This window comes from Chelonia mydas, chromosome 6 (genome assembly GCF_015237465.2).
Source record: "Chelonia mydas isolate rCheMyd1 chromosome 6, rCheMyd1.pri.v2, whole genome shotgun sequence".
NCBI lineage: Eukaryota > Metazoa > Chordata > Testudines > Cheloniidae > Chelonia > Chelonia mydas.
Window position 1 is genome coordinate 104,859,828 of NC_051246.2, and position 288,358 is coordinate 105,148,185.

Genomic DNA, 288,358 nt, shown 5'->3' on the forward strand with positions numbered 1-288,358 from the left:
TGTATTGTTAAACATACTTGTTGACATATTTTGAAATAAATTACCAAAATAATTGAAACTGGTGTGATTGTGTTATTCCACAAATAAAATATGTAGACTGTTTAGGCACAGAATTCCCCTGGGGGTAACTTAAGTATCACAGCTGTGCAGTTACAGTGTTTTAAGTGTAGACCTGCCCTAAGACAAACAAGGGCTAAGTCTCTGTTCATGTTTCTGTGGCATATTCAGTGGCTTCAGGAGTCATAGATTCTGAGACTCCTTCTTCTCACCTCCCTGAGCATGAACAGGGATTGGCTTTTGACTTATTTTGAGACAACAGTGGTGCTCATAAAGAACCTCCGGCGATTTTTTTGCAGGGGGGGCCTAGCTGGAATGTGAGGTCACACATCCTACACAAACTGATATTATAGAGCATCTGTCTTAGGCCTTAGTAATAAGAAGATCTATAGACTGTGATACAACTAGGATCATTCCCTAAACAGAACCCCTGTGGTGTCCCCAACCCTGCTACGAAGCTGAAAACAGCTGAGGTTGAAAGTGGCCTGGCTCAGCCAGTGTCTGAAACACATCACTTTTCTCTCTCATATGTAAACTATTCAAAGTTGGCAGAGGAGGCAACATTTATACTACTTCCTTTTCTGCCCCCCTTCCCTAAAGCTAGCTAGTGCTCCCCACACTGAGTTATAATTTGCCAGAACTGTCTAAGATCACAAAGATTTTCTGAGAGGAAGGAAGTTTGTGCACCTAGCACCAGGATCTGCCCTTCATTCTTATTACTGGCATTTAAGTACAACCTGCCTGCTATAAAGCCCCTTAGGGAGGCACAGACGCTGAAGCGCTCCCTTTCTTTTGGTGAGAGGAGGATGTGATCAAAATCACGCTAAGACACAATAGCACAAGCAGCAGTGATCAACTCTTCTCAGAATTTCACTTGACAGACTCTTCCCTCCCCCCCGCCAGTATCTCCCTCTCACATACTAGAAATAGTGAGTTTTGAAGATATATCTCTTCTTCAACTCACATGGACTCCTCTGGTTTCTTGCCCATCCTCCCTTTACGCCAAAGAACATGAGACCATCCCACTGCTGTAGAAATGAATGTTACTCAAGCAGGATTAAACTCTTTGTTTTTGTCCTTTAACAGTAGTAGAATCCCACAGGTCAGAATGAATGGGTTGTAAAAGGAGAAGAGATTGTATGTTTCAGAAAGCAGGGGCGTTGGCAGAGTAAAGGGGTGGGGGTGTGTGTGAAAGGAGGCATTGCTGGAAGAGGGCAGAGCTAAGGTTGATTGGGTATTTCCTGGTTGTCAGAAGCTTGAGGTCATGCTCAACTGTAGTCTGCAAGGGGGAGACATACCACCAAGGAATCTTAACTCTGTGTTAATGTTAGCTGCTCTTGGATTTTGTAATTTAACTGAAGCCCACTTTATGATGTGGGATCTTAAAATATTTAACAGTTATTTCCAATAGTCTGCTTAAAATGTTGTTAAAAGCACAGGTTTCAGAGTGGTCACTCAATTACAGACCTAAAAGTCACAATACTACAACAACAAAAAACTTCAAAAACAGACTTCAACGAGAAACTGCTGAATTTGAGTTAATTTGCAAACTGGACACCATTAAATTAGGCTTGAATAAAGACTGGGAGTGGATGGGTAGTTTTATTTTGTGTAAAACAATTTCCCTATGCTAATTTTTTCCCCCTACTGTTACTCATACCTTGTCAACTGTTGGAAATGGGCCATCCTAATTATCACTACAAAAGGTGTGTGTGTGTGTGTGTGTGTTTTTTTTTTTTTTTCCCCTCCTGCTGCTGATAGCTCACCTTAACTGATTACTCTTGTTATAGTTGGTATGGCAACACCCATTTTTTTGGGGGGGTGGGTGTGTGTGTATATACATACATACGATCTCTGTCTTCCTACTGCATTTTCCACAGCATGCATCCGATGAAGTGGGTTTTAGCCCACGAAAGCTTATGCTTAAATTGGTAGTCTCTAAGGTGCCACAAGTACTCCTCGTTCTTTTTATTAAAAGCACAGTTTGTTTTATTGATATGTGCACTTCAGTGCCCATTTCTTCCATGACATGCTCTCGTTTTCACAAAAACAATGGTCACAGTGTTGACACACCTTCAAGCTGCTTGAACACCAAATAAGGAGTAGCAAAGATTTTTTTCCTTAGAAATCTAAATTTGGATTAGAATTCTTACAAAACTGGTTCCAGCATGCTGCCATTCCAACTCAGTAGCATATTATATAGAGCACATCAATAGAGACTAGTGAAATTACACCCAGCAGAGGGAACTGAGAAATTAATCTCCACGGAAAAGCTCCAAGGAGATGGGAATCTGGGATTGATTCTGTTAACCAGAGCTGTTGGTTTATGGGCAAAAAGGCTATATATTTTTTTTCTTATTTCACTGCACTGGCACTTGCAAAGGTCAAGCTTCACAGCAGGTCTATTTTAGCAAAGGTAGAGCTCCACAGCAAGAACCCTTCTTAGTCTCTCCCTGCTCTTTTAAAATGTAAAAGTCCAAATTCATTGAAGTAAATGGAGTTACACTTGGGATGAATTTAGCCTAATAACTTTGTTTATAAGGTAGGTAAACACTGATTCAAACTTCTTAAAGCTGATCTTTCATTAGCATGCAAAAAAGGAAAAGGTTAATAAGAATACAGCAAACAGGATTTTTGACAGTCAAGACACATTAACTAGCTACAGTTCTCATGTTACCAATGCCATTTAGCTTAATTTTCCAGAGCGTGCCAGTACAAACAACAATATGTAGGAGCTGTTTGTCTAGAATGTCCACCCACATGGTACTAGGTGTTTTGTTCTGCATCATTGTATAAGCAGTCATGGATGAATGTAATCCAGATCTAAGGAAAAATGGCCGCTCTTCTCTCCCACACCCCATGGTGCAACTGATCATTTATCTAATTAATCTGTAATTAATTTCTTTTTCTTCTTCCTCCTCTTTGCTTGTTGTTTTGATACAGTGCTCAGAGCAGATTCTGAATTGCTCACTGGTGAATGAGGGAGTAGTAGCTTTCCAGATTGTGTTGGATATTTGGTCTTCAGAAGGACTTTAAATACTGGTTGTGATAATAAATGTTTCAGCTGTTTTTTCATTCCCTTCAGCATCTTTTGCTTCTGACTCTCTTCTTGCTCATTCAATCGTCCTCCTTGGGGGACAAACCAAAGACAGAATAAGGCTTTATTATGACAGTTAAACAATCTTTTGTACTTCTAAATATAGCAGCCATAAAGATCCAAATCATCTCTCTTCCGCCCCCCTTTAGGGCTCTTAATGTAGCCACCCTGCTTTCCATGGATTTGTGCTTGGGGCTTATCACACCTCCTCTCCATTTTGGGTACCAGCAAGCCAATGAAATTGAGGAGAGAATCTTGACTTTTAATTGTTTAAGTTTCAATGGGCTTCCCAATTATGAACAGAATAATGGGAAGAAGGATGGTCTAAGTGGTTAAGATGCTAGCCCAGGACTCGAGTGCTGGGTCCAGTTCCCAGCTCTGCCACAGACTTCCTGTCTGACTTTAGGCAAGCCACTTAGTTACCATTTGCCCCATATGCAAAATGGGGATGATGGCACTCCCCTACCTCAGAGGGGTGTTGGGGGCAGATGCATCCGATGAAGTGAGCTGTAGCTCACAAAAGCTTATGCTCAAATAAATTGGTTAGTCTCTAAGGTGCCACAAGTCCTCCTTTTCTTTTAGCTATGTAGTGACACTCATGCTACAGTCAGTTTAAGCCAAAGATACTCTGCCAACAGCCCTTTGACAGTGCTTCATATTGACTGGGGAGAAGTCGGTCAAAATCAACCACCACCACATGGGGATTTTTAAATTAAATCCAAGAACAGACACATGCATTTAAGGTTTTAATGTTCAGGTGTGTTTTAAAATAAAACAAATGACCAAAGCAGCACAGAGCTGTGTGAACATAACTAGAGCTGGTAGGAAAATGGGACTTTTACTGCTGAAAATTTCAACTTTCCATCAAAAAACTGAAAATTTTTAGTCAAAAAACCATGAAGCTTTCTGTGTTTGGGTTTTTGATGAAGTTTTCCCCAGAAAGCAGGCACTTTCCCTGATTTTTCTCTGTGGAAACCCAATTTTCTGTCCCCCCGCCCACCCCCCAAAACACTGACAATTTTTAACTAATCTTAATTATAGCAGAATAACTACTCTTCTTAGTTGTTTGACTAGGCATTCTGTCTTTGGCCCAGATCGCTCCATCCGTACCTCCTGGTGTACTGTTGCATAAAATATACAGGGAGAGTTGTGTCCTGCTGCTTGATTACAGGAAAGAGCAGGAAATAGATTCTACACAGTCATAGGGGGGTACAGGGTCACAGAAGCCATCACACTGTCATAGAACAGATGAAACTCTTGCAGGACCTGCTGGGACAGCATGTTCAATTAGGCTAAGCTAGCTGACAGGAGCTCCTGACTTCTTAGCCCAGACCCCTCAGTAATGTGTCAGAAGTGTCACATCTCTCTACCTAAACTTCCCATCTGTGAAATAGTCATTAGCCCAATCTACCCACCTTACAGAGGGGCTGTGAGGATTAGTGCTAATACAGTTTTAAGTGGTATCATCCCACACTCTCCCCTTGACTCCCCTCAGGGTTGAGATATTTCTTCCAGTATGGCTGGACATATGCTAGACACGGTTGCATCTGCAGGGGATGGGGGGGGGGAGGCAGTGAGCCAAGCATACTTGTAAGCAGTTCTACTTGCCTATAAGGACATCATCATCAAGATCAATTTCAAGAGCCTCCGCAGCTTGCTGGAACCAAGAGTTGTGCTGTTTTGCCCGGCTGTTGTAATATTCCACCTTTTCAATCTGCCTTGCTAAATTCACCCGCTCCTGCCACAAAAGCACAGCAATACGTCAGAGAGGAATGTGGGATGGCTGTAGAATCAGCACTCGACAGCATGTGTTAGAACACAGTTAGTGTGCTAATCTTGCAAAGGCAAGGACAAAAACAATCAGAGAAATACATGAAAGAGGCTTTGTCTCCAGCAAGCGATTTACTGTCACAGACAGACGTCGTGTTTGTATGACGTCTAGAACAATGAGGTCCTGGTAGATGACTCAGACTTCTAGGCACTATGGTAACAAAAATCATAATTCTCAAATAATGCACAAATGAACACTAACTCTTAGTCTATCTTAGGGAGTGGTGGGGCCATGAATATCAGGACACTCTTCAGAAGTTAGGAACAAATCAAAAGTCCATGTGCCATTAGTTCCCAACGCAGGTATTACATAGTACAGTTAACTTACATAACTAAGACTAGATAGAAAATTGTCACTGTTATTGAATAAAATGTAACAGAACAATAAGATTCCCTCCCCAGCATGCAGACAGTAGTGACTGCAGAAAAGACTGTACAGCGTGCAGGACACGCTGACTGAACTACTGCAACTATACCGAATAGCAAGATGCTACAGTATCTCAGCATCAGACAGCCCCGCTGGATGATCAGGCGCTAGGACACTTATGAAATCACAGAGGCAAAATTAAGCTTGAAATCATTAATTAACTGCAATCAACCATTTGTCCTCAGCTCATTACTGGAACCTTTAAATAGCTTTTTATTATTTCCATATAACTTCTTGAGTCCTCTACTTGTCCCTCCATCATTAGTGCTTTGCTAGGGTCCTATCAAGTCTCTTTTGTGCCCAGAGGTTTAGGATTGTTCATAAAATTCAGACAGGATCTAGCTCTTTTTTCATCTTTAGATCCCAATGCTTTTCCAAAGGAGGTCAGTATCACTATCCCAATTTTACAGAGGGGGAAGCTGAGGCACGGGGGTGGTGGTGGTAAGTGACATGCCCAAGATCACCCAGCAGGCCAGTTACAGACCTGAGCATTGACCCCTGGTATCCTGAGTCCCAGTCCAGTGCCCTATCCAGTAGGTTACAGTGCCTCCCTTGTAGATAAAAAAATTCAAGGGAAGCCATCTCTAGTCAAAGGTGGAAGATAGTGATGGGAGAGATGATGAGAACCAACACTGGCACTTCCAGCTCTGTTACCAGGACCAGTATAACATTTAATATGGGGTGAGCAACTCTCCCAAACTACACAGACTTCCTGCTGGCCCCCACTTCCAAGCATTTAAACACTCATTTTGGTAATCAACATCAGTGGCTTTCACCTCATAACATGCCACTTTAAATACATGATCATGAGAACAATCATGCTCAGTAGTGAGTGGTAGGTTAGGCACAATAGCTGAAGCCATGATTGTCTGAAATGTAGCACATACTCCAGCTCAAGCCTACTGGCACTTATGAGTAAAACATTCCATGCAGGGAAAGAAGAGGAAGAGTGGAGGAGACAGATGGTGGATATACCTACCATCCAGCAGTCTGTAGGTTACAGATTGTGAAGTGCTATATAAGCATTAAGTATTACTCTGGAAAGAAAAGCAGAAGCAAACTCATTTCAGAAGCCACACACCAAAGAAAAACTCTTGAGACAAGAACGGTTTTGCCTCACTAGTAATCAGAGAGCTTTTGAGAGGACTGGTTTTTCTGGACATGTTTTAAAGGAGAAAAAACCTGTAGAAACAATTCTGCTTTCTCCTTCCTCTCTTAAAAAGGCTGCATCTAGCAACCCAACCTGCAAGTAGCCTGTAATACGTGGAAGTTCCTGGGTGTCCCATGAGAGCAGTACTGCTGTAGCTGTTGGGCTAGCCCATGTGCCTAGCCCTGGTGGTGTATATGCCAGTCCAGATACTAGGATAGGAGGGGCATTCACCACATTAACTGAAAAATTGTTTCTTTTTCTCCCATTCTTTTGGGTTGTAGAAAGGTCAGCCCCTCCACTGCTGGCCAACTGTCATGCCAAGGTTATAGACAAGCATTATTCTTCTGCCATCACAGCTATTAGAGAATCCTGATGGAGTATGAAGCCACCAATGCTTAGGGACAGAAGGTGTGGTGAAAGACTTTATTTTATTTTTTTATTGTTTTGCAAAACCTTGCCATTATTTATTATTCCACCCTTCAAGATACACAAAACTTATGTTGTTGGTCAGTAACACAAACAACAGCTCAAAAATGGCATTTATCGGTCTCTAGCAGGGTTCAGTGGTAGATGTAACATTTGCCAGCATTGTCTGTACTGGGATATTCCAGCAGAGGGTGACCTCAGATGTGGAAGGGCTGGATGTTGTGGGACCTAAAAGGGGTAGGTAGCTATGGTCTAGCAGAATGACCACAGTACTGGGATATAGGAAGCCCAAGTTCGATTTCCTATTCTGCTACTAACTCACTGTGCGATTTTGAATAAATCACGTGATTTACTGTTGCCTCAGTTTCCCCATCCATAAAAGAGGGATAATGATACATGCTCACCTCTGTAAAGCATTTCAAGATCTATATATGAGAAATTATACATAATTACACAGAAGTATTAAACAGTGAACATTTAAAAAATCTGTTTGTGTGTTGAATGCCTTCCTTAGCATTAATAGAAGCATTCAGCACATTGCTATTGAAGATGAAAGTTGATTAATTTTGTTTTCAACTCACCTTTTGAAACTCAGACTTATTCTGAAACCTTAATAAAATGTGAAGGGTGTTTCATTAAACATAATACACGAGCAATCACTTGTATTGAAAATGTTTTTTTACCTTGATAGCAAACATGCATTTTGTTTCAACTGGGAAAAATGGAAGCTCTTCATTTTTCTCCAATGTCTTATAAATCTTCCTAAAATTTATCATATCATCAGGGCCGATCAACAGCAAGCTAAGGCCTTCGTTGGCAGCTCGAGCTGTTCTACCGCTTCTGTGCACATAAATCTCAGAAGTGCGTGGAACCTGCAAAAAATCTATAGTTAAAGGGCTCCCATAAATCAAAAGAGTGTATATGAAAGGTAAGGAAATGCTTGCAACATTCAGATCAGAGATGACAAGCAGGTGTCTGATATATTGCTTTCATAACATGAACCTTGTTGATAAAGAAAGGAAGCGATTAAAGCACAGAGGTGGGATTCCAGGGACATGTTCTAGACCCAGCTCTGACAGTGACGGCTTGCGCAACTTTTGGTGAATCACTCCTATTCCCTGAGCCTGTTTCCCTATGCACAAAGCAAGGCAAAATGATACCCAACCTCAGACATGTTATGAGGTGGGGTCATCTGACTCCTCTGAAGTGGGACCCTGATGCCTAAGTTCAGAGTGTAAATGGGAAAGTGAGAAGAGCCATAGCCATACAGGTAACTTCTTGTACACAAAACTGTCTGTAAATGGCACCCTGACACTAGTGATGGTCACTCTAGAAATGGGTATAATTTATCTTTGTAACGCATTCTGAGATCCTTTTAATGCAGAGGGCTATAGAAGCATTAAATACTTGAGGCTTAATTTCTATACTTCTTTACTAGGGACTGAGAAGCACTGTTTTATATTGTAGCCAGGTTTTAGATCAATGAGACCCTGGTTCAAAAAGCAGGCAATAGAAGCTTCAAAAGATTTTTATAACCTGGTAATGGATGACATGCTGCACGTTAGGAATATCCAGACCACGAGCTGCAACATCTGTTGTCAAAAGGACACAGCTGAAATAGAGAAAGTTGGGATACATGTTATTCATTAAACATAAACCTGTAATGTAAACCAGATGCCAGTAAACACGCAGTGTGAGTGACCCAAAATTTTGCCAAAAGAATTTGAAGAGCATGCTCATTTTATAACATCTGCTAGGAATATGCCATCTATTTGGAAGTCAAGAAATTGACACCTAAACACCTGATCTAGGGCAATCTTGAAATCTGAAATATTGAAAGGAAAAGAAATAATGTAATTTGTTACTGACTGTGGACCATACACTACTCCCAATGAGGTCAATGGCAAAGCTATCATTAACTTCAATCCTAGCAAAAGTGTGTCTTGCTATTCTTTTATTCTCTTCCTATTTCACCAAAGTCAGTGTGAAAAGACCTATTTGATCATTTAATCCAACTTCCTGGCAGTGCAAGTCTGCTCATCCTACAAAACATTTTGTAGCGCTTTGTCCAGTCTAGGTTTAAACGTCTCATTAATTTAATATGATTTTCTACTAATACTGCTGATTCTTTTGAAAAGGTACATGATACGGCTATGACAGCTTTTGCTAGTATGAACACTGCAATGCAGGTTGCAAAACTATTCCTCCATTATAGACTTCTGTGTTCAAACACTCTGACTTTTCTGAACATCATTCCTTTTGGACTGAAAATTCTTATACTGAATTGCACTTGAGGAAATTGCATTTAGCCAATTCTGAACTATAAAAGGGTGGGGAAAAAATACAGTATTTTGAATTCTGACCACTAAATTTTTTTTCATTCAAATATGTCAAACAGATGCATTTTCAAGCAACCCATTTCACATGTAAATAATCCATAACAAGGGTTAGGGCCTCTGTAAGGATTGATGATAACTGTGTTTTGTTTTGTTTTGAAATGCTACAGGCAACTGAAAAATCATTCACAAGCATTCTCAGTAGGAATCGGCTAAGATTTTTAACAAAAGCTCTGTTTTATGACAATGCATTGCATAGCTTACAGTTATAGGGCTCAATACAGTGGGATAGTTTGGTGAAATTCCATGACCATTGCTATACAGATGAGACTAGACGATCTAATGGTCCCTTTTGGCTTTAACAATTTATGAAACTCTGCTCAGTCTGTCATAAACCAAGGATAGTATTGATAGGATGTTCTCCAGCAGGGATGTTTTATCAAAAGTTTCACTGAAAATACGCACACAAGAGTATGAATTTTGTACTAGCGAAAGGTGCTCAGGTACAAACCCTGGAGACAGAGGCCATCAACTTGAGCATAGGTCAGTCTGGGCAACAGCAATGTGAGCTTCCCCGCACAGCTCCTACCTCAATGTCTTCATGTGTGATTTAATCTTTGGCTTCTCTGCCTGAGTCTGTCTACCAGGTTGCCAGTCAATTCCAGCTGTGTAGGCATTTTATTGTTATGGAGATGAACTGAGACCATCACCTCATATCACAAAGGCCACTGAACAGCCAGCAGACGGTAACAATTTTCAGTTATTACCCCAGCCTGGATTAGATTTGAACTGGTGACCTAGAAGTTGTCAAGAGCTGTGTCCTACAGCCAATCCCTTGAACTAGACGTCATCTCCCCCCACGCTCTCCTCCTGTAGTCAACCATTTTTCCTTTTCACGCACAGTTTTCCCACAACAGAACAATCAACTTACTTCTCTCTCTCAGCAAACCTTTCCAGGTTTTTTAACCTTTGCTTCTGGTGCATGTTTGCATGCAGAGGCAGGGGGTTACAATCCAGGATTGTGAGGAGCGCACTAAGGCGTTTTATGCAGTCTATACTGTTTGCAAAGACCATGGTTCTTCCTGGGTACTGAAGCAAAAAATAATAGAGGTGATAGTCTTTGTCATCCATGTCACAGTGGATCCTCGTTTCGGTCAGAGTCTCTACAGTGCTCTCTTTTCTTGTTAAGTCTATCACTTTAGGTTTGCCCCTTATCCCCACTTTTTCCATTAGCATTTCCAGTTTGGTCTTCTGATCTATTTTTTTAGCATATTTCTTTTGTAAAACTCTTGTGGGAGCCTGATGGACCAAAGTCAGTGTGGCAGAAAACACAAAAGTCTGACGTCGAGGGTTATATTGTGAATCATTTAACATTTCGAGCAACTGAGAGAGTTCTAAGAAATGTCCCCTTTCGACCATTCGGTCTGCTTCATCAATCACAAGGCACCTGTTGGACACAAGACAGGTACAGTATAGAAGCACAGTGGTTACTTCAGATAAATAGAAATACGATACACTTCAAAAGAACCTTTCTTGCTTTTCCCCATGTAAAACATAAAGGAGGCTAGGTATGCATGGGTAATTACAGCAGCCGTTTCTGTTCCTCTCTGAACGGTCAAGGTTCAAAGGCAACAATTAGTTTTTTGCTAATGCGGCTGACATCCCCCATTCTCAATATAATGAATATGAACTTTAATGAGATCTTCTAGCAAAGACATAAGTGCTCCTGCACAGTCAACATTAGTTAATCAGTAAGTAATTAAGCATGTTTGGTGATACTGGATAGTCTTTTCCAAGGATATTAATTCTGAGTAGTTAAGACTAAAAGTCACCTTTACCTGAGCTGCCGGAGATTTGAGAGATGTGGGTGTTTCTCTTTAATTAGCTCCCATAGACGACCTGGGGTTGCAATTACAATTTCTGGCTTCTGATTCAATACTCGTTCCTGTTTCTGAGCAGCCATTCCACCAACCAGAATTGCAGTTTGAATGCCTAAAACACAAAAGGTCGCATGATGTAAAGACCATGGAGGATTAAGTTTACTTTAGTTACTTCCTGCTGGAAAATATTCTCCACATTTTAGGAAGGAAAACAGACATATTCCATACTATACTGCAGCTTTGGGAAATCATTTAAGAAGTCTTTATCTAGACTGTAAGTTCATTTGGCTAGGTACTGTCTCCTCCTCTTCTCTGTACAACATTAAGCATATGGTCAGCATTACAGTGAAATGCTGATTATAGAAAGAGGCCAAAAGTAAAAGGATACCTCTTGAATTGCACTTGCCTTAAAACAGCAGGAATGATTATTTATATACTAGATAGTTAATACATGTTTTCTTCAGGTTCCAAATGCCCACGTAGGAAGGCAACCCACCACTCTTCCTCAGGGTCTAAGCTTTGACATTCGTCCATTCAGAATTAGATATGTTAATATGTCTAATGGGTAAGCAGTCCCTTACACTGTCAGAAGGTCTGCACACAATGAATAAAGTTGAGGGAGGCATGTCTTGCACCTGGATTATGAACTGCCCATTTTAGCAACCAGCCAGTGGAAGTTGTTGACAACTAAAAGTGGCCAGACTAAGCATATGAAGACTTGCTCAAAGTCAGTTTAAGCTGACAGGGAAGGACAACACTGGGAGGGATTTTCCTTCCTGCCTCCAAATGCTTTTGCAGCAGTAGCACACACTGGTTGTTAAAACCACCCCAGTCTACTCTGACTACATAGCAACTGTCTCTCACTGGGGTGCAAAGCTGCATTAGCGTTTAACAGAACTGTACTTCCACAAATCGATGTGGTGTTTTAAGGATAAGAGTTAAAATTAGCCTTCCTTTCAGTTACAGGATAGAGGCCAAAGGAACATGTTTTAAAGAAAATACTCCATGCTGCATGTATCTGGAAGAATAGCAGCATTACTCTAGTCTAATGAATACATAATCATTAATATTAGGAAGGAAAGGTAATTTCTGCTACTTGATCCTCCCTGTCTTACCTCAACTCATTCACATAAGAGTTGTGTGAGCTTCTAATATGTAAAGGAGATGAGGAGGTTTATAATATGCTTTAGTCAACCAAATTATTGGTCTCAAAGCAGGGGGTAACTGGGTGAAAATCTATGGTATGTGTTCTACAGGATTCAAACTAAATGATTTAATGGTTCCTTCGGGCCTTAAAAATCTGTGTCATTTCCATGTTGATATATTTAACCCACATCATCAGAAAGTGGTACTTGGGTATCTGTGGCAATGTGACCACTGATTTTAGTGCAGATTTTGTATTTCTAAGTCAACAGTGATAGTAAACATTCGTAGGTGGAAGTTATACTGTACAGCTTTAGGCAACACATTAATGGTAACTTTGCACTTCTACAGTGCTTCCCATCCAAGAATCTCAAATCACATTTCAAACATTCATGCATTAATCTAACACCCCTTCCAAGATAAAGGAAGTATCTCCATTTTATGAAGAGGAAACTGAGGTGCACACACAGTCAATAGCAAAGGCAGGAATTAGACCCCAGCTCTCTTGCCTCTGTCTCTCCTACCTGTAAATTTGGCCACGGCATCAATATGATGTTTTACTTGTACAGCTAGTTCCCTTGTGGGAGTCAGCACCAGCCCTAAAAGAGGCCTGTTTTTATTCAAGTCAGCAGCACGTTTGTTGGCACCAAAATCAAATTCTACATTTTCCAGCACCTTCACGCAACCTATTGTGCAAGATTCATCTACATCATCATCACCCCCACTATCTTCATCCTGCTTAGGGTTTAGGTGCTTAGGGTTTGTTTCATTATCACTTTCCCATTCTGGTTTGTCTTCATCATCACAGAGAGGCTCTTCATTAGCATTGTTGCTTCTGCTTTTTGATTCTTGCCACCGTAGCACAGAGTGGATCATTGGAATTGCAAATGCGAGTGTTTTCCCACTTCCTAAAAGCACCAAACAACAACACAGAAACACAAGCATTACAACTGTTTGCAAAGCAGCAGCAGCCAAGTGCAGTTACTAAAGTAAATTAAAAATTACTCTTATTTTATTTATTTCTACAGTATAAGTGCACTTTTTTGATTCTATGAAATTAGAAGCCAAGCCACAGCACCTTGGTTTAAATTCCTATAATAGTGACCTCAAGTAGATACTTTTTGGTTGGAGCAGGTATTTTTCCAAGCCCTAGATGGGCAGGCAGAATATACATTTGCTAGGAAAGTAGTTTTAAAAAATTGCAATAGCAGCCAAGGTCTTTTTAAAGAACCGTATACCCTAAAGGAGAATACCATGCCCTAATTGGCTGCTCTGATCAATGTTCTCCAAATAAAGGAATAGCAAATGAGGCCAAGGACAAACTGAAAGCTATTTAAAGGATTAATTTCTATTTTTTCATTATGTGATTTTGCTTATTAACTGAGAAACTAAGTGTAACCATTATTTCACTTTTTGTAATAAAAAGACCAATCACTTGACTTAACACAGAGCACAAACTAAGGGGGAAAGATGGAAAAGTGCTCCACTAAATATAATTTCAGGGGTCAACTGTAGATTCACTCATGGCTGGGGCAGCAAACCTTAATAGTATCTGATATGTAAAGGTCATCTCTAGAGGATGCTTTGGCCAAACACTGAACCTCTTTAGGGGACCAAAAAATTAAACAAAACTGTTCATCTAGAGATCCTTTTGTAGCTCTTCGCAGTCTGCCTGGCACTTAACTATCTTGAGTAGTTTTGTATCATCTGCAAATTTTGCCACCTCACTGTTTATACCTTTTTCCAGTTCATTTATGAATACGTTGAATAGTACAGGTCCCAGTACAGACCCCTGGGGGACACCACTATTTACCTCTTTCCATTCTGAAAACTGACCATTTATTCCTTCCCTTTGTTTCCTATCTTTTAACCAGTTACTGATCCTGGAGAGCACCTTCCATCTTATCCCAAAACAGCTTACTTTGCTTAAGAGCCTTTGGTGAGGGACCTTGTCAAAGGCCTTCTGAAATTCTAAGTACATTATGTCCACTGGATCCCCCTTGTCCACATGTTTGTTGACCCCGAGCTCAAAGAATCCTAGTAGATTGGTGAGGCATGATTTCCCTTTACAAAAACCTTGTTGATTCTTCCCCAACAAGTCATGTTCATTTATGTGTCTGATGATTCTGTGCCCCAGAACTCCCCACAGCTGATCTCCCTGTGGATATACCTGGCTAACCAATCCCTGCAAGTTCCCTTATGCTGCTGCCAGTAAGGGAAACAGATCAGTGTCTCATCAATCCCTTTCTTCCCTCAGGCCCAAGCTTAGCATACTGGATGCTTCAGAGGCAAGCAAATTCCAACTCCATGCACAATACACCAGACCCATATGTACCAATATGTATAGGTCAACATTGGGAATGGGATAACTAGACTGGAAGTACTACTGGCTGTTCTGCTATGGCAAAGACACAGTGTTCTTCAGGGACAAATTCTGCTCTCATTTACACCTTTGCAACCCCATTGGTTTCAATTGGATTGTATGGGTGTCTAATTATGGCCTACTCTTTAAGAATAATTCAAAATAAGACTTGTTGATAAGCATGGATGGAGAAGAAGTGGAGGATTTAAAGCTTTGCATGTAGTACTTGTGAACAGGCATAGTATGTAACATAAATGCAACTACATTTAATCTTTTCTACATCATAACTATGCATAGTAAACACACCCATTCAATGTGCTGAAGCTTATATGCTCTTCACACCATTACTGCAATTGTGACAATACACTGCGTGTTTTAAAAGGGAGAATGGGAGATTCAGTGTGCTAATAGCATGGATTTGTACCTGTTTCTGCAGCACCAAGAACATCCATATTATCTCTGATTGCAGAAGGCAGGGCTAATGCTTGAATAGGAGTTGGAGCACTAAATCCTAGATAGCTCAAGGCCTGCAGAACCGGCTTAGGAACAAAAAGGTCTTTCCATGCAGACACATCTGTTTTTTGATCAGATGAGGCAGACAGAACTCCCGTGGTCCAATTTTTAACCTTTTTAGAAGACTTTGCTGGTAGAGGAGCTTTCTCAGATGGAAACACTTTCTTTTTCACCTTCTTTCTTTTCTTTTTCTTCAAAGTTTTTTCTGTGGTTGTGGTGCCTCCTGATTCACATTCATCTTCCTCATAACCACACAACTTGATGGTGTCTTTAGGCTTGTCCTCTTGATCAATTACCATTTCATCTTGCTCCACTTTAAGGTTATAATTTTTACTTGCCCTTGTTCCCAGCTCTTTGTCTTTCTTTCTCTTTTTTTTCTGGATGGTAGAATCTTCTTCATCCTCTTCAGAAACACTATCAGATTTTCTCTTCTTTCCTTTTTCTTTTCCAACTTTGGAAGAATTCACCAATTTATAATCTGTAAGCTCCTCAAAACACACTAAATCTCCAAGCTGCTCATCAGCAAACAGATTTGGGTCAATTTCTATGGGTTTCCATTTTCCTACTACTTTGATACCCTTTTGTTTCAATTTAAAGGAAGTCTTAAACTTATTTCTTGTCTTCATGATTATCTAAAAAAAATCGGAAAATAAACCATTGTAAGCCACCAGAACAAAACAGTGACAGTCAAGTTAACATACCCATAAACGCTGGAGTGCATTTGTGTAAATCTGATAGGCTATGTCTGTTGCAGCTAACTGCAGTTTGTCTCTGGATTCTAGCCTATTAGCCTTACTGACTGATTTTCACAGTGCTGGATTGGGCCCTCTGTTTGGTTTCTGCACTTTTAAAAACACTTGCAACTCTAACCTCACACAGCTATTTGACAAATGAATTTTAATTACTTAAATTGCATTTGAAATGACAGGCCTGTTTAAAATTATTTGTCAGGCTCCTGTTGAAAAATGGATGAGATACCTAAGCAATATCAAAGCCCCGATGCCAGACTGTCAAACCAGCTTCTGTTGTGCTTCTTTTTATTAATTTGACATTTTTAGAATTTAGTGTTGAAAACTCTTCTGAGGGTCACATAAAATGTAAAGTAGGCTGCAGCCTGATATTGGGGTTCCTATACTGCTGTTTCATAAGTAACATTCTTTTTACTAGAATGCTGTTCATTTATGGTAGGCTCATTTATGACCACAGTTAACTATTTGAATTTTTTATGTCCCCTTGAGATAAAGTGATTTATCTCACTAAAACAGCATAATGGGCAGGACACTATGTTCTACTTTAAAGAGAGAATCCTGTACCCCTCCCTTCCAGTTCCTCTGAAGAGCTGCCTTTCCTTTAGCAAAATGGAGTGGGGGTATACTGAGCACAGGGCAACCGGATCTAGTTATTGAAATGGGAGCTGTATAATTTGTGGAGGATTCCTTCCCTTCTCCAACTCTCAGAAAGTACCCCACACACACACTACAAAATAAGCACGTATGTGAGCAGTTTCCCCTTGTGTATGTGCTTAAGTTTTATTGCTGGTTTTGAAAGTTTGACCCTCAACATCTTGACCTGGAGGGCAACTACTGCACCATTATTAGAAAGTATGTACCAGTTAAATGCTAAGTTCAACTATACTATATGTTGATTAGATCACTGAGGTGATGAAGAATGGCTTTGGAACGTGAAAAGTCACTGGGTAATGCTTTTATTTAGGGGATAGAGAGGCATAAAGATCTGGGAAGCTGGCAGGTGGAAGGAAGCACTGGGCAGCATTGGAGGCAGCCAACGGCTGTTGCGTTGGCATCTTCCCACAAGGCAGATCTGAGCACGGCTTCTGCCCTGCTTTAACTCTATCATTTGAGGAAGTGTCAGAGCCCCTGGTGTGAATGCCCCCGTATAAACGTGTTCACGCTATGGCGTTGTACCCCTTTAACTGTGTCCACTGCCACGCCAATGTACAGGGGGAAGCATTGGCTGGAGACAAAAAGAGGACAGCACTGCACGCTACGCACGCCCGCCCCAGGCGCTGATCTGCCGCCAGGGAGAGGTCGCTACTCACAGCGGTCACTGAGGCTGCTTCTCAGGGCGCCGGACAGCAGCAGCTTAGCGCCCACCGGCCTGAGGGCGAGCGGTGGGCCCCCCCCCCCCTCTCGGCGATGGGGGCTGGGCGCACGAGCCGGGCCCCACAGCAGAAGCCGAACGCGGGCAGATTTAGAAGGGGGAGGGGGGGCGGCGGCGTAAAGGAGCCGGGCGAACGGCCTCCTCGCGTGGGGAGTTGGGCAGTGCCCGCGAGCCCGGCCGCCGGGAAGGGAGCAGGGCTGCCCTTTACCCCCCGCCTGCCGGGCTGGGCATCCCCTGGGGTCCCGGCGTCCCCCGGCCCGCTCTCCCCACCAGGCCGGACACCCTCACACCTGCGTCTCCCTCCGGCTTCTGGGCCCGTTCTCTTCTCCCCGCCCCTCCGAACGCCGCAGGCAGGTCGGAGCAGGAGCGGCTGCCACCGGCCGTGCCCTAAGCCTCGCCCCAGCTGCCTCCCGCGACCCCGAGCGGGCCCTCACCGTCACCGCCTGCTGCTACTCTCCGCTGCAGGGCCCCGTCGCGCTCTACCACATGCGGACACAGCCGGGCGCGGCCATGACAGCCGTGACGTCACTGCCCTGCGCCCGCCCCGCTTCAAACCGGCGGGAGGGGGGGGAGCTGGGTAGGGCCTGGTGTGGGTGTCTGGGCCAGGCCGCGGGGTTGAGGGGAACTGGGCCTGCGCCAGGGGAGAGACAAGGGGGATGAGGTGATATATTTTATTGGGCCAGCTTCAGTTGGGGGTGGGTACAAGCGTTTGATCTGCCCAGAGTTCATCTGTAGGTCTGGGGAAGGACCTTGGCCTGTGTGAGCTAAATACAGGGTGGTGCAGATTGTGAAGCATCAGGCATAACAGGTCTGGTAGGAGGTGGTAAGGAAATGGAGCGGGTGGAAAGGGTTAGTTTGCAAAGGGGTTTGAAGTGGACCATTGAGGGTTATCAGGCAGGTGTGTGTTACAACTTGTGGTTATGAGCCATGAAACCAGCATCTTGCTTGAGTTCATGATTTTTAGTGTCCAACAGAGTTATGAATTTAAGTTCCTAGTTTTGCCTTTTGGAAGTGGTGTGTAGGTTTGCAGACCAGAGTTTGAGAACCTCTGCAATAGAAAACATTTTTGTGTGTGTCTGTATTGTTACAGATACACTTGCTGACATTTATTTTTAAATAAATTACCAAAATAATTGAAATTGGCGTGATTATATGGTGTTATTTTGACATAAATTCTGCACACAATATTTTAAAATTCTGCAAAATTTTTAAATTTTTGGTACAGAATTTTTAATTTTTGATGCAGAATTCTCCCAGGAGTATTTACTCCAAAGATATCCACAGAGCAGTGGACTGAGATTCTCAGTGTCCACCAGGAATGTAGTTACACAGCTCCTATTAACTTCAGTGGGGACTGTGTGACTAAACCCTTTAGTCAGCTATGACAGTCTCAACTGGGAGGCTTGGACCAAATAATGCTTTGTCCAAAGCAGTGAAGAGCTGGTGCAAAGCCTGAACTTGAGTTGAATGTGTGATCTAATGACGCCAACCATAAAGAAATAGGGTTGAGGATAAGAGTAGAATAAGGGGTCTGGAGAAGTAGCAGGGAAGAAGGGTTCAGGTTGCCTACTTTGCCAGCTGCCAGTGTGGAAAAATATTATCTTGGTAGTAGATGATGTCTTATGCATGCTGATTAATGAATGTGTAGGCAGCCAGTTGTTGGAAAAACACTCTGGTAGTGACTGTAGGGCAGGTCAGTTTACAGGCTATGTACATTGGTAGGAAAGTCTTTGTGATTCAATAATTTCTAGTTTCAGAGATGCTGTCTACAAGGCATAGCCATCTGAAGTGAACAAACATACGGATTGTAACAATTACAGAACACTTGTGTTGACCTCTTCTGTACTTATGTGAATGCTCTCATATTACCTACGTTCTCAGGGTGAGATTTCCAGTCATTCATCATTTAGTTAATTTCATTCATACTTGATGGGTATAAATGTAGATGAGGATTATTTACACACCACCTTTGAAGTTTAGCTCTTTTTGAATTATTGTTTACATAGGGGTGGGAAAACTTAGTGCAGCTGGTTAAATATTTTTTCTACCTCATAACTCAAACAGCTGATGGCATTTTGTAGAGAGGGATCAGTTGTAAAATTTGGACACATTTAAAAAAAAAAATGGGAGAAGAAGAATGAGGGGAAGTTTGAGATCCGAAGTATTGATTCAGCCTATCTTCAGTTTAAATATAAATATCTTCAGTAAAGAAGTGTGACAAGAAAAAATTATGAAAGTATATTGATTTTTTTTTAAACTTGCCTGTTATCTTTGAAAGTATTTCCCAGTATGATGGTCTATGTAGTAGGAGGAGAGCCTGAGACATATGCCCTTGTAGTAGAGGCCTGGCATGAGGCAGTACCTGCTCACAGAATTTGGCAAGAACAGGGCTGATATTGAAGAAATATATATTCCTAAGAAGTGCTAGTCACAGAGTGCTCATGCAAACACATCCCAATATTAAATGGTATCAGAACATCCCAATATCAACGATGGTACAAAAACATTACCCAAGGATAACAGAAACACACTGACCCTCCTAAAAGATAAGGCCAGGATGACAGTACATAGTAGAGATGTTTTCATTGAACCAACATGTACAAAATGATGGGTAATAACTAGCAATGGCAGGGGGAAGTAACTAACTAACTATGTCAAAGAGGCAGTACTAACTTGTTTGTTTGAGGGTATAAAAATGTATTTCAGAGGGAGTATCTTGTCTGGGCTTGTCTGGGAGGAATGGAAAGTCCCACCATTCACTGAGCTGGTCCATTGTTATGGGCACACATGTATTAGTGGTCCCGTAAAGCCTTCAGGATAATAGTACCATGCTTTGTCAACAATAAACCTGTCTGGGTGCCTTCGTCCCTTAACGGGTCTTGTGGTCATTGGGTGGTTCGCTTGAGGTCTGCTGTGCCAGCTGTCTGTGCAGGGCTGGGGTGGCACACAGTGGGAACACACCCATGCAGCCAAACCTCTATCAACATTTAACCACAGTCTAAGAGAGAGGCTATTGTGTAGTCTTGTAGTAACAGGACAAATGGGGGAGAGGGTAGAGAGAAAGAAAGAAGAACATTTTACCCAGGTTATCATTTAACTATGGCATACCCGTAAGCCTCTGCACAACACCACATGTAAACTTAAGGCAGTTGTAAGAGGGGTGGTTTGTTTTTTTCAGTTGACACCCCAAAGTTGCAGTTTTCTCCCTCAGGATATGATTTAGTGCAATCGCTGGTGGTAGGTGCTATGTAACTACCTAAAATAACCTGCAGGATACAAGCCACTGTCTTCACTTAAAGTTTCCAGTCCAGTGGAGAGAATAGGCCAGTCCAAGGACAGTACAGGTTTTCCCGCACCACTTAGCAAACATGCCTTGATCTAGGTCTGAAGAGAACACCCCTGAGTAGGAAAGGACACTTCAGACTCCATCCCTATTCAGTCGTTTGGCTTTTCCACTGAGATTGCCAACAAGACTGCTGGTTAATTTTAGTTGTGATGATGGATTTTGTGATGGGGCACCTGCTTACTGAGTTGAGGCCACCAAATTACTTCTCATAGTTGGAGAGTAACAGTTGCTGTTCACTATCAATTTAGGTGAGAATGAAAAGTAAATATACCATTTAAACAACCATTTAAACAGCTTGCAATTCAGTCTGGCTTATTTTAAGTAATAAAGCTAAACTGGGGGCAAGAAAAAGACACCCCTTTTTCTGATCAGGTACAGTCTGCATCTTTCAAAAGCCTGTGAGCACCTAAGGTGCTGTCTGCATAAATAGGAAGTAGCTCTGATGCAGTACTGCAATACAGCGGAGAAAGCCATATGCAAATCTGTTAACCTTTGGTATTTTTATTATGTAAGAAGCTTTTCAAAACCCACAGTGTGTGTGCGTGCGTGTGTGTATAATATTTAAAAAACCTTCCATCCACCATTAAGAAAGCATGCATAAAGGGCTCTTTGGATCTAGTATCTAAGATCAGCAATACTATGAGTGTAAATGTCACCAGAACCGCTCCTGCAACGACAGCCGTGTTATTTGCGCTTACTTTTCTATTACTCAGTTCTTTACCTATTGTGCTGCATTTAAAAGAGTGTCATGGACAAAGTAACGTGATTTGAAGAAATAACTGTAGATGAAAAGCATACCACAGAGGTCACAGTGTGCTATTTTCTCCCCTATGTGATCAAGTGCTCTTTGCAGGTTGGCAAGGAAAAAATACTGTATAAATTCTCTGTTATAATAATAGAAGATTTTTAGTTCTACTTGAAGATTGGCAGATGGTCGGAACAGCTTCTTTTGCTATGAGACATGCAGACAGATAGAAAACAGGAGGTTTCTGGGTGGGAGAGACCCGGGCTAGAAAGTGAAGCACAATTATTGCAACGATTGTGATTATTTCCTCTCAGCGGTGTCTGCAGGTGCTTGTTGGCTATAGTTAGAGGACTAGAATACTAGAAGATTATTTTTGAATACATAGTGGCAAAGGGCAGAAGTAAGAGAGGCAAACTCAGTATCTCAAGGACATTTCCAGTTTCAGGGAATCGTTACTGGGTTAGTGGATTTGCAGTTGCACAAGGGGATTGATTTCAACTGGTTTCCTACAGAATAAAAGGGTGATGTGTCAAATTCTGCTTGGCTTGCTCACAGGAGTAACCTAATTGGAGACAATGGAAGTCTTGAAGTACGCCAGGTGAGCAGGATTTGACCTGACGGCAGTAGGCCTTAATTCTGCAAACCTTATACATATGGGACAGTCCTTACTCACAAGTGTAGTTACACTGAACTGGGAACTTCTTGGTGGCTTACACATAAATGCAAAGGGGTAGCAGGTGAGGAAGCTGGGGCCCAAATATGATAACCCTCCTCATGAGGAGCTTCATTGACTCCAATAGGACTATATGCATTTATAAGGAACACTTGGGCAATTAATGGTTGCAGTGTTGCTCTATTGTTTTATTAAAAGGTATCCCTATAGTTTCTGTGGGATCAGATTCAGAGGGATACCTTCATTAGCTCACAATCTTCAAATTTTAAAGACATAGAATTGGTGTTTTTTAACTTGGTCACATTTTACACTCCTGAACTTCCTATTATGGCAGCAAATGAGAGAGAGGAATTGATGAGCCAAATCATCAACTGACCCTGCTAACAGGAATCATAGGCTTGGAAGGGATCTCAAGAGGTCATCTAGTCCAGTCCCCTGCATTCATGGCAGGACTAAGTATTATCTAGACCATCCCTGACAGATGTTTGTCTAACCTGCTCTTAAAAATCTCCATGATGGAGGTTCCACAACCTCCCTAGGCAATTTATTCCTGTGCTTAACCACCCTGACAGGAAGTTTTTTTCCTAATGTCCAAACCTAAACCTCCCTTGCTGAAATTTAAGCCCATTGCTTCTTGTCCTATCTTCAGAGGTTAAGAACAATTTTTCTCCTTCCTCTTTGTAACAACCTTTTATGTACTTGAAAACTGTTATGTCCCCTCTCAAGTCTTCTCTTTTCCAGACTAAAAAGCCCAATATTTTCAATCTTCCTTTATAGGTCATGATTTTTAGACCTTTAATCATTTTTGTTGCTCTTCTCTGGACTTTCTCCAGTTTGTCCACATCTTTCCTGAAATGTGGCACCCGGAACTGGACACAGTATTCCAGTTGAGGCCTAATCAGCACAGTGTAGAGCAGAAGAATTACTTCTCATGTCTTGCTTACAACACTTCTGCTAATACATCCCAGAATGATGTTCACTTTTTTTGCAACACTGCTTTTTTTTGTTACACTGTTGACCCATATTTAGACTGTGGTCCACTATGACTCCCAGATTCCTTTCCGCAGTACTCCTTCCTAGGCAACCATTTCCCATTTTGTATGTGTGCAACTGCTTGTTCCTTCCTAAGTGGAACACTTTACATTTGTCCTTATTAAATTTCATCCTGTTTGCTTCAGACCATTTTTCCAGTTTGTCCAGATCATTTTGAATTATAATCCTGTCCTCCAAAGCCCTTGCAACCCTTCCCAGCTTGGTATCGTACGCAAACTTTGTAAATGCTCTCTCTATGCCATTATCTAAAGCATTGAAGATATTGAACAGAACCGGACCCAGAACTGATCCCTGTGGTACCCCACTCATTATGCCCTTCCAGGATGACTGTGAACCATTGATGGCTACTCTCGGGAACAGTTTTCCAACCAGTTTTGCACCCACCTTCTAGTAGCGCCGTCTAGGTTTCATTTACCTAGTTTGTTTATGAGAAGGTCATGCGAGACACTATCAGAAGCTTTACTAAAGTCAAGATATACCACATCTACTGCTTCCCCCCATCCACAAGGCTTGTTATCCTATCAAAGAAAGCTATCAGGTTGGTTTGACAAGATTTGTTCTTGACAAATCCATGCTGACTTACTTATCACCTTATTATTTTGTAGCTGTTTGCAGATTGATTGCTCCATTATCTTTCCAGGTACAGAAGTTAAGCTGACTGGTCTGTAACTCCCTGGGTTGTCCTTATTTCCCTTTTTATAGATTGGCACTATATTTGCCCTCTTCCAATCTTCTGGAATCTCTCCAGTTTTCTATGACTTTTCAAAGATAATCGCTAATGGCTCAGATATCTCCTCAGTCAGCTCCTTGAGTATTCTAGGATGCATTTCATCAGGCCCTGGTGTCTTGAAGACATCTAACTTGTCTAAGTCATTTTTAACCTGTTCTTTCCCTATTTTAGCCTCTGATCCTACCTCATTTTCACTGGCATTCACTATGTTAGACATGCAATCACTCCCAAACTTCTTGGTGGGGAAAAAAAAGTCATTTAACACCTCTGCCATTTTCACATTTTCTGTTATACCCCCCCCTTCCCCATTGAGTAACAGGCCTAACCTGTCCTTGGTCTTCCTCTTGCTTCTAATGTATTTGTAGAATGTTTTCTTGTTACCCTTTATGTCTCTAGCTAGTTTGATCTCATTTTGTGCCTTGGCCTTTCTAATTTTGTCCCTACATACTTGTGTTATGTGTTAGGAAGGTGACAAGTAAAAAGACAATCATGCTACAACATTATCTGCATTTTAACTCCATAAAATGATATATTTAAACACTAGGGTATGACTGTTTTCAAGGAACCTAGGACTGAGAGTCACTTTTTACCCCCTGCCGCTAGCCTTCCCCATGTGGCTGGGTGTTGGCTCACTAACACCACCAGCCTGTCAGCCACTCAAGCACTCTGTGGGCTATGCCAGTCGTGTCTTCGCTTTTCAGGGTAACAGTATGTGCACTCCAGTCTGAATCTCTTTGAAGCATTCCCCTGTGATATCCAGCCAGACACTGGCTACTCACAGAAGTCCCAAATTCTCTGCCCCCATGTCACCGGGGCCACTGCTGCCCCTCTTTCCAAACATGCACTGCTACACCCAATCCCAGTCAAGGAGGTTTATTGTTCTATAACAAAGGTTAACAAAGACACAGAAGGCAGTCTTAAGTCAGTGCCTGGCCCCCAGGTTTCAGGGCCACCCTTCCCAGGGCTCTCTGGCTCTCCGGCTCTCCGGCTCTCCAGTTCCTGGCAGCATCTTTTCCTCCTCCAGTTCTGCTCCCGTCTTGGAGCCACAACCATGGGGTTGCTTCCTTGAGCTCCAGTGACCCACCAGAGGAGTTAGCTAGCCTCCACTGTAGCCTCTGTTGACCAGGGAGCAGCCTGCTTCAGTTCTTCCTCCCCTCAGCTGCCTACTACTTTAGAGGCCCAGGTGTAGCCCAGCTGTCTTTAATTAGCTGGATTAGGCTCACCAGCTCCAAGGAACCTGGGCTCATCTATCCACAGGCACCAGCTACCCTGTGACACCCCAAAGTAGCAGTGTACCCCAATTTACTAGTTTTACCTTAAGTCACTTCTCTTGTATAACACACGGCATTTGTGGGCACTTGTAATAAAACAAAAGTACGTTTATTTAAGAAAGAATAAAGATTCAAGTAGAAACAAGAGAGAGTGGTGGAAACAAATAATTACAATATAAAACAAACTCCTAAAACGCAAACTAGGGCATAGGCTTATGAATTGTTACTTTTTGATCGAATGAAGTAGGTTTTCCTCCCCAGAATTCAGTCTGTTGCAGTGCTGGCTGGTTTTACAGGAACCAGGATCCAGAGTTTCATGAGAATATCCCTGCTCCATAGTATGTTTCCTCAGTGAATGGTCCAGAATGCCTCTCCCCATTCTGCTATACTGAAACAATCTATTGTTTCTAGTCATAGGCCTGGTCTACACTGGGGGGGGGAATGGATCTAAGATAAGTCGACTTCAGCTACGCTTTTCTCGTAGCTGAAGTTGCGTATCTTAGATCGATTTAGAATCACTTATTTCGTGTCCTCGCGGCGCAGGATTGATGGCCGCCGCTCCCCCGTTGACTCCGCTTCCGCCTCTCACCGTGGTGGAGTTCCGGAGTTGACGGCAGAGCGATTGGGGATCGATTTATCGCATCTACACTAGATGCGATAAATCGATCCCTGATAGATCGATCACTACCCACCAATCCGGCGAGTGGTGTAGACGTGGCCATAGACAGGGCAATCCCCTTCCTGTTTTAAAGTTCCTTTTTGCCTCCAAATAGTTTGATTGTTTGCAGTTGTCTCTGATAGTTTTTCATTGATAGTCCAGGAATGGAGCAAGGGTAGACAACTGAGCCTTGCCTTATATCACAGGTTAACCAGGGAGGGGTTACTCCCTATTCCATCCTGCTTGAATCTGCCATTTGCTGAGACATAACCTCTGGTGACCAACTTTTACTCCAACGTCATAAAGCATACGTTCAATATAGGTACATTATTCCTTAAGGATTACCCTGCACATGCATCTCAGAATGTCTGACTCTTGATAAGTTATAAGCTTTCTGTAGGTACTTTACATGTTAACCTTTATGGATAAATGCCCTCCAAGATGAGTTTGTGTCGTGAGTTTTTCAGGTCTGAGACAAGAGTTGTTTGCAAAGAATAGGATCCTTTGCCAAGGGGTCTCTGTGTCACAAACGGTATTATTAAATATTTGTATTTTGGCAAAGTACAGAGACCCTGATCAGAACTGGGGCACTGTTGTGATAGATGCTGCTGTAAAAATACTGGGGTAAGGCACTATCTCTCTCTCTGCTTGTGTAACATCTATCCCAACAGGGCCCCTATCCTGACTGTGGCTTTGGGTGGTACAACAAGATAATGGTACAATTATTATTTTACATTAGTTAATAATACTGTTGTGAGGTTCAAATAGAACATTTTTAGGGCAAAACCACTGTTAATGCTGTTTTATCTTGTTCTGAAATTGTTAATAATGCACAGTGAACCCATGTTTAAAAATGCTCAGAATTAAAAGGAAATTTTGAAACAAAAAGTCACCTTGAATTGAAAAATTATCAAAATGAAACTCGTGATTTTTTTTCTCAATTTGTTTTTAAGTTTCTTTTCCAACCAAAACAATTCTACAAAACCGACACAAATTCATGAAATATTAGTATCACCAAAACTTCCAGTTTTTGCTGAAAAAAGTTTGGGTTGAAATATTTTGCCCAGCTTTACCTGGAACCTTTTATTGACACTAAAACTTTGGGTTCGGTCCTTCTCTCACAGAAATGGCTTAGTATGACACAGAGGCTGATTGGTGCCAACTGGCAAAGAGTTCACTGCAACTCCTAACAGGCCTGACATACTCTCTACACTAGATGTGGGCAAACTTTTTGGCCTGAGGGCCACATCTGGGTATGGAAATTGTATAGCAGGCCATGAATGCTCACAAAATTGGGGTTGGGGTGCAGGAGGGTGAGGGTGAGGTCTCTGGCTGGGGGTGTGAGCTCTGGGATGGGGCCAGAAATGAGTTCAGGGTGCAGGCTGGGGCAGAGGGTTGGGGTGGGGGGGATGAGGGCTCTGGCTGGGGTTGCGGGCTCTGGGGAAGGGCTGGGGATGAGGGGTTTGGGGTGCAAGAGGGTGTTCCGGGCTGGGATTGAGGGGTTCGCAGGGTGGGAGGGGCTCATGGCTGCAGACTCCGGGCGGCGCTTACCTCAAGCAACTCCCGGAAGCAGTGGCATGTCCCCTCTCTGGCTCCTACATGGAGGCATGGCCAGGCGGCTCTGCCCTGTCGCAGGCACCTCCCCTTCAGCTCCCATTGGCCACAGTTCCCAGCCAATGGGAGCTGCGAGGGCACCATGCAGAGCCCCCTGGCTGTCCCTACACATAGGAGCTGGAGCGGGGACATACTGCTGCTTCTGGGAGCAGCACGGAGCCACAGCACGCACACATGGAGTGGCCCCCTGGCCCCATCCCTGCTCCCCGGTTGGAGCGTGGGAGCGGGACAAGCCCCAGACCCTGCTCCCCAGCGGGAGCTTGAGGGCCGAATTAAATTGGCGGGCGGGCCAGATGTGGTCCGCGGACCATAGTTTGCCAACCCGTGCTCTACACCTAGCACACTGGTTTCATATTTATCCACAAATGATGTCATGTGAGATCTTTAATAAAAGTTTATGATGATCAGTAAGTATGGCATAACCAGTGCAAGTTATATGCATGGATGATATGTAAGGAGTTGTGTATGTGTATTGAAGATATGTTTTAAAGTCTGTGTCCAAGGCAGAGCTGATAAACAGGTTTTGGGTAAGAAAAAGGACGTTGATTCACATGTCTCTCTGTCAGCCATGTAATAAGCATTGCAAGCCAACACAATGGAAACTCCATCTACATATATAGTCAACTGTAAAGGAGCACTCAGAAAAAACAAGCTTCAGAGGCTAGTGTGGCCATGTGCAAAGACAGTGAACTTGGGGATATAGTTAGAGGGCAAGGAGACACCCCTTTATTTTGGACTGAGGAAAGGAAACAGACAGCATATTTATATTCATGAAAATGGGATCCCAACCAGCCATGGTCGGAAGCACTGCAAAGGACATTTGGGGTGAGATAAGCTTCTTTAGACAGATGGTTAGCCTATTAATGGTTACATTTAGTCTCTGGGAATTGTATTATGATTTTGTTTTATTTGCAACCCTTCTGTTTCCATTATCCTTACTCATTGTCTCTCAAATCTTAATCTTTGATATTAAACTTACTGTTGTTTTCACTATAAACATGTCTCAGTGCTGTAATGTTATGTATGAACTGACCCTGAGCTGAATCAAACAAGCTGGCTATTCCCTTGGGCACAGTATACCTGATATTACTGTGAGCGTTCAGTGGATAAGAGACTGAACACTACAGGGGGATGCTTAAAAGAGGCGTGGGGACTGGCGTACACCTATTGCTAATCTGCAAGGCAAAGTAAGGGCTGGCATAGCCCTGAGGAGATTGTCTGGGAGCTGACACCCCATTAACAACCAGCACCCTCTCTTGTGCTGGAGGCTGAGGATAACAAGGTGATTCACAGTCCTGGGCACCTTGGCAACTGTCACACTTAGATATAATGGAACCTTCATGTGAATCAACCAACCCTGGCTTTGATGTGGCCTCCTTGGTGCATCTCTTGTTTCTTCTCTTTTGTCAGGGAGTTGTATCTATGCTGCTTAGTTTAAACTGAACCACAAGGTGCTAATAAATGATGCCGTACACAGTGAAATCTCTTTGTATTAATCTTAAACTTTTCTGGCTTGTTTCAAACAAAAAAGACCTAGGCATCCGCTGGTCCTTGAAGCACTGCAAGCCTTCTGTGCTCTACGGGCTGTGAAGGCTGTCCCCTTTGTGAGTCTCTGTGGAATGGCTGATTAGGCCTATGATGGATTCGTAGATTCCAAAGCTAGAAGGGGCTATTCTGATCATCTATTCTGGACTCCTGTATAATAAAGGCCATAGAACTTCCCCAGAATAATTCCTAGAGCACATCTTTATTTAAAACAGTAACAGAGAATCCACCATGTCCCTTGGTAAATTGTTCTAATGGCTAGTTACCCTCACTGTTAAAAATGCATGCCGTATTTCCAGTCTGAATTTGTCTAGCTTCAACTTCCAGCCATTGGATCATGTTATACCTTTCTTAGCTAGTTTAAAGAGCCCATTATTGAATATTTGTTCCCCTTGTAAGTACTTAAATTGTGATCAAATTACCTATTAATCTTCTCTTTAACTTAAATAAATGGAGTTCATGGAATTAATCACTATAAGGCATGTTTTCCAATCTTTTAATCATTTTCATGTCTCTTTTCTGAACCCTCTCCAATTTATCAACCTCCTTCTTGAATTGTGGAAACCATAACTGGACACCGTATTCCAGTAGTGGTTGAATCAGTGCCAAATACAGAGGTAAAATAACCTCACTACTCCTGTGTGTTTATGCATCCAAGGATTGTATTAGCCCTTTAGGCCACAGAATTGCACTAGGAGCTCATGTTCAACTGATTGTCCATCACGACTGTGACAGGTTAGATCACAGAAACCCCCTTGGGGCTGCCAACTGATGTGCCAAGACTACTTCTGCCCCTGCTTTCCCTGCCAGCTTGGGACTCCAGCACCCTGTCTTGTTGAGCTAGATACGCCAGTCTGTTCCAACACAAACCCAGGGTCTGAACCACGTGCCCCAAAGCTTCAGACTTAATTGAAATCAGCTTAAGAAGTGTTCCTCTCTTTATCACTCAGATTCTCAACTCCCAATGGGGTCCAAACCCCCAAATAAATCTGTTTTACCCTATATAAAGCTTATAGAGGGTGAACAATTTATGAGTTTACCCTGTATAACACTGATAGAGAGATATGCACAGCTGTTTCCCCCCCCCCAGGTATTAATACATACTCTGGGTTAATTAATAAGTAAAAATTGATTTTATTAAATACAGAAAGTAGGATTTAAGTGGTTTCAAGTAGTAACAGACAGAACAAAGTGAATTACCAAGCAAAATAAAATAAAACACGGAAGTCTGAGTCTAGTACATTAATAAAACTGAATACAGATAAAATCTCACCCTCAGAGATGTTTCAATAAGTTTCTTTCACAGACTGGATGCCTTCCTAGTCTGGGCGCAATCCTTTCCCTTGGTACAGCCCTTGTTCCAGCTCAGGTGGTAGCTAGGGGATTTCTCATGATGGCTGCCCCCTTTGTTCTGTTCCACCCACTTATATATCTTTTGCATAAGGCAGGAATCCTTTGTCCCTCTGAGTTCCCACCCCTCCTTCTCAATGGAAGAACACCAGGTTAAAGATGGATTCCAGTTCAGGTGACATGATCACATGTCACTGAAAGACTTCATTATCCACTTGCCAGCACACACGTATACAGGAAGACTTACAAGTGAAACAGAGCCATCTACAGACAATTGTCTGGGTTAATGGGAGCCATCAAGATTCCAAACCACCATTAATGGCTTACACTTTGCGTTATTACAACAGGCCCCCGGAGTTATATTTCATATTTCTAGTTTCAGATACAAGAATGATACATTCATACAAATAAGATGAACACACTCAGTAATTATAAGCTTTGCAATGATACCTTACAAGAGACCTTTTGCATGAAGCATATTCCAGTTATATTATATTCACCCTCATTAGCATATTTTTAAAAAATCACATCGAGTTCAACATCACAAGGATCCCCGTATCTTTTTCAGAGTCATTGCTTCCCAGGATAGAATCTCCCATTCTGCAAGTATGGCTTATATTCGTTGTTCCTACATGTATATGTTTACATTTAGCTGTATTGAAACACACATTGTTTGCTTGCACCCAGTTTACACAGCAATCCAGATCACTCTGTACCTGTCCTCTTCATTATATACCATTCTTCTATTTTTTGTGTCATTTGCAAACTTTATCAGTGATTATTTTGTTTTTTTCCAGGTCGTTGAATGAAAATGTTGAATAGCATATGGCCAAGAACCAATCTGTGAATAACTCCACTGGAAACAGACCTGCTTAATGATGATTCTCCATTTAGAATGACATTTTGAGACCTATCAGCATGTACTATCTGCCATGATAATTTTATATCATTCTAGTTTTTTAATCAAAATGTCATGTGGTACCAAGTGTAAGTATATTACATCAGTACTATTACCTTTACCAAACACACTTGTAATCTCAAACTTGTAGCTCTCTGCCCACTGCTGGGGCATTGGTGCCCTGACACAGCCCTGCTTATGTCGAGCTACCACCGAGTGCCAAAAACACACTGAAAGTAGCTGTCTTTGGTAAAAATATTCGACACAATTACACTCCAACATATCTCAGAGTGAAACTCGATCGCACTTTCACCTTCCATGATCACCTAGAGAAGGTAGCTGTAAAGAAAAACGAGAGCCGACATAATCCAGAAACTAGCAGGTACAACCTGAGGTGTGTCGGCATTAGTGTTGCGAACATCTGCAATAGCACTTTATACATTCAGTAGCTGAATATTGTGCACCAGTATGGAGCAGATGCAGCCACATGTGACTTGTTAACACCCAGCTGAATACAGTAATGTGGTGCATCACGGGAACCCTTAAGTTGACTCCAACACCATGGCTAGCTACTCTGTCTAACATTGCTCCCTCGCCGATACACCGAACTGCTGCAACATTCCGCGAAGCTCAGCAAATCCAGGAAAACAGATGTCGTCTTATCCACCAAGACCTTAACAACGCCCCCGCCCACATAACGTCTTAAGTACCACAAGGCTTTCTGGGAACATTCGCTTAGCCTCATGCAATCAGGCTACGATCAGAAGGAGGTTTGGAAAGCAGATTGGGCTGAACGTGACTTAAAAAATAAACACCTGGTGGTGGATCTCACGCAGAGGGTCATCTTGGTCAACTCTGAACTGAATCCAAACCAACCATGGCAGATGCAGACATCTAATGCACATATGGAAAATCAAGGACTCCCCGACGTGTGAATGTGGCTTCCCATGACAGACCATCGAACATATCACCACCTACTGCCTAATTTATAAATATGAAGGTGGCATTACTGCAATAAATTCTGCTGCTCCCGATATAGCCATTTGGCTTGATCAACTTCAGGTGAAATTGTAGGTGCTGCTTCATGGGCGGCGTGTGAACTGCCGGCTGAGGGAGGTTAGCCCCCAGTCCTGCCCCTTCACCCCTCCCCCACCAACCCCTACCCCAGGCTAGCACCCTCAGCCCCAGAGCGCCAGGAGGGCGGGGGTGGTGTGGCCCCAGCGCCGGGAGGGAGAGTGGGTGGCCCAGCCCAAGTGCAGCCCCTAGCCCCCCTAGCTCCAGAGTGCCGGGAGGGCAGGCAGCACTGCCACAGCCCCAGAGTGCTGGGTGAGTGGTGCAGCCCCAGTGCCAGCCTTTGTTCTAGCTGGGGCCATGGTGACAGCACCGGGACAGGGGAACAGGCAGGAGGAGGTCTGGGGGCAGAGCATGGACGGGATCATGCCTGGGTGTTTGGGGAGGCACAGCCTCCCCCAGCCTATGAAACCCACCACCCATGTGCTGCTTTACGCCAGCCATATGAAAGAAGAAGACAACCAGCAAGACTTAGGCCATGTCTACACTACAAACTTTGGTCAAAGCAAGTTATGTTGGCGTAAAGATGCCATGGTTAATATATCGCTTATGTCTGTGCATACTTGACTCCTTGTGTGGGGTGCTGCGCGTACTCACAAGGAGTGCTTGTGTCGATGCGCAATGCAGTGCACTATGGGTAGGTATTCCAATGTGCAGCTCTCAATTGTCTGGTGCACTGTCTTTTGGGAAATTTTGGCAGTTCGTGGTGGGGCAGAAATGAGTCACACAAGGGTGACTGGGATCGAGGGGTCAAGTTCCCAGCATGCAGCTTTCTCCATCCCATAATGCCATCCATATCCCATTATTTTTGTACCTTTTTAAAAAATCCCACAAACCTGTGTGGCACTTCTTGCTCCCTGCCATCTCTGACAGAAGCATGGAACTCACACAGCTCTGCAGTATTGTTATGAGTGTTGCAAACACAGGACGGATGATCTGGTATTTGCAGAGCTGCAAGAAGAACCCTAGCAGTGGTGGACATGATGATTTTATGGAGGACAGATTGCTGTGGGACATAGTAAGACCTAAGGATGTTCGTGGTGTTCATGAAACAGCTGTAGATAGTGGACTGCCACCTCAGGCCCTGAGAAACAACCACTGACCAGTGCGATCGCATCACAACGCAGGTTCGGAATAATGTGAAAGGCCACATTCCTATGTCTGTGTACCAAACTCAACTCAGTCCTCCAGCGCAGGGACTCTAGAATGAGAGCTTCACTGACAGTGGAGAAGCAAGTAATGATTGCATTGTAGAAGCTTGCAATGCCAGATTACTACTAGTCAGTAGGAAATCATTATGGAATTGGTAAATCCACAGTTGGGACCATTGTCGTGCAAGTGTTCAGGGCCATTAGTCATCTGCTACACAGGACTGTGACACTCGGTAATGTGCAGGACATGGGGATAGATTTGCAGCAATGGAGTTCCCGAACTACAGTGGAGCAATAGATGGCATGCATTTCCCTGTTTTGGAATTGTGTGGCCCACAGCCCATCAATAGGAAAGGCTACTTTTCGATGGTGTTGCAAGCATTGATGGATCACTGGGGACGCTTCACTGACATCAGTGGTTGGCTGGTCAAGGAAGGTACATATGACGCTTGCATTATTAAGAACATAGGACTGTTCAGAAAGCTGCAAGCAGGGACATTCTTTCCTGACAGCTGAATTAGCATTGGTGATGTTGAAATGCCACTAGTGACCCTGGGGGACCCAGCCTATTCCTTGCTCCCCTGGCTTATGAAGCTGAATACTAGCCAGCTCAACAGTACCAAGGAAAGATTTAACTACCAGCTCACCAGGTGCAGAATGACAGCTGAATGTGCTTTTGGTAGATTGAAGAGAAGCTGGCATTGGTGATCACCAGATTGGATCTCTGTGAGAAAAATGTCTCAATGGTTATAGCTGCCAGTTGTGCTCTGCATAATATCTGTGAAGCAGATGTTGCAGCGACGTAGAGAGCTGAGGTTTGAACAGCCAGACCAGACAAAAGGGGTATTAGTAGAGCTCAACACAGAGCTGTGTGGCTGAAGGAGACCTTGAAAGAGCATGTCACTGTCTGTATTTAGTCACAGTGATGTGGTGGGCTGTGCTGTACCTGGCCCTAAAGTTTTGGGGGGTTGTTAGGAATTGTGTGGTGCTTGCTGTCTGTTAATACAGCTATTGATTGTGTGGTGCCTCCAGTACATGTATAATAATTACCCTGCATTTGTCACTGATCCTATGAGCTCTGTCGCCCTGGACAATAACAAGCAGTGGGCCCTTTCAGTAGTGCTTGGCATTCTGAAGCATATGATGTAATAAAGATTAATTATTTTCCCCTAAAAAAAGGATTTTTATTGCATACCAAAACCAGAGCAAAAAACCCATGTGTAATTAAAAAACAAAAATAAATTAATGGAACAGAACTTAACAAGGGGAAAGAATGTTCATATCCATTTTGGCTACACCTACACCAGCTATGGTTCTTGCAGGTCCATGGGGCCAGGATTTTCACCTTAGGACTCTAACCAGCTGTATATGGTCACTTAAAAGGCATAACGCTGGGAAATAGCTTGTCAATGCTGGGAGAAATTCAAAGTGGGAATCTCCTCTCTGACCTTCCCCACAATTTGGTCACTATTGGTGTGGCATTTTCCTCTGCATCCTCTTCCACCTCATTTGCTCTCCATCTATTTTTAAGTCTAATCTAAAAACATCCTTTCTCCTCTTGCTTTCTCTCTCCCTACTTTTGTTCTTTGTTTTATTTTTGCAACTAAGTTATTTATTTAACTTGGTAAAGCATGCTGGGATACAGCCCTCTTTGTTAAAGATTCAACATGCTGCCTCCTTTAGCTAATGGCTGAGAAAGTTCCCAATCTACTTCTCTGTAGGCCTGATCTTGCACCGTCAAACTCATTGGATTTTTACCATTGACTTCAGCAGGAGCAGAATCAAAACCCTAGGTTCTGCAAGGGAGAGCTCCAGCAAAAACAGACAATATTTGACATTTATATTATATCTATAGTAAAAATATGCCATTAAAGCAAGAAACAACCTTCTTTTATACTGATACATTTTAAATAAGTAAACAAGGACAAATCCATTTCCCTCCCCTGTTTTGCAGGTGATTTTTAAAGTAAGAGGGAAGAGTTATAATTTCACCAGGACTTTATTCAAGTAATCTGATAATAGATCCTTAGAGAGACCAGAATCAAGCAAACAAAACCGTGAAAGAAATATTTTATGTAAAAAATGAAAAGAAATTGTTTGGCATTTTTTATGCTAGGATAAACAATCTCTTCTTTAATATCTTCCCTCTTTCATGTTATATTAGAGGGTACTAGACTACAGAACAGCAAACAGCAAGCCAGTAGTACAGATGATGAAAATTTAAATTATATGTTCCATTATTTTCCATTATGTTCATTCTAATTATGCTGTTATAATGAGCTGACACAAAGTGGCAAAGGAACAATCAGAATTCTGCAAATGACAATAAAACTGTGAAGCAGCAGTTTCTTAGCAACAAACTGGAAACTGTGTTAAGTAGTGGTTTTATTTTTATCGAGACGTGTGTGTACTAGCTTCCAGGTATTTTTCTAATATATATGCAGATATTTCTATATGTTGTTTTCTTCTAGTTTAACATACCTAATATTTATTTTATTCTGTTGTATGGATTGGAATGTGAAAATGTGAATGTGAATGTGAAAACCCTAAGGGCTCAAATCTGCTCCCATTCATAGATTCCAAGGCCAGAAGGGACCACTGTGGTCATCAAATCTGACCTCCTGTATAACACAGGCCATAGAACTTCCCCAAAATAATTCCTAAAGCATCATTTTTAGAAAACCATCCAATCTTGATTTAAAAATTTGTGTCAAAGGATAGAGTGAATGGCGATGTGGTGACTGGGAGAGGTGGCTCAGGACAAAAGGTTAAGAAAGGAGACAAGGGGAAGGGGGTGAGGCTTAATGAGAACATTAAAGCAAAAGTCAGACAATGAGGAAGGTGGATTGTGTGAAGACAGAGAGACTGGTGTCAAAATCAGAGGAGGGAGGCTGGGAAAAATCAGGGAGAGTTAGGTGGCAGAAGACAGCTGTCACAGGTGTGGCTGTGGTTACAGTCATGCTGAGGACATAATCACAAAGGATATGAACAAAACAAAGGAAATTCATAAACGGACATAGACAAATTCCCCAAATTGTCACAAGAGTGTGGAATGGGGAGTCTCATGTCGTGTGTCTTGGAGGAAGAGAATGACTGGAAAGGGTGAGGAACTGGAAGCAACAGGGGTAGGAAAGAAGTGCGAAGCCTCCCTGCAGTCCTGTAGGGACAATTCAAGGTGGAGGAGTGAGAGAAGGTCAGACCATTAAGGGAGAAAGTGACTGCAGAGTGAATATCAGATTGGGAAATGCTGTTTTGTTTTGTTTTGTTTTTGTTTTTTGTTTTTAAATTAGAGGTTTTGGAACAAAATGTGCAAGCTTCACTGTTATATCTGGCAAGTGTACAGAATTTTCATTCAGAATAACAACATAAGTACGGCCCTACTGTGTCAGACCAAAGGTCCATCTAGCCCAGTATCCTGTCTTCCAACAGTGGCCAATACCAGGTGCCCCAGAGGGAATGAACAGAACAGGTAATCAAGTGATCCATTCCCTGTCGCCCATTCCCAGCTTCTGGCAAACAGAGGCTAGGGATATCATCCTTGCCCATCCTGGCTAATAGCCATGGATGGACCTATCCTCCATAAATTTATCTGGTTCTTTTTTGAATCCTGTTATAGTCTTGGCCTTCACAACATCCTCTGGCAAAGAGTTCCACAGGTTGACTGTGCATTGTGTGATGCAATACTTCCTTTTTTTTGTTTTAAACTTGCTGCCTATTGTGGGGGAAATTGCTCTTAACCTTTCTGTTGAAACTGACCCCATCCCATTCTACGGCAAAATCTGTGCACTATATGCAACATATGCAAAAGCTGTAACACAAGAGGCCTACATGCCTGTATCCTGTAAGACTTGGCTTAAGCTAAAGCATTTACGTATGCTAGGCTGTGGCACTTGACCCGGATAATGGACTAGGCCAATCTTTAACTAGCAAAGAACCAAAAGGGCCTCTGGAAGAGTCCCTAGCTGTCCATTATATGCACCCTCCACCCTGGAAAAGTCCCTAGTCAAAACGCTGCCACAGCAAACCACAGATCTTGATAAGATCTTGATAATAACATGGTGCGTCAGCACTGTGCTAATTATGAAACTGCCCTTCCATTAATTCCTTATAAGGCTTTATTAATAATGCTTGAGTGGTAAGGAAATGTATCATTTGGCTTGAATTTGGACGTATATAAGTTTGGTATTATAGGGGCAGGGCAGAGAGAGACCAGGGTGGCACCTGCCTGAGGCCATCTCTGTCTCCTTCTCTATGCATGCTTGTATTCAATAAAGGACCTCAGACTGTTTGAACCAAACAGATGGTGTGACTCTTTTTCCACAACACTATTAATTTCATTTGGTGATCCCTAGTTTGTGTGTTATGAGAAGGGGTAAATAACACTTCCTTATTTACTTTCTCCACACCAGTCATGATTTTATAGATCTCTATCATATCCCCCCTTATTCGTCTCTTTTCCAAGATGAAAAGTCCCAGTCTTATTAATCTCTCCTCATATGGAAGCCGTTCCATACCCCTAATCATTTTTGTTGCTCTTTTCTGAACCTTTTCCAATTCCAATATATCTTTTTTGAGATGGGGCAATCACATCTGCACACAATATTCAAGATGTGGGCATACCATGGATTTATATAGGGGCAATATGATATTTTCTGTCTTATTATCTATCCCATTATCTATCCCTTTCTTAATGATTCCCAACATTCTGTTAGCTTTTTTGACTGCCGCTGCACATTGAGTGGATGTTTTCAGAGAACTATCCACAATGACTCCAAGATCTCTTCCTTGAGTGGTAACAGCTAATTTAGGCCCTATCATTTTATACGTATGGTTGGGATTATGTTTTCCAATGTGCATTACATTGTATTTATCAGCGTTGAATTTCATCTGCCATTTTGTTGCTCAGTCACCCAGTTTTGAGAGATCCTTTTGTAGCTCTTCACAGTCTTCCTGGGATTTAACTATTTTGAGATTGAGAGATGTGTATCAGCTGTGGCCAAGCTAAAGCATTCTTAGATGAACATTGTGGCTGGTATTTATTTTAGTGTTATTTCATTATAAGAAGTTATATTGTACTCTTCTCACCTACTGGACGTTCATACAGTCCTGTGAAAAAACTATTCATTCTGAAGTTAATGGGAATTATAGTTGCATAAAGTTTATAGGACTTGGCCTTTAGGACCAGATTTTAAGAGGTATTTAGGCACCTAAAGATGCAGATAAGTGCTTTTGCAAATCTCACTAGATATCTAGGTGCCTCTCTTTGAGACAGGCACCTGTCTGCATCTTTAGGTGCCTTAATGCATTTAAACATCTGGCCCTTAGTGCCTCACAACATTTTATAATAAAAATAAATTGAAAAGTCAACCACATTGTACATTTTAAAACTTTGATCTTTAATTCAGTCTTGAAAACTGGCATTTGAAATGCCAAATATTAAAAGACTGCAAGTTCCAAAAAGGGAATGGTCTTAGTCTCAGAGGACTCTTTACAACCTGAAATAACTGAAACTTGGCTGTGAAAGAGCTTACAAAAGGATTTTCTTAATTAATTAGGACTGGACTCTGAAGATACTTTTCTAATACTTTATCATCAACAGAAGCCTGGATGTCAGAATCCTGAAAATTTGGGAACAGAACATTTCATGTAAATTATTTTCTTTCAGTGACTAATTTATGAGCTACACTGCAAAGGGCTTAAATTAGGTGCACCTGTATTATATTTGATGTTATTGATTTTCCTTACTTAAAAGGACCCCATCAAGGAATGTTTCAAAACACCCATTGTTCTTTATTATGCTGCCTTGTAACCATGACATTGAAATCTGTATCCCTGTTGGATGTTTTGGTCTTTTGCTGCATCTACACAATAGTTTATTATTTTATTGTTGCTGGTAAGTGCTTGAGATGTGGGCATTGGGCCAGACTCTCATCTCAGCTACCATGGTGTAAATTTGAAGTCAGTGAAATTATTCTAGATTTTTACTGGTGTAACTGAGAGAAGAATTTGGTCCATTTATTTTATACAGAGAGCCAAGAAGCACTGTGGGGTTTTTTGTTTGTTTGGGTTTTTTTAAATAAATTCAGAATTACATACAGAAAAACACACAAGATAAAAAGTAGGTCAGATTTTAAGCAACACGCCTTCACACTTATTTGAACATAAAACCCCAATAGATTGTTGGGAATTATTGTCAAACTTTTCTTATATTAAACAAAATCTAGCAGATTGTATCTTTGTTTTCAAAGTAATAGTAAAGTATTATCATCCATTCAATTGTTGGTAGGTAGACCTTTGTGCAATATTTTAAAAAATGTTTTTCATTCCTATCGCCATTGGCTGTTTGGATCATATGAATTCTTTATAATTGTGAAGACAGTTACACTGAAGTCAATGGGACTAATCAGTTTAGCAAGTATTGCACCCAGTAGTAAGTGTATGCAGAATCTTGCCCTCGATACATATCCTATCCCTATCAACTGTATATAAAACACATTTTATCATATGCAAATAATTTTTAAAAGACATTTTTCTGTAACTGAGACTGATAGACTTTAAGGCCAAAAGGGACCATCATGATCCTCTAGTCTGACCTGCATATTGCAGGTCACAAAACCTTACACACTCACACCTGCAATAGGACCACAACCTCCAGCTGAGTTCCTGATGTCTTCAAATCTTAATTTAAAGACTTTAAGTTAAAGCGAATGCAGCATTTACTTTAGTTTAAACCAGCAAGTGACCCAGGCCCCATGCTGTAGAGCAGGGATCGGCAACCTTTGGCACACGGCCCATCAGGGAAATCCGCTGGCAGGCCGTGATAGTTTGTTTACCTGCAGTGTCCGCAGGTTCTGCCGATCGCAGCTCCCGCTGGCTACGGTTCGCCGTTCCAGGCCAATGGGGGCTGCACGAAGCGGCGGCCAGCACATCCCTCAGCCTGCACCGCTTCCCGCAGCCCCCATTGGCTTGGAACGGCGAACCGCAGCCAGTGGGAGCTGCGATCAGCTGAACCTACAGACGCTGCAGGTAAACAAACAGTCCCGGCCCACCAGTGGATTTCCCTGTTGGGCTGCGTGCCAAAGGTTGCTGATCCTTGCTGTAAAGGAAGGCAAAACCCGCCCAGGGTCTCTGCCAATTTGACCTGGGCAGGGGTGAAAGTAAAATTGAATCTTACTGGTACGGGGGCTGGCTCCACCCCACAACCCAGAAGGGGCGGGGCCTCGGGTGGAAGGGGCTAGACTGGGGGGAATCAGCATCCCCCAGCCAGCCCATCCACGCTGCCTGGCCCACGCCACCCAGGGCTCCAGCAGTGATTTAAAGGGCCTGGGGCATTAGCTGCTGCTGCGGTAGTGGCAGCCATAGCCCTGGGCCCTTTTAAATTGCCAGCCCTGGAGCAGCTGCTCCTTTTGCCCCACCCCCGTCGGCGGCCAAGGTGGGGCAAAAGGGCCGTGGCAGTGCTGTAAGGACCCTGCTTAAAGCGTTGCCACAGCACTGCTTTAACATCGCTGCCCTTTTGCACTCCCCTGTTGGCAGCCCCGCAGCAGCACTTTAAAGTCAGCTGTACGGGCCAGTACGGGCGGCCACTATTTACCAGTACGCTGTACCAGCCCGTAATGCCTTACTTTCACCCCTGGTCCTGGGAAAAAATTCCTTTCCAATCCTATCAGTTAGACCCTAAACATGTGGGCAGGACCCACCAGCCAGACATCTGGGAAAGAATTCTCTGTGGTAACTCCGCCCTCACCATCTAGTGCCCCCATCAGGTCGTTGGAGATATTTGCTAATAGCAGGTGCAGAAGGGCCACATACCATTGTAGGCAACCTCTTCATACCATCCCCTCCATAAACTTATCAAACTCTGTCTTGAAACAAGTTAGGTTTTTGACCTCACTACTCCCCTTGGAAGGCTGTTCCAGAACTTCATTCCTCTGATGGTTAGAAACCTTCATCCAATTTCAGGCTTAAAGTTGTTGATGGCCAGTTTATATTAATTTGTTCTTGTGCCAACATTTGTTCTTAACGTAATTAACTCCTTTCTGTCCCTGGTGTTTATCCCTCTGATATATTTATAGAGAGCAATCATATCTCCCCTCAGCCTTCATTTTGCTACGCTAAACAAGACAATCTCCTTAAGTCTCCTCTCGTAAGACAGGATCTTTATTACTCTGATCATGCTAGTAGCCCTTTTCTGCACCTGTTTCAGTTTGAATTAATCTTTCTTGAACATGGGAGACCAGAATTACACAGTGTTCCAGCTGAGGTCTCAGCAGTGTCTTGTATAATGGTAATAACACTTCCCTATCTCTACTGGAAATAACTCACGTAGTGCTTCCTAGGATTGTATTAGCCTTTTTTTCACCTCCGCATCACACTGGTGGCTCATAGTCATCCTGCAATAGACCAATACACCAACATCTTTCTCCTCCTCTGTGGCTTCCAACCGATAAGTCCATAGCTTATAGCAAAATCTCTTGTTAAGACTCACAATGCATAACTGCACTGTTAAATTCATCCCATTTATATTACTCCAGTTTTCAAGGTTGTCCAAATCTTCTCGTATGATATTCTGGTCCTCCTCAGTATTTGCAATACCTCCTAACTTTGTGTCATCCGCAGATTTTATTAGCCAACTCTCACTTTTTGTGTCAAAGTCATTCATGAAAATTAGGGCTGTCAATTAATCTCAGTTAACTCACACGATTAACTCAAAAAAATTAATTGTGATAAAAAAAATGAATCGCACTGTTAAACAATAGAATACCAATTGAAATTTATTTAATATTTTGGATGTTTTTCTACATTTTCAAACATGTTGATTTATATTACAACACAGAATACAAACTGTACAGTGCTCACTTTATATAATTATTTTTTATTTCAAATATTTGCATTGTAAAAATGATAAAAGTGTATTTTTCAATTCACCTCATACAAGCACTGTAGTGCAATCTCTTTTTATCATGAAAATGTAAATTACAAATGTAGATTCTTTTTGTTATATAACTGCACTCAAAAACAAAACAATGTAAAACTTTAGAGCCTACAAATCCACTCAGTCCTACTTATTGTTCAGCCAATTGCTAACACAAACAAGTTTGTTTACATATATGGGAGATACAGCTGCCTGGTTCTATTTACAGTGTCAGATGAAAGTGAGAACAGGAGTTCCTATGACACTTCTGTAGCCGGCATTGCAAGGTATTTACGTTCCAGATATGCTAAACTGTCGTATGCCCCTTCATGCTTTAGACACCATTCCAGAGGACATGCTTTCATACAGATGATGCTCGTTAAAAAAATAAGGCTTTAATTAAATTTGTGACTGAACTCCTTGGCAGAGAATTGTATGTCTCTTGTTCTGTTCTACCTACATTCTGCCATATATTTCATGTTATAGCAGTCTCAGGTGATGACCCACTACATGTTGGTTTTAAGAACACTTTCACAGCAGATTTGACAAAATGCACAGAAGATACCAATGTGAGATTTCTAAGAATAGCTACAGCACTCAACCCAAGGTTTAAGAATCTGAAGTCCTGTCCAAAATCTGAGAGGGATGAGGTGTGGAGCATGCTTTCAGAAGTCTTAAGAGAGCAAAACTCTGATGTGGAAACTACAGAACCCAAACCACCAAAAAAAGAAAATCAACTTTCTGCTGGTGGCATCTGACTCAGATGATGAAAATGAACATACGTTTTTCTACACTGCTTTGGATTGTTATTGAGCAGAACCCATCATCAGCATGGACGAATGTCCTCTGGAATGGTGGCTGAAGCATGAAGGCACGTATGAATCTTTAGCGAATCTGGCACGTAAATAACTTGTGACGCCAGCTATAACAGTGCCATGCGAATGCCTGTTCTCACTTTCAGGTGACATTGTAAACAAGAAGAGGGCAGCACTATCTCCTGCAAATGTAAACAAACTTGTTTGTCTGAGCGATTGGCTGAACAAGAAGTAGGACTGCGTGGACTTGTAGGCTCTAAAGTCTTACATTGTTTTATTTTTGACTGCAGTTATTTTTTGTACATAACTCTACATTTGTAAGTTCAACTTTCATGATAAAGAGATTGCACTACAGTATTGTATGAGATGAATTGAAAAATACTATTTCTTTTGGTTTTTAGAGTACAAATATTTGTAATAAAAATAAATATAAAGTGAGTGCTGTTGTATTCTGTGTTGTAATTGAAATAAATATATTTAAAAATGTAGAAAACATCAAAAATATTTTGGTTTTTCTTCCCTAAGTGTAGCACTTTATAGGTGTCTTTGTTGAATTTCATTGTGTTGTCTATGTCTAGATCATGTGATGGGTTCCCCCGGGGTGCCACTTGGAACTGGGGTACCACTGAGCCTGCCTGACCCACCAGCCTGGATTCCTGTTACACTGTATTGCTGAGGCAAGCCAGCCAAGCCCTCCCTCAGGCTTCAGACTGCACTTTACCAGCACACATACAGGTAGGGGCACACCCACCTGCAGCTATACATACAGATGCTGAGATCAGCTCTGCTGCATGGGAAGGGTCAGCTAAGGAATTTCCCAGCACTCAAGTGCATACCCCCTCTGGAGTGTAAACTCAAAATTGTACCGTCTTGCACTGCACATAGAACTATACAGCATAAGCTCATGAAATTTGCTCCCTCCCTCACTGTGGAGAAAGATATGCACAGCTTTTGCCCTCCAGTTATGAATTCCACAAACTGGTTTTAGAGAAAACAAAAATAAGTTTTATTAACTGCAAAAGATAGATTTGCAATCTTCTGTGAGTGTGATGGAGGAGAGAGCTCTGACAGTTTGGCAATTTGCCCATCAGCCATATCTAAAAACAGGATGCTATTATTTCAAAATAACACTGAATATTCTTTCCCTCCACCCAAATATGTATCTGTCAGGCAGAATGATAAATTTTACTGTAAGTTGAGAGTACTTATAAAAATCAAACAGTACAATAATAAACTCTGTCTTATTATTGTATGATTAAGTATGAACAGTATCTAACCAGAGCCAAGGGGGAAAAAAATTAAATAAGGAGCTGAATAGTAAAAGGTATTATTACTGGAGATCCCTTCCATTCTCCATTGCAGACCTGGTGCCAAGTCCCGTTTATCTGAAGATAAATTCCTTGACTGGAGATTAATTTTAAGGGAGCATTTAAAAGCTTCTAGCATAAAAGGAATTTGCTGTATATTTCATGACACTCTTTCACAAACATTTCTGAAAATCTGATCTCACTCAAAAAGGTCTATTTTGAAATAGACCAGACATTGGGCTTTTTACTGGGACACTCCAGTGTGGGATGGAAGGACAGCCCTGACATAGGAGGAAGAGGGCTTATGAATAAGGCTATGACTTAGTCACAGGAATTTTTAGTAAAAGTCATGGACTGGACATGGGCAATAAACAAAAATTCACGGACCGTGACCTGTCCATGATTTATATTAAAAATACCTGTGATAAAATCGGGGGGTGGGGGGCCACTGCTGGGGGATGTCTGGGAGGGATGTTGCTGGGGGCGAGGGGCATCCAGGGCACCAGCTGCCCGGGCCAGTAGACCGCGGCTACTCTGGTCAGCAGGCCAGCTGGTTGGGAACCTCTGCCCGGGCCAGTGGACCGCAGCTGCTCTGGCTGGCTGGCCAGAGACTGCTGCCGGGGGCTGCCAGAGCAGCAGCTGGTGTGGCTGTCCACTGGGCCAGCTGCTTGGGCGGCCCTGGAGTCAGCCAGACTGGCCCTGCAGAAGTCACGGAGGTCACGGAAGTGACGGATTCTGTGACTTCCGCGACCTCTGTGACAGACACAGAGCCCTACTTGTGAGGAACACCCTGACGCTGAACATAAGAATGGCCATACTGGGTCAGACAGTGGTCCAGCTAGCTTAGTATCCTGTCTTTCAACAGTGGCTGGTGCTAGATGCTTCAGCGGAAATGAACTGAACAGGGAAATTTATTGAGTAATCCAGTCCCTATGGTCCTGCCCCAGCTTTTGGCAGTCTAAGATTTAGGGACCCCAGAGCATGGGACACTAGGTGTGTGATTGAGGGGTACTAACATTGAGGGGTATGATGGATCAGAGCCCTGCCATTGGGGACAGGAGTCCTGTTGCTGGTGGTGGAAGGATCTATAATATAGGACAGCTTTGATGCTCTATGCGTGTGTGCACGTGCTGGAGGAGAGAGCCCTGATGTGTAGTATGCCTAAGTGTCTGTGTGGGAAGAGAGCCTGACGTGTGTGTGTGATGGAGGAGAGACCTCTCAAACTGTGTGTGTATGTGAAAGAGAGATGGATATGAGGGGGATGTGACATGGCACTGGATATGAGGGGGGTGTGACCTGGAGGAGAGCCGTGAAATAGGGGTGTGTGATGGTGGAGAGCTCTGACATTATTTGTGTGGTTGTGGGGTGTCTGATGGAGGTGAGAGCCCTGGCATTGTGTGTGTGTGTGTGGGGGGGGGGGGGGGATGGGAGGAGGAAAGAGCCCTGACATTTTTCTTGGGGGGCGGGGGGGAGAACTTTGACAAAGCGCGGGGGGGGGGGGGCGGGGGAAGGAGGATGGGACCGAAGGAGGAAAGAGCCGCGACACGGTGTGTGTGTGTGAATATGAGATGGCGGAGAGAGCTCCGACACTGGTCTGTGTCTTTGTGAGGGAGACGAACCCGGACACAGGGGTGCGTGGGTGTGCGATTGGGGAGAGCCCCGTCATCCGGTGTGGGTGGTATGGAGGCGAGCCCTGACAGACGAGAGCCCTGCCATCGGGTGTGAGGAGAGCCTTGACACAGGGCTGTGTGAGACCAGCGTGAGCCCCGCTCCTGGCCGGCGGGGGTCGCCCCTCTCCTGGAGATCAAGCTCGCCCCCCCCACCCCCCATTCCGGGGTGAGCTGCGGCAGGGTAGTGCCGGCGCGCCTCCTCGTATCCCCCCAGCGCGTTCGGATATTGCCGCGTTCGGGCAACTCTTTTGCCCCGCGAAGGCTGCTGTAGCGGCGCGTTGCCCCGGCGACCAGCTCCGCGGTGCTGGGGGCGGCTCCTGCCCTGCTCTCGGTCGTTGAGTGGCGGCTCTGAGCTTCGCGGGGGCCTCGCCGGAGAAGGGAGCGCCTCCCGGCGCCTGGAAAGCCGCTGTCCTGCCCGAGGGCCGTCCCGGGGCGATGGCACCGCATCCCCCTCACTGGTGACCTACCCTGGCGAATAGCGACCCAGGGCTCCGGGGATGCGCAAGGGGAGCGGGGCCTAATCGTGCCCGCCACCACCTCCTCTTAGAGGAGCTGCCCCCCATCCGCCGCTCTCGGGGGGCGTGCGGCAGAAGGACCAACTGGCCCCCAACCCACCCGCTTAGGGGACTTGCCCTCATCTGCCCCATTTACGTGGAAGCTCCACAAACAACTGCGCCCTTCAACCCGATCCCTTGAGGGGGCGACACCCACGGCTGCTGCCTGCTGGAGGAGAGGGACCGCCGCCCCCGACATAGCTTGCTTCCTCCCGCCCGGCCCCCCCAGCCTGAAGAGAAGAGCATCGCTTCTGCGTGGAGGAGAAAGTCGAAGCAACCGCCCCCCGCCCCCTTCAACCTACAGCAGGGCACGCGGAGCGAAGGGTGGGAATGCTGGTGCCTGCCGCTCCCTGCAAACGCTGGAGGGACTAAGGGAAGTAAGGCAGCTGGGGAAAGTTTCCTTCCAGGAGGCTGTGTTGCGTTGGAGTGATGCTCATAGAGAAGCAGCAGTAGGTTGTGCTGGTGCCGCATTGTGTTTGCTGAGGCCCCTCCTGGGTGGTGTGGGCTCAGCAGCTTCCTATGAGGAAGAGGCAGTCGCTGCTCTACGCTCAAGTGCATCGGGGAAAGGGGGTGTTGCGTGGACTCCTCTCCTACTGAATGCAATATGAGGCTTGAATGGATCATGGTTTGCCAGGGGCTGTAGTTATTACTTGCATCCTTTAATCGTCTCCTTCAAAATGGATTTTAGTCAGAACAATTTATTTGGGTACATAGAAGACCTGCAGGAACTTACTATTATAGAAAGGCCGGTGCGCAGGAGTTTAAAGGTATATACTTTAAAACCAGAGTGATGCTTTAAAATCCAGCTGGAATTATTTCAGGCTTGTATTTGTGCATAGCTGGCTGCTCTGGCAGCACCTTATTTTTTTAAAAAATTTCAGTTGTGGTGAAATTAACATCCTTGAATTCTGTTTAATAGAGCCTTAATGTGTCTAGGTATAAACAAAAACGTAAATGGGAAAAAATAGAGAAAACGTAGTTGATGTTTACAGTAACTTTTATATGTCTTATGTTAATTATAAATATGCACGAAATATTTATTATAAGAATAACTGTTAGAACAGAACGTTATTAGAGTCACTAACATATTTCTGGCTAAAGATTTATCTGACTGAATTTGAAGCCTTATTTGAGATTTTAAGGGTTAAACTCCTATTAACCATGTAATTATCTCTGGGGGTTGGGAGAAAGGGTTGTTATAAGACAAATAAAACAGGGAAACAGTAAAATCATATTTTGTATTTCACACTTGATAGACACCAGAAGAAATAGAGAGATTGACAGTTGATGAAGAACTCAATGATATTGAAAGGGCTGTATATCTACTCAGGTATGTCCTAAAATATTGTTGTGAAACGTTGCTGTCCATATTGACAACATCCAGTTTTTATTTTAGTTCCTTATTCCTTTTACCTTGTGGTTTCTGTCTCTAAGGTTTCTTGGTTTTATTCTTCTTACTGTTTGAATGATCACAAATAGAGGCAAGATAAAATAGGTGTGTTACCCAATCATTTTGTTAAACCTACACAAAGTGGCATTCGATAGTATACCCCTATAGACCTACAAGTGTTTATTTGCTGAGTAAGTTCCTGAGATGGCCCTCTCCATTAATGAGTTGTACTTCATATTTTTTTTGCCTTGTAATTGGTTTTGAGCTGAGTGTTGGTATTAAAGAGAGCCATCAGTGACTAATTTCATATTCACTCTATAGCATGAGCAATGATTATGCAGACATGGAACAGAACTGTTTGAGTTTATTGCATGATTCTGGGCAGTATAAAGAGGCGAACTGTTTGAGAGATCAGTCTCACTGTCCTAAGAAAATACTGTGTAACAGATTATTTTAATATTTAACCATGCTCTTGTTTCTCATTTTACCCTCCTCTTCCAGTTCCCTAAAGTGTATAGTTACTGTTACTTAATTGCTTTAAATTATAATTGTTTCAAACCCAGATCTCTTTTGACTGTACTGCAGATGTCATCTTTGAGGGGATAAGTGTTCTGAAGGATTTTGATTTGACTATATACTTTTGTACAATACTCAGTAATTGGAGAGCCAGCTGCTAGTTTCCTTCCAATTTATCTGTCGGCTATCTTTAGTGCTCTCTGAATCCATGCTTGTCTTCAAATTTTTCAGTATGTTTTTCAGTTCCCTAATTTTTTTTTGGTCTGGTCTGCTTGGCAGTATTGGTAGGCCTGCAGTTTTGGCCATCTGCTATACTTTTGGTAATAAATTTTAGCTGTGGCTTATTTTTTTAATTTTGAATGTTCTAATCATTAAAGATCTGATCTTGCAACGTTTACTACTGCAATTATATGACTAGTCCTATTGACTCCAATGGAAGTACTGTACAAGAGAATAGGGATCAGAGCTCTAGTTTGTAGTTATACAGTGTTTTAGGTCATTATCTCATAACAATCAGTAGTTTCTTTTCTGCATGATGGCAAATTTCTTTCTTTCTTTCCTGATTAAAGATCATGTTTCCAACAATATGTCATTATTGGAACACTGTCTGGCTAAAGGGTAAGAAGGAGGCTCATTTTCATATCTTTCATTTTACTAGTTGCTTTTCAACCTGGCCTTGGACTCTTCTTGACTTTCTTTTCTCCTTTGTGACTGCACAGCTGTCCAGGGACATACTTTTTTGCCTTGCAAAGATGTTTGCACGTCTATCTAATTGTAGTCCTTATATTGTTGAAAGTAACTTTCATCTATACTTGATAAGCTTTTTTATTAAATGGTTTCTCATTGTGATAAAACTGTTTGGGGTATATATGTTAATCCAGTGGAAGCTTTTGTCATTTGATAGCATGAAGGAAATTTCCCCTCTCATGCTGGTTGGGCTATAAGTGGGGAAAAAAGGAGCTGGAATGGCACCCCGCCTGTAGCAGAAGTCGTATCCTCTTTATATCACACAATGATGTATTTTTGTCTCCAGTATTCTTATCTATTATATCACATTGCCCCCCCGCCTTCCCACCTATTCCTCTTTGCCAGTGATGTCCGCTTCTCACCCAGAGGTCTATATACCTTCTTCCGTGCTGGTCCTTGTGCATAGGCATTGATACCTATGAAAAATTAATCAATTTCATGATGACTGGGTTGAGTTCCAGATGGAGATAGTTGATGCTTTGTCTGTTTATAATAATTTAAGAAATTCCATTTTTATGTGTGTGTGTGTGTGTGTGTGTGTATATCGTATCCCCCTTGCTCTATCTTTCCTATTGTTAACTGATCTTCTTAGGGCCCTGATCCAGCAAACACATACATGGATGCTTAACTTTACTAAAGTGAGTAGTTCTTGGTCATTAAAGTAGTAATGACAGGTTTCAGAGTAGCAACCGTGTTAGTCTGTATCCGCAAAAAGAAAAGGAGTACTTGTGGCACCTTAGAGACTAACAAATTTATTTGAGCATAAGCTTGCTGTAGCTCACGAAAGCTTATGCTCAAATAAATTTGTTAGTCTCTAAGGTGCCACAAGTACTCCTTTTCTTTTTAAAGTAGTAATGTGTTTGTACAACACCTAGCACAATAGGGCTCCGATCCTGCCTGAGGCATTTAGATGTTGCAGCAATATAAATATTTAATAATAATAAAAAGCACCTGAAAGCGAGAGTCCTGTCTGAGTCCTCACATTACAACATACCTTAGTCTCTTAAAACAAAACAAACAATATTTTTTATATTATTTCCTAGATGCTAATGTAATTTTTGTTGTGCTCAGAGTTATTTTTCTCAAGTCCTTTGCTACTGAATCACTAGTCTGCAGTTAGATGTTGTCACCTTTCTTGTGGAGAACAGCAGTAACATTTTAGTTGTCTGAGATTTTTGATGCATGAATTACTTTATTTTCTGCTACTGAATTTCCCCCCATACTCTTAATTCCTCCTCTTTCGTATCAGTCTTAACAGTCAGTGCCTATTTTTCAAGTCTTGCTTGTACTTGCTCTCTTAATATTTTAGGCAGAACTGATAGGGGTAACATTAATGTGGGTCTGAAGTGCAGAACTGATGGTGGAATCTGAAGGGCAGGATTGATTTTTGGGGAGCAGTTAATTGCTAGGCAGGGAGCATGAGTAGATGTACGGGTAATGAGACACTCCACACACTTTTTTTTCAGGCCACTTTAAGCACTGATTGTGTGTGTGTGTGTGTGTGTATAGTGCATAATATACTGGAGCCCCAATCCTTGATTGGAGCCTTTGGGTGCTACTGCAATTCAAATAACACTGATCTGCTTTTGGTGATGTATTACTTTCATGAGGATATTGTTTTATTTCAATTACAGTTTGATCACTGCCTGTGAACAGATTTTTGTTTTGTTGACTCAACAATACTGGGGTTTTTTTTTTTTGTAACTTTGATTGTCTTGTCTACATTGTTTCTACAAAGGGAAAACTCGTGCTCTAAATTTATATATATATATATATATTTGCAGGTAAATCGTCCCCTACCCAAGTGACTTTTGAGAACAGTCAAATTTTGAAAAATGAAATTCTGGTGTTAAGGGGATGTTTTATAATTTCAGATAATCAGTGTTTTGGAGAACTGGGTTTGAATAACCGGTGTTAAACTTGTATTTTTAGAACAATCATTGAAAGGCAGGATGGTCTAGTGGAATGATCATGTGGCTCCAAATCAGGAAGTCGTTAATTGTAATAATTTCTAACACCGATTCTCTCTGTGACCTTGAGCAAGTCATTTAACTCCTCAATCTAAATTTGGACACCTGTAAAATGGGGAAAATAAAACTTGTCTGTCTCATGGAAGTGTTGGCAGCTAAGTAATATCCTTAATTCCTTTGGGGCATAATGCCAATAGCAAAATTATGATAATTATTATTTATTATTTGTATTATTGTAGCAGTTAGAAGCCCTAAACATGGACCAAGATCCCCTTGTGCTAGGTGCTGTACAAACACAGAACAAAAAGACTGTGCCTGCCCTAAGGAGCTTACAATCTAAGTTTGAGACAAGAGACAACAGATGAATATAGACAGACAAGAGAGCCCAGCTAAACAATGAGACCATATTGGATCAGCGTGATATGCTGTGATGGATTATGATTTTTAAAAGATACATTTTGTTTGTTGCAAAGATACTTGATTTTGTATTGGGATAGTGTCTATCACTGGCATGCACACTGTTCTTCGATTATTTTCTGAAGCCTTCTGTGATAAATTTCCCTAGTGGTCTTACTTTACTGCATGTATAGTATTGTATTCAGCAACTCCAGTTTGTTTCTTTATGCTTGTTTACTTTTGAAAGCTTCCAGGACTTACTATTTCTGTTGTATTGAAAACGACAGAGGAAAAATATGTTATTAAGTTAGAAGGTTCAATTATTCACCCTTTTGGGAACATGCTTTGTAATAGGCGGCATCTTGTCTCACAGTTTTAAAAAAATCACTATATTTTTGCAAAGCATTTAACACAGAAGATTATTGTAGACTAAGTAAAACCTGTAGATATGAAAGAATGAAACTCTTAGAACCTTAGCATGTTTATAAGCACAATAACTACAAAAACACTCTTATAGCAGACATCTTGCATCAAGTGGTGTATTTGCAAACTTTAGTGAACTTTTATAAATTTACATTGTTGCGAACCTCAAGCAATTCAAAAATCATGAGATTTTACTAATAATAAATCTTGGGTATTTTGTTTGCCTTCTGGCTTTTCAGCTTTTAGGGCTCCTCTGCAACTGTGAGGGCTAGCACCTTACTTTTTGTTTTAAATGAGATTCGAGATTCTCATTTAAGTGTACAACTCCAGGAGCTGGAGCTATAAGATAACCGCAAATATTGCAAGACTTGCAATGAAATTATGAGAGCTGGTAAAACTGCTTCAAAACATAGACTTCACATTTTGTGGCCATGTGCCTACACAGGATTTTGAAATATCCAATTGTTGGATTCTGCAGTGTAGCAAAATATTCTGTTATCTACATCATTAAGCTGCAAATATTAACATTACAAAGATGACCTTCTTTCTCTTCACTCCTCCTTTATGTTCTTAAGCATGCTTGTGATTGTAGCCTCACAGCTTTTTGTTCTTATTTTGTAAACTGCAATTTAAATTATATTGAAATTGCATTATTGATCTATTTATTTGCATACATTTGCATAAATTAGTTGTCTGACATTGTTTCTGTTATGCAAATAAATTCACTGATAAGAAGTTAGTGAAGCAAAAAATCCAAAAAGAACTTTTTTACAAGTTAGTGCTAAGTAACTTTTTATTAAATTCAGTTCTGTGAAAATATTATCTTTGCTTATATTGACTACTTTAAAATATTTTAAATGCAACAAATGAGTCTGTAAAAAGTCAAAGGTAATTAAATGTTTGTCATATCTGAACTTTAAAAGGTAGTTGAGAGTGACTCAGCTATACAGAGCGGAGGGTAGCACCGTGCTCCTGAGAAGCCTCTTAACCCTGAGGACAGGAAGAGGTAAAATTGTTGCGGACTCCCCCTGCACTCACAGATATGGGATGGCCTTTTGTACAATCAGAAACTGGTAAGATGGAGTGGGGAAGTTGGGGCAGTAGCTGCTCTGTACGCCACTATCCCCCTTGAGAGAGAGAAGCTTTCCAGGCTTGAGAGATAAAAGAGCTTCAGATAAAAAAATTAATGCTGCAGTGACATCTTTAGCCAAAGATATGGTTATTCCCTCAAAGGAAGACTTGTACAAATAACATATTGAATGGAAGGTAGAAAAAGAACTTGGCATCTAGATACCACTGTGATGGGAGCACTAGAAATGTGTAAAACTCTGCGATGTTATTTCCCAAAGTTAACATTTTAGTGGCATTCTAAATTTACATTTCAGAGCTCTTTCAAGACATACTCGCTTTTCCATATCAGGCTTCGGATAGAACTTGCCAGTCTGAGACCTAGCCTATGTTCTTCAGTACTGAGCCTTGCCAGTCTTTGGAAATATGGGACTACTGAGTCAAAAGTCTCAATTTATTAAAACTTGCTTTCTCATGGCTGTCATGTCCACCAGAGTTTATGAAATCACTGCTCTCACTGTAAATAACTCTGCTGTATCTTCCATAAAAATATCATTTTAAGAACACACCTTTATTTGCCATTGAATGCTAGCTGTGGGGTACAAGGAGTAATTTTAAATTGTGTTGACTGTCAAGTAATTTTATACCCTCACCCCAAAATACTAAAAATATTTAGTCTAGAGAAACAAGAAACGATAGGCCAGCTCTTACTAATTGTCTCTCTTACTGACAATTTCGGAATGTGACTCCCATTCTTCTAATCACAGGCTGTCTTTTACATATCTTAAGACTCATAGACTTTAAGGTCAGAAGGAATCATCATGATCATCTAGTCTGACCTCCTGCACATTGCTGGCCACAGAATCTCACTCACCCACTCCTGAAATAGATTCCTAACCTCTGGCTGAGTTACCGAAGACCTCAAAATAGAGACTTCAAGTTGCAGAGAATTCACTATTTCCGCTAGTTTAAACCTGCAAGTGACCTGTGCCCCATTTTGCAAAGGAAGGCGAAAACCCCCTAGGGTCTCTGCCAATCTGATCTGAGGGAAATTCCTTCCCAACCCCAAATATGGGAATCAGTTAGACCCTGAGCATGTGGGCATGACCCACCAGGCAGATAACTGGGAACTAATTTTCTGTAGTAACTGAGAGCCTCCCCATCTAGTGTCCCATCTCCAGCCACTGGGGATTTTTGTTACTGGCAGATGCCGATGGGCCATTGCCATCATAGGCAGTCCCTTCATACCATTCTCCCCATAAACTAATCAAGCTCAGTCTTGAAGCCAGTTAGGTATTTTAGCCCCACTGCTTCCCTTGGAAGGCTGTTCCAGAACTTCACTCCTCTGATAGTTAGAAACCTTCCCTTAATTTCAAGCCCGAAGTTGTTGATGGCCAGTCTATAGCCATTTGTTCGTGTGTATACATTAGTGCTTAACTTAAATAACTCCTGTCTGTGATGGGTTTCTCCCGCCTCCCTCCCTGGGTGCCACTTGGCACTGGGGTACCACTGAGCCCACCTGACCCACCAGCCTAGGTTCCCTTTACACTGTACTAATATGCAGCTTGTCAAAGCCTTTCCCAGGTTCAGACTGCACTTTACCAGACTCATACAGGTAGGGGCACATCCAGCTGCAGCTATGCACACAGATGCCGAGATCAGCTCTGCCTGGGACAACTCAGCTAAGGAATTGCCCAGTACTCAAGTGCACACACCCCTCTAGAAGGTAAACCCAAAATTGTACTGTCTTGCATTATACAGAGACCTGTACAGCATAAGCTCATGCAATTTGCCCCCTTCTCTCAATGTGGAGAGGGATATACACAGCTTTCTGCCCCAAGTTATGATTTCCACACACACTGGTTTTAGAAAAAAAAGTTTTTAAGTGATTGTAAGGGATAGCAAACGGATCAAAGCAGATTACCTAGCAAATAAAACAAACATGCAATCTAAGCTTAGTATACTAAAGAAACAGGTTATAAGTAGAAAATTCTTTCCCTAAATGTTGTTTTAGGTAGATTGCAGAGATTCTTGAAGGCGAGCTGCACTGGCTTGCAGCTTAAACCTCCAGACATTCTTTTCACAAGTGAGACAACCCTCTCATCTGGGCTCAGCCCTTCTCCTCTAGTCCAGTCTTTTTCTTCTCAGGTGTTTCCCACAGTCCTCTTTTTTGGGTGGTGAGTCAATGAAGAACGAACCACGATGATGTCAATCCCCTACCTTAACTAGTTTTTACATATGGCTGGAATCCTTTGTCTCCCAGTGTGATTCCCACCCCCAGTCAGTGGAAAAATACTCATATTATCATAGAGTCCAGTACCACGTGACTTGGTCATATGTCTCTGCAGTCATAACTCAGAGGCTGTTAGTAGCGTCCCCAGGAAGACTTCCTGGTGGGAGATTAGCATCTTCAATGATCAATTGTTTTCCGCAATGGCCCTTCCCAACTGGCTATCCAGACTGATTTCATTCTGTCTAGTGGGCATTCCCAGTGTAAACACACATTTGTAATAGATGCATATTCCTAACTTCAGATACAAAAATGATACATGCATACAAATAGAATAATCATATTCAGTAAATCATAACCTTTCCAATGATATCTCGTATGACCCATCTTGCTTAAATACATCTTAGTTATGCCATAATCATATCATAACCATATCTCTATGAAGAATATGGGGTGTAGTGTCACATACTCCTTCCCTGGTATTTATCCCTCTTACGTATTTATAGAGAGCAAACATATTTCATCTCATCCGTCTTTAGGTTAGGCTAAACAAGCCAAGTTCTTTGAGTCTCCTCTCATAAGTTAGTTTTTCCATTCCTTGGATCATCCTAGTAGCCCTTCTCCGCACCTTTTCCGCTTTGAATTAATCTTTCTTAAACATGGGAGACCAGAATTGCACATGATATTCCAGATGAGGCCTCACCAGTGCCTTGTATAAGGTTACTAGCACTTCCCTGTCTCTACTGAAATACCTTGCCTGATGCATCCTAGGACAGCACTAAGCTTTTTCACGGCCACATCACATAGTCATCCTGTGATCAACCTATACACCCAGGTCTTTCTCCTCTCCTGTTGCTCCCAGCTGATAAGTTCCCAGTTTATAGAAAAAAATCTTGTTGTTCGTCCCTAAATGCATGACCTTGCACTTCGCACTATTAAATTTCATCCCATTTCTATTACTCCAGTTTACAAGGTCATCCAGTTCTTCTTGTATGATATTCCGGTCCTCCTCCTTATTAGCTATACCTCTCAACTTTGTGTCATCCGCTGATTTTATTAGCACACTCCCACTTTTTGTGCCAAGGTCATTAATGACAATGGTAAATAAGATTGGTCCCAAGACTGGTTCTTGAGGAATTCGACTAGTAACCTCTCTCCAGCCTGACAATTCACCTTTCAGTATGACCCATTGTAATCTCCCCTTTAACTAATTCCGTATCCACCTTTCGATTCTCATATTAATTTCCATTTTTTCCAATTTAACTAATAATTTCCCATATGGAACTGAAATCCAGGTAGATGAGATCTACGGCATTTCCTTTGTCTAAAAACTCAGTTATCTTCTCAAAGAAGAAAATCAGGTTGGTCTGGCATGATCTACCTTTTGTAAAACCATGTTGTATTTTATCTCGATTACTGTTCACTACTTTCTCTTTCAAAATTTGTTCCAAGACCTTTCATACAATAGAGGTCAAACTAACAGACCTGTAGTTTCCTAGATCACATTTTTTCCCTTTCTTAAGCATAGGAACTATATTGGCAATTCTCCAGTCATAGGGTACAACCCCCGAGTTTACAGATTCATTAAAAATCCTTGCTATTGGGCTTGCAATTTCATGTACCAGTTCCTTTAATATTCTTGGATGGAGATTATCCGGGCTCCCTGATTTAGTCCCATTAAACTGTTTGATTTTGACTTCCATCTCAGATGTGGTAATTTTTATCTCCATATCCTCGTTACCATTAGCCACGCTGCCACTACCCCTAAGCTTTTCATTAGCCTCATTAAAAACTGAGGCAAAGTATTTGCTTAGGTGCTGGGCCATGCCTAGATAATCTTTAATCTCCACCCCATCCTCTGTGTTTAGGGGATATTATGGTTGAAAGCAAATAAAATAATTACTGTTTTGGCTGTTTTATTATTATTATTAAAGAAAGAAAAATAAACATTAAACAACATAAATGACAGAACACAAATGACTAGTTACTTCAGTTACAATCTCTTTTCTGTGCTTTTCTGCAGAGAGCTTTTTCACATGGATTACACCTTTGAGAGTGGGCCTGCTTTTGGTGGGGCACTTCTTTTTTGGTAAATTGAAACCAAGGTCTTATTTTCCAAAATTATTGAGAAACCTGTCACAGTATCTCATAGCTAATAAGGCTATTTATGGGTAAGCAAAATAATTGTGTAAAGATAGGTGGATCATGTTGGTTAATTATTAATAACAAGAAATTTTATAGGTGTGCAAGGTAAGCAATGTTAACTAAATTGCATGAAATTGAAAAAAATACCTCCATCATTTACTTTAGAAGAAGCTATTTAACGAGCTGTCTTAAGAAAGGCCAATTAATGAAGAATCTTAAATTAAATTAAATCTCTCTATTTCTCTGTTTACTAGTGTTTAGTCCCTGTCTTCTTTCATGTTTAGCCCCTCTGTGCTGTCCTGGCATACAGGTCTAAACATTTGGTGATTAACAACAGCTAATATTGTTACACTGAGTGGAGTGGCTCACAATTGTGAGTGCCTACCTCAGGGCAGACTTTCAGAAACAGGGCACATACCCCAAACTGATGGTGTGTTCTATAATTAGATTTCACCAAGCCAGCACCAAATGTGAAAGTTCTGAATCACTATACCATTCTTACCATGGTATCACAGACTGTCCCCTTAGACTGTCCATCCTATCTTGCCATCCAGAGAAACTGGACTTTGTGATAAAATAACTTAAGCCAAAAATTACACCACATCATGTTTCTCCCAGTCCCAAGAGACCAGTCACTTACCCCAGATCAATTGGTACTCCAGATCTTATACCAGACAACACTAGTAAACTAATTAAAGATTTATTAGCTAAGAGAAGTAAATGAGAGTGATTGAGAGGTTAAAGCAGATAAAATATATGTACAGGTGAATCACAGTTTGTAATTCCAAATGATGGCAGTGATGTAATAAACTGTCCGTTTCCCCAAAGTCTTTACAGGGTATCCAGGTTGTCTCTGGGGATCGCCGCTTTACATCTGGTACACTTCCCTGTAAGAGTCCAAACAGTTGAGAGATGAAGGATCTTTCTTTGAATCCCTTCTTATAGCTTCTTCTCACAGAAAACAAGCTGACAGTCTTTCTCTACCCATGTGGACTTTTCCTTTGATAATGGTGAGCAGTGCACTTTGTGAGTGATGGCCATTTGCTTTGGAATTAAGACTTTTTCTGATAAAGTCCTTCATTAACATTCACAAGGCTTCTTTGACGTCTGATGGTATTTAGTTATGGGGTATTTATAATGTAAATATTTGCTATTACATTATGACAGGACACAGATAAGTAAAAACAATGCATATAACATCTGTGACACATCATGTGCCAGCAGTGCCCCTCTGCCATGTACATTGGCCAAACCGGACAGTCTCTTCCTAAAAGAATAAATGGACACAAATCAAACATCAGGAACGGTAACATATAAAAGCCAGTAGGAGAACACTTCAATCTCCCTGGACATTCAATAACATATTTAAAAGTAGCCATCCTGCAACAAAAAAACTTCATAAATGGACTTCAAAGATAAACTGCAGAGCTGTAATTCATTTGCAAATTTATCACCATTAATTTGGGCTAGAATAGGAACTGGGAGTGGCTGGCTCACTACAAAAGCAATTTTCCCTCTCTTGGTATTGACACCTCCTCATCAATTATTGGGAGTGGACCACATCCACCCTGATTGAATTGGCCTTGTCATCACTGGTTCGCCACTTGTAAGGTAACTCCCTTCTCTTCATGTGCCAGTATATTTATGCTTGCATCTGTAATTTTCACTCCATGGATCTGTAGAGGTGGTTTTTTACCCACGAAAACTTATGCCTAAATAAATCTGTTAGTCTTTAAGGTGCCACTGGACTCCTTGTCGTTTTTGTGGTTACAGACTAACACAACTACCCCTCTGATTCTTGACAATGAATACTGTTCCTTAGTCATTGCATCACTGCAAAAGGATTGGAAAATATGCCTTATGGTAATAGACTCAAGGAACTCAATCTGTTTAGCTTAACAAAGAGAAGGTTAAGGGGTGACTTGATCACAATCTATAAGTACCTACATGGGGAACATATATTTGATAATGGGCTCTTCAGTCTAGCAGATAAAGGTATAATAATGCAATGGCTGGAAGTAAGTGGAAATAAGGCCTGTGTTTTTAACGATGAAAGTAATCAACCATTGGAACAATTTAACAAATATCATGATGGATTCTCCATTACTGACAATTTTTAAAGCAAGATTGGATGTTTTTCTAAAAGGTATACTCTAGGAATTATTTTGGGGAAGTTGTATGATCTGTGCTCTGCAGGAGGTTGGACTAGATGATCACAATGGTCCCTTCTCGCCTTAGAATCTGTGAAAGCCACACCGTGAGTGTTCATAGGAACATGGCACAGTGTGGATTTAATACTAAAATTAAAAAGTAATGTATAATGCTCTTTGTTCATCTCTAACTTTTACTCTTCTTTCTAGCTAGAGGGCATGGAACATCAGATTCAAGCCTGATGCAAACTAATTCACATGAATGGAGCTGTACTTACTTGGAGGAGGTCTGGATTGAGGATAAAGACTATTACTAGATATCTTATAACGAAACTTCCAGTTTTGTTTTTAGTTTAGCTAGGAAAGTGTTGTGCAGACCTTTTCTTTCACTTTCTTTTCTTTGAGTTATGTAATCTTAGGTGCCCATCGCTATGGAATCCAAATAACTTGCAAAAACTAGGGAGCATTGACTGCACCCTCAGAGGGCTGTCATCTCATTCTCCTTTCCCAGCTGATTATTTTTTTGGGGGGGAATGGGGAATAGGGAAGGAGAGGCATTATTTATCCATCCTTCTGTCTTCTTCTCCACCCCACTCTCATGGATCTGCTACTTCAGGTAGATCACTTGTTCTTGTTTTGCAAATTAGTCTCTGTAGCCATTTTTCTTTCAGTGAAGTCTGTTTCTCATTTACTTTTGTAGTCAAGCGACCCATCTCAGAATGGATATGCTTCCCAGACTTTTTCCCAGTTCCTCTTTACTCAGAAGCATGTCATAAAGGTTTTTGGGTATTTTTGTTGTTGTTTTTTTTACTAGAGATGCACTAATTTGAGAGGTGGGCGGGGGGAACTATAGCAGCTGTAAATGTAGTCAGTATTCACTTCTAGTCCAAGTTAAAATTACTGTTTTGTTCCTTTCATGTTCGAAAGAGTGGTAGTTAGTGTTAGTTGACCACAGTTGTCTGGCCTGAGTGTGCTTGGACCAATGGTAATGTAATACTTGTTGTGTCTCCTTGGGACACTATAGGACAAGTTCAGAAAACAGGTGACTTGTAACCACTCTGGCTAGTGGCTTTAGATCTAATCATTCTATATGTCACCTGAATATTTACTGAGAAACAGTCATGGTTTTTTCCAGAGGAAAATCTTCAAGTAAGCATAGATGATACACCTATACCAACAATAGCTCTGGCATATTGGAAAGTTTTCTTTGTGGATTTAACCTGGTGAGAAATAAACTCCAGCTCAGATTCTTTTTCAGGAAAAAAAGCGAACTCTGGGGGTGCATCTTAAAAACCCACCTTGTCAAGATAGGAAAAAAAAAATATAAAAAATACTTCAAATGTTTAAATCTTAAGGATTTACATAGAAAGAGTTCTAGGAATCTGATTTATGAAAAAAGAACATATCTCCTGGTGTGTCTTCAGCTAACTTAAGCAAACATCCCTCCAAGAGAGGCAGAAGTGCTACAATATGGGAAATATGTGAATGTTTCTATTAATAACCATAAATAGTAATACCCTTCCTGTAACTTTATTAAATAGCTCATTTTGGATTAGGGAACGCAGGAGCTGGAAGAGTTATTTAGATTATAAAATCTTCAGGGCAGGGATATCTGTTTTTTGTGGTTTCGGTTGGGATTTTTTTTGGACTTGATCAAGCAGAGTCTATGCTAAATAAAAACATAACAGAGAAAAGAAAGATGACAATTTAAATAGGGGTTTTAATCTATTCTGTGTTTTTAGTATGCACTTTAATGTGCAACTATATGGTATGCATCTCACATTATCTTTATCTCCAGATTAAAAATCCTAACTGTAACTTCTTTTTAAAGGTGCACTGCAAGTTTTTAGACATCACATGTTTATAGTATTTTACAAGAAAACAACACGTATAACATGATTTCATAATGGATTATCAGGTGGATTTAGGCATGGGACACATTACTAGGGGCAGACATAATATGGTTCTTGCACTTTTATCTCTTAACATTTCTGCCATTTGAAATGAGGTGTTCTAAGAGTAGTTAGTTGTTAGGGCAAGAGAGTGGTAATTAAGATTCCTGGATTTTATTCCTTGCTCTTTCACTGTATCTCTCTCTGATCTTGGGTAAATTACAAACCTTCTCTTTGCCTTGATTTACCTGTCTGTAAAATGGGGATGATGATCTTCCTTATAATGGTATTGGGAGGTTTTCTTCATACTATTAAAATTCGTTCAGATCTTTGATGAATGATGTTTTGTAAGGGCAAAGAATCCATCGTTATCCTATTACTCAGGCTCTTTAAGCCCACTACAGAGAATATTAATGTTCTTTTCCTGAACTCTGTTCTTTCACTGACTACTGCTTAATTGTTGTTTTTCCTTTCTCTCTGTCACCTGAGCACTTCCCTCTGCTAGTGAGTTTGGTTAAGCTGATGCTGTTCAAAGCAGTATCTACAAAATGCTGGTTATAGGACAGTGTGGAGAACCCTTTCTGTCAAGTCTCATGGCTGCAACAGCACAAATAAATAAATATTCTATAAATAAATGAAGGTCTCTTCAGTGCACACATGGAACTCTGGAGCTCTCTGTGCATTGGAGTAAGACTAGACCACTAAGCACAGTATGTCACTTCTAAGTTAAATTCTGCCTCAGAAAGTCCACCGGCAAGCAAGCCAAGTCAGATCCCAAATACAAGTATTCTGCATTACAGCATTTCTCAGTCCTGAATATATATCATTGTGCTGTCCCAGTGGCTGTTTTACTAGATTCTTTTTTCTCAATGCTATTTTTTTTCCTAGAGACAGATGTTGATATTAGCACACTGAATATGTGGGCCAGATCTTCAGGTGGTTTAAACTGGCATAACTCCATTGAAATCAATGGAGTTGCACCCAGCTGAGGATCTGGTTCACTGAACTTAATCATGATGCATCCAAAGGAAAGATGCAATCATTTTAAAGAAGATGTCCACCTAATTTTAGTATATGTGTGTGAGATTACTGTCTATGCTTTATTTATTCTTTCCACTGCAAAATGTCACACTCTGTCAAGGTTCCTTCCCCACTCTGAACTCTAGGGTACAGATGTGGGGACCTGCATGAAAGACCCCCTAGGCTTATTCTTCCTCAAGGTACAAACTTTGCCTTGTCCTTGAACCGTATGCTGCCACCACCAAGTGTGTTAAACAAAGAACAGGGAAAGAGCCCACTTGGATACGTCTTCCCCCCAAAATATCCCCCCAAACCCTACACCCCCTTTCCTGGGGAAGGCTTGAAAAAATCCTCACCAATTTGTATAGGTGAACACAGACCCAAACCCTTGGATCTTAAGAACAATGAAAAAGCAATCAGGATCTTAAAAGAAGAATTTTAATTAAAGAAAAGTAAAAGAATCACCTCTGTAAAATCAGGATGGTAAATACCTTCCAGGGTAATCAGACTAAAAACATAGAGAATCCCTCTAGGCAAAACCTTAAGTTACAGAAAGACACAAAAACAGGAATATATGTTCCATTCAGCACAACCTATTTTACCAGCCATTTAACAAAAGGAAATCTAATGCATTTCTAGCTAAATTACTTACTAACTTAACAGAAGTTCTGAGGAGCATTCCTGATCTGGTCCTGGCAAAAGCATCACACAGACAGACAGACCCTTTGTTCCCCCGCCTCCAGCTTTGAAAGTATCTTGTCTCCTCATTGGTTTATTTTGGTCAGGTGCCAGCGAGGTTATCTTAGCTTCTTAACCCTTTACAGGTGAAAGGGTTTTGCCTCTGGCCAGGAGGGTTTTTATAGTTCTGTATGCAGAAAGGTGGTTACCCTTCCTTTTATATTTATGACACACTCCTTTTGGGATAATCATACTGTTAGGAATAATTTTAAAATAATGGTTAGTGAGAGGAAAATAGTTTCACAAAAGACCATTTAAGATCAGTGTAGTGGACATGTGGATCACAATCAAGACCATGGCCCTGAGATCAGATCTGTTTAAACTTGGTTGGTGCTAGACAGATTCTGGCATTGTGTTCATCACCATTGTGGATGGGCCTAGTGGCAGAAAAGTTATATACATTTCTATTTCATATTCTTTTAGGTGAGGTTCCTCCAGGGAGAGATGGGAAGTTAAAGTATATTTGCTTGTTCCACTGAATTTCTGTTTGTCATGTTCATTCTGTCACCTGCTTTGCGGCCTGATCCCAAATCCAGTGAAGTCAATGGGAAGACTCTTGTTAACTTCAATGGGCTTTGGATCAGGCTGTTGCACCATCTGTCTTCCAGAGTGAATATGTATCAGGCACAGCACTCTTTCTTTTTGGGCTGACCATGAATCAGTTGCAGCAGGAAATGGAAGTAATTGTAAATGATTCACACTTTGCTGAGGAAAAGCTGTCCTTGATCTATGTGTGCTTGTGACAGATGAGGGAACATAACTGAAATCAGCTGTTTGATACAGTGTATCTGCTATTTCTCACCGCTTGAACCTGACCTGAATAGCTAAGACTATTGAAACTATTTGAATAACAATTAGAGGATGACAGGTTTCAGAGTAGCAGCCGTGTTAGTCTGTATCTGCAAAAAGAAAAGGAGTACTTGTGGCACCTTAGAGACTAACAAATTTATTTGAGCATAAGCTTTTGTGAGCTGCAGTGGAAAATAATTTTATTTTCCACTGCATGCGTCCGATGAAGTGAGCTGTAGCCCACGAAAGCTTATGCTCAAATAAATTTGTTAGTCTCTAAAGTGCCACAAGTACTCCTTTTCTTTTTAATTAGAGGCTGAGAGAGTTTTATTACCGGTACTTACTTTCTGCTTAGGAGGTAGTTTATGCAAGGTACAAGTTCACAATTTTTCAAAAATCCAAGCCCCTTTTTGGTTTTGGGTCACCAAGTGGTGGGATCACTATAGAGACAACACATTGCACCTGTAATCCTCAGGAACTGTTTCTGGGTTCAAAACCCTTGGAAGTCCTATCCAGCTCTCTTTGGTTTGAATAAAGGTAGTTTCACTCCACCACTTCTAGGGCCAGAGTTTCAAAAACAGCCTTTAAAATGGCAAGGTTCCATTTTCAATACCCAAGTTTTTGCACCCACAATTTTGGAGTTTAGATTGAGATCGATGTTCTCTCTAATATTTATTTTTCTCTTGTATAAGGGGAAAAATGGCTGTCTGAGCTCAAGTTTTTAAACCTCTGAATGCAGTCTCTCCCTCTTCCATTCTCTTCCCCTGCTTACTTTAGCCCTCCCTTCATTTAACCTAGCTCTTCATTCACCCATTGACCTGCTGTCTCTCTACATTCATTCCATACACAATATCCATTATTACTGCCTCTTTACCACTCACTCTCACTTTTTCACTTTTTCTTCCCCTTTCTCACTCTCTTCTGCAGCAGTTAAAACAGGATGTTCAAGTGTGTGCAGATGACATTTGAATACGATACTCCTCATGTTGTTGTGCAGTGTGTCAGCCACCACAACCTATTCTGGATTTAAAAAATATGTTCTCTATCTTAAACTGTAAAATTTCAAAGCATCTTTCAAAACTCATTCATACTTTTTAAGTCCCAAAAGTCAGTATCAAGCTCTGACTGTTGCCCTTAAGGTTACTGTCATATGTTTTGGAGATATCTTCTGTATGCACTGGGTTGTTCATCAGGCAGTCAAGTCTTTGGAAAGACAAGTAACAGTGGAGGCCAGTTGGTCCAATATGTATAATGGCTCACATTTGTGCAGTGCCTTGAATCAAAAAGGACCCTAAAATATGTTTAGAGAGCTGTAGAGATTTTGTTTCATTCTTGACCAAAATGGAGCCACCTCTATGAATAAACTTATTGGTATAACCATTTGGACAACAAGTGAAAACAGATGCTTTATGTAACTCATTCTGCAAGAGGAAATTTATATGTGCAGAATATATTCACCGCTTCTAGAATTTGTGTACAAGCAGGGATGCAATCAGAATTTTCCTAAGGAGCGGTCCCAGAACTCTTCCTCCCTGTGCCTGAACCAAGCCTCAAGCTCTCTTCACCTGCTCCCAGGCCTGCACTCTCTCCACTGATGCCTCCACGCCCAGCCCTGCACTCTCCCCTCTGCACCCAGCTCAACACGTGTTCCTTTCCTAGTGCCCCACACCTAGCCTCACACTCTTCTTCCCCCGTCTCCCCTCTCCTCCATAGTCTCATACCCAGTTCTGAGCTCTCTTCCCCCTGCAACTAGCTCCATGGTCTCCCTGCCCCACACCCAACCCCAAACTCTTACCCAGAGAGGTGTTCAGTCTGAAGGGCACCATCCTCACCAAGGAACAGATGGTTCTTGGAGTCCCAGACCTCATCCTCTGGCATCTCCTCTTCCCCAGGAAACACCCAAAGCCCAGATTCAATTCTCCCACCATCCTGGGGACTGAGGTTCCTGGTGCCCCCATTCCGCTTCTCTCCAGTGGCTGGGGGTGCTTCGTTATAGAGGTGCTGAAAGGACTGTATAGGTGGGGGTGGGGGAGCAAGCAGGCTCACAGGGTTGCAGAGCCAACCAGATTTGTTGACAGAGGGGAAGCCAGGCCAAATCTGAGTGAGTGGCATTGCAACCTGTCATGTGAGTCCTTTTAAACACATTCACATTTATGATCCTGAAGGTTTTTCTAAAATACAGTTTTTTGAAATGTTACCACATAGTAATTAATGTTTAAAGTTAGTTAAAGAAATAGATGACCCTTAGAAGAATGAGATTATTGTAGTACATTTGCTCTGGCAGAGTCACAAAATGGTCTCTTGTCTGAATTAGAATTCCTTTTGGCAATTCTTCAATAAGAAAATGAAATAAGAAGGTTCAATTGAGCAAACTGATCTTGGTAAACATGGTTACTATGAATACATAGCTACAATATTATCCAGTTAAGTATTGTTTTTCTAATCACATTTAAACTCCATTGGATTGTTCATATTTAGTAACACAAGTCAAATTAAGCAAGGCACTGAAAGTTAGTTGACTCATTTATTTTTTCATAGTTTAAAGTCTATGTAGATTTTATCGAGATTCAACCAGAGGCACGTTTAGTGGACGAAGTGAAGAGCAGGAAGGGAAAGTGTTTTTGGAAAACCAGATATTCTATGGGAAAAGTGTTTCAAATTCAAATGTAAAAAGGCAAACATGGCTATCATAATTGACACAGCAGTGTTTCTTATAATAGAGCTCAACTATATTTTATGGTTTCAGATTTTTTGTTGTCCCTTATTTACAACACCATCTTAGAAGCTTAAAAATACAAGTCCAGATTCTTTTGTCCAGTTGAGATGTGCTTGTCGTGGGAGGACAAGGTGGCTTTACACCATTTTAGTAACATAACAATCCTGGGGCTAGCTGGAGACATGTTTGGGCCCCAATCCTGGAAATATTTGTGTGTTCTTAACATTGTGCATTTGGGTAGTTCCAAGTTAATGGGACTACTTGCATGCATAAAGTTAAGTGTGTGTAAGTATATGCAGGAATGGGCCCGTGGCTCCTGGTATAATTTAAAGCAGCCTTAAGGATGCTTTAAATTATATTTGGCTGTTTATGGCCCCAAAGGACTGTTCTGGAAGCTAGAAATCGCTGCAGTGCCAAGGTGATCTGAATCTGCCCTCTGTCTTATGAGCACACTCCTAATGCCAGGGAAGCTGGATCTCAGGGGCCCATACATATAATACAGAAGTATAATCTCTCTTAAATTTGATACCAATTTTATATGAAGACAGAGTGTCTTCTATTTCTTTACTGTCATTTACCATCAGATAATTCTGCAATTTAATAGATATACTGACATCTGTCTTTTTAATAATTTGCTCCCAAATCTCATGTTGGGGTTGTTTTTCTTCTATTCCCAGATGTCTATTTAGGATCACAGTACAGCTTGAGACATGGTAGTGCATAACCCACTTACTAGTCTCTTTCAAGAGCTGTATTGTCTGTAGAGTCTCCCTGGTAATGGGTGTGTTTATTTTAGCAACTCAATTTGTAGTTCTGCTTCTTCTCATTCTTTGCCCAACCTGTGGTCTTAAAGTGAAGTGATTGTATCAGAATGATAGTTCCTTCTATGGGATTGGGTCCAGTTTTCATATAGTTATTACAATGTCAGCTAAGTAAATTATTAGATTCTTTTATTTCTGTTGTTACAATAACGTCTATTTATATCGCTATAATTAAAATGTGAGCATAGTTAACGTTTCCTCACATGAAAGCAAGAACTACTGCATATCAGATATGCATTGCGGTGGTGGAAGGAACAGATGTCTCTTCTACAGAAAATATCATTTTCTTATGTTAAAGGAACACTAGAAATCTAGTCTTTTGTTAAAAATAGTCTAACGTAACACATCTGCGGGCTGTCAACAAGCACATTTTCCTACTTTTTAAAAAGTTTTTCTTTCCTCTATTGCTATATTAAAAAAAAACATGAAACAATGTCAAAAGTACAAAAAAATCCTTCTACCAGTTAAGTAATGTTAGATGTTACTTGTAATAATAGCAGGTTTAAAAATTGGACAGAAGTGTAATGATTTTTAAATCATTATAAATATTATCTCAATATCTTAAAGTTAAAAGTAACTGAAGACTACATAGTATCATAGATTAATTTTACATAACTAGTAACTAATCCTTGTACTGCATGAGGAAGCTTTGTTGACCATGTGGTTGCTATTATTGACAGTGATATTTATCTGCATTTGTTGTTTGCCTTGGCAACCAGTGTACTTTACAGGAGGAGAACTGAAAACTTGGAAATGGAATTGATGTTGAGTAATCCCTATGAGGGCTGAATCCTGCAAGGTACTGAGCCCTCTCAATTTCCCATTCATATAAAAACAGAAGTCAAAGGGGTTCAGTACCTTGCAGGGTTAGGCCCTTAAATCCTAACACCTGGAACAAAGTAGATATTATGTTGAAAGGATCATGTAGCAGGATACACAGTCATAACGAAAGCAGTACATACAGCACCCCTTGAATGCATTGAGGCACTAACCCTGAGGCACACTAGCTTTCAGTATCCAACAAGATACAAATTTCATAAAGACAAGAAGAGGGATTTTCAACAGCACACCATGTTGGCCTAATTTTGCTCCCATGGAAGTCAATGGTGTTTTACCATTGGCTTCCATGGAAGCAGATTTAGGGCAACATGAAGCACTTTGGAAAATCTCATTCAACTATTTTAGTGTTATTTGTTACTTTTACAATTCTTTAAAATTTTAAATGTACATGTTAGCAGTTGAATGGTGACAGATCAACAGCCATGGAGACTTAATGTCCTATATGTATACCCAAAACAGTCACAGTGTTCTACCCATGTCCTCACCCTTGAACGGGGTTGGCCACCTTTAAGTGTACAAGAATAGATGAAAAAAGAAAAGGAGTACTTGTGGCACCTTAGAGACTAACCAATTTATTTGAGCATAAGCTTTCGTGAGCTACAGCTCACTTCATTGGATTCATAAAGTGGAAGGTACAGTGAGGAGATTTTATATACACACAGACCATGAAAAAATATACATTGTAAGGAAAGCGATCACTTAAGATGAGCTATTACCAGGGGTGGGGGGAGAGAAAACCTTTTGAAGTGATGATGAAGGTGGGCCATTTCCAGCACATTTTCCAAGAGTTAATAAGAACGTCTGAGGAACAGTGGGGGGGGGGGGGGAAGAGGAGGAATAAACAAGGGGAAATAGTTTTACTTAGTATAATGACTCAACCACTCCCAGTCTCTATTCAAGCCTAAGTTAATTGTATCCAATTTGCAAATTAATTCCAATTCAGCAGTCTCTCGTTGGAGTCTGTTTTCAAAGTTTTTTTGTTGAAGGATAGTCACTTTGAGGTCAGAAATCGTGTGACCAGAGAGATTGAAGTGTTCTCCGACTGGTTTATGAATGTTATAATTCTTGACGTCTGATTTGTGTCCATTTATTCGTTTACGTAGAGACTGTCCAGTTTGCCCAATGTACATGGCAGAGGGGCATTGCTGGCACATGATGGCATATATCACATTGGTAGATGTGCAGGTGAACGAGCCTCTGATAGTGTGGCTGATGTGATTAGGCCCCATGATGGTGTCCCCTGAATAGATACGTGGACACAGTTGGCAACGGGCTTTGTTGCAAGGATAGGTTCCTGGGTTAGTGGTTCTGTGGTGTGGTGTGTGGTTGCTGGTGAATATTTGCTTCAGGTTGAGGGGCTGTCTGTAGGCAAGGACTGACCTGTCTCCCAAGATTTGTGAGAGTGATGGGTCGTCCTTCAGGATAGGTTGTAGATTCTTGATAATGCGTTGGAGAGGTTTTAGTTGGGGGCTGAAGGTGACGGCTAGTGGCGTTCTGTTATTTTCTTTGTTGGGCCTGTCCTGTAGTAGGTGACTTCTGGGTAGTCTTCTGGCTCTGTCAGTCTGTTTCTTCACTTCCGCAGGTGGGTATTGTAGTTGTAAGAATGCTTGATAGAGATCTTGTAGGTGTTTGTCTCTGTCTGAGGGGTTGGAGCAAATGCAGTTGTATCGTAGAGCTTGGTTGTAGACAATGGATTGTGTGGTTTGGTCTGGGTGAAAGCTGGAGGCATGTAGGTAGGAATAGCGGTCAGTAGGTTTCCGGTTTATGTGACCATCGCTTATTAGCACTGTAGTGTCCAGGAAGTGGATCTGTTGTGTGGACTGGTCCAGGCTGAGGTTGATGGTGGGATGGAAATTGTTGAAATCACGGTGGAATTCCTCAAGGGCTTCTTTTCCATGGGTCCAGATGATGAAGATGTCATCAATATAGCACAAGTAGAGTAGGGGCATTAGGGGACGAGAGCTGAGGAAGAGTTGTTCTAAATCAGCCATAAAAATGTTGGCATACTGTGGGGCCATGCAGGTACCCATAGCAGTGCCGCTGATTTGAAGGTATACATTGTCCCCAAATGTGAAATAGTTATGGGTGAGGACAAAGTCACAAAGTTCAGCCACCAGGTTTGCCGTGACATTATCGGGGATAGTGTTCCTGATGGCTTGTAGCCAACTGTGCCCACATATCTATTCAGGGGACACCATCATAGGGCCTAATCACATCAGCCACACTATCAGAGGCTCGTTCACCTGCACATCTATCAATGTGATACATGCCATCATGTGCCAGCAATGCCCCTCTGCCATGTACATTGGGCAAACTGGACAGTCTCTACGTAAACGAATAAATGGACACAAATCAGACGTCAAGAATTATAACATTCATAAACCAGTCGGAGAACACTTCAATCTCTCTGGTCACACGATTTCTGACCTCAAAGTGACTATCCTTCAACAAAAAAACTTTGAAAACAGACTCCAACGAGAGACTGCTGAATTGGAATTAATTTGCAAATTGGATACAATTAACTTAGGCTTGAATAGAGACTGGGAGTGGTTGAGTCATTATACTAAGTAAAACTATTTCCCCTTGTTTATTCTTCCTCCTCCCCCCCCCCCCCCACTGTTCCTCAGACGTTCTTATTAACTCCTGGAAATGTGCTGGAAATGGCCCACCTTCATCATCACTTCAAAGGTTTTCTCTCCCCCCACCCCACTCTCCTGCTGGTAATAGCTCATCTTAAGTGATCACTCTCCTTACAATGTATATTTTTTCATGGTCTGTGTGTATATAAAATCTCCTCACTGTACTTTCCACTTTATGCATCCGATGAAGTGAGCTGTAGCTTACGAAAGCTTATGCTCAAATAAATTGGTTAGTCTCTAAGGTGCCACAAGTACTCCTTTTCTTTTTGCGAATACAGACTATCACGGCTGCTACTCGGAAACCTGTCAAAGAATAGATGAAGTTCATTCTCCATGACCATTCTGTTAAGGATTACCAGTTGTGATGGTGTATGGTTTTTTTGTTTGTTTACTTTCTCTCTTCTTTAGAATTTGACTGAGACCACCAAACTCATTTCCCATATTCCACTGAGCAGCCATCAGGAAAAAATACAACTTTTGGTTACTACATGCTGCTTAACAATGTCTTCCTTTACAGGCGAGGAATCAAAGTGGAGCTCATGCCCTCCTTATATTGAGAACTATAGTCTTGGGCCCTAAACAAACAAGGCAGGCCTCTGGATCATGCCCTATACTCTTTCTACCACCTTCTTCTAGCCTACTTCTGTCATCTCTCTTTCCCGTATAGCCAACCCTGTCCCTAATTTTCTTTAGCACAGGGGTAAAGACGCAGTTCCTTAGGGTTTCTTCCCTCTTGGTACAGAGTAAATAAAATACACAATAAAGCTCCCTTTCCTCAACGTTCAGTGGTAGGCCAGGTCACAGTCATTCCAAAAGACACCCCTCAAAGGATGGCTCTCCTGTCTTCTCATACTGTTCTGGCTGTCTAGCCACATCTATATCCAGGAGCTTCCAAGTGTGTGACCTTGATTTACACAAATAGCCCCCAGCTGTCTTCCTATTTCTCTTTTAATATTGTTCAGGCTTGTTCCCTGGAGAGCTCATGAGCTGTAGGCATGTCTGATCTTTACATCTTCACCTTCTTCTTTCCACAAAAAGACTGGACCAGGATCTCTGGTCTCCCTGGCAGGGTGTAGACCACACTGTGTACCCCTGCTTGGATTTGAACTGGTGTTTTAGAGACAAAAAGTGTGAGTATTTACAGTTTGACAAAATTTTCACAAATTGAGTACGACTGTCAGTCAGTAGGTGTGCTTGCAGATTGCACTATGCTGTCATAATTGGTTGATCTGCTGGCATTCGATTCCTTCACATTCAATACTTCTTTTGCAGAAGTGCAAATTAAATAACCCGGCCACAAAATACACAGCACGTGGCTTCAGAGTCTTCCAAAAATGATGTTGTAAGGAGAGTGGTCACTTTGGATAGGCTATTACCAGCAGGAGAGTGAGTTTGTGTGTGTGGTTTTTGGAGGGGGGTGAGGGGGTGAGAGAACCTGGATTTCTGCAGGAAATGGCCCACCTTGATTATCATACGCATTGTGAAGACAGTGGTCACTTTGGATGGGCTATTACCAGCAAGAGAGTGAGTTTGTTTGTGGGAGGGCGGGAGGGTGAGGAAAACCTGGATTTGTGCTGGAAATGGCCCAACTTGATGATCACTTTAGATAAGCTATTACCAGCAGGAGAGTGGGGTGGGAGGAGGTATTGTTTCATGGTGTCTGTGTATATAATGTCTTCTGCGATTTCCACAGTATGCATCCGATGAAGTGAGCTGTAGCTCACGAAAGCTCATGCTCAAATAAATTGGTTAGTCTCTAAGGTGCCACAAGTCCTCCTTTTCTTTTTTCCAAAAATGATATTCTCTCATCCAAGGCGCTGAATCACTATACAGGCTACAGTGCCCATTTCATTAGAGCCTGTGGGTTTATAAAGGGCTACTAAATTTTAAGAAATAACAATAGATACAGCACAAAGTAATTCAGCTGTAACCAGCTGGCGAATCTTTTGAGCTAGATTGTGGCATTTAGCCACAGTCCTAAGTAAGGGACAGTATGCAGTTGCACTGGCTGAGTATGAGCTTGGGGAGACATTGTGCTTCATCAGTCTCTGGTATGAAGCACAGAGCAGAATGGACCACACTCTTCAGACCAGTGCAGAGGAGAGGTAGGGTCACGGACCTGCCCTCACTTTATCTATCTTTCTGCTTTCGGGTAATATGCACCTCTTGGGGAGCATATGGGGAGTAGTTCTTGGCCTTTGCATGATGCCCAAGAGAGAGAAGGTTTTGCACCCGTCCTCCTTCCAGAGACACATGTACCTGAATGAGGGTCAGGGACTATCAGACTCTTCATTTTAAAATTTTTTTTCTGAATGTACTTTAAGAATATTTTAAAAGATTAACAATACAGTTAATATAGGACTGATTGCTGCAAACCTTCTCTCATGTGAGAGAGGACTACTCCCTGTAGGAAAGATTTGTTGGATCTGGCCCAAATTTCCAAAGATTAATACCATATGCACACTAAATATCTACAGGGGTTGATGTTTATTAGTACTGTATTAATAGATATAAATATTTAATAGTTCCAATGTTCATTTTCTAGATAACAGGGGCATTTAGTTTCTCTAAGGACTTTATTGCCTTTAAGTTATGCCCAGGTTTGCTGTTTGTTTTTTGTTAAACACCAACATTGTACTCAACACCATTCAAGACACCAAAAGAAAACATGTTTTGTGCCCTGAGGAGCTTACACAGTAAAGGTCCAAACCTGGAAACACTTAGTACTGAGTGTAGACTAGACTATAATTTCAATGGGACTACTCAAGTTAAAAGCAGTTATTTGTCATGTCCAGTAGAAAGTGTTTGTAGCATCTGGCCTCAAATAGATAACACAGAAAATACATGGAGACCCAGAAGAGGTTGTCTTACTTTTTAAAAAGCAATGCATTTGGCGATGGGTTGATTACCTTTTTTTTATTATTAACATTCACATTTGGGGGAGTCAGAGGAGAAGTGTGAGTTAAATGTTGATTTTATTTCGATTTTTGTGAACTATAAATATATATTCTGGCTTCAATTTCTTAGCATTTAGTACAGGACATGGTGAAGGATGTACTGGTCATCTGCAGTATACAATGGTAATCCACCAATTATTAATATGCTTCCTAGGTAATTTTGATTTTCTTATTTTCTTTCTTATTTAGGGCCAGATTCTGGAACCCTTACTCACATCAATAGGATTTTCTTGTGTAGTTAAATACTGTTCAGCATGAGTAAGGGTTATAGATCTGACCTTCGATAATGTGACTCTTCTAGATGTTCATTTTCCTTAAAGTGCTTCTTTAAAAATTTCATATCACTTGCTGTCCAATGTCAGGAACTTTCTCAACCTTTTCAGTAAAAAAGGACCCTGTCTCTTAAGTTCTTCCCATTGACTTCAACTGGAGTTCCATGTGAGGTGGGCTTGCAGGATTGGATTCAAAGTTCTTCTGCACATGTCCCAAGTAGCAACAATACAATAGTTTCAAGTTCTAAATATTTTCTATAATTTTGTTTCACCATGTATTTTAGAGAAACAAAACAGATAATGTGATATAAAGATTTTTTTCATTACTTGTGATGTCATTCCAAACTCAGACTAATAATAATAATAATATTCACACAGTCACATTATGTTATATACACATAAGGTTATACAGTTGTGCAAGTTTAAATTTGGCCATATTTTCTGAATGCACAATCTGCAGACAGGATTTTTTTGTTTATGTTCCCAACATTATATTTTTGAAGATGCAAATTTAGAGAGTTTTTTTTTGCAAATTTTGACCCACAATGTTGTGAATATGTCCATGGTTACAAAACTGAAGAAAGATGGGAAAAATACCCAAAGATTTATTTCTGAATTTTTTGTACATAAATGATATTGTCTGCATGAAATTTGCTCACAAAAAAGGGTGATCTAAATTGCCTTAAAGTATAGGGCTCTGGCAGAGCTTTCCTGCAGTTAATGCTATTAATAGAGGAACAGTTTCTCTATAACATTGCATTTACTGTGACCTCTAAAGGAAATAACTATGTAGCATTTATTTTGGTATATCATACAGTATTAAAACTGTCTTAATCTGAACATGTAGGGATAATTCACTTTAATTCTGGAGACCTGAGTAGCTAAAGAGAAGAATCCACAATGCTACTGCTTCAGTAGTAATATAAGAAAAATCTCCCACAGTTGGAAAATTACAGGCTGTGTGGAGGTGTTGAAATGCCTCCAGCTCCAAATTCTGAATTGGCAGTAAGCCAGTCACTGTGAGTAGTTCTCATTTAAAGGGAAAGGCACTCCTTTTCTTTAAGTTTCTTATTCACAAAGCTGATTGTATTTTGTCATAGTATCTGTTGATTAAGATGTACAGTTAAATTCCATTTTGCTGAATTTCAGGAAGCAAATCACTGTCCTTCAGCCAGGTAATGCCTTTGTTTCTCTAAGATTTTGTTGGAATTGTGCAAGTAATGTGATTAGCATGTGAGCCTTCGAAGAATTATTAAACAAATCACTAACACACACATAATCAACATTAGACACATTAGTGTTATTGCTTGAAATAAAATAATGAAATATTGATGTTTGATTTTTCAAAAACAACAACAAAGCAATAAACCACATCCATCACAAAATAACTAATCATTTAATGTAAACTATTCATGGTAACTGAGTTAATAACATCCTTTCATTCAGTTTTAAATAAAGGTTTAAAAACATGTTCTGGAAACTTTGTAAAATTGTACTTAAATTGTCGTTTTAAATTTTCTGTTCTCTAATCTAGTTCACCCAAATTTTGAATGGTTTTAAGAAAAAGATTTGGATATAGCTGTGAGCTGTTGAAACTGGCTAACATAACTGTGTTTGTGGACAATGTTTTTAAACCAGGGAACACTTGTGCAGATGAGACACTTAATGAGACCTCCAGCCTTCTACTGGAGCATCACGTATTTAAAAGTGATATGATAATTAGCCATACAAGTGGGTTGTAATACTTTTAAGAATGCCATCCTAATTTCAGTTAGGGAAGTAGCCTAGTTATCTTAATAGATGTATTCAAAAAACCCAAAATATTAATGCACTTCTCAAGTTGGATGTTATTGTAAACTATAGTTGCATTCTTGGTAAAATTACAGTCTATATTCTTGAGATAAGGTAGAAAGAAAGAGGGAATGAGAGAGGATGAGAAAAGGAGAAGAGTTGGATAGCCAACATGCAAAATCTTTTTCATGTATGTTATTTTTCTATATCTTATTTGTCAAACTATTTCTATTAGCGTTTGGACTAATTTGGCTCCAAAACAGTTTCTAGATGTCAATAAAACAGTCTGTTGTTCTGAAGATTAATTGTCAACCTTTAATTTGATAACATTTTAATTAATATTCTAGTCTATACAGTACTCATGTTGTGGAATTTCAGCGTGCTTTGTTTGTATTTCAATGTGGTATTCTGAAAGATCAGAAGATGAAAAAAATAATAAAACTGAATATTGTAAAATAAAGTTTTAAATTACAATCAACATTCTTAAGCCTGCTGCTGTGAGAGGAAAGTGACATAATGGAGGTAAAGTCGCAATATTAAAACAAAAAAAACTTCAAAAACAGACTCCAACGAGAGACTGCTGAATGGGAATTAATTTGCAAACTGAACACCATTAAATTAGGCTTGAAAAAAGACTAGGAGTGGATGTGTCATTACACAAAGTAAAACTATTTCCCCATGTTTATTCCTCCCCCACCCCACTGTTCCTCACACATTCTTGTAAACTGAAGTGAGCTGTAGCTCACGAAAGGTTATGCTCAAATAAATTTGTTGTCTCTAAGGTGGCACAAGTACTCCCTTTCTTTTTGCGAATACAGACTAACACGGCTGCTACTCTGAAACCTGCTGGAAATGGCCCACCTTGATTATCACTACAAAAGGTTTTTTTTCTCTCCTGCTGGTAATAGCTCACCTTACCTGATCACTCTGTTACAGTGTGTATGGTAACGCCCATTGTTTCATGTTCTCTGTGTATATAAAATCTCCCCACTGTATTTTGCACTGCATGCATCCGATGAAGTGAGCTGTAGCTCACGAAAGCTTATGCTCAAATAAATTTGTTAGTCTCTAAGGTGCCATTACTACTCCTTTTCTTAGATCAAATCTAAGAGTCCCCTGACCTGCCTCCCATACAAGAGATCAAAGGGAGCAAACCCTGTGGATTCTTGGGGTACGCTATACGTGAACAGTAAATATGGGAGCAACACATCCCAGTCACCCTCATGCCTGGAAACATGCATTCTAAGCATAGCTTTTAGAGTTCCATTGAACCTTTCTACAAGTCCACTAATTTCAGGGTGGTAGAGTGCAGCTTTCAAATGGTTTACCCCACACAACTCCCATAACATCTCAAAAACTACAGATATAAAATTAGTACCATAGTCTGTTAAAATTTCTTTGAGAAAGCCTACTTTGCTAAAGATAGTGAACAAAGCTGTGGCCATGGTCTCAGCTTCAAAGTTAGACAATGCTATGCCTTAGGATACCTAGTAGCAAAATCTACTACCACAAGAATATATTTCTTTGCATTCCTGGAAGGTTTAGGTCCAACAATATCTGCAGACACTCTGGCAAATGCCTCCCCTTTAACGGGTAAAGGCTGCAAGGATACTTTTCTAGGTTCCTTAAATCCTTTGCGTTTCTGACACAAGTCACAGCTCCTACAGTAGGCCCTCACTGAGTCATACATAAGTGGCCAATGGGAGTTTTGCTTCAACCTGTCACATGTTCTTTCTATTCCCAAATGACCTGCAAAATGGTCCGTCATGGGCTAACTGGAGCAGATCTCTCCTATATCCTTAAGGTTTAACTATTTGCTGACACACTTCATCAGGAATCCTCTTTTTCGCTAAATAATAGGGCTGTTGATTAATCACAGTTAACTCATGCAATCAACTCAAAAAAATTAATCGTGAATAAAAAAAATTAGTCGTGATTAATCACAGTTTTAATTGCACTGTTAAATAATAGAATATCAATTGAAATTTATTAAGTATTTTGACTGTTTTTCTACATTTTCATATATATTGTATTCTGTGTTGTAATTGAAATCAAAGTATATATTTTTGATTATAAATATTTGCACTGTAAAAATGATAGAGAAAAGAAATAGTATTTTTCAGTTCACTTCATACAAGTGCTATAGTGCATTCTCTTTGTCGTGAAAGTGCAACTTACAAAAGTAGAAAATTTTTTTGTTACATAACTGCACTCAAAAGCAAAACAATGTAAAGCCTACAAGTCCATTCAGTCCTACTTCTTGTTCAGCCAATCGCTAAGACAAGCAAGTTTGTTTACATTTACAGGAGGTAATGCTGCCCCCTTCTTATTTATAATGTCACCAGAAAGTGAGAACAGGCATTTGCATGGCACATTTGTAGCCAGCATTGCGAGGTATTTACATGCCAGATATGCTAAACATTCGTATGCCCCTTCATGCTTCGGCCACCATTCCAGAGGGTATACTTCCATGCTGATGACTCTCATTTAAAAAAAGAATGCGTTAATTAAATTTGTGACTGGACTCCTTGAGGGAGAATTGTATGTTCCCTGCTCTGTTTTACTATCATTCTGCTATATATTTCATGTTATAGCAGTCTTGGATGATGACCCAGCACATGTTGTTCATTTTAAGAACACTTTCACTACAGATTTGACAAAATTCAAAGAAGGTACCAATGTGAGATTTCTAAAGATAGCAACAGCACTCGACCCAAGGTTTAAGAACCTGAAGTGCCTTCCAAAATCTGAGAGGGACAAGGTGTGGAGCATGCTTTCAGAAGTCTTAAAAGAGCAACACTCTGAGGTGGAAACTACAGAACCCGAACCACCAAAAAGAAAAACAACCTTCTGCTGGTGGCATCTGACTCAGATAATGAAAATGAACAGACATAGATCTTCACTGCTTTGGATTGTTATCGAGCAGAACCCGTCATCAGCATGTCCTCTGGAATGGTGGTTGAAGAATGAAGGCACATATGAATCTTTAGCATATCTGGCATGTAAATATCTTGTGACGCCAGCTACAACAGTGCCATGTGAATGCCTGATCCCTCTTTCAGCTGACATTGTAAACAAGAAGTGGTCAGCAAACGTAAACAAACTTGTTTGTCTGAGCAATTAGCTGAAAAAGAAGTAGGACTGAGTGGACTTTGTAGGCTCTAAAATTTTACATTGTTTTATTTTTGAAGTCAGTTATTTTTGTACATAATTCTACATTTGTAAGTTGAACTTTCATGATAAAGAGATTGCACTACAGTACTTGTATTAGGTGAATTGAAAAAATACTATTTCCTTTATCATTTTTACAGTTCAAATATTTGTAATCAAAAATAAGAATATAAAGTGAGCACTGTACACTTTGTATTCTATGTTGTAATAGAAATCAATATATTTGAAAATGTAGAAAACATTAAAAATATTTAAATAAATGGTATTCTATTATTGTTTAACAGTGCAATTAATTGTGTGATTAATTATTTTTCGTCACTTGATAGCCCGACTAAATAATATTCCCTCTTTCACAAAAGATCTTCCCCATCCTTCCCCAGTTGGGGGCATTATTCTGCGGATTAGCCCTGGCCTGCTTTAATTAAATATCACTCTGTTGAGCCACAATACATTTCTTCTGAGTTTTACTTGAATCTAGAATTACACTTGGTGCATCCATTTGCCTGCGATGAGCCTTTTCCTCAGCAGTGCATCCTGCTGTTCCATGCACCTCCTATACTCCTGCTTTTCCATCTCAGCACTGTCACTGTCCCTGAGCAAATTTTTCAATTTTTCAATTTTTCTTGATCTGGGGCTTTCTTCTTAAAGGATAACTCCCTTTGTAAGCACAAATCTTCAAGGGCTTTTCTGTCAAGACTCTCATATGTTCATGGCTCACTCATTGTAACTAATCTTTAACCCAGGGGTGGGCAAACTTTTTGGCCCGAGTGCCACATCGGGGTGCGAAACTGTATGGAGGGCCAGGTAGGGAAGGCTGTGCCTCCCCAAACAGCCTGCTCCTTGCTCCCTATTTGCCCCCTCCCACTTTCCACCCCCTAACTGCCCCCCTCAGAACCTCTGACCCATCCAGCCCCCCCTGCTCCTTGTCCCCTGACTGCCCTCTCCGAGGACCCCCCCGCCCCAAAACGCCCCCCCCGGGTCCCCACCCCCTATCCACCCCCCCCGCTCCCTATCCCCTGACTGCCCCTTATCCAACACCCTCCCCCCTGCCGCCCCCTTACCATGCCGCTCAGAGCCGCAGGAGCTTGCAGCCCTGCTGCTCACGCAGTGGTGTAGCTGCGGGGGAGGCGGGACAGTAGGGGAGGGGCCGGGGGCTAGCCTCCCCAACCAGGAGCTCAAGGGCTGGGCAGGAAGGTCCCACGGGCCGAATGTGGCCTGCAGGCCGTAGTTTGCCCACCTCTGCTTTAACCCTTAAAACTCTCAATATCAAAATCAAATTTTGATTAGCATGGGTGTTCTGATCCAAACCCAATTAACCTGTGGTAATATGTGTCCTAATCAGACTACACCAAATGTGTCTGTGTGACTGCATGAGCCACACTGAGAATGCCACACTCAGGGAATACTGCAAGGAATAGGGCAGGCAATCCCCCAAACTGGTGGTTTATTCTATAATTAGATTCACCAAGCCAGTAACAAATCTGTAGTACCATACTGGTTAACAAGAAGCCAGACAGAGTCCCCTTCAGGCATTCCAGCCCTTGGCTCCCATCTAGACAACCAAGTCTAATATAGTGAGGGGTTACTGAAAACTGTGTTCACCATACTTAAACTTATACCTATCTCAAAATATCAGACACTTACCCTCAGGTCAATATGAATTTCAGATCTTACCCAAATATCACACTGTCAGCCAATCCTTAGTAAACTAACTAAAAATTATTAATAAAGGAAAAGAAGAGAGTTATTAATGGCTAAGAAATCATACATATACAAGTGATTTTCAGTGTTCATATAGCAGTGATGTTTTATATGCTGGTTTGCAAAAGTTTCTTTGAAATAATTCCAACAGGTCTAAATCCAAAAGAAGCTTATATGTAAAGTGTATTAAAGTCTTTCCATACTATTTTCCAGGGTATTCAAAATAAATATTTGGAAGATCTTAGACCACAGCTTAAACTTTCCCTGTTCCAAGTTCAGCAGACTAGAGATGCAGGATGAGGCCCGAGGTTCCTTTTTTTTATAGCTGAAGCTGAACCTGAAGCTTGCTGGCAAGCTGACAGGCAACTTCACCATGTGGACTGGGAAGAAAAATCTGTGATCTTTATTCAATGGGCCATTCAAAGATAATGCCCTTTGCAAGAGCCATTTAAACTACTAAAATCGTTTACAGATGTTTCACAATCATAAGTTTCAAAGAGACATGAGGACAATAACATTATTACTTACAAAGCTTCACTTAAATGTTAATATCCCTCTTGATCTAGAGACAATTGAGTATAGTAATAATAGTATTACAAGACATGAAAAAGAATTAGCATCTACAAGCTAATTTGGTTTCTTCTAACAGGACATAGGTAAACCACAGACAAATACACTTAGCAACTATTTTTTGATCCTTATCAATACAAAGGGAATGAGTTGGGGATTGCTAGCCTAATTAAGATTTCTTTGATAACCATACATAAGTGGATTGTCTTGATTACAACTGCAATGCCTCTTGAAGCTGAAGCTTGCTGGCAAGCTGCTGGATGCCCCATCATCTCAGGCATTGGGACCCTGACAGCAGGATTGTCTGGCTATGTGGACTCCCTCCTCAGGCCCTACGCTACCAGCACTCCCAGCTATCTTCGAGACACCACTGACTTCCTGAGGAAACTACAATCCATCGGTGATCTTCCTGAAAACACCATCCTGGCCACTATGGATGTAGAAGCCCTCTACACCAACATTCCACACAAAGATGGACTACAAGCCATCAGGAACAGTATCCCCGATAATGTCACGGCAAACCTGGTGGCTGAACTTTGTGACTTTGTCCTCACCCATAACTATTTCACATTTGGGGACAATGTAAACCTTCAAATCAGCAGCACTGCTATGGGTACCCGCATGGCCCCACAGTATGCCAACATTTTTATGGCTGACTTAGAACAAAGCTTCCTCAGCTCTCGTCCCCTAATGCCCCTACTCTACCTGTGCTATATTGATGACATCTTCATCATCTGGACCCTTGGAAAAGAAGCCCTTGAGGAATTCCACCATGATTTCAACAATTTCCATCCCACCATCAACCTCAGCCTGGACCAGTCCACACAACAGATCCACTTCCTGGACATTATAGTGCTAATAAGCGATGGTCACATAAACCGGAAACCTACTGACCGCTATTCCTACCTACAAGCCTCCAGCTTTCACCCAGACCACACCACACGATCCATTGTCTACAGCCAAGCTCTACGATACAACCGCATTTGCTCCAACCCCTCAGACAGAGACAAACACCTACAAGATCTCTATCAAGCATTCTTACAACTACAATACCCACCTGCGGAAGTGAAGAAACAGATTGACGGAGCCCGAAGAGTACCCAGAAGTCACCTGCTACAGGACAGGCCCAACAAAGAAAATAACAGAACGCCACTAGCCATCACCTTCAGCCCCCAACTAAAACCTCTCCACCGCATCATCAAGGATCTACAACCTATCCTGAAGGACGACCCATCACTCTCACAAATCTTGGGAGACAGGCCAGTCCTTGCCTACAGACAGCCCCCCAACCTGTAGCAAATATTCACCAGCAACCACACACCACACCACAGAACCACTAACCCAGGAACCTATCCTTGCAACAAAGCCCATTGCCAACTGTGTCCACGTATCTATTCAGGGGACACCATCATAGGGCCTAATCACATCAGCCACACTATCAGAGGCTCCTTCACCTGCACATCTACCAATGTGATATATGCCATCATGTGCCAGCAATGCCCCTCTGCCATGTACATTGAGCAAACTGGACAGTCTCTACGTAAACGAATAAATGGACACAAATCAGATGTCAAGAATTATAACATTCATAAACCAGTCGGAGAACACTTCAATCTCTCTGGTCACACGATTTCTGACCTCAAAGTGACTATCCTTCAACAAAAAAACTTTGAAAACAGACTCCAACGAGAGACTGATGAATTGGAATTAATTTGCAAACTGGGTACAATTAACTCAGGCTTGAATAGAGACTGGGAGTGGATGAGTCATTACACAAAGTAAAACTATTTCCCCATGTTTATTCCCGCCCCCCCCCCCAAGACGTTCCTCAGACGTTCCTCAGACGTTCTTGTTAACTGCTGGAAATGACCTACCTTGATTATCACTGCAAAAGATTTTCTCCCCCCCCCACCTCCACCCGCTCTCCTGCTGGTAATAGCTCATCTTAAGTGATCACTCTCCTTACAGTGTGTATGATAACACCCATTTTTTCATGTTCTGTGTGTATATAAATCTCCTCACTGTATTTTCCACTGAATGCATCCGATGAAGTGAGCTGTAGCTCACGAAAGCTTATGCTCAAATAAATTAGTTAGTCTCTAAGGTGCCACAAGTACTCCTTTTCTTTTTGCGAATACAGACTAACACGGCTGCTACTCTGAATCTTGTTAAGTTGTTATAGATCAGACACGATTGACTTGTCTGCCAGTAACACAAATGTATTTGACTTGCTGGGCACTAACAAATTAATTCTGATGATCAGCTAATACCTTCTTGAATGTTTCTACTGATGCACCATACTGTTTTCTATGCACAGAAAAAAGAAAATCTTTCCTGTAACACAGTGTTTCCCAAACTTGGGACACCACTTGTTCAGGGAAACCCCTGGCGGGCCGGGCTGGTTTGTTTACCTGCCGCATCCGCAGGTTCGGCCAATCACGGCTCCCACTGGCCACGGTTCGCTGTGCCTGGCCAATGGGGGCTGCGGGAAGCGGCAGCCAGTATGTCCCTCGGCCCGCACCACTTCCCCCAACCCCCATTGGCCGGGCACAGCGAACCGCAGGCAGTGGGAGCTGTGATCGGCCGAACCTGTGGATGCGGCAGGCAAACAAACTGGCCGGGCCTGCCAGGGGCTTTCCCTGAACAAGCGGCGTCCCAAGTTTGGGAAACACTGCTGTAACGTGTTCCAGTGTTTCAATGCAGACATTCTAGACTCCAGTGAATGTAACCACAATAATTACTTATGTTCAAAAACCAGCAGAAGAACGGTTCAGTCTCTCTGGTCACTCAATAACAGACCTAAAAGTGGCAATTCTTCAACAAAAAAAACTTCAAAAACAGACTCCAATGTGAAGCTGCAAAACTGGAATTAATCTGCAAACTGGATACCATCAGATTAGGCCTGAATAGAGACTGGGAGTGGTTGGGTCACTACAAAACCTAAATTTAATTTCCCCAATACTAATTTCTCCCTACTGTAACGCACACTTTCTTGTCAACTGTCTGTAATGGGCCACTCTCTTACCACTTCAAAAGTTATTTTTCCTCCTTGGTATCCTGCTGTTAATTGATATATCTTGTTAGACTGACCTCACACTTTGTAAAGCAACCCCCATTCTTTCATGTATTTATACCTGCTCCTGTATTTTCACTCCACGCATCTGATGAAGTGGGTTCTAACCCACGAAAGCTTATGCCCAAATAAATTTGTTAGTCTCTATGCTGCCACAAGGACTCCTCGTTATTTTTGCTGATACAGACTAACACGGCTACCACTCTGAAATTTGTTTCCAGCTTATTGTAGAAACTTTTACCAGGTAGATATCTGTTTTTTAAAGGCAATGTGGTATTCATTTAACAGAATAGAGTTAACTTGGATTAGTTGTCTGTAGCTGAATATAGCAACTAATTTATGTTTGTTCCTCAGAAAATGTTAAATGTTGTTAGGTGAAATTAGAAATTATAGTGGAATTCTTGAAGATCTTTTCAGCTCTAACTGCTGCAATAATAGTTTGACTCTTACTTCAGTACTCTATGGAACATTTGGTACCACTTAGAAACAAAACTGTACAATTACAGTTACAAAACTGTAAATTCAAACCAAAAACAAAAAAATGATTGAGATCATTATATTTGCTAAATGGATGCTTATTTAATCCAGCTTGTATTTTTAAATAAAGAAACTTTTACCCTTACCAGAATGATCATCTGGACAGGATATGGTATATAGAAGTATTTTAGGTAATTAAGACTTGTATGCATTACTTTTTTAAAACATTTATTCATATTATGAATTAAATGAAAATGCATTGCAAACAAATTGTGGTCATGCCCCAAGGAAGCTGCTTGTGTGCTTTGTGTGCCTATGTATGATTGGGCTTTTTAGCCATTTAAAACAAGTTTTGATTGTTCAGCATAACAGATTATAAAACTTTGAAGTAGCAATGGTTAGTATGAGTTACAGCTTTTAACTCGGTGGTTGTCAATAGATGCCCAGGTGTCCTCTGTTCTTTATCAGATGGGAGATTCCAGCATTTTAGGAGTCTCTTTCAACAACTCATGCCCCTGCTGGATAGATCTTGTATTTCCATTCCATTCCCTTCCTTCACTGTTTCTTTATCCCATTCTCCACCCTTGGATCTTCTGTAATTTCTTTTCTCCCTTTCCCACCCATGTGTGTCTCATAAGGGTATCTGTTTCAATTGAAAAAGTTTATAAGTATACTCTAACCTAGTTTTCCCTGTGGTGGTGACATCTGTTTAATCCTGGCTGATAGTATGGAAATGAAAATTATATTTTTAAACACAAAATGATAAGTTTATGTCATAATATACAGATTTTAGTTTAGTTTCCATACTTAATATTTTCCACCATCCTAACTTCCTCCTCCTCCCAATCTCTTCTGCTGTCTTTCCCGCTTGTCTATGACATCTTAAGAAAGGAGCATGTTATTTCAGCTGTTCTACTAAGGTGCATTGTCTTCCTTTTTATGAAAGGTGTGAGCTTGAGTTCAGCTCATATTATACAATTTTAAATGTATGTATTTTTTGTAAGGTCTTATCAAGATATCCAAGGAAAAAGTGTGACTGTGCAGACTGTGGTCAAGTGTACTGACTGTCTTGCTCGCGTACTGATGGTGTGTAATGGTGAAAAGAGAAAGCAGCAGTTTGATTAAGAGAGATATCTTAATATCTAATATTTATAATGATACTACATTATATCTAGAGTAAAGTTATCATCTATCTGCTTTATCATCTGCGTGCTGTTATGCTAACAAGCCACTCAAAGAAATCTCCATTAGGGTGGCGCCTTGTCTTTCCAGTTTGAAATAATTTTTCTTTTAAATGATTTATATTTTTTCTAAATATATATGCTTAGAACATTTCACATTAGAAACAGCATATTTGTGATTTTATGTTTATCATGAAAGTTATTCTTTACGTTACTTTAATGTAGTTTTTTGTTGTGTGACTTATCTTCAACTATCTTCTTAAAACTAAAAAAAAACCTTCAGGATATATGAGTTGTTATATGAATAGTCATTGTCCTCACTATGAAAGCTGTGACCTTCAGGACAGCTTGTAGTATAATACTTAAAATGTGTGTGTTTTTTGTAAGTTCTGGTCAAGACATCCAAGGAACAAGTGTGGTTGCAAATCTTCCAGTCCTGATGCAACAGAATCCTGCAGAGACACTTCGGAGGGTTTTGCCAAAAATCAGAGTAAGTTACTAAATGTGAAGTTATGAATATAGCTTTTGTCCTAATAAAATATTGCAATAAAGGCAACAAGAGAAACAACTGCTTTAGTAAGTATGATTTGAAGATCATGTTGTATCAATATTAATTAGAAGGGGATGTTCCTTATTGATCTTCCACACGAATTCACTGTGTACATGGAACATATATTTTAATTAATTATCACAATTAGTATATTTTTTCCAGAAAAATGTTCTGCATTCTTCTGTAAAAATCTTGGTACTATAAAGTTTACCATTCTCTGCCAGCCTATGGAGAAATCTTTAGCCAATCAGTCTTAATGGTACAATTTGGCAGGCATCATTTCCTCAGCCTCATTCCATCTTCTGTGAGAGAAACATTGAGGTTTTTATGCTACCATCCAGAATTATATATTTTGTGTTTAGTTTTTCATGGTGTATGTGATGCCCACAAAAGTTTAGTCAGCTATTATTAGTTGTTTGGTGAATTCCCTATGTGCATGGTAGTCAAGCAATAGGGGTATATGTTAATGGGCAAAAAAGGTGTTTGTTAGTTCAATTGAGTTAGCTTAACATGATTGAGAAGCCCCATTAAGATATGGCTTGACACATTTGTAGCCATGTACGGCTACAACACAGCCAGGTTCCATAGCTTCAAATGCATTGGCATGCATTTTGCCACTCTTTTCAGTTGAGTTAAACTAACTCAGTTGAACTAGCACTATTAAACAACACATTATTTTTTCCCAATAAGAGAGGGCCTAAGAATTTATTTTGAATCATGGGATGTTTCTGGTGTTTCGTTGGTTCAGTGTGTTGTCATTCAGCTGAAGTTGTAGAGTAAACCAGAACTTTAATTCAGTTTCACAAAAAGCAAAAAACAAATCTGTTTTAATAGAGCTTTCAGATTAGCCTCTGGTCTCTTAAATGCTGTTCCTTCAAACGTATTTCCATCTGTTTTTCTTGCTGCATTTTTCTGCATTATTTGCTTTATTTATTTATTTATAGTCCAACAATAACTAGTCGCTGCTCATCGCTATTTAGACTTTGGGATAGGTAATACTTAAATTGGGCTACTGCTGCCTCAGACTCGAAGGAAATATTCAAATCAAAGGGAACTGATTGCTAGCAATAAATAAGTTCTTGCAACAACCTAAGACCAGCAATGCTGATAGTTTGTTAGTCCGGTAAAGAATGCAATAGATAGCAGTATTACTGACTCAGCTCTTTCAAACATCTCAGGCTCTCTCAAGCTCTTGCTGAAATAAACATAGGAGGAGGGGCCAACTTGCTCAGTCTGAAACTGTATACGTTTTGAACCTGATTTAATGTGGCCTAAACAATCTCTCCTGAGGCATATCTTTTTTTAAACTTAAATAATCTGTTAGTATGCACAGTATTTAGTATCTGTTCTTTAACTGGGGAATTTCAGAGCTCCTCCTAAGAGTCTATTATGACTAAATCCCAGTATAAGTTGTTTGTTTGTTAAGATAAGGATCCCACTCTAAGAAAAGTGAATGTATCAGAAGAGGAAAAAGCTGATGATTCAGCCAAAATTTTCACATCATAAAATGTGTTGTTTCAGTTCATGATGGTTCAAAAATGTTTAAGATCAGTTACGAACCTAGAGATTGATCTGTCCTTCACTTACCTGTTTCTGGTGCTTACCTGATGGTTAAGGCGGTGAAGAACATTGACAGAATGTGAGAGAAACTAGACCACAGGTCACCTCTGTCTAGATCCAGATTGTACAGCCTCTCACTAAAAAGCAATCTGAATTGGTCTATAATTAGCAGGATGGGTATGTCTGTACTGGACATAAAGAAATGCAATGCTAACTTAAAGACTGCTGCTGGAAAATTTAGTTCTGAAGAGCTGATTTGTGGCATATCTAGTAATTTTTAGGACAGCTTCATTTTCAACATCATTGCAACAGCTCTTTTTCAATGTGTGTAATTTAACGCTTGAGTAAGGTGCCAGACTGAAAGTCCGGGAGACTGAAGTGCTATAGCCATGGAATGCATTAGTGCCTGGGGATTAGAAATTAAGTTCCTGACAGTTTCTTTGACAATATGACTCATCCATCCATGATTTGAAGGGGACCATGTGTAGAAATGAAGTTTCTTCATATCCTTGAAATCTTTGTTTTTAGCTGAATCTGCCAACATATGCATCATTTTGATGGTGATCTTTATGATATGGACAACTGTCCTCTAAGAAATGGATTGAAATTGCTTATTTCAGACAGTTGGAAACAAATTTGGCTCATTACTGACCTGATCTGTATTTGAATCACTGAGCTCCAGTAGATATGAAAAGTGTCATGTTCCATTAAGAACATTCTGAGCAATCCAATCCCAGAAACCTTTAGAAATGAGGTGAAAAAAAGATTGTAACCATTGCAAACTATTTGCTTTCTTGAATTTTTCCTTATATTCTCAGTGACAGGGGTAAGGTAGTGGGTAATATAGGAAGAGTGGCATGGCTGAGGCTCACAGGTTTTCTTATATTTTCATGGTAGTTTTTTCTGTACAAAAAGAATGTGTTAAAAAGGGTTGATGTCACAAGTTGACACTGACCCTTTAAGATGGAGCAGGGCCAGTGCACCTGTGCTTCAACAGCTCACTCCAACTGGGTTTAAAAGAGGGCACTTGGACCCAGCGGGGGAGACCCAATGAGAGAGAGACCTGGTGAGTCAGGGCTGCCTGAGAGCAGAGATTGGAGAAGCTAGGAAAGGGTTAAGTGAGAGCTTCTTGGGAGAGACAGTTTGTAGAGAGTGAAAATCTCTGTAGGCCCTTTTTGGGAAGATGGAGGAATCAACTAGGTTGAGAGCAGGAAGGATAGTTTGGTGACTGTTCTGGGCTAGAATTGCTAATGCAAGGAGGCTGAGAGCTAGGAGCCAGCAAAAGGGACTAGCCTGCTGGCTTTCCTTTGTCAGAGACAGTGATGGGAGGCTGTAAAGGGCGGAGGGCTAGTAGACCAGCAGAGGGGCTAGTTTTCATACCTTCCTAGGCTGAATAGTCAGTACCGTGAGGTGGAAAAGGGCTGACTTGATAGACTGTGATTTAGGCAGAAGAATCATGGGGTTGGTCACTCTCAGGATGATGGGCTGGAGGTGTGGGACCCTGGAACAAGGGCAGAAGGAAACTGGAAACAGTACTGTGGACTCACTAGCAAGGAGCTTGGAAAATCACTGTACATTTCTATGTTTTATTTTGGGAATTGGGAGAATGGTTTTTACTGTGAGGGTTCTATGTATTATTGTATGTGTATCTGAGTAAATTATGCCCAAAGATGGGATTTTGCGTGAAGACTGGGAAAGACTGTGTTCTTTTTATGGCCGTACCTAGATAAAACTGAGGCAGGTGCACGTGTCATGCCATGGACTACTGTAGAAGGGTGCTCCGAACAGGGCTGCCTTCTTACAATTGGTTTCTATTCTAGAACAGCTGACCAATTCAAAGTAGGATTTATTACCTCTAGAGATGACTGGGTATTAGCAAATGGTCCTTCATTTCTTTTTTTCAACAACAAATTATTTTTCTGTATTTCACTCCTCTCATTATTTTATTTTTGCAGGGACTGGCTATTTATACCAACATACTATGTTTATAGTCTTCCCTTCATCTTTATCTGGTTTTCAGTCCACCCATTTTATACTTACTGTGTTAACAAAAGTATTCCAGGAAAATATAGAACAGGTAGCAAGATGGTACTCATAACAAATTACTTCTCTCATATTTTGTCAAATTGCCCCAGGAAATAGCCTCATAGTGTGTCCTCTTTTTTCCAGTCTACTAAAATAAGAGGCTGTTTGAGAGACAATACAATATTTGTTAGAAATCAAAACAATTTCATTTTGAATCTGTGATGCACATATTCCATCTAGTTCATTACAAGCTGTTAGATTAAAAGTGCAAGAACAAACATATCACCAAGCCTCCTGCTCTGTAGTATATGCAATCCAGCAACGTGATTACTTGGCAGGTATTGTCCTCTAGGATACTTAAATGCATGCTCCAGTACACCCTTGTCATCAGAAGTGCCTTTGGTTCCATATTGCAGAGATGCTTTTATAATATTGAGCATCATGGGTCCACTTGGTCTTGTCTTCCTGGGCCTTTATAAAAGAGCTGTTTTTCTCTTATTCTTTGAACTGAACAAATGGCCACAGAACAAGATGTGTTCAGAACTGAGGAATAAAATGAACTGACACATTGTTTAAAAAAAGCTGAGTCAGTTCCATTATCAGATTCAGTGGTGTTAAGGCCAGTTCAATAGACCTTTTTAATAAAAATATGCAAATAGCTTTGCGAAAACAAACAAACAATCACATGAGGATGCAAAATTATTGACAATTCATTAACTTTAACCCTAGTTTTTCCACTTAACTGCCACATAAACTTCTAGCTTCTCATTCCAGGCCCCTTTCTAAACCAACGTGCTGACTTGAAGAATTTCTGGAATTTGCTGCTTAAAATACTGAATCCAATTACATCTGAGATATTCTTGATCCTATGATATGCTTTGGTAGACAGAGAATTCTTGAAATGAAGGTGCACTAAAAATCAGCAACCTAGATTTATTTTTTTTCTTAAATTGTGTGACACTCGAAAGTTGAGATTCTCACTTTGATAAAGGTCATTTTCTACCAAAAGTTCATTAAATGTTGTTGGCCTGTTGGTTGCTGGTGGTACTTCTATTGCTTTTATATACTTACTTTCTGGCAATATATAGCAAAAAGGAGATTTTGTTCTTATAAATGTAGGGGTCATAGTGGCTAAGCAATTAGCATGAGCTCCCAATGAATTGCTGTGGCAAAAATGGCTAATGGGATCTTTTGATGTATAAAGGGGAGTAGTGATTGTACCTCTGTATATGGCATTGGTAAGATTGATAATCAAATACTGCATACAGTTCTGATGTCCACATTTTTAGAAGTATGTATAAAAATTGGGAGAGGGTTCAGAAAAGAGCCACAACGATTCAAGAGCTTGAGAAAATGCCTTACAGTGAGAGATTTAAAGCGCTCAGTCTGTTCAATTTAACAAAAAAAAGTATGAGAAGTGACTTAGTTTCAGTGTATAAATACCTTAACAGGGAGAAAATACTGGTAGTAAAGGACTCTTTAATCTAGCAGAGAAAGGCATAACAAGAACCAATGGCTGGAAATCAAAACCAGACATATTCAAATTTGAAATTAGGCTCAGATTATTAATAGTGAGGGTGATTAACCACTGGAACAAACTTTTAAGGACAGTGGTGAATTCTCAATCCCATCACGTCTTCAGATCAAGACTGGATGGCTTTCTGGATGATATGCTTTAGTCAAACACAAGTTATTGGGCTCAATGCAGAGGTATTTGGGTAAAATGTTATGGCCTATGATAAACAGCAGGTAACACTAGATTTTCTCATGATCCCTTCTGGCCTTAAACTCTATTAAACTCTGTGAAATACATGTGAGTTTTGTTAACGTCTATAGACACTAGTATAAGCAGTTCCTCCAAACGCTGCTTTACTATCTGTTTACTTTCATTAAGAGCTTGTCTAGACGGAGAGTTAGTGCATGGCAAGCTGTGGTGTAAATCTACAGTGCACTAGCATGCCACACACTAAGTGGCTGTGTGGACTGTGGACTGCATGCTGGAAGTTCCCTACTATGCTTTGACCTACTGCTGTTTGAAACAAGAGATGGTCAAAGCACACTAGGGAATTTTTATCACACGGTAACAAGGTCTGCACAGCCAGTTAGTGGGCAGCACACTAGTGCGCTGTAGATTTACACCCCAGCTTGCCATTCACTAACTCTCCATCTAGACTAGCCCTAACACAGGGATAGTTGTATTTTCCTATTTTTCCTGGGTGGGTTTATAAATGCTCTTATTGGTTTTGATTGCAAATATTTTTTAGCATTGACAGGCTTTGTTATGTTTGATTTTTGTTTTTGTCTGTTGAAGAAATATTACTGCTGATAAACTGACCAGTTACTGGACATTTCATATAGCTGTCACTTGATCTAATTCCCATTGAAAATAGTGGGAGTTGTCTCACTTCAAAGGGAATTGAATTATCTGTTAATCTCTCTGCACCTCTATTTCCCACATGTGAGATGGAATAAAGATGTTCACCCACTTTTGTAAATTTGTATTTACAACTGTAAAGTGAAAGACATAGTGATTGCTATGTGTTTCTGCAGCTTTTTATCACCATGAGCTAATTGGGTAGTAAACTCAGCTTCCTCATGTGGTGTTTGAATGTATTTGCAGAACTCACAGGTAAGAACAAATGCTCCTTTTGTTAATGCTGTGGATAAAATAGACTGAGGAAAAGGTAATTGAAAGACATTTTGACTGTCTGGATCAAGAATTTTCTCTCTACTTGCTGGCAGAAATTGGTAAATCAAACCTGGTAAACTTGCCTGTGCAACTGCAGAAATTATACAGGTAGGAAAATTTTTCCATTGAAATTCTATATTTGTCATTTTAAATATTTAAAACAAAACAACAATTAAATAACCACCAAGCAAAAAACTTTCACCTTTTACCATTTTTAGATTGGGATAAACAAGATTAAATTTACCAGACCCTTTTAATATAACTCAGAGAAAGTATGGTCAAGTTTGAGGCATCAGTATTGTGTTCTATCGGTTAAATCAGTTGTGATATATATAGTTCAGAAATTAAAATAAAATCATGTATATGAAATTTTTGTACATTCTCTACAGTTGAAAAACACTGATGTCTTGTTATGGGTTCTCCCATGTAGATCCCCCACCCTCTGGATATCTGCATGCACCTCCTCATGAACCTTGGTAATCACTGAAATGCAGATTCATAGACAGCTTAGACATATTCCTCAGTGTATGTTCTGTGCACCTAATGACTCCTTTGTATTTGGCATTGACAGCTCCCTTCCTTTTTGATCTCCATGGTTTGGTGGATCTCAGTGCCACCAGAATGAGGTTTTTTGAAGGCATTTATTTTGCTGAATTTTCTTTATTAAGAGCTATTTTTCCAAATGTGGCTTCAGAATAAAATTCAATTAATTTTGATCTAGAGCTGCAGTTGGTCACCTAACATGATAAGTGTCTACATCCTTCTAAGGACAGAGAGCCCAAATCTTGTCAAGCTTACAACACTCTGGCTTCTCAAAATTGTGAACATCTTTGTTTCTTACTTCAGTTATATATTATCTGGTTCCTACACATCAGGCCCTTTCCCTGTGGTATCTGATCCATTCTAAAGCCATTTTCAAAACGAATTATTTTGTAATCTATGAAACTATTTTTTAATTTGCTGTCCACCAACTTGTCAACTTTGTAAGCTGCAGTTGCTATTGACAAATTCTTTTCTTACTGTTTCCACAAGATTAGGAAGTGGAAGCGATGGTGCTCTTAACCCTTGCTCACACTCTAAAGCAGATGTGGGGCACATCCAGCCCACGGGACCGTCCTGCCCGGCCCCTGAGCTCCTGGCCTGGGAGGCTAGCCCCCGACACCTCCCCCACTGTTCCCCTTCCCCTGTAGTCACGCTGCTGAGTGGGCAGCGCTCTGGTCTGCGGGGCTGCCTGCTCATGCACGGCAGCATGTCTGGCTCTGGCTGGGCGGCGTGGTGGCAGGACATGCTGCTCTGAGCGGCATGGTAAGGGGGCCCAGGCCAGGGGGTTGGTAAGGGGCAGGGAGTCCCAGGGGGCAGACAGGGAGCAGGGGGCGGTTGGATGGGGTGGAGGTTCGGGGGGGGCAGTCAGGGGATGGGAAGCAGAGGGTGGTTGGATGGGGCAGAGGTTCGGGTGGGGCAGTTGGGATGGGGAATGGGGGGCGTTAAATGGAGGTGGGGTCCCAGGGGGTGGTTAGGGGTGGGGGTCCCGGGAGGGGGCAGTCAGGGGACAAGGAGCGGGGGGGGTGGTTGGATGGGTCAGGAGTTTTGAGGGGGGCAGGCAGGGGGCGGGAAGTGGGAGGGTGTGGATAGGGGGCAGGGGCCAGGCTGTTTGGGGAGGCACAGCCTTCCCTACCCGGCCCTCCATACAGTTTTGCACCCCGATGTGGCCCTCGGGCCAAAAGGTTTGCCCACCCCTGCTCTAAAGTGACTTTGGGTTCAAACCTAATCAGTCCTTTGTTCTACCATTCTTCTGTAAATATGTATGTGTCTGTCTGTCTGTCTTTCTTTTGGTTCCTAATTAAAAGGTTATGCCATATTAACACAAATACAAAGTTGATAAACTGCAGCATTCTTTCAAGGAAAATCTATTCCAAAGGGACATAAATCACATTTCACTGGAGGTGAAATTTCATCTGTTCCAATTCAAGAAATCTGCAGTGCTTTCTACATTTTGGAACTATAGCTGCCTGAACTTAACTGCTAGACCTTAGTCTTTTTCAATAGGGTAGTTCATCAAAACCAGCTTGTTTTTTTGATGTCACACTGAATCCCTCTGAGTCTGCTGGTTAGTGTTTTTTGCTACTGGAGAGTGGGAATCTGTGAAGGAGATCCCATGACTAGAAAAGAAGTTACTTACCCATAATCATAATTCTCCAAATGGGTATCCTCCTCGACAGATCTACACTCGCAAACCTGATGTCTTTTGTCATACATTTTTATGTCCAATTTAAGGTCTATGGAACTGAAGTGGGGATGGGAGCCAGACACATTTTAATAGGTGGAACTCTACAGTTCTCAGTGCAGACATCAATGCAGGCACATGTTTAAGCAATCTAGAAATTTACATTTCAATGTCTCCCGAGGTCCATGAGGAGGCACATCCAGAGAATGTGGCTCTCACACATGATTACCCAGAGAGTGTGGATCTGTGGAGGAGCTAACCATTTGGAATCTTGAGTTGTTGGTAAGTAACCCTATTTATGTTGTGTACCCAGTGAACATATTTAAAATTGAAATCGAATGCTTTCTATTCCAACAAAATCTATGTTGATTTTTTAACTTCAGCTTAACATTGCAGAAACGTATGTCTCCAAAGTGCCAATTCAGCCCACAATTGAAAAACCTATTGGGTGTGGAAAGTGTGTCAGATAGATAAAATCAACAATCCAACGTTCTGTATTGCACTGTTTGCAGTTAGTCCTTTTGTAGTTAGAATGTACTAACAATCTTGTCTTTCACCTAAATGTTAGCACACAGGGTGGGAGGTGGGATGGGAGCTTCTTCAGAAATAGCTCTAAAAGGGGCAGAATTATCTGTGCTGTCTCTAAATCCTATCTGAATCCTAAAACTCACGTTTTGATTCATGCTCTTTAGGCCCTATTTCTTCTGCCCTCTTTCTTAATTGTTTTGTAAAGTTCTCTCTCTTTTTTTGAATGACTGTAAGAGGTGTATTTCAAGAACCAGATATTTATGTGCTTTCTTATTCTGATCCCCAAAGTCATTCTGTTATAAGGCCATATACTGACCTTGTTCCTTGGCAATACTCCCAGTAGTATTTTATTTTACCGGAAGTTGGTAAGCTGTCCAGCACAGCTTAATTTTACTTGGATAATGGGTATCCTGGTAGAAGTATCCACAGCTATAATAAACACCCACAGCCAGCTCTTGAGATGAATAACAGTTTTCCTTTAGCTCAGCAACTCTGAAAAAGGGTACTTGCACATACAATCTGATTGGTTGACATTTCTGTACTGAGACTTCTGTATTGTTCACCTCTTATTACATAAATAATAAATGTACTAAATCATCGCATGACAGTGGTAAGCAAATCATAAGCCAGGATCATCTTTTGTCTGTCACATTTATGCCTGTGATTTGTGCTTTTTATTTTTTTAAAGAAAGTCTGTTGGAGGTTTGTTTTTGGTTTTTACTAAAGAGTTAGATAATATTCTTTGCTCTTTCGTTAAATATGGGAAATATTATTTGTGTCCCAATATGTATGTTAAAAAAAGGACCAAATAAGCATCTGTGAAAAATATCAACTGGCAGGTTGAGCTTGATCAGTCTAGAGAGAAAGCTAAGTGTTACCAAGGTTGGATTCACAAGTAAAATATGCAAATTGCACGTAAAATAGCAAATTATGCAGTAAAACCACTTAAAAATGTCATTCTAGTAATATCCAGCAAAATGTACATATTGGTAGTGAGTAGTGTGACTCATACAGGTTACAGATAGCAGATGTTATGATATGTCTAAATAACTTTGAAAGATCTAGTTAGATATGGCCTTTAATTTTCATCTAATAACTGTCTACAAATGAATACTTGCTCACATTTTCTCTACCACATCATCATTAGGGCTCTACCAAATTCACGGCCATGGAAAACACATCACAGACTTTGAAATCAGGTATCCCCCCGTGAAATCTGGTCTTTTGTGTGCTTTTACCCTCTATTATACAGATTTCATAGTGGAGACCAGCGTTTCTCAAATTGGGGGTCCTGACCCAAAAGGGAGTTGCAGGGGGGGATCACAAGGTTATTTTAGGGATTGTCACTATATTGCCACCCTCACTTCTCCGCTGCCTTCAGAGCTGGGCAGCCGGAGAGTGTTGGCTGGGCCCCCGGCTCTGAAGGCAGGGCCCCCCAAGCAGCAGCACAGAAGTAAGGATGGCAATACCATACCATGCCATCCTTACTTATGTGCTGCTGCTGGTGGTGGCGCTGCCTTCAGAGTTGGGCTCCCAGTCAGCAGCTGCTGCTCTCCAGCTGCCCAGCTCTGAAGCCTCGCCGCCTCCAGCAGCAGCGCAGAAGTAAGGGTAGCAGTACCGCAACCCCCCTACAATAACCTTGCGACTCCCCCCACAACTCCTTTTTGGGTCAGGACTCCTGAAATTACAACACCATGAAATTTCAGATTTAAATAGATGAAACCAGGAAACGTGTGATTTTTAAAATCCTATGACGGTGTAATTGACCAAAATGGACCGTGAATTTGGACCTAATCATCACCTATTATTATTTCACTTTGGAATAGGCACTCTGAAAGAGTTTCTAATAAATGAGGTTGGTTCATGATAAAGTTGAGTATTCATAAATAGAGAAGTGTTTAAATAAATAACTTAATACATCTTTGGCTGTTTTTATTAAGAAGCTATACTATAAAATTTTATTTATGTTCGGTATCAGTTGGTGATGGAAATTTAAATAACTTTGTGCAATTTGGTATCACTTCCCAAGTGTACAAAATATTTATCTATCTAACCCATGAATAACTGAAATGAATGCTGGCTGGCTTGTTATGACATTTTCTAACTGTATATAAAGAAAGCATCTGCACCTAAACACAAAAGTAATTGAATAAGACACACAACTAAAAAGCTTAGTAAAATTGTAATGTGTGCTACATTTTTTCCTTGCTAATCAATGTCAAACATTATGATCCGCTTTAATTTATTTGTCTGGAAAGCTTCATATTATTATGATTTGTAAGACACCTGAATTTGTGAAGATGTAGTTTAAAAGAGATTAGAGTATCTCTAAATGATTGCTGTTAAGAGGAAGTTGTTGTGTAAGGATAGTTTTGTATCAGCTGATTCCTAGGATCTGAATAAACATTGGAATTTTCTTTTAATGTATTTCTGGGTCATCCTTTTAAATAAATACCCTTTCTGATTATACAGGAGGTCCTGCATGTTGCAGGGGTGGAAATGCAGTTAACAGCTGCTGTTGCATTTTTGACTATTCTGCAAGAGGAGTCAGTGTCCATTCATACTTATTCCCACTCCTTCCTACACATCATTCTACAGAATCTGGAACATAGGGATGCAGGTCAGGATCATGATACTATGCTGATAACTGATTCGTTCTTTGTGATTTATGTTTCCTTAGTGGCTGTACAGTACTATTTAAAACAATACATGAAATCTATACCAATTTGTGAGTTTATTCATTGATGGTGGTTTTACGGAATGGCTTGCCGTATGTAAGGTTTTCTATATATTGACCTTCCTGTAGACTGTTATTTAGCTGATAGTTTCCTTCATTTTGAATAAAACAAATAAATACATTTCTGTTTGGTGCACGAAATCCTGAGGTCCTTAGTCCAAACTTCCAGTGAATTAATTGGAATCTGTGCCTGAGTAAGCACAAGTACAGACTACAGTGTTTTTCTTCATAATGTTGAGATTTTGGAGATTTTCTTTTATCTTCTTGAAAATTATTTTTTTAATACAGGAAAAATAAAAATGACTCTTGCAGCAAAAATAGAAAGTTTTACATAAGTAAATTAAAGAAAATAGTATGTTATTTCTAACTGGAGAAAACTGTCATCTTCAAACAGTTGTTCCAAAAACAAGTAATAGAATAATTCTCCCCTCCCCAAAATGCAGGCAAAACCTGCTTTGCTAATGAAATATATGCAAACAGATAGAAATGTGTAACTATTTTTGAATGTTACTGTAATGTCATTTAGAAGTATAGCTCATTGAAGAGCTGAATGCACCAAATCAGAAGTTGTTTCATACAACTGACCTATAATATAACATATAGTCCGTTTGTGTCTAACAGGTGTCAGTAATGCATGGTTAGAAACTCTTCTTGCTGTAATAGAAGCCTTGCCAAAAGAAACCATCAGACATGAGGTAATATTATTTTTTCCTGGAAACATTAATGGAGAATAGATTAAAGAATAATGATCTGATTTTCAAAAGCTTGGAGTACCTGTAATTCCTATTTGCTTCAACAGGAGTAACGAGCGGTCAGCACCTGTGAAAATCTGGCTATATGTAGAACATAGTGTAGTAAAGGACTGTGTTGGGGGTAGATGGGAGCTCATCTTAAAAGGCTTTTGTATACATCAACAAACAATGACTACAGTATTTTTAAATGAGATATCATCAATAAAGTGCATTCGAGGGTCTGTGTTTTCAATTTCGAAGATGATAGTAAACGTGGAAGAATGTTCTAACAAAAGAGTTTTTGTTTTAGTAACTTAAAATTCTGGATTGGCACTGAACCTAATTTTATGTTATAGGTGTAGTGGACTTGGGGGTTTAAGTTCCTCTCAGTGGGTCAAAGCCTGAGGTCTTTATTTGGAGATCAACCTGCAAACACTGTGTATTTTGTGTCTACATTATGGGTTCGGGGTAGGGAAGAATTCTGTCACCTGCCCCTTAATGATCATTTGTGCTTTATAAAAACATTGTTAAAATGTGCTTGTAAATGAAATCCATTGTTGCTTTTAAAGGGTAAAAGGCTAACAATAACAAAATAAATTTATTTTGCTAGAACCAATGTGTTTCTGTAATGTAATTTTAAAAATGATCACTTCTGGAAAATGTCAACTTGCTCTCTGCTTTTTCCTTAAAATAGAGTAAAATGATAGGATGCCCCCATAACAATGTACCTTGTGTATAATACAATTGCTGAGGCACTTTTAGGACAGCAGTTGGTTAAGACCACATGATATAAGGCTTTTCTTAATTATTTCATTTTTGTGTTGTGACACTTAGATTCTTCTTGTTTTATTTATTGTAATGGAAATTGGAGGACAGTCTTAAATTCAGAGCACTTTAGGGAAAAGACTGTGTCTTGCTAAATATTTGGAAAGTGTCTGGCATGTTCTGGGTGCTCCCATTGTTCAAATATTAAATAATAATATATGGTACCTACAAAACCTGTATGACTTGTTTCCTTATTAAGTGTTATGATGGGTAACACATTCTGTGTACTAATTCTAGCTTGTTCATCTGTTCACATTTTCACAGTAGGAAACCTCAGCAAATTTCTGTCAATAAGATGATGGGAAGGGCTGCTTCTGCAGCACTGCTACTCTTTCCTGGCCTTTGTATTCTGCTGGGGTTGTGCATGAAAGGTTGGATGAAGAGCTGAGGCAGAGCAGGGGAGGTACCCTTCTTTGCAGCACCCTGCCCTACTCTGCACATGGGTTTCCATGGTGATTTCTCATCAGAAGATAATACAACTAGGCATATTATCTTCCTCTGGCTCTCTTTGACAGCTGATCCTCTGGGATTGTGGAGGAGATCCAGCAAATGGTAGCACATCTCCAGCAGAAGCAGCAGTCGGTCATGGTTGCACATGGAAATGGAATCCCTTCCCTATGGATCCCAGAGATATTCAAGGTTGGGAGGGTATATGGCCACCAGAGTTCACGTCAAAGGGGGTGTCCCTGGATAAAAATTGGCAAGAAGAGCTTCATACTATTTCCTTTTCCCCCCTCCTCCTCTGGGTTTTTCCAAGCCAGGGGTCCTTTGTGTGAAAATTCCCCAAATAATATCTATAAATATGCTTATAGAATTTATTCTCTAAATAAAAACACAAGAAGATAGATGTAATGTTGCAAAGGTGTAATGGCTGTAAGTGTGATGTGAATCATAAACTAGAATTTGGGCCAAGATACATTTGGTATATACTATAGTTGGCACTGAATATTAAAATGCAAGGTTCTTAGTAGTCTTAATGTGTGCATTATTATGATCGCAACCTAATTTTGTGGAAAAAGTAATTGTATTATGTACTTCTAGATTTGTATTATGTACTTCTAGATTTTTTTAACAACAGGAATACATTTGTTACTGTTTAAATGTTTCCTCCCATTTTTCCATATAGATCCTGAATCCACTTGTTTCCAAGGCACAGCTTTCCCAAACACTTCAGTCTCGTTTAGTTAGCTGTAAAATATTGGGAAAATTAGCTAACAAGTTTGAAACTCATATGTGAGTAGTTTGTGTGTATGTGTTTCAGATTTAATGTTTATCACAATGTCTTTTCCAGTGGATAATATTACAAGAAGTAGATTTACATAATTTTCTCTATTGTACAAAAATTGAATGCTTTTGTTCTTACAGATCCATCCATCATAATACTAATTAGCTATAAGCGATGTTCATTAGGTAGGTCACAGTACTCTCAGCATGTTCAAACATTGCAGTTGTCATCAGCTTTCAACTTCCCTGTGTACATTCTTCCACCAGTCAAGAGGTTACCTTGGGAACACCATTTTTCATGTCATTTCTCCAGATTATTGTTCTGTGTAGGAAAGTCCGCAGATCTAAACAGTGGTTTTTCAGCCTGCTTGCAGCTTTTGGAGGCATAACCATGCCTGCCTATCAAAAACAACAGGAGAGCATCCCCACTCCTGTTGAGCCTGCCAGTTTAATTCTGTCTCCTCACATGCAGTTAGACTCTTCCAAGCCTTCCTGGTGCATTTCATTAAAATCTATTTTAAAATCTCCAGTAAAGGAATTGTTAAACTTAAAACTCTCTTGTCTTAAAGGCAAAATCTTGTTTCTAAATTTTGAGTTGTGTGGCCAGATTTCAGAATTCTTTGCTTGGGATTTTATTCTTGTCATAACTGCATGGGGGACACAGCAGCAGCCAACTGCTGTTGACCTGATCTCCTCCACCTCCAAGACTGAAAGTCAGTGATTTGGACAGCAGTGTAGAACCTAGAAATACCTAACAGCAGTAAAAGCCCTAGAAGCTATCTGCCCCACAACATCCATTCTACCTTACTTACCTTCTACCATCAGTTTAATCAACCCTGTATTAAATAGGCCCTTTTCAGCTAGCCTTTCCTGTGCAGGCAACATTAATAACCGTGCCTCAGGACTGTCTAGATGAGACATTAGTGTCCTCAGAGCCTTCTCAGGGTCTTATCAGACTCCCAGAGTCTCAAGGCTCAAGAAAAGGGTTCCCTTGAGATTACCTTTCTGGGCCAAGTTTCAGTCCCCAGGTCCCTCTACAGGGATCCCCATCCCTAACAACTGAAAAGATGAGCTTCCAAAGAAAGCCACACTCCAGTGTAGGAAGGGACTCCCCTTTCCCTAGGTGATATTTAGACAAGTCCCAAAGGTCTCCTGCCAGAAACAGAACTGGTTTCCCAAGGTTTAAACACAGGGTTCCATTTGGTTTCTGTTGATGTGGAGCTTCTTTGTACATGTTTCTGTCTCTCTCTTCTGGCCCTAACCCCCCTCTGAAATGAGATGTTTTATATGGTAACATATATTTTAAATAGACATTTCTTCTTGATAGAAAAATTGAAAAATCATATCCTGGTCGCTCTAAAGTCTATTGTGTGCTACTCCAGCAGCTCAGAGCAAACATAAAGCTTGCTTAAGTGGCCAGCTTTAAGGGCCCATTTTTCCTTCAGAATGGCTGCAAAGAAACCAAGAATGCTCTTTCTCTAACACTTTTCCTTTTTAACATTTTCACAAAGTTTAGCTGTGTAATTCCCTCCAGCCTCTGCAGAGTTAACTTTTTACTCTCTTTTCTCTTTGTAAGTATGCCTGGGGGTGCCGAACATAGGACCTTCTCCCCCTTCACCTGCTGTAATGGCTGCTTCCTGTTCAGAGGCAAAGCCCACTTTTTGTCTCAGACTCTTAATTAGTGATTCACAACTACTATGATTTGCAGGTGCTCTGCCCTGCTTCAAGGTTAATTTCTTTACCATACCTTGGAGCACATGATTCTCTCTTTCAATTTTCTCAGAGGCTTTAGCTTGGTCTGCCAGGAATCTTTCTCTCTTTTTGCATTCCTGGAGTGCCTCTTTCACTATTTTCAGCTGACTTTGGGTATTTGTAGCCAGCACCTTCCAATTGTCTGCTCCCTTTTCCGTTTGTGCCTTTTCCTCTTTACATGAAGACAAGCGGAGGTAAGAATCCTTACATGCCTCCCACAACAACCAAATTGCTGCTGCATCTCTTTTGGCAGCACTAGAAGGTTTGTATATGAGGATATACTGAGCCAATCTATCCTCTAGGTCTGAAATAGTGCAGACATCAGCTAGGGCTTGTTTAGTCCAAGGACTGTGCCCAAATTTTTGAAGGATGTTTAAAAGATGTAATTTCTTTAACAAAAGGTGAGGTTGGAGTTCCTTCTGACTGAATTCCTCCCTCTGGTACTGGCTCAAGATGTTTAAAAGAAAACAGGGTAACATGGAAATTAAATCTCTTTGTCACTCCTGGTATTACTTAGCAAGTGACACAGCCTAGATTCTGAAATCATAGCTTATCAAATTTCCTTGTCACACCTGGCACAGGTCAGCGAGTGACACAGCCTAGATTCTCTGAACCTGCTACTCCTTATTCCAGCGAGTAGCTTAGCCTGGCCCTTAGGCCTTCTTGCTGCCGCTGATACCTCAGTGAGCAATAGGACTTAGGTTTAGTAATCATAGCTTAATCTATGCGTTTTTCCCCTGCTACCTTCCCAGAGGCCAGCAGGTCCCCTGCTACCTTCCCGGAGGCCAGCAGGTCTGGTTAACCTGTTCTTCCCTGCTACCTTTTCAGAGGCCAGCAGGTCTGGTTAACCTCATTGTTTTTAGTAATCTTAGCTTACTTTATACACTTTCCCCTGCTACCTTCCCGGAGGCCAGCAGGTCCCCTGCTACCCTCCTGGAGGCCAGCAGGTCCCCTGCTACGCTTCCGGAGGCCTGCAGGTCTGGTTAACCCAATAGAAATGCCTAGCTCAATAGAGCTGGAGGTGTGCACACCAATATTTACAATAACTGAGGCTTTTTACCAGTATTCCCCCTTTCGCAATTCTCCATCAAAATGTTATACCAATAAAATAAAAACCAGCAGGATCTTATTAAAGGGGAAAAGGCAAAATACCACATTTATTGTGAATACAGAAAGAATCATAGTAAGCAGTTAGTTATAGCTATAACATTCCATTCAGTCTCATATTTATTCACACATTCATTCATACACACACACACACACAGGTTCTGCAAGGTTGTTATCATAGTTACCAGCTTAGAGTTGCTCATGCCAAGCCACTGGCCAGATGGCCTGGACATGAGGAGGGAGCAGGGCCTCGTCAGATGCACATCTGATGCTCCTGGAAGTTGGTTTGCAGAATCAGACCCCCAAAGTTCTCACTTTCCAGAGTCCATTTTTATAGGAATTTCTTCCTATGTCAGTCTATGGGAATTGCTTCATCATGCTGTTGCTGAATCAGTCAGCAGATGTCACATTCCTGATGGCTCCATGCTGCCAGATGTTATCTTGTTCTTTGGTTCTCCCATTCTTGAGGCTGTTGGGTGGATTCCAGTCTGCCCTCTGGGGGTCCTCTCGTTATTTTCACTTGACGCCTTCTTCAGCCGATGGACACTGGATTCTTAGGCTGGCACCTCCCTGATCATTCAGTTATTATCCACACCAAGCAACCATCCACATACATCCTCTATCTCTATTTTAATCACAATTGTTAACAAAGTGAGATGAATACAACAAAAGGGCGGGGAGTCTCTGGGTGCTGTTTCTATTGTTACAGAGTATTGCTTTGAGTCTCTCTCTGTGTGAGTAGTTGTTGTTACAAAGAATTGCTTTGAGAACAGACTTTGTCTAAGAATGTACTAATACAATTAGCAGCTTGCAAGTTTCACACATAGAGGGAGAGAAACAGTACCAAAAACCAAGAGACCTCTTAATTAGTAATACCCTGGAATTTAAACTATGGGGAATCAAACTCATTTGTGATTTTAATACAGAACTTCTTTAATATGATCCAACAGAAAGACCAAATAAAGCAGTTCATAACTCCAGCTGCAAGTAAAGAATTGGAGATCAGAATCCTTACGTGAAGGGGAGGAAAGCTCGTATGGTTCCAGATTGACCAAAAATTGTTATTACAAATTAATAACAGTTGACTTGGTATGGATGCTGGGTCAATCTGCAAATAATCAATTTGGAAGATTGGAGCCTTTGTAATGTATGTGTTTGTATAGTGCTATGAATATCTATGTTGCTGTTTTAAATAATAATTATAATATTCATGAATAGAGTCTAGATAGCGTTCGACTTAATATTGTCTCCTGGAATCTGACTTTGATAGTAACCTTTCCAAAGACTAAATGGAATTGTGCTATTTCATTTTCTTCCATTTCAAACATCCCTTCTTGGAAATACTTTCTTGGCTAGAAGAGCTTGGATACTAGAAACCCTTGAGCAGGCCTCCTTTTTTAAATTTATTTTATTGTCTGTATTGTGATAGTATCCAAGGTCCCACTCAGGATTAATGCCCTGTTGTGTTAGATGCTGTGCAACCATAGGATGACTTGGACCTTACCTTGCATAAAGACAAGTTCATCTTCAAGATTTTCTTCCCAAAATGGGCTCAAGGTTTCCATATCAGCCTGGAGATTTCCTTTCCTTCTGTATTCTGAGAAGTTTTTCAAGATTCCTTAAATTCTATCTGGACTGAAATAAGGATTTTTTAATATATAAGTTCGGCTGTTTGAAACCTCCAAAGAAGGGTCAAAGAGCATCCAGGGCTATGTAGGTCAGGTCTTGCAACAGAGGTCCAGTGTGCACTTATTCCTACTTCATTGGGGCCTATTCCACTTTAAGGAGTGAAAGAGATGGAAGACATAGCTGCACAAACCAGTTGTTCTGATATTTTGGAAATCCATTCCTTCCACTCTGCACTTGGTAGGGTCTTAGAATATCTTAAAGGCCATGTTTATTAGGACAAGTGGTTGGCAAATGGTTTCCCACTCTACAGTTGGGTAACTGCTCAATAGTCCCTTCAGATTAGATTGATGGATCTGCAAAAACAAATTAAAAAAAAAAAAAAAAAGGCCGTTTATCTTACAGACTAAGCTGTGTTTCGCGCCCACAGTTGGGATAATACTATCCTGTTGAGTCCATTCACTTTGTGTGGATTGTATTTTTTTAGGGCAGAGCTGTCTGTATGCTGTAGCATCTGTTAGAATGTAATAGAGAACTGGCCAACAACAAAGTGTATAAATGCTGATTTGGAGGGTCCTGTTTGATTTACTGGATACTGGAACAGATCAGTCTAATGTCTTGATTAGTGGACTTAAGTTGCACCCTAATTTTTAATTTAAAAAACCAGCCATTTACATTAAAATTCCTATTTTGTTGTGTTTGCAAGCAGCTGATGATGATAAACATAACTGGGACTTTCATTTCAATTTATACAATGTATATGTATTCATACAACAGCTGTCCAAATATTGCACTGAAGTTGGTTACTAAGTATTTTTATTAAAAGTAACACTATACTTAAACAGTATTTTCAAAGGTTTGAAAATCCTTCAAATGAAATATTAACAAACTGCGGTGAATATGGATAATACTCTTCTGTGAAAATTCCATTTTGTATTTTAGTTTAGTTATAAAAATATGCTGTAAAGTTCTATACTATTTATAATTATAAGCTTCAGAATTGTCAGTTGTACTTTATCAACCTGCCCTACAACACCTGCTCTTAAAGGTTATAAATACTAAATGTTGCTGTATGAAGAGTACAAATTAAGATTACTGTGAACCATCTAGAATCAGATGTGTTCACTAAATGGAGTTTACAAATACTTAGTTCTTCATATTAATTTAAAATTTTCAATTTTTTAGCATTAAAAGGGAAATTCTTCCACTGGTAAAATCACTCTGCCAAGATGTAGAATATGAAGTTCGATCCTGCATGTGTCGGCAACTGGAACATATAGCTCAAGGAATAGGGTGAGTATAACTTGCAAAATTTACTACAAAATGTAAAATTTAGCTCTAAAGTATTTAGTAGTAATGTAAAAACTTTTAAAAATTTCAAACGTGTATCCTGGCATATTAAATTATTTGATATTCAAGGCATATTGCAGTCTCTCAATTAATTGTCCACAGCTTTCACCCACTTACGCTTTATGTAATTCAGGAATGTATTTTTGTAACTACCATGTGAACAAAAAACATTTTTCTGAAAAGGGTCTGATTCAAAGCCCCTTGAAATCAATGGGAAGATTTAGCTGACATCAGTTGTTAAATGTGTAGGTATACAAAGATGGAAGACAATCTGGAAGGAGTCCATAGTTCTTTAAACTAATTGCCACTCTTTGCAAAAGGATGATAAACATGTTTTGATTACTTATAGTAAAAGTAAATTCTGTGGCAGCTGTTTATATAAGCTTGAAAGCCTCTTCATTTTTTTAAAGTTACAAATATAGCACTAGAGAAGCTCTGTTGAACTTATAGACAAGTTAAAATTTATAGTGTCTTGTCTTGAATATACAACATATAAGGTACCACAGAATCAGGGCCAAAGAGGATACGTTTTTTACCCTCTGAAATTTCTATTATAAATGCAGATGTAGCTGTCTACCTCTCTGTTCTTGTCTAGGAGATATGAACAGTACATAACATTATGGGCTTGATGCACAAGTTACTGGGTGAGTTTCTCTGGCTTGTGTTATGCAGGGAAAGGTCAGGCTAGTGATCATAAATGGTCCCTTTTGGCATTAAAATTTATGAACAGCACTCAGGGAGGGGATGAAATTAAAGCCTAGCTTTGAAAGGTACTGTACAAATGCAGTTTGAGGTTTTTTGGAGTACCAACATGTGTGGGAATGATTTTTCTTTGTGTCTTTAACCCTTTGAAGGTGGGTGTGATGAACTGGGCTGTGTAACTACAAGCAGTTAGAGTAAAAGATTAGTAATGTGGTTAAATTAACACTATTTCAGTAAAACCATGCAGTGCAGGGACTGCTAGATTAATTTGCCAGTTACCTTTTATTTGAGATAGGAAATAAAATTAACTAGAAGTGCTTTGAATAGTTGCTGTGTAAGGGCTTTGTCCTGCAAACATTTAAGCACATGAGTAACTTTAGAAGACATTGAGCTTATTCAGATTACTCACTTGCTTAAGTGATCAGGTCCTGTGTTATCCCCTTACCTCCCTCCACCCCAAAAGACAGTTTAGCATAAGTAAGTAGTTACAATGTTTTATAGTAAAATAAATTTTGTTTTAATATATTGTATAGGACCAGCTTTCAAGCATTAATTGGTCACTTCATTTTTAAGTGGTTTCTTGCAACAAGCATTAATGCTTTATGCTTAACAATTTGTCCCAACTTGTATTTTGCTATGACATTCTAGTTACATTTTCCAGACCTGAAGAAGAGCTCTATGATGCTTGAAACTGGTTTCTTCCGCCAAAAAATTTGGTCCAATAAAAGATATTACCTTACCCACTTTGTTTATCTCAATACAGAATGTAAATTTTTGAGATCATTTTTATTATAATCCACTCTGATTATATTATATATCAATATATGTATAAGAGTAAAAATTGCATGGAAAATGTACGGATTGGTATCACACATTGGTAGCTGCATCATCTTTTGGAAATGACATGGTTTTATCACAGATTTATAAACAACTGATTCTTTTTTCTAGTTGCCATATTTGTTTTAATTCTCTGTCAGAAATTAAATATATCTTTAATGGTTCCAAAATGGAAATCCACAGAAACACATTTTGGAAATATCTGTTTCAGCTTTCTTCCCGTTCCCCATCAGCTTGTGATTTCATTTTTTCTCTTTCTCCCTGCCTTCCTGGGTCTTATTTGGAATGTATTTTTACCCCTCACTCCTGACCATATGTTCACTTATTTCCTTCTTAATCCATCCTCTCACCTGCCTGTTGATATTTCTTTCCTTTGGGATTCTGTCCATTGTTCCCTGTAGTTTTCTCATTGAATTTCTTTAGCTCCATCAGCAGGTAGGATGCCATAATGATGCATTTGGTGTTGACAATAATGAATAAGTGACACACTCTATTGTAAAATATTATTTCCTTTGTGGGAGGGTGGATTATAAAATTTAATCTAATATCAGTAAAACTAACTCTGCTAATGACTTTTTTGTGGAGGCTAAAAGAGGCTCCTATAAAGTGACATAAAGGAGGTAGGAGGATATATGGAAGAGTGCACAAGATTTATTTTCATTCTTTTCTTTTAAATCCAGGTTAGCTATAGTAGATCCTGATGATAAGGAGAGAAGGAAAATATAGAGCTTTACCTTATCTTCCCCCACAAAAAACGTTCAAGGCCAGTATGTTAACCAAGGAAATGAAGAAAAGTTCATCATCTTGTGGTCTCATTTTTAGCCCAAGCAGGAACAAATACACTATAAATGAGAAAACTGAAATTTGCATAAAGTGATAGATTCTACACAAAGCCAATTGGCAAGAGATAACAGTGCCACTAGTGGCTAACAATCTCCACAAAGGCAGTTTAATGAAGAAGGAAAAACATTTCATAAATAATTATTAACTATTGAACAGCTGTTTCTTTCTCTCTTCCCCCACCTCCTTTATTCTTGTGTATCTGTATCCGTATGCTATGCTCAATGTCTCAGAGTATCTCTGCCTGGTCCCCTCTCCTGCTTTCTCCATGATTTAGACTACATTGTGAGCTCTCTAATGTAGGGGCTGTAAGCCAATGGGAGAGAGCTCTCCTGTTGGCTTAACTGCTCCAGTCCCTGTGAACGAGGATAGCTATGTTGGCAGGAGAAGATCTTCCGCTGACACAGTGCTGACTACACTAACTATGTTGATGTAACTTATGTCGCTCTGGCTGGTGGTTTATTCACACCCATGAGCGACATAAATTATGTCGACATAAGATGTAGTGTAGACATGCCCTCAGTTATCATCATCTTTAATCTAACAGGATCTAGTTAAGGGTGTATGTATTTATGGAGGGTAAACTGTAGCAGTGATTTGTGTTGAGGATGGCTCAAGAAATAGTGGAATAAAGGCACTTCTAACAAGATATATCAGTGCATTTATGTAAATACTGCAGCCATGCATGGCATCATTCCTTTTCTTTACCATTTACTGGTGCTCACTATTTCATAATCAAACAATTTCCCAGTAAAATATTAATGATTAGTGTGCAATTATCAGTCGAGAAGACAAATACTGAGATCCACTTGGTTTGTTGCAATTAGTTTTGTCAATAAGCTATAGTAGTCCAATCCAAGTAACTTTTTCTTGTTCTTGCTGTTTCTGAACATTTGAATGCATTATCATTTGCACTGACTTATAAGTGGGGTCTGTATTTTTTTTGTTTGCGTAGTATAATATGTGTTTGTGTGTGTGTGTGGGGGGTCTTTACCTTTATAAAAAGTGCATATCCTATGACTTTTTGTTATAGCCAATACAGTACTAATATTTCTGTTTAAATTGTGAGAGAGCCTAAAAATTCTGTATATACGAAGAGGCTGTAAACATCCTATATAATTTTGGTTTGGTCTTCCTGATTAGCACCCATGTAGTCTGAGTCTGAGTTGCAGTATGTAGTTTGCCTGCAGTACCTCTATTTATCAGTGTGATAAACATAAAGAGTACATAAATCTTCAGGTTGTGGAAATTGATGTAGTTCTACTGACTTCAGTGGAGCTGTGTCAGTTTACAATAGCCGCAGATCAGATCAAAAGATTTTACGTATGTGCAGGAAGAGGCCTGCCATCAAGGGCGAGCTTCTCAATTAAAATATTATCTAAACTAAAAGGCCAGAAGTCCTGACAACTGTGAGAAGTGAGCATGGTGGAAACATGTAGGGAACGTGGAAAAGCTCCTTCGAAGTATTATTAAGACCATCAGGAAGACATTTCTGGTTGTCTGTAGACAGTCGAGAACTCCTTTGTAAAATGCTCTGAGATCCACTAATGAAAAGGGCTATATAAGAGCTAAGTATTATGGTAACTATTTATTGTATATTATATATGCATTGAGGCATACCAAATGATGCTGGCTGCCTACTTTAGTACCACTGCGCAAGGAAAGGGATCTCTCTCCCATTTTGCTCACACCAACTCATCTTTCTATACAGATGATTCCAGACCATGAAATTCCATGCCAAGAAAATGTCTCTCCCCCTTCAATCTTCAAATTGATGAGAGATTCAAATCTCATTCCAGCCCTTCATATACAGTAACTCCTCGCTAAATGTTTTAGTTATGTTCCTGAAAAATGCGACTTTAAGTGAAACGATGTTAAGCGAATCCAATTTCCTCATAAGAATTAATGTAAATGGGGAGGGGGGTGTTAGGTTCCAGGGAAATTTTTTTCACCGGACAAAAGATTATATTATATATATATATATATATATATATATATATATATGTATATATATATATATATATATATATAGTGACAAAGTTCTGTCCTTGTCTCCATGGGTGGCACGTTTCCTGGCAGATTTTCGCTAGCCTCAGAGGCTCCCTGTGACCCTCCCTATAGCCCTTCTCTCTCTGGAGGCAAGGGTCACAGCCTACTGGACCATTTTCATCATAAGCCAGCAAAGAAGGTGAGGAGAAGCTACCCTCCCTTACACAGTCTCTGTGGTCTCCCAGTCTCAGTGATTAATCAGGGGGCAAAGTGGGAAGCCCAGGCCTGCCCTCTACTCCGGGCTCCAGCCCAGGGACTCTAAGAGTACCAGCTATGGTAGCTGACTTTTTAGAAACAGTTCAAGTACAATTCCCTGGGCCACTTCCCCACAGCAGCCCCCCACTTCACCCTTACCTCAGGGCCTCCTTCCTTGTGCTTGATATGGTGTGTACTGCTCAGTCTCTCCGACAGTGCAACTTCCTCCTACAGTTCATGACACACGCACCCACCTGACTAACTGGGAGGCTTTTAACTAGTTTCAGTTAGCCCCTGATTGGGTTCAGGTGTCCCAGTCATCCTAGCTGTCCTCCCTGCCTTCTGGAAAGATCTTAATTGGCCCCAAGTCTCTTAATTGACCTTGAGCAGCTGCCATTTGCTTATCCTGGTAACAGGGATTTGTTTAGCCTGTGGCTAATATATCTGTCTCCCATTACTTTACTATTGCCATCTGGCCTTGCCCCATCACAATATATATATACACACACAGAGTATAAGTTTTAAACAAACAATTTAATATTGGTACACAGCGATGATGATTGTGAAGCTTGGCTGAGGTGGTGAAGTCAGAGGGTGGGATATTTCCCAGGGAATGCCTTACTGCTAAATGATGAACTAGCAATCGGCTGAGCCCTCAAGGGTTAACACATTGTTGTTAATGTAGCCTCACACTCTACAAGGCAGCACAAATGGAGGGAGGGGAGAGAGCATGGCAGATAGAGACACACACTGTGTGTGAGAGAGAGAGATGCTCATTGCCCCTTTAAGTACGCTGACCCCACTCTAAGTACACTGCCTTTTTAAATAGATCAACAAGTTGAAACAGCAGCTCCTGCCAGCAAGCTCCCTCCATCCTGAGCCCTGTTGTGTCCCCCCCTGCTCTTTGGAAATGGGGTAAGCGGGGTACAGGAGGAGGGGTGGGGGAATCCCTGACATTAGCCCCCCTTTTCCCCCCACCCCTTGCACAGCAAGCAGGAGGCTCTGGAGAGCAGCTCCAAGGCAGAGGGCAGGAGCAGTACATGGCAGTGGGGGGAGGGACAGCTGAACTGCTGGCAATTGACAGCCTGCTGGGCGGCTGCCGCACAGGGAACTTAGGGTAATGGGGAGCTGATGGGGGGGCTGCCAGTCCACCCTGGTTCCAAGCCCCCACCGGCTAGCTCCAATGGGCTGCTCTTCCTGCAAGCAGTGGACAAAGCAGGTGGCTGCCAAACAATGTTATAAGGGAGCACTGCTCAGCTTTAAACGAGCATGTCCTCTAATGAATCAGCAACGAAACAACATTAACAGGGACGACTTTAAGCGAGGAGTTACTGTACCAATCCGTAGCAGATGTTGAAACCCAAGTTGCCGAGACTACCTTCAACAGATATGTTAGCAACTGGGAAAGAAGGATCCTCTTCCCTCCCTTCCCTAGAACTGGCTTTGAAGAATCCAGCATTGATGTTGGGTCAGCCAGTCAGGCAGCCTCACAACTCCTCCAGATAATGGCGGCAGCCCTTCCATGTAGAAGGGCTTACTTTTGGCCAGTGCCATCTTATATAATGAGGACAAGTCATTCCCATGCATTTTCACGAGTCATGGCTCATATTTTATCATTTACATTTAGGACCTTGCTCTTTTCTCACATTGAGAAGTTTCTGAATACTCTTGCAGAGAACTCTTCTGTGTGACGCACGTTAAATCATCATAACTCTTTTTTTTCCAGATTGCATTGTATGTACAATCTGTAATTTGAGATAAACTAAGTAATTTTCCTTAGTCATGAGAGGGGATGATTTGTATTTGAAACTTTAGTCTGTTTTTAGATGGCTACAAAATCTCCGGAGGTTGTTTTGTTTTGTTTTTAATTTTATTTTTGTTTTCCTGCAGCTTTTTTCAGTTTTTCCTAACTGGGAAATTGAAGAGTAACGTACAACTTCCAGAAGAAAGTTATGTTTGGGTGAGATTGGGTTTGGTTCTGTGTAAACATTGTTTCATTATTTGTCTTCCCTAACCATTTTGCTTGCTTTGCAGGACAGATCTAACAAAAAATGTAGTGCTTCCTGAATTAGTAGAACTAGCGAGAGATGAAGGCAGCAGTGTGCGGCTTGCAGCATTTGAGACTTTAGTTAATCTGCTTGAAATGTTTGATGCAGGTAAGGTCATAGTCTAGAACTACTTAGCCCAATTCTGCAGCAGTTTTTCTGGATTATAGAATCTGTCTGGTTGTATTTCATTGTTTTCATTGTGTAGATCAGGGGTGGGCAAACTTTTTGGCCCGCGGGCCACATCTGGGAATAGAAATTCTATGGCGGGCCATGAATGCACAAAATTGGGGTTAGAGTCCGGGGGAGGGGAGGGCTTATGCGGCTCCAGGGTGGGACCAGAAATGAGGAGTTCAGAGGGTGGGGGAGTGGGGGAGGGGCTGGGGCGGGGAAGTGGGGGGGAGTGAGGGCTCCGGCTGGGGATGTGGGCTCCAGGGAGGGGCTGGGGATGAGGAGTTTGGGGAGTAGGAGGGTTCTCCAGGCTGGGACCGAGGGGTTCAGAGGGCAGGAGCGGGATCAGGGCTGGGGCAAGGGGTTGGGGTGTGGGGAGAGGCTCAGGGGTGCAGGCTCCAAGCAGTGCTTGCCGTCACTTCCAGGAGCCACTTGAGGTATGTTCCTACTCCGGCTCCTATGCGGAGACGTGGCCAGGCAGCTCTGCATGCTGCCCCGTCCACAGCACCGCCCCTGCAGATCCCATTGGCTGTGGTTCCTGGCCAATGGGAACTGCGGGGGTGGCACTTGGGGCGGGGCCCCTGGCTGCCCCTACACATAGGAGTTAGAGGGAGACCATGCCGCTGCTTCCAGGAGCCGCATGGAGCAGCCCCCAACCCTGCTCCACAGCTGGAGCACTGGAGTGGGGCCATGCCGCTGCTTCTGGGAGCTGCATGGAGCCACCCCCAATCCGGCTTCCCAGCTGCAGTGCCAGAGCAGGGCCATGCCGCTGCTTCCGGGAGCCGCATGGAGCAGTCCCAGACCCCGCTCCCCAGCAGGGACCTCGAGGGCTGGATTAAAATGGCTGGCAGGCCAGATCTGGCCCGAGGGCCATAGTTTGCCCATCCCTGGTGTAGATAATGATAAAATTGTGCTTAAATATCTTCATGTTCTGTCCATGTTACTCGGATTCATTCTCTGAGTCTGTTTTATTTAAAACTTTGTTCCTTTATCTTTGTTTGGTCCTTGCCCTGGTTGATTTTGGGCACCTTAACTTTCAAGTAGGAGTGAGCTATCTGTCACATCTTATTATCTAATGCAGTGTTGGGAGGGAGGGGGGTATAAAATGGCTGAATAAAATCTTCAGTGCATCTGATAGGAATGTTGGATAATTATCGTTATTAATTTAATTCTATAAGTGCGTTTAACACTGTGCAAAACCTGGAGAAAAACAGTCCTTGCCTCAGGAGCTTACATTTTCAGGGTCAGATTCTGATATCCTTACTCATGTTGACTAATATCTTACTCTTTGAGTGCTCCCACTGATTCCATTTGAAGCACTTGAGGAATGAGATACTACTCACCGTGAGCATCTGGCCCTAAATCAGACAATACAGGTTGGGCATGTAATACAGACAATGGGTTCAAAATGGTATAGGCATATTATTTAATTTTTTCCTTAAACTCACTTCTATTGTTGATGAACTATCATTCACCAGAAGTAGTATGTTTTAGGAGGAACTTCAATGAGGTGAGGGAAGTCGTTTGGTACACAATGTAAAGAAGTGAGTTGAAGGAATGAAGGCTAGTGAGGAAAGGCAAAAAGATGAAAATAGAGAGATTTAAAAGGGATATTAACTAGAGAGAAGATTGGGTAGAAGGAGTAAAAAAAAGGGACGAGGTGAGATGTGTAGACATGGCAGAGTTGTGCAGAACTGGAATGTGAAGACAAGACGTTTGGGTTTGCTGCATGAGGAAAGTGGCACATCAAATGTTGATACAGATGGATTTTTATACCAAATCACAGTCAAGTGTTCCTCTTCAAATATGTGTCAGTGTGGATCCTACTGTAGATGTGAATGCACCTCATGTGCAATGAGATCAGAGTCTTTTGACTAGCAATGTCTGTCGGGGCTGTGCCTGTGCCATCTTGTGCTCCTGTAGGAAGGCATAAAGAGTGAAGCAGGTGCAGCCTTTCCTTAGTTCCCTTTCATCCTCTGTGGCAGGGAGATGGACCCCAACAAAGACAATCTGCTACTCTCTTTTAGTGTTTGCTAACCTTTGTCTTGAAAAGAAAACAGCTAATTGAATAATTCATTTTTCTGTCTTCAAAAATCTACAATCAAATTACACTTTTCAAAAGAAAAAAAAGGTTCAACAACTCTTCCCCCCCATACACTGGGGTCAGGCACTTTGCTCTAACCACCATCACCGTGGTGGACTTTGAGGCACCCAGGTTCAAACGCTTCCCATCATGTGACATTCTTATCCTGCTGACATGTGGCCACAGTCACTGCCTGTGCTGCCTGGTGGGAAGCCACAACCTGGACAGATGTTTGGTTTGCCACTCCTTTTTCTTCAGAACCTGTCAATTCAGACACACTAATCTCAAACTGCATCTATTAGTGCAGTCTATGTGTATTGCTTCCAAATTGTAGAAAGTGACAGGTACCAAACTGGAGCCGAAAATGTCATTTTGGTTAGTGCCTCCTCAAGCAGGCACCCCACATCAGGGTCTGGCAGCAGGAAAAAGGCAATGAAGAGGGAGTTGGGCATTTTTGGCATCAACCCCATTACCAACAGACCCGGTGTCCAAACCACCAATGCCAAAGACACACTAAGAGGCACGGCCAGGTGGAGCACAGGCAGAAATGGAGCTCTGAACATCCCTTGGGGTTACCTCACAAGGAAGCTCAGAAATACCAGTCTTCCAGAGGCAAAACCTCCAACCCCTCTATGGCTTCAAGAGCTGGACACACAAGCTCAACCACTGGCACAACTCAAAGAAGTAGTGGCTTGGTGCCAACATCAGTGCTGAAATCAAACCATCCACCTTACAAGCATCAGGACTGGCACTGAAGATTGAACCCATTGCAATCCTGAGATACATACTTGTGGTATCTCTACCTGACACATTTTCAGTTGCAAGATCATTATCAGTGCTGATTCTCCCTGGCACCAAGGTTTCACTACACTACAGCACCACCATTTGAGGAAATATTCTGCTTGTCATCTTCTCCAAGCCCATTTATTCTCGCCACCTTTGAGCAGAGACCTGTCTCCCCTGTGATCAGAAGAGGAACCTACAAGAAGTACCATTGGCTCCCTAGTCAGGGCAAATGAAATATGAATACCAGTGGGCTGGCAACCTCAACCTGGCCATACAACATGCCCCCTTGGCTATTCTGAGGACTACATTTGCATGTTTCTTGCACCTATCATGACGGAGAAGGAGAAACATTGTTAGCTATAGCTCCCATGCTGGAGCCAGATATCCCTCTCTGCAAGCAGGTGGACATGGCAAGGGAGAGATCCCAACAACCTCCTTCCACACCAAACGAGTCAAATTAGCACCAGACAATCTCAGACATCCAGGAACTTTTGACCCTCATTGCAGAGATCCTAGACATAGATACATTGGTTATCCAGGAAAAAAACCATACACTCTTTGATATCCTGAGCTCACCAATCCCAGCCAGGATTGCTCTCTCCATTAATGTGGATATACTCAAACTAGAGAAGAGACTTTGGCAGACCCTGGCCCCTCTCCCTCCTACATCAAAGAGGGTAGAAAATAGGTACCAGGTACTACAGAAGGGCTATAAATATTTATAAACCCATCCTAATCCAGGTCACTGATGATGTCAGAAATAGAAGAAAAATAAAAAACCACTAAGGGCACACCAAAAGAAAGAGATCCTTAGAAGCTGGATCTCTTTGGGCACAAGGCAAATTCCTCTGCTTCAGTACAGTTCAATATCATGAACTGTCGGGCTCTGTTCATGAAATATAATTTTCTCTGCTAGGCGAGAGTGACCACGTTCTTAACCAAACTGTGACAGAACAGTAGAGAGGAATTGAAAGACGTTAAAAAGGAAGGCCAGATGGAAGCAAAAACAATTCTGCAAGTGCCCATGGATGCACAGACATGGCCACTAGGTCAATAACTACTGCTGTCACCGTGAGACAGACCTCCTGGGTACAAGCATCTGGCATCCCTAAGGTTAGGAAAATGGTTTAACATAAGAGTCCTGCACACACATTTCCTTACCTAAGCTTGCCCTCTCTATCTGTAGTTCATGTATGTCCAGCTTATTCCCATCTCTGGGTTGGGAGAGCCAATCCACTTGCTGCAGTCACTATGTCTCATTCAGTTCAGGGGTCTATCTCAGTCTGCTGATAACCCACTGACCTTTCTGCGTTCCTCCTGAGGCCAGCATCTTTAAAGTTTAGGATCCCTTTTTATACTAGGTTTTGGTCTGGGAAGAGTAAACCATTCTAGCCTGGATGGAGCCAGCTAGATAGCTGCTTTCCAATTGATGGCCCAGCAGTTGCTATCTTATCTCTTTTGACGCTGTTTACCCCAGGTGTTCTGTCTTTGCTGCTGTTTCATTTCTTGTTCATTTCATTTCATTTCTCCCTTTAACTACCCCCTTCTGTTTAACTCCATAGCAAGTAACTCATAACAAACAGACAGGGGTGTGTACCATATTCATAACAAAATACAGATATTTCCCAGTTTGTCACATTCTTCCCCCTTTCCCATCCATCTTCAGGGACTCTTCTCATGAGGACCTACAAACAAGAGTGGCTTTTGTTGTTTCATCTTGGAGTTATAAAAGAGGTACCATAGGAATTCAGGGGAGAGGCTCCTATTCCTGATATTTCTTTATTCCAAAGAAGAAAGAGTGTCTTCGTCCTGTCCTAGACCTAAGGAAACTGAACAAATATATATGCTGTTTCAGATTCAGGATGGTAACGCTTGTCTCTGTCATTCCACCTCATCAGGTTCAAGACTGATTCATGAATTTACAGGATGCCTACTTCCACATAGCCATTCACCCAGCACACAGAAATTACCTGGGATTGACAGTAATGCCCAACCATTATCGATATAAGGTATTGCCATTCATACTCTTCAGGGCGCTGAGGGTCTTCACATGATGTCTAGCAATGATAGCAGCACATTTGAGGAGGACATTCACGTCTTCCATTATTTGCACAATTGACTTATCAGAAGCAAATCCAGAAAGAGATCATGGAATATGCTGTCTCTTTATTCATCTGGGTAGGTCTCATGGTGAACAAAGAAGAATCCTCTTTTACCACATTGCTGACAACAGAGTTCATTAGAACCACAATTGACTCCTAGTTAGCAAGAGCTTATCTTCCAGAGGACAGATTCCTATCACTGTGCTTGTTCTAAATGAAATAAATCAAATCTGAGTGGTACAAGCTTGCCTTGGACTGTTAGGCCACATGTCAGAGTGCACTTACATGATGCCACTTGCCAGACTTTGCATGTGGCATCTTCCACTTTAGCTCAGATCTGTCTACTCCCTGACGAGACACCAGATGAGCAGGAAAGATGTAGTCCCACCTCATCATCTCACTGCTGAATTTATGGCTAGCCCTCAAGCTCCCAGACCTGTCATAAGAGAGACAAAGTAGGTAAGTAATAACTTTTATTGAACCAGTTTCTGTTGGTGGAAGGGACAAACTTTCAATCTTCACAGAGTCTTCTTCAGGTCTCGGGAAGGTGACCAGAATGTCTGAGCCAAATACAAGTTGGAACAGATTGTAAACCATAAGGGATTCACACATGCTGTAGGAGATGACTTAAAATGAAGTGTGCAATTAAGGGCTAGCAGGCAGTAGGGTGTGTTACAAATTGTTGTAATAAGCCATAAAACCCATGTCTCTGTTTAATCCATGGTTTTTAGTGTCTAGCAGAATTATGAATTTGTTCCTAAGCTCATCTTTTGAGGGCGTTGTGCAGGTTTCCTTTGAGGAAACTGAGAGGTCAGATATAGAGTGATCGCTTTGTGAAAAGTGGTCACACACTAGTGGTACAGTGTTTTTGTCTTTCGTCATTTTTCTGTGTGAGCTCATTCGAGAGCATAGTGATTTTCTGATTTCACCCACATAGTTGTTAGGACATTTGATGCACTGGAAGAGATACACCAGGTATGGTGGTCAGCACGTATAGGATCCATTGTTCTTGAATGGTGTGTTGTGGGGTGTATTGATCATTGTGGTAGAGGAGGTATGTCTGCAGGTTCGGCAGGGCATGGTGCTGCTTAGACTTGGTGTGTCCCAGTCTGTGCAGAGTTTGCTTCTGATGATGAGCTTAGTGTGGTTGAGGGGTTGTTTGAAGGCAAGAAGAGAGGGTTTGGGTAAGATTTCTTTCAGGATGTGGTCCCCGTCAAGTATGGGCTGTTATTGTTTGATGATACCCTGTATGGGTTCCAGTGTGGGGTGGTAGGAGACAATAAGGAGTGTGTGGTCAGTGTTTTTCCCCCATGTATTGAAGCAGGTTCTTCTGGGGTATTTGGGTGGCCCATTTCCGGACTGACATCTCTGATGGAGTGTCCTTGTTTATTGAAGGCAATTTTAAGTGTGTTTAGGTGTGTATCCCAGACTTTCTCTTTCAAGCAAATTCTGTGGTATCTGTGGTTTTGGATGTAGATAACAGATTTCTTGGTGTGTCTGGGGTGGTTGCTGAATCTGGGGTGTTAAGTGTGGTGATCTGTGAGTTTCTTGTTTATGGTTGTCTGTGGGGTTCTATTGTTGAAGCTCATTGTGGTGTCCGGGAAGTTGATGCTGGTGTGGAACTGTTGTAGATAGAGTTTGATGGATGGGTGGTGGTTATGGAAGTTGTGGTGGAAATCTATGAGGGAATTCAGGTCCTTTGTCCAGAGAACTAAAATACCATGGATGTATCTCAGGTATATCATCAAGTCTGTGATGCATTTTTTCCAGAAATTCTTCCTTGAGATGGCCCATGAAGAGGTTGGCATATTGGGGAGCCATCCTAGTACCATGGCTGTTCCCATGATTGGACCAAGTATTCGTAGTTAAAAGTGAATTTGTTGTGGGTGAGGATGAAATGGATGCATTTGGCAATGTGTTTAGGTTGGATTTCTGAGCATTGCACATTATCTAGGAGGAATTTGAAGCAGGCAGTGATGCAGTCTTGGTGAGGGATGTTGGTATATAGGGACGTGACATCTGTGGTGGCAAGGATAGTGTTCTGAGGAAAGTTGCTGATGTTGTGGAGTTTCTGGAGTGAGTTGGTATTGTCTTGGAGGAAGCTGGCCTTTTGTGTGGTGAATGGTTTGAGGATGGCTTCAGTGAGTCCTGATATCCCTTCATTAAGAGTGCTGTTTTCAGATATGGTGAGTCTGCCTGGCTTCCCTTTTTATTTATCTTGGGAGGCACATAGAAATCCCAGGGGTGGGTTCCTTGGGAGTGAGACTGAAGAGTTTTTCTCTGAGTTGTTTGGGGAAGGATTTGATGGTATCTTTACATTCCTCTGTGAATTGTGGTGTGGGTGTGTCATAAATATGAAGGGAAAGGTAACCACCTTTCTGTATACAGAACTATAAAATCCCTCCTGGCCAGAGGCAAAACCCTTTCACCTGTAAAGGGTTAAGAAGCTAAGATAACCTTGCTGGCATCTGACCAAAATGACCAATGAGGAGACAAGTTACTTTCAAAGCTGGAGCGGGGGAACAAAGGGTCTGTCTGTCGGTGTGATGCTTTTGCTGGGAACAGATCAGGAATGCTCTTCAGAACTCCTGTAAAAAGTTAGTAAGCAATCTAGGTAGAAATGAGTTAGATTTTCTTTTGTTTAATGGCTGGTAAAATAGCTGTGCTGAATGGAATGTATATTCCTGTTTTTGTGTCTTTTTGTAACTTAAGGTTTTGCCTAGAGGGATTCCCTATGTTTTGAATCTGATTACCGTGTAAGGTATATACCATCCTGATTTTACAGAGGTGATTCTTTTACTTTTTCGTTAATTAAAATTCTTCTTTTAAGAACCTGATTGTTTTTTCATTGTTCTTACGATCCAAGGGTTTGGGTCTGTGTTCACCTATGCAAATTGGTGAGGATTTTTATCAAGCCTTCCCCAGGAAAGGGGGTGTAGGGCTTGGGGGGATATTTTGGGGGGGGGAAGACATCTCCAAGTGGGCTCTTTCCCTGTTCTTTGTTTAATATGCGTGGTGGTGGCAGCATAGGGTTCAAGGACAAGGCAAAGTTTGTAGCTTGAGGAAGTTTTTAACCTAAGCTGGTAAGAATAAGCTTAGGGGGTCTTTCATGCAGGTCCCCACATCTGTACCCTAGAGTTCAGAGTGGGGAAGGAACCTTGACAGGGGGTCTTTGAGTTCTTTATAATAGGTGGTGTCAAAGAGTTGCATGTTGCCCCATTGATGTAATCATCATGATAAGGACTACGATGGCACTTCTTTGCTGTTTTGATCTCTATCTAGTGGTTGAATTTCAGGGATTGTATAGCTATCCTCTCAGTGGTAGAGAGATTGTGGTGGATATGATGTTTGTTGAGGATTTAGCTGATGAATCTTCCTAAAGCAGTTGCTGTAATGATCCAGTGTGGTTTCATTTGTTGGGGAGTCCCATCAAATGATTCTTTTTTCTATGACTTGGTGGGGTTTTGGTAGTTGTGGGTGGTGTCATCTTCATTGTGAAAGAATTAATTGTGGCAGGGTCAGCGGAAGAATTCTTCTAGTTCTTCATGTGTTCCGCCTGATATCAGGTTCTGTGGTGAGGCAGTAATTCAGACTCTTGGAAAGTACAGATACTTCAGTTCTGGTTGGGGGCAGTCTTGATAGGCTAATGATGTTGGGATGTCATATAATGTCTGTGTAGTGGGTCTTGGTGTCATGGTTTCTCCTGGAGGTGGTGTACTGTTGGCTGTCGAGTTGTTGTAGTTGGTTCCACTTTTTGTTTTTCTGTTGGATGGCTGTCATCAGGGTGTCCTGATAGTTGTTTTGGGTTTCCTGCATGATCTTGAGATATGATTCCTGACTTCTTTTTATTCCGGTGTGTGAGAACATGTGATAATTTCTTGTTTGGGGTGGTCCCTTCTGGCATATGTAAAGTACAGGAGATGATTCCTCAGTTGTTGTTTGCGTTTTTTTTGAGATTCTTCTGCAGAGCCACTCAGCATATTTGGAGTTGTAAGTAGTGGTCAGAGAGTTACAGATGTTGAGTCTTCCTGGGATGAAGTTTTGTTTCTTGATTCTGTTCAGGCAGTAAATGTTGTTCAATCTGGCTCCCTTGTTTATGTTGTGAAGATTCCATTTTAAATAGCAATATTGATATCTTCCATAGTTTGATATGTTGTTGTAGCGTGTTGGTCCAAGGATATAAGAGAGACAAGATAGGTGAGGTTATATTTGGTGGTGTCCCACCACCAACAGAAGCTGGTCCAGTTAAATATATTATCTCACCTACCCTTGTTTCTCTTTTATCTTGGGATCAGCATGGCTACAACAATGCAAACAGACCTGTTATCACAGAATTATTGCCAGATGCTGCATCCAGATCCGAAGTCACTGCATCTGACAGCATGTCTGTTGACTGGCTGAATACTAGTGAAAGAGACTGCTTCCTACAGGTTCAGGAGTTCCTGATGCTGAGAGACTTATTCCTCTTGGAAAAGGTTCTCAATTATAGGAAGCCCAACACAACTTGTGCTCAGTGCAGGCTTCGACACCTAAGACCCTTAACTGCTTATTGCACTTAAAACATTCTGGCCTTTTGATCAGCTGTGGTTCCTCAAGATGTCAGCAGTGCGGATCTTATGATCCACCCTCTGTCTCTACTTTATGGAGCCATCCACAGCCACAGTCTTTGCATTGTGAGGGAACTGAGGGAGGGTCATAGGCGCTCTGCCCTTTATGCATGTGAGCATGAGGCGGCACAGGGCCACACAAGCTCCCTTGGCAGACACTGCTATCCAAAAGACTCCAATCTAATGTGCATGAAGTGCATGCACACCTACTATGGGGCCCACACGGATGACAACATCTCAAATAGCCACAGTTACTGTAGGGTAAGTAACCATTCCTTTATAGGATTCAAAAGCTTTTGGGGTTGTTGTTGCCTTTCAGTTGGACAAAAAGATGAGTTATGATCCATCTTTGCCTCTCACACAAAACCACAACTTTTATTATGCCAAACCACAGATCCTAGTCTTTATTTGGAAACCACATGAACTATTGCACTCCCTAACATAAAATGTAAGGCACAATAATGCACATTCAGTTACAGTAATTAAAGCAGCTAGGTGAATAATACTTATGGGAATTTAGAGTAACAGCCGTGTTAGTCTGTATTCACAAAAAGAAAAGGAGTACTTGTGGCACCTTAGAGACTAACCAATTTATTTGAGCATAAGCTTTCTTGAGCTACAGCTCACTTCATCGGATGCATACTGTGGAAAGTATAGAAGATCTTTTTATACACACAAAGCATGAAAAAATGGGTGTTTACCACTACAAAAGGTTTTCTCTCCCCCCACCCCACTCTCCTGATGGTAATAGCTTATCTAAAGTGATCACTCACCTTACAATGAGTATGATAATCAAGTTGGGCCATTTTCAGCACAAATCCAGGGTTTAACAAGAATGTCTGGGGGGGGGGGTAGGAAAAAACAAGGGGAAATAGGTTACCTTGCATAATGACTTTGCCACTCCCAGTCTCTATTCAAGCCTAAGTTAATTGTATCCAATTTGCAAATGAATTCCAATTCAACAGTCTCTCGCTGGAGTCTGGTTTTGAAGTTTTTTTTGTTGTAATATCGCAACTTTCATGTCTGTAATCACGTGACCAGAGAGATTGAAGTGTGCTCCGACTGGTTTATGAATGTGATAATTTTTGACATCTGATTTGTGTCCATTTATTCTTTTACGTAGAGACTGTCCAGTTTGCCCAATGTACATGGCAGAGGGGCATTGCTGGCACATGATGGCATATATCACATTGGTGGATGTGCAGGTGAACGAGCCTCTGATAGTGTGGCTGATGTTATTAGGCCCTGTGATGGTGTCCCCTGAATAGATATGTGGGCACAGTTGGCAATGGGCTTTGTTGCAAGGATAGGTTCCTGGGTTAGTGGTTCTGTGGTGTGGTACGTGGTTGCTGGTGAGTATTTGCTTCAGGTTGAGGGCCTGTCTGTAGGCAAGGACTGGCCTGTCTCCCAAGATTTGTGAGAGTGTTGGGTCATCCTTCAGGATAGGTTGTAGATCCTTAATAATGCATTGGAGGGGTTTTAGTTGGGCGCTGAAGGTGACGGCTAGTGGCGTTCTGTTATTTTCTTTGTTAGGTCTGTCTTGTAGTAAGTGACTTCTGGGAACTCTTCTGGCTCTATCAATCTGTTTCTTCACTTCTGCAGGTGGTTATTGTAGTTGTAAGAATGCTTGATAGAGATCTTGTAGGTGTTTGTCTCTGTCTGAGGGGTTGGAGCAAATGCGGTTGTATCGCAGAGCTTGGCTGTAGACAATGGATCGTGTGGTGTGGTCAAGGTGAAAGCTGGAGGCATGTAGGTAAGAATAGCGGTCAGTAGGTTTCCGGTATAGGGTGGTGTTTATGTGACCATTGTTTATTAGCACTGTAGTGTCCAGGAAGTGGATCTGTTGTGTGGACTGGACCAGGCTGAGGTTGATGGTGGGATGGAAATTGTTGAAATCATGGTGGAATTCCTCAAGGGCTTCTTTTCCATGGGTCCAGATGATGAAGATGTCATCAATATAGCGCACGTAGAGTAGGGGCGTTAGGGGACGAGAGCTGAGGAAGCGTTGTTCTAAGTCAGCCATAAAAATGTTGGCATACTGTGGGGCCATGCAGGTACCCATAGCAGTGCCGCTGATTTGAAGGTATACATTGTCCCCAAATGTAAAATAGTTATGGGTAAGGACAAAGTCACAAAGTTCAGCCACCAGGTTAGCCGTGACATTATCGGGGATAGTGTTCTTGACAGCTTGTAGTCCATCTTTGTGTGGAATGTTGGTGTAGAGGGCTTCTACATCCATAGTGGCCAGGATGGTGTTATCAGGAAGATCACCGATGGATTGTAGTTTCCTCAGGAAGTCAGTGGTGTCTCGAAGGTAGCTGGGAGTGATGGTAGCACAGGGCCTGAGGAGGGAGTCTACATAGCCAAACAATCCTGCTGTCAGGGTGCCAATGCCTGAGATGATGGGGCACCCAGGATTTCCAGGTTTATGGATCTTGGGTAGTAGATAGAATATCCCAGGTTGGGGTTCCAGGGGTGTGTCTGTGCGGATTTGATCTCGTGGTTTTTCAGGGAGTTTCTTGAGCAAATGCTGTAGTTTCTTTTGGTAACTCTCAGTGGGATCAGAGAGTAATGGCTTGTAGAAAGTGGTGTTGGAGAGCTGCCGAGCAGCCTCTTGTTCATATTCCGACCTATTCATGATGACAACAGCACCTCCTTTGTCAGCCTTACACATTGTAAGGAGAGTGATCACTTTAGATAAGCTATTACCAACAGGAGAGTGGGTTTGTGTGTGTGGTGGGGGGGGAGAAGAAAACCTGGATTTGTGCTGGAAAAGGCCCAACTTGATTATCATACACATTGTAAGAAGAGTGATCACTTTAGATAAGCTATTACCAGCAGGAGAGTGGGTTGGGGGGAGAGAAAACCTTTTGTAGTGGTAAACACCCATTTTTTCATGCTTTGTGTGTATAAAAAGATCTTCTATACTTTCCACAGTATGCATCCGATGAAGTGAGCTGTAGTTCACGAAAGCTTATGCTCAAATAAATTGGTTAGTCTCTAAGGTGCCACAAGTACTCCTTTTCTTTTTATGGGAATTTACTTTCTAGGATGCTTTCTTGTTTAATTAAAAACACTGCTGTGCTTGCTAAGCAGCTTTGCTGGCTCTTCCCCACTCTGGCTCTATTCTGGCCATGACCAGGGTCCTTTCCAGATCTTACAAATTTCAGCCAAAGGCTAACTGGAGGTATAAAATTTAAGATTATCAAGCCTAATTTGAGCAAGATGATTCATGGCTAGGCCGAGATTAACCAATGTGCACTCTCCATTTGAGGAGAGACCCCAACAAACAGGGCAAAAAAAATTAACAGTGCTGCAGTGCAATGCCACTCACTTAAATATGGCATAGCTTCCCCTCTGTCATGACAGAGGAGTAGCCAGCCAAACTTGAGCAGCCCTGTGACCCTTTCCAGCCCGTGTCACAATGTCCTTCACTGAAGTTTGGCCCAGCTGCACCAGACCTGAGCAGTGTGTGTGGGTTACATGTGGCTGTGTAAGTGTGGAGCAAGTGGAGCCGAGCATTCGGGATCAGGAGGAGCCAGCTTAGTCCAGGACAGGAATGGAGTGCTGGGATGCTGGGGTGTCAGTGAGTGGCCAGGAAGGTCCCTGGGGTGGTGGGTGAAGGACTGGGGATGAGAATTGTTGGTGGGCTGTGGGATGAGAGGTTGGGGGCAAGTGAGAGATGTTGAGGGATGGTGGGGTAAGAGTTGGGGTGAGTGAGAGATGTTGGGGGTGAGTGGGAAATGTCGGGTGTTGTGGCCGATGCGCCCGAAGTGTTCGGGGCTGCAGTGATGTATGTCAGGTCTGCTGGTGTGTGTGTGTGTGTGTGTGTGTGTGTGTGTGTGTGTGTGCTGTCAGGATAAGTGGGGGCCAGTGGTGTGTGTGTGTGTGTGTGTGTGTGTGTGTGTGTGTGTGTGTGTGTGTGTGCTGTCAGGATAAGTGGGGGCCAGTGGAGAGTTGTTGGAGTATATGTGGAGTGAGAGGGACATTCGAGGGTCTGTGTGTGGATGGGGTAGAATGGGAATTTGGAGGTATGTATGGGGTGAGGTATGTTTGGGAAGAGGGGCATTAAGAATATCTTGCCTTTCATCTCCCTCCGGGAGTAACAGGCACTTTTTTCAATTGCTTACAGGCTGTACTTGCCAGTAGAAAAGCAATTCCCATAAAATAAAGCCTCAATGATAATTAACTACCACACTTCCCTTGCAATAAGAGGATCAAAGTCTCTATTTTGTTTCTAGAATTTTATTTTTTTCTCTCTCCCCTGCTTCCTCCTCCATTACTCAAAGTACATTCTAAAGCTTGCACTGATGTAACAGGGAGAAAAAATGAGACCATTGACTAGATTCAGTCCAGGGTCTGTGCTGACTGAAAGTCTGATTAAGATTGGGGGGGGATTGCGGTGGCACAGAATACTTGCAATCTTCTGTCTGTCAGGGACCATGCAACAAGTCAGTACACTCAAAAAGTAGGCAGTGCTTGTTAGGCAGACAGGATGTGTCCAGAGTGGCTGACAGACATGCTGAGTCAGCACCATTGTCTTGGCAGCCTCTGCTGGTGGCACACTTACAGAGTGTCTGATGAAAATGAAATCTGACCTTGACTGGTGTACAGGGGTGCTGGAACAATTTTTATAGTGGGAGTACTGAGAGCCATTGAACCAAACTGTAAACCCTGTATTTAATGGGAACCACTTCAAGCCAGGGGGTGCTGGAGCACCCCCGCACCCTTAGTTCCAGCACCTATGCTGGTGGAATGTTCTCTGGGATGAAGGAGCCAGGTTGGTCCAGGGATGCACCATTTATATCTGTAGTAAGAAACTGAGCATAGCAATTTTTGACATATGATTTTATTTTCATGTATGGCAGATACACTAAGTAAATTATTGAAGCAGTGACCAGTCTTGTTTTGTGTTTTATAAAGCACGATATAGATACTCAGCACTGTATACATTGACATTGATTTTAAGTGTTGAGGATCAGCAGCTCCTGTTGACATCACTTAGATCTGTAGGTGCTTGGCACCATGAAAATCTTTTTCTTCTGATTACAGAATTAATGCAGATGTTATGTATGGCTGTTTAGCAAATGTTTGTGATGGATATCCCTCTGCGGTGCAACCTGGAACTGGGGTACTGAGCCCTCTGTCTCACCAACCTGGGCTCCCTCTTACTCCATGATGCTGTGACAAGCTACAGTCCCCTCTAGGACTTGTACTCACACAGGCAGGGAAAAACCTAGCTGCAGTTTCATGAAGGCTTTGGCCATTCACTGCATGAAACAACAATGGAGGGGCTTCAGCCAATTCCTCACAGCTCCCCACCTAGGACCCCAGAGCTATACCATCTTACCCTGGTCAAAAACCTGACCAGTATAAATGTATTACCCAGTCCGCCCCTTCCTCAATGTGGAGAGGACAATGCCCCAGGCCCTTTTCCTGAGCAGATTCCCCACGTACTTCATGCAAACCACACTGTTTTAGGTAAAATATAAAACAGATTTATTAACTACAGAAAGATAGATTTTAAGTGATTTATAAGTAATAGCAAACAGATCAAAGTAGATTACCATAAGAAATAAATCAAAAACACAGTCTGAGTTCTCTAAACTCAGGATTAGGACAGGATTTGAATCAAGTAGTATCTCACCCTGCTAGATAGTACAAACAGTCCACCAAGCTTCCAACACAGGCAGGCTTTCTTCTTTCCTGCCTGGGACCCTGCTCCCCCAGTTCAGTCTCTGTTTCTTAGGTATTTCCAGGTGTTGTGTTGTATGGGCAGTGAGGCCCAGTGGTCATGTCAATTCCCCTTTTTATAGCTTCTTCCATCTTGCTGGAAAGATCTTTTGCTGTGATCTGAGTCAAACAGTTCCCATTGTGTAGTGTTATCTCTGAGAGATTTCCATTGTTCATAGTTCCTGCGGTAATCCTTGTGAGTGTTTGTATTCTTCTCTATGGGCCATCAGTGTTGTTTGGCCTTTTATGGTTATACCTGAAAGGCGGCTTGTGCGTGTTCCCAACCTCACAACATGTTTCAGTGGCACATACATAGCAAAACTTCATATACAATGAGAGCACAAACAACTTAACAGGATACTAATGTTCAACAAATTAAGACTTTTAAAATGATACCTTCCTCAGGCATACTTTGTACAAAACATATGATAATTATATCATCAATGGTGAATATGGGGTACAGAGTGTCACAGTGTTCATGTTTCAGCTTTTCAGGAAAAGACTTGTTGAAAAGAATGTTGAAACGATATTTTAAATGCAATAGTCTTTCCAAGTTTTTCTTCTATCAGCACTGCAAAGCTTCAGGTTTCTCACAATGTATGGGTATGTGATCCTGTATCTTTAGGAAAGTAGAGCCAGATTCTCTAAGTTCATTTGGCTCAGTGTGGGGGCCCAGTTATGCATCCATGATTCTCTTCCTAGCTTTGCCTCAGCAGAAGCTGGAGAGGTTTGAAATGGACATATTCTAGCCTGCAACAATTGGCGTAGTCTCCATGGGAGCATCTTGGATAATTGAAGTGCACTGTTTTCAGCCATGTTCCCTATACTGAGGATTGCTGGGGCTAAGGAAAGCAATAGGAGCCAGCTACACTGGCTCTACAGTTGCAGATAATCTCCACTGCTTTTTCACCATCTGAGAGGTACAAAATATCAAAGTGGGCCAGAAATCTGGCTCATAGAGTATATGCAAAAGTATCCTAATATGTCTGTGTGATGCAGCAGTTGTTATAGTCACTGTTCGTTATTTAACAGTTAGTACTGTATATAGTAATACTCTTTTTTTTTTCAGAGCTGTTCAATTGTTTATCTTCATTAGCAGCCCTATATTTTGCACAACAGCTCCCACTCCCACTCCTGTTTTTCTGACTTCACTGCATCTTCACAATACATAAATGAGGAGCAAATATTTACTTAACAAGGAGTTGATGGTGAATTATCAAAATAATCAACATATAAAACATATGGAAAGCTGCATAACAAAAAGCAGATAGTTTGGGGAGAGTACCAATGAATGCAATTGGATTGTTTAACCAATAGCATTTGTACCATTGGATACAGTAGTAGATTTATTTTCAAATTGTTGAGACTATCAATTTCATACTTCTGTTTGAAGTTTTTTACTTACTATTGCTGCAACAGCTGTTTTGGCTGTTGGAAAAAGGTTGAAGAGTGGTCAGAGGTTATGCACAGCCCTGCAGTTAAATAGGAGGGAGCTCAGTAGGTTGAAAAGCTTAATTTCTAGCTGACCTTGAGATCCAAGGTAGCAGAACTCACCCTGTCCCATCTTGACAAGCTCTCCCTTTATCCTTTTGCTCACCATATATCTTCTCCCTCTATCTCTTGGCTACTAGGTGTGTTGGTAGAAGGAGAAGATGGGTTTGCTTCTTCAATTACCCACACACTGCAGGTCAGAGCCTGTGCTCGGAGAGCTTTTGTTGTCCCATCATTGTACAGATGAGGGTCCTTCCCTAGAAAAGGGGGGTGACCCATAAAGGCCTCAAAAGCTTCTACATTAAAATAAATAGATTTCACTCATACTCATACTCGTTTAGATGACACCCATATTTTAATTAACAATCCCAGCTGCACTTTAAAGGTCCTTGATGTTTTTATCATGAAACGGACATATGCTCTTCTTCAAGTGATTGAACACAAACAACTAACTTTACACATTTATTTTGTTTTTCAGATGACAGAAGTCAAACTGTGCTCCCTTTAGTGAAATCATTCTGTGAAAAATCCTTCAAAGTGGATGAATCAATTCTTGTTTCTTTGTCTTTCCATTTAGGGAAACTATGTAATGGACTATATGGTATGATTTAATGATTATTATAAATTCAGTGACTCAATGTATTGTGAAGTATACAGATGATAAATATTTGGCTATCTGGACATTTTCTAAAGTGGGATGATAATTAGGAGTACAAAAACCCTCTGAAACCATCTGTAACATAGAGATTGGATTGTCTTTTCTTTTTCGTATTTTCTCTACTTTCATTGTTTTGTTTTGATGCCTCGTTTTGTTGCAAGTTTCATCTTGAAGTGAGTGTGTTAGTTTTGGTTAAACTATAAACCTTTGAAAATAGGGCATGATATTAGCACAGCATCTAGCACCTTATTGCTATGTCTCCTCAGACACAGTACAAAGAGTTAGCCCAGGAAGAAATGGGAGCAAAAGAGGCTTTATGTCACTTTTGCACCACTTGGATTCCTGGCTGCTGTGGGGGCTGAATCTGCAGCTCAGAATCCTCAAAGCAGTGAGCTGAAGAAACGCTCCCCTTGCACCACCAACATATGTCCTGCACTGAGGCCTGTGAGGCTGGGGCAGTGTAGGGCCACTTAGGTTAGCTCTAAACTGCTCCCGTATCATGGGATTTCTCCTCTAACTTTATGGTCCCTATACACCTATCAACTGGGTTGGGGCTGGATAGAGATCAAAATCCAGCCCATTGATCTTTTAAGTGTAACGTGAAATTCACTGTACTACAGGTGGCCCAGATAAACTCCTCCATGCTACTTAAACCCTTAAGGTCCCAAAGGCTTAATTTGTGCAAAGGGCTTTGCCTGAGCTCAGTGAAAATGGTGGTGGTGTTCATTTGGAGGCAAAAAGGGGAATAAACGTGACCCTACCACTTTTAAAATATATTCACAATCCTCCCAAATGAAAGCCTTAATATGCTAAAAATTATATATTTCTAAAATGCAGAAGTGAAGATTCCTTCTTCTATGGGTAGGTTTAATTTTTCTGTAATCACTATTTCTCCCTACCACTTGCAATAAGGAAATGGTTCCTATTGGAGTCATTATATGAGAATGAATAGGGAAAATGGTTTATTTGATTGCTCCAGAAACAAACTCAAGTTGTTGGATATTGTTAGCTTTTCCCCTGATATTCTGTAACAAGAAACTTAAGCATTAGTGTTGTATTTTTAAAGGAATTTTTACTCCAGAGCAACACTTGAGATTTTTGGAATTTTACAAGAAACTTTGCACACTGGGTTTACAGCAGGAAAATGGACACAATGATAATCAGATACAACTTCAAACCCTAGAGCAAGAAAAGAAGTATATATCTGTAAGGAAGAACTGTGCTTACAACTTTCCAGTAAGTTAACTGCTATTTTATAAAACTTACATTGTGCACATTAGCCACAAAACAGGAATAAATGTAAGACGTAAAATCTGTTACCATATAGCATATTGTGAGCCAAATCCGAACTCCTCTGCAAAGCGCAAGTAAATTGACTTAGTGCAGGGATTCTCCAAGAAGGCTGTGAGTAAAGCTAAGTTCCTGTCACAAATATTTTTCGTAAAAGTCATGGACAGATCACGGGCAATAAGCAAAAATTCATGGAAGCCCATGACCTGTGCCTGACTTTCACTAAAAATATCTCTGACAAAATAGAGAGAGAGGCGAGTTCAGCACCCATCGGTTCTAGGCTTTGGGGTCCCCTGCCACTGCGGTGAATGGGAGTTCTGGGGTACCCCCGCACAGCAGCTGAACAGCTCTGCGGGGGGAGGCCCTGCTGCCCACAGTGGCAGGAAGCTCTGGGGAGATCCCTGCCACCTGCAGTGAGTGGTAGCCCTGGGGATTCCGCCATCCACAGGAGTTGAGCTGCCGTGCGGTCTCCTCACCCCCTGCTGCAGTGGGAGTTCCAAGGGGTCCCCACTGCCCACTGTGGCTGGGAGCAGCAGGGTCTGCCCACTGCAGCCAGGAGCTGCAGGGTCCTGCCACCGGGGACAGGACTGAGAGCTACGGTGGGAGGGGAGAGTGGGAGGCTGGCTGGGAGCTCCAGCCTTGGGGCTGAAAATGTCACGGAGGTCAATGGAAGTCACAGATTCCGTGACTTACTTACGTGCCGGGCCGACCCACAACATTTTGGCCCCTGAGGCTTAAATGACGCCCCCATGCCTCCTCGGTTGGGCCAAAACTTTGAAATTTTGCCTTCTTCCTCTTCTACTCCTCTCATGGTACTGCTCTGCTACCTACCCCAATAAAGGAGAACTAACAACTTAAAATGCATTGTTCAGAAATTTTAAGTAACACTTAACTTTCAAACGCCTGAACAGCAAATGTAACTTTTCTTGTCTGCATAGTAAACACTGGCATTTTTACCTGTTTGAATCATCAAAGTGGTGCTTTCCGTGCCTTCTTGGTTGCAAAGCTTTGAACTTCTTCCTGAAGGTCCACGGTCTGGGCCAGCTCATGCTCTATTGAGATGGTTGCAAGGTCGACCAGCCTCTCCTGTGTCATTGTGGAGCATAGATGTGTTTTTATTAACTTCAGCTTGGAGAAGCTGCATTCTCGACTGGCAACTGTTACAGGAAGTGTTAGAAGTATGCGCAGAGCAACAAAAGCATTTGGAAAGAGGGTGGTCATCTTATTTGTGCACATAATTTCCAGAATAGCCTTTGGAGTTGATCCTGCTGAAATGTATCTTGAAAAGGCTTTCAGTTCATCACCTAAATCACTTGCATCAATATCGCACATGTCAGCATGTGTCAGCACTGTCTCTACTGCCCTGCATTGCTGGTGTAGGTCTTCTTCAGGCATAGTGAGGAGTTTTGGAATATCATACAACATCCCAAATATACTGCTGGGTTCCTTGAGCTGCATGAAACGTTCTTCAGCTGACTGTATTGCACAATCTAGCACCTGGTTCAAGAATTCAACTTTGAATTGTTGTTTGGGGTCTCTTATGGGATTATCCCGTGTCTCGTAATCAAAATGTCTTCTTCTTCGGTGACTCTTGTATTCTTGAATGGGTGGGAAAATAGCTTCAGTGTGAAGTTCCTCTGTCAACTTCTGTGCACTCTTCAGAACCTTTTGAAATCCCTCTGACTGGTAAGACTGTAGGTATGACTTTGCTTTGTCCAGTTGTTCCATTGCTCCAGATATATGAAGGTCAACACCTTGTAGTCTCTTGCTTACAACATTTATTTCAAACAGTATGTCATGCCACAACACTAAGGCACACAGAAATTTGAAGTTATGTATGTTTCTGGTGATTCCATTTCGCTCTGCCACTGTTCTCCCACGAACAGTTCCTGTCATAGCATTATCCTCCATAATGGCAACCATGGAATCATCTATCTTCCCAATTTGGTGTTTGATAGGCTTTATCGCCTCCACTTGACTTTCCCATAATGTGGCACTCAGTGGTTTCAGTGTCAGAGAGCATGTTCCCAGAAGTTGCTTCAAAATTTGCCATCGATGAGTTGATGCAGAAAAAAATACATAGATGCTTTGAATTACATAAAAAATTCAGCAGCCTCACTAGAAGCTGATGCTGCATCACTGACCACCAAGTTCAATGAATGAGAACTGCATGGGACAAAAAAGCTTGAGGGTTTAACTCTCGGATCCGTGTCTGCACTCCTCTGTTCTTTCCTGTCATGTTGGCACCATTATCGTAGCCCTGACCTCTCATGTCAGCTATCACAATTCCCATATGTTCCAGCTTTTTAAGAAGCACATTTGTCATACCAGCTCCTGTAGTATCATCAATGTCAATAAATTCTAGAAAATGCTCTCTGACAGTCACCATTGCAGGGACATTTTCACTAGTTTCTGTTGTTGCAAAACACACGATTAAAGTCATTTGTTCCATATGGCTGATGTCAGGTGTGCAGTCCAGAATAACAGAGTAATATCTTGCTGACTTCAGATCTGCCACAATCTTCTGTTTGACTTTTGTTGCCAGTAACTGTATGATTTTGACTTGTTTTTCCAAGGTAGTGGTGTGTGTACATTTCTTGGGTGGTGACTCTTCTTAGATGCTCCTGCAGTACAGCATCAAATTCAGCCATCAGCTCCACAATTTTAAGGATGTTTCCATTGTTTGGCACATACAGCTGATCTGAAGTGCCATGCAGTGCTAGGTTTTGTGTAGCAAGCATTCTCACAATGGCAATGAGCCTTTTCAGAACATTTTGCCAGTAAAGAGACTCTGATGCAATCCTCTCTTGATGCTGATCATCTATGGTGGCCTTTAATCTTAGTCTCATCTCAAGCTCTTTCCACCTATGGAATGCTCTCTGGTGATTTGCTGCCTTCTCATGGCATGCCAGATTTCTAGCCAGATTTTTCCAGTCCTTTGTTCCTGTAGAACCCAATGCAGCTGGAACATTAGACTGGAAGAGTTGGCAACAAAAACAGTATGCAGCATTCTGGGTTTTTGAGTACATAAGCCATGGCCTCTCCACTTTGTCACCATTGGGGATTTCATGCCAGTAATGTGTTGGATGGAAACTTCTATTTTCATTGTCTTTGGGGAACATGAAGTTTTTCACTTGCTGTGGCCCATGCAGTACAAGGAAGTCCCTCAGGCTACTGCTCAAGTGGGTCCACAGTCCTGGATCATCTAGACTTAAGGAACCCAACTCAGCAGCAGCTGTTTCTTGCGCCTCCACCACACTCTTCTCTGATCTACACTTTTCTTCAGGAACGTGCGTGGTTACATCCATTTGAGATGGAAATACGGATGCTGCAGTAGCTGCCAGGTCACCTGCACTCTGACTAACTGGAAGATCAGGCATCTCCTCACCACTCACATCCTCACTGGGGCCGGAAGGCTCACCGTGAACATTTATGTCTATGTATCTCAGGAGAGTTCCTTCCTGCTTAGATAGAAAAACTTCCTTTGCTTTCTTTCATTTTCTGAATACTGCCTCAGAGGGGTGTTTTCTTCTTTCACTCATGACTGCTGTTCTGTGCCAGTTGTAGTGACTCTCAACTCTCTATTGAAGGGGATAAATAAGCAGGCTTGTAGCAGGGCCTGAGTGAGGGAAGATATGAGTGTCTTAAGGGCCAAACTGGCTCCTACTACTTCAGTTGACTGCCTGTTCTCCTCAAGTGGGTTCAGGGAAGCAGCAGGAAACAGGAAGCTCCCTGAGAAGCTGGTGTTAATCAGTCCAGGCTCCTGGAGGTGCTAGAGAGGTACATAAGAAGCTCCTCCTCTCTCTCCCTGCAGCTCCTGCTGCTTTCTGTTATTCCCTCTCACCTTTTCTCCTGCCTGCCTGTTATGTCTCTTGTGCCCTCCTTTCTCCAGCATAGCACTCCACCATCTCTGTGCATCTAGAGCAGAGAGAATACATATGCACCCAGCAGCACACATAATTTTCTACACTCTGGTTCCTAGTGGCGCCCCCCCACAGTCTGGCACCTGAGGCGGCCGCCTCAGTTCGCCTTATGGTAAGGCCATCCCTGCTTACATGACATAATCATAGCCTTAGTTATGAGGAAGGATCCTCATCACCAAATCACAGAAAACCAGTGGTGAGTTTTGACCAAGAGGTTCCTGTCATCAGTGATCTCCAGCATATACAAGGGGCACAGGATTTAGCTCCGAATGAGTTAGATATGCATCTAATTTATGAACCCTTATGTATTTGCTAAATAAAAGGTCTTTTCACATATATGGAAATGAGGCTTTTATGCCTAAAACTATTGTTTCGATTAATCCGTCTTCTATTTTGAATGTATACAGGTATCCTTTATATTTAAAGGAAAATTTCTTTGTAGGCAACCTTATCAGCCATGTTTTTTTAAGTTGGCTTAAAATATGCACAAAATACATAATTAGATATCTACCGGTTTACTTGAGCAAATGCATGTTTTGTGCATAAACAATGGTAGCCAAAATTTCAGAAATTGGCTTTGTTGCTGGCTAAAAATGTATTTTATTTATTTGTATTTAAAAGCTCCAGTTGAAGGTTTTAGTTGTTTAGAGACTAATTTAAAGTATGTAAAACTAAAGGATCCGTATCCACAATGCCAAGACTTTTTCCTGTCCTCCTGGAACTGACCCAATCTCTCAGAATATAAATTGCCCATTAGCTAACTCATCATGAAATAATAGGTTCCTGTGCAAATTATTCTGTGTTTCTCAATCTCTATCTTCAGAAAAAGCCTTGCAGCACGTCCAGAAGTTAGCCGATCCAAATTGTGTCAGACCATAGGGGTAGGAGAGAGTTCCAGAGTTGAGGACCAGTCAAAGAAAATGTCCTATCACCAGCTCCCCCATTTTTAAGTCAGTGTGTATTAGCTCAAGTGTCCTGCTGATTACAGCAGCAGTGGTTTCACACAGGGGAAGAGGTGGTCCATCGAGTAGCTGGAATCCCAAACATTTTGGCCCTGTATGTGTACATTTGGATTAAAGATTCCATCTTATTTGTCCACAGGCCATGATTGCTTTTGTGGATCCAAAAAACTTCCATTTGGAACTATACTCTACATTTTTCTGTCTTTGTCATGACCCTGAAGTGCCAGTCAGATACACTATGGCTATTGGCTTGTATGAAGTAAGTCCAGAAAGTTTCTTTGTCAGTACTTCAGGTTTTTTTGTTTTGTTTTGGTTTTTTTTGCTTTTTAATATTTTATGTGGTTTTTATATTTGTCTGCTTAAATTGACATTTGTTATATTTTAACTACGCAGTGCCCCAGTGAGAAAGCTTTGGAAAATTTGCTAAAATTCTTCAATTTATTGAAAGTCTTCTTATATAGAATTATATCCACTACACACGTTTTAAAATATACTTTAAGGGACTGGAAATTTAACTAGAAGGAAGTTATCATTGACTTTGGTGTGGGAAGTTTTGGCTTAGTGGATTAGGAGGACAGCAGATAGGAAAAACTCCAGGACAGGAAATCTAAGTAGTGTAAATAAACAGTATGGTCCAAGATTTTGGAGACAAAGGGCCGGAGGACAGGACTTGGGAGAAATAATTGGGATTAAGGGAAAGAATTCTGCCCCCCCCCAAACCAGTGGGGCTAGAGTAGATTTAAAAAAAGGCAAGAAGGATGGAATGTGAGGGAGACATGAGTGAGAGCAGCTTGTACAGGAACCCACAAGGGGAGAGGCAACTCTCGATCTAGTCCTGAGTGGAGCACAGGATCTGGTCCAAGAGGTAACTATAACAGGACCGCTTGGAAATAGTGACCATAATATAATAACATTTAACATTCCTGTGGTGGGAAGAACACCTCAACAGCCCAACACTGTGGCATTTAATTTCAGAAAGGGGAACTATGCAAAAATGAGGAGGTTAGTTAAACAGAAATTAAAAGGTACAGTGAGTAGAGTGAAATCCCTGCAAGCTGCATGGATGCTTCTCAAAGACACCATAATACAGGCTCAACTTAAATGTATACCCCAAATTAAAAAACACAGTAAAAGAACTAAAAAAGAGCCACCCTGGCTTAACAACCATGTAAAAGAAGCAGTGAGAGATAAAAAGGCATCTTTTAAAAAGTGGAAGTCAAATCCTAGTGAGGTAAATAGAAAGGAGCATAAACACTGCTAAATTAAATGTAAAAATGTAATAAGAAAAGCCAAAAAGGAGTTTGAAGAACTGCTAGCCAAAAACTCAAAAGGTAATAACAAAATGTTTTTTAAGTACATCAGAAGCAGGAAGCCTGCTAAACAACCAGTGGGGCTCCTGGACGATCGAGATACAAAAGGAGCACTTAAAGATGATAAAATCATCGCAGAGAAACTAAATGAATTATTTGCTTCCCAAACCTGAGACGTCTTTTTTAGGTGACAAATCTGAGGAATTGTTACAGATTGAAGTGTCACTAGAGAAGGTTTTGGAATTAATTGAGAAATTTAACAGTAACAAGTCACCGGGACCAGATGGCATTCACCCAAGAGTTTTGAAAGAACTCAAATGTAAAATTGCGGAGCTATTAACTATGGTTTGTAACCTGTCCTTTAAATCAGCTACTGTACCCAATGACTGGAGAATAGCTAATGTAACGCCAATATTTAAGAAGGGCTCTAGAGGTGATCCTGGCAATTACAGACCGTAAGTCTTAACGTCAGTACTGGGCAAATTAGTTGAAACAATAGTAAAGAATAAAATTGTCAGACACATAGAAGAACATAAATTGTTGCGCAAAAGTTAACATGGTTTCTGTAAAGGGAGATCATGTCTGACTAATCTATTCGAGTTCTTTGAGGGGGTCAACAAACATGTGGACAAGGGGGATCCAGTGGACATAGTATACTCAGATTTCCAGAAAGCCTTTGACAAGGTCCCTCATCAAAGGCTCTTTCGTAAATTAAGTTGTCATGGGATAAGAGGGAAGATCCTTTCATGGATTGAGAACTGGTTAAAAGACAGGGAACAAAGGATAGGAATAAATGGTAAATTTCCAGAATGGAGAGGGGTAACTAGTGGTGTTCTTTAAGGGTCAGTCCTAGGGTAAGTCCTTTCAACTTATTCATAACTGATCTGGAGAAAGGGGTAAACAGTGAGGTGGCAAAGTTTGCAGACAATACTAAACTGCTCAAGATGCGTTACCTAGGCAGGTGGTAGAATCTCCTTCCTTAGCAGTTTTTAAGGTCAGGCTTGACAGAGCCCCGGCTGGGATGATTTAATTGGGGATTGGTCCTGCTTTGAGCAGGGGGTTGGACTAGATGACCTCCTGAGGTCCCTTCCAACCCTGATATTCTATGATTCTATGACCAAAGCAGACTGTGAAAAACTTCAAAAAGATCTCACAAAACTAAGTGATTGGGCAACAAAATGGCAAATAAAATTTAATGTGGATAAATGTAAAGTAATGCACATTGGAAAAAATAACCCCAACTATACATACAATATGATGGGGGCTAATTTAGCTACAACTAATCAGGAGAAAGATCTTGGAGTCGTCGAGGATAGTTCTCTGAAGATGTCCACGCAGTGTGCAGCGGCAGTCAAAAAAGCAAACGGTATGTTAGGAATCATTAAAAAAGGGATAGAGAATAAGACAGATACTATCTTATTGCCCTTATATAAATCCATGATATGCCCATATCTTGAATACTGCATACAGATGTGGTCCCCTCATCTCAAAAAAGATATACTGGCATTAGAAAAGGTTCAGAAAAGGGCAACTAAAATGATTAGGGGTTTGGAACGGGTCCATAGGAGGAGAGATTAAAGAGGCTAGGACTTTTCAGCTTGGAAAAGAGGAGACTAAGGGGGGGATATGATAGAGGTATATAAAATCATGAGTGGTGTGGAGAAAGTGAATAAGGAAAAGTTATTTACTTGTTCCCATAATATAAGAACTAAGGGCCACCAAATGAAATTAATGGGCAGCAGGTTTAAAACAAATAAAAGGAAGTTCTTCTTCACTCAGCGCACAGTCAACCTGTGGAACTCCTTGCCTGAGGCAGTTGTGAAGGCTAGGACTATAACAGGATTTAAAAGAGAACTGGATAAATTCATGGAGGTTAAGTCCATTAATGGCTATTAGCCAGGATGGGTAAGGAATGGTGTCCCTAGCCTCTGTTTGTCAGAGGGTGAAGATGGGTGGCAGGAGAGAGATCACTTGATCATTACCTGTTAGGTTCACTCCCTCTGGGGCACCTGGCATTGGCCACTGTCAGTAGACAGGATACTGGGCTGGATGGACCTTTGGTCTGACCCAGTATGGCAATTCTTATGTTCTTATGTTCTTAGAGAATGTGAGAAAAGAATATGCTGCATTTGATCTGATTCTGCAATCCTTCTCTAGGACTGTAGGATTTGGGGCTTAGTTGGCAGTGTGGGGAAGACATTGTAAACACCAGGTCTAGGCAAAACACTGACTGAATGTTAATATTAACAGAGTTAGAAAGTTATAGAAATGTAACAAGTATGTATATTATAATTAACTGCTTGGTTTTCTATAAGCTGCGCTATCCTGTTTTATTAAATATATTAGATGGTGTGGTTGTGTAGGTATTAATGATTTTTAAATGGAATGAATTGCACAAATGAATGTAAAATCCCCTTCCTCAATTTAGTAATAATCCATACTCTTCAGATGGTGACTTTCATCCAAGGATTGCAGAGCTTTACTGTAAGCCTCAGAGCAACTCAGGGCTCACTCTTATTAGCCCCAATTTATAGACAGGGGAGAATGAGGCTGAGATTAAACAATTTGTTGAAGGTTTTACGGTGAATTTGTAGTAGAATTAGAAATAAAACCAGTGTATCTTGACTCCCAGTTCCCTGCTTTAACCTCTGCACAACATTGCCGTAGAAGGAGATAATTGAAGCTAGTAGTGGAAATTGTATAACTAGCATATAATTCTGCAGAATCCGGTACTTAGTGTGTCTACCTCCAGACACCTTTAAACTGATATTTGAATAAATAAAAGAAAATGATTTTATCCCTGTAAAAGGGACTCGTGAGATTACACTTGAAATGCTGTGCACAGTTAGGGTATGTTAATGTGTTATTATCATGTCATCAGTGTAATTAGTCATCCAAATGTCACACAGATATCAGTAATTGATGATGCTCATCTCTAGTTGGATATATTTTTGATTTAATATGCTTTGTAGCCATTTCCTAAAAGAAATTATATCCTTCCTCTTAGCTGGAGGTAAACAGATTGTTAGCATGAGCTAAGTGATACAAAGAAAATGATTAAAGAGTATCAAGTATTACCTCAAAAGAAAGCTATGATTTACCCCACATGGCTGAGAAGTCAGATTCCTTGACACTTTTCTCTTATTTGCTGCCATATGTTACTGATTGTTTTAACATTGACATCAGGCTTACTGCAGAACTTTAAATATGACTTGTGAATTCTAATCAAAAGTGCCAGCAGCCTTGGAGTTTATGAAGTGAGAACCTCAAATTGCAAAGATTACGGAGGCTTAGGGCCCATAGCTGATGCCAAACCAACCTTTATTTCTTCAATTCAGCTGTCTGACTCTGTTATCTCTGTTACTGGAGCATGCAGCAGGCTGTTTTAAAAGCCCTGAATGTTTCTCTAAGTATTTGCAGGTCTTCTTTTTAAAACAAAACAAAACAAAACAAAAAACAACAACCCCACCTTTGGAATATAAACATTAGAAAAGGAATCTCTTGTTAACCCAGTCTCAATGGCATGTTTAATAGTTATGCAACAGCTCTGGTGTTCATTTTGCATGCTGTTATAAAAGCAATGTTATATGCTAATAGCAGGAAAGTACATAACTTCAACAATTTTAAAGTGCAATTTGTGGATATTAGAGATTTGTTCAGCATCCATACTCTCATATTACTAGTCAAACCATACTGAAAAGTAAATGCAGCTATTTTAACTGTTGTATTTCCATGAAACTAAAGTGTGTTTTTGTTTGTTTGCCTTACTGTCATTTTTTAGGTTGCTAAGCTTTTAGATTCTGGTGTGTATGTAATACATAAAGAACTGGTAACACTACTACAGGATGATTCATTGGAGGTAATATATTTGCTCTTTTTTATTTGTTGGTTACATTAATTTAGTTTACATTAATGCTTACCAACAATACAATAAACCAATATAATGAATGTTTGAAGTGATTAGTTTTACTTTTGGTTCACATATTCTATAAAGATTCAAGGAATCATTTTAGACTCAGATTTATCTTGGTGCCTTTGAAGACGATGACTGTAGGAAAATAAAAGAGGAAAATAGGGGGATATTTCAATTCAATAACCCTCCCCTGTTTTTATCGTATTCAAAATTTGGTTGAACATGGTATAATTTATCAGAGGTGGCAGAAACTCTCTTTGAATGGATACATACATATAGGTACATACAGAAATCTAAACATACTAAGCATGGAGAATGGGGAGAATCAAGGAGCAGGAGGAAGTCAGAGTGTCAGAAGAAGTCCAGGTGGGTACTCTGTATGGGGAAGGAGGCAAAGTTGGGGTATCAGGATGGAGGCTTTGCACTGAGAGTGGGGAATAAGTAGAGTGTCAAGGATAGGAGTGGGAGTGGGGTGAGTGCTTTCCCTGGGGAGTGAGAAGAGCTACGGGGATTTCGCTGGGGTGGAGCAGTTGGCTCCAGACTGGGAAGTGGGGGCCCAGTGGTATGCACCAGAGGTGGCTGATCCCAGCCTAATCACCTGGTTTCCTACCTGCACCCCAGACCGATCCTTGGCACTGCAGCAACCGCTCGAGCCCCTCTGGGTTTCACTCTTGCCTCTGCCCTTAGCAGCCCTGGAGCCCTGCCTGGCTTGAGCAGAACAACAAAACAACGTGCTTAAGAAGGATATGCAGGGTCAGAAACATAGATCACAATAATATATCCATTGCAGGGGTGCTAGACCCCCCCCCCCACAAATTGGATTCCACTGCCCCTGTAACTTATCAAGATTGATTAATTTATACAATTACATGTAAATCCATTCATTTTAAGTATATATAGATTATGGAGAGGTTTCAAGTTTTTTTTTTTCTCTCTGACTGAAGGGGAGGTATAATAGTGTTGTGATTAAGGGACAGAACTTAGAGAAAGGAGACCTAGATTTTTGTCCATGGTCTGGCACAGACTTTCTGTGTGACCTTGGGCTACATACCTAAATTTCATCTGCCTCAGTTTTGCCATGTGTAAAATACTTAACCGTCTTGCAAAGATGTTGTGACATTTTTGGTTCTCCATTGAAATGGCCAAATGATTAAATAAGAAAAAAGCAATTCAGTCCCAATGCAGTAAAATACTGAAGGAATTTCAACTCTTGCCTTTAGAATGTGACTACTCATTTGACTTCAGTGGAATTATTCCAATATCTTGCCCACTTTATTTTGTATAGAGCCAAGATATTGAAAAATAAATATGGATTTTGGGTGCCCAGCTTGAGACACCTTAAAAGGGCCTGATTTTCATAGAGCAGGTTCTCAGCATTTCTGAAAATTAGGTCCCTTTAAGATGTCTCAATTGGGCACTCAAAAATTGAGGCTCTAAAACCATCTGTCATCAATTTAGGATTTGTCCCTACAGTATGTTTAATAGTGTTATTTCTAGTCTAGTTTTAAATGCCCCAAACTTTCAATGGCATGTTAGTCTGCATTTCCAGAGTAAAATATAATACACTATCAAGTGCAGTTTTGCTAAAGCTGGATAAAAAAAGAGTTTTAAGTTTTATCTGGCAAAAATTGTCCAAAATATATTTATTTGCTTTCATATCTGATGAAGTTCTTACTAAACTGTCTGGAAACTGCAGAGGTACACAGAAAGATATTTACATTTTAATATTTTATATTGTGAATACTTTGGTTTAAAAGATCTGATTGTAGTATGGGTCTGATCTTAGTAACATCATCAGGACAAATAATGGGACCTGATTCTCGTTTCATTTATATTGGTGTAAAAGAGTAGTAACACCACTGAAATCACTAGGGACATACCAGCATCAAACTTGTGCAAGAGAAGAATCAGGCCAAGTAAATTTATAAACATGATTAATCCAACATTTCTTTAAATAGGTATTAGATGCACTGATAAGTCACCTTCCTGAAATTCTTGAACTTATGACTACCGGAGGAGAAAACAGTGGATCAGAAAGCAAAGTAAGCAACCTGTGTTTTGTAGTCTAATTCTAAACATGAAGGAGGTTAGTACTGAAGTTGTTTCACATATGTAATGCTCATTGAAATCACTGAGAGTCTGTTTACTGAAGGATTATGGGACCAGATCCTGACTCTGACAAATCTGCAAACTGACATTTGTATTTATTTGTTTACTTATATACATATCAAGAGGGAGAGATAATTATATAGATGTAAGGCTCTTTTGCACAATGCAAACATTTTCAGTTTATACTTGCCTTCTGTCTGAATAAATAACCACAAAGTTTCCGAGTAGCAGCTGTGTTAGTCTGTATCCGTAAAAAGAAAAGGAGTACTAGTGGCACCTTAGAGACTAACAAATTCATTAGAGCATAAGCTTTCGTGAGCTACAGCTCACTTCATTGGATGCATACGGTGGAAAATATAGTGGGGAGATTTTATATACACAGAGAACATGAAACAGTGGGTGTTACCATGCAGACTGTAACAAGAGTGATCAGGAAAGGTGAGCTATTACCAGCGGGGGGTCGGGGGGAACCTTTGGTAGTGATAATCAAGGTGGGCCATTTCCAGCAGTTTACAAGAACAGTAGGAGGGGAAATAAGGGGAAATAGTTTTACTCTGTGTAATGACATATCCACTCCCAGTCTTTATTCAAGCCTAAGTTAATTGTATCCAGTTTGCAAATTAATTCCAATTCAGCAGTCTCTCGTTGGAGACTGTTTTTGAAGTTTTTTTGTTGAAGAATTACCACTTTTAGGTCTGTAATCGAGTGACCGAAGAGATTGAAGTGTTCTCCGACTGGTTTTTGAATGTTATAATTCTTGACATCTGATTTGTGTCCATTTATTCGTTTATGTAGAGACTGTCCAGTTTGGCCAATGTACATGGCAGAGGGACATTGCTGGCACATGATGGCATAAAAAGGGATCAAATTTTCAAACATAGTAGCTAAGTTGCATCTAAGTTGTGCAATTGCATCTTTATGGTTTCATAGTCAAAGTGTAGTTGCATATGTCTAATAGTAATTTGTATGCACATCTGCGTAACTTTATGTAGAACTGCCCCTTCAGACAGTTAATCCTTTTAGGAGGAGTGATGGCCTTGTGATTAGGGTACTGAACGAGTACTTGGGAGACCTGGGTTCTACTTCCAGCTCTGTAACTTACTCCCTCTGTGATCATGGACAAGTGCCTCAGTTTTCCCATCTGTAAAATGTGGATGATACTACCCTATCTCACGGGCATGCTGTGAGTACAAATTTATTAATGTAGGGAGGTGATCAGATTGTCCATTGCTGGGGGCCCATATAACAACATGATTGGATGAATGGATTTTGCATGTGCAAACACAGGCTATCATCTTAAAATAGGAACAAATCAGTCTTGTAGATTTCTAAATTAACATAATTTTTAGGCTTCAATTAATACTGTGTCATAATGACTTGAGATTTTAAATTTTTAATGTTTTTATTTTATATTTTTAGTTATTGACTGTCCCTGACTTGATTCCGGCACTAACGACTGCGGAACAGAGAGCAGCAACTTCTTTAAAATGGAGAACTCATGAGAAGTTACTACAAAAATATGCATGCCTGCCTCATATCATATCAAGTGATCAGATTTATTATCGTTTTTTGCACAGAATGTTGACAATCATTATGACAAATGTGAGCCCCAAGCTGTCTCTCTCTTCTGTTGTTTTCATATTTGTTTCTGATGCTTTAGAATGACTAATACAATATAAATAATACCTTTATGTACTATATATTTTATTTAAAATTAGTATTTATTATACTATCTTCTATAGAACAAAGTTAGATTGTTCACTAATTTTATCACATAAGAACCCCCCCTCCTCCCTCCCCACACCTTTCATAGGAAAAGTTGGACTTCATTAACATTTCAAGAAATTGTCATGTATTCTTTTCTGGATTTCCCTTCCCATGCCATTACTGATTCTCAATATGTTTTTGTGTAAATCAAAATTTTCTCGTCTGGAAAATGAATCTTTTACTTGATCCCTTAGCTTACTTTATATTACACTCTTTCTTTTGTGACATTTAATTCCATGGAATAAATTGTGCTTTAGAAAGACTGGATTGGGGCCTTGTTAAATTAATCAAGGAGAAAGAGTACTGTAAAAAGGCATTATTTTTTGTTGTTTATTTTTGGTAGCACCAATAGTGTGCTAAGTGATTTCCAGAAACAGTAGAAAGTGCAGTCCCTGTACCAAGGAGCTTAAACACAAAAAAAGGGATAGAGAGAGTAGAGAAAGTGGGTAAATTATATAAATAAATGGTCAAAGTTGATGGGCCCAATTCACCATTGCATCACTCCAGTTTTACACCAGTGATATGCCAGTGATTTCTGTGGAGTAATGCAATGGTAAATCAGGCCTCATATAGCTTATTAGCAATCATATGAGACAAAATGTAGAAAATGTGCATGACAGTTAAATGATTTTAGTTAAAACTAATATATTTTTAAAAGAAAAGGATGTGGGAGCTCTTTATTATTTTCGCACATATGAATAAAATATGAATGGTAAACTTTTTCAGTGGCATGACCTACTTCAGTGTGAATATCTGGTAACTATATAAAAAGCTGACCCATAAACAGAGGTTGTCGGAAAATGGAAAATGAATCCCTGAAATGCAAAACATATTTTTAGTTTTCACTCAACAACCAAAATATTTCAATTTGGTATGGTACTGTGCTGCTTCATGAGAGCTGTAGTTGCTTCATGCTCTCAGTCTCCCCTCCTGTCCAGGCTCCCTGGTCGGACTCCATATCCTGTTACACACCATTGTCTTCCCTCTTGGTGAGCGGAGACTGTACCTTATGGGAGTCCCAAAGCCATGATGTATCATGGGAGATGAAGTCTGACTGGGGAATTCAGCCCCAAGAGGAGAATGAGGATGTGGGGCAACTGAACTACAGCTCCCATGAGGTATTGCAGCAGCATATCCGAATCCAGATATTTTGGGTTTTGGCTGAAAGTGTTTTGGTTTTAAGAATTTTTTTTTAACAACAAAAATCAAAATTTTCTGCAGAAAACTATCACTTTTCATGACTCTTTTTTGTGGGTCTTAAAGTTAAGCATGTGCCTAAGTGCTTTACTTGAATAAGGATAGAATTAAGCAACAGCTTAAGTGCTTTGTTGGATCATGGATAAGGCTACGTTTCTGTCACAGGGGTCATGGAAGTCATGCAATCCCTGACTTCATAGAATCATAGAATATCAGGGTTGGAAGGGATCTCAGGAGGTCATCTAGTCCAACCCCCTGCTCAAAGCAGGACCAATCCCCAACTAAATCATCCCAAGCCTGACCTTGAAAACCTCTAAGGAAGGAGATTCCACCAACTCCCTAGGTAACCGATTCCAGTGCTTCACCACCCTCTTAGTACTTTGCATAGCTGAGTGAAAAAGTTTTTCCTAACATCCAACCTAACCTAAACCTCCCACACTGCAACTTGAGACCATTACTCCTTGTTCAGTCATCTGCTACCACTGAGAACAGTCTAGATCCATCCTCTTTAGAACCCCCCTTCAGGTAGTTGAAAGCAGCTATCAAATCCCCGCCCCCCCCCCCCCACCATTCTTTTCTTCTGCAGACTAAACAATCCCAGTTCCCTCAGGCTCTCCTCATAAGTTTTCCAGAGATCTCCATGACATTCTCCCAGGGGCTGCAGCACTCTGGAGCTGGCAATCAGTGGGGCCTTGACAGGGTTCCAGTGACAGGCCAACAGCAGCAACAGGTGATGGGGGTGGAGGAAGGGCTGCAAGGTTCTAGGGACAGGTGACAGACTCCTGAGGGGACCCTCCTCAGGGTTCCAGCAATGGGCGACAGCCTTGTGCAGGGGGTGGGGGACGACTTGGGCGAGTGGCGGAAGGTGTCCCATTTTCTCTTTGGGAAATATGGTCACCCTTCAGCTCCTAGCTGCCCTGGGCAGAGGGCCGCCCCTCCCCAACGCAGCTTCCAGCTGCCACAAGTGGAGGGGATCCCCACAGCTCCCAGCTACCACAGTGGCAGGGGAAACCATGGAGCCGCAGCAGTAAAAGTCACAGGTCACGGCTTCCGTGAATTTTTGTTTATTGCCCGTGACCAGTCCGTGACTTTTATTAAAAATAACCATGACAAATCTTAGCCTTAATCATGGGCCAAAATTATAGGTCTGTAAATACTACACACATCAGGAGCCCTGCAGACCCACAAAAGCTGAAATCAAAATGCAGTATACAGTAAGTTATGTTCTACATGTGCCTAGAGCACAATACAGGTTCAGTGTTAAACATTCAGACCTTTTTAAACATCTGAGTTTGTTCCTGCATTTTATGGAACTAAATGTTTTCAACCAGCTGTGCCTATAAGTTATTGTTTGGCTGTTATCAGTCTGAAAAGTGACATTGTTTGAATTAAAAAAGAGGTCTAATTAAATATTAATGGAGTCTATTTGTAAAAATACTTGATCTGAGTGGACATTAAAAAGTATTTCAACTTGAAGTGTAATATCTGTTACCCTTAGAATGAAAAAATAATGTAGAATATATTGCAAGGGGAAAAAAAGGAAAATAAAACCACATGCCAAAATATCACACTTTCAGAAGGAACCTGATGAGTTGTCTTATTTTTCTCTTGTAGTTGATAGTGTGTCCAGAAGTACCTATACATGCCTTTAGATGTTTATCTGTATTTCCTGTTTCTTTTAAGAATGTTCTCCCTGTCCAAAAAGCGGCTGCTCGAACTCTCTGTGTTTATTTACGCTATAATCGCAAACAAGAACAGAGGCATGAAGTGATTCAGAAACTGATTGAACGTAAGCAGTAATTTTTCTTGATTATTTTATGAGAAGCAAATTAATTCTGGTAAATGAAAAGGAGATGGTGCTTAGGATTGTACTCTGTAACCATATCATCAATGAAGAAACAATATTCAGAAGACATACGGGACCACCAGTTTGGTCCACAGTGTCATCAGATAAGATATGTGAATATGTACCACAGCTATGCAAAGTACTCAGCAGGAAGAGTCTATGCAGGAAATTTACCATATGCTGAAAGATCCTGTAAACCCACACTGCTGGAATTCAGTATTTTTAGCTGAAGGTGTTGTATTATACAAAGCACAGTTTTTCTTAGAAAATAGAACACTAGAGGCTGCATTTTAAAGAGTGCTGAATGATACATTATCTGAAAAATGAATAATTTATAGAGGATTTAAATAATTTAAAAGCAGCTGACAAATTTGACCTACTGATCTGTACTGTAGTTCCTCAAAAATTGCATAGAAGGATGAAAAGCCCTCATTAATGATCCTTAGTGTTTGCACAGCTCTAGCTTCATGCACCTGATATGTGGCGTGAAATGCACGAGTTTCTGTTCCATGTACCAGCTGTGTCACTTGGTAGTTCTGACGTTTCAGTGGGCTAATCAAACACAGAGGATGATAGTCTGGCCCCCATTGAAATCAGAGGCAAAACTGCACTGTCTTCAGTGGGGTCAGGATTTCAACCAGAGAGTGAATTTGAGATAGGCTGACATGCTGGGGTTTGTGACAAGTTTATTGACCCCATCACAACCATTAAAATCACTTGTAGTCTCAGGCTAATCCTTGACATGATCTATTTCATTTTTAAAACTTTACAGATAACCTTTCTGGGGTTTTATTTTCCAGAGCTGGGCCAAGGAAAAAGTTACTGGAACAGACTTCGCTTTTTAGACACCTGTGAATTCATTATGGAACTGTTTTCCAAATCATTCTTCTGTAAATACTTCTTTCTACCTGTGCTCGAGCTTACCCATGATCCAGTAGCAAATGTGAGGTATTGTACCAATTGTATGAAATTTTATATGGAAAAAACTAACCCTATTAGTTTCATGGTGTATATTAATATAATATTAAATGGCTTCTTTAAATAAGTTGAGTAACAGGGCTAAGATTTTCTGTGATAGTTGAAAAGAAAAAGAGGATTATAAAATATCCAGAAGAACATGGTATGATAGGACACAAAAGCATGTTTTTTATAACATTAAATCTTGCTTATTAATCTACTAGAGCATGTCAACATAATAGTGGTTAGAGGAGGACCATATGATATCATTTATTTGTATTTTTACAAAGACCTTTATAGGTCTATTAAAGAAATTCGATGCCTAATTCAAGACCCATTAAAATGAATGGGTGTCTCTCCCACTGAATTAATTGAACTTTGGATCAGCCCTCTGTTGATACAATATGAAGGCTAAAGTATTGACACAAATTAGAAAATGTCTAGGATAGAAAAAAATAGGAATAAATTATCAATTTTCAACATAAAAGATTCACTGTGGGGTGCCTGCAGGTTCTGTGCCTGGCTCTTTATTGTTTAATAAATTCATTAATGATCTGGAAGTGAACTGAACGGTTCAATAATGAAATTTGTGTCAGTCACAAAATTATTTAAGTTAATCAAGACGAGAAGACCGTGAGGAACCTCAGAGGGACTTAACAAAGTTAAGTGGCAGCAGAATGGCAGATAAAATGTATTGATGAGAAATACAACTTAAAAAAAAAGACACATTCTGTAATCCATTGGAATATAAAAACAAAACCTAAATATTAAACATGTGAAATAAATTCTCTTTGAATGTTGGGAATACTATTTTTTTACATTATGTATAATGTTCTACACATGTATACCTAGAGCTGTGTAAAAATTGTATTATTCTGATATATTGTATATTTGAGAAACAGTTGGTGATCATGTAAAAACACTAACTCATTTGAAAAAATACTAACTCCTAATGTATGTGCAAAAAAGGGCACAGTTAAGGTTGCACAAACAGCCTTATCTTTGGATGTCCAAACTTTAGAGTATTTCACTTTGCAACATTAATGTTCTTTTAACATAGTTTTTGCATGAGAATGGTATAGTGAAGCTAGTGGATCTTCTGTTTACTCTTACCACTAATACAAGAACAAAGGGATATTCAGTGGAATTGAAATGCAACAAATTTACCACTGATAAAAAGGAAATGCATTTTACAGAATGCATCAGTAGCCATTGTCACAAGTTATCACATGGCCAAAAGCTTAGCAGGATTCATAAAAGTGAATATGGACATTGAGAGCATCCACAGTTGTATCAGTATGCTAAAAGTAAACAATGATTTAAAACCTCATATATACTGGCATAAGTCAGCTACTAACTGGTGGGGTTAAGTAAAAACTTCCCCTATGGACATCTTATTCCATAATTTTCTGCTTGGGGTTTTTTTTTTAGCTTTCTCTCAAACATGTGGTACTGGCCATTGCCAGAGCCAGAATACTAGACTAGATTGCCCATTGACCAAATCTGATAACGGCATTTTTTATATTTCTACTCTCATATTTCAGTACGTACACAGTGGTTCAGATTCCACATTTTGTAATAATATAGTGTGCTATTTTTGTACTGATGACATTCTAGAAAATGCTTTCAGGATTGTAAATATATTAGTTTTCTATATCTGAAGAAGATCTGTTTGAAAATAAGTTTTGCTTTCTGTATTTATATTTATTTCTTTAATCAAACTGAATTTATATTACAAAATCAGAGAATCATTGAAGAAAACTGAAAAATGTTAAATTTGCTATTTTGAGAAAATGGCCTCAAAAAATTAGTTTCGTAGCTGACAAGGTACAGCTTTGTGTATATAATTTCGTTACAATAAAACTCTTTCTTTAAAGAGTTTCTGCTGGCATTTTTTACTGTGTAAAATTGAGCTTAATTATTTTAGAAAGATATTAACAGTTTCATGCAGCATAGTAAGCCATTATGGAGAGCAGTGCTGGAAAGCCTATTAAATACTTTATAGAATTTTGAATGTTCAGTGATATTGTATCAGGCAGTCACAACTTTATCATTTCAATGTCAGCACCTGCAAAACTGCTAGGAGTCAGAAGTGCAGCCACATTTCATTATCCCATCCAGAATTACCCTGAATTATTTAGAGGTTCTCCTCCCCCTCAGCCTTACCTCCACCCTGTAGGCCCTTCCTTGTGATCTCAATCTTCAGGTCAGGGAGAGTTTGTTCAGACTAAATCATCTAGCAGTGTCACAATACAGAGCACTTCCTCTGCTGCAGTAGCCTGGAAGACCAGAGAACAGGAGTAACATTTTGAAAAGTGTCTAAAGTCCCATTTTCAAAAGGGACTTAGGCTCTTAAGAGCCTAAATCTCATGGACTTTCAATGAGACTCCTAGATGCCAAAGAACCAGACACCTAAGGGAGTTCAGCACCTGCATGTTTTTGAGAATCCCACCAGGCACATATCTAGACCTTTAGGTGCCTAAATACTTTTAAAAATCTGTCCCTAAGTCACTTTTTTGAAAATAGGACTCCGGCTCTGAAGTCACTTAGGTGCCTTTGAAAATTTTACCCTGGTACTAGAAATAACTTACATTTTAAGTGTTGCTTTTCACACTCTTCAGCTTTGCTTTTCATTCTTACTTAGTCAAAGGACTTCATAAAAATCAAGTTTAGAGTTAGGCTGAAAAATAAAAGCAGATATGAAGTGGAGTGAAATTGACTACTGCTTTTATTAAACAATGGAACCAAGTATTTGCTCACTATCTGCATTAGAAGTTAAATATGAATTCCTTTTCTTACAGAATGAAGCTTTGCTATTTGTTGCCAAAAGTGAAATCTACCCTGAAGGTCCCTACGGACAAACATTTACTTCAGCAATTAGAGTTGTGTATAAGAAAACTTCTCTGTCAGGAAAAAGATAAAGATGTCTTGACTATTGTAAAACGAGTAAGTATTTTTCTGATCAAGGAACATCTCATGTTGCAGCTGTCATTGCAAATTAAAACAATTGATGTCTTTGCTCTTGAGGTTGGGATAGGAGGTCAAGGACTCTGTTATTCTTTTTGTCAGTTTGAACAATTGGAATCAGAGAAAATGTCAGATTGAAATATATTATATTCTGCTGAATTTAAGAGAAGGATATATTTTCTTGGTTTCTTAAAATACAGTTAACTGCTTGACACTGTGAGTCAGGCTTTCTTGTTTAGTGACTGCCTCAGCCTGCTCCAAGGGTAGCAGTATGAATACAGGTATGGGAAGAAAGGTTCACATTGGTAAAAATGAGTAAGAATACTTGAGATATAAATGTTTTGCTATTGTTTCTATTCTTTAGTAACAAGATGCATTTTCTTTGTGCTAGATTGTACTTATTCCCAACACAGCCACTCAGGAAAGAGGTGGGAAGTAAAAATGCCCGCTTCTCCCAGTGCAGCCAGTTTAGGACTACCTGGATTACAGTCTTTATGGATGCGTGCCAACTCTTTCCCCCTAAGAGCAAGTGGGTGGGGTATAGATTAAATATAGCTTTGCCTCCTCATATACGTCAGCCAGCAGTATAAGTAGGCTACATCCCAGAAAAGGCTGGGGGTCATCACAAATTACTCTACCTCTCCCCACCCTAGTTTAATGGGGAACCCCAAGAGGTATTGACAGTGTCTGCATTACTCTCGTGCTCTCACTTTAGCACAGCGCAGCTAACTTTAGATCATATATAAATGGCACAATTTAGCCATTCCTTTGTGAATCAGAGTGGGATTTGGTGAGAAAACAGACCTCTATGAGTATTTTCTGATTGCAGCATTAACTTCTCAGCATATCGGTTGTTATATAAGCTCATGGAGGATGGATACATCAACTATAGGTCCATCAACTTGGCTATTAGCCAAGATGGTTAGGGACACAAATCCATGCTCTGGGTTTCCCTAAACATTTAACTTCCAGAAGCTGGGACTGAACGACAGGGGATGGATTACTCAGTAGTTGCCTTGTTCTGTTCATTCCCACTGAAGTGTCTGGCACCGTCCACTGTCAGAAGACAGGATACAGACCATTGGTCTGACCCAGTATGGTCATTCTTATGTTCTAAACAATACAAAAATGTTTCTTCAGTTTTAAAAAAATCCTTACAAATGGGACCCCATTAAGGTATGTTAGCAACAAGAAGAAGGTCAGGGAAAATGTGGGACCCTTACTGAATGGGGGAGGCAACCTAGTGACAGATGATGTGGAAAAAGCTGAAGTACTCAATACTTTTTTGCCTCTGTCTTCACAGAGAAGGTCAGCTCCCAGACGGCTTCACTGGGCAGCTCTCAGTGGTGAAAGAACAGATTAAGGACTATTTAGAAAAGTTGGACATGCACAAGTCCATGGGTCTGGATGTAATGCATCCGAGGGTGCTGAGGGAGTTGGTTGATGTGACTGCAGAGCCATTGGCCATTATCTTTGAAAACTCGTGGCGATGGGGGGAGGTCCCGGACGATTGGAAAAAGGCAAATATAGTGCCCATCTTTAAAAAAGGGAAGAAGGAGAATCCGGGAAACTACAGACCAGTCAACCTCACCCTCAGTCCCTGGAACAATCATGGAGCATGTCCTCAAGGAATCCATTTTGAAATACTTGGAGGAGAGGAAAGTGATCAGGAACAGTCAACATGGATTCACCAAGGGCAAGTCATACCTGGCCAACCTGATTGCCTTCTATGATGAGATAACTGGCTCTGTGGATATGGGGAAAGCGGTGGACATGATATACTTTGACTTTAGCAAAGCTTGTGATACAGTCTCCCACAGTATTCTTACCAGCAAGTTTTAAAAAGTATGGATTGGATGAATGGACTATAAGGTGGATAGACAGCTTGCTAGATCATCAGGCTCAACGGGTAGTGATCAACGGCTCCATGTCTAGTTGGCAGCAAGTATCAAGCAGAGTGCCCCGCGGGTTGGTCCTGGGGCCGGTTTTGTTCCACATCTTCATTAGTGATCTAGATGATGGGATGGATTGCACTCTCAGCAAGTTCACGAGTGACACTAAGCTTGGGGGAGAGGTAGATATGCTGGAGGGCAGGGATAGGGTTCAGAGTGACCTAGACAAATTGGAGGATTGGGCCAAAGGAAAACTGATGAGGTTCAACAAAGACAAGTGCAGATTCCTGCACTTACAATGGAAGAATCCCATGCACTGCTACATGCTGGGGACCGACTGGCTAAGTGGCAGTTCTACAGAAAAGAACCTGGGGATTACAGTGGACAAGAAGCTGGATATGAATCAACAGTGAGCCCTTGTTGCCAAGAAGGCTAACAACATATTGGGGTGCATTAGTAGGAGCATCGCCAGCAGATCGAGGGAAGTGATTATTCCCCTCTATTCGGCACTGGTGAGGCCACATCTGGAGTATTGCTTCCAGTTTTGGGCCCCCCACTACAGAAGGATGTGGACAAATTGGAGAGAGTCCAGCAGAGGGCAACGAAAATTATTAGGGTGCTGGAGCACATGACTTGTGAGGAGAGGCTGAGGGAAATGGGCTTATTTAGTCTGCAGAAGAGAAGAGTGAGGGGAGATTTGATAGCAGCCTTCAACTACCTGAAGGGGGGTTCCAAAGAGGATGGAGCTTGGCTGTTCTCAGTGGTGGCAGATGACAGAACAAGGAGCAATGGTTTCAAATTGTAGTGGGGGAGGTCTAGGTTGGATATTAGGAAAAACTATTTCATTAGGAGGGTGGTGAAGCACTGGAATGGGTTACCAAGGGAAGTGGTGGAATTTCCATCTTTAGAGGTTTTTAAAGCCAGGCATGACAAAGCCCTGGCTGGGTGATTGAGTTGGGGATTGGTCCTGCTTTGAGCAGGGAGTTGGACTAGATAACTTCCTGAGGTGTCTTCCAGCCCTAATCTTCTATGATTCTATGAAGGTATTGAATGTCAGTATTTTAAGCTTTCCTACAATGACAAGTTTCCTTTTAAGCTTAAACTTAGCATGTTCTTGGAGTTATTGGACAGCTTAAGGTAAAAATATTATTTTAACTTTTTTTATAGACGGTGTTAGAATTGGACAGAATGGAAATCTCTGTGGATGCTGTAAGTACCTTCCAAATTTTACACTTGCGAGTGAGAGTTAAAAATGTATGGCATGATATATGATTATTTCTATTACTTTTTTTTATTTTAAACTTTAATCAGTTTCAGAAAAGGTTTTATGAAAATGATTTGTTGGATCAAGAAAAAGAAAGAGAAGAACAACTCCTGTTGGAAATGGTATGTTTTTAAATATAATATGCCTGCCACAGTTTCATAGTTTAAAGCTAAATATTTATATATGTTGTTGGGAAGGTGATTCCAGGGTATGGGTGTAGTGAAGTGTGTATTATGGAGGTGTGCTGGGGGTGACATAGTTTCCTTTTCCACTGTAAAGTAGGGTTAAATCTCTAAAAACAACATAAACCTCCCTCTAATTATTATCTATATTATACATGTCAGTTAGGAGACTGAATTTTTGGAGAAATTTCACACTTGAAAGCCTTGTAGATTAAAAATTTTTAAGCTCTTTAACAACTTTCCTTTATGAAATATTCCAAGAGACCCTCATGTTTTGGCAGACTTTTGTAATGTAATAATCTAAATACTTCAAAATTCACACTCAGCTTCAGTATGCAAAAAAGCTAATGTCATAACTTTTCTTGTGTGCCAAGAAAGCCAAAGGAGGCTGTGTATCTGCTGTAGACTTTCTCAATAAGAAAGAAGGGGTTGGAGGCAGTGACAGCTGCAGCCCAGCAGGGGGGAGGCTCAGTGTGGGTTGCATGGAGCACAAGGGGCTAGGAGGCACTCAGGAGCCGCTCAGCGTTGGAAAAGAAGGCAGATAAATGCTATTGCTTCCCTGCTGCTCTAGCTTCTAAATCTACTGTGGTTCACTGGAGCTGTAAGCCTGACAGAACTCTGCAGCTGGCACTCCCCCGGGTAGTCTACCATATCCCTGGATGCTCACACACCAGCCAGTCAGCTCTCCGTATGCCTACACTGCAATGAGGGTATGTCTATACTGCAAATAAAAACCCACAGCTGGCCCGTGGGGCTCAGGCTACAGGACTGTGTCACTTCTGTGTAGATGTTTGAGCTCAAGCTGCAGCTCAGGCTCTTGGATCCTTGCATCTCACAGGGTCATAGTGCCCTGGCTCCAGCCCAAGCACGGAAGTCTACACTGCAATTTCAACAGCCCCTTAGCCTGAGCCCCGCAAGCCTGAGTTAGCTGGCCTGGGTAAGCCGTGGGTTTTTAATTGTAATGTAGGCAGGTGCCAGTTGCTCCCTGACTTGTCTGGTGTGTGAGAGCTGAGGGCCCGATAGGTTTTGGAGGAGGATTGCCTGCTTTAACACACCTCTTGTTCACAGCAGCAGGACTCCTCTCAAACGAGCCATCACAGGTTAAATACTGACCTAGAAATACTACCTTGTCCTTCCAACACTGCTGCAGAGCCCCCATACCTGGCCCTCTTTGTTCTCTGCAGACACCACGGAGCCTCTTGTGCCGGGCACTAGCATTTCCAGCTCAAGCTCCACTCACCAACACTTTAGGCAGCCTCTCTGCCCTGCTCAACTTCCTCTGCTGATCTCAAGCTCCAGCCAGATCTGCTAGGTAGCAGGCTGTCTTGTGAGCTCAGTCAAGGGGTGAGATTGGATCAGTGCCTAGGCAGGAATGCCTAAGGGGCTTATCTGACTAATTTCTGAGCTGACTTCCCACCCCTGCTTTGACGTTCTATACTCAGTTCAGTCCTGGTGCCCACCTCTACTCAGATTTCTCGCATTTGGAACAGGGAAGTAGGAGCTGGCTTGGGCACTGGTGTTTGTGGACTGGGACTAATTCAGAATCCCCAAATTCCCCTATTATGTTTACCCTTTATAGAATTGTGACAAAGTTTCTCCTCTACCTTGGTGAGTCTTGCGCTTATTGGCAGATATGCTCGCCTTGGAGCTTCATGGCAGCCCTCAGTTTGGCTGTTTTCATGAACCCACAGTCCAGGTCAACTCCTCCTGTGTCTGACCAGGAGTTGGGAGGTTTAGGGGGAACCCGGGCCTGCCCTCTACTCCAGGTTCCAGCCCAGGGCCCTGTGGAATGCATCTGTCTAGAGTGCCTCCTGGAACAGCTGTGCAACAGCTACAACTCCCTGGGCTACTTCCCCATGGCCTCCTCCAAACACCTTCTTTATCCTCACCATAGGACCTTCCTCCTGGTGTCTGATAATGCTTGTACTCCTCAGTCCTCCCAACAGTATGCATTCTCACTCTCAGCTCCTAGCGCCTCTTGCTCCCAGCTCCTTACACATGCACCACAAACTGAAGTGAGCTCCTTTTTAAACCCCGGTGCCCTGATTAGCCTGCCTTAATTGATTCCAGCAGCTTCTTGATTGGCTGCAGGTGTTCTAATCAGCCTGTCTGTCTTAATTGTCTCCAGAAGGTTCCTGATTGTTCTGGAACCTTCCCTGTTACCTTACCCAGGGAAAAGGGACCCACTTAACCTGGGGCTAATACATCTGCCTTCCATTACTCTCCTGTAGCCATCTGGCCCCGACCCTGTCACAAGAATGCTCACGTTAGCTTGGCCTTGGCCTGGTGGGGTTATGCTGCATGCTCCTGACCGCACCTACCTCTGTCAGAGCCCCATACCCTCAACTGCCACAACCCCATAGTTGTATGTCCCTACTCGCGTCCCTGATGCACCTCTCCCCACTGAGACACCCACGCCTCCTGGTTGTCCCCTACCAGAGTCCTGCAGTGTCTTACCTGAAACACACCTTGGCAGTCCCTCACTCCCACCCCAGGCATATCCTGGCCCCTCCAGCTGGCCCCAAGGCAGAGCCTCACACTCCCCTCAAAAGCATTACATGTATCCAATTGCTCAAGCTTAATTGCCGCCTCTGAGCACGTTGGTTAGAAGTAACACATTCTACATTAGTGTAGTAAAAATATGACGTGATGGTGAAATGTCTGTCTCACTGAGGCTGGAGTTAAGTTGTGTGTTCGAGCATGATTTTGAGGAACTTGATCTGTTCGGTGTGTGGTTGCATGAGGAGTCTGAGTACATCTGGACAGTATGAACTAATCTGGTTGTTAACGGTGCATAAATTGGTGATTTCCTTGATTTCAATTATTTAGTTAATTGGAACTACACTTGAACAATCTTAACCATGATTTAATGAAGTTTTTTTGTGGGGATAGTAACTAGAATTCTAAAGAAAATCAAAAAATAGACCTTTCTACATTCCGTTGATGTGTGTATTATGAGGTGTGGTACAGGAAAGCAAAGCTAATGTTACATAGCTGGGAGGGATCATGCTTACTCTGTTTGGAAAGCACCAAGCACACTGAAGACGTTACTAGAAATAATTTGACTGAAATGATATTTCATGCATATATCTATAATTATATGTACTATCTGTTATAAAACTAGCTAATAATACAGATTTTAAAATGGGTTTACTAAAATATGAGAAATTATTACATGTGGTTCAAATACCTTTTTTTCAATAGAGGCTTATTAACTCCAGTAAATACTTTAGATGCTAATTTTAGAGAAAGCATAAAGCTTCAGAAAATACATTGGTTATATCAGTTTGGATTTAAATATTGTCCATCTATATTGATTTTGTATCTTCATACTGTCTATTAGCCAGACCTTTAAATTCTATATGTATTCTAGAATCATAGTAGCCACATTGCACAATAGATACAGCATTTCCATTTTAAACACCCAGTTTCTATGTTATAGCTTCTCCTCTTTCTGGCTAACATTTCTCTTGCTTGATCTCAGCCTACAAGATCTTTCTGAGATCATGTAATAAAAATCAAGAAGCTTTTGAGTTGTAAGAATCTGAATAAATAGTAGTTTTTATCTGTTAAGAAATTTTTCAGAGACCTTCCTGAATTCAAAAGCAGGTGTACTTTAAAGCGTCACACTTAGCTTGTGCAAAGTCATGTATGAGGAATTATTTTGTTTTGTTTTGTTTCAAGAAATGTGTTTTTAAAAGAAAACAATACATTGTCAAAAACAACATACTAAGCATAAATTCCTTACCATTTTTCATGGAGGGGAATGTTAAGACCAAATTTCCTGAGTCAACTTTACATTGTGTTACGCTACTCTTTGTTATGATCTCTACTACAGTAAAAGCACACTAGATCATTCAGAGCTTTTACTGGGTTCCAGCCGATATTCATTAGTGAACACATGACAGCGTTATTGATAGAGGGGGACTATGTTCAAATAATTGAGAGAAGAAATTAATTTGTAGGTTGGTGGGTTGGGAGCATGCTCATTTACAGGAGGCCTTCAATCTGTGTGGAGTGTAAATTCTCATTCTTATAAAATTGTTTCCATAATAGGAACAATTAGAAAAAGAGAAGCAGCAGAATGAGGGAAGGTCTATCAGTGATAAAATATTTGAAAAGAAGCGTAAGTTGTTTTTTTTTTGGGGGTTCTTGTTTTTATTTTAGGGGGGTGATTCTTGGTAAATGAAATTAATATAGTAGTGTTTTAGGAAACATGATGGTGGGTGTTTAACTTAGTAAAGAACTCTTGTTGTTTTGTCATTTTTTTCTTTAAAAATTTATAAATTTATAAAAATTTATAATTTATAAAAAATGTTTATGGTGTGTTACATAGCATAGTATTAATTTCATTAATAAAATACATGTCCAATATGATATTTTCTACTAAGAAGGTAGTAGTATGATTGTCTATCTGTCTCTTATTTCAAGGGTGCTACTATCATACTATTCTAGTATTATTACTATTTTCCCCAGTATCATACCAAAGTTGTATATAATATTTTACATCTTTATGTAAAGTAAGGCTATTTATCAGAGTACAGCATTTACAATAAACTTTGTTTTAGGTAGAGACAGTAAAACGTCATCAACTTTGTCAAAAAGTATATCTCTTTCTGTTTCTGGAAGCTCTTCAAGTGCATCAACAAGTAAGAAACAAATTTTTGAAAAAATTTCTAGGATACTTGTATCTCTCCTGTGCAAGTTTGAAAATAGACAAAGGTACCATTGACTCCCCTGCGGCCAGGCTTTCACCCACTGTGCATTGCAGAAAGAATTGCAGAAGAAAGCATTGCAGTTAGAGAACACGTGGTCTTTTTACACTTAAATATTTTCTTGATTGTTGTTTCATCGTTCATGATGGGTGATATAAATGAGATTTATTGCTATATTATCTTCCAGCTCCTTTAATTAGCTTAGACTGAGAAGAAGTAATGTAAATAGACATTCTTACTACTGATAAAAGACAAATTGCAATAATTTCCTCACTTTAAATGTATTTGCTGCTTATTTGTTTCAGGCAAAGAAGGGAAGAAATCTAAGTTGGTTCGAAGCCAGTCTTTCAGTACTCAAGCACTGCATCCAAAATATGGCAACATAGACAAGTGTTCTAAGTATGTTTTCTTCGAATAGATTCCACTCCTAAGGTCAAATTCTGGTCACCTCTTATAGAAATATATGTATTCTCCAAAATATGGAGAATATATACCCCAAAATGTACTCCTGAATTCTAAGGTATAACACCCCAAACCATCTTATAGTTGTGCAAAGCAGGACATAATCTGTCCCATCTCAGAACTCTGAATAACCTATGAGGTATATTATCCATTATCACCTAATACTGGTTTGTACCTATAGCATACCTGCTTTTCGCCAAATAACACCACTTTTCCTATGTTGTGCTCTCATTTGCAAAACACTTCAGGATATATTTTCCATCTGGCTATTTCCATCCAGGACAATGGCACAAGGAATACTCTTTTTGCAGCAATTGTTATCCATTTTATGCAAACACCCTTACTCCTTTTATTGTGCCACACCCCTACATGGACAACATGCCAGACTTCTGTGAAGATGTAGTAAATGCTTAAGGCACGAGGTCAGCAGTATACTTTAGTGCATGCCTAACTTTAAGCATGAGTAAATAGGACTGCTCATGTGCTTAATGTTAGGTGCATGCCTAACAGTAGTGCAAGTACGGTAGTACGGTCTGGCACGCCATACCAGTAAGATATTCATAGCTGGTATGGTATACCGGAAACACAGGAGGAGCCTGCCCCCAGCCCTTCTACGCAGCTGCGTCTCCTGAGACCTCTGGCTTGGGGTCTGTACAGCAGCCGCACCGGAGGACAGGGCTGGGGGCAGTACAGCAGCCGCGCCAGAGGAGCTGCTGGCGTGGGGCCACCGCTGCGGTTCTCAGGAGAGCCCTGAGATGCAGAGCTATCCCGGGAACCACAGCAGTGAAAGGGGCAGAACGTGGTGCCACTGGGCAGCCCCGCACTGGCAGCTCCTCTGGCACAGCTGTACCATCCCCAGCCCTGCCACGCCCCCCCCCCCCGGCCCTGTCCTCTGGCGGAGCTGCTGTACAGACCCAGGCAGGAGGACTCCAGAGACGTGGCTGCGTGGAAGGGCTGGGGGCAGGGCTCCTGGTGGTACATCAGCCGTGTTGGAGGAGCTGCCAGCGTGGGGCCTCCAGGCGGCCCCATGTTCTTCTGCTCCTTTGGCTGCTGCGGTTCCAGAGAGCCCTGATTTCCCAGGAACCACAGTGGCGAAAGGAGCAGAATGTGGGGTTGCCCCATGCTGGCAGCTCCTCCAGCACAGCTGTACCGCCCCCAGCCCTTCCATGCATCTGCGTCTCCTGAGTCCTCCTGTCTGGGATCTGTACAGAAGAAGTCTCCAGCGCAGCGGGAGGAGGAAAGAGCACCCCCTCCAGGTAACATGGAATGGATGTGTATCATGGGAGTGGGGGAGAGCACGGGGACCCTGGGCTGGGGGTGGGGAGGAATCACATGGGGGGGGGTCACGTGCCCCCCCCCTTTGTGTCCCTCCCATGAGTGCAGTGTACTGGCAAGAAATGATTTCTACTTGCACCACTCATGCCTACGTACCTTGTTAAATAATGGCCTAAATCAGCAGTTTCTTATAATTGGGAAATGTGTGAATTTTTTTGTATTTGGGTGAAAAAATACCATTTTAATACAAATCTGGACTTATAAATGGCAAACATTTGAAGACCCAGAAACACTGCTTGTGACTTACTTAGTTTAATGTGCAAAAGGTAATTTATCACCTAATTATTTTTCTAGTAAAAGTTCTGCAACAGGATATACTTCTTCTATACCAGGAGTGGGAAAGGGTTCTATGCTACCATTTAGTGGTAAGTGTTGTTGTTGTATGTATCAAAGTAGCTCCTAGAGGCCCTGGAGAAGTTCAGGGCTCCATTGTACTACTGTATCAACACCGACTAAAAGACAGAGACTCTGCTTTAAAAAAATAGGACTGTACTTGACAAAATGAAAAGAGCAGGAGAGGAACACTGATAGCAACACCTGGTTATGTAAACTAGCCATCTGATAACTATTCGGTTGCAAGTCAAAAAATAAAAAAAATAAAAATTTTCGATAATCCCTACTGCCCCCCTCCCTAGCCATTGTCAGTTTGGTGTTCTGTTGAAGTCCCAAATGAGACTTGGGAAGAATTTGAAGTAAAATCGTATAGGGTCTTTACAAATTAATTCTGGAAGGGTGTTCCAGGCATAAAGGGAAGCATAAGATAAAGCGCAAAGTGACTTCTTAGAGAATTAGACAAGCCAGTGATGGAGAGCTGCATAGTTGGTAGACAAGGGAAAGAAAGAAATGATGGTTAACAAGGTTAATCCCGGAAAGATTAGTTTTCTATTATTTGAAGTATCTCTTTTTTATTTTAGATTGCATAGTTTAATTTGTTTAGTTTCCAGATATGGAATGATCTTTAAAGATCATTACTACATTAATCGTAAATTTCACGCTGGCTATGGACAAGTGGACAAGAGTTAATTTGAGTCATATTGTGGTCAAACCGAAGATCTTTTAAAATAGCAATTACAGATATTTCCAATGGCAAATGCTTATACAGTACAAAAGCTATACAAATAAAAAATGGTTCACCTAAATGTAGTTAACATTAGACTGTTTAAAAATGTCAATGGCACATAACATTTGAGACATCTATATACTAAACCTGCTTCATTTTACTCTCTGAATATAGGTTTGCAGAACTCTTGCAGAAGGAATTCCAGAATTGCCAACCCCAAGCATTCAAAAATCATGAGTCAGACCATAAAAAAAATCATAAGAATTAAAAATTATAACTGTAGAGTTCTTTTTATTTGTTTTCTGATGTTGGAGACTTTAGGTTAATGTTGTCAAGCTTTTCTCTACAGCCACATCAGCTCTAAACTTCATTATTTTATTCAAATATGAGATTCTCAACTAATAACATGATTCCAGCTGTTGGGTGCTTTTTAAAAAATCCAAATGGTGACACTTGAGATAAAATCCTCAGAGCTGGCAGCACTGGAATTCTGTCTAGGTAGAATTTCCTGTCACAAATGTTATATCAGATATAGCTAGGACTGCTCCAATACCCCTTACTAGTCAAACAGGCAGAAAACTGACTGATTTCCCTCTGATAGTCATTTTAATTGGACAATTTAAAAATACTAAATAAAGATGGTTCATATTGACCCAACTGCTCTTCCTTGATTTGATCACCTTGTTCCTCAGAAGGCATCTGTGTTGCCCGTTTTCACTGAGGTCCTTTGAAATTTAATTAGAAGTAATAAGTTCTGACTTTTCCTCCCTGCCCCTAGAGGTGCTTGACTCCATTCTGTCTAAAATGCTAATAAAATCATTTTTTTAAAGCACCAATTCATTTATTAACCATTTTCAAATATGCTCTTCTGCGGTGTTCCCAGGTTCTGTTTCCACTTGAGGAGTTTTTGCATGCAAAGGCAATGAGAGGATATGTTGCTTTTTCAAGGTGGGACTAAACAAAGACAGTGATCTTGCACTGCTACTCTAGATCCTGAACATGGTCTAAACAAGAGGATTTCATTCTCCAAAATCGTTAATGATGTACTTTTGGAATTTTTAAAAACTTTTTTTTAATATACATTTGTTGATTAGCAATTTGCAAGCATTTAGAGATGGGATCCTATGGATTAACCAGCAGAAAAGACAGCGAGCACTCAGTAAATAGAGAAATATGATCATATTTATGCATTGACCAATTCTTAATATACTTTTTTCATTTTCAGTTGCTTTTCTGTGTAACATATTTTGCAAAAATATATTTTTTTAAGTAGTAGACATTTAGACATGAATTTGGACATTCCTGACTGGTGTTTTTAAAAATAGTAGTTAGACTTCTAGATGCCATAAATTGTGCTTGCAATTATTTGCAGTCACAAATTTTGTATGTAGAAAGGGAGACCCAGTTTTAAAAAGCTGCCTATTAGACATATATTATATCTGAGACATTTCATGTATTAAAATTGATTCATTTTCTGTAGACCTTCTCAAAAAGTTTATAGATTATCAGCTATTTTTCAGTACTTTGCCACACCATTTTTTTTTTAGTGAAAATCTTTAAATTAGCAAAGTTTTTTTGTAGACAGGACAATTTTATGCTATATTGCAGTCGGAACACCTATTCAACCTACTGATAGATGTGATGTCACTGTGTTTCATTCAGACTTAATTCCCTGTATAATTGTCAACTACTTTCTTTCAGATGATTCATTCCGGACTCGTTCCACCAATATTAGTGGGAATGCTGTCTTTTCTTCCAGCACCCCTATAGCGACTTCCTCCCGTAATACAGCTAACTCAGTTGACCAAAAGAACAATGGGACTAAAGACAGTCATTCACGAAAGATGAGCTTGTAAGTGATTGGTTATAGTTATGAGCACCTTAAGGGAGCTATTCACAAATGGAACTCAGAATAGTCTGTAAAATTGCAGGGTTTGTTTTTGTGTGTCCATATCTGTTACATGCAATTTTCCATTTCCAGATTTTTATGTACACAAATATTTGGGTATGGAATATTGCCTGTGTGAAAATTTGGGTTCTCAAAAGCATTTTTAGGACTATATTGTGCCCCTTTGAACAAGTCTTTCATACTGTTCCTTAAATGTGTCTTTCCAATGTGGCTATCTATTTTTGGGAATAGTGTATTGATCAGTATTCCCTTGCATATGGTTGGTTTTCAACAAATCATATACTCTGATACTTTGGCTATGTGTAAATATGTGTTCCTAGTTCAGAGGTCTTCATTCTAGTTTACAAATACAAAATGACTTATCTAGTCATTTTGTTACCTGAAATTATAATGATCTTCTTAATTGGAAGTGGTATTATATGATTCATACTTTTGTGTATACATACAAAAAAAACCCTTCATTGTGAAGCAGTTTTTGGATTGCTATATTTGACATATTTCTACAAATTCATGGAAATTAAAGAAAAGGAAAGCCATCTAACAGTATATATCCTCTACTCCTCCATCCACAAGAACGCACACTATCATTACCACAATTAGCACACACCAAAATCTGACATTTATTCTGCCTCCTCTTCCAACACAACCAACTGCTACAGCAAACATCTACAATTACTAGCTGTTAAATTAAGCTTCTTAAATATGCTCTGTGTGTATAGCAACGCACCCTATCAGCTTCACAGTGAAGTGTTTTGTTTATTATAGGTGGAGCTAGTAGAAACACCTGTTATTAAGGTTTTCTGACAGCATTATAAAACCCTGATTTCAGTTTCTCACAACTTTGCTAGACTAACTGTTTGGCTTGAAATTTTCCATGGTAGCTATGTGCCTCAGGCTGATTTTAATTTCAGCCAAAATAGTTCAGCTCTTTCAGAGAAAGAGATTAGAGGAGGATATATTGTTTTGTCCATGTTAAAAAATTCTGGCCACTTTTTTCTTTGAAACTCTAGTGCTCCTATGCGTTGGAGAAGGGGCTTGACATTGGACAAGGGGCATGGTCTTTGTGTCAGAGATGTGCCTTTTTCCTTGCCTGTGATAATCTGCTCAAATTTGGCCAAGTTACAAGCCTTTGAAAAATTACAGTTTCCACAGGCTCTATGGAGACTTTTTTTAGATTTTTAGCAACTAAATGTCCCAAAGATTCCATCCACATTTGGCATGCTCTAGCCCAAGACTGAGCAGAACGTTTCCTTGCAGTTGCAGTTCTGGGGTGCTATGGGCCATGCTGGGTCTGCATATGGTCACCTGAACTAAGAGCGAGTCTGCTGATGACCCATATGGGTGTCAGCATGATGCCACATGTTGAAATATCTGTTTTTTTCAGGGTTTTTTTAAAAAAAACCTAGGAAATTACAGAAACAAAACTATGTTCAAAACATTATTCAGGTTGCAGGTGAAGGTCTGAAAAGATTAGGAAGTGACAGAATCAAGGTTGCCTGTCCCTGGGAGTAAATCAGGTTTGTGCAGTGAAGGAGGCTGTTTATAGGACCCTAGCCTCATTTGTTGTACAAGCTGGAAGGTTTTATAAATGAGGCAGGGGACTGCAGGAAGAGAAGAGAGTGGGTCTTGCAGTTAAGGTAGTTGAATGCTGCCCTGGAAAACTGTATTCTATGCCTGCCTCTGCCACAGAGTTCCTGTGTGATGCTAGGCAAGTCTCTTCAATCACACTTTTCACAGACACTAACTGTGTGTTCCTCATTTTCTGGGTGCCTGACTTGAGACTATTGGTATGTCTACGCTGTAATTAATAACCCACGGCTGGCCTGTGCCAGAGATCGGGCTCTGGTTGCGGGGCTGTTTAACTGCAGTGTAGACATCCGGGCTCAGGCTAGTGCCTGGGCTCTAGGACACTGTGAGGTGGGAGGATCCTAGAGCTCAGGCCTGATTTGGAATGTTTATGCTGCAATTAAACACCCGCTCTGACAAGCCCGAGTCTGCTAGCACAGGCCAGCTGTGGGTGTCTTATTGCAGTTTAGACATACCCCTTGGGGTCTGATTTGAAGAAGTGCGGTGTACTCACTGCTGCAACTGAAATCAATGCTTTAAACAGAGAAAGTGCTATGTAATGGTAAGTGCTAGATGTCTCAACTTGGGCATCCAAAATTAGTGGATACTTTTTACCTTAATCTCTCTGTGCCCCATCTGTAAAATGAGGAAAAGAGCACTCTCTCTTCTCAAAGAGGGGTTGTGAAGATAATTAATTAATGTTTGGGAAGCATTCAGATATTATAGTGAAGAGTGCCATAGCAAATCTCATGAGGAAATTAATAGTTCAGTCTTCAGAGCAGGGTTTGAATAGTGTGCAGTAATGAAGGCATGAGGTCACACATTGAACTAGTATAAAATAAAATATTGAATAGCTTCTTCTTAAGTGAGCACCATCCATACTGTGCACTGAATGAGGCAGGGGTACTATGGAAAAAATAGTATATGATCAAGTAATCAGACTTTCTCTCATACATATACACAAGGTTGCCCAACTTTTGAGTGGTTGACTTTGCAACATTAATAATGTTCTGTTCACATAGTTTTTGTGTGTAATTACGTATCTGTTTTTATTTTTGTGTATGTATGTAACTGAAAGATCAAGGTATCTACAGATTAAAGATAAAAATCACAACTGCATATGTTTCTGTTTAATTTATTTTTCATTTTAAATTAATATATTGTTTCAATCAATTATGATATAATTACCTATATTTAACTGTTTCACAAACCTCTCTGAGGCAAATGAATAGAAGTTCACTGGTAGCATGATCAAAAATATGAGTGAATCATTTTTTATGATTTGTAAATGGAGCCATAATCTTCAAGGGACTTTCTAATATCCACATGAGGTACTTGAGTGCAGAAATTTTCATTGGAATCTTTACTTTAGCAAATGTATGTTTACAAACTTATGTTGGAGTTCAGTTCCTTCTTGGGCCCACATCAGAGATGAACACAGAGAAAAATGATCCATCTCATTCTTGGAATAATTTATACATCTTAAATTAATCTAATTTAAATCCTTATCCAATTCTCACAGTAGTTAGTAGAAAGACACCCATTGACTTTAGTGTGATTTGATTGGGCCCTTAGGTAGTTTTCAGGCAGAAGAAATTACGTGAGTTGAGAATTGTGCTGAAGATGCCTCCTTTTGTATCTATGATGTCTTAATCACAGAAGATAAGAGGCTCTGAATTTATGTATATTTTGGAGTGTGGAAGAATCCCAAAGAACATCAGTTAAATGCTTCAGCCCACAAGAGACCTCTCTTAAGTCAATTTTCAGAGAAAAGCATGTGTAGATCTGATTGTTACTAGCGAATAGACAATATTAGATTATGAGTCATCCTAGAATAGATATTGACATGAATCATAAATGTTAGGAATGATATAAGAATCCAATCGTATACTATTATGATGATTAGTTTTATTGTTTTCATATATGTATTCCCTCATTTTTGAGGATTTTATAAATTTTCTTTCAGCATAAGTGTTTTCCTTATTTTAATATAACAGGATAACTGATTCAAATACAGGAAGGAAAATGAATATCTGTCTGTGCTCTATAGATGATTCAGTAAAAATGTTGGCCTGCCAGAGAGACAATTTAAGAACTCTGTTTTAATGTAGTACATGGGCAAACAGATAATGAGAATTTTGCACTCACTTCAGTGGTTTAGAATCAGGCTCCTAAAGAGCAGGGGTGAAATCCTTGCCCATTGAAGTCAATAGCAAAGTTCTCATTGATGTCAAGGGGGCCTGGATTTCACAAAAATCTGAGTAACCAGTTTCCAGACCATAGATATTGGTGTATGAACCCATAATAATATTGGTTTGCATACATAACTTGATATAGTATCTATCATCCTTTCAGAGGAATAGCACTGTTTAGTGGGTTGAGCACAAGGCTGGGAATCAGGAGCTCCTGACTTCTGCCTCCTTCCTGCCACTGACTTTCTGTATGGCCTTGAGCAGGTTACATAACTTTATAATCAATGTTATCCTACTCCCATTTATAGTTAATGGCAGTATTAAAATCAGTGACAGTCGAAGTTGGTTTGGGCCCTGTTTCCCCTCTTCTAAAATGGGGGCAATGAATATAGTGGTGTCTATATATTAGAGTGTCCTAAATATCTTTGATAGAAATGCCTTTTGATATGATGGGGTACCAAGAATCTCTGTTAGCACAGAGCTCTGAAATTAAGTGTTGCTCTTCCAGAGATCTCTGTGCTTTACATGTATTTGATGAATTGAGCCTCACAACACTTTTATGAAGTTGGCAAGTAGTATTTTACAGACAGGTAAACAAAGGAAATGATACATTGTGACTTGCCAATTCACATGTTGAAATCAGTGGCAGAACCAGAAATAAAACCCAGGAGACCATTAACCCCTAGCTATATTATTCCCTAGAGTTGTTACAAATTTTACCAACCTAACTTAAGCCTTCTTGAGCAGATTTACTTGAAAAGTACCCTCACACTATGAAATATATCCTAAATTATGAGTGAATTGACTTTTTTTGTAAGGTGTGTTTGCAAGTGGTTCCTGCTTATCAGATACGCTTCATATAATACTTTAGTATGAAGATGTTACTGAATGCTTGAATATATCAACAATATTTTTTACATATGTTTCTTCTTTTGTATAAAGAAAAAACAGAAAATCAAACTCTTAGATGATCATCTGACAGAAAAGGAAGCACACCAAAGACTGCTGGAGGCAAAGTGGTTTTGTGATAACAATGGTTGGAGCTACAGCTGGGGAATCTGATGACTGGACAGGAGAGACTTAGTGCATCTTGCAATGTTAAAACCTATCTTTTAAGCAAATTCCTAAGTTGTAAAATAACTCCATATAAATAATGTAATGGTTGCAGAATTCCAATGTTGTAGTGAAGTGTTAATGAAATGTAACTTTAGCTATGTGCTTTAACTGCTGCAGCTAAAGAGATAGGGTTTTTGTTCTTCAATTATGCCTTTGTAGTTCAGATTCTTGGATTTAGGATGCAAGTGTCCTATTTAAATGTACTTATTTAGGGTTTTAGCAGTTCCTAACATCGGTTTGTTATGGAAGAAAAATATAGCTGAAATTGTTCTGTATATGGGATTAACCGAGATATTAATTTCACCTTTCAAAGACTCTTCAAACTCAATTTAAACTAAAATCCAGGAGTACCACTAAGAAGCTGTCTTGAAGCATAAACTGAAATAAGATTGTGCTGTGAATTGGGATGTGGTATCACTACAAGTACTAACTCAAGTTTATACAAATCCTTTACAAGTTTTCCAAAAATGTTAAGAGCGAATACCTCCAAACAATATCAGAATTATTTCTTTTGTTTCATAGGACAATTTTGTTGTATAAATACATTGTTTAATTTTTAGTATTTCAGATTGTATTTTCTTTTACCTAATAATTTTAAAATGATGAATCTAGTTTTTAATTAACTGTTATTCCAAGCTATCATGCTTTAGCTTTGTCAACATTTGTTTGTATTAATGTTTCTATCAAAATTTGCCTGTGAAAAACATGCAGTTCTATTTAAAAAGTTCTATTTATGCCAATACTTGAGAGATATTGTATGAAGCTATTGTCAGCTTCTCTATTTCAAAATGCAATCAGCATAACTATATTGATATCAGAAAATATCTGTTTTTTAAATCTATTGGTGTATGATAAAGATGATCTAATTTGTGAATGCATGTGTGTGTGGTTAGTTTTTACCATGTGAAATAATGAATGATTAATTTACTCAAAATAAAACTTAGGATAATGCAGTACTTGCATGTTTCTGGAAAAAAGAGTTATTTTTTGCAATGTTTATTTTATAATTGAAGAGAAATAAAAGCATTTAACGATATAAGTTACGTATTTTAAATGACACTGAAGCCAGTTTTATTGCTCTACTGTGAAGATGTGCATTAGCATCTTGCAATGTATAGATTTGTTAGCTCCTCATAGTATATTTGAATTTTGGTGAGCCTAGTCATGGGGGTTTTTTGTTTTGTTTTTTTTTGTTCGTTTCTTTGTTTTATTCACTGGCATTGTCTGGACTCTGTGGTCATAAAGTTTTGTGAGGCATCAGCTGGAGTCCTGTGTCCAGTTGTGGGCAGCAAAGCTTAGGAAAGATGTGGACAAACTGGAGAGAGCCCAGAGGAGGGCAACAAAAACAATAAAATGTTTAGAAAACCTGACCTGTGAGGAAAGGTTAAAAAAAGTGGACATATTTAGTCTTGAGAAAAGAAGACTGAGGGGGCACCTGATGTGAACTCAAATATGTTAAGGGCTGTTATAAGGAGGACTGTGATAATTGTTCTCCATGTCCATTGAAGTAGGACTGGAAGCAATGGGTTTAATCTGCAGCAAGGGAGATTTGGTTAGAGATTAGGAAAACTTTCTAACTACACCTCTACCCCGATATAACGTGACCCAATATAACATGAATACGGATATAACGCGGTAAAGCAGGGCTCCAGTGGATCAAAGCAAGTTCGGTATAACGCGCTTTCACCTATAACGCGGTAAGATTTTTTGGCTCCCGAGGACAGCGTTATATTGGGATAGAGGTGTATAAGGGTAGTTAGGCACTGGAATCGGTTTCCAAGTGAGGTTGTGGAATCCCCACCACTGGAGGTGTTAAGAACATGTTGGACAAACACATGTTAGGGATGGTCTAGATTTACTTGATTCTGCTCCAGTGCAGGGGGCTGGACTTGATAACTTGTTGAGGTCCGATCCAGCCCTACATTTCTTTAACTCTATGATTGGTTCAAGTCTGCAGTATTTGTTCTAATGCCTGAGTTAGGCTCTTGTAAGTTACAGATTCTTTTTGAAAAGTCTGTTCTAAGTTTTCCACTATGATCAATAGTTGGTATTGGAGCAACAACACAAACATCACAAAGAAATATCAGGAGATGGTTGAGCCATGATTATTATGTCGCTTTCTGTGACTGATGGCTATGTTCTTCTCTCTCGCCTTTCGTCCACATTGCTGGCTCTTTGGCAGGAAGATAGTGTTTTCCCTCTGGCTCTCCCCTTCACCATCCCCGCTGCCTGGCCTTGTGTATCGACTTGTCTGTGTCTGCCTGCCTGCCTGTAGATGAATCTGTCTGTTTACATCTGTGTAGGTACTTTTATAGCTCCCATCATCATAGTAGCTGAGTAATCTTGAAAACACCTCAGTTGTACTTCGGCCAGCTTTCCGGAAGACCACATGAAGAAGAAGAGTTCCACTTGGATCTGTTAACTTCATGAGAGCTGTATGAAGCAATCCAAAAAAGGCACATGTGGCTCTACACACTCACACAGGTAGAGTGTAATTATATAACTAAAATGTACTAGTTGAAGGAGAGATACTGCTATCCTTTCTTCCTTGACTAGTCCCATTGAAATCACTGGGCTTCTTGTTTTGCATTGAGCCCTCAGAAATACACATTTTAAAATGTTTTTTTCCTTTCACTATTTCAGTGCCTCTAGTCTGTGAATGGAGTTATTTTCCCTTTCGGAAGCTTGCTGTCTCTTACTAAAGGCAGCAATCTACCTTGTTTAGGTATGTAGAAAACTTTTAGATTAATCAGTTTATAATGTGCACATTACCATGGTATCTAGGTGATACAATATGGCAATGTACTTCAGCAGGGACTCAGTTTTGGTGGTGCAAAATAGAACTGAAAGAGTCAGCTTTCCCAGCTGTTGCTGAAGTTATCTTTTGGAAATATTTTATCGTTTGTAAAAAGGCCAGTTTAAATGTGCTTTTATTAGACTGCGTTCGTGTGCCCTGAGAAGCTAAAATGCATTTGATAAAACTGAATAACCTCGCTGAACTGAAAACCCTGTTGTGACCTTAATTATAGGCTTGCTATTTCTCCACAATAAGAAGTAAATAAAATTCTCAAGAACAGAGTCTATAGATCCCATGCTTAAAACTTGACCCTGCTCCCAGTGAAGTAAATGGCAAAATTTCCACTGATGACAGTGGGAACAGGCCCTTAATTCTTCTCATTGCAGTAGAGAATATTGTTAGAAAGTAGGCCAAACTGCAGTGTTTGGATGTGAACTTTCCAAATGTTTTGGGATGTTCGGATCCAAAGTTTGCATTCAGGGCTTATCTCTAAATAAAATATATCTGAATTCTATCATTAAAATGTTGAATTTGGGACTTTCAGTTTCGTGCTTTTGAAACCTTTAATGACGGTAGCTCTACAAGACGTTATTTTGGAGTTGACAGTATAGCCTATTGGACCACAAGTAAATATTGTCAGTATTTTTAAAATACACTTTAAATTTTTTGTTTACATTTTGATGATTTTTCTGTAAGAAACTGTTTTTTCTGTGAATGTGAAATGTGCAGAATGGTGGATCTGTTATACAATGGGGAATTAAACACAAAATTAAACAGAAATTAGCGTCTTTTAACTCAAACATTTTATTGAATTTGCACATATACAGAAATATCTAGTTTAGATCACAGAATAAAATATTTGAACTGATTTTTATAGTATACAATCAGTAATCTTAAGCCTACTGTTAGATGGCTGTCAGAAGGAGTAGTTTAGGAAATACATAAAATAACATGCATCTTTTGAACAAATCTCTATTTTGTCACAATTATTGCCTCAGCTAGATAATCTTGCCACTTGGGCATTAACAAAAATAATTTAGTAGGACATGCTGCATGATTTGAGATGTGAAATGAATCTGTTTTCATATCTAGCTAGTTTTCAATTCTAACTAATGCAATGTAATAGTTTTAAGAAAATAAAAATAAAACTTGGAATATCCTGGAGATAGACTAGAAACTATTGTCTTCATTCACAGTTCTGTAGGATTAACCACTCTGCCCATGAACAGCAATGTTTTGAAAGTTTCTTCGTAAATCATAAAGAGGAATGGCTGGTTAACTTTAATGGTAGGAGGCATTGAGTATGCAGTAATTTCTGACCCACTAACAGCTGCTGCTTCAGTTCCTTTCTCATCCACTTCAATTGCTGCTCTTTGGATAATCTAATAATGCAAAGAGAACAATATTATAAACACCAAAAATGAGACTCCTTACGTGGAGAACAGTCGTCAAAGTTCCAAACAGCTAATGAGTGGCAGGCCTTTGACATACAGACCAAGGGACTGAGGGTCACAGTGCGGTTCTGATCTTGCAATTGATGGCTGCACTCACACAAAGCCCCATTGGCCTCCAGTGTGACTGTACAGCTGCCCTAGTCCATCTGTACCCTATCAGTTGCAGGATCAGAGCCTAAGAAGCTTCCTGGATATGCTTCTAGAAGCAGTTATACAATTTCTGTATGCATAATTTGGCAGGGTAACTTTCTTATAAAAAAATGAAGGCTGGACCTTTGATTTTCAAACCACTTTTCCTAGCCACTCCTTCCCGTAACCCAAATCCATGCATAGCCCAGGTTGGCCAGACCACAGAATCTGTTTTTCAGTTAACTAACAGAATGTATAGAATAAGCCTTCACTTCCTATTCCTGCTGACCCTCCATTCTGTGTTTCATGAATAAATACGCAGGCAAATGTCTATTAGTGGTTCAGGTTGTTTGTTTCTTTAATTAGCTTGTTTCTGATTAAGTTTAGTTAGTCACAAACATTGAAAGCTTTACTTGGTTAAATACTGTGCATTCTGAAAGTGCTTATAAAATCATAGAAACAGGACTCGAAGGGAGATCAAAAGTCATCAAGAAGTCATTTAGTGCATTTCTCCATGCTGAAGCACAATTAAGTATATCTAGACCATCCCTGACAGGTATTTGTCTAACCTGTTCTCAAAAACCGCCAATGACAGAGATTCCACAACTTCCCTTTTTAACCTGTTTCAGTCCTTAACTATCCTTATAGTTAGCAAGTTTTTCCTCATATTGAATCTAAATCTCCCTTTATGTAATTGCACCTGTCTTGCCTTATTGCTATATGTTTATAATCTTGAGAAGATTTCCTTGAAGCAAACAGTAACCCAGAACTAATGAGTACAGCCATACAAAACAATCCTGTGAGGTGTTTGCAAGCCCTCAACTCCCGCCAAACTCACTGGGAATTAAGGACACTCAATACCTTGCAGGATCTGACCCTTTCCCCTTTATTTCTGTAGTGTATGCATCTAGCTATTTCCTCAATTCTTAAGTCTGCAAGATTCATGGTTAGTTTATGGTCTCGGACATAAAGACAATTAAAGGTGTTAACATCACCAATACCAAACTCTGCTCACTGTGTTCAGCGTCCTAAATCTGTTTCTGAACTAATGTAACTCACATGATAACATTCAATAATGCTGCAATGGCCCTATGCCAGCTGGCACATAAATTGCTTTTAAAATCAGTTAACAGATGCTATTAAAATTAGATTGTTTTATGATAGAATTATTAGCCAATTAATTCTGGATTATGCCATTTTTCCTGGTATCTGCGCAAGGGGAAGAGTATGCCGCAGATTCTCAACCTGATTTACACACATTAAATGGTGTAATAGCCCATAAACTAAACATCTTCTATTTTATCTTTTGTATTTTTACTCTTGGGATATGAAATAACCTTTCTGATTAAGGTCAGCTTACAAAGCTGTCATAGTTCAAATACTTTTACATTTATAAATTTGGCAAGGCAACTACTATGCTCTTTAAAAGGGTGCAACATATGAGAATCACAGTGGTCCGTTTGGTATAGAATGGGGTAGGGCCATGTTCATGTTTTGTCCTCTTTGGCATGTCTCTTACTGCTGGATGGTGTTGGATTGTGGTGGTTCTCTGCACAGGTGTACAGAAGAGGTGGGGGAAGTTTCTGAACCAGAGCTGGGCAAATAATGGACTTGTCAGTTTGCTAGCAATTCCAAAAAATAAAAATGAAAAAACCTGTTTTGGGTCAACTTGAGAACAAAAATTTGGTGACGCACAAAGCCAAAAATAGTTTTGTTTTGGGTCTAAAGAACCCTTTTTAAAATGTTCACCATTTTTTAAAGTTTCTGATTCTTAAGTACCATTACAGGAAAGTTTGAAACTAAAAATTGTTTTGAACGGTAAACACTTTTCTTTTGAAAATGATGGAGCAAACTGTTTTGATATTTTTCTGATTTTTTTTTTAACTAGAACAATTTGGTGGAATTGACAGAAATTTGTGAAAGGTTTTAGTGTCACCAGATCTGTACACTTTGCTGAAAAAATCTTTCTTGTAAAAGATGATGCCCAGCAATACTCTGAACGTCCCTTTCCCACTGCTTCTCCCTACAGCTTTGTGCAAGAGAAGCCAAAATATGGCTGTTACTGGAGTGACAGTCAGGAGTCCTGGGTTCTATTCCTGGGTCTGCTCTGAGACAGTCAGCTAGTCACCTGATCCTTTTTAAGCTCTTTGAGGCAGGAACTATTTTCCACGATGTATTTGTACAATACCTAACACAACCAGGTCCTGATCTTGGCCGTGCCCTCTAGGCACTAATATAATATAAAAAATAAATAAGAAGCAGCTTAAAAGTCTTACCTTTGATACTTTTACAAATCTTTGATCTGTGAGTTGACTCAGGTCTGCCCTCTTTGTGAAGAGGTTTCGGATTCCCAGAGCACGAAGCAGTTCATGCATCTGGTATTTCTGGTCTAATTTGAACTTTGGAAAGAAAATGTCCATTTTTCTGTAAAAACATAAATACTGGTAATACAGTGAAAAAAATGACAAAGTCCTAATTTTGGAACAAGAAAAATGTCCTTATCGCAGGCTTGATTTTTTTCCATGAATTTTGCTTGTCTCATTATCCTAGAATATATTCAGTAATTATTATTAGAAGGGTCGTTCAGTAATATTTTGCATTTCATTACACCTTTCATCAGAGGATCTAAAAGTGCCCTATAAAAAATAGTGAAACTTCCTCACTTGTATGATGCAGAGCCCTGACATTTTTCATAAGGTGTAGCCATATTGCTCCCAGGATATGAGAGAGACAGGGTGGTTAAGGCAATATCTTTTACCGGACTAACTTCTGTTGGTGGGAGAGTCAAGCTTTCAAGATACGTGGAGCTCTTCTTCCAGTCTCAAGCACTTGGAGGTAAACATGGGACTCGAACTGACCTTTTCAGTAGCAGTGAAGTTCAGTTTGAGTTCCGCGTTTGCCTCCAAGTACTTGATACCTGAAGAAGAGCTCTGTGAAGCTCTCAAAAGCTTGTCTCTCTCACCAGCAGGGGTTGTCCAGTAAAAGATATTACCTCACCCACCTTGTCTCTCACTTGTATGAGGCAGACAAGAGATATATAATAGTCACTTCAACTAATACTGAAATGCAACCAGCTCTGGGATCAAATTCAGTAGTGCACAACATGCTACGCAACAGTTTAGGGCAGAAAGTGAAGAATAATTGAAATCTAGGGGAAGCTAGGTAGGCAGAATGTAAATCCCTGTGTAACAACTTGGGAAAGACAGCAGGGCTAATGTTTTCTCTCTTATGAAAAATGTCAGGGCCACAAGGGGTCAGAACCTCTAGTTTCCTGCAGCACAGTATCCCCACTTCTATGATGAGGCATTGATTAATTCAATACTGAACCAGGGGAAAGAGTGTCACCTACTGAATCACATTTCAAATGAAGAGATTAATTTATTTTACATTTTTATAGCTCACCCTATTTAATATATTTGTATTTATGCTTCATTGCCCAAGTAGGAAATCCCTTCATGAGTAGGCTGCACACATGCTATTTCGGCTGGAAGTGCCAAATTGAAGACCACAGTTAGGATCTGATGTTTGGGCTTGGAAAGGCTGGACTGTGCTCTGTGAGACATACATTTCTTAGTGGGATAGAGGAGATGAATCGGTCTTAAATGAAGGCTTCAGGTGAGAGCCCTACACCACTCTTATGCACAAAGGTTCTGTTTTGGGGGATTTGGAAAGACCTCGCCTTTGTGAGGATGCCACTCCACAGAGAAACCAGCACATAAGTGGGTTTCTTTTACCTCAGTAAATATGAAATATGTTAGTATCATCAAGATGTCAGTGTGAAGCTATACCTGGTCTTCATGTTTCTAAGCCACGATTCCACAAGCTCTGCTGTTATGTGGTCTTCAAGTGAAGCGTAGTCTCCCTCCTTTTCCGGCATGGCAATAAGCATGTGTGCACTCCCTCTGTAGGGAAGTTTTAGCACAATGCATCGTAAATTCTTATCCAAAGTTGAGGCAACCATGTCTGATTTAAACATCATGGGCACCTGTACGTTCCTATACTTGTCTATATAGAAAGTCTCCAGTTCTGTGAACCTTGTATTAAATGGGTGCAACCATTTGCCTTAGAAAAGAAAGAAAGAAAATAATTATTCACACTCACACTTGCTCATGGTAACAGTTCTGAAGTCCTTAAAAATATTATTCAATTGTATCTGTTGCTATCTGGTCATGTAGGATTTGGGGCCCTTTGTGCATAGGATGGCTGGATGACAGCTATGATATCTTTAGCAAACATACTTCAAAACTTTTACAGCACAGGACAGCAAAACCACACAAAATAAACAGGTCTAGGCTCAGGAGGGATGGAGGGGAAGGAACATGATCAACAAATATTTCCCATTGTCCTTTTGTCCAGGTGGTCAATTACCCCCAGGCTCCAAACTAATAAATATTCCTTTAATGTATTGAATACCATATAATCATCCATTTTTTGCAGAAATGCCACTTGACTCTGCCACCTCTACTAGAAGTCTGTTCCACCTATTCAGTACTCTCTTTTTAAAGTGATACCTCCCATACATTCTCATTCATTGAGCATCAACAGTGGGTTGCCTCCCTTATGAGTGCTATGGACGGATACCATATATGTTGATGATACTAAGGCCTGCATTTCCTTTCTACCAAGTCTAGACAGAACCATTTCTTTCCTGTCTCAATTTCTGGTAGAGAAAGGGATCTGGATGAAATCCAGCTGGGTTGGGTTCAGTCAAGATAAAACACAAGTGATGCCTGTTGATAAAAGATGGTTGATTGTTGATGGGGAATTGGCAGAAGTGATGAAGGCATCTACAGGCTGATTTTTTAGAGGTTGTCAATCTGAGTCTTATTTGGATTCATCTCTACTTACGGCTTCCAAATTAGCAGTGGTGGCCAAAAACACCTTCTTTCACCTTTACACTTGACAAAATCTTTTATTTTCAAAATGCAGAGCTCGTCATGATTATCTAAGGGCAACAGGGGTTGGCTCACTTCATTCCCTATGGGGCACCTGGCAGTGGCCACTTTGGAAGACAGGATACTGGGCTAGATGGACCTTTGGTCTGACCCAGTATGGCCGACCTTATATTCTTATGTTCCTGCTTTTGTCATCTCAAGGCTAGATTACTACACTATTCTCTACCTGGAATTAGCCTTGTTGTCCATGTGGAAGCGTTGGCTACTGTAAACAGTACTTGCCTTATAGGTATCTTATACCTATGTGCCATGCTCTGCACTGGTTAATTCACTTAAAGAATTTAATTCATGGTGCTGATTGCTATCTGCTGAAGCCTAAATTGTCCAGCGTGCTGTTCTTAGACATGGACTCTGCCAACAAATCCACACGAACTCACAGGAGCTTCTGACAAACTGTTCTCCCTCATGGGCATTCATCCCTGAATTTGCTACTGCTAGAAAGCAGTCAAAGCCTGACCTTGCCATTTTTGGAGTTTGCTGTAAATCATAGACTTTTTCAGGCTTTCTCTCCACTGCATTTCTTTTAGTAACAGGTTGTCTTCTAACTGTCTTTTCCCCAAACTCAGTGTCCCAGTGTTGTTACTCTGTCTAGGTTTTTTAATACCTCACTCATTAGTAAATTATCAGGGTATCTCTACTCACATGTAAGCCTAGCCAATCCATTTATTATCTCTGTATCTTGGGTGGGCTTCATTACATCTTAACTAGCATTCTTCTTCAAATAAAGGAAACAGAATTACACACCAGACTCAGACTATGTCCCAGTGAGTGCTACTATGCTGTCAGTACAATAATATTGGACTCCTGGTGCATCTCCTTTTAGCTTATTTTATTGCTGCTGCTCAGCTGTTCCCCCATCTCAAGGAAAATATGCCTTGCTCTGAGCTATTGTGAGATGAGCCCCCATACCAGACAGCAAAAATCTCTGAACTTCCACCATGGAGCATTCTGCTTGGTCCTCTTTGTTTTGTTTTACTTTTAAGTTTGCATCTGTTTTCTTTCTTCAGAAGGAGAGAACTCTCTGTATGCTGCTGTCCTCACGAGAGAGTTGTACACTGAGCCAGAGGCTTTTCATTCACTCTCATGATCCTGGGACCATGGGCACCAGGCCCAAGTCAGAGTTAAATGGTTTCTCCTGGCCCCAAGGGGCTGAAACTACTCCTGCGGATTGGGACAGCATAGAGACATTATCCTGGCCACACCTCCTTTTCTCTGTCTGTGTCACTGAAATCAGCACCAGATCCAAGGCCCCACTAAACCCAGAAACCTCCCCTTGGCATTGTCCCAACTGGCTATTTATATGTCAAGGAGGAAGGAAACCACACTGTGGGGCCATTTTCCTTCCCTCACTTGAGCATGCACCTAGGCAGTGTTTTCCTTGATCTCTTCTTGGAGCAGTGGGCATGGTCTGGGATTCTCTGCTCCCCCTTTGCCCTACACTTGTCCCTGCACTCTTGTCTTTTGTCCTGATCAATTGACCCAACTTTTTCTGCCACCCTTCCCCTCTGATTGAGGGGAGTGGACAATCACTATTTTTGCTACATGGGGCCTCCTTTGAAAAGTCTGGTCCTTCTCAACTAGAAGTCAGAGACTACTGACTGCAGGGGGAGGGACACAGGAACTTCTACACCAGCTGTCCATCAGCAGAGAATCATCGTGTGTGGTGGAGATGCATTAGATAATTGCTGTGTGCTCCTTGACCTAGCCAAGAAGCTAACCCCTTGTTTTGTCTAGTTCTGCTATTTAACTGGAAACTCATCCTTCCTCTTCTCTCACACATATTCCGGGCACCAGGGACAATCCTGGATTATTTTAGCTTTTTCAAGTAGTACAATATCTTGAATTGGAAATTTTTAATGTATACCCTGCCCTTTTCTCCACTCATTCAAAGGACCTGGGGGAGCATTATTGGGGAAAACACTGCAATAAAATGCACCCTTGTAAATGTGCCAGGTTGCAGCATTTTAATGTTAGAGGTAATATTTCAGCACGCCTTGGAATTCTGGAGAGGTTGAAGTTACTGCTCCAGATCTGACCCAGGTTCGCAGTGACCAAAGTTTATCATGTGATAGCTCTGCATACCCGTGACCTGCAGAATCCTCACCATCATAACATTTCCCATCGGAGTTTCATCCCTAAGAGGACTGGATGACATCAGGGACCTGAAGGTGGACTGAAAAATCACTGGTTGCTCCAGGGGAAACTCCAGCTGGGGCCTCTGGGCCCAGGCTGCCCTCCTTTGGCTATGTGAAACTGAAAGAAAAGAGCTGAACTCCGGTCCTGGGACAGCTAATTTGCTGTGTAATCAGGGAGCCTTGTTGTGTGACAGGCAGTTGGCTCCTTTCTCATTACGGGGGGTAGGAAGTCTCTGAAGAGTCTGCTTCTCCGCAGCCTAGTTGGGGCTGCTACGTGGCCCTAGCAAATAAACTTTGGCATGGTGTGCTTATTTTTCCTAGTTTGATTGCACCTCTCCTGCCAAGCTAAGGGCCTCCCAGATTCTGATAACTTCTTTTTGTTGCACCAGATCAATACATGGAAGGTCCTCTCGTGGGTTAGGTGTGGTTCTTTTCCCTGATCAAAGAGACTCTTGTATGAAATGGGGAAACTCTGTGTTGCCTTGACCAATGCACTCTATGAGAAATGAATTGGTGTCCTCAGCCCAGTGTTTAGAGTACATATGCCCATGTTACAGCTATCATTACAATGGGCATCGCAATAATGGCTTATTAGCAGGGAGCCCAGGGATTCAAGGGAGATTGAACAACCTTCTCGGCCCTCAAGATGAACCCTTCAGAAAAGGGTTAAGACAAGTTAATATGGTGCTGAGAGGAAGTTTTCACTGCCTCTGTCTGTGTTCTAGCTGTTCTGAGGATGGAGGTCTGCAGCATTCAAGGCCCTTTTCAGTACCACTAAAATCATTTACGGTTTTAAAAAATTAATTTAAAAAAGGAAATCTAATGGGGGACAATGGAGAAATACTGTATCTTTGAAAATGCTTTTCCCCAAAGGAGAAGCCCCTAGCCACTATCATTGTATTTGAATTACTGACTCAATTATAATGGGTATATCACATATGTACAGATCCAGTTTGCAGTGGACTCAGTAGCACTGGCAGGTTTACCTGACTTGCCTGATGCACAAACGTTCAGCACCGTATCCCGAGCTCAGTTGCAAATCTAGAGTAGCAACGTTGATCCCAGTGGAGTTTTTCTGGAGCTACACTAAAGTAACTGAGATCAGAATCTTGCCTGTTGTCTTTTTATAAATGATGATCTTACAGTATAAAATCAATCGTTACCTTTAAAAAGAATGTAATCCACGAGAACCAGTTTAGCATGCTGGTCAAATTCTTCAAAAAGCTTTGGGATTTTTCCTTTGGTCTTCTTGTTAATATTCTGATTTATGATATTTTTTGCATGGGTGGAGTTGTAAAAATCCACATTTAAGAACTCCATATCAAAGTACTGCTTGGATAGATTAAGGAAAGGCTCCTTCAGTCTGAAGTTCTTTTGAACAAAAGACAAACTACCTCTCTGCAGAACAAGCTCTTCATTCTCTGTGATGTTATCTTTCAATTGTTTAAACAAAGTTGGCAACTGATGAAAATTCTCTTTGCCCTGCAAAAGATGGAGGTTTGTACCCTGAACGATTTGCTTGTAGGTTTCCCCTTTAGCCGCGAGCATGAAGACAGCCATCACAAATGACATAGAGAGCGGGGAGAAAAACACGTTATTGTCATGCTTCAGTGCTATTTTCCTGTAGAGATTGAATCCAAAATTCATGTTCTTTTCAGTGAGGTTGTAAAGAGTGAACTCTAGAGGGACTTGCTCTTCAAATGGCTCTGCGGTCACAAGATTCTGCAAGAGACTCTCCTCTTTATCTTTCTTTTGATTTCCATTCTTGCCAAGAGATGTGCACATTTCACATAAGAGAAGAAGGCAAATCCCTGCTTTCATTTTGGAGTCCAGCAGTGAGCTTCTTTCTTGTCAAGAAACTGAAAAGAAACAACAAAGTCAATGACAATTTTTCTTTTTTTAAATTGAAAATACCTTGCTTCTGGGTTCCAAATAAAGAGGTCATGGAGATAGCCAAATGGTTTGAAGTTCCTTCTACCAAGTAATTCTCACCAACCCCTCCGCCACAAGTTACACACCAATGTAAAGTTTGAATGGCCAATACCCAAATCAAAAGTCAAAGTGAAAGTAATGGAAGAGAGAAGTATCCATTCTTTCAAAATGGGTGCAAAAGAGATGTCATGACCTTTAGCAAGGGGCTCACTTCATAAGCTACCTACAGTTCATGATGAAAGTCCCTCACTAATCTTCCTATGTTAAATTGAAGCCTGTCTTAAAAGAATAGGTCCAAATTTTCAGATGAGGCACCAATTTGAGATCAAGGATCTGATTTTCAAAAGTGCTTAGCCCATTCATCTCCACCTGAAGTCAATGAGAACTACCTATTTTTAATGTAATAAATACAAACATAGAAAGCGAGAGAAATACCTTGTTGACCATAAAGGGCTAGCGTGTATAATGTGCAGTATGTATAAAAATACCAGCATTGAGTTTCTGCACAATGTATACTAAAAAAGTCAAACTGTAACTACTAGTTCTGAGTCCCATACATGAGAAACTCTGAGAGTTGACCATACTTTAAAAAAACATGATTGGGAGAATTCAAAAGTTTTACATTTCAAATTGCTTGAGAATCCTTTGAAAAATTACTAGAGGTTTTGTGAATAACTTGGACCTTCTTTTCTAGGGAAAATTAGCCTGAATGACATGTAAGTGTGTTTTTCCAGTTACACAGAAACTTTCAGGTAGGAGAAAAGCAAAATGTGAATAATAATTTTTGAAAAGACCAGTGGTCCTGGGCCTGATTTTCCTCTGATTTTTACACCCCTGTAAACCAGGTGTAACTTTACTGAAGCCACAGGAATGATGATTGTGAAAGACTGGTATAAGGCAGAGGAGGATCACACCCATGCCTCTTACTTTTTAATTCAGCTGTGCAAGCTTGTGAAAATGAAATCTTTTGTTTTAGAAACAGGATGGCAATAGCACAAGAAGGAATTAAATATGAATGACCCTTCCAGACAGACATCCCCTACATCCATCTGGAGGATAATAGAAGACTTATTGTTACCATGGAACCAACGCCTGCTATTTTGTTAAGTAAGTGTACTCTTTCCAGCTGTGAGTACTGACTGTGTTGTGGAATGGCTCTGCCCTAGGAAAACCCCACAGTGAGGAGGGGAAATGACAGGTACTCCAGATTTTCATGATGTCTGTAATAATGCCTCCTCCCTTGTTGAATAGTCACTCTGAATATTGAGCACCTGTGCTGGTGGACAGGAGGGATTCAAATGCTTTCTTGGCAAGAGTGAGGTAGCTTGATGTCTTTCTAATAGTTGAATAGGCTGCTTGTGAACTTCAGATGTGGTTCACCTTTAACAGCAGCTCCCCCATTGCGGAACAAGATTGCTCTTATGTTCATGGATTTGTGTAAAAGCAATAGATGAACTAGTCCTACAAACATGAAGGAGTGTACAGTTGTGAACCTTGGAGTAAGCGGACTGCTCAGAAGAATGACTTAGACATAGTACGTTTTGCTGACGTTCCTATTGAATAGGGAAGGTGGGACATATTACTTCCTTCTAGCCTTGCAAACAAGACTGCACCCTCTTAATTTTCATGTTACTGTTTCTGTCTACTGAGCTATGATGAGGTTGTGAGGCCCTGGACTGAGAATCCAATACCATTGCAAACAGTTAAGGAAATTCGTCATTCCCTTTCACTTTCCATTTGTCTGATATGGATTATTTATTCTTACAGCCAGAGTGGTGCCCAGGCCATGTGTAGTATCACCTCTGATTCTTTTACTTATCAAATATTGTTTTGTAAGATCCGGTGAATGCTGAAGTGGGCTTGTGAATGGACTGAGGGTGAGATACTTATACTATGTTTGGAATATTATTATTCTCTATCACAAGCAGTGATTTCTAAGCAACATTCATGCGGAGGCATGTTCTGTAAAACCTTGCCTTTTTGAAAATTTAACTTTCTTATTGCCCCAATTTAACATCCAAATTTGCTCATGCAAAATCCAAAATTTGCATGTGAAAATGGAAGTTGCTTATATAAATCACATAGATGCGTAACTTTTCCATCTACATGTGGAACTGCCATTTGTGCATTTAAATCCAAGATACTGAACATACAAAATAACCAGAGCAAATTTAAAAGCAGTGTGTGAATTGCTTGCCATACAATATAGGATAGAATATCACTTTAATACAATATTTTGAATTTGCTTATTTTCAGACAGGAAATCCCACCCAGATTAGAAGGGAGTTCTGTTAGGATAGCTGGAAAGAAAAATGATCTGGTGCCATTTGAAATTTCATTCTGCACCCGTTCTCTTTGAATAAGAGTGATTATAAGAATGAAGAAGAGGTATGAAAAGATTGATTCTGTTAAATGAGCCATCATTAAAATAGTAGACTTTTAGTTAACTAGATGGAAAGAACAGTCTCAATAGATGTTTTGTTGTTAAGGGATATCTGAACTCTAACACCAGAGTATGGTAATTGTATAGCTTGCTATTTGTCATATGGCTAAAGAAATATGTGATGGACTAGGTGACCTCTTGAGGTACCTTCTAGTTCTATATTTTTATGATTTTATATAAAAATCCCTCATGATTGCCTACATCAAGTTGTGTAATTGTCTGTGGCTATGAGCCCTGAACATGCATTTTCATGTGAGCAGTAAGACATCTGGGCACAAAGTAACAGCACACATTTGGCAGTCAGGCAGTTAATTCTCTATTGAAATAGTGAGTTACATTCTGTACAAGATGACAGCCCAGATGGGCTATAATGAATGAATCAAGAGACAATGAAATAGTTGAATGTGATGCGTCTTCTTAATCACATGTAAAATATGTAAAATATTAAAAATATACAACTTAAAACCATTTTCACCAATTTTATATTTATTTTAACTGTATCTGAACTCCCAGTGGAATTCCCTATGCCCATCACACACTGACTAAAGCTGCACTAGGTGTGGGTCATGAAAGCTCCTGCCATTTTATCCTTTTTAAACATTACTAGAATCCCAAATATATAAAATATGAAACCCCTCTCATAAGTTAGATTGGACTGTCTTGGAGACTGCTGCTTTCCCTCTGCACCATCCCAACAGTTGAGATCAGCTCTTGCTAATAGTCCTGAGATTGAACTTTGTAGGAGTGGAGGAGGGAGGGGTATGACTCTTGAATTCACATCCTCCCTTTCTTCTCACACAGGCACTGCACTGCAGCATCTTCCTTATTCCCCAGGTAAAGTTCACCATGGGGCCCTCAAAAACCCACCAATGCAATTTGTGGATTGCCCAACAGAGGGCTGCACTGTGACTCTCACATCCTGTCTGGGTAGAATATGCTAGCTCCACGGCACTTACCCTTCCTACTTGTCCAAGGAGCAGGAACCCTAGTCCTAGAATAGAGTCTGTTTCCATAAATGGCTGTGCACAGTACTATCAACGGACCAGGCTGTAGAGCATACCTTTTAACTTCATCTTTAAAATAAGCATTTATTGTATCTGTGACCCATACATAGCACTTGGGCTCAGATTTTGCTTTTCATGTGTTCTCTGGAGCTCTAATATACCTTAATTGTGGGCAGATTGTCATTTATAGTTAATATAATTAGCTGAAGTGATCACATTACTTCTATCATTTGAGTTAAGTGATTAGGGTGAAATTCATTCTGTTCTAACACGTCTTCTCAAGACCCTCTGCACAACTTAAATCTCATGTAATCCTAGTGCAGGCCCTCTGCACGGGGGAAAATTTCATGAGGAGGTTAGATGCATTATCCAGACAGGATGAATGTATTCTGATCAGTCATCTTCAGACCAAAAGTAAATCTCCATCTAGGGTACAAATAGTTGGATGGAAGTTTAATGTTGAAACTGAAAATTGGGCAAAACTTGGTTTTGATACAAGCCTAAAACTTGAGCTACATTTCCTGAGTCTCCAGCTCCATTTGTAGTTTGAAGACTCTGCAGCCAAAGGTCAAGTAAGAAGTGTGTGGCTGGGGGGATCCATCACACTAAAAGGTTACTTGAATTCCTGGTAAACCAAACCTCCTGAGTATGGCATGGCCTTAGTTTCTCTTGAGAAACTTTCTCATCACTCTCCCTGCAATTGTTTGGTCCTACATTATTCTTTACATTAGCAAGGGGCAAACCATGCATCTATGCAAAGCCCACAAAGCCAAACTGCACACTGACAAATTTTGCAAGGCTTGGGGAAAGCAATTCTCTTCCAGCTCTCTGTGGTGCTCCTTGGCCACTACTGTAGTTACAGAGCTGCAGCAGCCTCTGCACCTGCAATGCACCCCTTACATAGGGAGGAACACGATGACTGACCTTAGAATATCAGGGTTGGAAGGGACCTCAGAAGGTCATCTAGTCCAACCCCCTGCTCAAAACAGGACCAATCCCCAATTTTTGCCCCGATCCCTAAATGTCCCCCTCAAGGATTAAACTCACAACCCTGGGTTTAGCAGACTAATGCTCAAACCACTCAGCTATCCCTCCCTTCCTAGACTCTGCCAACCTCCGCCCCCTCCATTGCAACAAAGATGGGGCCCCTATGGAATTAGACTTTATGATAGGTTTGGGGTATGCTCTCCATCCATCCACTCCTGGTATCCTGTTCCCCCTACACCAGATGAATCCTGGCATCTTACATCATTTCTGTGATAGGCAGGGCCTTCTGCAACTGAGGGGTTGGCAAGATCTGCCTTTTATAAAATACATAATTAGAGGGATTGATCCTGTTTTCACACAAGTCAATGCCAACAATCCCACTGACATCAATAGCGACAGGATCAGGCCCAAATGTTTAATAAACATAGTGGAGAACCAGCTTCTCTTTTCCTCCTCAGGCTAGTGTCTAGACTTTTTAATTGCTCTGAGATAAGGTAGCTGATAAAAATGCACCCAGCACTCCCTGCATTATTTGAAGAGTCTGTGATGTTATTCCAGATTCAGCACTTGGCAGGGAACGAAAGGGTGAAATTCTTACTTAGGGCCTGATCCAAAACCTACTGAAGTGAAGGGAAAGACTTTCTAGACCTCAAAAAAGCAAAACTCCCGCTGACTTGGGAACATTGCCAAAGAGCACACAGTTGGACAATAGTCTATTGCTAGTTTGGGATGATGAGCAATTCATTTTAGACATATCATTACAAAAGTTTTGCTGTTCAACATCAATAATCATCTGATAAACAAAGCTTTTGAATGGCAAAGAAAATATATGAAAGTAGTGGAAGAAGCTTTGGAAACAATCATGTATTTGTTGTCTAAATTGTAAAAGCAAAGGCTTGCATTTGTACAGAATGTCAAGTTCAAACATTGTTTTGGATTCCCAAAGATCTGTTTTTAACACTGCAGAACAGAAAACACATTTCATTAAAATTATTAACTGTTAAAGCAGGAAAAAGTTGGTATCAACTTTGTTTTAGGATGATTTGTAGTAGCAACATATCTACAGCAGGAGATTTCTTGCTTTGTGCTCATACTAAAAGGTTTCCCCTTGAAAACATTATAGCATTTTAAATTAAAATAAAATTTCAATATACAGATAAAATCTACTCCTGCTTGAAACACTGCATCATGTTAAGAACATGCAGATATAATTACCCTCCTCTTCCCTCCCACCCCCTATAGATATTTAAAATTCTCAGTTTAAAGAGTTCCATCTTACCAACAAGGCAGCTTGTCTGTTACTTTTCTCAATCAACTATACTTAAAAAAACAAAGTTAAATGATTGTCCAGTGATGAAGGTCATCAGCAAACAGTAGGTATTCCAAAGTGTAATGCTCTGATTTTGTAGGTTATATATTAACTGCTGGTACACAGTGAAAGATGAGTGTCCTATAAGTGGAGGGCCATGTTCCAGTAAACATCTTATTGATTGAAAAGAAATAAAATAATGACAATACTATTGCACTCTCAGATTAACAGATTTGATAGTTTATCTTGGGACCTGATCTTTGTCTTATTCAGGCTATGGGAGTTTGGCCTGATTTAAGACTAGAGTGGAATTTAAAAAGTGCTGAGGAAACAAACCGTACGAGTAGAAGGAAGTTATGCAACAGATATCCAAGATGATTGTAAGGATCTAAGCTTTTCTCCCTGAAATGTTAATACGAAAAGTACCTGTAAAATAGACCCATAGCATCTAAACTAAAACATACAAACATCCATAAAACTGTTTCTAATATAATCTCTGGAATGTATCCAACCAGTTAATCAGCTGTAAGGAGGATGCTGTTTCTTCCACTCAAAAGGCATTTTTAGTCTTCTCAACTGCTGGGTACAGACTTCTTAGTGGCTCTGTTTGTATCTTGTTTATAGGCCCCTCCAGTTTTTCAGAGAACTTGAGGTATACAATTATCCAAACCGCCTTAAAACCAATTATAGCCTATTGGTTCTTTTTGAAAGGTGTGTATTCACATACGCAATTCAGGGCCACTAATGGATTATAGTGCTTACTATAGGCCACAAATTTTAGGCCTTGGAGTTTTGCCCATGTAGCAAAAGTTGGCCTTTAAGCAACATTTAACAATCAGATTTTAGGATTACAGAATAGAGGGGAGAAATATCTCATGCACAGTTTTAACCTGATAGTTTAATGTAGCATAATTGGCCTTGTACACATCAATAACGTTGAAATTTTATGCTGGCAACTGATAAAAGTGTCTCATTAAAATCTGACAACGCTTTCCCTGCGAGTGGTGGAAAGGCACATTACTTTATTGGTAGTAATTTATTTGATTAAGCTACATACAATTCAATACAAAATTCAGGAGCTGGAGCAGAAGGCAGCTTCCTATTCTTCAAGTCCATATGGAGCCAGCAGGTGTCATTGAAATCCTTATTTCCCAGCTGGGAAGCCCGTACAGTTTGGTGTTCTTTGGACTTTTGCCTTTCTCTGCTGTCTTATGCAGTATATATTATGAGGCAGAGCTCACACGGGCAGCTCTCTACATGCAAATCTCTCACTGAAGTCAGAGAGTTCCATTCTTACAGTCACTCCCAATTGAGGCCCCTGGTTTCAAAGACAGATCTTGGTCAAGATTATTATTCTGGCCTTTAAATCTATAAATCTATTAAGCTGTGCTTGTTCTTTGGATAACTGGAGCAATTTGGTTCCCAAGGCTATTAATCTGTAATTTTTTTGGATACTAAATAGTAGTTATAGTTGTAAGCAGAGTCAGGATGAGCTCTATCCTGACATTTGGAGGTAGGTTGTGGTGGGTTTTTGAAAAGAACTTCATGGGCTGATCTCATTTGCATAGGCACACCCACCCTGCCCAGATGGTCACTTTAGCTGCTGTAGGAGCCCCAGTTTCTCTGTTATTGGGGCAGGAAAAATAAACTGTTATTATCCTGATTATGTGAATCAAGGACAGTGGAACTGTACTTGGCCTTTTGTTATGCTGGAGGGACTCACCATCAACTCAGCAGAACTCGCTAGGTAAGGGTCATGGGTTCCAAAACCCAGTGAATTGAGAGAAGTTGGGGAGAGGTATTAATACCTGGTGGTATGGGCTGCCTGGAGAGGGCCCTAAATGCCAATTGCACCTTCTCCTCGCTCCACTGTGGAATTTCAGAGCTAGTTTTGGTCCAATTAGGAGTCTAGTTACAGGCTGCTGAGCTGAATTCACTTTGGGTTAATGGTGTACCAGCACTGAGGCTTCCCCCCTCCCCTCCCCCACAAGCTGAAATCACTGAGAGCTGTGTTAAGTAGGGGGAGCCTGAAGATATATTGTGGGACAGCTGGCAGAGCAGAGCCATTTGTGGGACAGCTGGTGGAGCAGAACAGAGCAGCTGGTGGAGCAGAGCCGTTTGCAGGACAGCTGGAGCAGCTCATGGGACAGCAGGTGGAGCAAAGCGGAGCAAAGCGATCTGTGGGATGGCTGGTGGAGCACAGCGGAGTGGAGCCCCACAGAGAGGTGGGGCAGTCGGTTTCGGACCATGTAAGATGCCCTCCAAGCTGGGACATAAAACTCTGCAGATAAACTTTCGAACTCTGGGGTGGCACTGACCAGGGACAGAGACTTCTGGGTTGTTGGACTTTTGGGACTTTGGGTGACTTTTGGGTTGCTGGACTCAAGAGCCAAAGGGAAAGGACATGGCCCAATTTGCTTGGGGTGGGTTTTTGCTCATGGTGTTTGTGTTATGAATCCTGTTGGTGGTGTTTCCCCAACATAATGCCACATTGTTTCTCTCTGTTATTAAAAGGCTTTTGCTACACTCAGACTGTGCTTGTGTGAGGGGAAGTATTGCCTCTTCGAGGCGCCCGGAGGGGTGGGGGGATATATATATTTGTTCCAGGTCAATGGGTGGGGGCTCGAGCCAGTTTTGCATTGTGTTATTGGAATGGAACCTCTAGATACTGAATCCGGCCCTTGTTGCTGCCAAGTCTGATGGGCAGAAGGGTTACATAGTTAATAGTCTTGATTCATTCTGGCTTGAAGCCAACTTCTGCAAGCTTAGCTGAGAATGGAAGGTGGATGGTGGTAGAAAATCTAACCGGAGGGGCCGGGGTGGTGCATGACACTCACAATCACTGCTCCACCAGTGCTTTGCAGGTGGGTAATGAAGACCAAAAAGTGGGTGGCGGGACAGCCTCAGAGTGATCCCAGGGAACATGGGGACTATGCCCTAATTTAGCACATTGCCTGAGCAGCCTCAGCCAGCAAGGCTCCTATGAAGACTCAGCTCTAAATTAAACCTGACTTCCCCTGGGGGAAACCACCGAGAGAGGGCAGGGCTGAACACACTGCCTGCCCTTCTTTGGGGGAAGCTACATGCTTCCCTTGCTATAATAGCCCAGGCTGATGTGAAACTTCTACCTCTTCCTGCAGCTGTGCGGGTGAATCGGGACTGTTATGCCAATGGAAGCAGATGCTTTAAAAGTACCTGAGTTTACTGGGTTTCACTAAAACAGAGAGTATGGAACTAATCTTACCTTAGACACTTGCAGTTTGGCTGATCCCAGGGAGATCAGCATCATCACTAAATACTCATTCCCAGCAGCATCTCTTAATTCCGAGGAGGAGGATATGGAGATTTTGGGGAGCTACACATCCAAACAGCTGTGAGAAATGGAAAGCACAAATCTCTTTTCAATGCATCTGACTCAATATCTCACCCTGGAAGTTACCTAACCAGTACTGAAAATACATGCATTTAATGAATGCTACAGAACCACAGCCCCATTTATTGTAGAAAACCTATTTACCAAGCGTTACATACCTATTCCCTTCCCACAATGCCTATTTTGTGGCAATACAGGTGCACTTCCCATTTACTCTGCAGTCATTGTTACTGAGAGTTTTGCCCATGTAGCAAAAGTTGGTCCTTTGAGCAACATTTATACTGGGTATCATACAAAAACAAGGTTAATTTCTGTTTGAATTGCTGTTTTTACAGCATTTCTAATCCTATAAGAGATAAAACAACCTTAGGATTTATTAGGTTAAGTGAAGCAATAGACACACAAGATGCTAGCTTGCAAGGAATTGAGTTCCTTCTATGGTCTAGTCAGCAAAGGAACTGTGATGCCCTTTTGATATGCTGTACCTTGAAATTTCTAAAATCTTGATTTGTCAGCAGAGCAGCTGTTTTGTTCTCAGAGCTGAACATAAGAACTGCCATACTGGGTCAGATCAAAGGTCCATCTAGCCCAGTTTCCTGTCATAGAATCAGAATATCAGGGTTGGAAGGGACCTCAGGAGGTCATCTAGTCCAATCCCCTGCTCAAAGCAGGACCAATCCCCAATTAAATCATCCCAGCCAGGGCTTTGTCAAGCCTGACCTTAAAAACTTCTAAGTATGTCTACACTACGGAATTAGGTCGAATTTATAGAAGTCGGTTTTTTAGAAATCGGTTTTATATATTCGAGTGTGTGTGTCCCCACAGAAAATGCTCTAAGTGCATTAACTCGGCGGAGTGCTTCCACAGTACCGAGGCAAGCGTCGACTTCCGGAGTGTTGCACTGTGGGTAGCTATCCCACAGTTCCCGCAGTCTCAGCTGCCCATTGGAATTCTGGGTTGAGATCCCAATGCCTGATGGGGCTAAAACATTGTCGCGGGTGGTTCTGGGTACATATCATCAGGCCCCCGTTCCCTCCCTCCCTCCGTGAAAGCAAGGGCAGACAATCGTTTCGCGCCTTTTTTCCTGAGTTACCTGTGCAGACGCCATACCACGGCAAGCATGGAGCCCGCTCAGGTAACCGTCACCCTATGTCTCCTGGGTGCTGGCAGACGTGGTACTGCATTGCTACACAGTAGCAGCAACCTATTGCCTTCTGGCAGCAGACGGTGCAATACTACTGGTAGCCCTCATCGTCATGTCCGAGGTGCTCCTGGCCACGTCGGCCAGGAGCGCCTGGGCAGACATGGGCGCAGGGACTAAATTTGGAGTGACTTGGCCAGGTCATTCTCTTTAGTCCTGCAGTCAGTCCTATTGAACCGTCTTATGGTGAGCAGGCAGACAGTACGGATTGCTAGCAGTCGTACTGTACCATCTTCTGCCGGGGAGGCAAGAGATGAGGATGGATAGCAGTCGTATTGCACCATCTTCTGCCGGGCAGGCAAGAGATGAGGATGGCTAGCAGTCGTATTGTACCATCTTCTGCCGAGCAGCCATGAGATGTGGATGGCATGCAGTCCTTCTGCACCGTCTGCTGCCAGCCAAAGATGTAAAAGATAGATGGAGTGGATCAAAACAAGAAATAGACCAGATTTGTTTTGTACTCATTTGCTTCCCCCCGTCCCCTCTCTAGGGGACTCATCTCTCTAGGTCACACTGCAGTCACTCACAGAGAAGGTGCAGCGAGGTAAATCTAGCCATATATCAATCAGAGGCCAGACTAACCTCCTTGTTCCAATAAGAACAATAACTTAGGTGCACCATTTCTTATTGGAACCCTCCATGAAGTCCTGCCTGAAATACTCCTTGATGTAAAGCCACCCCCTTTGTTGATTTTAGCTCCCTGAAACCAACCCTGTAAGCTGTGTCCTCAGTCTCCCCTCCCTGCGTCAGAGCAATGGCAAACAATCGTGCATCTGAGTTGAGAGTGCTGTCCAGAGCAGTCACAATGGAGCACTCTGATGGGGCTAAAACATTGTCGCGGGTGGTTCTGGGTACATATCGTCAGGCCGCCGTTCCCTCCCTCCCTCCGTGAAAGCAAGGGCAGACAATCGTTTCGCGCCTTTTTTCCTGAGTTACCTGTGCAGACGCCATACCACGGCAAGCATGGAGCCCGCTCAGGTAACCGTCACCCTATGTCTCCTGGGTGCTGGCAGACGTGGTACTGCATTGCTACACAGTAGCACCAACCCATTGCCTTCTGGCAGCAGACGGTGCAATACGACTGGTAGCCGTCATCGTCATGTCCGAGGTGCTCCTGGCCACGTCGGCCAGGAGCGCCCGGGCTGACATGGGTGCAGGGACTAAATTTGGAGTGACTTGGCCAGGTCATTCTCTTTAGTCCTGCAGTCAGTGCTATTGAACCATCTTATGGTGAGCAGGCAGGCAATACGGATTGCTAGCAGTCCTATTGCATCATCTTCTGCCGGGCAGCCATGAGATGTGGATGGCATGCAGTCCTTCTGCACCGTCTGCTGCCAGCCAAAGATATAAAAGATAGATGGAGTGGATCAAAACAAGAAATAGACCAGATTTGTTTTGTACTCATTTGCTTCCCCCCTTCCCCCGTCTAGGGGACTCATTCCTCTAGGTCACACTGCAGTCACTCACAGAGAAGGTGCAGTGAGGTAAATCTAGCCATGTATCAATCAGAGGCCAGACTAACCTCCTTGTTCCAATAAGAACAATAACTTAGGTGCACCATTTCTTATTGGAACCCTCCATGAAGTCCTGCCTGAAATACTCCTTGATGTAAAGCCACCCCCTTTGTTGATTTTAGCTCCCTGAAACCAACCCTGTAAGCTGTGTCCTCAGTCTCCCCTCCCTGCGTCAGAGCAACGGCAAACAATCGTGCATCTGAGTTGAGAGTGCTGTCCAGAGCAGTCACAATGGAGCACTCTGATGGGGCTAAAACATTGTCGCGGGTGGTTCTGGGTACATATCGTCAGGCCCCCGTTCCCTCCCTCCCGCCGTAAAAGCAAGGGCAGATAATCGTTTCGCGCCTTTTTTCTGTGCGGACGCCATACCAAGGCAAGCATGGAGGCCGCTCAGCTCACTTTGGCAATTAGGAGCACATTAAACACCACACACATTATCCAGCAGTATATGCAGCACCAGAACCTGGCAGAGCGATACCGGGCGAGGAGGCGACATCAGCGTGGTCACGTGAGTGATCAGGATATGGACACAGATTTCTCTGAAAGCATGGGCCCTGCCAATGCATGCATCATGGTGCTAATGGGGCAGGTTCATGCTCTGGAACGCTGATTCTGGGCTCAGGAAACAAGCACAGACTGGTGGGACCGTATAGTGTTGCAGGTCTGGGACGATTCCTAGTGGCTGCGAAACTTTCGCATGCGTAAGGGCACTTTCATGGGACTTTGTGACTTGCTTTCCCCTGCCCTGAAGCGCATGAATACCAAGATGAGAGCAGCCCTCACAGTTGAGAAGCGAGTGGTGATAGCCCTGTGGAAGCTTGCAACGCCAGACAGCTACCGGTCAGTTGGGAATCAATTTGGAGTGGGCAAATCTACTGTTGGGGCTGCTGTGATGCAAGTAGCCCATGCAATCAAAGATCTGCTGATATCAAGGGTAGTGACCCTGGGAAATGTGCAGGTCATAGTGGATGGCTTTGCTGCAATGAGATTCCCTAACTGTGGTGGGGCCATAGACGGAACCCATATCCCTATCTTGGCACCGGAGCACCAAGCCGGCGAGTACATAAACCGCAAGGGGTACTTTTAAATAGTGCTGCAAACTCTGGTGGATCACAAGGGACGTTTCACCAGCATCAACGTGGGATGGCCGGGAAAGGTACATGACGCTCGCATCTTCAGGAACTCTGGTCTGTTTCAAAAGCTGCAGGAAGGGACTTTATTCCCAGACCAGAAAATAACTGTTGGGGACGCTGAAATGCCTATATGTATCTTTGGGGACCCAGCCTACCCCTTAATGCCATGGCTCATGAAGCCGTACACAGGCAGCCTGGACAGTAGTCAGGGGCTGTTCAACTACAGGCTGAGCAAGTGCAGAATGGTGGTAGAATGTGCATTTGGACGTTTAAAGGCGCTCTGGCGCAATTTACTGACTCGCTTAGACCTCAGCGAAACCAATATTCCCACTGTTATTACTGCTTGCTGTGTGCTCCACAATATCTGTGAGAGTAAGGGGGAGACGTTTATGGCGGGGTGGGAGGTTGAGGCAAATCGCCTGGCTGCTGGTTACGCGCAGCCGGACACCAGGGCGGTTAGAAGAGCACAGGAGGGCGCGGTACGCATCAGAGAAGCTTTGAAAACCATTTTCATGACTGGCCAGGCTATGGTGTGAAAGTTCTCTTTGTTTCTCCTTGATGAAACCCCCTGCCCCCTGGTTCACTCTACTTCCCTGCAAGCTAACCACCCTCCCCTCCTCCCTTTAATCATTGCTTGCAGAGGCAATAAAGTCATTGTTGCTTCACATTCATGCATTCTTTATTCATTCATCACACAAATAGGGGGACGACTACCAAGGTAGCCCAGGAGGGGTGGTGGAGGAGGGAAGGAAAATGCCACACAGCACTTTAAAAGTTTACAACTTTAAAATTTATTGAATGCCAGCCTTCTTTTTTTTGGGCAATCCTCTGTGGTGGAGTGGCTGGTTGGCCGGTGGCCCCCCCACCGCGTTCTTGGGCGTCTGGGTGTGGAGGCTATGGAACTTGGGGAGGAGGGCGGTTGGTTACACAGGGGCTGTAGTGGCAGTCTGTGCTCCAGCTGCCTTTGCTGCAGCTCAACCATACACTGGAGCATATTGGTTTGGTCCTCCAGCATCCTCAGCATTGAATCCTGCCTCCTCTCATCACGCTGCCGCCACATTTGAGCTTCAGCCCTGTCTTCAGCCCGCCACTTACTCTCTTCAGCCCGCCACCTCTCCTCCCGGTCATTTTGTGCTTTCCTGCACTCTGACATTATTTGCCTCCACGCATTCGTCTGTGCTCTGTCAGTGTGGGAGGACTGCATGAGCTCAGAGAACATTTCATCACGAGTGCGTTTTTTTTTCTTTCTAATCTTCACTAGCCTCTGGGAAGGAGAAGATCCTGTGATCATTGAAACACATGCAGCTGATGGAGAAAAAAAAAGGGACAGTGGTATTTAAAAAGACACATTTTATAAAACACTGGCTACACTCTTTCAGGGTAAACCTTGCTGTTAACATTACATACATAGCACATGTGCTTTCGTTACAAGGTCGCATTTTGCCTCCCCCCACCGCGTGGCTACCCCCTCAACCTCCCCGTGGCTAACAGTGGGGAACATTTCTGTTCAGCCGCAGGCAAACAGCTCAGCAGGAACGGGCTCCTCTGAATGTCCCCTGAAGAAAAGCACCTATTTCAACCAGGAGACCATGAATGATATCTCACTCTCCTGAGGATAACACAGAGAGATAAAGAACAGATGTTGTTTGAACGCCAGCAAACATACACTGCAATGCTTTGTTGTACAATGATTCCCGAGTACGTGTTACTGGCCTGGAGTGGTAAAGTGTCCTACCATGAAGGACGCAATAAGGCTGCCCTCCCCAGAAACCTTTTGCAAAGGCTTTGGGAGTACATCCAGGAAAGCCGCGAATGCCAGGGCAAATTAATCCTTTCACATGCTTGCTTTTAAACCATGTAGTATTTTAAAAGGTACACTCACCGGAGGTCCCTTCTCCACCTGCCGGGTCCAGGAGGCAGCCTTGGGTGGGTTCGGGGGGTATTGGCTCCAGGTCCAGGGTGAGAAACAGTTCCTGGCTGTCGGGAAAACCGGTTTCTCCGCTTGCTTGCTGTGAGCTATCTACAGCCTCATCATCATCATCATCATCTTCTTTGTCCCCAAAACCTGCTTCCGTGTTGCATCCACCTCCATTGAAGGAGTCAAACAACACGGCTGGGGTAGTGGTGGCTGAACCCCCTAAAATGGCATGCAGCTCATCATAGAAGCGGCATGTTTGGGGCTCTGACTCGGAGCGGCCGTTCGCCCCTCTGGTTTTCTGGTAGGCTTGCCTCAGCTCCTTAAGTTTCACGCGGCACTGCTTCGGATCCCTGTTATGGCCTCTGTCCTTCATGCCCTGGGAGATTTTGACAAAGGTTTTGGCATTTCGAAAACTGAAACGGAGTTCTGATAGCACGGATTCCTCTCCCCATACAGCGATCAGATCCCGTACCTCCCGTTCAGTCCATGCTGGAGCTCTTTTGCGATTCTGGGACTCCATCATGGTCACCTCTGCTGATGAGCTCTGCATGGTCACCTGCAGCTTGCCACACTGCCCAAACAGCAAATGAGATTCAAAAGTTCGCAGTTCTTTTCCTGTCTACCTGGCCAGTGCATCTGAGTTGAGAGTGCTGTCCAGAGCGGTCACAATGGAGCACTCTGGGATAGCTCCTGGTGGCCAATACCATCGAATTGTGTCCACTGTACCCCAAATTCGACCCGGCAAGGCCGATTTAAGCGCTAATCCCCTTGTCAGGGGTGGAGTACAGAAATCGATTTTAAGAGCCCTTTGTGTCGAAATAAAGGGCTTCATCGTGTGGACGGGTGCAGGTTTACATCGATTTAACGCTGCTAAATTCGACCTAAAGTCCTAGTGTAGACCAGGGGTAAGGAGGGAGATTCCACCACCTCCCTAGGTAACGCATTCCAGTGTTTCACCACCCTCCTAGTGAAAAAGGTTTTCCTAATATCCAACCTAAATCTCCCCCACTGCAACTTGAGACCATTACTCCTTGTACTGTCATCTGCTAACACTGAGAACAGTCTAGATCCATCCTCTTTGGAACCCCCTTTCAGGTAGTTGAAAGCAGCTATCAAATCCCCCCTCATTCTTCTCTTCCATAGACTAAACATCCCCAGTTCCCTCAGCCTCTCCTCATAACTCATGTGTTCCAGTCCCCTAATCATTTTTGTTGCCCTCCGCTAGACTCTTTCCAATTTTTCCACATCCTTCTTGTAGTGTGGGGCCCAAAACTGGACGCAGTACTCCAGATGAGGCCTCACCAGTGTCGAATAGAGGGGAACGATCACATCCCTCGATCTGCTGGCAATGTCCCTACTTATACATCCCAAAATGCCATTGGCCTTCTTGGCAACAAGGGCACACTGTTGACTCATATCCAGCTTCTCGTCCACTGTAACCCCTAGGTCCTTTTCTGCAGAACTGCTGCCTAGCCATTCGGTCCCTAGTCTGTAGCGGTGCATTAGATTCTTCCGTCCTAAGTGCAGGACTCTGCACTTGTCCTTGTTGAACCTCATCAGATTTCTTTTGGCCCAATCCTCCAATTTGTCTAGGTCCCTCTATATTCTATCCCTACCCTACAGCGTATCTACCTCTCCTCCACTGTCTTCTGACAGTGGCCAATGTCAGGTGCCCCAGGGGGAATGAACGGAACAGGTAATCATCAAGTGATCCATCCCCTCTCATTCATTCCCAGCTTTTGGCAAACAGAGGCTAGGGACGCCATCCTGGCTAATAGCCATTGATGGACCTATCCTCCACGAATTTACCTAGTTCTTTTTTTGAACTCTGTTATAGTCTTGGCCCTCACAACATCCTCTGGCAAAGAGTTCCACAGGGAAGCATCAGCCTGCTCTCTCTCTCTCTCTCTCTCTCTCTCTCTCATGCACTTATGGCATCTGCAGAGCAACATTCCATAGACACAGTTGTATTCCATAATCCAATCAAGGCTGCCTTTGTGACACTGTGAATGTCTTCCAGTTCACCTTGGAATCCATATCTGGGGCACTGTGTTATGATGTGTTTGATGTTTTGGATGTTCTCACTGCAGCCCTATGAAGGGCAGTCTTTGATTTTCCACTTGTGCATCAAGTAGCTGCATTTTCCATGGTTTGTTCAGACACGGTTCAATGTGGTCCCAATACTCAAGGAGCTGACTGAGGAGATATCTGAGCCATTAGCGATTATCTTTGAAAAGTCATGGAAGACAGGAGAGATCCCAGAGACTGGCACTATATTTGCCCTTTTCCAATCTATAAAAAGGGAAAAAAGGACAACCTGGGGAATTACAGACCAATCAGCTTAACTTCTGTACCCGGAAAGATAATGGAGCATATAATTAAGCAATCAATTTGCAAACATCTAAAAGATAATAAGGTGATAAGTAACAGTCAGCACGGATTTGTCAAGAACAAATTGTGTCAAACCAACCTGATAGCTTTCTTTGACAGGATAACAAGCCTCGTGAATAGGGGGGAAGTGGTAGACGTGGTATATCTTGACTTTAGTAAAGCTTTTGGTACTGTCTCATGTGACCTTCTCATAAACAAACTAGGGAAATGCAACCTAGATGGAGCTGCTATAAGGTGGGTGCACAACTGGTTGGAAAACCGTTCTCAGAGAGTAGTTATCAGTGGTTCACACTCATGCTGGAAGGGCATAACTAGTAGGGTCCTGCAAGGATCAGTTCTGGGTCTGGTTCTATTCAATATCTTCATCAATGATTTAGATAATGGCATAGAGAGTACATTTATAAAGTTTGCGTATGATACAAAGCTGGGAGGTGTTGCAAGTGCTTTGGAGGATAGGATTCACATTCAAAATGATCTGGACAAACTGGAGAAATAGTCTGAAGTAAATAAGATGAAATTCAATAAGGACAAATGCAAAGTACTCCATTTAGGAAGGAACAAACAGTTGCACACATACAAAATGGGAAATGATGGCCTAGGAAGCCGTACTGCAGAAAAGAATCTGGGGGGTCATAGTGGACCACAAGGTAAATATGAGTCAACAGTGTAATGCTGTTGCCAAAAAAGTGAACGTCATTTTGGGATGTATTAGCAAGAGTGTTGTAAGCAAGACACAAGAAGTAATTCTGTCACTCTACTCTGCACTGATTAGGCCTCAGCTGGAGTATTGTGTCCAGTTCTGGGCGCCACATTTCAGAAAGGATGTGGACAAATTGGAGAGAGTCCAGAGAAGAGCGACAAAAATGATTAAAGGTCTAGAAAACATGACCTATGAGGGAAGATTGAAAAAAATGGGTTTGTTTAGTCTGGAAAAGAGAACACCGAGGGGGGACATGATAACAGTTTTCAAGTACATAAAAGGTTGTTAAAAGGAGGGGGGAGAAAATTTGTTTTTCTTAACCTCTGAGGATAGGACAAGAATCAATGGGCTTAAATTGCAGCAAGGAGGTTTAGGTTGGACACAGGGAAAAACTTCCTAACTGTCAGGGTGGTTAAGCACTGGAATAAATTGCCTAGGGAGGTTGTGGAATCTCCATCATTGGAGATTTTTAAGAGCAGGTTAGACAAACATCTGTCAGGAATGCTCTAGATAATATTTAGTCCTGTCATGAGGAAACCAGCATAAGCTATACCAGTATAAGCACTTTTATACTGATCTAACTGCATCCATACGAGCGTTTTTTGCTGGTTAGGCTATAGCTATACCACTGTAACTGCACTGGCAAACCCTCCTTGTAGAGACAATATCTGAGTCAGAAATTGGAGATTTAATAATGTATTTCCTTAAGGCTTTGTCTTCTCTGGGATGCTTAATAAACTTTGGAAGTGCATTAAAGCTGAAGAGCACAAAGACACCTAAGGGTATGTCTACACTATGAAATTAGGTCAAATTTATAGAAGTCGGTTTTTTAGAAATTGTTTTTGTATAGTTGATTGTGTGTGTCCCCACACAAAATGCTCTAAGTGCATTAAGTGCATTAACTCGGCGGAGTGCTTCCACAGTACCGAGGCTAGCATTGACTTCTGGAGCGTTGCACTGTGGGTAGCTATCCCACAGTTCCCGCAGTCTCCGCTGCCCATTGGAATTCTGGGTTGAGATCCCAATGCCTAATGGGGCAAAAACATTGTCTAGGTACATGTCGTCAGGCCCTCCCTCCCTACCTCCCGCTCTCCGTGAAAGCAACGGCAGACAATCGTTTCATGCCTTTTTTTCTGAGTTACCTGTGCAGAGGCCATACCATGGCAAGCATGGAGCCCGCTCAGCTCACTGTCACCATACATTTCCTGGGTGCTGGCAGACGCAGTACTGCATTGCTACACAGCAGCAGCTCATTGCCTTGTGGCAGCAGATGGTGCAATAGGCCTGGTAACCACTGTTACTGAGGTGCTCTTGGTCGTCTCAGTAAGGTCGGTCAGGAGCACCTGGGCAGACACGGGTACAGGGACTAAAATAGGAGTGACTCAACCAGGTCATTCTCTTTAGTCCTGCCGGCAGTCGCATTGCACTGTCTTCTGCCGAGCAAGCAAGAGATGAGGAGGCTAGCAGTCCTACTGCACCGTCTTCTGCCAGCCAAAGATGTAAAAGGTAGATGGAGTGGATCAAAACAAGAAATAGACCAGATCTGTTTTGTATTCATTTTCTCCCCCTCCCTCCCTCCCTTCCTCTGTGAAATCAATGGCCAACAATCGTTTCGGTGAGGTCTGTCAGGGGCACCTTGAAAAGATTAATGGAGATTCAGTCCTGCCTGGAATACCAGGGGGAGGGATAGCTCAGTGGGTTGAGCATTGGCCTGCTAAACCCAGGATTTTGAGTTCAATCCTTGAGGGAGCTATCCTGTGTGAAAGTTGTTTTTGTTTCTCCTTGACGTAAAGCCACCCCCTTTGTTGATTTTAATTCCCTGTAAACCAACCCTGTAAGCCATGTCGTCAGTCACACCTCCCTCCGTCAGACCAACAGCAGACAATCGTTCTGCGCCTTTTTTCCGTGCAGACGCCATACCACGGCAAGCATGGAGCCCGCTCAGCTCACTTTGGCAATTAGGAGCACATTAAACACCACACGCATTATCCAGCAGTATATGCAGCACCAGAACGTGGCAAAGCGAAACTGGGCGAGTAGGCGATGTCAGCGTGGTGACAAGAGTGATGAGGACATAGACTTCGCTCAAAGCACAGGCCCTGGCAATGTGGGCATCATGGTGCTAATGGGGCAGGTTCATGCGGTGGAATGCCGATTCTGAACTTGGGAAACAAGCACAGACTGGTGGGACCACATAGTGTTGCAGGTCTGGGACGATTCCTAGTGGCTGTGAAATTTTCGCATGCATAAGGGCACTTTCATGGAACTTTGTGACTTGCTTTCCCCTGCCCTGAAGCGATAGAATACCAAGATGAGAGCAGCCCTCACAGTTGAGAAGCAAGTGGCAATAGCCCTGTGGAAGCTTGCAATGCCAGACAGCTACCGGTTAGTCGGGAATCAATTTGGAGTGGGCAAATGTACTGTGGGGGCTGCTGTGATGCAAGTAGCCCACGCAATCAAAGATCTGCTGATATCAAGGGTAGTGACCCTGGGAAATGTGCAGGTCATAGTGGATGGTTTTGCTGCAATGGGATTCCCTAACTGTGGTGGGGCCATAGACGGAACCCATATCCCTATCTTGGCATCGGAGCACCAAGCTGGCGAGTACATAAACCGCAAGGGGTACTTTTCAATAGTGCTGCAAACACTGGTGGATCACAAGGGACGTTTCACCAACATCAACGTGGGATGGCCGGGAAAGGTACATGACACTCACATCTTCAGGAACTGTGGTCTGTTTGAAAAGCTGCAGGAAGGGACTTTCTTCCCAGACCAGAAAATAACCACTGGGGGTGTTGAAATGCCTATAGTTATCCTTGGGGACCCAGCCTATCCCTTAATGCCATGGTTCATGAAGTCATACACAGGTAGCATGGACAGTAGTCAGGAGCTGTTCAACTACAGGCTGAGCAAGTGCAGAATGGTGGTAGAATGTGCATTTGGACATTTAAAAGAGTGCTGGCGCAGTTTACTGACTCGCTTAGACCTCAGCAAAACCAATATTCCCACTGTTATTACTGCCCGCTCCACAATATCTGTGAGAATAAGGGGGAAACATTTATGGTGGGGTGGGAGATTGAGGCAAATCGCCTGGCCTCTGGTTACGCGCAGCCAGACACCAGGGCGGTTAGAAGAGCACAGGAGGGCGCGGTGCGCTTCAGAGAATCTTTGAAAACCAGTTTCATGACTGGCCAGGCTATGGAGTGAAAGTTCTGTTTCTCCTTGATGAAACCCCCCATCCTTGGTTCACTCTACTTCCCTGTAAGCTAACCACCCTCCCTTCCCCGTTTCGATCACCACTTGCAGAGGCAATAAAGTCATTGTTGCTTCACATTCATGCATTCTTTATTAATTCATCACAGAAATAGGGGGATAAATGCCAAGGTAGCCTGGGAGGGGTGGCGGAGGAGGGAAGCACCGGGTGGGGTGGTGGAGGAGGGAAGGAAAAGGCCACACAGCACTTTAAAACTTTAAAACTTATTGAATGCCAGCCTTCTGTTTCTTGGGCAATCCTCTGGGGTGGAGTGGCTGGGTGGCCGGAGGCCCCCCCACAGCGTTCTTGGGCATCTGGGTGAGGAGGCTATGGAACTTGGGGAGGAGGGTGGTTGGTTACACAGGGGCTGTAGCCGCGGTCTGTGCTCCAGCTGCCTTTCCTGCAGCTCAACCATATGCTGGAGCATATTAGTTTGAGCCTCCAGCAGCCTCAGCATTGAATCCTGCCTTCTGTCATCACGCTGCCGCCACCTATCATCTTCAGCCCTCTCTTCAGCCCGCCACCTCTCCTCCCAGTCATTTTGTACTTTCCTGCACTCTGACGTTGTCTGCCTCCACGCATTCGTCTGTGCTCTGTCAGTGTGGGAGGACAGCATGAGGTCAGAGAACATTTCATCGCGAGTGCGTTTTTTTCACCTTCTAGTCTTCGCTAGCCTCTGGGAAGGAGAAGATCCTGTGATCCCTGAAACACATGCAGTTGGTGGAGGGGAAAAAAAAGGGACAGTGGTATTTAAAAGACACATTTTATAGAACAATGGATACACTCTTTCACAGTAAACCTTGCTGTTAACATTACATACATAACACATGTGCTTTTGTTACAAGGTCGCATTTTGCCTTCTCCCACTGCGTGGCTAAACCCTCCCCGTGGCTAACAGCCGGGAACATTTCTGTTCAGCCACAGGCAAACAGCCCAGCAGGAACGGGCACCTCTGAATGTCCCGTTAAGAGAAGCACCCTATTTCAACCAGGTGACCATGAATGATATCACTCTCCTGAGGATAACACAGAGAGATAAAGAACGGATTTGATTGAACATCAGCAAATATATGCTGCAATGCTTTGTTCTGCAATGATTCCCAACTACGTGCTACTGGCCTGGTGTGGTAAAGTGTCCTACCATTGTGGACAGAATAAGGCTGCCCTCCCCAGAAACCTTTTGCAAAGGCTTTGGGAGTACATCCAGGAGAGCTTTATGGAGATGTCCCTGGAGGATTTCTGCTCCATCTCCAGACACATTAACTGACTTTTCCAGTAGCTGTACTGGCCGCGAATGCCAGGGCAGGCCAAATTCATAGATTCATAGATATTAAGGTCAGAAGGGACCATTATGATCATCCAGTCTGACCTCCTGCACAATGCAGGCCACAGAATCTCACCCACCCACTCCTGCGATAAACCTCTCACCTATGTCTGAGCTTTTAAGCCATGTATACTATTTAAAAAGGTACACTCACCAGAGGTCCCTTCTCTGCCTGGCGGGTCCAGGAGGCAGCCTTGGGTGGGTTCCGGGGGTACTGGCTTCAGGTCCAGGGTGAGAAACAGTTCCTGGCTGTCGGGAAAACCGGTTTCTCCACTTGCTTGCTGTGAGCTATCTACAACCTCATCATCATCATCTTCCTCATCCCCAAAACCTGCTTCTGTGTTGCTTCCCTCTCCATTGACGGAGTCAAAGCACATGGTTGGGATAGTGGGGGCTGAACCCCCTAAAATGGCATGCAGCTCATCATAGAAGCGGCATGTTTGGGGCTCTGACCCAGAGCGGCCGTTTGCCTCTCTGGTTTTCTGGTAGGCTTGCCTCAGCTCCTTAAGTTTCATGCGGCACTGCTTCGGGTCCCTGTTATGGCCTCTGTCCTTCATGCCCTGGGAGATTTTGACAAATGTTTTGGCATTTCAAAAACTGGAACGGAGTTCTGATAGCACGGATTCCTCTCCCCATACAAAGAAAAGGAGTACTTGTGGCACCTTAGAGACTAACACATTTTTTTGAGCATAAGCTTTCGTGAGCTACAGCTCACTTCATCGGATGCATTCGATGAAGTGAGCTGTAGCTCACGAAAGCTTATGCTCAAATAAATTTGTTAGTCTCTAAGGTGCCACAAGTACTCTTTTTCTTTTTGCGAATACAGACTAACACGGCTGCTACTCTCCCCATACAGCGATCAGATTCCATACCTCCCGTTCGGTCCATGCTGGAGCGCTTTTGCAATTCTGGGACTCCATCATGGTCACCTCTGCTGATGAGCTCTGCATGGGCACCTCTGCTGATGAGCTCTGCACTCACCTGCAGCTTGCCATGCTGGCCAAACAGGAAATGAGATTCAAAAGTTTGCGGGCCTTTTCCTGTCTACCTGGCCAGTGCATCTCAGTTGAGAGTGCTGTCCAGAGCGGTCACAATGGAGCACTCTGGGATAGCTCCCGGAGGCCAATACTGTCAAATTTGCATCCACACTACCCCAAATTTGACCCGGCAAGGCCGATTTAAGTGCTAATCCCCTTGTCAGGGGTGGAGTAAAGAAATCGATTTTAAGAGCCCTTTAAGTCGAAAAAAAGGGCTTCGTCGTGTGGATGGGTGCAAGGTTAAATCGATTTAACGCTGCTAAATTCGACCTCAACTCCTAGTGTAGACCAGGGCTTAGTGCAGAATAAGAATGTCCACACAGGGTATTAGTGCAGAAAAGCTATTGCACCACAGCTGTACTGGGATATTTCCCCAATTAAGAATGAAGAATATTTTTCATCCAGTGTCTATTAAATAGCTGCACTAACAGCAGCTTGCATTTGCAACACTATGCCTTATGCAGGTAAATGCTAGTTTGCATTGTGATGCTGATTTGCTCAGGCAAACTTTTGAGCTTGCAGTATGTTGGGGGCCAGCTGAAAATTTGGCCCTAAATGCACATGAAAGAGCAGATTGCTCTTGTTGAATTCAACAGTTCTGTTGAAATGAAAAACAATCTGTACTATGGAGTCTTTGCTCAGAGAAGTTTTATCTCCTGGAGTCAGATCAAACAAATGGAAAAAAGAGGAATGCAAGGTCAGTGTCTGGACTGCAAATTAAACAAAAGGGTTATCTTAAACTCACACCAAGAGAATGGAAAACAAAGATACTGACTACTGAAGCATTTTCTTATACAGCTAATATTTGAAGAGGGTATCATGGCTCCAATTATTAATAGACTTGTTTTCTATTCTGTGTATTTATTTACAATAATTTTATTTAATATTTTTTCATCCTAAACAATGCAACAAAAGGCTGATTTTTTGTGTGGGCAGGGAAAGGAGCTGAAGAACTGAAAGTAAATGCAAGGGGTAGGCCAGCTTTGAACTCAGCATTCATAGGAGAGATTAGAATCTGATCCTGGAAGCAAGGGGAGTTTTATGAAAGAGGAAAAAGGTCCCAGAAATTAGTGGCCTAATTAAATGAAATGGAGTTTTGGCAAAAAGGAGAAAGGAGGAGGAGTGGCCTTCGGTCTAGAGCAGAGGATTGGGAGTTAAGTGATCTGGGTTATATTCCCACCAGTTAACCTCTCTGTGCCTCAGCTATTACAGCTGTAAAATGGAAATAATGGTGTTTATCTGCTATTTGAGGCTATGAATGATAAACCGATATGAGTTAAAAATATTAGCAATATCATTGACGCTGATCTAACTGATGTTCCTCTTCTATAAATAGAGATTGTCAAAACAGATCCTGACCGGCCTACATGGTGCATAAGGGTAAGCAAGATTCTCCTCTCCCTCTCCCCCTCCCCCACAATATAGCCTCTCCAAGCCTTGGGTCAGAACCGGCATTCCATGCCCACAAATTCCTTTCCTGAGCAAGCAAAGAAGGGGCGGGGGGAGGGAAGAGCAGAGCCTTGGGTCTGTCCACAGATGTGTCAGCTAGTGCTGGGTGGGACCAGCAGCAAATTGCAGCCACCTGGGAACAAGGGTGGGAAGTAGCTACGGGAAGGAATCATGCCTCAGTGAGGAGTGATTGAATTCAATGAAACTTTATTGGCAGAAGTTACACAAGCATTGCCAAAGCATAAGAAAAAGACAGACCACGGCAAACCCCCGCACAGGAGTGTGTCTCAGAACCTGGGTCAAATGACTCGGGCTCTGGGGGGCCTGAAACCTGGCAAGGGGGATGGATCTTAGAGTCTGGGCTCCAGCCCAAGCATAGAATGACCATATGTCCCTTTTGGCCAGGACAGTCCCTTTTTTAAGCCCTGTCCCAAATTTTTCCAAAAGGAGGCATTTGTCCCGTTTGCTCTTGATGACTTGATCAGTAGGCAAGAGCAAACAGGGCAAATGCCCACTTTTGTCAAATAGTGCGGTGCGGTGTGGGTGAGCAGAGATGCCAGCCCCAGGATTGCCAACTTTCTAATTGCACAAAACCGAACACCCTTGCCCTCCCCCTGCCCTGAGACCCCACCCGTGCCCCACCACCTCTCCAAGGGCCCCTCCCCCACTCACTCCATCCCCGCTCCCTCCATCGCTCGGTCTCCCCCACCCTCACTCATTTTCACCGGGCTGGGGCAGGGAGTTGGGGTGCTGGAGGGAGTGAGGGCTCCAGCTGAGGGTGCAGGCTCTGGAGTGGGGCTGGGGATAAGGGGCTTTGGGTGCAGGAGTGGGCTCCGGGCTGGGGCGGAGGGGTTTGGAGTGTGGGAGGGGGCTCAGAGCTTGGGAGGGGGTTGGGGTGTAGGCTGTAGCTGGGGGTGTGGGCTCTGGGGTGGGGCTGGGGATGAGTGGTTTGGGAGACAGGAGGGGGCTCAGGACTGGGGCAGGGGATTGGGATGCGGGAGGGGGTATGGGGTCCGGGAGGGAGTTTGCGTGCAGAAGGGCGATCAGGGCTGGGGCAGGGGGTTAGGGTGTGGGGGTGTGAGCTCTGGGAGGGAGTTAGGGTGTGGGAGGGGAATCAGGGCTGGGGCAGGGGTTTGAGGTGCAGGAGGGGGTTTGGGGTGTGGGCTCTAGGCCGCACTTACTTCAGGTGGCTCCCGGAAGCAGCCAGCATGTCCGGCTCCTAGGCGGAGGGGCCAGGTGGCTCTGCCCGCACCCGCAGGCACTGCCCCCACAGCTCCCATTGGCCACAGTTCCTGGTTAATGGGAGCTGCGGAGCTGGCACTTGTGGCAGGGGCAGCATGCAAATTCTCCGTGGCTGCCCCTGCACCTAGGAGCCAGACATGCCGGCTGGTTCTGGGAGCCGTGCGGAGCCACAGCAGGCAGGGAACCTGCCTGAGCCCCACTGTGCTACTGACCAGACTTTTAATGGCCCAGTCAGCAGTGCTGACCAGAGCCCCCAGGGTCCCTTTTTGACTGGGTGTTTTGATTGAAAACCAGATGCCTGGCAATCCTAGCCAGTTCCCTGCATGGGGGAGGTAGGGCTGAGGGGGAGAGCAGCATTCCAGCGTGCGGGGCCCCCACAGGGTTCCAGTGACCGGGCAACAGCCTCACATGGGGGTGGGGGAGGGTACCGGCAGCAGCATTGGTGGGGGAGGGGGCAAAGGTGAGTGGCGGCGGGTGTTCCATTTTCTCTTTCAGAAATATGGTCACCCTACCCAAGCAGGAACAGCTTCGCTGCTATTTTTAGCCCTATAGTGTGAGCCTTGCAAGCCTGAGTCAGTTGACTCAAGCTCCTAGACTGTCTATTGTGGGTTTTGGGGTTTTTTTTAAGTGTAGACGTACCCTTAGGCATCAAGGATTCCTTCAGTGCAGCCTGTTATATATGCACAATCTAGCCTACAGTGCTTTGGTGCTGAGAATAAATGTCCATTATAAACTGCTGTTAGAATGTGACCACCAAACTCATTTCTCCTGGTGACTTTAGTTAAGATTTCAGCCCAGGACCCAATCAGTTAAAAATCCGTCCACAACTCCTGGTGTCACCTAGCTTCCTGAACTTATTGTTCAGTAAGGCCTAACTACCATTAGGAAGTTTTTCTCTTTGACCAGAGAGGATTATATTTAATGGAAAAATCTGTACATGTTATGTACAACTGATATGGAAACACTTCTGAGTCAGCCAGGTTTTTCTGGATGTGGCCCATATGATGATAACATGTACTAAGATCACACTTGCTGTTGGTTTGATCTGGTTGGGTTGGTTTCTACTGTAAAAATATTCTTCTAGAGGGATATTATTTTCCCAGTACTAATTTATGACCACTACATTTTTTGACCAAGAAAATACAAAAATTAATCCTTACATTTGTATGGGCACTTCTATTTGCCCAGCTTTGGGAAGCACTTTGAGATCTAAATATTTAAATTTTTATATGAGTGCTAAGTATTGTTCATCTTTTATTTGTGACAGTGTAATTATCAAGCATGGCACTTTGATTCAATGGGCACCTCTTTCATGTTGAAAGCTCGGTGTTTCAATCCTTGTTCCAACTATTTGAATACACTGGCACTCTGATTATCTCACAATTTCATCATGTAACAGATGATGGCTTCTTTATTTGTAGCCTGTGTAGAAGAATAAATAGCTAAACGAGCAAGGGACCATCAAATATAAAATAATGAATAGAACTAGATCAAAGACCAGGTATTACGTAAAAGTATCTTTTGGCTTGCTTCATTAACAGCCTTCACCCACAGCCTTGCTGACATGGCATTACCAGTAACACATATATAGTTATATGTGGTCCAGCAAACAGCACTCTAAAAAATATCACCTATCTTCAGTACATGAGAAGGACTCAATTCAATTAAAAATGTTGGTGGGATTGTATTTCTAGATTATGACCAAAAAAATTAAACATTTCTAGATTTTAACAAAAGTTATCGTGGACAAACCTGAAGAGGCAAAGCTATAAATGACCAGACAAAAGGGTTTTGTCTGATCTGATTCCAAGTAGTTACAGTAATTTAAGCTTTTTAAAAGTTTTTTTAAAATATACCTTTAAATAGTCATTGCACACTGTGGAGAGGACAATTTACTCTATGTGTTAGCTTTTTCTTAATATATTCTTAATGAAATAATCCCGTGTCATATTATATAGTGGTACGTTGAGACCTGCTGAGTTCAAGTGAAGGGCTCATTTACCAAAGATAAAGCAGAATAAATAATGATGAAATCTTGTTTCTAATGGCCTTGTTTTTTTGAATGTTCTTTTTGGTCAAGTTGCAAAACCTCTAGTGACTGAGTTAGAGAGTATTGGCATATCAGAGGTGACCTGACAAGGTAAAGAAACAACTCCCTGTCACTTCATAGTTCTGTATGTTCTGAAATCTCCCAGAAGCCCGACTCAGCAGAAATGGAGGCCTGGTTTAGGCAAATTACTGGAAAGTTGTAGAGTGCAGAGAGCAATCCTGTACTGGACTCCAGGAGACTAAATAACTATTCAATCCCTCTTACACCTCCAAGTCTAGGAGAACACTCCTTCCCAGAGTGAGCAGAGGAGGAGAGAGGTGCTACAAAGCCACACGTCTTCAAGAAGGCCTCTACTGCAAATGCATAATACCTACTTAGAAGGAACTCTATTGTCACTAGTGCCAGAAAGATTTGTCCTTGGAGGCCTTGTCTGGATCTTGTGTTCAGCACATTGTCACCTTAATAGTTGCTTTCTGTCCACCTTAACAAAATGGAGAGAGAACCCTCAGAATACGCACGCAGAAGGTTCTCCGCTTTTTCCCCTGCTTTCCTCTTCTCCCTTAGTCCCTGCAGGAACTCTACTTCTAACCTTGGTTCAGCTTTCTTGTGCTTTGCTGTTACTCTTTATTATTTGCATTACCGCAGTGCCTAGAAGCTCCAGTCATAGACCAGGACTGCATTGTGCTAGGTGTTGTACAAACACGGAACAACAAGACCTGACCCAAGGAACTTAAAATCTAAACATAGGACAAGAGACAGCAGAGGGATACAGACACATGGTTGAGTAGAAGGAAGCAATGAGACAACATCGGTCAGCATGGTAGGCAGTCGTCTAAGCGCACCTGCAGCCTAATCATTGTCAAGTTTTTTTGGTAGGTATCATGGTAAAGGAGAGTTTTGAGGAGGGATTTGATGTTGGACAATGAGGCAGCTTTGTGGATGTTTACAGGGAGCTCCTCCCAAGCATGGGGGGCAGAATAGAGAAAGCGTAAAGGTGTTTGATTGAAAATTTATCCAATGGGAAATTCAGGTTGCCACGTCTGAGGTACAAAAAAACAGGACATCTGAGACTATCTTAAGCGCCTAAAGCGGAACAGCTGGGAGTGTGTCCTGAGCTCCCTTACAGATTTCCCAGGGCCGCCACCTCAAAAAGGGTAATCCTGGGTAAAGTTGAACAGGTGGCTGCTTTGCAGGCAGTGAAAGCTGGCGCCATTGCCTGATTGGAGGCAAGTGTTGGTAGCTTGATAGCGAATGAGGGAGGATAGCTAGCGTGGGGATTGACTGTGAAGGGCCTTGAAAATGAATACCAGCAGCCCTTCTGTCAAGTGCGGTCTCTCTCTAAATCCCCCATCCTGCCATGTAGAGAGACTGATGTTTGACAGCCACCTCCTCTTCCGCTGCTGGATCTGCTGGTCCAGCTCTTTCTACTTTATGAACCAGTGCTGGTTCCTTCCTGCCCCCAGTCTCTGAGTCCTCTCCCCTCCCTACTGCTGGCTGGAAGGACAAGCTGGGATCCAGCAGCAGGCAGCAAGGAAATGGGGCTCATCAAGAGGGCAGGCTTGGGAAGGGTCCCGAACTGGGGAAGAGGAGCTTGTCAGGATCCTCACTCCACCAGTATCAGCCTAGTTCTGCCTTCCCCGAGCTCCCCTACGTGAGCCTGAAACCCTCCTGCCATAGCAGCGTCCTGCCCTCTGCCCCTTCACCCTTAGGGGAATGTCCCCAAGGCCCTAAACTCCCAGGGATCAGTCAGTGTCTTACAGGTCAACAAAAGCGACACATGGGGCATTTGTGGGGGGGAATGGAGGGATGCAATGAAGCATGCGACCCCCTAGCTCTAAAAGGGGGCTATATGCTCTCTGTGAAAAGCTGCCCAGAATACCAGCACATCCTTTATTCTTCCCTCTGCAATTCATGGCAGGGGCTCTGTATGCCTCCCATTTCCCCCTCATCCACAGGCCAAGATCTTTATGTGTCCTCAGTGTCATCCTCCCCCCGGACCTCCTTGTCCCCTATTCTCACTCGCATAGCAGGAGCTCTGTGTACCTCCTATTCCCCCTGTTCCTCCCATACCAGGGTCCCCCATTTCCCCCTGCTAGGAGGTCTGGGTGTCCCTATTCCCCCCACTTTTCCTCCATTCCAGGATCTGTGTGTTCCCTATGCCCTGCCCCCCATATCAGGTTCCCCCATTCTCTTCCCCACATGACAGGGCCTCTGTGTGCACCCCTATATCCTCTTTCCCCTGCACCATTTGCATGTCATTTCTTTTTGTCTGACAGATAAATCATACGGTGACACTGGCAGTCCAGGTGCCAGCTCTTGCCAAGGCAATAGGCATCAGCTGAGTACTGACAAATTCATAGCTGGAAACTAGACCAGCTCACCTGTTCAAGATAGGTGTTAGATTTGTAAGACGGTGTTTAGTATTTAGATGCTATAAAATGCTTGTAAATTGCTGCATGCATTAATCTCACCTGTAATGTCTGTATCCCATGCTATAAGGTGACATGTACGTTTTGCTTTAGGCTTTGTCTACACTGCACTTTTGTCAGTAAAACTCCTGTTGGTCAGGTGTGAAAAAAAATAACCCTGCCCGACAAAAGCTTTACCAACGAAAAAGTACTGGTGTGGCTAGTGATTTGCCAGTGGGAGACACTCTCTGGCCAACAAAGTTACCGCCCCTCGTTGGGGGTGGTTTTATTTTGTCAGCAGGAGAGCTCTCTCCTGCCGACAAAGAGCGTCTACACTGCTTACCTTGCAATGGCTCGGCTATAGCAGCACAGCTGCGCCACTGTAAGGTGCCCAGTGTAGACATAGCCTCATAACTGTAAAATTGCCTGCTCTGAACCTATGAACCCAGACAGAAAGAGTGGTTTCCTTGCCTATCAAGGACTGTCAAAACTAAATGGGCCATTGTGGACTATCATGATGCAAAGACTAGCTTAATGGCCCTCTCGCACCCAAGAAGGTTCTATGTGCACGAAAGCTCATTCCATCCTCTTGCTTTCTGGAAAGAGGAAATAAAGATAGCTGACATGACAATTTTTCTCTCTCTTCGCTGTTTGGATGCTCACAGGGCTGGAGCTCAGAAACAGAAGAAGAGATCCACAGAGTCAACCTATGTTAGTCCTAAAAGACATTCAGTGCTGACAGATTGCTACCACTCTGTCACCTTTTGGAACCACAGGCTGTAACTCATTTGTGTGTGTGTGTATAGCCTGCTTTAACTTGTAAATAACTCTCTCATTTCTTTTTCCTAGTTAATAAATCCTTGGTTAGTTTACTATAGGATTAGCTACAAGCACTGTCAGTGGTGTGAGATCCGAGGTACAAACTGATCTAAGGTAAGTGACTGGTCTCTTGGGGCTGTCAGTAACCTGAATCTTTTGTGATCTTTAGTGTATGGCCACCAACTAGTACTAAGCCCAGCTTGCCTGGGTAGCAGGATATAGTGGAGTTCCCCAGGGGACTGTCTGTGACTCCATGCTAAGACTGTTACAGTGCTTCAGGAGTTCACATTTGTTTCTGGGTTGGTGAAATCTAATCATAGAACATTCACCAGTTTGGGATCTTCCTTACTTTTTGACAATCCGGCCTGAGGTTGACACTCACGATCAGGAACCACTCCAAACAGCGTGACAGACATTTTGAACTACATTGGGACCATGGGCAGAGATGAGGGACGTTGTTATTCTGGAAGGCATTAATGCAGTGGTCCCCAACCTTTCTGTGGGAATGGCATATTCCTATTCCCAGAAGACTGTGGCGGGCGCCAGACACCCCGCCACCGAAATGCCGCCGAGAAGCGGCAGCGACAAGAAGCGTCACCTCCGAAATGTTGCCGAGAAGTGGGAACGCTTTTCGGAGGCATTTTGGCGGGCAGTTCTCTGGCGGCCGCGCTCGGCGGCGGCATTTCGGCAGCGCAGTGTCCTTCGGGTGCACTAACTGCCCCGGCAGGCGCCATTGTGCCCGCGGGCACCGCGTTGGGGACCCCTGTGTTAATGGGTGCCATCCACTGATTCTTTGATCTGTGGACTATTACATAGGTGGTTGATGACAAACAGAGAAATGTCCTCAAGTTAAGTGTGAGACCTCACTTCACTCAGGCTGGTCTGCACCAGAGGTGAAAGTAAGCCGGTACGCCCCAGTACGGCGTTCCAGCAAGAGCCCGTGCACCGTACCGGGGGTGGATCGGCTTCCCCAGGCGAAATTTAAAGGGCCTGTGCTCCCAGCAGCGGCTGGAGCCCCCGGCCCTTTAAATTGCTGCCAGAGCCCTGCTGCCGGAGCCCTGGAGTAGTGGCGGCCAAGCCCTGGGCCCTTTAAATCATCCCCGGAGCCCTGCCGCCGCTTCCCCAGGGCTCTGGCAGGCTCCGGGGACGATTTAAAGGGCCCGGGGTGGTAGTGGCGGCCAGAGCCCCGTCCCTGGAGCCCTGCTGCCGGAGCCCTGGGGAAGCGGTGGCGGGGCTCCGGGGACGACATAAAGGGCCCAGGGCTCGGCCGCCGCTACCGCCCAGGGCCCTTTAAACACGCTGCCAGAGCCCCCGGCTGCTGCTGTTACCCCGGGGAGGGGGAAGGAGGCACTTGCCGGTACAGGGTGGGCCAGGGCTGGCTCTGACCCCCCCAGCCCCGCCCCTTCCGCCCGAGGCCCTGCTCCTTCCGGGGGCCAGAGCCAGCCCCAGCCCAGCCCCGTACCGGTAAGTCCCTAGACTTACTTTTACCCCTGGTCTGCGCTAAAACATTAGGTTGACCCAGCTACATAGCTCAGTGGTGTGAAAAATCCACAGCCCTGAGCAACATAGTTAAGCCAACCTAACCGTGGTGTAGACAGTACGAGTTGATGGAAGATTTCTTCTGCTGACCTAGCTACTGCCTCTCAGAGAGGTGGATTGCCAACATTGACAGGAAAACCACTCCCGTCGGCATAGGTAGTGTCTACACTGACACGCTACAGCAGTGTAGCGGCAGTGCTGCCGCCATAGCATGTCAAGCGTAGACAAGCCCTCAGGCTATGCTTACAGTATAGCTGCAGCTGTGCCACTCTAGAGTACAGTTGCTACCACAACAGAAGCGATTTTTCCTCACTGTAGTTCATCCACCGTCTCGAGAGGCAGTAGGTTGGCCAACAGAGGAATTCTTCTGTCGACCTAGCAGTGTCTATACTGGGGATGAGGTTGGCTTAACTATTACTATGACTTTGGTCCCTTAGGGGTGTGGATTTTTACACTCCTGAGCAACATAGTTAAGTCAATCTAAGTTTTAGATGTAGACCAGGCCTCAGTCAGCTGCTGGATTGGAGGCAGCCTTCTTCATACCCTCCCTCTAGAGCTAAATCAAGCCAATAAAGATTCTGTTGCTTACTTGCAGCTTAACTTCTCTCTCGTTGCTATTCTTCTTATTTGGCATTACGGCACTTCTCCAGGTAGGTTTTTCTTTTCTCCAAACCGGCTCACATAAGGGAGCCAGGCTAAACATCCCTGAACATTTATGGCTGTGGCAATGATTAGAGATATTTGACTGCAAGAAAGAGTGTTCCTGACCATATTACCATTCCTACCAGGCGCCCCCTTTAGTCACTGTAAGAGGCACATTCTGTTTTCTGTAACAATAATAAATAGTACATCTCAAAGAGCTTTATGAAGCAGATCAGTATCATCCCCATTTTACAATAAACTGAGGCACAGAGAGGGGCTGTGACTTGCACAAGGTTACCCAGCAAGCCAATTGCAGAGCCAGGAACAGAAGCCAGGTCTGCTGAGTCCCAGTCCGGTGGTCTATCCACAAGGCCTCACTGCCTCTTCTTATCGCTGCCTAAAGCGCTCAGTGCTATGATGAAGCTGCCCTCCTCTCCAGTACAAACATGTTCTCTTTGTAAAACACCACTTACTGTAATGTGCAAAAAGTTTTGACCTCCTAAATACAGAGCAGGAAAGCACAAAGTCCCTGGGTCTTCCCTGGGCATGGAGGAGAGTAAGTTGCTGCCCGTCCGCACCTCCCTGCTGGGCTGAGCAAGGGCTCCTCAGGTTGTGACGGGCTCCAGAGGTGAGAGCAGGGATTGGTCACTTGATACTCTTCCCTGTGAATGGATGGGGAGTGGAAGGAGGCTTGGCTCTGCCCCGACTCACTGCCTAGCTTAGCTTGTGAGACCAAACTGCACCCCAAAAAGGGGCAAGTAACTTACTCCTGTCCCTGAAACAAAGGATGAGCAGGGCAGAAATTGTGCCTGTCTGAGAAAAAATTCCACCCTGCATTTACTCCTTGGCTGGTGCAGCTATTCACTGCCCCCTTCTCTCAGCTGAATCTAATGGCCCTAGCTACCCCTACAATACTACAGGTATAGGAAATGTGCCTTTTGTTATTGCAAATCAGTTGGCCATTGCTACTGTATTGAAACAATTGGGAGGAGATGTAGGACTTCAGGCCTAGATGACATTTCCATTTCCCAGCTGTGGGTAATCATGCTGTGGCAGGGAAGAAAAGAGTGTGTGTCTAATTCCTTGTAGCCTGAGACCAAGCACGCTTGTGTGTGTGTACGTGTATGTGTACAAGTGTGATGACTAATGTAGGCTGTGCAGCAGCAAAGCCAAGAGCGTCCACCTTCTGCACAAATGGCTTCTTACGGGTGGGAGGAAAGAAGTGTTATAATGCGGGAGTGAGAGTGGGAGGCTGTGAAAAGAACTGGTGCAGAGAGGAAATGCACAGAACAAATGTAATGAAGAAGTCTGATCTGTGAAGCCGCAGTGAGAGATGATGGGAGAGAAGGAGTAAAGGGTGGGGAACAAAGAAAAGAGAGAGAGAGAGTTTGTGCAGCACAGTATGGACATAGGCAGCAAGAGAGAGATCTGTTGCTCTTTTCTGCTAAGCGTGGTGCCTGTGTGCACTTCAACTCTGGCTCTCATGAAGAATGCAATGGAAAGTAACAGTGAGCTGTCAATAAACCAGGAGCTATAGTTGGCGACTCCGTGGGTGCTCTGGGGCTGGAGCACCCACAGAAAAAAAATAGTGGGTGCTCAGTACCCACTGTCAGCCCCACAGATCAGCTCCTGTCCCGCAGCCCTCCCGCCCGCCAGCAGGCCTGCCAATCACCTCCTCCCCCTCCCTCCCAGTGCCTCCTCCCTGCTGTGATCAGCTGTTCAGCTACCTTCAGGAGGCACTGGGAAGGAGGGGGAGGAGTGGGGGCAGGAAGAGGCAGAAGGAGGGGGCAGAATGGGGTGGGAAGAGGCGGAGCAGGGGTGGGAAGAGGCAGGACAGGGTGGGGGTTCTGGGGGAAGGGATGGAGTGGGGGCGGGGACTGCAGCAGAGTGGGGATCAAGCGTCCCTCGGGAAGTCGACACCTCTTCCAGGAGCTGTTGCCTGATAAAGCAAGTCTGGCAACCTCATTCTCAGGACTCTGTGATCTTGACATTGGCAGGAAATTGGCTGATGTGGTGGCATTCCCCCTTTTTCATTTTCTTCTCTGGTGTCACAGTTTGGAAGCCACAAATTAGCCTCTCCTTCCAACGCCTTTGAAACCTTTGTGAGGCACAAAGGGGTTAATTTAGAAAGAAGACCAAGTGGAGGTCTTTTGAGCAAATCGGGGCATCATGTGTCTTGGATCCCAACAACATGATCCAGTCCTGATTGAGGTTGGGAAAGCTTGACCCTACGTCAGTTTGGAAAGGCCTCCTTGAACTGAAGGTTTTTACGATAGCCATCACTGCAAGTGATGTGTGCTCCAAAACATATAAAAAGAGTGCGATCAAAAGGAGATAATCCCATGGAAGCGGTCTCAGTCCTTTCTTTGAGATAACAGTTGGAAGGTGCAGATAGCACCAAGTCTGTTAGGCCTTGACACGTTCATGGCTATACTTAATAGCCCAATGAACACTCATTATACCTCATCCACACTTGCACATCTGACACATTTCCATTCCCATACATCCTCTCAGCATTTCTAAAATAAGAAATCACATCTTCCCTGCAACCATCACTTCATCCCTCTCCCAACCAGGAGCTGAGAACTAACTCATAATGGATTAACTACGTGAAGGGTCACATTTTACTAAAAGTAACTTTTAACCTAGAGACAGAAAGCTGCTTTTGGCCTTGTTCATGTAAATCCCATATAAGATAAAGAAAACTGAAAGTTTATACATCCCAAGCCCTACTCACAAGGGCCTATTCCCCTCACGGACCGTTCCTCACACACCTCAGCCCCCTGCCCCCACTTATTACATGCATACAGATAGGGTTTGCTAGGATGTTTATATATATTTTTTTCCTTGCTGTTCTTTTACAACAATCATCTGTTCCCATCCATATAGAAATCTAGATTCATTGTCATGGAGCAAGCAAGAAAACCCATTAAATGCTCCAGAAGTTCTGGATCCCACCCTTGAATTGGGCTTAAAATTATTAGAGAGCTGTGATATTGTGGATGGAAGAGAGCTTTGAGCCTGATTTTCTTCTCACGTGCCCTGGAGAAAACAAAAAGTCACTCCACTGAAATCCACTGAGCCAGATTCTCAGCTGGTGCAAATTGATGTAGCTGCATTGAAGGCTATTGGGCTCTGCTGAACTACCTGGCTGAAGATCTGGCCCAACTGAGGTGCACCTGTGTAAGTGAACAAATAAGTCCTGTGTCTCTGTCTGTTGTCTTTTTTTGTGGCCAGGTTTTTAGCAATGAAATATCAATAGCTGAGATGAAACAAGAAGAGACTGGTGATATCAATGCTACGCAGTAGAGGTTTCTTTCAAAAAGATATGGTGCTTGCAGCATCATTTGGGCTGCTTTACAAATGTGTGTGTGTATGCCCTAATGCAAATGATCCTAGCCAGGGTGCCATTCAAACAGATGGGTGTGAGTGCGAGAAAGAGACAACAAGACTGCATAGCATATGTGCATTCATTGTAGGTGTTGCTGGCAAGAATCCTAGTTAGGGATGTTCATATTTTTTGTCTATCCGTAGGTTACACACCTATAGTTAGAGAAATAGTGTCAACCTGGAAAAGTGACATTTAACAGCTGTTTCTCAGTTAGCTTTCCTGTTGGGATGCTGAAATGTTTCTTGGAGTCCAATTTGCCTAGATTTACAAACATATTTTCCTGTTCCTTTGAACTGGGAAAGTGGAGGCAGTGCTTTTACTCTCTGTTTCACATCCATAAACAGAGGAATCTCAGCTAGGGGTAGAAAGGTTATTTTACCTCTAAATCCGGCACGGGTGCAACTGCTGCTGGAATACTGTGTCTGGCTCTGGTGCCCACAGGTCACGAAGGATGTTGATAAATTGGAGAGGGGTCAGAGAAGTCCCACGAGAATGTTTAAAAGATTAGAAAACAGGCCTCATACTGATAGATTCAACGTGCTCAATTTATTTAGCTTAATAAAGAGAACTTAGGTGGTGAGTTGATTACAGTCTATAAGTATCTACATGGGGAACACACTTTTTTGTTTAGCAGAGAAAGATATAGCATGGTCTAATGGCTTGAAAAGTTGACGCTAGACAAATTCAGACTGAAAATAAGTCAAATTTTTAACAATAAGAGTAATTAACCATTGGTGGATTCTCCATCACTGGCTATTTTAAAATTGAGATTGGATGTTTTTCTGAAAGATCTGCTCTAGAAATCATTCTGGGGAAGTTCTGTGGCCTGAGTTATACAGGGGGTCAGACTAGATCAGGGGTCTCAAACATGCTGCCCACAGGCTGCATGAGGCCAGTGGGGTTATTTTCTGCAGCCCGCCAGCTCCCCACGACCCCCTGCCCCCCCAGCATTTACCTAGAGCGGCTCTGGCCTGGCGCGCACCGGGGGCAGGGCAGGCTTCCTCCCTGCCTGCCTGCCTTGCCCCCGCGCCACTCCGGGAAGTGGCCAGGACCTGGCAGGGGAGAGGGTGCGGCACAGGGGTCTGTGTATTGCCCTGGCCGCGCCTCCAGATACCTCCCCCGAAGCTTCCATTGGCCGCGGTTCCCCGTTCCCGGCCAATGGGATCTTCGGGGGAGGTACCTGGAGGAACGGACAGGCAACACACAAACCCCTGTGCCCCCGCCCCCCCTGCAGGTCTTGTCCCCTTCCTGGAGTGGCATGGGGGCAGGGCGGGCAGGCAGAGAGCCTCTCCTGCCACCGGTGCGCACTGGGCTGGACCCACCCCCCGAACCCCTCCTGCAGCCAAACCCCCTGCCCTGAGCCCCTTGCTGCACCCCACATCCTTCCTGCACCCCGACCCCCTACCCTGAGCCCCCTGCTGCACCCCTCCTGCACCCCAACCCCAACCCTGAGCCCCCTGACACACCCTGCACCCCTCCTGCACCCCCTGGGGGTAGGGAGGGGGCAGAGTTGGGGTGGGGATTTCAGGGAAGGGGTTGGAATGGGGGCAGGGAAGGGGTGGGAAGAGGCGGGGCAGGGGCGGGGCCTCACAGAAGGGGTGGAATGGGGGCGGGGGCAGGGGGAGTCAGTGGTGCATCCCTCTGGCCAATGTACTAGTCCTCATGTGGCCGTCATGGTCATTTGAGTTTGAGACCCCTGGACTAGACGATCAAAATACTTCCTTCTGGCCTTCGAATCTATGCTCCAGATTGATGTCATCTTCATGTTTCCCTCCTCTAAAAACTCACGCTCTATATCCTTTCCCTTATTGAGACTGCCTTGCAAATTGGGAGTTCCTCCAATGTGGGGTGATCCCTCAGGGTGTGGAATTGCTAGGATGATTCCTACTCTACCCCCTCTGAGACCACCCCATTGTTGGGGTTATGGTAGGAGAAAGAAAGTGAGTGTGTGGCTGCTACACCTGTCCGATATTTGGTTGCCAGAGCAGCCCTTTGGAGGTTATTAACAGCCACCATAATTTAGAACATCCCTAAATCTGCATTAAGTTGTGCCTTGGAACTAAGGTGGAATCCGGCACTGCATATCTGGTTATGAGGATCTGGTCCATTGTGTATATTCATTCCTCAACTGCTTTAAAAGGAATGATTGAAACAGCTGAACTGTGCTGTATCTCCAGATATATCTTTTCTACGGGTCTGCTAGTGGAAGATGAGGACTCCCCAGTGCCTGCATAATTACCAGCCAAAACATACCCTACTCTCAACCAGCTATACCCCTGCACTGACTCATGAGATGGGTGCACCCTTAACAGAGTTGAAGTTCAAATACACACCCAAACTATCCAGGCTTGCTGAATTTACATCTTGTGGGAACAACCTTTTTCATGGTGTAGTATTAGCACTTCCAGTTCCACGTGGAGCTGCACGCTCATTTCAGACCCTAAAGGAAGATTTGGTACCCACTCAGTTCTACTAATGGGCAAAGGCTTGGGGTGGGAGGGAAAAGTTTCTTATGTACTTTTAAAATAGGTTTGCCAATCCCCAATGGTGACCCTAGTAAAAGGCTAGCCTCCTACTCCCCTTTTCTTCTCTCCTTCCTTTCCCAATCTCCAGCTCTCTTTACTTCCCAGAACAGTGCTATGTCTCCAGCTATGACAGAATGACACCACTTCTCCTCTGTTAGCAAAATTGTTCATCATTTCATCCAAAGAACATTAGCTGACAGCCAGAAATTAAACAAGAAGCTTCTATTGTGATGCAAATCACTATGGCTGTGTGCTGGAGAATCTGGAAATCTTACTAAAGTCTTTTCATTCTCAGCTGTCAGAAATGTTTTTTGTTTGCTGTCCTAATTAAAAAAATACTTTTTCTGCCCACATCAGATAACGATGCTGCATAAGCCCAATTTATCTTTTTCAGCACTAGTTGCTACTGGTTCTGATGTTGAGCGAAAGTATTCACTAAGGAAGCAAGTATACTTCTAACCAGTTAATTCAGGTGGCAAAGCTTCTTTATTTAGGAATAGCCATCTGAATTGATAACACTTAAGGCTCAGCAGGGTTATTTATCTTTCCAATGAAGAGTGTGCTGTTGGTAGCTCTATCAAAAATCAGCACCAGGAAGGGAAAGTTGAATTCAATGATGTGAGGAAAAGACATTGGCATTATTTCAATGGCAGTGGCTGCTGCCGCCTCTGTGCCTCTCTCATCGATGTTCAGCACGGCCTTATGGACAACCTGTGGGAGATAAAGCACATATTGCCATTCTGAGCAGAGAACAGTAGCTTGTAAGTAAAGATGAATCTGATGGCTTTTAGAGCTGTTTAGGAAGTCTCCTGGGGAAGAGTGGGCAGATGGACAGGACTGAATGGACACTACAGAAAGAGAGGACATTTTCTTATTCTAGCAATTGTTGCATATCTGAGAAACAAGATCATCAGATCATAGAAATTCAGGGCTGGAAGAGACCTCAAGAGGTCGTCTAGTCCACCCCCCTGCGCTGAGGCAGGATTAAGCATGCCTAGAGCATGCCTGATATATGTTCACCAACATGTTCTTAAAAGACACCAATGATGGGTATTCCTCAACCTTCCTAGGTAACCTGTTCCAGTGCTTAACCGTCTTTATAGTTAGAAAGTTTTTCCTAATATCTAACCTAAATCTCCCTTGCTGCAAACTAAGCTGATTACTTCTTGGTCTACCCTCGGTAGACATGAAAAACAATTGATCAACAAAAATTTTTAGTTATAAGTCTATACCTCCTTATAGTTATAACACATTTTTACATATTTGAAGACTATCATCATGTCCCCCCCCCCGTCTTCTCGAGACTAAACATGTCCAACTTTCAACCTTTCCTCAGGTTTTCTATACTTCTTTTCATTGTCGTTGTTCTCCTCTGGACTCCAGTTTGTCCACATGTTTCTTGTGTGGAGTGTGGTGCCCAAAACGGGACATGATGGATCTGTTTGACCCTCCCCTCTATGAAGGAGATTTTTCTTTCAGTCTACAAAAAATAGTCTCAATTGCAGATCTCCAAGATCTCTGAAGGGATGGAGAACTGGTTTCTGAGGGATTATGGCTGAAATTCACCTGTGTGCAGAGGACCAGCATAAGGCATAAGTACCTCTTGTGTCCTGTAAGACCAATACATATGGGAGAAGCATCTAAATTGCTTTCATTAGTCTCTTTATGCCTGGGGGAAAGGAAATGACTGAAAGTATTTGGGCAAACACATCTAAACAGCTACTATAAATGACATCCAGTTAAATTCCAGAAATCAGTCCAAAAACATAGATGCTTATCTGAAGTGTTTCCCTTAACCCTGAGATATTTTCTTCCTCCTCTATGACCCACCCCTTCATGATATCCCCACCTTGAGCTGCCATCTTGTGAGGAATGGGATACCCTTTAGTTTTCTATCCACTGCCTGCACCTCCTCCAGACTCATTGGGGTGGCCAGCCTGCAATCCAGTCCTGCTTTCCTGGGGCAGGAGGCTGGGCAGCATCTTCCAAGTACCTTTGGCAGCTTCTGTTGAGAATCAGGCTGCCTGCTCACCATCTTATTCTTCTGGAGGGGAACCTACCCTGATATGCTCTGGAGCATCCAGTTGCTCAGTACTGGTTCAAAAAGGGTTAAAGGGCTATTGCAGAAGATGCACCTTAGAGTGCAACGGGCTAAGCTGAAATCCAGGTTGACATTCGGCCAAATTCATCCCTGGTGTAAACCCCCTGATCTGAGCAGAGTTAAGCCAGGGATGGATCTGTCCCATTGAGACTGACAATCAGACATGATGACGCTCTGCTAAGCAAGGTACATTTTAACATGGCATTTTGAAAAGGAAAAGAGAACCCCCACATTTGCAAACTTACTCTTGAAACCTGCAGCTCAGGTTTCCCAGTGATTCCAGACAGATCAGCTTGTTTGGTGAACACATCAGTAACGCCCATTTTGATGAGATGGTCCTTTAAATCATAGGTAGCAGAGATCGAAAATTTTGGAATGTACAGGATTGCAGAGCTGTCAAAAGAAGAAACACAACAAGATGCTAAAATATTTCACTTAGCTCATACACTGTACTCTGACCTATTTAGCTTCTGTGACTGTTACAAGAAAACCCCAGGGACTAGGCACACTCCTTTGTGTACAGTACTAACTGTCCCTCTGCTTTCCAGAGCTTTCAAATGGTGATGCAGATAATGGGTCGAACTCATCTCTGATGTAACACCTCTGGCTTTGGTGATATTACACCAGGTCTAAAATTGGCCATTTAGTTCAAGTGGTCTCTCATATTTTTTGTTGCTCTTCAGTGGACTTACACCAATGATGAATTTAGCCCAGGATGCTCCAGAATATGCTGCTGAGAATTGCATGAACTTTTTTTTGTGAGTATCACATTGCCAGCTGCTATCCAATTTACTGCCCGATATCTCTAACTCCACTGTGACGCTTTATATTTCAGTATCCTCAGTAACTTCTGCAACACCTCCCCCTTTAGTATCATCTAGCTAATTAGCACAAGCAAACCAAATTAGTGTGTTTCTTCCACCCTCTTCCAGATTGTTAACCTACTTGTTAAATATGACCAGGACTAACACTGATCTCTGCCTCAATGGACTCCTGGCCCAGCTTGACTTTGGACCTGATCCAAAGCCCACTGACATATATTGAGAGATTCCAGTTAACTTCAGTAGGCTTTGGATCAGGCCCATATTGCTCTTTATCAGCACATTTTGATTACACTCCTTCAACCCATGCCCATATTCAAACCAATGTGAACTAATTTATCTAGTATGATTTTATTAGATGTCGCACCAAATGCTTTACAAAACTGCAGCTATTTTAGCAAACACAAGACTTTGTTAAAAGAGAGTTCAGGCAGATGTAGTGAGAACCCTGGGTGCAAATAGGCTTATCTTGATTATTAACAGTGAATCAATGGGGAATTCAGAAGTAGGCTGACTTGACTAATGCAACTTCTCTAACGGTTCTAGCATCTCTTCTCTCGCCAGCAAGTTGCAGCAGTGGAAAGTTGTAGCTGGTGTTGATTCCAGCAGTGGGAGCTAGTAGAACTTCATCAGAACATTATAGCTTGAAAAATAAAATCCTAGAAAATCAGGAAATCCACAAATTACCATAAATCCTGTTGATCATGGAATTCAATGATCCTTGTAATATATATACAGGTCAAAAGCAAGTTTTTCTAGTATTCTTCAGATTTAGAAAATGAATAAGTAATACATTTTGAGCCTGTCATTTCTCTTTGTCTTCTAGGTGAAAGAGTTTAAGTCATAATTTTCTTCACTTGTTTCAGAGAATAAGGTTCTTGCGGTCTACAACCATGTGATTGAATTCTCTGTTAGTTGTGATTCTGGTTTATGAAAGGTGTTAATACCACTGGCAATTTGTCAAGATATTTCAAAATGCAATTCTATCCTGAAAAATGACTGTGGAAATTGCATCTTCTTGATCAAGCAAACTGATTACATTAGTGACTCAAACACACTTTTACTACTTTTTATTCCTGACAGCCCTGCAGAACCGATGCAGTTCTAAGAAAGAAAGCTGAATTCTATTCCAGCCCATGCACCACTGGAAGAATGATTAAATACATTCCAATTGCAAGATCTTTATTGATGGGAATGCCTGAGCAAAAAAAGAACCCAACTTGACTCTAAAAGCAAAGGGTGAGTTTGCAGGGTTGGCAATTAGGAGAAAAAATTGTTAAACTGAGCAGGTCTGATTAGGAGTCACTGAGAGATATAAACCCCACAGTGTCATTTTCACAGTTTCACTTTTCAAAGTACATCAGCACTTCAGACGTGCCAGGCCCCCATACTTGAATTGGCGACTCCATAATACTTTGAAATGGTACCTGATTGCCAAAAGATTACCTTCGATGGAGTGAGGTTGACCATCTGGACACAGTTTCTTTCTGCAGAGCATCTTCTACCTGCTTCATTTTTCCTTTATTAGGCAGAATAAAAAATGCTGTAGCACTTCCATTGTAATAAAGTTGGACCACTGTACAAGACAGCTCCACGTCGAAGTGGTGGACAAACATGCCCATTCTGCGCATCATAGGAACTTTAACGATTGTTTCCTCATCCACGAAGAAGTCTCTTTCTTTAGTGTCCTCTGGCATAAAAGGTTTTTCCCACTTGCCTAACAGAAAGAAAGAGAATGCAGTTGAATATTCTGGAAAAGAGGAATTACACATACAGTCCAGGTGAACCATGTAAGGTTATGTGTGTATGTAATTCAAAAGCTAATTTTTATTTATAAGGGATTATTGGTTTTGCAACATGTATTTATTTGTAGGCCACAGAAATGCCTAATCATAGTGCAACACCCCAGAAACATTAAAGAATTACAATAAGCCTTACAATGCCTAGAGCCCTACCAAATTCACAGTCCATTTTGGTCAATTTCACAATCATGGGATTTTAAAAAATTGTAAATTTCATGATTTCAGCTATTTACATCTGAAATTTCCTGGTGTTGTAATTGTAGAGGTCCTGACCCAAAAAGGAGTTGTGTGTGTGTGTGTATGTGCGCGCGCGCGCGTGTGTGTGTGGGGATTGCAAGGTTATTGCAGGGAGGGTTGCGGTATTGCTACCCTTACTTCTGCGTTGCTGCTTGTGGTACTCCAACTGCCCAGCTCTGAAGGCAGAGCCACGGCCAGCAGCAGCGCAGGAGTAAGGATGGCAAGGTATGGTATTGCCGCCCTTCCTTCTGTGCTGCTGCCTGCAGAGCTGGGCGGTCGGAGAGCGGCAGCTGCTGACTGAGGGCCCAGCTCTGAAGGCAGCAGCGCAGAAGGAAGGGTGGCATGGTACGGTATTGCCACCCTTCCTTCTGCACTGCTGCTGGCGGGGTGCTGCCTTTAGAGCTGTGTGCCCAGCCAACAGCCGCCGCTCTCTGGCTGCCCAGCTCTGAAGGCAGCAGTGCAGAAGGAAGGGTGGCAATACCATGACCCCACAAAAATAATCTAGCGACCTCCCTGCAACTTCCTTTTGGGTCAGGACCCCCAATTTGAGAAACTCTGGTCTCCCCCGTGAAATCTGTATAGGAGAGGGTGAAAGCACAGAAAAGACCCGATTTCACGGGGGGAGACCTGATTTCATGGTCCGTGCTGCATTTTTCATAGTTGTGAATTTGGTAGAGCCCTAACAATTCCCCACTGAGATAGGGAAGTATTATCATCCCTATTGCACAGACAGGGAGGCACAGAGAGGTTAAAAACCATGGGAACTGGACTCGGACTCCTAATCCTGTGTGCTAATCACAAGACTATTGTTATTCCTTTATTAGAATAATGCAGGGGCATCTCTGTATTGCCCAGATGTATAACTTTGAATGACCGGTTAAATGTTTTTAAACCTGTAGTTTTGAGGAACGAAAAATTACTCTATTTGCGTGGGTTTATGAATAATTGGGGCCAAATTATGTCCTGTCGGGAAAACCAATTGTGTTTTAACTTGCTCATTTTTTCCCTAGACTTGGGACCTGGTTTACTTTCTTTTGAACCCACTTGAATAACATGGATTTGAATTCAGATGGCACAGGCTCACATTCTGTTGTGGAGAGCACACGTAGTTTCACTGCAAGGTAAATGCAACACTTTACATTTGAAGCCCACTTTAGCTGTGTTGTGGTCAGAGGACCTGATCCAAAACTCATTGACTTCAATGGAAAGACTCCTATTGACTTCAGTGGGCTTTGGATCAGGCCCATAATGGGCATTAAAACTCACTTTACTCTGCTTACACTGACTAGTTCCATTGTACAATGCCATATTGTAGCAGCATCAATGTTAATGCTGACAAGGCATGAAAAATATTCGTCTGCACTAGATTGGCCACCCTTGAATATTTGTCTGCAGTAGATTGGCCAACCTTTGAAAGAGACAGATAAGAAGGATCAGGTAGTTGGCTCATCCCTTAATGCTTACAAGCAAAAATGGGGGGAGGTGAGGGGTGCAACATTGTACTTATTACTAACTCTCTCTAAAGAACACTCTAGTTCCAGATGAATGATGCACCTGTGGGGGAATGATATGGGCCTCCCTTTGCCCCAAAATTCAATGATGATGCAAGTTTTCTGTGTGTCTTGTGCTACAGGGTGGGGTTTATGTTCCCTCTGACAGCGGAGTGAACCTGCAGCCACTTTTCACAGCTAGGTGAACAGGGATGTGGGCATTTGGTTTTCCACCCATTTCTTTCTACATCAACAACACTTATTTGAAATCATAATGGAATGACTTGATAACTGTCAAGATAGGTCAGTTTACAAGATTAACAATCTGTACAGTTCCCCATAGATTATAAAAAAAAGAACTGTAGTTTTCTTGTCTTAGATTCTAAGACTGATCATACTCAGCCATCTAAAACATATTAAACAGACATCTGTCTGTATATATCTACTTACCTTTAAAGAAGATATAGCTAACCAAAATCATTGCAGTCTCCGGATCAAGACCCTTGACTAATTCAACAATTTTCCCATGTGTTTTCTTCTCTACATAATCATTGATCTGTTTCTGAGCCTCTGCAGTATTCTTGAAGTTGATACTAAAAGCTTCTGCTTCATACAGGTTTTTGACATCAGCTAAAAACTTCTCTAGTGTTTTCAGTTTTTCTTTTAGAAACAAGGCGTTTCCCATATTGAGTTGGAGCTCACCGTCAGGATGGTTTAGAATGTGGATGAGACCATGGAAACCATGATGTATCTCCTTTTCCTGAACTTCTGTCAGATTAAAGGCAAGTCCTTCCAGAATCTGAGTCAGAGTGGCTGATTTAGCACCTAGGGCCAGCATTGCAAAGGCAGTGGAGATGCTAACAGGAGAGAAGAAAATGTTCTTCTTAGGGGCTTCTGAGGTAATCTGCTTGTAGAGTCTAAATGCAAAATCAGCATTGCTGGGAGCTAGTTTGAGGCAGTCACCTACATGATCGTGTTCCTCACGGTGTTCCTCACGGTGTTCCTCTCGGTGTTCCTCACGAGCTATATCTTTATGGTGGTCATGTCCATCGTGGTGGTCAGGCCCGTGATTGCAATGGACAACAGTATGAAGCCCAGCAAGTAACAAACACAGGTAGAGGACGGGCTTCATCTTCCAGTGGAACTACTGTGTGTGGCAAAAATGAATTGGTTAGTAAGTGGAAAATAAATAAATAAACCTAGTAGTGAAAATTACTCTCTCATCCCCATATAATAGGTGATCCTGTGATTATCTCTTCAGTGATTACATTTTTGTGTGGCCCAACTTGGTTCTTAATGGTGTGCTTAACCTTCCTGCAATTCTCCTACATGATCCTCCTCTGCTCCACATCCCTCATCCCCATGACCACCCAGTGTTATTGCAGAAAAAGCAAGGGTAGCTCATTGAAGGTGCTGTGTATTTAATTTAGGCCAAAGGACATAGAGGGCAGACTATGCAGTGGATGCTACTTTACTCGTATGGACACATGTGCCTGTCTAAAGTATGGCAACTCTTGTGAGCCAAAATACTGCAGTGCTGGAGATTGCTTTTGACTCTAAGGCTCTAAGATTGTTCACAACAGGAGGACCACTGGGTTAGGAGATCCAGATATCTTCTGAGCCAAGAAAAGGGCAAGAGTTAGGCAGGAATCGCTATCCAAAGCTGAATACAAGTTGAGCGGATATGTCTGGACTGGTTCTTATTGCCTCTGAGCTGATTCCTCCATCCCTGCTTTTAAATACCCTAATTATTGTCAGATGTCCAAGATGCTGCATTTCAACGAAGGATGCCTGGCTTTTTATAGCAAACCCCAAAACTCTTACACTCTTTGTAACAGTGAGATACCTCAGTGAAAAACCTCTTCTAGAAAGAGTGTGAAATAATGTTCTTTCCTTCAGAAACCGGTAAACCCACTGGAATGGGTTCATTTTTTTCAACACTACAAAAAGTGTTTTTTTTCACACTCAGGGACATTTTAGAAAGTTAATTTCCTTTTACAGGCCTCTTTAACTTCAGCAGGTGCTCTCTTGGTTAAGAATAATATTTCAGTTCCCAACATACCATAGAGATGACAACTAGGGTTGCCAGCTATCCTGGTTTTCCTGGGGTCATCCCTTTTTTTAGGTAGCTGTCCCAGGAAATCCATAAGTCTTCTCAGGACATTAAAAGTCCCATTGTTGTCAGTCACACCCCTGCAGGCTGTCCTGCTGCGTAGAGACTGTCCAGTTTGGCCAATGTACATGGCAGAGGGGCATTGCTGGCACATGATGGCATATATCACATTGGTAGATGTGCACGTGAACGAGCCCCTGTACATCTTCAGCCCCCAACTAAAACCTCTCCAGTGTGTCATCAAAGATTTACAACCTATCCTGAAAAATGATCTCTCACTCTCACAGATCCTGGGAGACAGACCAGTCCTTGCTTACAGACAGCCCCCGCAACCTGAAGCAAATACTCACCAGCAACTCCACACCACACAGCAAAAACACTAACCCAGGAACCTATCCTTGCAACAAAGCCTGATGCCAACTCTGTCCACATATTTATTCAAGTGACACCATCATAGGACCTAATCACATTAGCCATGCCACCAGGGGCTCGTTCACCTGCACATCTACCAATGTGATATATGCCATCATGTGCCAGCAATGCCCCTCTGCCATGTACATTGGCCAAACCGGACAGTGTCTACGCAAAAGAATAAATGGACACAAATCTGACATCAGGAATCATAACATTCACTACAAAAGTTTTTCTTTCCTCCTGCTGATAATAGCTCATCTTAGCTAATTAGCCTCTCACAGTTTGTATGGTAACTTCCAACTTATCTGTATGTTTATATATATATATCTTACTATATGTTCCATTCTATGCATCTGATGAAGTGAGCTGTAGCTCATGAAAGCCTATGCTCTAATAAATTTGTTAGTCTCGAAGGTGCCACAAGTACTCCTGTTCTTTTTGCGGATACAGACTAACACGGCTGCTACTCGGAAACCTGTCATTAATTTCAGTGGATGACATGGGACATTTAGTACCTTGCAGAATCAGGCTCTTGTGCGAAAGCATTGGATAAGTATAACAGCAGAATGTGTGTTCTTAACTATGCTAGAAATACTCTTGAATACTCTTAAACAGAAGACCCAGGTCAGTCTGCTATTTCTGTTTTAGGGCTGGTCAAAAATTTTCCATCAAAACTGTATTTCCATGAAAATGGGTTTAGATTAAACAATTTATTTTCAAAAGATGCCTGCTTTTCCCCCAATAATTTTTTTCATTGAATAAACAAAATATTTTAGCTAAAAATCAATATTTTTTCTGCCAAAAACTGTTTATCCCATCAATATGGAGTTCAATTCAGTTTCCTCATATCCACATTCTCTCTTATGGGCCTGGCTCCCCAGCCTGACTACATGTCACATGATGTACCAAGGCTAAGAACTCTTATGATGCAACCACCTTCCCTCACCTTGAGGGGAGACCATGGTGCATCATGGGAGATGTAGTCTGATCAGAGAATCTGGCCTATAGAGGAGAATGGGAGAGTGAAGCTCTCAAACTAGAACTCCCATAATGCACAGTGGTAGCCTTTCCAAATAGAAATATTTCTGCTTTTGAATAAAATATGTTGGTTTTCAGACAAAATGTTTGGGGAAGAATAACTTTTTTTCTTAAAAAAAAATTGTTGAAATTCTCCACAAATAAAGGTTTTTTTCCAGTTATAATCTGTTTTCTCATTTGGGAGAAGTTATTCTTATGTTGTCGAGTGCCACCTATTGGAAATAGTTATGCAGATGGCTGATGAGCATGGTCAAATACACACTTCAGGCAAGTTAAACAGACATACATATATTTTGTATTATGGCATTAGTTCCTGTAGGCCAATGAATGGTGCAAGCTTTGCCTGAACTATTAGTGATTATGTTATGAGTGGGATCTTCTCAAACACTTTCAGATACTAGATTTAAATTTTTATGCTCATTTAATTTTACAATTATTTTAAAATGTAGGGTTTGGCATTCCTTCGAAAGTCCTGCAGTTTGGAAACCTGGACTGATCTTTAGGGGTAGAAAGAGAAATTCAATATAATTGTTTGGACTATAATTTAGTTTTTCAATATTATGGGCCTAATTCTGCATTAAGATACACTGTCTCTGATTCTCTATTAGTCTATCATTGAGCTGAGACAAGAACAGAGGTGGGGGCAAAGATGGCTATTGATTTCAAAGAAAAAAAATCATTTAGAATCTGAGAGACACAAGGTGGGTGAGGTAACATCTTTTACTGGACCAACTTCTGTTGATAAAATAGACAAGCTTTTGAGCTACATAGAGCTCATCTTCAGGTTTGCAAAAGGTGATTAGAGTGTCACAGCTAAATCCAAGGTGCAACAGATTATTAAGCATAAAGAGTTAACACATGTTGCAAGAGATCATTGAAGATAAAGTCGGCAATTAACACCTCTGCAGTCATTTAAAATCTGACATTTTGTCCCATAAAAGAAGGATAGTTCCAAGGATATATATTGATTGAAAAGGGATTTTATTTAAGGCGTATACAGTGTGAGAAGCAAGCCACTTAATGCATTCAGGAATATGATTTGAAAGCTCCATGGATTAAGGGAATATCCAATGAAATAGTCTTTGTAATAGAATCTTTGCCCTGCAAGCTTTGAGCATTTTCCCCCCACCTCCACCCCCAGTAAGACTGGGAGCCATTGCTTTGGACTTCATATTTGATGTGGTTGCTGTATTTGCCTTTCACAATTTGCAAGGAGATCAGATCATTATAATTAGCAAGAGACACTATTTAAATCAGAATCTGTTATAAAGCACAAACTACAATATCCTACACATACTTTATGACTCAGGGTTTCTGTTACCAAAGACAATTCCTTACAATTTCTTAAAATGCAAATACAATGCAACCTGCACAAAATTAGAATAATATTTCACTATTTTATAGTGCTTTTCATCAGTAGATCTCAGTCTAGTTTAGACTGGATATAAACACAGGATTCAAAGTCAGATGTGCCTGAGTTCTTGTCCCAGGTCTGCACTGACTTGCTGTGTAGCCTTAGAGAAATCACTTCACCCCTCTCTTCCTCAGTTTCCCTCGTGTTCTGTGTTAAGCATCGACAAAGTGCTGAGGGCTGTAGGAGATGTGGCTCTTGCCGTGCAGAACTTTCTGTTGAAACGGGCAAATGACACAAGAACATGCTGAGACTCAGAGGATGGCGGTGCTTAGGGCAATTTGCTTTGAATGGACCTTGGCAATCATGTTTGACTGACCTAAGTCACCATTTGTCCTGTCACGCTGATCTTACAACTGAGAATGGCAGCTCTTGCTTCCCCAGCGGCGTGCTGGAGAAAACCCTGGGACTAGCTGGAGCCACCTTATTAAAATCTCACCAGCAAACTGAGAGGAGGGCTGGGGTAAATGCCCTGCCTCTGGTGGAACTTGTTCCCTGTCTGGATACCACTAACTTACCTGTGCTAGAGATGGTTTTATCTCTGTGATTCAGAAACAGACATCCCTGAATACAATCTTCTGTAGGATAGTTTAGGTACTGGCTACTTAAAAAGTCCTACATTGTAGAGCACACGTCCTGCATCCTTTACAAGTTCTCCAGAATTCCAAGCTCAAACTACACAAGGTGAAAACTGCTGTACTAGTAATATGCTAAGGCACAAAGGAGATACACCTCCATCAAATGCATAATCTTATTCACCAGATGGTGCTGCTTCCCATCCTTCATTCTGGTTATAAGATAGCAATTTCTAAGCAGGGAAAAACAAAGGAGCAGATTTCCTAGTTCCTGAATGCTCCATTCTTTGAGCACTTTCCCCTCCCCAAGACACGAGATTAATTTCTGCCCTCGTTAAAATCAGTGGCAGCTTTTCCCTGACTTCAATGTGATCAGGATTTCACACATAGAGATCAGCACTGCCTACAAGGGACATTTTTGTGTTAAGTCCCTGTTAAATTACTGTCACCCTATAACTGCTTACCCAACTGCTGTGAAAATTCGTCAATTAGTGCTTTTACAGCGCTCTTATCAGTTAAAGCGCTACGTGCATTTTAAATATCATCATGGTTATTGCACCCTGAAATGGTTGCTTAAGACACATTTCTTTGTACCAGCCATCACAAAAGGCACCACCATGTGAATCAAATGGCATAACACAAACTGCATGCAACACTGGTTATACACATTTGAAGTCCCCATGGTAAAATGATTACTTACCGCAGATTCCAAGGATCCTGTGGTGTTCACCAGGCTTGTGCAGCACTTTGCTTTGCTATTTATGCTGCTAAAAAGCCTTGTGAAAGCAAAGTGTCCTCTAGTAAAGATTAACCAAGTCAGCTAAGGGTCAGTACTTTAGTGATTGTACAGAGCAAAGAGTGATGACATTAGGTTTATGGTGCACCAAATTTTGCTGTGTGTGCATTCCCTAAATGTGGGTTTGTGCACAATGGACATAAGCATCTGTCATAAACATACAGCTAAGGGTAGCATAAAATCCCTCCTTTACCTGTAAAGGGCTAAGATGCTCAGCTAACCTGGTTGGCACCTGTCCAAAAGGACCAATAAGGGGAGAAGATACTTTCAAATCTGTGGGGGAAGGTTTTTGTTTTGTGTTTCTTTGTGTTCTCTCCCAGTCAGCGAGGAACCAGGGCATGGAAAATACATCTCCTAAAGCCATACCTGAACTAAGCATCTAAGATTACAAATTGTAAGGAAATGTGTTAGATTATCTATTGTTTTAGCTTGTGAATTTTCCCTGTCCTAAGAGGAAGGTTTATCCCTGTTTTTTTGTAACTTTGAAGTTTTGCCTAGAGGGGAATCCTCTATGTTTTAAATCTTATTACCCTGTAAAATTACCTTCCATCCTGATTTTACAGAGGTGTTTCTTTTATTTTTTTTCCCGTTTATAATAAAGTTCTGTTTTTTAAGAATCTGATTGGTTTTTAGTGTCCTAAAAACCCAAGGGTCTGGTTTGTGCTCACCTTGTTTACCTATCTGGTTGGTAGATTATTCTCAAGCCTCCCCAGGAAAGGGAGTGAAGGGGTTTGGGGGAATATTTTGGGGAAACAGGAACTCCAAGTGGTCCTTTTCCTGAATCTTTGTCTAACTCACTTAGTGGCAGCAGTACTCATCCAAGGACAGGGAAGGATTTGTGCTTTGGGGAAGTTTTTAACCTAAGATGGTAGAAATAAGCTTAGTGGGTCTTTCATGAGGGTCCCCACATCTGTATCCCAGAGTTCAGAGTGGGGAGGGAACCCTGACAGCATCCACCTCATTTCTGTTTATGCTACAGTGAGGAACACTAAAGCCTCAGTCTTGCAACTACTGACATGCATGAGTAACTTTACTAATTTCAATAATCCCATTGGTTTCAAGTGAGTAAAATTACATGTGTATAGTACTGGCTTGGGGCCTAATGGCAAACCTCAGGTAGCTAAGTACTGCAGGCAGATCTCTTCTTAATAGTTCAAAATGAGATTCCTTGTTTCCATCCCAGAAAACTTCTAGTAGCTCTTATACTGTGCATGTAATGCATATAAAACTAACCACCTATTACTTAGATACAGTCCCATTGACAAAGCAAGTAACTGGGACCATCCCCCCACAATTAAATAAAAAGGCATCATTGGCCTGTGATGGGATATTAGATGGGGTGGGATCTGAGTTACCCAGGAAAGAATTTTCTGTAGTATCTGGCTGGTGAATCTTGCCCATATGCTCAGGGTTTAGCTGATCGCCATATTTGGGGTCGGGGAGGAATTTTCCTCCAGGGCAGATTGGAAGAGGCCCTGGAGGTTTTTCGCCTTCCTCTGTAGCATGGGGCATGGGTCACTTGCTGGAGGATTCTCTGCTCCTTGAAGTCTTTAAACCACGATTTGAGGACTTCAATAGCTCAGACATAGGTGAGAGGTTTTTCGCAGGAGTGATGGGTGAAATTCTGTGGCCTGCGTTGTGCAGGGGGTCAGACCATATGATGATAATGGTCCCTTTTGACCTAAATATCTGTAAGCAGTGTCAGGATGAGCTCCACCCTGACATCTGGTGGTGAGGTGTGGCAAGTTGTGGAAAAAAACTTCAGGGGCCGATCTCATTTGCATAGGCACACCCACCCCGCCTAGACTGAGGCCATAGCTGCCCAAATGGTCACTTTGGCTGCTGTGGGATCCCCAGTGTCTCTGTTATTGGGGCAGGAAGAATAAATTGTTATTACCCTGATTATGGGAACTGTGCTTGGAACTGTACTTGGCCTTTTGTTATGATGGAGGGACTCACCATCAACTAAGTAGCACTCGCTAGCCAAGGGTCATGGGTTCCAAAACTGTGTGAAGGGAGAGAGGCTGGGGACAAGTATTAATACTTGGTGGCATGGGCCCCTTGGTGAGGGCCCTACATGCTAATTGCACTTCCTCCTCTCTCCACTGTGGAATATCAGAGCTAATTTTGATTTCATTAGAAGTCTAGTTACAGGCTGCTGAGCTCACTTTGGGCTAATAGTGCACCAGCACTGAGGTTCCCCTACTACAAGCTGAATTCACCAAAGAGCTGAACTGACTAAGAGCTGAAATCACTGAGCATTGTGTTAAGTAGTGGGGAAGCCTGAAGATATATCGTGGAGCAGTTCGTGGGATGGCGGGAGCTGTTGGTGGGACGCGGAGCAGTTTGTGGACCAGCTGGTGGAGCAGTTCGTGGGACGGCGGGAGCTGCTTGTGGGCCGTGGAGCGGAGCGGAGCGGAGCTGAGCGAAGGAGTTCGTGGGGCGGCTGGCAGAGCGGAGCACAGCGGGGCGAAGGCCTATGGAGCTGTGGGGCGGTCAGCTTCAGATCATGTAAGGTGCCTCTTACCCCCGTCCCATCTCCACCCAGGGTGAGAGGTAAAGCTCCGCAGATAAACTTTCGAACTCTGGGGCTGCCCTGACCAGGGACAGAGACTTTTGGGTCATTGGACTCTTGGGACTTTGGGTGATTTGGGGTTGCTGGACTCAAGAACCAAAGGGAAAGGGGCATGCCCCAATTTGCTTGGGGTGGGTTTTTTTTTTGCTCATGGGTTGTGTTATGAATCCTGTTGGTGGTGTTTCCCCAACATAATGCCACATTGTTTCTCTCTGTTATTAAAAGGCTTTTTGCTACACTCAGACTATGTGCTTGCGAGAGGGGAAGTATTGCCTCTTGGAGGCGCCCAGTGGGGGTGGTATATATTTGTCCCAGGTCACTGGGTGGGGGCTCGAGCCGGTTTGCATTGTGTTATTGGAATGGATCCCCTAGATATTGAACCCGGCCCTTGTTGCTGCCAACTCTGACGGGCAGAAGGGTTACATTTTTGGGGGCTCGTCCGGGATGCCTGGGTCAGTACCCCTCGCAAGCACCTGTTGAGTGATCCACTACTTTGGAAAACCATTTATATTTTTTTTGTTTGTGCTTATATTTTGAGGAAATTACTGTTTGTATAATGGCTAATTTGTCAGGTTTGTTGGGCCCTGGCTCAGCAGCTTCTAGCTCAGAGGCTGCAGCCTTGGCTGATAATTGGACAAAAGCTCTGGGGCAAACATTGGAAAAGGTTGTGCTGTCCCATACTGCGTCAAATTCTTGTCGTAAGTTAAGATCATTTGGTGGGGAGGAGGAGTTTGAACCCTGGTTAGAGCATACCACTGAAATGCTGCAAGAGTGGGCCGTACCAGACGCAGAAAAGCGAAGATGCCTCATAGAGAGCCTTGGCGGCCCAGCATTAGATGTGATTCGCACCCTGAAGCTCATTGACCCTGGGGTCAGTGTGAAGGACTGCCTAGAGGCCCTTGAACACAACTTTGGGAGCGTAGAGGGCCCTGAAGACAGCTACTGTAAGTTCCTTAATTCCCGACAACAAAAGGGCGAGAAGGCTTCAGCCTACATACAGAGACTGGAGAGACTGCTTCAGAGAGCTGTCATGAGGGGAGCAGTGACTGCTGAGCAGATGGATCAGACCAGACTGGCTCAAATTGTAAGAGGAACTCAGTATCAGAACCCGATTCTAATTCATCTCCGGCTAAGAGAACGACGGGAACATCCCCCAAGTTACTCCCAGCTGATAAAAGAGGTCAGAGAGGAGGAAGAAAGGCAGACTGCCAGCGAGTTTTGGGAAGCCCAAACATCGGATCCAGCCAGCACAACACCACTGCAAGCGGCCAGTGTACTGATGGTGAGCACCAGAGAGGAACTTGCCCAACAAATGCAGGTCCTGACGGAACGGATAGCTGAGCTGCAAAGTACCGTTGACCAAGTTAAGACTTCCAGGAATAAGAAGCCTCAAACTGTGGCAATTGAGAAGCCTGCACTTAGAGCCACCATCCCACCCAGGCGAAGGGGGAAAGGTCAATTCTTCTGCTACCGAAATGGTCAGCATGGACACAGTGCTGCCAAGTGCCGTAATGAAGAAAACCCCTCCTTAGTGTATGGAAAGCTGAGGATCAGTTGGGAGAGATCCGGTAGCTGCCAGAGGGTCTGGGGACGGGGACCCCCCAGGTCTGCAGGATTTGAAGATTCCCCCAGAAAAGACTGTCCAGCTGGGATCCCTGCAGGACTGATAGGGCCTCGAGCAGAGGTCACGGTGAGGATTGAAGGGGTGGAGTGTAAAGCAGTGCTTGACACTGGATCTCAAGTGACTATTATATTTCAGTCATTCTACCAGCAGATGCTTAGGCACCTGCCTATACAGCCACTGACTGGCCTTGGCCTGTGTGGCCTCAGCATGGATGAATACCCCTACCAAGGGTATGTCATAGTGCACCTGGAATTCCCAGAGGAGGTTGCTGGGGTAAGAGAAGAGGTAGACACAGCTGCCTTAATATGCCCTGACCCTAAAGGGACTTCTGATGTGTCTGTGCTGATAGGGACCAACTCCAGTCTCTTCAAGGTACTCGCGGATTACTGCAGGAGGCGGGCTGGGGACCAGTACCTGAATACCCTGATGATCCATACGCTTTGTGCTGAAGCCTATAGGAAAATTGAGAGCGCTAAAAGGGACACATCTGAGCTACCGTTTGGGGCACTGAAGTACGCGGGCACGACCCCCTTAGTAGTGCCTGCAAGGACGGAACAAGAAGTGCTTGTCATGAGTACCTGTCTGAAAGGCAGTAAACAGACGTTAGCAATGATAGAGCAGCCGATGGGAGGAGAGCTCCCTGAAGGAGTGCTGGTCCCCAGTGGAGTCATAACTCTACCTGTTGAAGCCCAGGAAAGGGTGACTATACTGATTGCTAATGAAACGAGTCGTGATGTTGTTGTGAAGCAAGGACAAAAGATAGCAGACCTTTTTGAGCCTGAGTCGATTGTAAAACCCCAGTGTGAAACTCAAGTTCCCACAATAGACCCAGCAAAGTTTGACTTTGGAGATTCACCAGTGTCTGAGGACTGGAAAGATCGCCTGAGGAAGAAACTTTGTGAAAGATCCAAGGTGTTCTCACTGCATGAGTGGGATGTGGGATGTGCAAAAGGAGTAGAGCACAATATCAGACTACATGACTCTCGACCTTTCAGGGAGAGATCTAGGAAGATTGCTCTCTCTGAGATGGAAGATGTGCGACATCATCTTCAGGAGCTGGCTGCGAATGGCATCATTACAGAGTCCCGCAGCCCATACGCCTCACCCATTGTGGTAGTCCGTAAAAAGAATGGGAAAATTCGGATGTGTATTGACTACCGCACCCTAAACAGCCATACACTATGCCTCGAGTGCAAGATGCCTTAGACTGTTTGCTGGGAAGCCAGTGGTTCTCTGTGTTGGATCTTCGAAGTGGATACTACCAGATCCCTCTGGGAGAAGAAGATAAGGAGAAGACAGCCTTCATCTGCCCATTAGGGTTTTATCAGTTCGAACGCATGCCCCAAGGGATTTCTGGAGCACCTGCCACCTTTCAACGTCTCATGGAGAAAGTTGTGGGAGACATGAATTTACTGCAAGTGTTAGTTTATTTGGATGACCTGATTGTGTTTGGAAGAACCTTAGAGGAGCATGAAGAAAGACTTCTTAAAGTGCTTGATAGGTTGGAGGATTATGGTCTGAAGCTTTCAATTGACAAATGCCAGTTCTGCAGAACCTCAGTGAAGTATGTGGGTCACATCGTGTCCCAAGAGGGTGTGAGTACTGATCCTGATAAAATAGAAGCACTCAGTACATGGCCACGTCCAACTAACTACAGAGAACTCAAGACCTTTCTCGGATTTAGTGGCTACTACCGCAGATTTGTGAAAAACTATGCTACGATTGTAAAGCCTCTGAACGATCTTACCAGGGGACATCAGTCCAGCAAGAACAAATCTAAGTCCAAGAATAAGGGGAGGTCCCCAAAGCCCCCTGTGCAGAGACACTGTGGCCCATTTGAACCATTTGGGCCACGGTGGGATGAGAGATGTGAAAGGCCTTTTCGAGAAATCATTACTTGCCTAACTCATGCTCCAGTCCTAGTTTTTGCTGACCCAAGCAAACCATTTATCCTGCATACTGATGCCAGTTTGGAGGGTCTGGGAGCAGTCCTGTACCAGGAAGTGGAAGGCAAACGTAAACCTGTAGCCTTTGCCAGTCGAGGATTGTCTGATAGTGAAACTCGCTATCCCACACACAAGCTGGAATTTTTGGCCCTGAAATGGGCCATCACTGAGAAATTTCGAGACTACTTGTATGGTGCTCAGTTCCAGGTGTGGACAGACAACAATCCACTGACTTATGTGTTAACAAGTGCTAAGCTGGATGCTACAGGGCAGAGATGGGTGGCCGCCTTGGCTAGCTATGAGTTCAGCATTCAGTACCGATCAGGGAGAAGCAATGTAGATGCAGATGCATTGTCCAGGCGTCCGCAGGCTCCAGAAGTTGCTGTGATACCCACAGATGGAGTGAGAGCTATTTGCAGTGTGAGTCGCCGAGAGCCAGAGGCCCGTGAGAGCCTTCAGGGATGTGTTGCAGAAGCTTTGGGCCTGCCCCCTGAATGCATGCCTTCTGTTTCAGTGAACTATATTGCATTGGACCAATCTCCTTTGCCCATGCTCAATGCGGCTGACTGGCAAGAAGCCCAGGGGCAAGATATTGACATTCGTGATACACTACTTGCCAAAAGGGAGGGGCGAAGTCCAGCTGCGGTTGTCCCACCTAACCTGGAGGGTAAACTACTATTGAGAGAATGGACCAAACTAAAACTGATTCATGGAGTGCTACACCGAATGACCACTGACCCTTTACAAAAACAACGAGCACAACTAGTGCTGCCAAAAAAGTACAGAGCCCTGGCCATGAGGGCCCTGCATGATGATTTTGGACATTTAGGGATGGAGAGGACCCTGGAACTTATTCGTAGTAGGTTCTATTGGCCCCGAATGGCTGAAGATGTTCACAGGAAATGTGAGACTTGCGCTCGATGTGTTCAAAGGAAAACTCTGCCCACGAGGGCTGCATATCTCAAGAACATCACCAGCAACAAACCTTTGGAATTGGTATGCATTGATTTCTTGTCTGTAGAGGTAGACAAGAGGAATGTTGGGAACATTCTAGTAGTGACTGACCATTTTACACGGTATGCACAGGCATATCCCACACGTGATCAGAGGGCCACTACTGTCGCTCGAGTATTGTGGGACAAATATTTCTCAGTCTATGGATTCCCGGCTCGGATACACTCTGATCAGGGGCGGGATTTTGAGAGTCACCTTCTGACGGAGGTGCTGAAGATAGCAGGAATTAAAAAGTCTAGGACAACGCCTTATCACCCCCAAGGTGATCCTCAGCCAGAGAGGTTCAACTGAACCCTATTAGAAGTGTTGGGAACTTTGCGACCAGAGCAGAAGGCAACCTGGAGCCAGCATGTCGCATTTCTGGTGCATGCCTACAATGCCACAAAGAACGATGCTACGGGAGTCACCCCATATCTCTTGATGTTTGGGCGAGAACCAAGATTACCCATAGACTTGTGCTTTGGTGTATCAGAGGATGGAGATAGCTATGAAACTCACCAGCAATATGTATCCCAACTAAGAGAAAAGCTGCGGGATGCTTATCGCTTAGCTACCGCTGCGGCTCGGAAGAACGCAGACCGCAACAAACATCGATATGATGCTAGAGTGCGTTCGCAGGAGCTCCAGCCGGGGGACAGAGTCCTGCTGCGAAATTTGGGTATTGCTGGCAAACACAAGATAGCTGACAGATGGATGGCAATACCTTACCTGGTGATGGAAAAGCTGGGAGATCTGCCGGTCTACAAGATCAAACCTGAAGACGGTCCAGGGCAAATAAAGACGGTGCATAGAAACCTTTTGCTCCCTGTGGGGGAATTGGTAAGCATCCCTTATGAGACGGGCCACGACAGGGCAGCCGGGCAGAACAGAGGTGCTAGACCAAAGCCGCCATCTAACACAGACAGCGGGCCCCGTGCAGCTAACTTACCCCTATTCTGCACATCTGAGAGTGAGTCTGAGGAGGAAGACACAACCCTGGTGTATCCTGGGATGGAGACAAGATTTCAGTCTCGATCAGCTGAACCAAACGAGAGTTTTCCCTCTTCTGCCCTAAACCCCATGGCGGAATTATTTAGGCCCCTTTCTGACACCCCGGTGCCACTGATGAGACCCCCCTGTGATGACACACACAGGTTATTGGACAATGGAGACACACAGGTAGAGGATGTCCTGGGCACCTTGGACCCTCCAGTATTAGAACTAGGAGTGCAGGGGCCTACGCCAGTAGCCAAGGGACCCTCCAGGGAAGCCTCTCCATCCGTCACTCAAGAGGATGTTCTCCCTACCTCGGCAATAGAGAGTCTCAATAGACGAGACAGGGTGATAAGACCAGTGAAACGGTTAACTTATGATGCACCTGGGGTGACTAGTGAGGAGCCAATACATTTAGCACACAGGCTTGTGGGAGCTAAAGTGGGCTTCCTGAGGCCCTTTGGAGGAAACCAATGAGTTGGTATAAAGGGAGTGTGATTTGTCGGGACGACAAATTCTCGGCTGGGGGGAGGATGTAAGCAGTGTCAGGATGAGCTCCACCCTGACATCTGGTGGTGAGGTGTGGCAAGTTGTGGAAAAAAACTTCAGGGGCCGATCTCATTTGCATAGGCACACCCACCCCGCCTAGACTGAGGCCATAGCTGCCCAAATGGTCACTTTGGCTGCTGTGGGATCCCCAGTGTCTCTGCTATTGGGGCAGGAAGAATAAATTGTTATTACCCTGATTATGGGAACTGTGCTTGGAACTGTACTTGGCCTTTTGTTATGATGGAGGGACTCACCATCAACTAAGTAGCACTCGCTAGCCAAGGGTCATGGGTTCCAAAACTGTGTGAAGGGAGAGAGGCTGGGGACAAGTATTAATACTTGGTGGCATGGGCCCCTTGGTGAGGGCCCTACATGCTAATTGCACTTCCTCCTCTCTCCACTGTGGAATATCAGAGCTAATTTTGATTTCATTAGAAGTCTAGTTACAGGCTGCTGAGCTCACTTTGGGCTAATAGTGCACCAGCACTGAGGTTCCCCTACTACAAGCTGAATTCACCAAAGAGCTGAACTGACTAAGAGCTGAAATCACTGAGCATTGTGTTAAGTAGTGGGGAAGCCTGAAGATATATCGTGGAGCAGTTTGCGGGACGGCTGGAGTGCCTTGTGGACAGGCTGGTGGAGCAGTTCGTGGGACGGCGGGAGCTGCTTGTGGGACGCGGAGCAGTTTGTGGACCAGCTGGTGGAGCAGTTCGTGGGACGGCGGGAGCTGCTGGTGGGCCGCGGAGCGGAGCGGAGCTGAGTGAAGGCCTATGGAGCTGTGGGGCAGTCAGCTTCAGATCATGTAAGGTGCCTCTTACCCCCGTCCCATCTCCACCCAGGGTGGGAGGTAAAGCTCCGCAGATAAACTTTCGAACTCTGGGGCTGCCCTGACCAGGGACAGAGACTTTTGGGTCATTGGACTCTTGGGACTTTGGGTGATTTGGGGTTGCTGGACTCAAGAACCAAAGGGAAAGGGGCATGCCCCAATTTGCTTGGGGTGGGTTTTTTTTTTTGCTCATGGGTTGTGTTATGAATCCTGTTGGTGGTGTTTCCCCAATATAATGCCACATTGTTTCTCTCTGTTATTAAAAGGCTTTTTGCTACACTCAGACTATGTGCTTGCGAGAGGGGAAGTATTGCCTCTTGGAGGTGCCCAGTGGGGGTGGTATATATTTGTCCCAGGTCACTGGGTGGGGGCTCGAGCCGGTTTGCTTTGTGTTATTGGAATGGATCCCCTAGATATTGAACCCGGCCCTTGTTGCTGCCAACTCTGACGGGCAGAAGGGTTACATATCTATGAATCGTTTACGTTTGTAGTGACTATAGGTTGCTACAGTGACTGGCAAATTCCACTGTGTTTGCTATATTGAATAAAAATGATTAGAACATGTGCTGGTAAATGCAATGTTTAAGTATGTTCCAGTTTTTTGTAATCTCACACAGGAATCAAGGACAAAACCCAGGATACCAGCAGTCTGTTTAACTTATAAAATGATAATAGTTTAAATAAAACTATAGGTTTGCCAGTGTATTTTTGTGATCTCCTTTTTAATGCAAATACTGTGATTTTAATTCAGAACTGGCTGAGTACTGTCTGCTAATGATGGATTTCAGCTCTCAAGTTATTTACAGGCTGGTTACTGATGAGGATGGGAAAACCAACTTATTCACAGATGTTGTGTGTTGTTTGCCATTCTTTAGTCAGTATTTACCTGTCATTACTGCACAGTGGACCTGATTTACCCTTCCCTAGCACCCAGTGTAGTCATTGGCACCTGGGCACAGTGCTACCATTCTGATTTGATAGTGTTTTCACTCACCTTATACAGGTGTCAGTGACTGCACAAGTTGCAAATGGGAGAATCAGGCCCAGTTTAGCTCATGTCCCCAGATTCACACATGAAGGTGGCCCCAAGGTGTGTAGATCTCCTCTCTCCAACATGGGGTGGCGGGGCAGTTGTCTCTTCAGACTTGTTCCTTCTTTGCCCCCTCCCTTTTACTCTGGGCTCCACATTGTCACTCTGTCGGTCTGGGGAGCTATCTGTGGGGAAAGTAGCAGAGGCTAGATGGGCTTAGGAGTGGAGTAAGTGGGCTTGGTGGCCCTCTCTGGCCCAAATGGGCTAACCTAGCAAAGATAGCATAGCCTGGAGGAGCCTGGTATCACAGAGAACATTTATAGTTCAAGTGAGTCTCTGGGTCAACTGTGTGACTGAACACTTACTCCCTCAACTGAGAGCCACTTGGAGAGTGGATGATGGGAGAGGCAGGAGTCACCAGCAGGCTGTTGTGGAAGAGAGGGCTGCTCAGTACTATGTGCAGTTCTGGTTGCTCCATCTCAAAAAAGATATATTCGAATTGGAAAAGGTATAGAGAAAGGCAACATAAAAGATTAGGGTTCTGGAACAGCTTTCATATGAGGAGAGATGAAAAGAAGACAGACTGTTCAGTTTGGAAAAGAGACAACTAAGGGGGGATATGATAGAGGTCTATAAAATCATGGATGGTATGGAGAAAGTGATTAAGGAAGTATTATTTACTCCTTCACATAACACAAGAACCTGGGATCACTCGCAATTAATAGGCAGCAGGTTTAAAACAAACAAAAAGAAGTATTTCTTCACACAATGCAAAGTTAACCTGTGGAACTCATTACCAGAGGATGTTGTGAAGGCCAAAAGTATAACTGGGTTCAAAAAAGAATAAGATAATTTCATGGAGGATGGGTCTATCAATGGCTATCAGACAAAATCTTTAGGGTTGCAACTGCATGCTCTGAGTGTCTCTAAGCCTCTAAATGCCAGATTCTAGGACTGGATGAAGGGGATGGATCACTCGATAATTGCCCTGTTCTGTTCATTCCCTCTGAATCATTGGCATTGCCAGAATCAGAGTCAGGCATCAAGCCAAGGGTCAGAACCAGAGTTGATAGACAGGGGTGGGGCACAGAAGCAGGGATCAGGAGGAAGGCAGAGGATCAGGAGGCAGGCTAAAAGGCAGGGTCCAACATAGCAGCCAGCCAGAGATTCACCTAGTTGTTTGGGCAACTTTCTGTGCCTCCTTTTGGCTTAAATAGTGAGTCTGAGCCAATCAGAGGAGCTGGACATCTCCTCCAGTTGGGAGCTTCCTGGGTGGTGCCTATCCTGAGCTAAGGTCCACCAGCTTACACTGCCTGCAGGTACCTGTGAGCTGCTGGGTTGTGATCTAAGAACTGTATAGGACCTGGATTTGAGACCTATGATCCCTCACCATTTGATGCCAATACGTCCTTTCCCACAGCTGTGTGAACTCTAATGGAATTTTCCTTCCTTCCCCTAGCATATTTTGTCCTCTCTGGTCCTATCTCTGTGTAGGCCTTTTCATTCATTTGGCTGATAGAGGTTAGAAAGGCGTTTTAATAATAATTTTGATCCAGATCGCCATAATATGTTTTGAATTATTTAACAGTGGATTTAATAGTATGCATTTACACAGTGTGAGTATTTATTTGTACAGCTACATACACATCCATAATGACTTTCACTGAAATGATAATACAGTGATTGGAAATACAGGGAAAAAGAAAAGCAATCTTTCAAGTTACAGAGACTCAGATGGCACACACATACATATTGGCATTTACCCATCAAGAGAGAAGTAAGTATACAATGAAAGAAAAAAAAAACAGAGAAAAACCACAAATTAAATACATGAGGTATGAGAGGAAAATTCCATCAGACTTTACACAGCCCTTTCAAGAACACTTCAGCATCTTAACTCTAATAACCCCCTCTACATGTTGCCATTTGAGCATAAATACACAATGGAAAAGGGAGGAGACTATTTTACATGAGTCTCTATTTATATCCTAAATGGCAAACCCTATTTTTTTGCATACAAAGCAGTTTCATCCATTTATGAAAACCACTTTAGAACTCCGGATATCTCATAAGTGTTTAAATTCAATGTCTTGTAATCGGACATTTGGCACCTAAACATAAAAACATAAGTACGGCCATACTGCGTCCGACCAATGAGCCCAGTGTCCTGTTTCCCAACAGTGGCTAATTCCAGATGCTTTAGAGGGAATGAACAGAACAGGGCAATTATTGAGTGATCCATCCATAGCCTCTTTGATTCTTGACAATACTCCTTTGCATAGAAGAAGAGAGGGCTTGGAAAATACCCAAAATATATGCTAATTTATACTTGGTACATTTCTCTTTTTTTGTTATCTGGGTAGGTTAATAAGTCTTCCTGTGTCACAAAGGTGTACATTGTCTTATTTGTTCCTGTGTGTGATTGGTCTCAATTATTGCCTTCTGTGAACTGTAAGATGGCAGGGAGTGTTCAGTGATTCTATTGCTGCTTCAGTCTTGAACAAGGTGCTTTAAACATATTCTTGGGGTTATATTTTTATTTTGATCTCCATTGGTTCTTTCACTAGTCTCGTTGAAGGAAAGCCATGTTGTTCTGGGGGTTTTAAATTTCTCTGTTCCCCCTTTGCTTCCCCTCCCCCAACGAAGGAGTTGTATTATCAACAAGAGACATGCAAGGGGAGTGCAAACTCTGACACCCTTACCATTCCCAAATAAAACATTGTCCTCTTTCAACTTCCTCCTGCAAGCTCACCTCTGCCATGGGGCTCGGCAGTTCCACCTAGTGGAATTCACAACTAGTGGAACTAGTGCCCTTCCATCGAGTCAAAAGAAAAGGAGTACTAGTGGCATCTTAGAGACTAACAAATTTATTTGAGCATAAGCTTTCATGAGCTATAGCCAATGAAGTGAGCTGTAGCTCACGAAAGCTTATGCTCAAATAAATTTGTTAGTCCCTAAGGTGCCACAAGTACTCCTTTTCTTTTTGCAAATACAGACTAACACGGCTGCTACTCTAAAACCTTCCATCTAGTGGAATTCAGAACCCTGAATTAGGCAACCAGGCTACCTCTGCAATGCCAGGGGAGAGTTAGGTACCTCAAAGAAAGGGGTCACAAAAATCAGCAAGCCAGTCAGAAATGCTGAGGAGACGGTGTAACCTAAGACCCCCCACATCAAGGGGAGTTAGGAGCCTAAATCCAAGCTGGAGGGAGGCACCTGTCTGATGGGGCTATAGAATTTAAACTTGGGTTTCCCATCTCCTAGGTAAATGCCCTAGCTGCTAGGCTATAGAATCATAGAATATCAGGGTTGGAAGGGACCTCAGGAGGTCATCTAGTCCAACCCCCTGCTCAAAGCAGGACCGATCCCCAATCAAATCATCCCAGCCAGGGCTTTGTCAAGCCTGACCTTAAAAACTTCCAAGGAAGGAAATTCTACCACCTCCCTAGGTAACGCATTCCAGTGTTTCACCACCCTCCTAGTGAAAAAGTTTTTCCTAATATCCAACCTAAACCTCCCCCACTGCAACTTGAGACCATTACTCCTTGTCCTGTCATCAGCTACCACTGAGAATAGTCTAGAACCATCCTCTCTGGAACCACCTCTCAGGTAGTTGAAAGCAGCTATCAAATCCCCCCTCATTCTTCTCTTCTGCAGACTAAACAATCCCAGTTCCCTCAGCCTCTCCTCATAAGTCATGTGTTCCAGACCCCTAATCATTTTTGTTGCCCTTCACTGGACTCTCTCCAATTTATCCACGTCCTTCTTGTAATGTGGGGCCCAAAACTGGACACAGTACTCCAGATGAGGCCCCCCCAATGTCGAATAGAGGGGAACGATCACGTCCCTCGATCTGCTCGCTATGCCCCTACTTATACATCCCAAAATGCCATTGGCCTTCTTGGCAGCAAGGGCACACTGCTGACTCATATCCAGCTTCTCGTCCACTGTAACCCCTAGGTCCTTTTCCGCAGAACTGCTGCCTAGCCATTCGGTCCCTAGTCTGTAGCTGTGCATTGGGTTCTTCCATCCTAAGTGCAGGACCCTGCACTTATCCTTATTGAACCGCATCAGGTTTCTTTTGGCCCAATCCTCCGATTTGTCTAGGTCCCTCTGTATCCTATCCCTGCCCTCCAGCGTATCTACCGCTCCTCCCAGTTTAGTATCATCCGCAAATTTGCTGAGAGTGCAATCCACACCATCCTCCAGATCATTTATGAAGATATTGAACAAAACCGGCCCCAGGACCGACGCCTGGGGCACTCCACTTGACACCGGCTGCCAACTAGACATGGAGCCATTGATCACTACCCGTTGAGCCCGACAATCTAGCCTTATAGTGCATTCATCCAGCCCATACTTCTTTAACTTGCTGACAAGAATACTGTGGGAGACCGTGTCAAAAGCTTTGCTAAAGTCAAGAAACAATACATCCACTGCTTTCCCTTCATCCACAGAATCAGTAATCTCATAATAGAAGGCTATTAGATTAGTCAGGCATGACCTACCCTTGGTGAATCCATGCTGACTGTTCCTGATCACTTTCCTCTCGTGTAAGTGCTTCAGGATTGATTCCTTGAGGACCTGCTCCATGATTTTTCCGGGGACTGAGGTGAGGCTGACTGGCCTGTAGTTCCCAGGATCCTCCTTCTTCCCTTTTTTAAAGATTGGCACTACGTTAGCCTTTTTCCAGTCATCTGGGACTTCCCCCGTTCGCCACGAGTTTTCAAAGATAATGGCTATGTGGTATGCTGATATGAAGCTTTCTCAGTCTCTCTTGTTGAAGCTGTGTATAAATAAATAGTCATTAAAACAGGAAGAGAGCTCATGATAGAACGACTCTGCAGGTCAGTGACTTGGATACTCTCTTGGGATGGGAGAGATTCAGCTTCCACACCCCTGTGCTAATGGCTGTTTAATTTCTTTGCTGTCTTTTTTGTTTGTTTGTTTGTTTTCTTGGGAGGAAGGTGGTGTGGCCTTTTAAGGAAGTAAACTGGTGTTCTGGGGGCCTTACCTTAGCTTCAGTGTCCCTTACTTTCCTGTCGTCACTCCTTGTTGCAGCCTGGACTCACCCTAGCAGTTCTCTGTGGCCCTTCTGTGGTTTTAGGTCTCTTCTCTGCCTATTTGGCTGCTAGCTCTGTGCAGCCTTTGTGCTGTTCTGGCTAGGCCAAAGGGCTTGTTTGTTTGTTTTTCTGTCTGGCCTTTCCAAAGGGCTGCTTTGTGACTTGTTAAGTCTTTATTCGATCCTGTTGCTGACACCATGTGGAGAATGCAGAGACCCAGGACACAATATTCAAGGTGAATGCAAGACTCTCCTTATTTCCTGTTTATACAAGGATGGTCTTCTTATTATGTGATAAAGTGCCCATCACAATTATCACCTGAGTTCTCTGTTACGTAACAAATACCGAGTGGGTTCTCTATTGTGTGATACACTGCCTGTCACGTTTATTGACTGGGTCCTCTATTACATAATACGGTGCTTATCACAAATACTGACCGGGCCCTTTTATTATTTATACAGTGCTTACCACAGATATCTACTGGATCCTTTATTATTTTACAGTGCCTATCACAGATACTGACTGGATCCTCTAGTCCAGGGGTTCCTAAACTCTTTTCCCTGAGGCCCACCTGTTCAGCTGCAATTAACACTATTGACACTTCTTGAAAAAAATGATTCATTTTAATTATTACATAGATATAAACTATATGTACCAGCAGGGGGCCAGTACTCACTTGGGATGTATGTGTGTGTGTGCATTGTTCCACTCTCCCAACCCTGCCTCTTCAGTGCTGTGGCCTGAGGGCAGGTGCCACCCCTCCTCCCCAAAGGCAGTGCAAGTATTGATGCTCAGCACCCCTTCCATTGCAGAGGAGGGGCAAAAGCCCTGACCTCACCCTTACTACAAGCTCCATGCCCCCCCTTACTATAAGCAAATCTCCCTGGCTTCTGATCCCCACAGGGGTGCTGGTAGGCAGAGATCCCTTGGTGTTGCCTGTCACTGGTGGCAGGCATGGTACATTCCATTCAGCCTTGGGACTGCCACAGTGCCAGCTCAGCCCACAGGACCCAGTTCTCCAGCAAGCAGGAGAATGCCCCCTCAAGCTGGGGAGAGATGGTAGGAGGCAGAGAAAGGAGACAGAACCTGTTACCCCAGTCAGAGCAGGGGTTCAACCCCAGAGAACCCCAGCCTGGCCCTGGGGCAGAGGGGTGATGGGGGCGACAGTGAGAGCAGTTTGGTCCAAGATGGAGGACACTGATGACAGATGGCTCATGGGGATGTGGAGGGGGTGGGGTGGGCTGTGGCATATGAAGAGTTAAGGGTGTTTTGGAAGGAGTGGGGCAGCCATATTGTCAGGGGTTGGGGTTGTGGGGTGTTGGAACCCCAAGTTTGGAGTGAATGGGGCAAGGGAACCCTGGGTTTGGCAGGGGAGTCCCCAGTTGGCAAAATGGCTGAGCAAGCTCAGCTATTGAGGACAGGCTGAGGAGGCTCCTGCTGGCAGCTTCATGCTCCACTCTAGTGAGGGCTGGCTGGCTGGGGAGGGCACAGTGCGCAGCCTGTAATGGGGGATGTATGTATGGCTCCTTGCATGGACAGCAGATATGAGAGGGGGGAAGGGACAGGTCAGTGCCCTGGGGAGGCGGGTCCCCCAACCTCCCACTGCAAAACAGCACACCCACACGCCACTGCCAGCAACCGAGATGGAGAGGACAGCACAGAGCATGGGGGGGGGTCCCTCATACTCCCCACTGCAAAATAGCAGCCCCCCTGCAAGCTAGATGCTGAGGAATGGAGGAGGAAACCTTCCAGCTGCCCCTCTGCTGCTCCCCCAACCCCAGCATCCCCCCCCAAAAGCCCTCTGTTTCCAGATGCTCCCCCTAAACTACCCCCTACAAACATGGTCTTCATGCAGGCTCTGTAAGGCAGAGCAAGTGGATAGGGTTATGTACCTTGGAGCTGCGCTGAAGGGCAAGGGTTGGGAGGGAAGTGGAACGATGCAGTTTGTGGGGGCAACACCCCTACATGCCACCCCCCCCCCCACCATCTCCACCCCAGAGAGCAGACACCTGGGAATGTGTCACAGTCTGCCTTTGGGCCACAGCCCACAGTTTGGGACCCCTGCTCTAGTCATTGAAGCATAAGCATTCAAGCATAATTGAAATACTTAAGAGTATTTGATGCTAGCCATCCTTTCAATGCTTTATGAAGTATCTAACACTATGTAAAGACTCTTCCTCAGAGTCATCACTCTTTAGTGAAGTGCAGGAGGATCTTGGTGCTGAAAATCCTTTTTCTTAAAGAATATAGAATACGTATCTGTATGTACATGTGTATAATGTATGTATGTGGTGTACCCCATGCAAATAATTACAAATTGATATGTGTATGGGTTTATATAATACCCCACTGAGAATTAAACACACACAAATGTGTCTCAGGCTTAGTGGACTTCACTTATCAGTATGATGCTGTGTTTCAAATTCAGATATCACTGAGGATAGTGAGATAAATGTCATTCCCTCTCCCTCCTTACCATTATTTTCCGGGCTGTATTTGCTCTAGGCCAATTGGGACTGCAGGAAGGATGGCCAGCACATCCGTCGGCCTGCGCCGCTTCCCGCAGCCCCCATTGGCCTGGAGCGGCGAACCGCGGCCAGTGGGAGCCGCAATTGACTGAACCTGCAGACACGGCAGGTAAACAAACCAGCCCAACCCGCCAGGGGCTTTCCCTGAACAAGCGGCAGCCTTAGTTTGAGAACCACTGGTCTAAAAGACTCCAGGGTGACCCTTAAGTCCCTTGGATTGTACACACTTGCTCCTTCAAGGAAGCACTACAGGCCCCAACAGCCGTCTGGTACTCTGCCCTGGCTGCCTGTCAGGATCTGCAGAGAAAGAGAAGCAGGGGTTTTAGTGTAGGCCACTACCCCCTTCTACCTTGATGTCAATGCCTGCCCAACCCAGACATCCAGTGGGTTCTAAGTAGGCGTTTTGATGGGATGCTTGAGCATGCCGTATCAGTTCCCATGATGCCAGACCATGTTTTTCCTTTGTTTGCAAACTGCCTTTCCCACTTCTTTAGTGCATGGTCCAGTATCACCACAGACGGTTGGGTACTGAGCATGGTAGAAGTGGAATATGCCCTTTAGTTTATTTTTACTCCTCCTTCTCACCCTCCCTCCCCGTCCATCTTCAGGGATCTCTTTCACAAAGAACTTCTGGTCTGGGAGGTTCAATCTCTCCTTCCGGTGGGAGCCATGGAAGAGGTTCCACAGAATTTAAGAGGGAAGGGATTCTCTTTCCGTTATTTCCTAATCCCAAAAGTCAAAGGAGGTCACAGACTGATTTTAGACCTATGTCAGCTCAAAAACTATCTCAAGAAAATAAAGTTCTGCATCCATTATTCCCTCCTTGGATCCCAGTGATTGGTATGCTGCCCTCGATTTAAGAGATGCCTATTTTCATATATCGATATACCAAGGTCACAGAAGGTTCCTCAGATTTGTAATAAACCATCTATACTACCAACTCACGATCCATCCCTTCGTCCTGTCTGCAGCTCCGTGGGTGTTCACAAAATGTATGGCAGTAGTGGCAGCTTTCCTGAGGAGGTTAGGGGTGCAGGTCTACCCTTATTTAGATGACTGGCTAGTCAAGGGCCAGTCCAGGGTTTAAGTAGTGTCCGAAGTTTGACTCATCCAGTTGAAGTTCAAGGCCTAGGCCTTCTGATAAATGCAGAAAAGTCTCCCATTGCTCCAGTGCAGACAATAGAGTTCATTGGGGCAGTGTTTGACTCAGGCCAGGGCCTACTTCCCAGAGGTATATTTCCAATCAATCAGATCCCTGACAACACACCTCAAAGGTCATCCAATCACAACAGCCCAAAATTGTGAGACTTTTAGGTCACATGACCTCATGCACATATGTGGTACAACACCCAAGGCTGCACCTCAGACCCCTCCAGATGTGGCTGGCCTCCGTGTACTCCCCAAACCACCACCATCTAGACACTCAGGGTACCTCCACTGATTCTTGTCTCCCTCAATTGGTGGTTGGATCCGCTCATGGTTTGTGAGGGCATTCCCTTTATATGCCCTCAACCATATGACACTGGTCTCAGATGTGTCAGCGCTAGGGTGGGGAGCTCATCTGAGGCCCCTCAGAACTCAGGGTCTTTGATCTGTGGCAGAACTTTCACTCCACATCAACATCAGGGAACTCAGAGCAGTTTGCCTGGCCTGTCAGGCCTTCCTGTCCCACATTACAGGCAGAAACTTGTTTGCTCTCATGGACACTTCAGACATGTTTTACGTCAACAGGAAAGGAGAAGCTGTCTCTTCCCTCCTTTGTCAAGAAGCAATGCAGCTATGGGAGTTTTGCATAGCCCACTCCATCATCAAGGTCTCTTATCTTCTGGCAGCTGGCAGGTGACCTCAGCACGTCTTTCACCAGTCACCATAAGTAGTCCCTTTGCCCAGATGTGGCAAGAGATGTTTTCCAGCAGTTGGAAACTCCCCCCATAGACCTACTTGCAAAGAGGTATAACAGACAATATCACCAGTTCTGCTCCCTAGGAGGCCACAGTCTGGATTCTATCATGGACGCTTTTCTACTTCCCTTGGATAGGACATTTTTATTATGCCTTTGCCGCCTTCACAGTCGAGCACAGAGTGCTGCTAAAGATCATGCCAGACCAGGGCCAGATTATTCTGATAGCCCCAGTAAGAGAACCTGTTCCCGCCAGGACCTGAACTTGGTCTTTTCGAAGCATATGAGACCTCTGTATGAACCTTTGGCAGCTTGCTCCTTATTATACGTCTCCTGGAAAGTGGTTTTCTTAGTGGCCATCACTTCGGCCAGATGGGTCTCAGAACTGCATGCCCGCACATCAGAGCTGCTGTAGACAGTCTTCTTTAAAGATAAAGTGTATTTATGTCCTCGCCCAAGTTTCCTCCCGAAAGTGGTTTAGCAGTTTCATAACAATCAGGCAATCTACCTACCTCTCTTTTACCTGAAGCCGTATGCAACTAGGAATGAACAATGCCTTCACTCACTGGATGTTAGACAAGCCCTAGCTTTCTACATAGAAAGAACTAAACCTTTCCATAGGTCCACCCTACTGTTCGTAGCTGGGGTTGACAGGATGAAAGGTCTCCTAATCTCTTCACACAGTTTCATCCTGGGTCATGTCATGTATTCACACTTGTTACAATCAGGCAGGTGTTTTGCTACCAGCTAATCTGACTGCTTATTCCACATAAGCATCCTCAGCAGCATTCTTAGCGCAGATCCCTATTCAGGACATTTGTAAAGCAGTGACCTGATCATATGTTCTTCTCCCAGTACACCATCACTCAGCATTCCAGAGATGATGTCAAATTTGGTCGAGCTCTTCTGCAGTCTGTGTGTCCGTGAACTCTGATCCCACTACCTTTTCAACTGCTTGGGAGTCACCTAGAGTGGAATGCATTCACTCCAAAAATAAAAATGGTTACTAACCTTCCGTAACTGTTGTTCTTCGAGATGTGTTGCATGTGTCCATTCCAGGACCCACCCTCCTGCTCCTCTACCTCGGAGTTTTCCAGAAAAAAGGAACTGAGGGTTGCGGGGTTGGCTGGATGCTTTATACCAGCGCTATTGGCAGGTGTCAGCAAAGGGTGTTTGAGCTGCGGGTACTATTGAGGGAAAAATTTCCGGCGACTGCTTGGGGCACGTACGCACTGAGAGTGGAATGGACATCTGCAACACATCTCGAAGAACAACAGTTATGGAAGGCTAGTAACCATTTTATGCATTGCACTGTTAATACTATAAACTGGTGCTAGGCTTTTAATGCATAACAGAGACAAATTTTGAAAATATTACCTTTTTATGTGTGCATGAGCTGTGTGTATTATCATTAGGGTACAGAAATGATAGAGTTTTTGAAAGCAGAGCTTGCTTTTACTAAATTTTCACTTGATTGCCAAGAAGGCTAATGGCATTTTGGGATGTATAAGTAGGGGCATTGCCAGCAGATCGAGGGACGTGATCGTTCCCCTCTATTCGACATTGGTGAGGCCTCATCTGGAGTACTGTGTCCAGTTTTGGGCCCCACACTACAAGAAGGATGTGGAAAAATTGGAAAGAGTCCAGCGGAGGGCAACAAAAATGATTAGGGGACTGGAACACATGACTTATGAGGAGAGGCTGAGGGAACTGGGGATGTTTAGTCTTCAGAAGAGAAGAATGAGGGGGGATTTGATAGCTGCTTTCAACTACCTGAAAGGGGGTTCCAAAGAGGATGGCTCTAGACTGTTCTCAGTGGTAGCAGATGACAGAACAAGGAGTAATGGTCTCAAGTTGCATTGGGGGAGATTTAGGTTGGATATTAGGAAAAACTTTTTCACTAGGAGGGTGGTGAAACACTGGAATGCGTTACCTAGGGAGGTGGTGGAATCTCCTTCCCTAGAAGTTTTTAAGGTCAGGCTTGACAAAGCCCTGGCTGGGATGATTTAGTCGGGGATCGGTCCTGCTTTGAGCAGGGGGTTGGACTAGATGACCTCCTGAGGTCCCTTCCAACCCTGATATTCTATGATTCTATGATTTTCATTTCAAAATAGGGATTGCATATATGAATTCTATCACACACAAGAAAGGGGCCACTCCCATAGAAACCAATGTGAGTTCAACCATTGACTTCAAAGGAAGAGGGTCTGGCCTCTTACATGTCAAAACTGTATGCACAAACTTATGCATGCACTAGTGGCAATTGTGGAAAAGCAGGTTTGAAAACTTGGCCCTTAATGTCTTATCTCTGTGGAAATATACATTAATTGTAGTTAGTAGCATTGTCTTCTATATGTGAACATGCTTTACTTTGACTAATTGGAATTAAGTCACCAACGATAAGCAATATATATACAGCCATGTAGTTATTTTTCCAAAGGATTTAAAATTCTTCCCATTGCTATGGGTAGGCTTATCAACAATCAGCAGAACGTGTCAGTGCTAACCAACAACACAGCAGTCATATTCTATGTGAACAAACAAGGGGGAGCCTAGTCAATACAATTATGCCGAGAGGTGATTCTGCTTTGGAATCTTTGCATCAGCCTGAAAGCTGCTTAGCTTCCAGGGGTTCAGAATACTCTGACAGTTCATGTAAGCAGGTCACAAATGGTCTCTGTGTCCAGATGTGACTAGGTCCCTTTTCCAGCTGTGGAGATCCTGCGTGTAGCACATGGGCTACAAGCAATAGAGGGAGAGGACAGAAGAGGATTTCCAGGCTTCTGTGAAGTTTATTCAGAGTAAAGGGCTCCCTACAGCCACAGTCCCTCCCTGCTGCCTCTGCTCCTGTTTTTCTGTATCCAGCAACAAGTGTGAGTTGAGGGCAGAGGTTCTGGGCATGGAGGTGGGAGTTAGAGTTGTGGAGAAAAGGGGATTGTGAGCCTGGTGGTGGCTGTCAGGTTGGAGGGGGAAGGACTATGACCTCTGGGAAAGGTCTCCAAGGGTTTTTTATATTTTTGTGTTTTGACCCAGGGTGGTGTTAGTTGGGAGAGGGTTTCAGAGCAGAAAGGGGTTGCTGTGAGCTTGGGAGGGGTTGGTAGGAGGAAGAGGTGTTCTCAGTCTGAAAGGGACAGGTGGGTACAGTGGGTGTTCCTGCGCTGGGGCTGGGTTAGAGGGAGCTGAGCAGATCCCATGAGTGGGATGGCCTAGGCAGGCAAGGTTGAGTGTAAGGGACAATGGAATCAGTTGGTGAATTGGTGGGGTTGGTGGGCATGATGTAGTGGGGAAGACTAAATTGGAGGTAGAGAGTTTGGGACTAGGAGAGAACCAGAAGGGGTCACAGAGAGAGAAATTCAGTCTTCTTCCATCCTGCTGTTTAGCTGTGAAATGCCCCAGTTTTTATTCTGAAAAGGGGAAGGGGTAGGACAGCAGAGAGGACTGAGCAGCTTTTTTTACTTCTGACATCTCCACCAACCTCCCTTATGCTTACAAACCAGCTCCCTGTGACCTCCACTTCCCCACCTCAGTGTCCCTTTTGTCAGTTAGAAAATATGATTAACGCACAGGGGCATGGAATGGAGGAGGCTAGGCTAGGCTGTACTCTGCAGCCCCCACTCGTTATCAGCATCAGCTACAAGTAGTGTGACCAGATGTTCCGATTTTATAGGAACCGTCCCAATTTTGGGGTCTTTTTCTTATTTAGGTGCCGATTCCCCGCACCCCCATTCTGATTTTTCACAGTTACTATCTGGTCACCTAGTTATAAAGGCTTTCTCTCCCATTTACCTGAGACGGTTACGAATACATGCCCAATTCACAGAAATACCAGGCTGTTCGTTTGTAGGCAAGGAGTTACCCCACACTCATGTTTTATTTGCTTGGAATTTAGGTGAACTGCAATTTAGTTACAGTCACTGGCACCAAGTGGTCTGTGGTACGTGCACATACTCCTGGGAATTTAAAAACAACTCCTTTGAAGCACTTGGACATGTACAGTGAGAGTACAATTATTTTTTAGTAGGATTTACAATTTTCCCCATGAAGAGGATGCTCTGGGTATTTTTATCAACAATTATCATCAGGAAAGGCCGGTTAAACTTAATGGTAAGAGGTTGAGGGAAGGGAAGAGACGTGTATGTAATTTCGACGATAGTGACTGCTGCAGCCTCAGTACCATTCTCATGAACATCCACCACGGCCTTGTGAAGAGCCTATCAGGAAATGAAGTAGAGATCACAGTGTGAGCATAAAACAGGGAGCAACAGCTGGAGATGAACTTGCTCCTATTTAAACCACAGCTATTAAGAAAGAAGAACAGAATGAGTACAGGACTGACAATACAAAACATAACCCAACCCTACATTCCCAACCGAGGCAAAACTATCGTTGATTTCGATAGGAGTTTTGCCTATGAATCTTTGGAAGGGTCAGGCACAACAATATGAATAGATTAAATTGCATGTGTCAAATCCCTTGTTCGCTCATCCACAAAGAGGGGGACTCCCTTAATTAATTGTTTAACATTACTGAAGAATTGTCTCATCATCACAAACAAACTCTAGTGCCTTTATGCATCAGAGAGTTACTTTGCAGCAGAAAATAGAAGACAATTCAAGATGAATGGTGACAAGCAACATAGGAGGGAAAGAAGCTAGGAGCTGACCTCTCTGGTGTACCGTTGCCTAATACATTTCTCTCTTGGGTACAGTGAATTGGTATTTTACAGTGCAAATGTGAACCTATTTCTTTTACTCTTTGGAGCTACACTAAGAACTAACTCTCACTTTGTTCTCCTTAATGCAACTCAAATTAGTATTTCCTTACATTGTTTGCAGTTTGCAGTTGTAGCTGTGTTCCTCCCAGGGTATGAGAGAGACAAAGCAGGTGAGAGGTTTCAGAGTGGTAGCTGTGTTAGTCTGTATCAGCAAAAACAACAAGGAGTCCTTGTGGCACCTTAGAGACTAACAAATGTATTTGGGCATAAGCTTTCATGGGCTAAAACCCACTTCATCAGATGCATATAGTGAAAAATACAGTAAGCAGTATATATATTACAGCACATGAAAAGATGGGAGTCTTTATGGACAGTCTCTATGCATAAGAACATAAGAATGGCCACACTGGGTCAGACCAAAAATCCAGGCAGGCCAGTATCCTGTCTGCCGACAGTGGCCAATGCCAGGTGCCCCAGAGGGAGTAAATCTAACAGGTAATGATCAAGTGATCTCTCTCCTGCCATCCATCTGCACCCTCTGACAAACACAGGCTAGGGGTACCACTAGGGACACTATGCAAAAGAATAAATGGACACAAATCAGACATCGAGAACTGTAACATTCAAAAACCAGTAGGAGAGCACTTCAATCTCCCTGGTCACTCAATAATAGACTTAAAAGTGGCAATTCTTCAACAAAAAATCTTCAAAAACAGACTTCAATGAGAAACTGCAGAACTGGAATTAATTTGCAAACTGGACTCCATCAAATTAGGCCTGAATAAAGACTGGGAGTGGTTGGGTCACTACGAAAAGTAATTTTCCCTCTATTGATACTCACATGTTCTTGTCAACTGTTGGGAATGGGCGACGTCCACAGTGATTGGTCCACAGGTTTTTAAGGTCAGGCTTGACAAAGCCCTGGCTGGGATGATTTAACTGGGAATTGGTCCTGCTCCGAGCAGGGGGTTGGACTAGATGACCTTCTGGGGTCCCTTCCAACCCTGATATTCTATGATTCTATGATTCTATGATTGAATTGGCCTCGTTAGCACTACAAAAAGTAATTTTCCCTCTGTTGATATTCACCCCTTCTTGTCAACTGTTGAGAATAAGCCACTTCCACCTTGATTGAACTGGCCTCGTTAGCACTGAGCCCCCACTTGGTAAGGCAACTCCCATATTTTCATGTGCTGTAATATATATACTGCTTATTGTATTTTTCACCCTATGCATCTGATGAAGTGGGGTTTAGCCCAAAAAAGCTTATGCCCAAATAAATTTGTTAGTCTCTAAGGTGCCACAAGGACTCCTCATTGTTAAGGCAGGTGAGGTAATAGCTTTTATTGGACCAACTTCTGCTGGTAGAAGGGACGAGCTTTTGAACTCCACCGAGCTCTTTGTCAGATCTGGAGAAGGTAACCAGAGTGTCACAGCCAAATACAAGGTAGGAGAGATTGTTAAGCATAAAGGGTTCACACATGCTCTAGCAGACCACTTAGAATGAAGTGGGCAATTAAGGGGAAGCAAGCAGCAGGGTATGTTCAAAGTGTTACATTGATTTTATTGCTCAATTCATCTGTAAGTCCATAGTTCTTAGTATCCAGCAAAGTTATGAATTTAATTTACCAGGCTTGTCTTTTAAAGGTGTTGTGCAGGTTTCCTTTGAGCATGAGGGCTGAGAGATCAGATATGGAGTGATCCCTTTGTGTTTGCCCACAGGTGAAAAGGTGTTTTTGTAATTTATTTTTATAATTTCAAGATCCACGGGTCCTACACATGTCTATCACAATATGTAGTATTGTCTCATTACAACGATTTCTAACACACCCTGTTCCTTGCTAACCCTTAATTACTCATTTCATTTTAAGTAGTCTCCTACAGCATGTGTGTATCCTTATGCTTAATTTATCCCACCCTGAATTTGTCCAACCTTGTCTGGACCTTATCCAGACCTGAGGCAGAGCTGCATCAAACCTGAAAGCTTTCCTCCTTTACCAGCAGAAGTTGGTTCAATAAAAGATATTACCTCATCAACCTTCTCTCTCTTATTTCCTTCTACTGATTCATGGTGAAATTCTGATACTTACTCTGTGACACCATAGTCCATGGTCAATCTGCCAACTCATTGTATAAGGCACTACTCAGTAAGTGTAAAAGTATTGGGAAGGATGGTGCCACAGACCTCCTGTGTGCCCTGGAGCAAGTCACTGAGCCTTCCTGTACTTCATTTCTCATCTGTAAATCCCTACTTCACAGGGGTATTGTGGGGATAAATACATTAAAAATTATGAGATGCTTAGCTACTACAGTAAGGAGGGGTCATATAAATACTTATCATAGAATAAGACTCCGTATTTGCAAACTCTTGCCATACTATTTTACATATTAATTATTTTATGTTAACAATAGTTACAATTGCATTTTTCCCTGTCCTTTTGTCCTTTTCCCTCCCTGATGATACAGACTTTTACAGGACATTCCAGAAGGTCAAGTAAGCTCACAGTGCCTGTGTATTCTTTATAGTAAGCAAATTAATGCTTAATTTGAGGAAAGACTAAGTGCTAATCTGTGGGTTTGTCCTCCTTATGCTACAGCTCTGTCTCGCCTGTCCTTGCTGGCTGAGCATTTTACCAGTGACCTGACTGGATGCTGGAATGGGTCATTTCAAAAGAAAATAAGAGACAATTCCATTTAGCACCATCTGTATTTTACAAACTTACTTTTGACACCTTCAGGCTAGAGTGCCCCGTCATTCCAGACAGATCAGCTTTGTCAGTGAACACATCGACCACACCCATTTTCTCAAACAGCTCTTTGACATCATAGGTACCAGATACAGAGAATGCTGGAATGTACAGGACAATTTCTCTGTTCAAAAAGAAACACAAAACTCTGGTGAACTATTGTCAAATGGCTGGATACTTAAATATTTACAGCTGGATAATGTAGAGCACTCAAGGATCTCAGCTGCCAATGATTTGCCTCACAATGCCCCAGTCTGGGAAGTAAATATTATTGTCCCATTTTACAGCAAATGGACAGCAAAATTACAATCCCATGAGTTTTATTTTTGTTTAACTACATGTGACTACTGTGCTGGTTTTAGAAAACTATTGTTTGGATTATTTGATCCGATATAGAGACTAGTAAAGTGCATTACCTTATATAGGGCTGGATTGTCCCTACCTATAATACAGCTGCTCAAGTGAATGCAGGAGAAGTAGGGATATCCCCACCTTGTGTGGCATAACAGGGGTACACCCATAAGAGTTCCCAGGGGATTGCATGGGCTACACTGGATTCTTTCACTGGCTCCCTGAAACAATTGGACTGGGAGAGTAACACATTCCAGGGTGCAATTCAGACCAGTGAGGGGCTCTGTTACCACCTGCCCTGCAACCTTGGATGCCTCACAATGCTTTGCTGTTGTAGCTTCCATCTTGGGTCTCTCACAGTCAGTCTGCCAGCATGAGTGTCTGTGTAGAGCCACAGCCCTGGTCCAGCCGGTCCAACTCCAGCAGCCTGTCAGCAGCACAGCAGACACACTCTGGCTTCCAGCAGCCTTGCTTACTACTTGCAGAGTGACCTTCACATACTTCTAGTCCTCAATTTTCCACCAAAAATGTGTGTTCTGCACTGCCCACCCTGCTCCTGGACAGTTCAGATATATTAGGTCTGTTGCTGCTGTAAGGAAATAATCTCCAACAGTTTGCTACTCTAAATGGAGTTACCCAAATAATTCAGTTTGAATGCAACACTGGGTTAGTTTTTATTAAAGAATGAAACCACTTTATTTAACTACAAAGAGAGATTTTAAGTGAGTACAAGAATAAGGCATTAAAGTCGGAAATGGTTACAAGAGAAATAAAGAGAAAACTCTTTCTAGTAACTAAACTTAACAAACATGGTTCCAGGTAAAATTCTTGCCACATTTTCCCAGCAACATCGCTGACCAAATACTTAAGTCAGGATCTGCCCCCAAAGTCCAAACAGCTGGTTTCTTTTGTCTTCTTAGGTGAAAGAGTGAGAGATGAAAAGGGAGAGAGAAAGAATCCCTGGTTTTTGCCCCCCACTTCTATAGTCCAGTCTCTCTTTGAAGTAGATTCTTCTGAGGCTTACCCCTCACAGCAAAGTTTATTTAAACAGTAAAGAAAGCCATGGGAGTTTGGGGGTGTGAGTGAAGGTGTCCCCATACTCTTTCTACTCCCCCGCGTATGTTGAAATGCAGGTTTGCCTTGTCTCTCTCTTGCTGTCTCAAGGACCTTATGTACTAGTTATATGTAAATTGGGGTATACCCACATTCCTTTATTTAAGATAGACTTGCTTAGCCACTCCTGCCTAATAGGGGCTATGTGGGTTTGAACATGTGATACCAACATCATTCAGGGGAAATTCATAACTTTACATAGAATCTTGTATGTAGATTTAACAGTGATATAACTTACAGAAAGTCATTCTTTTTCAAATGATACTTCACAAGGCATGTTTTGTACAAAGATTATTACAATAGTGTATAAGGTGTGAACACTGGTGCATTCCGTCATAGAGGGGTGCTGAAAGGCAGAGGAATGGCTTTGTGCCCCATGTTCCAGCCAGCTCTCTAGCCAAAAGAGCTGAAGCAAGAGGGGCATTCTGGGAGGCATTATACTTCAGAGGTGTGTGTCTGAGGCACTAATTCTTCCAGTGCTCTCCCTTAGGGCAGTATGCAATGCATTGCCCAGTCTTAGGGCTGTATCTACAGGCACAGCCTAGCCCTGAATGGAATGTTTTCTCTTCATTTCCAATTCTAGCCTATTTTACAGCAAATATACCTAGGCGTAATAGCAGTTAAATGGTTACCTTTGTTGAAGTGATTTTGTCCATTTGGTCACAGTTTTTTTCAACAGCGCATCCTCCACCTGCTCCATTTTCCCTTCATCAGGCAGAATAAATATTGCAGCAGCATTTCCTTTGTATGGGATTTCAACCACCCAGCAAGACAGCTCCTCATCATGGTGTGTGTTATACTGTTTGTTACTGCTCATCATGTTAACTTTGACAGATGTTTCTGCATCCACAAAAAAGTCATCTTCCTTGGTGAACAAACTATTGAAAGGATTTTCCCAATGAGCTGATGACAAAAAGAAAGAATGCCGTTGAAAATACCGGGAAAGAGAAATTTCAAACACATATCAGACTAATTTAAATGTAACAAGTCTATATTTGAAGTTTAAGTCAACTGCAAGCTCGTTTGAAAAACGGGACATTTGCCCTGCGGCCAGCTAGCCAGACAATTTCAATAGCAAGTAGTCCTGATGAAAGCCAAACAAGTGAAATGAACTAATACTGTGGTTTTCTTTAAATCTGTAGCTTTGAGAAAAGAATAGTGACCAAGTATTATAACTTTCTGTGCTGTTAAACTGAGGCCCCTCAATCTGATAGAGCTCCAGATTAATTAATAAATCTAACTTCTTTTTCATTTTACCTAAATTTCTTCTACTCACGCCTCGCAGTATAAATCTCGAGACATGGGTCTGTAAGAGGGAGCTAAATTGAAATTTTGTTTATATTTAATTTCCTTTCCTTCTCCTTTGGGAGGATGGATAGCTCAGTGGTTTGAGCATTGGCCTGCTAAACCCAGGGTTCTGAGTTCAATCCTTGAGGGGGGCCATTTAAGGATCTGGGGCAAAAATTGGGGATTGGTCCTTTGAGTAGGGGGTTGGACTAGATGACCTCCTGAGGCCCCCTCCAACCCAGATATTCTGTGATTCTCTGTTTCTTGTAAAATGTTAGCACAGGTGATGCAGCTTACGAGCAACAAATGCACAAATGGGAAAGCACGTGCTTTCCAAGCTGCTGAAAAGGATGTGTTTTTATAGAGTTGACTGAAATTAACCAAAGTTTAAAATGTTACCGTAGGACCTACCCCACAATTCTGCTAGTTCCAGCCTGCTCCTATGCATTATAAGCCCGATCCTGCACCACTCTAGTCAGTGGCATGGCACCCATTGACTTCTATGGCACAGGATCAGTGCCTATTGCCTTTCTTATACACTGCCTCACCAGAGTACCACATGACCACTTTCTCCTCAGTTAAATAGCTATCCATTTTGGCAAGAAATTTTCCTGGTCTCAAATACACCCTTTCATGGCTCCTGGCTACCACTGGTAGAATATATTGCCTTCAGTTATAATACTTAAACGAGTATCAGGCAAATAAATGTGCAAAGATCAACCATTGTCCATTCTGGGAACATCCCAGGGACAACAAAACATCAATGAAAAAAATAGAATTCTGGATTCTTTCCTTTTTTATCTCTGTATTTAGGTAGTACAATTAAACTGGCCTGCATTACAGGGGTGAGGAGAACCTATAACTCCCATTCACTTCCAAGCAATAGTTGCTTGGCATGCCTAATGACATAGTTATAATCTTGTTCGGGTGACTAAATATGGATTTAGGTGAACTGGGGTGGCAGGGAGCCTGTCCACCCAACTTTTGAAAGTGGGAGAGCCATGCCCCTCACTTTTTAACGTGGGCGTAGTTTGGGGGGAAGCAGTGCCGGTAGGGGCTGTGTTTTGTCAGGGGAGCTGATCACGGTGCTGTAGGTGCCAGACAGTAGCTGGTGGGAAGGACAGAAGGAGCATGGGCTGTGCGACTGGTTCCCATTGACCTACATGCAGCCACAGGAGGTAGGAGACTGGCAGGACCAAGTGCTAGAGGCCCTGGGGGTGCTATGTGAGGAGGGGACTAGGGCCATGAGGGAGTGCAGGATTAGGGGAGAAGGGCCACAGGAATCCATTTTGGCCTTTGCTCCCCGCCCCCTTCTACAAAGATTCCAGTGCCCTTGATTTAGGTGCCTAATTATAACCAAAATTTCCAATTAGGATGACTATAAGTTTCCTGGAAATGCTTAAAAAAGTTGACAAGGCATGAGTCTCAACTTGGGTAATCTCATAGACGTAATAAGCAGTTGACAAAAAAGCAGTTTATTTGTCTTAGACCACTATTGGAATTCCATAGCTTGTATGTGCAACATGTACTGATCTGTAGAACATCTTACCTTTAAAGAAAATATAGTTGATAAGAATCATTACAGCGAGCGGATCAAGATCCTTGACCAAATTGGCAATTTTCCCATGGGTTTTATTCTCTATGTAATCATTGATCTGTTTCTCAGCCTCGGCAGAATTCTGGAAGTTAGTAGGAAAAGTTTCAGACTCATACAGAGTTTTGACATCTTCCAAAAACTTCTCTAGTAGTTTCAGTTGATCATCTATAAAAAGGGCATTTCCCATATTCAGCTGGATCTCACTGTCAGGATGGTTTAACATCTGGAGGAGCTGATGAAAACCTTCATGTATCTCCCTCTCCTCAATCTCTGTCAGATTAAAGGAGAGTCCTTGGAGAATTTGACTCAGAGTGGCTGACTTGGCACCTAACGTCAGCATTGCAAAGGCAGTGGAGATGCTCAGAGGAGAGAAGAAAATATTCTTGTCAGCCGCTTCTGATTTAATCTGCTTGTAGAATCTAAATGCAAAGTCAGCATTGCTAGCAACAACTTTCATAAAGGTCATGTGTTCAGTTATGACTTTGCCTCCAACTGGGCTAAGTTGCTGTGGGGGATTATTATCTGTCTGACCATCCTGGTCATTGTGGTGCTCAGGTACATGATGAGACAAAACAACAGCATGAAGCCCAGCAAGTAACACACACAGACAGAGGATGGACTTCATTTTCCTTTGGAACTATTCCTTTAAAAACAAAAGAATGGAATAGTCATTAGTCATGGAAATGTTCCCCCCTTCCCTGTGCTATTTGTGATCCAACGGTTATTTTTCTCTCTCCCTTCGTGGCAAGTCCTCCTCCCTCCAGCCAATTGGGAGATTATGGGGGGAAAGAGAGTGGGGTTGACGGTAGAGTCTCCGAGGTTGGGAGTGCAGGCCAGGTTGGGAATCAGAGAAAGGAAAAAGGGAGGTGTGGTAGGAGGAGACTCTGGGCTGGATTCTTCAGTTAGCATCATCCACTTTGTGTCACTCAGACATCCTAGAGTAGCGGTGTTTTGTAGTGTGAGAGCGTATGAAAGGGAGTCAGGTGAGTGTAGGCTGGGAGAGATTTTAGCAGAATGGAGCTCCACTGTGATGATCGTCCACTGCATCCCTAGGATAAATTAGGGACCTTATGCCAGTGGCACAAATTGGAGCTGGACTTTTGCAGTTCTAACTTCTGCTAGGGCTTGACAGCATCTCTCAGGGAACTGCAACTGGTTCCTTGATGCTTCACGCCAGCACCCCACCACCACCACCTAGCACTCACATTTCCCTGTGTGGCAGTATAATCTGGATTCAACTGAGAATCGGGTCCACTGTTTAAAGCTGAACAAACATTATAGGGAAGGGCCCTGTCTCGAATGTCAAAACTAAGTCACCCATCCCTGACTTTCAGTACTGTAATTTTGATGAACTTTAGCAAAAGGGAATAACAAATGGTGCTGAGCTTTCTGTAGCATCATAACTACAGGAATAAATCAAATAAAGAAATCTAAAGGCTCTTTATATGTCAGTAACTGATAAACTTGCCCTTTTTGTTTTTTATGCTTATCTGTCTCTTTCTATCTATTAGGCCTAATCACATCACCCACACTATCAGAGGCTCATTCACCTGCACATCTACCAATGTGATATATGCCACAAAAATTGGGGATTGGTCCTGCTTTGAGCAGGGGTTTGGACTAGATGACCTCCTGAGGTCCTTTCCAACCCTGATATTCTATGATTCTATGTGCCAGCAATGCCCCTCTGCCATGTACATTGGGCAAACTGGACTGTCTCTACATAAAAGAATAAATGGACACAAATCAGACGTCAAGAATTATAACATTCATAAACCAGTCGGAGAAGACTTCAATCTCTCTGGTCACTCGATTTCTGACCTCAAAGTGACTATCCTTCAACAAAAAAACTTTGAAAACAGACTCCAATGAGAGACTGCTGAATTGGAATTAATTTGCAAATTGGATACAATTAACTTAGGCTTGAATAGCGACTGGGAGTGTGGTTGAGTCATTATACTAAGTAAAACTATTTCCCCTTGTTTATTCCTCTCCCCCCCTCCCCCCCACTGTTCCTCAGACGTTCTTGTTAATTCCTGGAAATGTGCTGGAAATGGCCCACCTTGATTATCACTTCAAAAGGTTTTCTCTCCCCCCACCCCACTCTCCTGCTGGTAATAGCTCATCTTAAGTGATCACTCTCCTTACAATGTGTATTTTTTCATGGTCTGTGTGTATATAAAATCTCCTCACTGTACTTTCCACTTTATGCATCTGATGAAGTGAGCTGTAGCTCACGAAAGCTTATGCTCAAATAAATTGGTTAGTCTCTAAGGTGCCACAAGTACTCCTTTTCTTTCTACTTTCAACCATCTCCAACGGTGGCTAACACATTCTAAAAAATCCCACACATTTTGGTGTAGCCAGGCCATATCTTAAAAGCACTAGACTAATCTAGCCCCTAGGTTTCCCAATAATTTTTTTTAAAATGCCTTCATTCAAAGCACATTTTCACTAGAACATCAATGTCTGCTGGATCATTGTGGTCTTCAGAAAGGCTCCACAGACAGGATAAATTGTAACAGGTATAGTGAACAGTCACCCATACTTGAGTGAAATCCCATAAAAGAAATTGCATATCAGATGGCTAATGTGAGTTTCATAGATTCATAGATACTAAGGTCAGAAGGGACCATTATGATCATCTAGTCCGACCTCCTGCACAACGCAGGCCACAGAATCTCACCCACCCACTCCTGCGAAAAACCTCTCACCTATGTCTGAGCTATTGAAGTCCTCAAATCGTGGTTTAAAGACTTCAAGGAGCAGAGAATCCTCCAGCAAGTGACCCGTGCCTCTTTGGATAAAATATGGCCGTACTTACAGTACAGTCAGAAGGATCCTGCTGGGTGCATCTAATCTGCACAGCTCCTTACCTGTTATTTATATTGCATTAACATTGTTACGCAGAGTTTTCACTGTTAAACATTAAACAGAGCAAATAGAAGTTATCTGAAAGGATGCAGAGCAAACAGTGATGAAACTGCTTTTCTGGCATGGAGAGTCAAATGCCCACTGTTTATTTTTAAAGAGAATTTAGAGATGTTGTATTACGCCACCATGTGTTTGGCTCTGGTTGCTACAGTTTCAAGATCAACAGAGTGAAATTGCCTCTAGCGCTTCTCTCAGATTTGGAGGCTCTAGGAACACACAAAGGCCAAGGATAATGACAACAGACACAATCGCAAGTACAAAGTCTTATCTGTACTACAAATTTTATTAAAGCAATAAGTAAAATTACAATTATCCATGATATAGAAATCCTACAAAACCTATGCAATGATTATAACTGTAGTCAGACTCACATCCTGAAAGATATTCCAAGATCCAATGGACCTCTCACCAGATGATCATCAGTAGAGGGATAGTTTCTGCTGGGGCTTTCCCAAGGGTATTCCCACTTTTACCCAGCTGGGAAACCCTTTATATATTGTAATTCTAACTACGTGTAACACATTATGCATAAAGTCAGCCCACTTTCCCTTATCTGTATTTCTATCCCCATTAATGTTAGGGTGCTGCATTTTTCATAGGTTGGTCATAGTTCCTCTTATTCTTATTAGCATTTATGCACAACATGTACCCTGCGGTCAGAAGAGTTATTTAAAGATGTTACAATAAGGTATCTCGTGGTCTCGGACAATACATTGCAGTCTATTGCAATCACCTATTGGCACATCTTCACAGTAATCTTGTGAGCTTTGGGACAAAGGATTATTCCTAGGTCACCCACTCATGTCAAGCATTTTTAAGCCTATGGCCTAGTCTGGCTACACTATAGTCTTAGGGGTCTCAGCCTGTAGGCCTTGCATTTCAGCTAGGCTTTACTTATATACCTAACACACTCATCACTCCTAAATACTTATCAGTCCTATACATCTATCCTACAATTTACATCTAATTAGTAAAAAGAAAAGGAGTACTTGTGGCACCTTAGAGACTAACAAATTTATTAGAGCATAAGCTTTCATGGGCTACAGCCCACTTCATCGGATGCATAGAATGGAACATATAGTAAGAAGATATATATATACATACAGAGAAGGTGGAAGGTGCCATACAAACTGTAAGAGGCTAATTAATTAAGATGGTGTGTGGTTGCTGGAGAGTATTTGCTTCAGGTTGGGGGGCTATCTGTAAGTGAGGACTGGTCTGTCTCCCACATTTGCTCCAATCCTTCAGACTGACACAAACACCTACAAGATCTCTATCAAGCATTCTTAAAACTACAGTACCCACCTGCTGAAGTGAAAAAACAGATTGACAGAGCCAGAAGAGTACCCAGAAGTCACCTACTACAGGACAGACCCAACAAAGAAAATAACAGAACGCCACTAGCTGTCACCTTCAATCCCCAACTAATACCTCTCCAGCGCATCATCAACGATTTACAACCTATCCTGAAAAATGATCCCCCACTCTCACAGATCTTGGGAGACAGACCAGTCCTCGCTTACAGACAGCCCCCCAACCTGAAGCAAATACTCTCCAGCAACCACACACCGCACAACAAAAACACTAACCCAGGAACCTATCCTTGCAACAAAGCCCGATGCCAACTCTGTCCATATATTTATTCAAGTGACACCATCATGGGACCTAATCACATTAGCCACGCCATCAGGGGCTCGTTCACCTGCACATCTACCAACGTGATATGTGGCATCATGTGCCAGCAATGCCCCTCTGCCATGTATATTAGCCAAACCGGACAGTGTCTACGCAAAAGAATAAATGGACACACATCTGACATCAGGAATCATAACATTCAAAAACCGCAAAAAGAAAAGGAGTACTTGTGGCACCTTAGAGACTAACCAATTTATTTGAGCATAAGCTTTCGTGCATCTGATGAAGTGAGCTGTAGTTTATGAAAGCTTATGCTCAAATAAATTTATTAGTCTCTAAGGTGCCACAAGTCCTCCTTTTCTTTTTGCGAATACAGACTAACACGGCTGCTACTCTGAAACCATTCAAAAACCGGTAGGAGAACACTTCAACCTCTCTGGCCACTCAGTAAAAGATTTAAAGATGGCAATTTTGCAACAGAAAAGCTTCAAAAACAGACTCCAACGAGATACTGCTGAGCTTGAATTAATATGCAAACTAGATACCATTAACTTGGGTTTGAATAGAGACTGGGAGTGGCAGGGTCATTACACATATTGAATCTATTTCCCTATGTTAAGTATCTTCTCACCTTCTTGTCAGCTGTCTAAATGGGCCATCTTGATTATCCCTACAAAAGTTTTTTTCTCCTGCCAATAATAGCTCATCTTAATTAATTAGCCTCTCACAGTTTGTATGGCAACTTTCACCTTCTCTGTATGTATATATATATCTTCTTACTATATGTTCCATTCTATGCATCCGATGAAGTGAGCTGTAGCCCACGAAAGCTTATGATCAAACAAATTTGTTAGTCTCTAAGGTGCCACAAGTCCTCCTGTTCTTTTTGAGGATATAGACTAACACGGCTGCTACTCTGAAATCAATTTAATATACATTGACTGTATATGAAATAGCGTATACATTGACCATTGAACTAATTGGTTATAATTCATCCCTTGGAGTGAGACTAACGCTCAGTAGGAAACCCCCACAATTTTATTGCTAGAAGGACCAGCATTAATGCCCAGTAGAGGGGATCAGAATGCACAGTCATCGTGGGGCACCAATGGCAGCCCAGCACCGGAGATGTCTATGATTCTAGACGGAAAAAAAGGGCCATGGAATCCACAGAAAGAGACGCCTTTATGGCTGGTGGGTGCCAGATTTCTGTCCGTGATTTTGTGGTTCGTGCATGTCCTGCATGTGACCTTGTTCATGTTAGACAAAGGAGTCAATGTTTTATTGATGTGATTTATTGTTTTCTATTACTCTCAACTGCTAACACTGGACCCCTTAAACTTGTGTCAAAACAATCATATGGTGCCCAGTTATCAAAATCTTCTATAGTATTAACAAAGGAAATATCATATGGGGCCAACAGGAATATAAACTAACTAAATACATTTAAATTTTTTCTTAATTAATATGAATTTTCAGAGTTGGAAATGTTGACTGTGATTGTTAGGGTGACTGTGTCTTCCAACTTTCCCTCGAGGAGAGAACCAGGCATGAGGGCACAAAGCCAGGGACATCAGGTGTATGTTTAAAATTTGAAATATAATGAAGACTTACATTAAAATCTTGTAGAGATTTTTGAGTTCATGTGGCTTTTCTTTAATGGAAATTTTAATTCCTGTATTCAATGGAAGCTGATTTCTGATGAAGGAAAGGAAATCAAATTAACCATGGACAAGGGGAAGCTGATAATAATGAATATAAATTAGAAGCTAAGAACTGTAAAAAATGTACAAGAGAAGCAAAAGGTTAGAAGGAGAAATGTATGGCCAGCAGAGTTAAGGGCAATCAGAAAGTGTTTATTAAGTATATTAGGAACAAAAAGAAACTTGGCAATGAAACTGGTCCATTTGTAGATGGAAACTGTAGAATTTATCAATAGTAATGCAAAAAAGGCAGAAGCATTGAATAAATATTTCTTTTCTATTATTTGGGGGGAAGCAGATAATGTAGTCACCTCATATGATGATAATAACACTCTTTCCACACCACTAGTATTTGAGGAGCATGTTGAACAGCAACCACTAAAATTAGAAAAATTTAAATCAGTAGGTCCAGTACCTGGCATCCAAGAATTTTAAAAGAGTTGGCTGAGGAGATCACTGGACCATAAATGTTTATTGTCAATAAACCCTGGAACACCGGGGAAGTTCCAGAAGAGTAGAAGAAAGCTAATGTTGAGCCAGTATTTAAAAAGCTTAAATGGGATGACCTAGTTAATAATAGGCCTTTCAATTTGACATAATTCCTGGGCAAGACAATGGAAGGCTGCCATAAGGCTTGATTAATAAAGAACTAAAGGAAGGTAATATAATTAATGCCAGTTAACATAGACCCTATCAAACTAATTTAACTTTTTTTGGATGGGATTACAAGTTTGGTTGATAAAGGTAATAGTGTTGATGCAATATACTTAGAGTCCTCTAAGGTGTTTGACTTGGTACTGCATGATATTTTGATTAAAAAGCTAGAACAATTTAAAATTAACATGGCGGACATTATGTGGATTATAAACTGGCTAACTGGCAGGTCTCAAAATGTAATTTTATATGAGGATTCATCATACCGCAGGTGTGTTCCAAGTGGGGTGCCGCAGCAGTAGGTTCTCGGCCCTATGCTATTTAACATTTTTATTTATGACCTGGAAGAAAACCCGCACTGATAAAGTTTGCAGATGACACAAAATTGGACGAATGGTGAATAATGAAAAGATAGAGAGTAATCGTGATCACTAGGTAAGCTTGGGGCAAGCAAACAATATACATTTTAATACTGCTAAATGTAAATGTGTACATATAGGAACAAAAGGTGTAGGCCATACTTAAAGGTTAGAGGACCTTTAAGTTAAAAGTTAAAAGGTTAGAGGGAAGCCATGACTCTGAAAAAGATCTGGGGGTCCAGGTGGATAATCAGCTGAACAGGAACTCCCAGTGTGACACTGTGACCGAATGGGTTAATGTCATCCTGGGATACATAAAAAGGGGAATCTCCAGTAGGACCAGAGAGGTAATTTTATCTTTGTATTTGGCATTGGTGTGACTGCTGTTGGACTACTGTATCCAGTAGTGGTCTCCACAATTCAAGAAGGATATTGAATTAGAGGATTAGAAAGGATTAAAAAACATACCTTATAATGATGGAAACAAAAACATCAATGTATTTAGCTTAACAAAGAGAAGGTTAAGGAGTGATTTGATCATAATTTATGAAGTACCTACAAGGGGAACAAATATTTGAGAATGAGCTCTTTAGCCTAGCAAAGAAAAGTATGACACAATACAATGGCTGGAACTTGAAGCTAGGCAAATTCAGACTGGAAATAAGGCATACATTTTTAACAGTGAGAGTAAGTAACCATTGGAGCAATTTACCAGGGGCTGTAATGGATTCTCCATCACTGGCAATTTTAAAATCAAGATTGGATGCTTTTCTAAGAGATCTGCTCTAGGAATTATTTTGGGAAACGTCTCTGGTCTATGTTCTAAAGTGAAGCATTATTAGTATGTACTGGACTTGCAAATCTTCCATTATTTGTGTTTCTGCTGCAAGGGCAGAGCTGCTGAATTTACAGGCATGGCTTAGGACAGTGTTTCTCAACCTTTCCAGACTACGGTACCACTTTCAGGAGTCTGATTTGTCTTGCATACCCTAAGTTTCACCTCACTTATAAACTACTTGCATACCAAATCAGACATAAAAATACAAAAGCACACTATTACTGAAAAACTGTTTACTGTCTCATTTTTACCATATAATTATAAATTGATTCGAATATAAATATTGTTCTTGCATTTCAGTGTAGAGTGTATAGAGCAGTATAAACAAGTTGTATGCAATTTTAGTCTGTACTGACTTTGCTAGTGCTTTTTATGAAACCTTTTGTAAAACTAGGCAAATATCTAGATGAGTTGATGTACTCCCTGGAAGACCTTTGCAGACTGTACCCCAGATTGAAACCACTGGCTTAGACCAGTTTGGGTGGTAAAATTAGATATTCCATTAGCTGTTTTGGAGGAAGAGATCTGTTACCTTCCCCATCAATCAGAGATGTCAGTGGAGTGGAGAATTGTAAGTCCAGTGTTCATTCCTCATTTGGAGGTAGGTAATTTGGAGATGCAGGAAGACAATGATCTCCTAGTATGGTTGCTGGAGAGAGATTGTCTCAATTAACTAAGCCTGTGTTTGTGAAGCCTTTGGGGGATCTTCAGGAAGCAGACAGTGGCTTTGGATGAGAGCAAGTAAGAAAGTTCTCAGGAAAGGCAGACAATGAAGGACAACCAGGAAGAAGCCACAGCTGGCTCGTGAGAAAGCTGGATCTCAAAAGGGAAGCTGCAGGAGTGGGCTAAGACAGTGAGTTTGTGTGGCTGGCTGGAACATCAGCTTCAGAAGATACAACATCTATGCCTCCCTCCCTCCCCTCTAGTCACAACCTGTGTAAAGAGTCTAGGTCAGAACAACTCAAATGAGACACTTTGCATCTTAAGCAAAGATCTCACAGAAGCCTTTTGGAATGTTCTGTTCCAGGAGAGTTTGGGTGATTTATGAGTTGACTGAATTACAACATTGAGATAAAATGCAAGTGGACATGTGTGGCTAAAGGAGCCAGACTCCACCAATAATGGCACAGCTGTGAGCTACTTTGTGTTATATGGCTGATGCACTGCAGGAACCAGTATCATTTGCAGTCCCAGGGATTCCTGGTGCGGCTGAAACTGCTCAAAATCTGTGAGGATGGACTCACATAGCTGCCCCTAGTGTCTAGGCTGCTGTTTATCTAGGTGCTCTCTGCAATGCTTCTAGCAGTCTCCAGCTCCTAGAGTTCCTGCAGCACCTGGACTACAAGCAATAAAGAGAGGAGAACAGAGGAGGATTTCCAGGCTTCTATGACATTTTATCAGTGTAGGGCTCCCTACAGCCACAGTCCCTTCCTGCTGCCTTTGCTCCTTCTTTTCTGTATCCAGAAACAAGTGTGAGTTGAGGATGGAGGTTCTGGGTATGGGAGTGGAAGTTAGAGTTGTGGAGAAAAGGGGATTGTGAGCCTGGAGGTCAGGGCCAGATTAACGCAGGGGCTTTAGGGGCTGGATTATAAACTGGCTAACTAACAGGTCTCAAAATGTAATTTGTAAATGGGGAATCATCACAGAGCAAGCGTGTTCCTAGGGGGGTCCCGTAGGGAATTGGTTCTTGGTCTCAAGCTAGATAACATTTTTATCAATGATCTGGAAGAAAACATAAAATCATCACAAATAAAGTTTGGAGATGACACAAAAATTGGGGGAATGGTGAATAATGAAGAGGAGAGTTCAGAGATAGAGAGTAATCTTAATCAGTAGGTAAGATGGGTTGAAGCAAACAATATTCATTTTAATACAGCTAAATGTAAATGTAAAGGTAAATATGTAGGAACAAGGAGCGTAGGCCAAACCTAGAGGATGGAGGATTCTGCCCTTGGAGACAGTGACTATGAAAAAGATTGGGGGGCATGGTGGACAATCAGCTGAACCTGAGCTCCCACTGGGATGCTGTGAACAAAAGGGCTACATACATATGTAAAAAGATGGATTCATAAAAAGAAACTCAAGTAGAACTAGAGAGGTCATTTAATTTTTGTATTAGGTACTGATGTGACTGCAGCTGGAATGCTGTATGCAGTTCTGGTGTCCATAATTCAAGAAGGATATTGAATTAGAGGATTAGACAGGATTAGAAGACGTGCCTTATAGTGATGGACTCAAAAGAGCTAAATCTATTTTGCTTAACAAGGAGAAGGTTAAGGAGTGATTTGATTACAATTTAGAAGTAGCTTCAAGGGCAACAATATTTGATAATGGGCTCTTTAGTCTAGCAAAGAAAAGTATCACACAATCCAATGGCTGGAAGTTGAAGCTAGAAAGGTTCAGACTGGAAATAAGGCATAATTTTTAATGGTGAGAGTAGTTAACTGTTGGAACAATTTACTAAGGATCATTGTGAATTCTCCATCATTGGCAATATTAAAATCAAGATTGGATGCTTTTCTAAACGATCTGTGCTAGAAATTATTTTGTAGAGGGTCTCTGACCTGTGTTATACAGGAGGTCAGATTAGCTGATCACAGTGGTCCTTTCTGGCCTTGGAATCAATGGACCTTATTATAAGTAAGGACATAAGGAATAAGGAGAGAACACACATCTCTCTCACATAAAAGACAGTGAAAAAACTTTGGTAATCAACGAATGAAAAGCACTATATGAAATCCAAGCATTATTAGTATGTAGTATGCTTGGAAATCTTCCAGTATTTCCATTTTTTCTGCAAGGGTAGAGTTTCTGAATTTACAAGCCTGGCTTAGGAGATGAATCTGGGTGAGAAAATGGGATATTTCATTAGCCACTATTGGAGGAAGAGATCACTCACTTTCCCCATCAATCAGTGGTGTCAGTGGAGTGGAGAATTGTAGACCCAGTGTTTGCTGCATATTTGGAGGTTGGTAATTTGGAGGTGCAGTAAGACGGTGATCTCCTATTATGGTTTGCTGAGAATGAGACTGTCTTTATAAACTAAGCCTGTGTTTATGAAGTCTTCAGGTGAATCTACAGGAAGCAGACAGTGGCTTTGGATGGGACCAAGGAAGACAGTTCCCGGGAAAGCAGACAATAAAGAAGTATCAGGAAGAAGCCAATGATGGGTTTCAAAAGAGAAGCTGCAGTGCAAATAATCCACAGCATTCAAATGTCTACTTTGAGTTAATTGTCATGTTTTTGTAACTGGTAAGACTTGACATCCTGTTTAAACCATTCCAGCTGTTTTCATTACAGACTAAGGGAGAACTGCACTGGAAATATTCTGACTGCATCTCATCACCTGCCTGTGATACTGGGATCGCTTGACTTTTGTATTACTAGGTAACAGGTTACCTCATTAGATGGCTTCTTCACTGTGTGTCAGACTTGGTCCACTTGATGGTGGAAGCCCAGCAGATGGAGTGGCTGACATATTGCAGGAAGCAGTATCACTTGCAGTCACAGGGACTCCTGGTGGGACTGAATCTGCCCCGAATCATGAGGCTTTAGTTCACTTAGCTGCCTGCCCCTAGAGTCTCCTGGCCCGGTCAGCAAGTGGCAAAGCTCAAGCAATGTAGTCTGTTTAAGGTCTATTTTACATTAGTGTCTATGGGACTCTGCTGTGCTCCCCACAATCTGCAAGCCTGTGGATTTCCTGCAGCACATGAGCTGCTTGTAGTGAGGAAGGAGAACAGATCAGGGATTCCAGGCTTCTGGGAGGCTTATTCAGAGTATAGGACACATTGAAGTCTCTGCTCCTGCTTCCCTAGGTCCAGCAAGAAGGGGAAGTTGATGTGGGGATATATGAGCTGTGGGAGAAAGGAGATTCTTAGCCTGCTGGTGGCTGTCAGGTTGGAAGGGGAAGAGTTACAACCCCCAGGAAAAGTTATCCCAGGGTTTGCATACATTTGTGTTCTGAGCCCTGGAGCATGGGGAGGGAGAGGGTTTCAGAGTTGAGAGGTGCTGCTGCGAGGGGGGTTGGGAGGGGTTTGGTAGGGAGAAGAGGTGTTCTCAGCCTGAAAGGGACAGGTGTGTACGGTGGGTGTTCCTGAGCTGGGAGCTGGGTGAGAGGGAGCTGCAGAGATCCCAGGAGTAGGATGGCCTAGGTTGGCATGGTTGAGTGTAAGGGAGAATGGAATGAATTGTGGAATTGTTTTGGGGAGAGGATGGCATGATGTAGTGGGAGATGATGGGAGGAAATCTGGATTGGAGGTGGAGAGTTTGGGACTAGGAGAGAACCATGTAGGGACCACAGAAGGATACATTCAGTCTTCTCCCATCCTGTGAAGTGCCCCAGTTCTTTATTCTGTAAAGGGGGATGGAGTGGAAGAGGGGACCAAGCAGCACTTTTCCCTCTGATGTCTCCACCAACCTTTCTTATCCCTTTCAAACCACTTTCCTGTGACCTCCCCAGCTCTTACCTCACTGTCCCATTTCCCCCCACTTATAATACATGCCCAGTATACAGTTCCAGACTGTCTGTTTGTAGACATGAAGACACCACAGTCGTGTTTGATTTGTATGGAATTTATGTCAATTACAATTCAGTTACAGTCACTAGGACCAAGTTGTCTGTTGTACATGCACATGCTCATGAGAAGTTGCGCACCACTCATTTAAATCACTGGGGCATGAAGAGTGGCTGGGCAGTTATTTTTCAATAGGGTTTATGATTTTGCCCATAAAGAGGATGCTTCGGGTGGGTTTATCAAGAATCATCATTAGGAAGGGCCTGTTGAATTTAATGGTAGGAGGAGGAGGAAATTCAGCAGAAAAGAATGCAATCTCCACCACAGTGACTGCTGCAGCCTCAGTACCATTCTCATGAACATCCACCAGGGCTTTGTGAACAACCTACAAGAAAATGAAGCAAAGATTACAATGTGAGTATAGAACATGGAGCAACATCTGGAGATGAACTTTTAAACCAAATCTCAAGAAAATAGACTATTGAAACAAACCCAGAATAACTACAAGACTGAGTTCAATGGGTGTTTTGTCTATGTATATTTGGAAGGGTTAGGTCCAACTATTTTTTACAGATGGAGCTGAATGAATCTCATCTTTTGTTCTCTGACCTCATGAAGTGGGGCTCCCTTAGTCTCTGTGGAGCACAACAGAAGAGTTATCTCATCCTCACAAACAGAGCTGGGTGAAGAATAGACAAGTTCATGGAGGATAGGTCCATCAATGACTACTAGACAAAATGGTCAGGGATGCAATCCTATGCTCCGGGCATCCCTAGCCTCTGACTGCCAGAAGCTGGGAGTGGATGACAGGGGATGGATTACTTGATGATGCCTTTCTGTTCATTCCCTCTGAAGTACTTGGTACTGGCCACTGTTGGAAGACAGGATACTAAATGGACCATTGGTCTGATCTAGTATGGCTGTGATTATGTTCTTATGTTTTGGTTTTTTGGCAAATTCAAAATGTTGAAAGAGTTTAATTTTGGATTGTACTAAAAAGAAATATTCAAACATTTTTGGCAAAATCAAAATGTTGAAAATAATTATTTTTTGTTGAACAAAACATTTTTGTTTAGGAAAATCAAAATGTTTCTTTTCTGATTTTGGCCATTTTAAAAATGATTCTGAATATTTTGTAAGCTAAAAGTAAAGGAAATTTTGAAACAAAAACTTGTTACAAACAAAACCCCAAACCAAAGGGTTTGGTTTAGAAAAAAAGTTAACAAAATGTTTTGATTTTTATGAGAATTCCCTCCCCCAAAATGAATAGTTTGGCAAAATTAACACAAATTTGCAAAATGTTCCAGTGTTTCCAAATCTATAGTTTTGCCAAAAGTTTCTGTTGAAAATGTTTATCTAGCCCTACTCAAAAATAATGAATAGTATTATGCAGCAGAGAATTAGTTTTCAGAAGAAACCTGAAGACAGTTCAAGATGAATGGTGACAAATGATATAGGAGGCAAAGGAGCCAGGTAATTGACCCCTCCTGTGTGGTTTTGCCTTATATGTTTTTTGTATTGGGTAGTATGAATGTATATTTCATAGTCCAAATATTAATTTGTTCCTTTTACTTGAGACTTTTGAAATACACTAAGAACTCTTTCTTCCTTGTCCCTAATGAAACACAAAGGAATTTTTCCTTATACTGACTCAGCGTGAGATTTTGCTACTCTTACTTATTGTGAGTGGCATCACAATCCGGGGTCCATGTGGCTACTCATGGAGTAAAGTATTACTCAATGGGAGGAAAGCTATCAGGAAGGTTGCTGAGGAAGGATTGTGCCACAAACCTCCTCTGTGACCTTGGCTGACTCACTTGGGGCTTCTCTACACTGTCCCACAGGTCAAATTACTGTGGTATGAACAGCAGTCTGCACCAAAGTGCTGTACTGTAACTCCCCTGTGTGGAGGCTACAGACAGGAGCTAAAAGGTTCCTAGTTCACCGTAATGCAGTCCTGTTTCTAGTCCCTGTTTGCAAACCACTGTCATATATCTTTACTCATGAATTATTTTATGTTAGCAATAGTTGACATTGCACTTGTGTGTGTGGCATGCTTTTCTCTGTACACCTCCTGGATGGTATTTAGTTCTACATCAATATCCTAGAAGATGAAGTGTGCTCAGAGTACCTCTGTATTAACTGTAATAGGCAAACAAATACTTAATTCTAGAAAATACACTAATTTGTGGCCCTGTCCTCTCTATGTTGCTGGCAGTGAGTCTCTTTGCAATTACCTCTTTGGAAGCAGGACTGGGTCATTTACAAAGATAAAATATAAGTCATAGGAGTAGATAAGCCAGTTTAGCACCAGTTCTATTTTACAAACTTACTTTCGACACCTTCAGTTTAGCTTTCTCCGTGATTCCGGACAGATCAGCTTCGTCAGTGAACACATCGATCACACCCATTTTCTGAAACAGCTCTTTCACATCGTAAGTACCAGATACAGAGAATGCTGGAATGTACAGATTGATTTCTCTGTTCAAAAAGAAACACAAAACTCTGGTAAAATGTTGTCAAATCGCTGGACACTTAAAGATTTGCAGTTTTATCACATATTAGAATATCAGGGTTGGAAGGGACCTCAGGAGGTCATCTAGTCCAACCCTCTGCTCAAAGCAGGACCAATCCCCAACTAAATCATCCCAGCCAAGGCTTTGTCAAGCCTGACCTTAAAAATATCTAAGGAAGGAGATTCCACCAAATCCCTAGGTAACGCATTCCAGTGTTTCACCACCCTCCTGGTGAAAAAGTTTTTCCTAATATCCAACCTAAACCTCCCCCACTGCAACTTGAGCATTCTATTTGAGCATCTCAAATGTCAGTGAATTTGCTTCACAATGCCACCATCTGCTAAGTAAATATTATTGTCCCATTTTATAGGTGGACTATCAGAGGCACAAAGAAATTACAATCCCACGTTTTTTTTTGTTTGTTTGTTTGTTTAGCTACATATGGGCTCTCGGTGAGTTTTGGAAAACAATAGGATGGATTATTGACTCCAGTATAGAGAAAAGTAAACCATGTTATTTTATTTAGGCTGGATTGTCCCTATGTCTAACATGGCTACATGGGGGAATCCAGGAGAAACAAGGGTTCCCGTACCTTGTGTGGCATATTAGGGGTACTCTAGGGTGACCAGACATCCTGTTTTTAAAGGGACAGTTCCATATTTAAGCTCTCCTGCAAGTGCCCTGACTTTTTCTTAAAAACAGGCAAATTGTCCCGTATTTTCTGTCTCCCTCCCATCGGTACTGGTGAGTCCTGCTGCTGGCTAGATCCCTGCTCGCCAGCCATCCGCCAACCAGCAGTGAGTGGGAGCGGGGGTCCAGTGGCCTACGATGGGGTGGGTGTGCAAGTCTGGGGGTGGGTGTGCAAGGCTAGTGGTGGGGCAAAGCTGAGGCATGCGGGGCCAGCTGCTCCCCCTGCTGGTCCATCGGCGCAGCCCCCAGCCAACAGTGCCCCACCCCCTATCCCGTTTCCAGCCAGCACTGGCTGCGTGCTGTGAGCTGCAGTGGCTGGTGTGTGCAAGCAGGCGCCAGGCGGTGGCCGGTTATGTGTCGCCTCTGCTACCCACCCATCGCCTCTTTACGTGCTCCCCCTCACTGTCCTCTCTCTGCTTTGCCTTGCTGCTCCTCCATATCCACCCCGGAGGAGTGAGTCCTGCTCCCAGCGCTGTGTGGAGAACCAGCCCTCGATCGGAGCGCTTAGCTCACCAACAGCCTGGCCAGCAGGCTCCTTCCTTCTCCCACTGCCTCTGGCTGGGCTGGCACCCCGGGAAAGCCCAAGACCCTCTGGCCTGGGGCACTGGTCAGGAGGAGCCAAGCTCTGCATGTGCCAAAGCCCCACACAGCACTGGCACGGGGAAGCCTCTCCGACCCTTGGCTAAGCTCTGGAGTGGCAGGGGGAAGCGATTTCCAGCCTGTTCATGCCCCGACCCTGCAGGCTTCACAGCACCCTCTTCACGTGCCCTCCCACCCTGGGTCCTGGCCCCAGGGAGCGTGGGGCTGCTCCATCCCCTAGGCACCCTCCCTTCCTGAGCCACCTCTCTGGCTGGGTTCGCTGAAGCCCCAGCAGTCAGGTTCCCTGGGCCCTGGTGCACAATGAAGCTGTAAGGCTTAACCCCTTCCTGTCTGTGCTGTAGCCAGAGGCTGCTCGGTTATGTTGTTGGCCAGCAGAAGCCTGTAGGTGTTAGCTGCCTTTCAACACTATGCAGGCAGGAAGGGATGGGAGCTGCTTCCAGCTACAGGGAACGGCGGGGATAGTGGAAGAGATCAGCTCTGCAAAGACACGGGCCAGGTCATCCCTTCTGCATCTCCTCCTGCCCTGCGGCTGGAAGCAGCTCCCGTCCTTTCCTTCCTGCACAGTGCCAAAAGGCTGCTGCTGACTACATTTGATGTGAACCCTGGCAGAAATCTGGGGAGGGGGGACATGTGACTCTGGGTGCCCCCCCATGTGTTGCCCCAGGAAGACAGGGTTCCAGGTACCAGGAGAGGTGGGTCTGTCCCGGGGGCCCAGCCAGGCATGGATGGCAGAGAGCGCTGGGCAGGGAGGGTTGGGTCGGTCGGTCAACCCTCCTATGTGAAAGAGTTGTACCAGAGTGTGTGTGTGTGTCACCCTCCCTGTGTGAACCCTAAAACCTTAAAGATAAGAAAGTAAATAAAAAAGTTTCCAACTACGCAATATTTCTTTTTGATAGGGGCTCAGACAACTTGATGTTAATTTGAATGTTTGTACTGCATAGTTCGACTGATTGCCATTGAACTCGCTTGAATACGAGTAATTTTATCAGGTGTCCCATATTCAGCATAGGGAAATATGGTCTCCCTAGGGTACCACCATCAGAGCTCCCAGGGCACTGCAGTGGCTACATTGGAGATGCTTTCCCTGATTCCCCGAAGCAGTTGGACTGGAAGTGGTGGTGAAAAGGCAGTGCTCTGCCAAAATAGGTTCCAGACAAACTAGGTGGTGTAGCAAGTTACTTCCATGTGCAAGATGGGTTCTCTGGGAGGCATTGTGCTGCATGGGTGGGGGGATGTCTGAGGCAACAAGCCTTTCAATCTCCATCTTAAGATAGTGGGCTATGCACTGCCCCTTTCTGAGGGCTGGACAATCCAACCTTTAATGTGATGTTTTGTCTTGATGAGGGATCCTACCCTATTCTACAGTAAGACATATATGCATATAGCAGCAGTTACAAGGCTACCTTTCTTGAAGTGATGTTGTCCATTTAGACACAGTTTCTTTCAACAGGGCCTCCTCCACCTGCTTCATTTTTCCTTCATCAGGCAGAATAAATAATGCAGTAGCATTTCCTTTGTATGGGATTTCAACCACCCAGCAAGACAGCTCCTCATCACGGTGAGTGTGATAATCTTTGTCACGGTTCATCATATTAACTTTAACAGATGTCTTGGCATCCACAAAAAAGTCATCTTCCTGGGTATTCAAATTACTGAAAGGATTTTCCCAACGAGCTTATGACAAATACAAAGAAAATGTCATTGAATATACTGGAAAAAGAGGAATTACTAATGTGTGTCAGACTAATTTAAATGTGGCAAGTTCATTTTTGAGGATTAGGTCATCTACAAACTCATTTGAGCAATGATATGTTTGAACTGTGACATGCTAGCCAGACCATTTGAATAGCATGCAGCCTCTCCGGTGCACTGAAATGTCGTTTAACTCTTAATAGCCCTTGGCATTTCCTGACCCTGAAGCTGGTCTGACCTTTGCAGGGTATCTAAAGGCAAAGTGTCTGCTCCCCCTACAGTATTGACACAGGCCAGAAGTTTGGCCTCTGTGCTTCTCAGCCTCTGAGAGGCGTGGGTGGGCCTGGTCCACATGCATGTGTTCTGTGTTGAAGGTGCACAGTTCAGGGGTCAGAGGCCAGGGCATCATCAGGGCTCAAGGGGCAGCAAATAAATAAATGGATATTGAGGTTTTCTTTAAATCTGTATCTTTAAAGAAAGTAAAGTAACCAAGTTCTTGCGGTTTGTTTGTGCTGTTTAACTAAAACCCCTGTTTCTGTTAAAGTTCCAGACAAGATTGTTGCTTCTTGACAATTTATGCTAAATTAAGGTTTCAGAGTAACAGCCGTGTTAGTCTGTATTCACAAAAAGAAAAGGAGTACTTGTGGCACCTTAGAGACTAACCAATTTATTTGAGCATGAGCTTTCGTGAGCTACAGCTCACTTCCGATGAAGTGAGCTGTAGCTCATGAAAGCTCATGCTCAAATAAATTGATTAGTCTCTAAGGTGCCACAAGTACTCCTTTTCTTTATGCTAAATTAATAAATCCAGTATTTTCCTCACACAACTTAAGTTTCTCCTGCTCAATATCTGCAGCGTAAGGCTCGCTACATGTGTCAGTCAGCCTACTCCTCTGCATTATAGGCTTGATCCAGCTTCCATTGAAGGAAATTGTAAATCTCCCATTGACTTCTATGGTTCTGGAATAAAGCCTATTTTCTTCTGTGT

General features: G+C 42.4%; 6 protein-coding genes across 17 annotated transcripts in view; 1 reads left to right on the top strand and 5 right to left on the bottom strand.

Moving 5' to 3' along the window:
• Positions 1-2,022: 2,022 nt before the first annotated feature.
• DDX24 (DEAD-box helicase 24) lies at positions 2,023-17,988 on the bottom strand. 5 transcript variants are annotated; one of them, XM_037900876.2, is made up of 9 exons: positions 17,777-17,988; positions 15,133-15,853; positions 12,871-13,254; positions 11,162-11,315; positions 10,255-10,770; positions 8,524-8,599; positions 7,671-7,859; positions 4,763-4,892; positions 2,023-3,186 (listed from the first exon to the last, which is right to left on the bottom strand). In XM_037900876.2, exons 2-9 carry the CDS (start codon positions 15,845-15,847, stop codon positions 2,942-2,944), a joined length of 2,409 nt encoding a protein of 802 aa, XP_037756804.1. In that variant the 5' UTR covers positions 15,848-15,853; positions 17,777-17,988; the 3' UTR covers positions 2,023-2,941. The 5 variants fall into 5 exon arrangements, with proteins under 5 accessions (XP_037756804.1, XP_037756806.1, XP_043404852.1 ...); XM_037900878.2 differs by having other exon boundaries at positions 17,633-17,861; XM_043548917.1 differs by having other exon boundaries at positions 17,771-17,818.
• Positions 17,989-46,033: 28,045 nt separating this feature from the next.
• PPP4R4 (protein phosphatase 4 regulatory subunit 4) lies at positions 46,034-172,584 on the top strand. 5 transcript variants are annotated; one of them, XM_007063444.4, is made up of 25 exons: positions 46,034-47,471; positions 47,961-48,034; positions 86,775-86,877; positions 98,436-98,583; positions 99,322-99,395; positions 101,383-101,489; positions 107,151-107,258; positions 113,973-114,094; positions 131,435-131,557; positions 132,681-132,850; positions 137,929-138,048; positions 142,881-142,958; positions 144,971-145,054; positions 146,541-146,723; positions 149,769-149,874; positions 150,732-150,879; positions 153,690-153,834; positions 156,915-156,956; positions 157,059-157,133; positions 161,250-161,319; positions 161,762-161,842; positions 162,214-162,307; positions 164,000-164,070; positions 166,467-166,617; positions 171,375-172,584. In XM_007063444.4, exons 1-25 carry the CDS (start codon positions 47,382-47,384, stop codon positions 171,397-171,399), a joined length of 2,592 nt encoding a protein of 863 aa, XP_007063506.1. In that variant the 5' UTR covers positions 46,034-47,381; the 3' UTR covers positions 171,400-172,584. The 5 variants fall into 5 exon arrangements, with proteins under 5 accessions (XP_007063506.1, XP_037756807.1, XP_037756808.1 ...); XM_037900879.2 differs by having other exon boundaries at positions 46,407-47,471; positions 166,467-166,621; XM_037900880.2 differs by lacking the exon at positions 161,762-161,842 and having other exon boundaries at positions 46,418-47,471.
• A 2,530-nt stretch (positions 172,585-175,114) lies between these two features.
• On the bottom strand, positions 175,115-190,707 carry SERPINA10 (serpin family A member 10). Its single transcript, XM_007063443.3, has 5 exons — positions 190,664-190,707; positions 184,182-184,877; positions 179,717-179,990; positions 178,205-178,352; positions 175,115-175,727 (listed from the first exon to the last, which is right to left on the bottom strand). The coding sequence occupies exons 2-5, from the start codon at positions 184,837-184,839 to the stop codon at positions 175,536-175,538; spliced, it is 1,272 nt and encodes a 423-aa protein (XP_007063505.1). The 5' UTR covers positions 184,840-184,877; positions 190,664-190,707; the 3' UTR covers positions 175,115-175,535.
• A 32,990-nt stretch (positions 190,708-223,697) lies between these two features.
• Positions 223,698-248,092, bottom strand: LOC102937127 (alpha-1-antitrypsin). Of its 3 annotated transcripts, none has more exons than XM_043549252.1 (5): positions 247,900-248,092; positions 231,503-232,199; positions 228,970-229,240; positions 226,948-227,095; positions 223,698-225,312 (listed from the first exon to the last, which is right to left on the bottom strand). In XM_043549252.1, the coding sequence occupies exons 2-5, from the start codon at positions 232,182-232,184 to the stop codon at positions 225,121-225,123; spliced, it is 1,293 nt and encodes a 430-aa protein (XP_043405187.1). In that variant the 5' UTR covers positions 232,185-232,199; positions 247,900-248,092; the 3' UTR covers positions 223,698-225,120. The 3 variants fall into 3 exon arrangements, with proteins under 3 accessions (XP_043405187.1, XP_037756812.1, XP_007063526.2); XM_037900884.2 differs by lacking the exon at positions 247,900-248,092 and adding an exon at positions 237,304-237,425; XM_007063464.3 differs by lacking the exon at positions 247,900-248,092 and adding an exon at positions 237,304-237,324 and having other exon boundaries at positions 231,503-232,196.
• A 13,175-nt stretch (positions 248,093-261,267) lies between these two features.
• LOC102931769 (alpha-1-antitrypsin) lies at positions 261,268-272,092 on the bottom strand. Of its 2 annotated transcripts, none has more exons than XM_043549823.1 (5): positions 272,060-272,092; positions 269,188-269,878; positions 266,984-267,254; positions 264,864-265,011; positions 261,268-261,637 (listed from the first exon to the last, which is right to left on the bottom strand). In XM_043549823.1, exons 2-5 carry the CDS (start codon positions 269,858-269,860, stop codon positions 261,434-261,436), a joined length of 1,296 nt encoding a protein of 431 aa, XP_043405758.1. In that variant the 5' UTR covers positions 269,861-269,878; positions 272,060-272,092; the 3' UTR covers positions 261,268-261,433. The 2 variants fall into 2 exon arrangements, with proteins under 2 accessions (XP_043405758.1, XP_037754546.1); XM_037898618.2 differs by having other exon boundaries at positions 271,950-272,091.
• Positions 272,093-281,988: 9,896 nt separating this feature from the next.
• The window catches only part of LOC102931543 (alpha-1-antitrypsin), a 9,687-nt gene continuing 3,317 nt past the window's right edge, over positions 281,989-288,358 (bottom strand). The window contains exons 3-5 of the mRNA XM_007063441.4: positions 287,082-287,352; positions 284,206-284,353; positions 281,989-282,257 (exon numbers count right to left, since the gene is read on the bottom strand). Coding sequence (XP_007063503.2) covers positions 282,054-282,257; positions 284,206-284,353; positions 287,082-287,352 — 623 coding nt within the window. The 3' untranslated portion in view covers positions 281,989-282,053. The remainder of the gene's footprint in view (positions 282,258-284,205; positions 284,354-287,081; positions 287,353-288,358) is intronic.

Bases quoted from the DNA above. Each gene is read 5' to 3' on its own strand.
- SERPINA10 (XM_007063443.3), bottom strand. From the start codon at position 184,839: ATGAAAGCAGGGATTTGCCTTCTTCTCTTATGTGAAATGTGCACATCT. The intron at 179,991-184,181 runs GTAACGATTGAT...TTCTTTTCTAAG, and splicing joins GGATTACATTCTTTTTAAAG to GCAAATGGTTGCACCCATTT. The intron at 175,728-178,204 runs GTAAGACTTTTA...TTGCATTATTAG, and splicing joins GATTTGTAAAAGTATCAAAG to ATTATCCAAAGAGCAGCAAT.
- LOC102931769 (XM_043549823.1), bottom strand. From the start codon at position 269,860: ATGAAGTCCATCCTCTGTCTGTGTGTGTTACTTGCTGGGCTTCATGCT. The intron at 267,255-269,187 runs GTAAGATGTTCT...TTTTGTCATCAG, and splicing joins CAACTATATTTTCTTTAAAG to CTCATTGGGAAAATCCTTTC. The intron at 261,638-264,863 runs GTAAGTTTGTAA...ATTTCCTGATAG, and splicing joins CTAGCCTGAAGGTGTCAAAA to GCTCTTCACAAGGCCGTGGT.
- PPP4R4 (XM_007063444.4), top strand. From the start codon at position 47,382: ATGGATTTTAGTCAGAACAATTTATTTGGGTACATAGAAGACCTGCAG. The intron at 107,259-113,972 runs GTGAGTATAACT...CTTGCTTTGCAG, and splicing joins CATATAGCTCAAGGAATAGG to GACAGATCTAACAAAAAATG. The intron at 166,618-171,374 runs GTAAGTGATTGG...TTTTGTATAAAG, and splicing joins CATTCACGAAAGATGAGCTT to AAAAAACAGAAAATCAAACT.
- LOC102937127 (XM_043549252.1), bottom strand. From the start codon at position 232,184: ATGAAGCCCGTCCTCTACCTGTGTTTGTTACTTGCTGGGCTTCATACT. The intron at 229,241-231,502 runs GTAAGTAGATAT...TCTTTCTGTTAG, and splicing joins TAGCTATATCTTCTTTAAAG to GCAAGTGGGAAAAACCTTTT. The intron at 225,313-226,947 runs GTAAGTTTGCAA...TATCTCCCACAG, and splicing joins CTGAGCTGCAGGTTTCAAGA to GTTGTCCATAAGGCCGTGCT.
- DDX24 (XM_037900876.2), bottom strand. From the start codon at position 15,847: ATGAAGACAAGAAATAAGTTTAAGACTTCCTTTAAATTGAAACAAAAG. The intron at 8,600-10,254 runs GTAAGTTGATTG...TCTCTATTTCAG, and splicing joins AGGTTTGCTGAGAGAGAGAA to CTGTGTCCTTTTGACAACAG. The intron at 4,893-7,670 runs GTAAAAAAACAT...CTTTTGTGGCAG, and splicing joins AATGCATGTTTGCTATCAAG to GAGCGGGTGAATTTAGCAAG.